At 42.9% G+C, this 288,358-nt stretch overlaps 12 protein-coding genes and 1 long non-coding RNA gene across 28 annotated transcripts in view; 6 read left to right on the top strand and 7 right to left on the bottom strand.

The window, feature by feature from the left end:
• bach2b (BTB and CNC homology 1, basic leucine zipper transcription factor 2b) overlaps positions 1-3,705 on the top strand; it is an 88,582-nt gene extending 84,877 nt beyond the window's left edge. For all 4 annotated transcript variants that reach the window (XM_068342146.1, XM_068342145.1, XM_068342147.1 and 1 more), the window contains 2 exons: positions 1,351-1,557; positions 3,020-3,705. In XM_068342146.1, the coding sequence (XP_068198247.1) occupies positions 1,351-1,557; positions 3,020-3,517 (705 nt within the window). In that variant the 3' untranslated portion in view covers positions 3,518-3,705. The remainder of the gene's footprint in view (positions 1-1,350; positions 1,558-3,019) is intronic.
• Positions 3,706-16,970: 13,265 nt separating this feature from the next.
• gja10b (gap junction protein alpha 10 b) lies at positions 16,971-21,541 on the bottom strand. The gene is made up of 2 exons (XM_068342283.1): positions 20,133-21,541; positions 16,971-18,539 (listed from the first exon to the last, which is right to left on the bottom strand). The coding sequence occupies exons 1-2, from the start codon at positions 21,528-21,530 to the stop codon at positions 18,501-18,503; spliced, it is 1,437 nt and encodes a 478-aa protein (XP_068198384.1). The 5' UTR covers positions 21,531-21,541; the 3' UTR covers positions 16,971-18,500.
• A 1,300-nt stretch (positions 21,542-22,841) lies between these two features.
• Positions 22,842-41,894, bottom strand: casp8ap2 (caspase 8 associated protein 2). Of its 2 annotated transcripts, XM_068342282.1 has the most exons (11): positions 41,610-41,894; positions 40,760-40,796; positions 40,600-40,670; positions 40,391-40,465; positions 40,134-40,234; positions 32,003-32,077; positions 31,300-31,415; positions 28,370-30,687; positions 24,874-27,556; positions 24,061-24,160; positions 22,842-23,830 (listed from the first exon to the last, which is right to left on the bottom strand). In XM_068342282.1, the coding sequence occupies exons 3-11, from the start codon at positions 40,628-40,630 to the stop codon at positions 23,777-23,779; spliced, it is 5,553 nt and encodes a 1,850-aa protein (XP_068198383.1). In that variant the 5' UTR covers positions 40,631-40,670; positions 40,760-40,796; positions 41,610-41,894; the 3' UTR covers positions 22,842-23,776. The 2 variants fall into 2 exon arrangements, with proteins under 2 accessions (XP_068198383.1, XP_068198382.1); XM_068342281.1 differs by lacking the exon at positions 40,760-40,796.
• An 84-nt stretch (positions 41,895-41,978) lies between these two features.
• mdn1 (midasin AAA ATPase 1) lies at positions 41,979-106,530 on the top strand. 5 transcript variants are annotated; one of them, XM_068341852.1, is made up of 100 exons: positions 41,979-42,246; positions 42,424-42,650; positions 43,334-43,558; positions 45,214-45,321; positions 45,545-45,737; positions 45,812-46,021; positions 47,030-47,161; positions 47,601-47,704; positions 47,826-47,940; positions 48,612-48,790; positions 51,289-51,370; positions 52,324-52,419; positions 52,567-52,679; positions 54,571-54,719; positions 54,799-54,859; positions 55,620-55,831; positions 55,910-56,013; positions 56,088-56,232; positions 57,052-57,148; positions 57,427-57,540; positions 58,493-58,640; positions 58,812-58,919; positions 59,073-59,224; positions 60,347-60,525; positions 60,942-61,150; positions 61,495-61,641; positions 61,720-61,861; positions 61,941-62,075; positions 62,454-62,592; positions 62,758-62,890; positions 63,086-63,216; positions 63,421-63,559; positions 63,707-63,821; positions 65,118-65,378; positions 65,465-65,662; positions 66,865-67,073; positions 67,154-67,276; positions 67,369-67,566; positions 69,253-69,360; positions 69,467-69,655; positions 72,367-72,456; positions 72,552-72,815; positions 72,903-73,164; positions 73,257-73,416; positions 73,767-73,883; positions 73,968-74,176; positions 74,256-74,404; positions 75,761-75,960; positions 76,086-76,309; positions 76,905-77,018; positions 77,102-77,231; positions 77,353-77,459; positions 77,537-77,670; positions 78,163-78,329; positions 79,271-79,391; positions 79,509-79,722; positions 80,253-80,493; positions 80,571-80,694; positions 81,374-81,538; positions 81,618-81,832; positions 81,903-82,290; positions 83,369-83,481; positions 84,469-85,150; positions 85,261-85,422; positions 85,899-86,184; positions 86,271-86,509; positions 87,032-87,127; positions 87,300-87,394; positions 87,498-87,775; positions 88,521-88,630; positions 88,728-88,801; positions 88,900-89,077; positions 89,176-89,320; positions 90,664-90,810; positions 90,965-91,091; positions 91,174-91,279; positions 91,358-91,473; positions 92,323-92,739; positions 92,818-93,044; positions 93,729-93,860; positions 93,961-94,160; positions 95,166-95,327; positions 95,427-95,564; positions 95,657-95,792; positions 95,955-96,127; positions 96,220-96,354; positions 96,453-96,591; positions 97,538-97,842; positions 97,924-98,082; positions 98,759-98,860; positions 98,969-99,170; positions 99,278-99,436; positions 100,015-100,268; positions 101,725-101,840; positions 101,923-102,097; positions 102,592-102,665; positions 103,326-103,440; positions 104,173-104,239; positions 104,557-104,699; positions 105,511-106,530. In XM_068341852.1, exons 1-100 carry the CDS (start codon positions 42,151-42,153, stop codon positions 105,694-105,696), a joined length of 16,590 nt encoding a protein of 5,529 aa, XP_068197953.1. In that variant the 5' UTR covers positions 41,979-42,150; the 3' UTR covers positions 105,697-106,530. The 5 variants fall into 5 exon arrangements, with proteins under 5 accessions (XP_068197953.1, XP_068197955.1, XP_068197957.1 ...); XM_068341854.1 differs by having other exon boundaries at positions 97,927-98,082; XM_068341856.1 differs by having other exon boundaries at positions 97,541-97,842.
• A 1,733-nt stretch (positions 106,531-108,263) lies between these two features.
• lyrm2 (LYR motif containing 2) lies at positions 108,264-112,659 on the top strand. Of its 2 annotated transcripts, XM_068342343.1 has the most exons (3): positions 108,264-108,384; positions 109,934-110,074; positions 110,641-112,659. In XM_068342343.1, exons 1-3 carry the CDS (start codon positions 108,340-108,342, stop codon positions 110,728-110,730), a joined length of 276 nt encoding a protein of 91 aa, XP_068198444.1. In that variant the 5' UTR covers positions 108,264-108,339; the 3' UTR covers positions 110,731-112,659. The 2 variants fall into 2 exon arrangements, with proteins under 2 accessions (XP_068198444.1, XP_068198443.1); XM_068342342.1 differs by lacking the exon at positions 110,641-112,659 and having other exon boundaries at positions 108,294-108,384; positions 108,716-110,068.
• A 3,552-nt stretch (positions 112,660-116,211) lies between these two features.
• dse (dermatan sulfate epimerase) lies at positions 116,212-140,982 on the bottom strand. Of its 2 annotated transcripts, none has more exons than XM_068343311.1 (6): positions 140,853-140,982; positions 136,074-136,563; positions 129,165-129,418; positions 124,118-124,357; positions 122,115-122,322; positions 116,212-121,198 (listed from the first exon to the last, which is right to left on the bottom strand). In XM_068343311.1, the coding sequence occupies exons 2-6, from the start codon at positions 136,517-136,519 to the stop codon at positions 119,485-119,487; spliced, it is 2,862 nt and encodes a 953-aa protein (XP_068199412.1). In that variant the 5' UTR covers positions 136,520-136,563; positions 140,853-140,982; the 3' UTR covers positions 116,212-119,484. The 2 variants fall into 2 exon arrangements, with proteins under 2 accessions (XP_068199412.1, XP_068199411.1); XM_068343310.1 differs by lacking the exon at positions 140,853-140,982 and adding an exon at positions 140,678-140,838.
• A 1,083-nt stretch (positions 140,983-142,065) lies between these two features.
• On the bottom strand, positions 142,066-196,351 carry nt5dc1 (5'-nucleotidase domain containing 1). The gene is made up of 12 exons (XM_068343313.1): positions 195,897-196,351; positions 193,279-193,370; positions 192,426-192,497; positions 192,228-192,337; positions 192,012-192,091; positions 191,842-191,923; positions 160,942-161,116; positions 158,776-158,873; positions 153,643-153,764; positions 148,319-148,492; positions 146,686-146,854; positions 142,066-143,857 (listed from the first exon to the last, which is right to left on the bottom strand). Exons 1-12 carry the CDS (start codon positions 195,987-195,989, stop codon positions 143,745-143,747), a joined length of 1,380 nt encoding a protein of 459 aa, XP_068199414.1. The 5' UTR covers positions 195,990-196,351; the 3' UTR covers positions 142,066-143,744.
• On the top strand, positions 148,383-149,037 carry LOC137613858 (uncharacterized). Its single transcript, XR_011039000.1, has 2 exons — positions 148,383-148,516; positions 148,605-149,037. It is a non-coding gene; the product is annotated as an uncharacterized lncRNA (long non-coding RNA).
• Positions 185,786-191,738, top strand: col10a1b (collagen, type X, alpha 1b). Its single transcript, XM_068343312.1, has 3 exons — positions 185,786-185,930; positions 186,302-186,433; positions 189,287-191,738. Exons 2-3 carry the CDS (start codon positions 186,316-186,318, stop codon positions 191,158-191,160), a joined length of 1,992 nt encoding a protein of 663 aa, XP_068199413.1. The 5' UTR covers positions 185,786-185,930; positions 186,302-186,315; the 3' UTR covers positions 191,161-191,738.
• Positions 196,352-202,169: 5,818 nt separating the features above from the next.
• Positions 202,170-232,108, bottom strand: slc16a10 (solute carrier family 16 member 10). The gene is made up of 6 exons (XM_068342823.1): positions 231,600-232,108; positions 213,623-213,767; positions 212,202-212,628; positions 206,723-206,866; positions 205,864-206,092; positions 202,170-204,659 (listed from the first exon to the last, which is right to left on the bottom strand). The coding sequence occupies exons 1-6, from the start codon at positions 231,934-231,936 to the stop codon at positions 204,430-204,432; spliced, it is 1,512 nt and encodes a 503-aa protein (XP_068198924.1). The 5' UTR covers positions 231,937-232,108; the 3' UTR covers positions 202,170-204,429.
• A 965-nt stretch (positions 232,109-233,073) lies between these two features.
• Positions 233,074-239,084, bottom strand: rpf2 (ribosome production factor 2 homolog). Its single transcript, XM_068342337.1, has 10 exons — positions 238,970-239,084; positions 237,505-237,637; positions 237,360-237,397; positions 237,141-237,180; positions 236,975-237,056; positions 235,637-235,713; positions 235,364-235,463; positions 235,171-235,273; positions 234,937-235,081; positions 233,074-234,090 (listed from the first exon to the last, which is right to left on the bottom strand). Exons 1-10 carry the CDS (start codon positions 238,990-238,992, stop codon positions 233,905-233,907), a joined length of 927 nt encoding a protein of 308 aa, XP_068198438.1. The 5' UTR covers positions 238,993-239,084; the 3' UTR covers positions 233,074-233,904.
• A 4,072-nt stretch (positions 239,085-243,156) lies between these two features.
• amd1 (adenosylmethionine decarboxylase 1) lies at positions 243,157-255,949 on the bottom strand. Of its 2 annotated transcripts, XM_068342043.1 has the most exons (10): positions 255,645-255,949; positions 249,282-249,368; positions 248,991-249,101; positions 248,781-248,907; positions 248,547-248,649; positions 247,653-247,695; positions 247,315-247,459; positions 246,665-246,757; positions 246,426-246,581; positions 243,157-245,214 (listed from the first exon to the last, which is right to left on the bottom strand). In XM_068342043.1, the coding sequence occupies exons 1-10, from the start codon at positions 255,755-255,757 to the stop codon at positions 245,071-245,073; spliced, it is 1,122 nt and encodes a 373-aa protein (XP_068198144.1). In that variant the 5' UTR covers positions 255,758-255,949; the 3' UTR covers positions 243,157-245,070. The 2 variants fall into 2 exon arrangements, with proteins under 2 accessions (XP_068198144.1, XP_068198146.1); XM_068342045.1 differs by lacking the exon at positions 248,991-249,101.
• Positions 255,950-256,856: 907 nt separating this feature from the next.
• The window catches only part of cdk19 (cyclin dependent kinase 19), a 64,801-nt gene continuing 33,299 nt past the window's right edge, over positions 256,857-288,358 (top strand). For all 5 annotated transcript variants that reach the window (XR_011038948.1, XR_011038946.1, XR_011038945.1 and 2 more), the window contains exons 1-4: positions 256,857-257,067; positions 264,304-264,379; positions 282,612-282,722; positions 282,900-283,040. Coding sequence is in view for 1 of the 5 variants with exons in the window: in XM_068342729.1 (XP_068198830.1) it covers positions 256,940-257,067; positions 264,304-264,379; positions 282,612-282,722; positions 282,900-283,040 (456 nt within the window). In the remaining 4 variants the exon portion in view is untranslated. The remainder of the gene's footprint in view (positions 257,068-264,303; positions 264,380-282,611; positions 282,723-282,899; positions 283,041-288,358) is intronic.

The raw sequence follows: 288,358 nt of genomic DNA on the forward strand, positions 1-288,358 counted from the left end.
TGAAGCGTGTAGAGCGGTGCTCTTTTGCCACCTTGTGGCCAAATACAGTAACAGCAAGAACTTTTACTGGAGGAATTCTCTTACAACCTGATGGATTTGGACATAATCCGTAAATAATCTCATAAATGGTACAGAGGATATAATTATAGGATATATAAGAGATAGTGATCAGAAATACTAAACAGGAGAAGAAGATTAGTTTTAAAAAGGCGGAAAAGAAAACAGAATAAACATAATGATGTCGTGCAGCTTGTGTGGTGTAACGCAGCCATAGAACAGATGTAAGCAGAAATAAAAAGATGATGCAGGTAGTCAACCTGCAAAGACAATTGGTTCCAAGAAGATGAATTGTTCATGAGTCGTTATTTATTAAATTTCATTCTATAACCAGCATTAAAGGTCTTTTAATGTCATTAGTCCTCTAAATACTAAAGCTCTGTTCCCTCAGACTGACCAGAAACAATTACAGGACATTAAAACAATACAGGATCAATAAAATCCTGAAGTACTGTGATTTAACTCTAACACACCCCTTTATGTTTGAATACTGTTTTATTTCCATTAAATTTCCCAGTTCATTCCACCAATAGTTGCTCATGTCTACTAATGTTCATAAGTTGTGTGTGTTTGTATCTTGAGGAGTACCTGTATTTAAGATGAAGTCCTCAAATTAAAAGCCTCACTGATGACTCAGCTTAGTGGTTATAGAGTAGTTTTTAAAAGGTCTTTTGTTGTAATAAAGTACGCTGGGGCGTCTGGAGACTTGGGAACACGTGTGTGGAGTCGCTTTGTGTTCTGGGAACATTTAGCAGAATGCTGCTAACATGTTTTGCTGTGAATTTAGGAATGTTTTACACACTAAGAAACACCATCTGGCTGGACTTGCCTCCACTGTGGAAGTTACAAAACTGTGAAGGAACCACAAACACTTTGTTGTAGAATGTAATTTACTATGAAGTGGTGAGAAGCAGTCAGAAAACCCAACCAGGTAAAAATCTTTAATGGGTTCAAAGTAAAAGAATAGAGAACATATTGAAATCAAGGCCCGGCACACGTTTTAAATAGACACAAATGATTAAGATGATTTCAAAGAGAATTCATCTTTGTCTTCATTCTGTGATCAGAAGGTCAGAAGGTCACTGGTAGAGTCATGTTTTCACGCAGGGAGAATTTCAGAAATTTTAATGTAATTTTTCTATTTGTTCTACACATTTCTCTCAGGAAATGGGGGCTGTCTTTTAAAATGTGATGGAAAACCCCAGAGAACTGTCGTGCATCTGAACCTCAGCTGCTTTTCAATGCCAAAATCATAAAGACAAACATCTGTCATGTATATTTCTTCATTTCCAGGTGAAGCTGCCTTTCCCTGTTGATCAGATCACAAATCTTCCGCGGAATGACTTCCAAATGTTGGTGAAAATGCACAAATTGACCTCAGATCAGCTCGAGTTCATCCACGACGTCAGGCGACGGAGTAAGAACCGCATCGCAGCGCAACGCTGCCGCAAAAGGAAGCTGGACTGCATCCTGAACCTGGAGTGTGAGATCAGAAAACTGGTGAGTCCAACGTATGTCAGCAAGAAAAAGCATCGCCTCTGTATTTACTAAATATTATTTTAATAATATTGGTAAATACAAATCTATTTTAAGATTAAAAACAATTAAATTTAATTTTTTAATATAGTAGAGAAAAAAATGTTGCTGTCTTGTCTTCAGCTGCTTCTTCCTCATTGCGGGTCACGGGGGTTGCTTTATTATGTTTTTATTCCCATTTATTGTACAGTAACATTATATCATGTGCTTTTAATGGTTTACTAGCGATTTTAAGAGTCCAATATTTGTGTCGGACAGATAAAGTTGATAAAATGACTTTTTTTTTTTTTTTTTGGAAAACTGACACGTAACCGAGAACGACTTAACTCAGAGAAACGTAAGCCGAAATATACCTGAATATTTAACATCAATTTAGAAACACAGATGGAGGTTGTTAGTGATAGAAAGCATATCCTGAACCTTAATGGGCCAAAAATGATGTAAAAGAATATAAATAGAATATTCTTAATATAATATAACATAATATAAAGTGAATATTCTGAATTTCCTTCGGGATTATTAAAGTATCTATCTATAAAGTCTCCCCCACACCAGCAGGAAGTTCAGCACAATTTTATTTCTGAAGCCTGAGAACAAATCAGTGCTATAGAAGGATCTTCAACAAACATTAAACATTATATAAAATGTATATACTGTTATACTGTATATACTACATATTCTATTGATCAACATTTTTGAACAGTTTCAATGGATCAGTGCTACAAGTTTTTACTTTTTCCACAGTCAGTACAAAGGTCTGCAGCCTGAAAATGTTTCAACCCCCTAAATATGATCCTCCTCAGAGACGCGTTACAGATTAGATGTGGTTCAAACACTGAGCCAAGCTTCATGGAGTCCCAAAAGTACTGACAAGGCCTGACTTGATATATAGATTCCATGTCTGAACCCCAGGATGTTCAATCCCAGATAATCCAGAATACTGGCCTCAGGAGCTCAGAACCATCTGGATCAGATCCAGAAGGTTTAGGATGCTTTTCTGTGGAACCACAGAAAAAAACTGGGCTTTTAGGGTCTACGGATCAGCTGTATGTCGAGGAGAATGAATGAAACTGATAAGAACCTCATTTCTACAGTCAATCACTCAATAAAACTTTATTTTTGTGACCATAATTCACAAATAACAATCTTTTTCTGAGTGTTTTAGATTGTGAACAGAGTAACAACTTCTGCTCTTAAAAAAACCTCCACAAGGGAAAAAACCTGTGGGAGAACCACAGATTCTGACTGTATTCAGACTTTGAAGCGAGTCCTATCCTCTGTGTGTGTGTGTGTGTTTGTGTGTGTGTGTGTGTGTGTGTGTGTGTGTGTGTGTGTGTGTGTGTGTGTGTGTGTGTGTGTGTGTGTGTGTGTGTGTGTGTGTGTGTGTGTGGTGTGTGTGTGTGTGTGTGTGTGTGTGTGTGTGCAGGTGTGTGAGAAGGAGAAGCTGCTGACGGAGAGGAACCAGCTGAAGGCGTGCATGGGGGAGCTGTGGGAGAACTTCTCCTGCCTGTCCCAGGAGGTGTGTCGGGACGTCCAGCTGAGCCCGGAGCAGGTCCAGTCCCTGCACCACTACTGCCCCGTGCTGCGGCCCACCAACACCACCACCGCCAGCAATAACGCTGGACACCAGTCCAAGCCCGCCCCCGCCCCCGCCCCCGCCACCAGCATCGACCTCACCACCAACTCAGGCTCGGCCACGCCGGAGCCCGGTTTCCACGGCTCCTTCGGCCCCTCGGAGAGCGAGTCCGACTCAGCCATGAGGAACGGGGCCGACAAAGACACGGACAGCCAGGACGCCAGCTCGTACACGCAGTCGGGGCTGTCGGCGGAGAAGTCCAACCAGACGGTAACGGTTGATTTTTGCCAGGAAATGACTGAGAAATGTACAACTGACGAGCAGCCGAGAAAGGACTGTAGTAAATAAGGTGTTTCTCTAATGTTTTCTTATTATTTAATTCTTCTCTCCTGACAAACCCTCCCTCAGGGTTGTTGAGACGGTCAGCCTCCTCCAGTGTTCACTGAAAAAAAAACAAGAACTGTTTGTATTTATGTCTTTTTGTGCTGTTTTTTTTTTTTTTTTTAACTGTTGACACTAAAGTTGTCTTAACAGCAGCAATACTGTTCTCCAGGTATTTTTCTTCTTACCGTGACAGAGTGGGAACGTCTCACCAAACCCTTACAATGGTGCTATTCTCGCCCCGGCAGCAAACCTCTAGAGTGGAGACTGTTCTCCATGCATCACACATCCAAATTCACCTCATTGGACCTAAAACAGCAGCTTTTCGTTCCATCTGTGTACCGACATGGTCTCTGTTCCGGCCTTCCTCTCTCTACATCTGCTCTTCTTCTTATTTTTTTTTCCCACTCTGTCTCTATCGATCTTCTCTACCTCCTCCTGTCGCTCTTTTTCGATCTCTTTTCTGGTTTCTCTCGTATTTTCGGTGGCCCTTTTTCGTCACGCAAACCTTTTCAAACTCAGGAAAAAAATAAATAAAATCCTCTGAATGTTCAAAACCTGATTCATCAAAAAAAAAAAAAAAAAAAAGAGTACACAGCTTCTGTACACGGGGGAAGTTGTGATGCAGTTAGACTGTAAAATGTTCATATGCAAAAAAAAAAAATGTCTTTGAGCGATTCACATTTGTATTTCTGTACAGGACAACGTTGTACAGGATGTAACCGAAAACATTCCTCCTTTGCCTTCCTTAGCACTGAATCGAAAGGAAAAAAAACAACCTTTTTTGCAGGCGGTTAAATGGCTATTTTTATTTCCCACTCATCAGCAATACCATTGTATTTGGATGTTGTAACGGTGACTTTCAAGTGCTTGTTTGGCAGAATTGTACATAGTATGGAGCATGATGACTGTAACAGTGATTTTTGTACAGGTAGAAGCTTAGACGTGTTTTTTCACCGGGGGTTATTTCAAGCACCTTTTTGCTAAGGGAAAAAAAAAAAAAAAAAATCTTTGCTTTTGCTGTTTCCTGTCCTGCCTAATGAATACTCCTCTATCATGGTGGATGTTCTTATACTCAGGAAATCAGCTCAACATACATGTAGACACTCACATACAGTACGTACAGACACATGCGTCGACATACACGTAGGATTTTTGAGCCCCATGCATGTATAAAAATTTAGACATTCAAGAGTGTTTCTGTAACGTTCGGCTCAGGCCGACTCGTCTCCACCTCCTCTTTAAATGTGAAAGAGTTCTGCCTTGTGTTTTTAGGAGGAGTTCTTGTTTCTTATCAGTATTTAAAGTTGCTCTTTGTGTACACTCTTGCAGACATGCTTTGGGTTTCTTCAGTGTTGCTGTTTGATGCTCAGAGAAAGAATACAGAGCGCAGCCAAGAGGCAGACACTTTCATTTTTTTATTTTTTTTATTTTGCATACTGATCCTGAATAATAAAAAAAAAAAACAAAGCTGAAAAATGTTGAGGAAAAAAGAAAAGAAATTGAATTCAGGCACTTTGTTTCTAGCCCCCAAGCGATCAGAGGCGTTTAGCACTTCAATGAGGGTCTTGTTTTTGTTTCAGAACCCTTAAAAGTCTGAGACAGGAGCACTTAAATTTACACGTCAAGAGGAAACAACGTATGATTATACAGTTTAAAAAAAAATATCTGAAGAAAATGTGTCTCAAGCCTAAACACAAAATGAAGCTACTAGTATAAGATTGTTCACAAATGATGTTTGTGTTTCTTTAGGAACTAAATAAGCTAATTCATTTGACGTGAAGACAGTGTATGTGTTGTCCAAAAATGATTAAGTAACAATCATATAAGATAGTAACACATTTGCCCTATTTGTGCATTTGTTTGAACATCCTCCTCTGTGATGTGCGTGCATGCTGCCTTTAGCTATAAGCCTAGTTAGTGTAGCTTCTGTTTGCCTCTCTCGGAATCAGTCTGCTTTAAATTCTATTTTTACATTTTTTTACGTAGAAACAAGTTGAATGATCTCAACCCTTCCTGGAGGCTGGCTTTCCCTCCACGTCAGACGTGAACCCGGCCATCGTCGTGGTAACGGCTGGTGTCGTTCACTCTTATGTCCCATTATTACAGCTGCAAACCAGGCCGATCCCTCATTGATAACTCTACCAGAAGACTGGGTGTTCACCACAGTGAAGCGTGACAATCCAAACGATGATACGTCAGAATCACACTTATAGTGTAACTATGAAACTCTGTTGTCCATCCTTAAATAATGGATCATCAAATATATCATTTGACCTTGAGATACGGCCGGCAGCGTAAAGACAGACACACGGCCACGTTTTATCACGTTTTATCAGACATGGAACCACGGGCTAAAGGTCGCTAAAGGTCGCTAAAGTAAAGGACAGTAGTGAATACCAGTTTACCTTAGAATACGGATAATAAAAATTATTTAGGTGTAGTAGTTAAGGGATGTTACGAAGCCAGCCTCTAAACTAGTCCCCCTCCCCTTGGTGATTTTTATTTTAAATGTCTGTCGTCAGCAGGACAGAACATGATTGGCCAGCCCTTTAAGGCCATTCTGATGATAGTAAATGTGGAGTCCTTAAATCTATATTTAAGTATTTTTTACCCAGAACAATTTGAGATTGGGGCTTTAAAGTCAGGATGAAATCAAGTTCTCCCCTTGATTTTAACACATGGTGTAAATTTTAGCTTGTAGTTCAATAATATAACGTGAGACTGTTTCTGTGGTACAGCCGAAGAGAGTAAGTGTATTTTATAAAGCTGTCTATCAGTTGTTAAAATATTGGTCCCCTACTTTGTAGAGTACATACATGCACAAACACACACACATGAATATGATATGATACACACAAACATTACAGAAGTTCTGGCACCGCCTGAGTGTGACGCAGTTGTGGTTCAGCCCTTTTTCCTGTTTGTGCTCTTTTGATTCTTGTTTAACTAAAGTGAGACAGTGTTTAAATGTGGAGATTCGAGCAGAACGGAGCCACCAAACTAAAGAAGAACCATCTACATCACCCACTTTGTTTTCTCCATCCAAACAGCGTTTTATTCAGTTACTTTTTCATATTCCTCATCTGAAATTGGAGGAAAGAGGGTGTTGCATTCGAGAGCGCCAAATATGTCTACTTTTTTGTGCTTGGAGAAAATGAATCCATGGTTTGTGTTGTAGTTATGTAATACAAGTACTCCACAAAACTAATATTTGTATTCCTCTGTAGCCGAGATAAAGAGATGAGAAACAAACGGCGGCCTCCTCTATCAGATGAGGTTCTTGTCAGCATCTAAAGTTCTAATGAAGTGGTCAGTTTTTCTTGCTTTGTTTGGGAATCAACTAAAACATCCCTTTAAATGACATGAAAGCTGCACTAATTAATTTTTGGTTTGTTGGCAGCAGAGAAATGAACTGAAGTTCTTGACTAACAAATAGACACAGGGCAACGTGACGACACATTGGCCTTGGTGTTTTCTTATCAATCTATATTCCATATTCACTCATCTTTAGCTCCGTTTTGAACACAACATATTTGTATTTTCAACTGCTGAAGGCTCCAGTATTTTTTTCACCAGCAGTTGCTTGTCTCCACAAGAAAGCCTCACCTACTGCTGAGGGAGATGAGATGATGAGAGCAAACAGGTCTATAGAAAAGAAAAGGAGCTTTCACTTCACTCAGTCGTCTGGTTCATTTGGAAATATTGATTAGTGCAGCTTTAAAGCGACTTAACAAGTAAAAACTCTATGCATGAAAAAAATGAAAGTACGAGGATTGCATCCCCTGCAGGCCAAACAGATGAACTATATTGCTTTTGCTGTAACTGTAAAATGAAATGCTTGTAATGTTTCGGGTTTTTCTTTTTTTTATAGTCGTTTTTTGTTTTTTTGCAGTGGTCATGTCAAGTTACTTTTTTTTTTTTTTTTTGGTGCTGCTTCTTTGAAACAAACACTGGCTTATCAACTCCTAATGATGATCTATGAAAGACAGCAGAAACAGACGATGCTGTCTCACAGATTAGACACCACAAAGTCCCAGTTCAAAGCTTATTGATTCAAATCAAACAAAAAAACAAAAAAAGGAAAATGTTTACATGTCATGTCATGTTTAATCAGTTTTTTGCCATGTAAAATTGATGCTCTGTTCAATTGGACTGTCTCTTGGTGTTGTGTCAAGAATGAGTTTCCTCAACTTGTCTTTAATCCAATTTTTGGGATGGGTCAGCATTACATGGATACAAGTGCACCTCCGATATTTGCCTTAGAACTTGCAGAGGCCATTGTTCACATTCAAGTGAAGTGAGTGTATGCAGGGGCCTGGACCCCCATCCCTGAGACGCCAGTGCGGACTTTCTCACACTTATCTACCTGTGAAATCCTTCATACCTCTCATAACTGGTCAATGACTGTATCAGCAAACTGCATCAGGTGTTTTTTCTACATGCTTTTTACACAGATTCTATGGATTATTGTATTAGTAGATTTTTGGTGCATAATTTTTAATGTAATAGCTCTTAAGCTTGTAGTTCAAGTTGTTGTTTTTTCTTTCTTTTTTTCTAGATGATTGTTTTGTGTTAATATTGTCAATTTGAAATAGCTGTTATTTGCTTACTCTCTACTAAGAGTTCTTACCTTTATAATTTTTAAATGCTACATGACCCTAATTAATTAAAATGACTTAATAACCATTGTAAATATGGTATTGTGCAAACCCCATTTTCATTCATTTCAATTGCTAGTGTTCTATAAATTACTTTTTTGTCTAGACACCATTTCTCTTTATGAAATAAAGAAATGTGCATATCATATTCTGATATTTGTGGATATTTTTTTACAAAAACATAAAGCATCGGTCATTTACATTTATGGGTCTTTCTGCTCCAAACAGCAATAGTACTGTTTTCTGTTTCAGTAAGGAGTAAATAGCACTTAAAACCACTTAATATTTACTGTCTAAAAATGGGAATCTTGCACCAGATATTGTAACACATTGTTCCTGTGGTGAGGTAGGAGACACTTTCACCTTTAGGGCACTGACTGAATGAAGTTACTCGATCGCTGTATCATGCCAGTACCCCACTGGCATACACACACTCTCTCATCCACATGGATGAGAGAATAAGGTCTGAAACCTACAGGCAACAGATGCTGTAATAACGTTAATAACTGGTCCATCCGACCTGAAGAAACACCCAGTCAGACCCCTCACAGGCAGTGTTCCCTCTAACAATTGCACACTTCGTGCACATTCTCAGCGCACAAGAAAATCTATGCAGCGCATAAAATTAAATTTGATGAAAATATATTAAATAATATCTAATATGTGACCTAATCTTATTAATTACACCAATCATATTGTTTTCTGTATCATTTTGCATTGTAACTCCCTGAGTAACAGGTGTCCAGCCAATGATGCGATAAGGTTCACTACTCAGCCAATCAGAGCATTGACGGTCCTGCATGTGCGCCCTGCTACACGCGCCGTGCAGGTTAGCTAGTTAATGACTGGAAACGAACAAACACATCCACTCACCAAGCCAAAGTAAAAAATAAATGCGGTTCTTTTGAGACGGAATGGCTGTCGGAGTTTATGCAAATAGAAGAACAAGCTGTGAAACTGAACAAGGCCAAACACCAGCTGCCCTCGTGTCTTCCTCACTGCATCCATCCACCTTCTCTTTGGTCTTCCTCTTACCATCTTTCCTGGTAGCTCCATCCTCTTCACCTTTTCATCAAAATCCTCACCATCTCTCCTCTGGACGTGTCCAAACCATCAGAGTCTGACTCTCCTCTGGTTTTACAGCCATGATGAAATGAATTAGTAGTAGGAGGTAACTGGTCTAACAGTGTCGCAGCTTTCTTAGGAGGCCACTCACTCAAAATCATTTTTATGATGTAATGCTTAATATCTAACACCAACCTAGAAATTTTACTAACTTAACCAGAAAATTCTGAAGTCTGGTGAAGAGAAGCCATGATCATTGTGATATTTCACACTTAATTTGCTATTGTATTGTCATGTTCACAACACTATCAACCAGCTAAGCTAAGAAGTGGTTGAAGGCTATAAAAATGAACTACATGTAATGCCCTTATGTAACCCACGTGATTCTTGTCTACATCGCTCTCACTGCACCTGCCGCCCTGGAACCTGCCCAATGAGGCTTTGGTGGTATTGATGGAAGGTACCCCTTATTTTTTTACCTGCGTGGTGAAGCAGTCATTTTGTTTGAGGCTACACAGCACACGAGCTGCATTCAGGCCTGCATCGTACATACAGTTGAATTTGAGATGAAACACGATAGGTGAATGCTGGCAATTTTACTTTATTTTACTGGGCCCTTGTTTCGTTGATGTTTCTATATACGTATATTACACCGTGAGATTTGATGTTTATACTGTTGAAATGCTTTCTTCTTCTGTTCTAAGTAAATGTTCCTGTTTTTATAAAACAGTTGTGCTTATTTAAATAAGTTGATAGGTTATGTTAAAAGAGAATATTAATATCAGTAAGTACACCATAATAACCCTTACTATGTGTTAAAGAACACAGGTTAGCCAGAACACGCTAGAGAGGCGCTACAGTTCATTAGAACCAATGTAAACTAAACTCACCAAACAAACCAGTTTGTATTGCTGAAAAGAGAAGTGTTTAATAGAACATTCACATATCAGATATATTCATAAACAACATCAGGTTAATCTCAGTCAACAAAATGCTCAAGAGCCCTTGGACTCCAGTTTAGTCAATGATGAGCCGTAGATCACTCATCTATTAGATGGTTGCGAATTCCATCCAATTACAATCATTTTTTTAAACATACAATGCCCTTAAAAAGTAGTCACACCCATCTCTGTCAGCCTTTTGTTGCTTTTAAAATAAAAATCATAGTCAACATTATTTAGCTTTTTGACAAGTATTTGCAAAGAGAGAGATTTGATCTGTAAAAGCCAAATTACAAGATAATCACGTTGACACAAAATCCAAAAGAGATTCAGGCAAAGAGGAATTCACATCTCAAAAACAAGCAATGGTAGTATTTTCAATAGTACTGTGTGTTTCCTGAACAAAGAAAACATCTAACCTTTAACAGTAACCAAACTAAAAAAACGGGGGGGGGGGGGTTTAAAAAAAGCAGACAAAATTAAAACAACCATCCATTCTGAAATGTAGCTGCAAAAGGACACAAGCCAGTGTCTTATTGTGCTGGTCCCAAGCCCGGATAAATACAGAGGGTTGCGTCAGGAAGGGCATCCGGCGTATAACTTTTCCCAAATCAAACATGCGAATCAAACCTATGACTTCCAAACCGGATCGGTCGAGGCCCGGGTTAACAACGACCGCCATTGGTGCTGTTGACCTACAGGGTGCCGGTGGAAATTGGATTACTGTTGGTCGAAGAAGGAGAGGAGGAAAGTGTGTTCGTAAGAAGAAAGAGAAGAGGAGCGCCAAGAGTATAGGACTGAGAGTAGGGACGTTAAATGTTGGAACTATGACAGGAAAAGATAGAGAGTTGGTTGACATGATGCAGATGAGGGAGGTAGACATACTGTGTGTACAGGAGACCAGGTGGAAAGGTAGCAAGGCTAGAAGTCTAGGAGCAGGGTTCAAGTTGTTCTATCATGGTGTAGATGGGAAGAGAAATGGAGGAGGAGTTATCTTGAAGGAGGAGTTTGTTAGAAATGTCCTGGAGGTAAAAAGAGTGTCGGATAGAGTGATGAGTCTGAAGCTAGAAATAGAAGGTGTGATGTTCAATGTTGTTAGCGGGTATGCTCCACAGGTAGGGTGTGAGCTGGAGGAGAAGGAGAAATTCTGGCTGGACTTTGATGAAGTGATGCAGAGCATGCCTAGAAGTGAGAGAGTTGTCATTGGAGCAGACTTCAATGGACATGTTGGTGCAGGAAACAGAGGTGATGAGGAGGTGATGGGCAGGTTTGGTATCCAGGAGAGGAACGCAGAAGGACAGATGGTACTTGACTTTGCAAAAAGGATGGAAATGGCTATATTGAATACTTTCTTCCAGAAGAGGCAGGAACATAGAGTGACCTATAAGAGTGGAGGTAGGAGCACACAGGTAGACTACATCTTGTGTAGACGGTGTAACCTGAAGGAGATCAGTGACTGCAAAGTAGTGGTAGGTGAGAGTGTAGCCAAACAGCATAGGATGGTGGTGTGTAGGATGACTCTGGTGGTGAGGAAGATCAAGAGGACAAAGACAGAGCAGAGGACGAAATGGAGGAAGCTGAAAAAGGAAGAGTGTCGCATGACTTTTAGGAAGGAGTTAAGACAGGCTCTGGGTGGTCAGGAGGTGCTTCCAGATGACTGGACATCTACAGCTAATGTGATCAGGGACACAGGTAGGAGAGTACTTGGTGTTTCATCTGGAAGGAAAGTAGATAAGGAGACTTGGTGGTGGAATGAGGAGGTACAGGAGTGTATACAGAGAAAGACGTTAGCCAAGAGGAAGTGGGACACTGAGAGGACTGAGGAGAGTAGACAGGAGTACAGGGAGATGCAGCGTAAGGTGAAGGTAGAGGTAGCAAAGGCCAAACAAGAAGCTTATGATGACTTGTATGCTAGGTTGGACAGTAAGGAGGGAGAGACTGATCTATACGGGTTGGCAAGACAGAGAGATAGAGATGGGAAGGACGTGCAGCAGGTTAGGGTGATTAAGGATAGGGATGGAAGTCTATTGACAGGTGTCAGTAGTGTGATGGGAAGATGGAAAGAGTACTTTGAAGAGTTGATGAACGTGGAAAATGAGAGAGAACAAAGACTAGAAGAGGTGACTGTTGTGGACCAGGAAGTAGCAAAGATTAGTCAGGATGAAGTGAGGAGGGCATTGAAGAGGATGAAGAGTGGAAAGGCAGTCGGTCCTGGTGATATACCTGTAGAGGTTTGGAAGTGTCTAGGAGAGGTGGCAGTAGAGTTTCTGACTGGGTTGTTCAACAGGATCTTAGATAGTGAGAAGATGCCTGAGGAATGGAGGAGAAGTGTGCTGGTGCCCATTTTTAAGAACAAGGGAGATGTGCAGAGTTGTGGCAACTACAGAGGAATAAAGCTGATGAGCCATACAATGAAGTTATGGGAGAGAGTAGTGGAAGCTAGACTAAGGGCAGAAGTGAACATTTGTGAGCAGCAGTATGGTTTCATGCCAAAAAAGAGTACTACAGATGCAGTATTTGCTTTGAGGATGTTGATAGAGAAGTACAGAGAAGGCCAGAGGGAGCTGCATTGTGTTTTTGTAGATCTGGAGAAAGCTGATGACAGGGTGTCCAGAGAGGAACTGTGGTATTGTATGAGGAAGTCTGAAAAGAAAAGTATGTTAGAGCGGTGCAGGACATGTATGAGGACTGTAAGACAGTGGTGAGGTGTGTGTAGGTGTGACAGAGGAGTTCAAGGTGGAGGTGGGACTGCATCAGGGATCAGCTCTGAGCCCCTTCTTGTTGCTATGGTGATGGACAGGCTGACAGACGAGGTTAGACAGGAATCTCCATGGACTATGATGTTTGCAGATGACATTGTGATCTGCAGTGAGAGCAGGGAACAGGTGGAGGAGAAGCTGGAGAGGTGGAGGTTTGTCCTGGAAAGGAGAGGAATGAAGGTTAGCCGCAGTAAGACAGAGTACATGTGTGTGAATGAGAGGGACCCAAGTGGAAGAGTGAGGTTAGAGGGAGAAGAGATCAAGAAGGTGGAGGATTTGAAGTACTTAGGGTCAACAGTCCAGAGCAATGGAGAGTGTGGAAAAGAGGTGAAGAAGCGTGTCCAGGCAGGATGGAACGGGTGGAGGAAAGTGTCAGGTATGATGTGTGATAGAAGAGTTTCAGCTAAAATGAAAGGAAAGGTGTACAAAACTGTGGTGAGACCGGCGATGTTGTTTGGTCTAGAGACAGTGTCCCTGAGGAAAAGACAGGAGAGGTAGGAGGTAGCAGAGATGAAGATGCTGAGGTTCTCTCTGGGAGTGACCAGGATGGATAGGATCAGGAATGAGTCCATCAGAGGGACAGCACATGTTAGAGGTTCTGGAGATAAAGTCAGAGAGGCCAGACTGAGATGGTTTGGACATGTCCAGAGGAGAGATAGTGAATATATTGGTAGAAGGATGCTGAGTTCTGAACTGCCAGGCAGGAGGCCTAGAGGAAGACCAAAGAGGAGGTTTATGGATGTAGTGAAAGAGGACATGAAGGTAGTTGGTGTGAGAGAAGAGGATGCAGAAAACAGGGTTAGATGGAGGACACTGATTGGCTGTGGAGACCCTGAAGGGAAAAGCTGAAAGGAGAAGAAGAACTATTCGTTCTCAACAATCATCCTTTTTATTTTTGTCATTAGTTTCTTAAATCTAAAAACCTCTTTTGTCTTTACAAACTGGTTGGTCACTTCCTTCTGGATTCATTAAATAAAAGCTAATGAAACATGTTGAGGTCAGGAAAGAAATTTTCTACTTTGGCCCTCAAACTTTTTGCGTCTTGCAGGAATTTTTTTTTCTCATGCGAATCACATTTTTCCGTTACGGCCTCCTCCAGACTGTTGTCATTTTCGTTCTCAGAGCTACTTGTATCATTTTTAGAAATTTCCTTCGCTTTATTCATTCTTGTGTTAGCGTGTTTTCTTTTAGGAGATATCTTTAATAATTCCTTGTCAATCGCAATATCCTCCTCCTCCTCCAGCTGAGACTCTTGGCGGCTGTCTCTCTGGCCCCCTCGGCCTCCACCAAATCACTCTGTCCATCCTTTGTGCTGTTATCTGTGTCCTGCGGGTGATTCTGTGGCTCCGGGTTGGTGGCCGGCAACTGTTTAACCTTTGTGCTGTTATCTGTGACCTCTGGTTTGATGGCCAGCGATTCCGCGTGGGGGTGGAGTTGGAAACTCCTACGGCTGCAATTGTGAAATCAGGACCGCAGTAGTGGAAGCCACCAGAGGGATTGTGGCCCCGGGTTGTTTAACCTTTGCGCTGTCACCTGTATCCTTTGTGTTATTCCGCGGCTCCGGCTCCAGCGGGGAATGGAGTCGGAAACCCACAAGACCGCGGCCTCGGAGCCCGGGTCCCAGCACCAGAGGCTGCCACAGCTGCGTAAGTAGCTGCAACCAATGGCTTCAAGGCAACCACAGCAGCCAGACGTGTAGCGGCCCCCGCCGTCGGATCCCCCGCGGTCGCAACCGCCCCTCCATTTCCATTTTCTTACTACAGTAGTAGCCAATCACTGTAGGGGCCGACGTCTTATTACTCGATTGGAAGTTGATGCTGTCATCTCTGGAGTTGATGATGTTCAGGATGAGGAGCCAACCTTCTTGTGTAGGGAAGTTTCTGTACAGTCGTTCTTCACCAGGAACATGCAGCTCATTGGGACGCCTGTTTCTGCACTGATCTGCTCCATTTAAAACAATCACAACACCACATCTCAGAACAGTCAAGGACATCCTGATACTCAGATCAACCTGTTCAGAATGAGCACAAATAAAGATGGATAATCTGACATATTAATGTGGTTGTACTGTCCTGTGGTTGGAAGTGTCTTAATGTTCAACACCATTCAAACATACCTTCATCTTCAGGCACTGGTTCTTGTAGGAGTCCTGTAAATTTTTAATATTTTTCAGGGTTGATTACATCAATTGTAGAGACAATGACCATTTGAGGAATTCCTGCCAAAACAACAGAGAACAAACTTTTGACTCTCATTGGAAAGTTTCATATTGTCACGCTGTCTCCTGCATCCTCTTCTCTCACACCAACTACCTTCATGTCCTCTTTCACTACATCCATAAACCTCCTCTTTGGTCTTCCTCTAGGCCTCCTGCCTGGCAGTTCAGAACTCAGCATCCTTCTACCAATATATTCACTATCTCTCCTCTGGACATGTCCAAACCATCTCAGTCTGGCCTCTCTGACTTTATCTCCAGAACCTCTAACATGTGCTGTCCCTCTGATGTACTCATTCCTGATCCTATCCATCCTGGAATAATATCACAGCATCATTGTTAAAAACCCACGACCAGAACAACAACCAGAGTTCTGCTCTTACCCAGCTTACTGGCTTCACTCCCGATGTCTCAAACTTCTGCAGGGTGTTGTAATACTGTAGTTTCATTGTGTTTCCACCATGTTGGTTCATTGGGTTGCCAGAGGGTGGGGTTATTAGGTCAGCAAGGACAGCACACACCAGAACATGCACTTGGTTGTTGGAAGTCGGGGCTTTGATGTAGAAACTACTGTCCTCTGACAACCATGATTCAGGACTGAACTGTAGAACAAATGCATTCCAGACAATTTAATCACTCTTCCATGAGTACGTGCTTCAAAAGAATTCTACATCATTTAGAGGTCCTCCAAGAGAACACCTCCCTGTCGCTGGTTCCCGTTCAAGGCTTGCACTGCAACAACGATGGTGGTCAGCTTCAGCCGACTAGTCAAAGGGTCACGGTCACGGTTCCTTTTCTGCGTTGTGTGTTTTGTTGATTTGGGAATCAGTACACCTTCTACTTCAGGCTGAGACTTTCATTATCGTCATGCTCCAGGTTTCCCATGTGGCTCGTCGGAAGCAATTACACTGGCTTAACCCGACCCGAAGTTAATAATGTCCACCGACCGAACAAATGAATTATCCGCCCTGGAGTCGGTTCGAGTCCGTAACCCGTTGATATGACGAGCGGGGGTCTGTTCCTCCAGGCACTAACTTCTCCCACAGAAAGAAAAAAGGCTGTCCCTTGTCATCATACAGCGCAACAACATACCACAGCTACTTATTGATGAATCAACCAGCAATATTGTTCACCAGGAAAAAATATGTTAATCAATCAATCAATCAATCAATCAAGTTTTATTTATATAGCGCTTCAACACGGCAAAAGACATTTCAAAGCGCTTTAACAGACAGAAAAACCCAACTGAACCCTCCAGACCAAGCGTAAGCGACAGTGGCGGGGAAAAAATCCTTCGATGAGGAAGAAACTCCGGGCAGGACCCAGACTCTTCTGGGGGCCATCCGCCTCGACCGGTTGGGTGGAAAAGAAATCAAAGAAAGATTTGCATCCACAAATGTCATAAGTGATAAAGGTTAAGGCGGATGGCCGTCCTGCAGAGTCTGGGTCCTGCCCGGAGTTTCTTCCTCAATGAGGGAGTTTTTCACCACCGCGACAGAGGTGGAGAAAGGGTTCTGTTGGGTTTGTCTGTCTGTTAGAGAACAGTATTAGAACAGAATTGGAATCCAATTCTGTTTGGAATGCACAATGCAAATAAAAACATGTGAAAATAAATATATAAACTGAGAAAACTGTTGTTTTGTTTTAGTTTTAGTGACTGATTTATTTTATTTCTTTTTGGTTTTACCTTTTTTACATTTCGAAAATCTTGAAAGTCTTTCAATTATCCAAAAAATACATAAATACATTTAAAAAAAAACTGTGATAATGGTGGAAAAACGACTCATCAACATGAACACAGAGAGAGCTTCACTTACAAGAAATGTCTGGACAGATGTGCTGTAGTCACACTTAGTAAAAACACACATGAAGCATCAAATAAATATTGAGCATCATGAAACAAAAGCTGTTTTCGGATATTATTCAATTATGAAATGTTGTCGGTGACATGCTGTTATGACTAAATTTAAAAGAAAAGAAATTAAATCGTGTCTGAAGTCGTAGTTGTCTGACAGTGTGAGTCAGTTGTAGTATCTGGAGGTATTTGAACCAATGTGACAACAGGAAGACTGATAAACCAGACAGTGTTTCTGCTCTACAGTCGTTTGACACGCATCACCTGATCTCCATGTTAATAACTGTTTCACGAAGCAGGGTTAACAAACCCTGAGTCAAACCTGTGGCTCTGGGTTGACTTAGCCTGAGTCTGTAAACCCAGGGTTTCTGGTTTCACTAGGAACCCAGGGTAAGTTGATCCGGAGTTTAACAGGTGCGTCACAACTCTAATAAGCCATTATCAATGGAGCCCCAATTCAAAGAGTCATGATGACTACAAACAAAAAGAAACGCTAAAATTTCGGTGGGAAACAGCATGAATGAATGTAATCCCACTGAAGATAAAACACAAAAACATATTTCACTCAGGTCGGACTTCATCTCATGGGGATTTTCCCTCATTTTCATCATGTGTGATCCCTTTGTAATTGTTATCTTACATAACACATTCAATTGCAATATGCACATTACAAAAACAGTTTGCACGAACACCGGCCATTGTCATGCACATACCTATGTTATGTAACAGCTGATATCTAGGTAGCGTCTGTTACTGCCGTAACAAACCCAGAGGTTCAGTTACAACAGGTTAGGTTTACTCCTCTGACTCTGGGTTAAGTTACCTCCCTTTGTGAAACCAGAAACCCTGGTTTTCCATGATTTCAGGGTTAACATACCCAGGTTTTCCAGTAAATCTGCTATTTAAAAGGGGCCCCGTAAGACCGCTTCTGAACTGGCTCATCACACTTGATTGGATGAAAATTTAGTCATCAATTACAATCTCTGATAGAGTTTTAATTTTTTTTATTTTTCTTAAATCTGTTTTCACTTTTTCAGGAAAGCTTTTATGCAAATTCTTATCAAAAGCAACAAAAGGGGGAAAACATCCAAGGGGTCAATACTTTTTAAAGGCATCCTTAGTTGCAGCTAGTTTTATTCTCATTTCATGAGCTGTCACACACTTCAATGACACACTCCAAATGCACTTTAGATTTCATTAATGGCCTTTTACACATACATTCCCACTAGGTAATCTGATGCTGGAGATATGATTTGCACTGTACATAATGGAGAGTTTTAAGCTTCTTTTGACAGTAGAATATCACACTTACATATCTGAAGTGAAGTTTTTGTTCTTGCATAAAAGACTACAAACGAAACAACGACGACGACAACAGACACAGTTAAAATGCAGTGAAAACAAAGGAAGAGGATGAGATTCGCTTTGCGATTCTGCGTCCAGAAACGGCCCGTTTACTTTTTCATGATTGAAGACAGCTCCAGAATCATGCTCTGAAAGACAGTTAAAAAATAAATGAAATAGTCAATAGATTTAAATGCTTATAGTCATGTTTAGAGGAATCAGTACCTATGAATTTGATGAAGACGACACTCATCTGTCATCTTCAAAAAAGCACAAGGACCTCACACTTCCTTTAGTTATTCTGTTGGAATAAAAAGCACTTTGGACTGTGCTTGAGACCAATTGGTCAGATGTAGCTCACAAAAATTTTGTAAGTGGTGTGGATTTTAGGAAAACGACAGGCCCCAGAAGAAAAAAGTTTAATTCCTCAGACCACAAGAAAAAGTGTCCTGTGTTTTGTCTTTTCTTTACATTGGTGCTTGAATACCTTATCAAAATGATTTATTTCATGTCAAATAAACACCCTAAATAAATGTTATATCCCTTGGACAAAATTGCTTAAAAAGACTGAAAATCTACAGAACAAAGGCCTTTGGACAACGTTTAAAAAGCCATGGCATCTCTATGGAAAGATATGGGCTACATACAGTCTGTGTTACATTTTCTACCATTACTGCACTTTGGTGGAATTTGAACATTTTGTCCGTACAGATGCGAATAAGTGCATAAAAAACAATTCAACTGAAGATTCTGTAATTACACGGGAGACAAACCCACATGACTGTAAGGAGTCAGCAGGGAGGGCCTCAAAGAGATGAATTATAATGCAGAAGAAGACTAGATGGTGATGTTTTTTTTCTGTACTGTATTAAAAAATAAAATATAATTTTGAGTTTAAGATAGATTTATATTAAGTGAATATTATTGAATCTGCATTCATGAACAAAGTTCAGTAGAGAACTGGGAATGGTTATGTTCAGTTTAACCTGCAGACAAGTTGATTTGACCGACGTTGTTTTATGAGTTACGTTGTGTCTTATGGGACCAGTTAGCAACGTGTGGTGAGGGTTACCTGTATTGTTAATTGTATAGTTTCTGTTGGTTAGCTTCACTATAAACTAAACGTTTCATCCAATGGGATATGCATTTAGGACATTCTTCAGGGAACCAGTACCACTTAATGTCTTCTACAGAAATGGACAGACCTCCACCGAAAGTAACCATCGGTGCATTTGTCATCTTTTTTTCAGGGAAGAACCAACCTGAATAAATGGTGAATGCAGTAACATTTCACTCACAACACCACATCTAACATTAATGACCGATGACGATTCAATGAACTCTTTCCTGAATCCTGCTTTATTTTGATATCTTCCCGAATATCAAAAATATTTCTCTTTCTAAAATGGTTAAAATGTGTTTGAACTTAGTTTTTAAATGAAGATATCATCATCAGTTTAATTTATCTTGACATGGTCTGAAATGAAAACAGGTTTTACCTGTTTACCCACTCAGTCATGACCCAACATGAACGGCTGTCTTTTGCTATTCTGTATTTCTTTAACCACATTATGTTGTGTGTAGCGACATCATATCTGATGGAAAATAGTCAACAAATAGCCCAAAATAAATTGAAGTTGTTTTTTTTTTAATTCGAAAGTCCCAGCCCCCACTTTGTTTGCTTAAAAAGACTTATTGAAGAAATGTATGGCTTCAGATAAATCATCCCTTCCTCTACTCACCATGGACATCCTCCTTCCACTGGGTGGAAGCGGAGGGGTCGCCACCGGACTCTCTCCATGGTTGAGTTGCTGTGCCTCTATGTCTGTCCCACTCTGTGAACTGGTACTGACTGATGGAGTCACCAGTTTGCCCTCCGACAGTCCTCGAGACATAAAACTGCATTTCCTGGCTGAGGGGTAGTGGTCGCTCTCTGGGGAGTCGGTGGTGTCGCTGAGCTCCTTACAAACACTCACTCTGCTCTGCTTCCTCTGTGGCATCCTGGAGGCTGCTGGGATCTCCACGTGGCCGGCCGTCAGGGCGGGCTGAGGTCCTGAATGCCGTGTCCGGGCCGAGACATGTGGTCCGTTTGACTCGTCGCTGCTGCAAGACGGCTTCCTGTTGTCCAAAGTCCGGTGCTGCTCCACAGCGCCCGGCTGCTGAGGACCCTGGACGTCGCTGTTGCGTGGCAGGTAGGTCTGACCGGGCTGCTGGTTCGAGCCGTTGGACTCCTCGTGATGTCGGGGAGCCGTATCAAACGTTTCCCCGTGGGCGTCAGACCCGTCAGCACACGTCTGATGTGTGAGTCGCATCAACCTCTGCGGAGAGGAGTGTGTGAGCACACACGCCTGCTGCACCATGGAGTTCTTCTTTGACCTGCACACACTGTCATCATCTGCATATTTGTATCCGTACAAACTTTGTTTGATCTTCTTCACCCCCAGATGGAAAATTTCCAGGAGGTTGAGGAATAAAGACACTCCAGCAATCACCAGCATGAACACCATGAAGATGTTCTTTTCTGTCGGACGGGACACAAAGCAGTCGACGCTGTTGGGGCAAGGTAACCTCTCACATTTGTACAGGGGGGACAGTCCGATGCCGTAGAGAGCACACTGACCTATGATGAAGCCCACCTCCACTACAGATCGTGTTAAGATATGGAACACGTATGTGCGCAACAAGGAGCCTCGAAGTGGAGCTTTTCTCACTTTCTTCTGCTCGTCCAGTTTCCTGAGCTCTCGCTCGATCCTCTTATGGTCCTCCTGGACGGGGTTTATTCCCTCCAGCTCAGCTTTCAGAAAGGCTTTTTTCCTGTGCCTCTCCTTGTCGAGCGTCCTCAAACGATACAAGGCGTGTCCCATGTAGACCAGAGACGGAGAGGACACGAATATGATCTGCAGGACCCAGTATCGGATCAGGGAGATGGGGAAAGCCTGGTCGTAGCAGACGTTCTTGCAGCCGGGTTGCTCGGTGTTGCAAACGAACTCAGTCTGCTCGTCGTCCCAGACGTCCTCCGCCGCAACGCCGAGCACCAGCATCCGGAAGATGAAGAGGATAGTCAGCCAGATCTTCCCCACAATGGTGGAATGAATGTGGACTTCTTCTAAAATACTCCCTAATAAGTTCCAATCCCCCATTTTCTGTCACATTATTCTTATTATTATCTGTCAAAGAATAAAGAAACATGAATATGTTTTGTTTTTTCACAATGGATGTCATGTAAATGGTGCTACTTACATGTTTTCAAGGGTCCTCGTCTCATGAAGCGTCACAAAGAGCCGGTTCTTTTGTGGAGACATTGGGGGTTCACTCGTCGTCCGTTTGACGAGCGACAAGACCCCGCTGTGCAGCGCAGCTGACACTATTTCAATTCTGTGGCAAACTAGGACTTCAGTGTGAATCCATCGATCCAGCGCATGGACCCTATAATGCCCTGAGGTCAGTGCCACTTTTAACAGGACACTCCACTGGAAATAGCATCAACTAAGATGTCAATACGTGGCCATGAACACTGTGTTCAGCTTCCTTGTTCATGAAGAACCACAGCTGGTCTGCAATAGTGTGTGTTTAAATATCACCATCCATCCATCCATCCATCCATCCACCCAGCCACCCATCCAGGTCTCTTGACCTGATCCTACCAGCTGACCTCCTGCTCAGAGTTGGGGTCTCCTCTCAGATTTCCACCTGTGACTGGACTACATGGACTGTCCTTGAGTTTGTTAACTTTATGTTACTGTAAACTTCAGAGAAAAATGTTTTATACTCCACTTTATTTTGCTGGCAGGGCGTAGAACTATCACCTCTGAAGGTTCTGGGTTTGAGTCCTTTCTGTGTGGAGTTTATGTAGAGGTTTGTTCTCCCCGTGTCTCCTTGGGTTCCCTCTGGGGTTTTTAACGTCCTTCTACCCCCAAAAACATGCCGTTTAGGTGAACTGATTACTCCAAGTAGTCTGTAGGTGTGAGAAAGTGTTGAAGATTCTTTGTTCAACTTGTTTCAGGTAGTTGTCTTGGACATTAATTCATTGAAGTCTGTTTTATTCCTAAGGCATCCTGGGATTTAGACGACAACTCAATGGAGGTGGAAACTGAGAATTTACAGTTTGATGTTACTGCTGTATATTTATGGGTTTTTTAAAAACTTGATAGGACAACCTTTCAAAAAAAATGTTCAACACTTCACGTCATTGGCTCGACTGCCGCTGGGCTGATTTGCAAATTGAGGGCGTAGCCACTGGAAACCACTTCCATCCTGTGGCCACTTAATATCCTGCTAAAATAATATTCCTGTGATAATAATAAATAAAGATAAATAATATTCCTGTGTGGTAAAGTCTGACTTCACCACACACTTAGATTATCATCCAGGGACACTGTATTTTTACATATTTCACACATTTACACATTATCCTTTCTTTGCTTAAACACGAGGCACAGAAACACACAATATCATAAATAAATAAAGCTTTAATTTCAGTAAAGAATTAAGCACAATATTGCATTTCATTCTGTTTATAATTGTGAGCTTGAGTCAAACAAAAAGCCATTCAGGCCAACAAGTCTTGTTTGCGTTAACATTGATATATGCCCTGGACATAAATTGGGACATTTAACATTAAACAGCTTTCTTATATCAAACTCTCCCAGACACAATAAAAACAAAATTCAAAATGTTACTTACAAAATTATAGTAAAATGGTACAGCCCAAGTTTTACAATGGTTGAGGCTTCAAGTTGTTTCCAGTAGGTGTCCTCTGATTCCAGGACTAAAATCAGCTCATTCTGAAGAACATGAGCACATTTACACTGTAAAGTGGAATTATCTACATCCAAAGGCAGTCAGTTATTTTTTCCAGGCACACTTTTGAAAAAATACACAAGTCCAAAACTTGTTAATACTAACATTTTCGCAATGCACCATGTATGCAAAAGCTTAGTGAGGAAAGCGTGCATAGACGCTGCATTGACGAGTTATGTGCTACCAGAAGATATTCAGCATCACCGACTGACTTCAGCTCGGATGTTTAAAAACCTAAAAGTGCTTTAAAAACAGTAACACTGACATTGTGTGTGTTTCACCATTCATATTACTATTTTATATGAGATTTATAATAGTGAACGTACTGCCAAATTCTTATTTTTGAATTTTTCCGGAACACGTTCAAGTCCATTACCCGGACCCAACACCTTCCTGGATGGTGACTAATTCCTGAACATGCCCCCCGCTGCAGAATGAACCTGATGTGGGAGTTAATGCTGGGGCCCAAAAGGCTCTTCACACTCCACATCACACACACACAGCAACTTCCGTATCCGTGCTGGTCCACAGTGTACGATCAAATACAACAACTATAATGTCGAGTCAGCGCGCTGAGTCAGCATGCTCAAGTGTCCATCTTCTTATAAAGCTTCATGAGCTGGTAAAACCTTTGAGCAACCTGAAAGCAGGAAGAAAAAAACAAAATAGAAAGTTGATCTTCATGATGACATGAGTATCAGAGGATTGGCTCACGCCCACGTCTGAATTGATAACGTACTGGCAACCAAAGTCCCTCAAGGAATTAAAAAACTTCATTTCACGCATTAAAAAATATAAGTCATGAAATAAAAATAAAAAATCTCATGTGTTTAAACGTCACAAAGCAGGACCAAACACAAAGGAACCCACCTGTTCTGAAGGCTTGTTAAGTTTCTCCGACAACACTGAGAAAGTTTCACGTGAAGCACCTTTTGTCTTCAGTTCAATGAGAATAGCTCGATCTTCATCTCTGGAAGCAGCACACAGTGGATAAGGAGCATTCATTAGTCATGTCTTCAGGAACAATCAAGCTGTGTTGCTATGACAATCTCTACACAAAGATGCTAACAAGGCAGTCAGAAACATCCCGCGACACCCCTGAATTCAACATGTTACCCCGACCTACACGTTTGTGCCTCTGGCACTGAAACATCAGGTTTCAGAGATGTATACCTAAAAAGGTATAAAAGTGAAATTTTGACCTTGACCTAGTTTTTCAAGGTCAAGGTTGTGATGTAATTTTCATCCCCTTGCCTCCCTGAACATAACGCCTTTTGTTTCATCTTTTTATCTGATCCGGTTCCTGAGAAATGTGCAAAAAAATTTACAAAAGTTGAAATTTGACCTTGACCTAGTTTTCTCAGGGTCAAGGTCATCATCTCATTTCCATCCCCTTTGCTGCCTGAGTGATGTGCTTTTTCTTTCATCTTTCTATCTGCAACAGCTGTGAAGATATTTGGTGGACGGACCCACAAACTCTGACAATTACAAGACATCACCGCTTTGCGGGATGTAATCAAGCTGTGTTGCTATGACAACCTCTACACACAGATGCTAACAAAGCTCTAATGCGAATGGCTGAAGTACAATTAGGGATTTTCCTGTTATTTAAAGAGGATGGGATGTTCATTCTCCTGTGGTCGCTGTTTCTAAACAGAAACTGGGGGCTGATGTAACACTGACCTGGTCCACGCCATCACCACCTCGCCCTTCTTCCTGATGACATTCTTGGCATGAAGACTGGTGTTGGACGCAGACGTTGGGGAGGTCTTGGGTTCACTGATGTCCTTGCAGGCGGACTCCGTTTCTTCTTTGCTCTGGTCTTCGTCTCTTCTGGACCGCTTGGCCTTGGATTTCTCCTGAGGCATCTTTCTTTTGCCACTTTTGCCCCAATCCCTTCGGTCTGTTGGGGTGCAGCATCTGTCCTCCTCCACCTCACACTTCTCTAAGGCCGACTCTTGCGTATTTTGAACTGAGCTTTTAGCAGAATGTGGACTGTCACCAGTTTCAGACAAAAGAGCATTTGCAGGACTTTTTGGAGTCGTCCCTTCCTCTCGGTGGTTTGTTTCTGTCGTCTCGTCCTCGGGGCTCGTGGTACCTTCTCTGCTGACCGCCTGGCCGGTCTGCCAAAATAATGCATCAGAGGTTTGTGGACTGTTGTGAAAACTGTTTTGTGATAAAGTTTTCTCAGGTAGATCTGATGGTTTCTGAACATCCAGCAGGAGGCTTTCTGTTAAACAAACATTTGAGGTATTTTGTTGAGTTGGGTTACATTCTTCTTTAGTTAGTGCTACACTCTGGTCTTCAGAGAGTCTATTGTCTGAACCAGTGGACGCCTGACAGATCCTAACACTTCCAGCACAGGTAGAACAGTTGTTAACTGACGGGTCTGAAGCAGAACTGTCCTGAATTTTGTCAAATAAACCCTGACTTTGAGTTGTTGGACCGTCTTCTTCCTTCTCCTCCGTCAGAGTTTGACTCAAGCTGTCTTCAGCGGTGAGGGTGTTGTCTTCACCTTTGGCCGCCTGACAAATCTTCACGATGAAATGATCGTGAGACTTCTCCATCACCAGGGCCTGCATGGGCAGGTCGGGCTTGAACAGAAAAGGCGTCGCGAGTTCTTCAGAGGAGACGGTGCTGACGGAGCTGGAGTTGTCGGTGTCCAACGCCAGGTGGATGTCCTGCTCCGTGGCGTCTTCCTCATCCAGCAGAGCGTCCTCGCTGATGTGAGCGCTGATGACGCTTTCTGGAGTGGACACCACCTCCATACTGGGCGGATGAAGAAAGCTGAGGTGGCCGTCGGACTTGAGGGGTGACGGGATGGTGAGGGACACGGCCAGATCTTCTGCTAGGATGGAATACGTCCTCTGCGACGGCGAGCCGGACTGCAGCGCGGCTCGGTTTGCTAGCGGCACCTCCAACAAGCAACTTTCATCAAACAGAGCCGGATTCAGAGGAACCTGATCTTTGGATTGCGGAAGCAAGATCTTGCGAGGGGAAATCCTCGACCAGTTACCGATGAGTTTGGACGGGGTGTCAAATTTTACCGGGGAAAGCATTTTAGAAGGAGAGTCAAATTTACTCGGGGTGGTGATGCTGATGAATCGTTCTCCGTCTTTCCTGGGCGTGCCGAGCGACCACGCCGCGTTGTCTCCGGCGCTGGTTTCCAGTAAGTCAGAACCTTGAAGAAGACACTTAAAAATCTCTCCCATCTGAGTGTCTGTCACCAGATTAAACGTCAAACTGGAGGCTTGTTGTTCGGTGAGCAACTCAAAGTCAGTTTTGTCCAGCAGTGAGACGTTTTGAGAGACGACCAAAGATGATATATTACTTCTCTCTGGACTTGAGGGAACGTTTCTCGGTGGAAAGACGTTGACTACAGTCTGTGAACTGGGACAACTGGTTGGAAGCTGGTCGACCTTCTTGTCTTTTTCCACATGTGTCATCCTTATATCTTTGCCTCTGCTCCCCAGGCCCGTTTTGTAAGGCACGACCGGACAAGCCTTGGGTTGATTTGGGTTTGTCAGAATCGAATGGGCTTCCTTTTGCGGATGTGACTTCTTCGCAGGTGACTGTAAAGACGTCTTCTCTTTTTCACTGGATACACCGCCCTCAGCCCGACCTCTAGGTGGTTTGTGAAGGCTCTTCAGGACTGTGTAAATATCCCTGAACAAGTAATCGACTTGATCATCAACAAAATCCCACAACTTCTGCTTCAGATCAATAGCCTGCTGCTCAAAGATGCGTTTTACGATACCGTTATTAGATACTTTGCTAAACACGGACGCAATCAGTTTCTTCAGCTTGGATTTTAACTCCCCTTGTTGACTCGATATCTGATCAAATCGAGCTCCAGATACAAACTCTAAAAAAGACTCCCGGAAGTTGTTCATCACGCCGTAGAAGCTCTTTTTGGGAAAGGTTTTATGAAGCTTCATGTACTTTTTACGGATCTCAGCTCGAACCAGTTTGAACGTCTCCATTACTTCTTCTATGGTGGAATAAGAGGCCCTGGTGGCAGCGGGACAAACGGTTTTAAAACGACTCTTCGGACTTATCGTTGGTACTCCAGATGTTTCGTGAGTTTCCTTGGATGTTCTCTTTAACACGGTTTTAGGACTTGCTTTATTTTTCATTGGTCTCGTCAACTTTGCCCTCTTGGTTTGAGGAAGAGGAGAGCCCGAGGCCGTCTCATCACTTTCACTTAAAATCTCTCCTTCCTCAAGTTCGGCGTCAGACAGACTTGAAGGCAGGTCAGGGGTCACGTCCACCTGCACGTCATTCTGAGGCGGCGAACCCGGGTGTTTATTCTCTTTGTTCACGTCCAACGTCTTCAAGGTAGCATCGGCAGCTGTGCTGGAAAAATCTGCATAAAAGAAATAAAAGAAGTTCTTATGTATTGCATCTCAAAAGGAAAAGTCGAACTTTTTCATTCCATTGAGTTTTTTTTAAATAGTAATCCAGTAATCCCTCGTTACTCGAGATTAATGCTTTCCAGGAACCTCCCGCAAAAACAAAATTCCGCGATAGAGCGACAAACTATTTATCTTATTATTTACGGTAATTTAAACGTTTCTGAACCCCCCCACACTGATATTAAACCACCTTCTATCTGTATTACCTTTAAAACACTCTGATAGACTGTTTAAAGCACTTTTGTGTCTCATGGAAGTCCGAGACTCAAAGAACGTAGCGCACTTCAGGATGCCGTCAGCCAATAGAATGTGGGTACGGTATCACATGACTAACTACTAAAAATCTGCTGAAGTGAAGTCGTGTGTGTTGATGCGCAGATTCACGAGGAATTACAGTATTTTCTGCCCTATAAGGCGCACCTAAAGGCTATAGGGTACTGTAAGGTACAATGTACCTGATAATCCAGTGTGCCTTAAATATGGAAATGGTTTAAAATGGGAAATTCACTGAAGGTGCACCTAATAGTCCAGAAAATAAGCTGCTTTCCAGTTCATATACATTCTGATTGTCATGCTTTAGGAAAGTGTGATTTATCTCTGACATCATCCACGTTCCCATGAACACGACACTGAATTTTTTTCCAGACTGAGGAGTTGGCAGACTGTCGTCACCGGGTGTCGGACAGAAGTTAAAATACGATTTGTCATTTAAATAAAACAACATGCAGATGCAAAGGCTTTCCTAACTGTCAGGACAACTCTACCTTTCTCCAGGCTCTTGACGTGCCCCGGCTTCAGGTGGGGGTGACCTCTCTTGGCGATCCGTACTGGACTCCTGAGCGGACTGATGACGTCGGGGATCCTCTTCAGGTTGCTCAGCGTTCGCATCATGGAGTCCTCGTCATGTGACAGCGGGACGGAGCTGGACGGCTCAGAGTTACTCTCTGGACTCTCCCCGGGACTGCAGCTCTTCTTGGGGGTGACGGTGAGCTCCCCGCTCTGAGCACACTCGGTCGTGCTGCTGACTTTGGACACCGCGATGCAGCCGGTGGAGGAACTGGGCTCGTTTGCGACGCCGCTGGTATCGCTGGTGTCCTCACTGGTCTGCGTTAGGATGTAGATGGCCTCTGGGAGACTCAGGCCTTCCTGTGGAAGCGACTCCAGGCTGATGGTGCTGGACACAGCCTCCGACTCCCTCCCCCGGATGGAGGTGGAGACAGGAGGTGGAGATCGCCCACGGCGACTGTCCTGAGGATGGACGGCGGACAACATTTTCTGACTTTGGGCCTCATCAGGAACATCTTTACCTGCAGGATTCTCCTTTGAGGGTGAAGGAACTTCTGACTTCACAGAAGTCTCAGGGGTGCCATCGATTAGCTGAGGACTTGAATCCAGCAAAGTTTTGGAAGCAGACTGATCAGTAATGTTCCCAAGATTTACATTTTGCAACGAATTGCTTGTTTGTTCCTCATGGGGGCTTCCAGACGTGTCAGTAACACCATCTGTGGCCCCCAGACGTTCACTTTCACCTGCTTGGATATCAGAGGCTGGTTTGGTTTTCTCATTATTTTTCAAACTGTCACCATTGGATTCACTCTCTGGGGATTTGTTTGGGACGTGAACGCTCATCTGAATCTCTGCAGCGTCCGAGGACTGAACGGAGGTCATCTGGACCGGAGTCTGCTGAAGCGGCTTCTCATCACCCTGGTTCTGCTCCTCTTCATCACACTTCTTAGCCTCTTCAGGTCCTGGGGTTTGGGACACACCTGAGGATCGCTCTGCGACGTCCAGCAGACCCGTTTCTGACTCACAGCTGACGACTTCATCGATCACACACATGTCTTCGATGTTGGGTTGGGAACTCAAATCATCATCGGATCCATTTTCAACAAGCTTGTCCGCCGTCGCGACGCCATCCTGGTTCCCGCTGACGGGCAAGACCGGCTTCTTGATCGGTGAAAGAGTCAGATTCAACGTTTCCATGAAACACAACTTCCTGTTGGGACTGTTTTCTGCCGTGGAGATTTTTTTTTCTGTGACATCTGGCTGCTCAGATGTTGTTTTCGAGGAATCTTTTGTCTTTTCTTTACTTTCCGTGCCGCAGACATCCACTTTACTTGGTTTGGATTCATCTGATTTCTGTTTCTTGTGTTCTTTGCACCTCTCTGAGGGAGAGCTCCGTTTCTGCTTCTTGCCGCCGTCATCGTGTCGTCTGTCCTCCTTCCTGTGGTGATACTTGGACGTCCTGTCCCCCGTCCTCTCTTTGGGAGACTCACTGTGGCTCTCGTGATGGTTTGAAGGTGCTGAACTTCCATTATGTTGATCACGGGTCTTGATGTTTTTATGCTCTTGGCTCTTTTTCGATCCGTGAGCTGTCCCGTCTTCAGAGTCTTGTGTGAATCTTTTGGTTTTATCTTGACTTTTCCCTTTTTTGTCAGAGGACGACGTGCGATCCGACAGCTCCGGTGGATTCCTTCTGGTCCTGTCTGATCTGTGGTGCCCCTCCTCACTCAGGTAGTCCCTGTTTTTATGCGACTTGGAGTCGTGTCTCCGTCCCGTTTCTCGCTCAGCTTTGTGACACTTATTTCTGTTGGGATCCGAGCCGGTTCTGTGTCGTCTGTCCGTCGACTCAGAACACTTGTTCTCTTTGTGCTTGTACTTGTGTTTTTCTGACTCACTGTGTCGGGTGGTTGAACAGCTTCCAGACTTTCTGGTGGAGTGCTCAGCGTGTCTGTCAGGAACGTCACGTCCTTCTGTTGAAAAACCTTTTGGATGATGGTGAGAAGACGCCGGCGGAGCTTTGGTCTCGACGGAAGATCCACAGAGCTGATTGGTGGAACTGTGGCTTTCCTTGATGGAAGGTTGACCCGTTTCCCTCGGGGGACAATCCTCCTTTAGAGGAGCAGCCGGTTGCGGTGGAAGAGGAGGAGGATGACTGGAAGTTGGGGGAGGAGGCGCGGATCTGGAGGGGGGGAAAGGAGGCGTCCTACCCCTGGATGTCTCTGCAGGCGACGAACTGGAAGCATTTTGATCCCGTAAGTTTTTCGTGTGGGGCTGGTGATGATAGCGACCTTTCTCTGACCTACAAGAACAGAGACGGTGGCGGCGTTGAGGGGAGTTTGTCATGACCAACAAGTTAGTTCCTATCATGAGCGTCACATCTGTATGTCAGTGAATATAGACAAGTTTACATGTAAAAATTACATTACTAATATCCCATCTAAATATATATTAAATTAACATTGTACTATAGTACAGTATATGAAATAAATCCCATCATTAAATGCTTATAATTACATAATTACAACTGATGTTTTCATTCATTCATTTTCATTCGTTCATTATAGAGCCCCTCATACTCTAATAATAAATCATCCGCAGTGGTTTTATGTCAAATGCAGACATCGACAGACAATAAACAATCTTTTTTTTTTTTATATATATATAAATTAATAATCGACATCTCTGTAAACGAACTAATTGTAAGAAAATATTATATTAAAAACTCGATTGAAGTGACTGGTCTGATTTTCAAAATAAAACATCTTTCAGACTCCGACATAAATGAAACAGAAGTAATGTTAATTATTTTCTCTTTCTGTGCGGCCTGGTACCAAATGACCAACGGACCGCTACCGGTCCGCGGCCCGGGGGTTGGGGACCCCTGTTCTAGACGTATGAACAGAACACTTACTGTTGGGTTAGTCTCTGAATCGCTGCATCTTTTCGTGACACCTCCAGTCTTGCTGTTTGTAACAGGGCACAGATGTTCTTTTTGAGACGGTAGTTCTCCGTGTTCAACACTGTGTTCTTTATTAAACAGAGAAAAACAGAGAGAATATGACCTGAGAGCACCAGCCCAAAAATGAACCGATGTCGGTTTTGACAACGTTTCTGTGAGACATTCATCTATCAACCAATCAAACACCACTCCCTTAGTGATGAAATTAATTATCAATAAATTAAGTTAAATGTAATTAGTCACAATATCATGGCTTCTACTAATCACAATTTTGTTTTACAATTTATTATTGTACTGATTTTCTCACAATTCATCATTTATTTAATAAAAATTGTAGAAAGGGTTCATTTTACTTTTCAAAACCCCAACAAGTTACCTTAAAATGACTTCATATGACTAAAAGACAAATTAATAACAACGACCCAGAACTACCATCAGGTGGTGACGGTGAATGAAGGTCAAACCAGCAATTATTTAAGTGATTCATTCACTGTTCATTAAACTGCTAATAAAATGTCTTCCAAAGATTAAACTAAAAATCTTTCAAACACCCAATAAATCTTTGGAACTTTAGAAGTGTAGAAATAAACCACAACAATAATTAAGCTAAAAAATAATTTAAAAAACTGCTAAAAAAAAGAAAGGTATCACAAACCTGTGACTCCATTTGCGTCAGTCTCCGGCGCAGCTCAATAATTTGGTTTTGAGCTGCTTGAAATCTGGACTTCAACTGCAGACAAAAGACGAGAGTGTTATTCTGTGATTCTCACCAGTTCATCCCTCAAAACAGGCAGAGTCACTTTCCACCTCCGTCGTGCGTCTGCAGGTCACACCTTCATCACTACTGCACCAACGCTGCAGCGAGTTAGCCGGGTTTTCACCCACGTGCAAAAACAAACCCCCTACGCCTGTCGGCTTATTTTAAACGTCTTTACAAACTTTTCTTCTGCGGTGGAAAGTGTACGTCTTATGTGTCCCATGAATGAACTCAAGTGTTCCATGAATGAACTCAAGTATGTGTCCCATAGATGAGCTCAAACTCATTACTGTTGCACATTCTCATGAAATACACATTTAGGGAGTACCCCAACTCTCATAAAATATCCTTACCTGTCTTGTTAATGACAGCCTATGATATCCATCACTTGTCCCCCCCCCCCCCCAAGTTTCCTGTAAACATGTCAGCCTGTGAGATGTACCACTTGTTGTGTTATCTAAGCTGATGCTCATATCCTGAACAAGGGGAGACTGCTGGCCTTGACCAAAGATGGATGTTCCCTGCAAGTGGGGACCGGCCCTCCTCACTTACACGCGATGTTCCACTATAAAGAAGAGAGATTTTTCTCTACCAGTCAGAGTCTACCACGGGTCCAGGTACGGACGCCTGGTCCTTTGTTTTTCATCTGCTGCTCTGACTGAGGTGTTGGCTCTGCATCTATCGTCAACAGTAAGAGTGATTTAGCTGATGACTTGTTTGCATTCTTTGAACTGATGTTAATGTGGGGATTGCAGGAGTGACAACCTGTATCTAGCGTTTTCATCACTGTTGATTATCTTTGCTTGCTTTGTGGATCTTTTGTTATAATACACATATTAACTATTTGTGAGTGTGCTGACTTACTTCGGACCTTAGGTCTTCAAATAAGGCTTAAAATTTCACAAAACATTTTGGCGTCACGAACAGGATGGATTTTTATTAAAATTCTGTGAGCCGCACACTGTTGATATGTTTAAAAGGCAAAAGAAAGTTGTGCTCCGGGAGGAAGATGCCTCTGCGGATGAGTTGTTGACTGTTCCCAGATGGGAAAAAGAGCCTTGGCGCAAGGTTGCTTTGTGTCTACGACAGGTTGGTGGCCGGCCGGAGGGCTGGAAAGATGTTTTGGGTGAATGTTCTGTCCAAGATATTGTTAAAACTTTGTCCTCAGTAGAAGTGAAGCCTAATGCTCCACTGGGTGGGGTCCAGCGACGCATGTGGGTTTGTGCTACTGCATGGAGAGTACAGGCAGAAAAGCTTGCCACTGTGGAACATCAGAATTTGATGCTGAACAATCAAATGTATGACTTGGAAAATCAGAAAATTTTGGCTAAATTTAAACAGAAACCCAAAGAACCGCTCGATCTTTGGGTGTCCAGGCTGACTGAAGAAGGAGCCTGGCAGACAGAAATAGACGCAGGAGACCGCCATCGATTTGCGGGGCTTTCCCGCGATCCAGTGGTAAATTCTGATTAACGAGGGTTGACTTCCATGATGGGAGGAGGAATTGATACAGTGGGAGCTGTATATGCCAGAGCGGTTGCTAATCGCTATCCGACTCTCACCGATTGGCCGCCTTTAGATAAAGAATGGCACACTATTCGAGAGGGAAAGCAGCGGTTGTTGAGATTGTGTTTGAGAGATGGAATTTTTATGGAAAATGTTGATGTAATTCAGAGTCTCCCTGTAGCTAAACATAAAGGAGTTGCAATGATCAGAACTTCTCCTCCTGCCTATAAGTCGCTAATGTTGACTCTCATGGTGGTAAATCCTGCGCAGCCCCTGGGAGAGGTGATGTCCGCGATGAGTGAGCTTGGAAGTTTGGGCTCCTGGGAGACTCCTCGAGAATGTCGAGCCCCCCCTAGGACCTCCTTTTCTCCTCAAAACCGGGGACCCCGGCCTCAAGATGGCCAGGGTCCCAGCAGACGAGATATGTGGAACGCCCTCATTAAAGCCGGGGTTCCTAGTACAGAAATTGACGGATTGCCCACAGCAGAGTTGCGAGAAAGGTGCAGAAGAAAAGGGTTGAAAGTCAATTGTGCTGAAATGAGTGGTATTTCGTTAAGAGAAATGGAAAAAGCAATGAGAGATGTTTTGCGGCAGAGCGAGAGGGGCAGAGAGAGTGAGAGGAGCAGCGGGAGGGGCAGGAGAGAGGCGCTGTCTGAGAGGGAAAGACAGGGAGAGGAAAGAGATTCGTTTTCTGCTTCTTCTTCTTCTTCTGAGTCTTCTTCAGGAGAGGAGGATTTTGCCCAAGTAATGTCCGTAAAGAAAAAGAAATCCAAGAAGGACAAAAAACATAAGAAAGAAAGAAAAGCTAAAAGACATGAAAAAACTGAACGTCTTTATCCCTTGTTGGATTTTGATTAGGATGATGGTCAAGCCCCTGCTCTACAGACTAAATCACATCATGCACACTGGTCTGTAGATGACGCACGCCCACATGTAAAAATGAAAATACACTGGAAAAGCTCAGATCAGGAAGTAAGAGCTCTAGTTGACACAGGGGCAGAGGCCACATTGATTCATGGGAACCCAGCTAAATTTAAAGGTCCCTCAGTAACTATGACTGGTCTTTGAGGACAGATAGTTACCGGAACTCAGATAAAAATTAATTTGACCATTGGACAACTACCTCGAAAAGAATATTCAGTGATTGTCACTCCGGTAAAGTAGTGGATAATTGGCATGGACATCCTTAAAGGAATGACTTTACACTTGGAACAGGGAAGATTTCAGTTTGGAGTAAACAAAGGAACAGTGGGAAAGGTTTTAATGCCTCCTTTTCCAATTCCAGAAGCAGGCAAGGTGGTGAACCTTAAACAATATCGTATTCCCGGAGGACAGAAAGAAATTTCAGATACTATCAAGGAATACGTTGAGGCAGGAGTACCAAAAACTTGTAGTACTAAATGGAATAATACTAATAATAATACTAATCGGTGTTTTATTTTCTCCCTTTAAAGCGAACAAATAGCACTAATCTGTCTTTTCAGCCTGGTGAATCGAGGAGATTGATGGGCGATTGAATGTGGAAACTGCTGACTGGACGGCCTCTGGGGGACCTGCCTCGTCAACATGTCGTTCCCCCTCGCTCGTGGTGGTGTCGTTCCATGGGCCGTCACCCTCGCTGTCCTCTCTGCATGGAGCCTGAGGAAGGTCGACTTCTTGACCCCGTCGACTCTTCTTCCGGAGGCGAAACAACCCTATACTTCTGGGTTAAGCCTCCTCCTCCTGATCCGAACACCCAGTGTGAGGTCCACATCTCTTCAACTCACCCTATCTCCTGGTCAGTCGCCAGCGACTGCCAAACCAGATGTAAGAACACCTTTCTTCTTATTAAGCATGAGAAGTGGGCTGCCTTCAACCTGATCGGAGTCACCATAGTTTTTCGAATGATGCCCATAGCCCAACTTAAGGAACGTGATGCCGCCTATCCTTCTGCCAGCATATCCAATTTAGCCCCAGTTACCCCCTCTTGCACCCACCTTGCCCTTGAACGCACACACACTGAAGTACATTGGACAGTCCTACTCCCACCAACACCAACGTGTAATTTCAGAAGGAAAAGAGCCTGGTATGACACTGTACAAGGTGGAGCAGGGACTGTTTTGGGTGTTTCTAACATGATTGATGATGAAGTGACCAGAACTATGCTTTCAAACACCGGCAGTGACATTGCACATGGTATCCAGACCCTTGGTGTCTGGCTACCAACGTCCATTGCACCACATGAAGGAGCCGCCGACATCCTCCTGAAGCAACTGAACTGGGATGTTGACATGTGGCACGCCACAGAAAAAATACTGATTAATGTCACACGTGCCTTAAACCTTACAATGTGTAATTTACAATCTTTGCATACACTAATTCAGAAAGAATGGTTCCTAAGAGTTGTGTCTTCATCATCTTTTGAATAATGGAGAAGTGTTTGGAATATTTCTGATGAGTATTGGTTACAGGTTCACCCGGAGATGACAGCATGTAATCAAACTATGTGTTAAGGATGTGGTTACAAATGGCTGTGACGAAACCCATTACAGTCTAAGTATCGTGTACTTCCTGCAGTCACACCTACTGCCTTTTATTTTGTACGACCTCAGGGAGATTGGTTCAGTCCACAAACTAATCTCACCAATGACTTGCGCGGATGCATAACTTCGGATAAAGGTATGACTTGTATGAATGAGGTAATGTATCATGAAGCTTGCTTTACCAGGTCAGAGGTATTGTGTGATTGGTATGTTGAACCTCCTAATGACGTGCCATTTCAGATAGGACCCCACTCTATTTGTGTAGCTACCAATTCTTACCATCCACAGTTACCCAGGACACCTTTTTCTGGATGTTTGAACGATGTTTATGTTTTCTCGTGGAAACACCAGGCCTTCAAACTAACCAATTTTTCCTGGACAAACTGCTTAATGGCTGTTCAGTGGGAGGCACTCAGACTCCCGTGGTCAGTCTCGTTGGAGCGCTTTAGCAGCGCACTAATACGTTCCACAGAACTGCAAACGATGATCAGAGAACACAGGTCTAACGTTTCCAGGCTGAAGATATCAACATTAATAACCCAGGATAAGGTGGTGCATATAGCCAAAGAAATAGAGGAGGAATCTGCTCATCATTGGTGGGATATCTTTACCAGCATGTCTTTTACAGCTAGACAGTTTTTCATACCTCCGATGTTCATTTTGATTTTAGTGTTGTCTATTATTACTTGCATGAACTTTTGTGCTCTTATATATATTCGTCAGGTTAAGCGAGCCCTAATTGATAGAATGTATAATTTGGCCTTCCTATAATGTGGATTCTAGTGGAAACCCACTCATATTGGTTTGGAAGATATAAAGTCACCCTATTCATAGATACTACCATTCCAGGGAATATTTTGAGATATGAACATAGTCCATATTGCATTTTTAGAACTCAACAATTTGACACTCGCCAAGAGCTCCTTAATGAAGTGGTATCTTTAGTTGTTCATGACCACCATTGGTTTGTCTATTCGCGCCATTTTAACTCTGAATGGTTCCAGTGGATTCTACAAAATGATGCAGAATATGCTCGTGGTCTAATAAATTAAGTTCAGAGTTCATAATGGGCCAAGGGTGGAATGCGGTGGAAAGTGTACTTCTTGTGTGTTCCAAGAATGAACTCAAGTATGTGTCCCATAAATGAGCTCAAACTCATTACTGTTGCACATTCTCATGAAATATATGTTTAGAGAGTACCCCAACTCTCATAAAATATCCTTACCTGTTTTATTAATGACAGCCTATGATATCCATCACTTGTCCCCCCCCCCCCCCCAAGTTTAAACATGTCAGCCTGTGAGATGTACCACTTGTTGTGTTATCTCAGCTGATGCTCATATCCTGAACAAGGGGAGACTGCTGGCCTTGACCAAAGATGGATGTTCCCTGCAAGTGGGGACCGGCCCTCCTCACTTGCACGCGATGTTCCACTATAAAGAAGAGAGATTTTTCTCTACCAGTCAGAGTCTACCACGGGTCCAGGTACGGACGCCTGGTCCTTTGTTTTTCATCTGCTGCTCTGACTGAGGTGTTGGCTCTGCATCTATCGTCAACAGTAAGAGTGATAAAGCTGATGACTTGTTTGCATTCTTTGAACTGATGTTAATGTGGGGATTGCAGGAGTGACAACCTGTATCTAGCGTTTTCATCACTGTTGATTATCTTTGCTTGCTTTGTGGATCTTTTGTTATAATAAACATATTAACCATTTGTGAGTGTGCTGACTTACTTCGGACCTTAGGTCTTCAAATAAGGCTTAAAGTTTCACAAAACATCCTCCAATATAAACTTCTTGTAACTAAAGTGTCAAACTTCAGTCGTGATTGGGTTGGTAGATTAGTAGATTGTACACAAATACAACCTAACAACCTTCATAATAGTCACTGGAGCTCGGAGACATTTTAGATTAAAACAATATCTGAATTTAAATTGCCTCAAAAATAAAAATAAAAAAAATCCAAAGTCCAGCTCAGGGTATTCCACACAGGTCAGAATATCTCTTTAGCACAAACCTCCACCAGGGACCCACAGCCCTGATGGACGATTCAAGGCGTCCACATTTTCATGAACTATGTGCTTAAATCTGGTGCAGCTGGATTTTTATTCTTTGAAAGGCAGGAAACTCTGGTGGGGTGGAGCTTTTTGTGATATACAGAATACAGTGGTACCTCTACTGACGAATGTCTCTACTTACAAAACGCCTCAACAAGAAAATGTTGCCTCTAGTTACAAAAACGAAAGAAATTTCGAGTTACGAAAGGTAAAAATACAGTATGGGCTGATACTCGCAGCTCCCACAGGTTCCTGAACGCAACATTCTTATAGCTACTCTGCCATTGGCTATTACCTAGCATCCTGGCATCCCATTGGCTGGGAGGGACCTCTGTGTGGAGCTAGATAGGTGTCTATGCAGCTTCCTCGTCATTCGGCCCTCGACCCGTGAGGTGTTCTGATAGTTTTACGTAAATATATTAACTTTTAGAGTATTCACTATGGACCCCAAGAAAGTGACGGAGAAAAGAGGAAGAGAAAAGATGAAGCAAAGAGTTTTTTTGTCCGTTCAAACAAAGCAAGAGATGATAGAAAAGCCTGAAAAAGGGATGCGTTTGGTTGATCTCACCAAAGAATATGGCCGTAATGCATCTACAATCACCACGTTATTAAAACTAAAGGAAGTTTAAGGAGTTTAAGGAGTTTAAGGCGTCGCGTGGGTGGTTGGAGAAGTTCAGAAGGAGGACTGGAACTCACTCTGTTGTTCATGGGGGGGCAAGAGGGCATGAACCAAAGAGGGCAAAAAACAATGAGGACAGCAGTTAAAAGGTAAATGACCATCATTATTATTCTTTACTCTATTCTTTGTTTTTTACATTATTCACAACTCTCATTTATTGTGTAATAATCTAATTGTAACATGTATTTGTTACATGTTTTGATGCATTTTTATGCTTTATCAGAATTTGGGGGGGGCTTGGAACGGATTAGGGCATTTGCATGGAAAACGTGTCTCTACTTACTAATTTCTTCCGGAACCAGTTAATTTGGTAAGTAGAGGTACCGCTGTATAACCGAACTGAAACAACAGAAAACAGGTTCATGACATCCAGTAACCTGAGTAACTTAGGTTTCTACACACTGCATGGACAGAACGCTGGACCGCTTCTAGCCGCGTTGACAGCAGGTATTCAGGAGGTTCCACAAAGATGAGCTCTATGAACGTCACATTATTTAGTTTCCTTCTTCTGATGATGGAAGAATAAGGCTGCTGCGTTTGGTCCCCCCGGAAACACTCAAAAACTCTTAAAAATAATTAAGTAAACTCTAAATTATTTAATGGATTCATCAAGTTATCCTTGCTTCTAATAAGATTTAAAAATATGTGTGTCAAAGCGTTACGGTAACAAAGAACACAAAAAGAAAAACCTCAATTTAAAAACGGTCACGTCAGAGATAGTAGGACGGAGCTCCAACACCTACCAGAAGATTTTTACGGTACGGGGCTAAAGATGGAGACCAAACAACAAACAAGTTTCTCTACCTGACTGAGATCAAGTGCTAATCTGTTTTTATTTGCTTTACTGATGCATGTATTCTCTCTGCATCCTACATTTCCAACAAGAAAGACAGCTTGAATGTGATCTGTTCACTCACAATTCAAAGGAACATTTAAATTTCAAATCATGAATGACAATTCTGCGTGCAGTACTTGTTTGAAATATTGGGGTATTTCATAAAAATGGCTACTGGTGAAAATAGAACAGAGCAGACAGAGAGATAAATATAAAGATCAGAGCAAAGAAATGAGTTGAGACCACAGACGGAGGTGAGTGTGAAGAGAAATGAAGCTAAAATGACAGATATGAGCAGGTTGGAAACACGACTTCAGAACTGAGCAAACATTAGATTCATCTCTGCACACGACAGTAACGTGATTAACTTTCATCTTCGGCTTGAAATACACACGACAGCCAGCAGAAAAGACAGAACGCACAACAACTGACCTCAGAGAACAACGATTCTTTGTTCTGCTGCTCCTCAGTGACGATCTCCTCATAAAGGTCCAACGAGTCCTTCAGCTGAGAGGCGCTGGGAGACGACTTCTCTGTGAAACACCCGAACCAGAGCAGAAAGATGAGACGTGGTGGAGCAAAGGATCTGTGCTGATTATTTTCTACTCAAATATAATATTACAATCAATAATAATAAGAAAAAGAAGAAGAAGAAGAATGTTCAAAGACTATTTATAAAAGACAGTTACCTGTAGGGTCACTAGAACTGATGTCCAGGCCATCATAGATATCCACAGAATCTTCATTGACACCAGGGGCCAACACTGTGGGTATTATACGTGTATTATAAATACATGGATACTACGGTATATATCACAGTAAAACAGACCTGTTGTAAACCTGAACCCCCTCTCAAAAAATATTGAATAAAAAGAAAATAAAAAGGTTCTTTACTTACAAGACGCTTCATTCTTATCGATGTTCTCCATTATCGGAAGTCTGTCTGTCACTCAGTTTATTCAGACACACCTGACAAAATTACAAGGAACTCTTTTAACCAGTCTGAAATATCACACACTTTACTCAAACTGCGATTAAAACAGAAACTAGATAAGGACCTGGTCTTGTGGTAACAGGATGCAACAGCATTTCTATCTGATCGGGTGCAGAAAAAAAAAAGAAAGTACAGTATCACTATTTGATCTGTTATAAAATCCATCAGTGGAATTCTGTTATCAGTAGAGGGTGAATAATCCCAGCAGCAGTAACAGCGAGGTTAACAAAACACTGACTTATTCCCTGTAACCGTCGAACTAAGGCTAAACCTTGACCTACATATCTTTTGTTCCCTCCCCTGCAAACACATAAGCCAAGAAGGAACAAAACCACCAACACAGAGAAAAGACATTTTATCACCCAGCATACAATGTTGGTTTTCCATTTTAATGGTAAACTAATTATTATTATTAGTATTAGAAATATTATTAACATAATTAATTATTGCCTATGTATATTGATTCACTTTCTACATTTCTGGTGCAGGTCATCATGAGTGAATTCATTTTATTTCACATTTCTTTTGTGACTTCTCAACTAGAATCAACTCAATGTCAGATTAAATCGTTTCTGCATGTGAACCGCTGGATTCACACCAGATTAAATTCACTTTATTGATCCCTCAAATGGGGAAACTATCAAGTTTCGAGACCAAGCTAGTTTCACATGAACTCACCTCTACATCCAGTCTTATAACCTACTGATGCCTTTTTAAATGAGAGACAAATTCATGGTAATTTATTTCAGAATGTTTTTGTTATTTATTTGTCTTTTTTCGTGAGCATCAGTTTAACAATCGTTGGCTGTTTAATCAGAGGAACGTTTTTTAGTCGATGACGTTCGATCGGTGAACATATCTGCTACACTAACTGTTATTTTACAATAAACTACCTGTAAAATGTGAAGACTTACTTGTTTGCGTCCTTCTGTTGTTTACAGGTGCAATATCGCGCCAAGATTTCCCTGGACAGGAAGTAACGACATTTTCCCGCGGTGCTGTCACTGCTCGGGGTGTGAATTAGCAGCTCCGGGTTAAAAACCCCCGACAGGGCCAGCAGTCCCCGGCCTACCGCCCCCCGCAGCGGCCCATGTCCTCCCGTCACCACCGGACACCCACACACCGACACTCCGCGCTGGATAGCCGCACAAATCGCCTTCGTTCGAGGGAAAGTTGCTCCGCATGAAGCGAGCGTTGCGCTGAGCCGGTGGCGTCACTGTCCGCTTACGTCATCACACCGCGACGGGAAGGAGAGTCCAGGGCGACCCGGAAGCAGATGCGCTCCGCTCCACATGTGGACGGGATTTTAACGCCAGTGACGGGAGCGTGTCGGTGTGTGTTGACCGGTGGAGCTGTCGGTGTTGTTTCATGACATCAAAGCGGAAAGACGTGTTTACGGCGCGCGCGGGCTTGCTTTCGTCATAGGACGCGCCTCAACAAGAGCTGAATGACATAATGGAGCATTTAGAATTAAGCCTGACGTCACTGGGCATCATATCCAGACATGTGGACAAAAGTCAACACCAGCTGAGCCAGTATCTGTCAAAACAGGTAAGACGTGTGTGTGTGTGTGTGTGTGTGCGCGCGCGCGCGCGTTCCTAAACACTTGTCCAGGTGCATCGTCCACATGACGTCATGATGCATGATATATTACTCATAATGGTGTTTCTTTTGTATTCGACATTGATGTGAACCAATCAGTGTCCTTCCTGTCATGTGATCTGTTAGATATGGAGCCAGACGGACCGACAGAGCATCCTGGAGTGTTTGGCTCACCTGCTGTTGGACAAAGACTACACGTTGCTGGTTGCTCGACACCTGCGCCCTCTGGTTCTTGATCTGCTGGAGCGAAATGCAGAGAGGGTGAAAACTGGGGGCAGAATCAACCACGACCTCCATGAACGCCTGTGTGTGGCCCTCAGCAAACTGTTCGGCATCAGTCCTGATGCTCAGGCGTGAGTAGACTCCGTTCTCTCTGCAGCGAGCACGGAACCCTGTAAAGATCTCAGGACCTGTGTAACTACACATTTACAGCTAATTATTTCAAAAATAAATTAGTAAATTTATTTGTCAGAGAAACCTGAGAGGAACAGACCAAAATTTAATGTTTAATTGATCTCATTGGACCTAACTTTAGAATTTGTTCAGTGATGGGGTCCGTCAGTGTGCTGTGGGGTACCTCCTTCCCAGGGCAGCCTTCCATAGTACAGTTGGCTTCAAATAAACCCCCACTATGGTAGATCTGGCCTGAGACTGATGTTGGGCCAATCTGTCATGGAAGTGAGAGCTTCTGATGTAGGTCAGCCTGAATAATCCAGTCCTGCTCTGTGGCCAGAGATGAAGTCAAGACATGGTCGGAAAGATGAAGAGCATCAACATTTGTGTTTCAGGGGATCATTTGTTGGAGTTTTTTGTTGGTGACCAGCTCATCAAATGCAAATTGAAGTCCGAGTTGTGTGGTTTTTACACGTCTGTTACTGTAGGAACTGAATCAATTAAATATAACTTTGTCTTTGGTGGAATATCGTTTATATAAACTATACATTTACTTCTTCACTTATGCCTCAAGCAGAATCCTTTGTTAGAACTTATCCAGGCTACATTCCAACGTGACTAAGTTTCTACTTTTCAATATCAGCTTTGCTGCTAGGTACTTCACTGATGCCCCCCCAGTGTTCCAGAGGCTCTTCTTCACCAGTGAAGAGTCTTCAGCTGTCCAGTACGGCCCCCGGAGGATGAAGCTACGTGACCTGATGGGCGCCACCTTACGATTCCTTCAGAGTGATTGTGCCAAATTTCGAATTCTGTGGGACTGGAGTCCCTGCGTGTCGCAGCTGCTGACCAGTGACGTCATGGTTCGGGGGTAGGTACCTACTCCGTCTTAAGAGCCTTCATAGGCAGCACATTACAGGTTACTGGTTCCCTAAGTAGAAAACGAAAGGCACATTTTGTTGTTTTAGGTCAGTCCAGTGGTGTGTAGAGTTTATTCCTGGATGTGTTTGAATGTTTTGTCCAATTTCTCCAGATTTTTTTTTACCAAAAATGTTTTAAGGTTAACATTATTAATTGATGCTTTAGTAGATGTGAAACAATAAATGATTATCACATTTCATTTAGTTATAAATTATATATGAAGAAATTATATCGTTATACAATAAAATATGTATTGCAGTAGCTAATTTAAGTCTCCTAGAGATGAGCTAATATTTGCTTGCTCATCATATCACTGCTAAGCCTCTGATTCCCCTTCTTGTTTTTAATGGAATATTGATTACTGTTAATATCTGAGTGGAGAAGGAAGAGTGAAGGTGGAGGACTTGAAACACTCAGGGTCAACAGTCCAGAGCAACAAAGAGTGTGTAAGGAGGTGAAGAAACAGATCCAAGCAGGAACGGGTGGAGGGAAGTGTCTGATGGGATGGAAGAGTCTCTGATAGAATGAAGGACAAAGTTTAGAGACAGTGGTGAGGACAGCCGTGACGGATTAGAGACAGTGGTGCTGAACAGAAGACAGGAAGTGGAGCTGGAGGAAATGAAGATGCTGAGGTTCTCTAGGAGTGATCGGGTTGGATCGGATCAGAAACGAGTTCCTCAGAGGAACAGCCAAGGTGAGACATTCTGGAGACAAAGTTAGAGAGTCAGACTCTGATGGTTTGGACACGTCCAGAGGAGAGATGGTGAGGATGTTGGTGAAAGGTGAGGAGGATGGAGCTACCAGGAAAGAGGACAAGAGGAAGACAAAAGAGAAGGTGGATGGATGCAGTGAGGAAGACGTGAGGACAGTTGGTGTTAGAGAGGAGGATGAAGAAGAGAGGCTGACATGGAGAAGGAGAAGGCCAGATTCTGGTGAAAATTCTCAATCAGATGATATATTCTTGTGCTTTATTAATCCCCCAAAAGAAATTCATTCGTCAAGCCATTCACACGTTCTAAAATCTGGTAATGCAGGATGTATGAACAACAAAATTACAAACAGCAGCAGAATTAAATCTGTGAGTGACAGGCAGTAAACAACGAATACTGTATGTCATGAAATACATGAGCTTAAAGTAAAGTAAAAGAACGATTAGAGATTACAAATTTCAGCTTTGTGGAGTTAATAATATTTAATCTAAATGGGAGAAAAACTGACGTGTTGAACAAGATTTAAGTTGACAGCGTGTTTTTAAATGTAGCTGCCAGCTGCTAGACTCATTGGGTTCAAGAGGGCAAACTGAACATCTGTTGTCACTTCCTGGAGGGGGGGTGGGTGCAAAGCCCACTGTAATGTCAAAGGGTGTTTGACAGGAAGTATTTTTCATATTCTGGAATCTTTAAGTCCCAGTGACGACAGCCACATGGGTATCTGATATTTTCAGACAGTTCTTGTCGACACCGTGTCTCTATCCTCATGTTCAAACGGTAATAAGTTATTACACAGACACTTATATACATAGCTTCTGACTGTTTGTATGTTGTTTGTTTGCTCTGTGCTTGTTCTGCCCAACAACAATTCAACATATGTTTCCTTGTTTAACAGATACACTGCCCATTGTTTAGCAATGGTGTCTCGAATGACAGATAACCAGAAAACCATCTTTCTGAGAAAGGTGCTCACTAGTGACGAGATACTGCACATGAAAATTAAGTAGGTACCTTTTATGGCTTCCTTAATCTGTTCACATGTGTAGGACTAAGTAGCATGGACGATACCTGTCTGTAACAGAACTGAAACAGCTTTTTCACAGTAGTTTGTACGACTTCTGATCAATTTTGTCAAATTGTTAAAGGGTTCTTGAACCAAATATCTTTTTCCGTTGAATTGCTGAAGCTGTACTCTGACATTGTTTGTCACGTCACGTCTTCTTCAGAGCTCTGGAAGAAGCTCAGCAGCTGGAGGTAGAGAAAGCTCTGACGTTAACCAATCAGGGCTCAGTGATGTGGCGCCGGGAGAAACCCGATAAGTATACCAGGGGGCAGGTCGTGTCAGAGGACCTGTCCCAGAATGTTGTGGCCGTCTGTGGGGTCATCCTCCCCAGGATCGTTCCTCGACAGGCTGAACAGGTGCGTACCCTTCGGTTTGTGACAGAGCATTTCCTGTTGGCCTGTTTGGTCCTCATGTTGATCTCCATTTGCAGGCACACCACAAACATCTGGTGCTGGTGGACTCCACCTGCTACAACATGAGGAGGCTGGCACTGGCAGTGGCTTCCCAGAAGCCCGTGCTGCTTGAGGGTCCTATTGGTTGTGGTAAAACCGCCCTGGTTGAGTTTATGGCTGCTATCACAGGACACATGAAAGCTACGGAGATCTTGAAGGTACAGCTCGGGGATCAAACGGACAGCAAGGTGAGAAACGTGGTGACGTTTCCTTTGATGCTGCGTTCAGAGTGAATTATGAGGGTTTTCTCGGCTGTGCTCTTAAACATACTTGATGCTTCCTGAAGAACAACAGCCACAGAATTTATGGACCGTCCTTTAACCTAAATAAAATGATACCACCAGCATAAAAACTTATTTTCTAAACCTAATAATAAACGTGAATCCAATATGTATCAACTTTATCAGCCCCGTCCGTTTGTTACATCTCGTTTCTCAGCCGTGATGTATTGTAATTGTCGATGTTTGTGTGTTCGTCCGACTGTCCACCAAATATCTTCACAGCTGTTACAGAACAGAAAGATGAAGCAAAAAGCACATTACTCGGACTGCAAAGGGGGCAAAAATGAGATGATGACCTTGACCTTGAGAAAACTAGGTCAAGGTCAAATTTCAACTTTTGTACTTTTTTTTTTTTTGCACATAACTCAGGAACCTGATAAGTTAGAAAGACGAAACAAAAGGCGTTATATTCAGGGAGGCAAGGGGATGAAAATTAGATCACAACCTTGACCTTGAAAAACTAGGTCAAGGTCACATTTTTACTTATACCTGTTTAATGCCCAGAAAAAATAGGTAGTCCTCAGTCTGTCTGCTACAGTATCCCTCTGGCACTGGTCAACTTACAAATATGAAATGAAACACCAAATACTCGATAGTACAATACATAATTCATTGCAGCGACAATTATGAAAGTAGGTCAGGGTAACATTTTGAATTCAGGGGTGTTGCGGGATGACGCAGTCTCTGACTGCCTTGGTTCTAGTTGTTTGTTGGTTTTTCTAGCTTGGGAGTTTGAATTTAGCAGTAATGTATTCCGTGTTAGTGGTTGGAGTGGCCCCTTTAAGGAGGCAGTCATGTGATCGAGGCAAGCATCTTGACAAGCATCATTTTGGTTAGTAACATTTAGAGGTGTGTGTGTGTGTGTGTGTGTGTGTGTGTGTGTGTGTGTGTGTGTGTGTGTGTGTGTGTTTACAGATGCTGCTGGGGATGTACCGTTGTACTGACATACCAGGGAAGTTTGTGTGGCAGCCTGGAACTCTGACCCAAGCCGTGTCTAAAGGCCAGTGGATCCTCCTGGAGGACATCGACCACGCGCCGCTGGACGTGGTGAGTTCAGACCCGCAGAGGACTGAAGCGGGTCAGACCAGAGACCTCCACCAACACCCAGCAGTCCCTTCTGAAAACATTTAATCAATTCACAGCCCAGTAGAACTGGATCTTCAGCCCAGGACTCAACCTTCCATCAATAAGTGTCTCAATCTAAACCTGAAAAACGTGATTTTACTGAAATTATATTTTGATCAAATATTTCTTAGTGAAAGAAGAATCTATTCGGAGCTTAATGATAAAATTTGGCTGCTTACTTTACTTTACTTTTCTGCAGCCAGATTGGCTCATGGGGGGAAATCTTGTATATGGTAGCAACAAGCACACACCGGTGAAAACATGACCCTTGGTAGAGATAATTAAAGCCTGAATAGTTTTAACCTGGGCTTTCACCAATTCATCTCAATTCATCTCAAAAAATTTTAATTTATTTTTTTAGATATCTGTGCTCTTGCCTTTGATGGAGAATAAGAAGCTGATGATTCCAGGCAGAGAGGACTGCATCGACGTGACTCCTGGATTCCAGTTCTTTGCAACAAGAAGGTAAGAGTATCATTACGAGTATACTGATTGATTACTTAATTATTTTAACACAGACCTGACCAGTCACTGCATAAAGTGACCCTGACTTATGGAGATGTATAGAAGTATTTTTGTATTGCAGGATCTACTACAGTGGTGGCAGTTGGCACAAACCCCAGAACTCCCATGCAGCTCTGCTGGACAAGTACTGGACCAAACTGCAGATGTGTAACATGACACGAGAAGAGTTGAAGAAGGTGAGTCTCGTTGTCTTTAAACATCCAAAGCTGTTCAAATCAATCTGCTGGACTTTAAGGAAGTTTCTTTAAAACGTTTCACCTCTCATCCGAGAGGCTTCTTCAGTTCTGAAGGGGTCTGGTCTGGTCCCAGATTATTGCAAACCAGGCCAGAATATGTGTGTTTTATTAAATACAACACCAACTGCTGCTAGCTAACCTGAACCACACACCAAGGGCAAGGATGTTAAAACCTCCAATGCTGCTGAGGGAAATGTTAGTTCTGGAACAGCTGCATGGTGTCTCACAGAGGGAGGAGTCGTGGCTTAATTAGACAGATACGGGTGAGAAAGATAAAAATTTAACAAGCACATCAACAGTATTTACACTTAAGTTTGTCAGTATTGCAGTAATTCAAAAAGAAATTGCAGAAAATAAAACAGATTGTAAATATGTAAAGACTGTTTGTACTTCTTCAATTTTAAGCACACAGTTAAAGGAAGGAACTAAAAGCTAAAACAGAAGGAATAGAGGAGAGAGGAGGAGAAATAAAGAATACAAGTTCATACATCAGATTGACCAATCAGGAAAGAGCAGGAACTTTATCGGTCTGTCTCCTGTTTCTGTAAGGTTTCCTTCAGGCGTTGTGATGTCACGTGTTCTCTTATCTGAACGACCCCCCCTCTCTGTAGGTCCTCACCAGCCGGTACCCTAAGCTGTCGGTGGTGTCAGAGCGTCTCCTGGACATCTACTGCCAGCTGACTGGGGAGACGCAGGCTGACCTCCACACAGTCCAGAACCCGGACGGCAGCCAGCAGCGCACCTGTGAGCACCCCAGCCCCCCGCTGGAGGGGAGGGCTCTGTCCATGAGGTGAGCCCCAGGACCGTCAATGTAGCTGCAGTTCACAGAGACAGGCTGAGCCTATTATTAACTATTATAAATCATATTTATAACTATCATAAGAACAATTTATCAAAAAGGAACTTTGTAAAGCTACTCTTAACATCGACGGTGTTTGCCTCCTGGATCTGGACTGGGGGGTGGAGAGGATCCTCTGGCTCCCATTCCACGATTAGAGACTCTAGAGACCAAACATAGAGAAGAGAAGGATTATAAATTCAACTGTGCAGTTGGGAGTCAGTGCAGAGACCAAAACAGGAGAGACTTGATGTCTGATAGTGGTTCTGGGGAGAACACCAGCAGCATTCTGTGGAGGCTCATCGGGACGAGCCAGTAACAGGGAATTCAAATCGTCCAGCCAATGCAAAATATCCGCATTTGTTGCTTTCATGCTGGACTATTTGAATTCCATATTGTTACTGTTTTTAAATGAAAAAAAAAGTATTAAAAAGAAAAAATTGAAAAAAGTTTTTTTAAGTACTTTTTTCTTTATTTTAAATTTAAAAAAAATATTTTTTTAATAATTTTTTTAAATTAAAAAATCCTTTTTTTAATTAAAAACATTTTTTTAGGTTTTTTTGTAAAACCTTTTTTTAATTAAAAAATCCTTTTTTTAAAAAAAAAACTTAAAAAAAATTAAAATAATAATAATAATAATAGGGAATTCAAATAGTCCAGCCAATGCAAAATATCTGTGCATTTGTTGCTTTCAGGCTGGGTTATTTGAATTCCCTATTATTATTATTTTTTAATTTAAAAAAAGACCAAAAAAAACCTTTTTTTTAAAAAAATTGCTTTTAAAAAAAACTTTTAAAAAATTTAAATTAAAAAAACAATAATAGGGAATTCAAATAGTCCAGCCTGAAAGCAACAAATGCACAGATATTTTTCTGTATCTATTTGACACAACTGGGTCAGATCTTTGTGAAGTAAAGGAAGACAGTCCCATAACTAGCTACAAATGTAAACAGATCACATCCAGTGTTGTACAGTACAGTTCACTATAAGGTGCACCTTCAATGAATGGCTTATTTCAAAACCTTTTTCACAAATAAGGCGCACTGGATTATAAGGCGCACTGTCGCTATTTGAGACAATTAAAGGCTTTTAGGTGCATTTTATAGTGTTTAAAATACTGTATTCATGGAGAAAAAGCCCCTAAACCACATCAGACCACAATTTAAAACTAAAAGTCTTCATCAGATCATGTTTGTGTTGACGTTGGGCGTCTCAGGGGCCTACAGGTACAGTTGACCTTTGCTGTGACCCTGTTCATCCCTGATGGCGTCTCTCAGACCACAGTCAGAGGTCTGAGCCGCTGGTGGCCACATTCGTCCAGCAGTGTGAACGTTAGTGTGTGTTTGTGTTTGCACCACTGGAGATAGATGTGATCATGTTACTGTTACCGTGTTCGAAAAGGCTGAATTCATACTGGGTTCATTTAGGAAATGGTGATGATAATAATTCCAGTACATTTGTGTTTGTGAAGCAAAATAATTTTTACTTGTCAAGAAAATCTTGAACTAAGTTCGCTACAAATAAAAAGGCTGGATGGAGAAAGGTGTTTATCTTTGCACAACCTGAGCCTAAACCTGAGCCTAAACCTGAGCCTAAACCTGATCCTAAGCCTAACCACTGCAGTGGATTCAAACAGGGTTTCAGGACTTCTTCTGTATGATCTAAAGTAGACTCATTCTGACATCAACTGGATCTTTTTACGCTAACCATCGATCACACGGCGCATGGCCTTGACACCGTAGCTGTTACCCATCAGCCCTTGCTCCTGACTTCATCTGTGGAGGAGAACAGAACTCTTCACACCCCCCCCCCCACATGTCAGATTTCCCTCAACCCGTCTGCGGCTTCAGCATTTACTACTTTAATTATCTTTCCACCAGATGCTGGTGTGTTCAATAGTTATTGATCGGGCCGTCCTATGGACGAGGGGCTGGAGTCACAGCACCCCCCCCCCCCGGGGTTGTCAGGGACATCCTTATTACGTAGCAGGTTTACAGACACCTCACCTGCAGATGCGCTTTCTGTTCTGGTTCTGTCACCTGTGGGTGTTTTGGGTCCGGCCCACTGAAGGTGTGTCGGTGACGAGTCGGCCACAAATCGATGGGTAGGGACATTCCGTGCCCTGAACTCCAATAGTACATATGCTTTTCATGGATCAATGTAATTAACTTTATAGCTCAGTCTCATATGTGTTGGTCCAGGTCATTAGGGTTCATGTTGGAACTGGAAACAGTCACGCTAATATAATATATGTCAACTTACTGCTTCATCTGTGGCCGTTGTCACACGTCTGTGAAGGAGACGTTATTACTAATCCACACTTTAATTCTTCTCAATAACAAACAAATTAGAAAAAAACAAGCAAAGTCAAAGATCTTAGTTCTTCTTTGGTTCTGTGTGTCTCCTCTTTGTCACGTTCCGTTGTGTAACTCTGTTGTGTGACCCCACAGGGACCTTCTGAAGTGGTGTGAGCGGATCAACGTTAACTTTGAGAGCACCTCATTGTCCACAGCACAACACGTCTTCCAGGAGGTTAGGAGTGTTTAATTTCTGAAAAGCAACCCCATAATAATCTGATGTGATAACAGGAAGGCAGACAGACGTGTTTGTTTGATACACGTTTAAGCAAAACTGTTAATAAATCGTTAATAAATAAATTTGAATGTTTGTGAGAATTTGTGAGAACCAGATTTGAGGTTGTGTGTGCAGTTTTTCTGAGTGTTTCATCTATATTATTACAGAATTTAACATGTTTCACAACATTCCAAGAGTCTGTGTTTATGACGTGTTCGGTTGAGTCCTGCTCAGTCATTATTCATGGATCGCTTCATTTGAAAGTGAGAATGTAACGTATTTTCTGACCTATGAGGGGCATCTAAAAGCCTTTAATGCTCTCAAAAACCGACAGTGCGCCTTCACATTTCAGAAAAGGCTGCAGAGTCGTGACTTCAATCCCTTCAGCGCAGCTCAGTCTAGTGGATAACACAACCACAGCCACTGCAGAAGTTTCTATTCTATGCGCCTTATAATGCTGTGCGCCCTATTCTGGTGAAAACAGTTTTAAAACAGGCCGTTCATTGAAGGTGCGCCTTATAATCCAGCACATATTATAATCCAGTGCACTTTATACATGAAAACAAAAAAAGTTTTAAAGTACAGTATTTTCCACACTATTAGGCGCACCTTCAATGAACGGCCTATTTTAAAAACAAATTACATACATAAAGTGCACTGGATTATAAAGTGCACTGGATTATAAAGCGCACCGGATTATAAAACACATCTGAGAACTCATCTTCAATGAATGGTCTACTTTAAAACTTTTCATATGTAAGTCACATTGGATTTTGAGAAAATTAAAGGCTTTTAGGTGTGCCTTATAGTGCGGAAAATACTATAATTTAATTGAAGCCAGTGTTCAGTTGCTCCCATTGAGTTGCTCTTGTTTTTGGCTGACTGATGTCTCTGTGGTGTCCTGGTTTCAGGCTCTCGACTGCTTCACAGCCATGTTGTCTCGTTCTGACAGTCGAATGCGAATGGCTGAGATCATTGGAAGCAAGCTCAACATCTCCAAAGAGAAGGTATTCTGCAGGCCTTTCTTGGAAAAATGTGAAGAACAAAACCTCCCAATTCTGCCTGCTTTTACCTGAGAATCTGGAAACACATATAATAATAATAATAATAATATAATAATGTGATATTGACGCCGGACTGCCGTCCGTCTCCAGGCCCAACACTTCTGTCAGATGTACCAGCCGGGCGTGGCCCTGACCGAGCTGGAGGCCTCGGTGGGCAGAGTGAGTCTGGGTCGAAAGCAGACTGAAGCGGTGCAGCTGAGTGTGTAAGTGGGACATCCTGCCCCCCCGACCCCTCTTTACACCACATGAACACCAACTGGATCCTGTGCCAACATCCAACGACTGGCAGAACCAAATAGACCCCCTGCTGGTAAATGGAATAATCAATGGATTTCAAAAGTACACTATGGGAAACAAATCCATGTAATGGCTTGGCCATCAGGACATCCCTAAATATTCGCATTGATTCTTTCCTAAGGCCAAAATGAATGGGTGTCACATGTTCCTTTTGAAACAAACCTGGCTTTAAGTCCACCCAAAAACTGAAATCCTGCCACCGTACCAATCGAGCCTGAGCGCGAGGTTCCCAAAAACACACCTGGAAATACTGCAGGTGTGTTTTTGGACCGCAACTGGCAGAGAGCTGGGCAATGTTGTCTACGTCAGTGGTCCCACCGTTAAAATGAAACTCCCAAGCTAAAAAAGAAATGACAATACAATAAACGTCTTCGGAAAGTTTGCATAGGATAAAAGAGCCAATGAGGAGACAGAAGAACCTAAAGAAAAAGAAAGCTGGCAAAGACCAGTTTTCTGCTGGTTGTATCTTTTTATTTTGTTATATTTATCTGCCACACCTTAAAGGACGGTCTGTGAAAATATTGTCTGATGTTAAACCGGTCCGTGGAGAACCACTGGTCTATGTGCCGTCTGGATTTTGGTGGTTTCATCATCTGTAGAGAAAGTTACACCGTACAGTAATCAGGTTAGTTGAATAGACACAATTTACAACACATCTCATTTGTTTGCAGTCTACATAGTCACCTCTAGGTGGCACTGTAACCAAACATTTATGTGTTGGTTTCCTGAACTGGTAGGATGTGTCCGTGAAAAAGACTCACTGCCATCATTCAAGTTTTAATTTTCTCACTTATAATTAATCACCCTGCATTTTTCTAATGTTTTTCCTCTTTGAAACAGCATGAAAAGCTCAGACAACCAGAAGCCTGCTTCAAAAGGAACTCCAAGAAATGCAATGTTGAACGTCCAAGACCTGACGTAAATGATCCTAGTGAAGCAGTTGGGGCTGAAGCGGTTCTATAAAGCTCATCCCGCCAGGAAGACTCTTATTTCACTTCACGATTTTGAAGAAGAGGTGGATTAACCACTTAAGCAAACAGCAGTAGTTTATGTGACTGAATGGAGATCAGGAATTTAAATATATCCCTTGGCAAAAATGAGTGTAGGATCAGGATGTCCATTCAACTGATTCATTTTGTAGAAGCAAGAAGTTATCAGAGACATGTCAGAAAACTGTCGCAGTTCAAAATGTAAATGTTCGGGTTGTAAAACACGTGAAACAAAAAATGAAAGTTGAAACAAAGTTTTCTAAAAACTGTGGAATCACTCAATTCTGATGAAAATATTTGATATGGATAGATAAAAAGAAATGTATACTTTAATAATCCCGGAGGAAATTGTGTAAAAACTGGTAGAAATAAAACACAAACAAAAAATGAAAAAACACGCAAAAGAGGAAAACCTGCAAACTGCTCACATGTGTGCCCTACAACTATGGAATGATGAGGAAAAACCTCTTCACCGTTAGAACTTTGTTGCACCACCTGGGGCTTTTGTGACAGCATGAGACATAAACTGAACAGACAGACACTACAGTATTTTCCGCACAATAAGGTGCGTCTACAAGCCTATAATTTACTCATAAACCTACGGTGCACCTTATTATCCGATGCGCCTTATGTGTGGGATAAATTATAAACCATTAAAGGTGTGTTTTATAATCCAGTGCGCCTTATAGTGCAGAAAATACTGTATTCTCCATCAATCTGCCTCCAGCTGTCTCTCAGTGCTGTGACCAGATCCGTTTTGCAGGTTTCTGTGAACCAATGAGACTCTTTTCTTCCTGTCATGATCCAGGGACACGCAGACGTTCGCTGCCACCCGCCCCTCCGCCGTGCTCCTGGAACAGTTAGCGGTCTGCGTTACCAAGGGAGAGCCGGTTCTCCTGGTGGGAGAAACGGGAACTGGAAAGACATCCACGGTGCAACACCTGGCCGGAGTCACAGGTGAGGCCGGCGCAGCGGCGGCGCTTCAGCGGGGGTCGTGATTCTTTATCCATCACTTCTTATTTCATGTTTAATCCAGGACACAGGCTGCGTGTTGTAAACATGAACCAGCAGAGCGACACCGCTGACCTTCTGGGAGGGTGAGTGTATTTCTATGGCACATATGTCAAACTCAAGGCCCCGGGGGCCAAACGTGGCCCTCCACATCATTGTATGTGGCCTGCCAGAGAATAAAAGGTCAGAGTGTCTAACAATTAAATAGGTCAGAAGTGTGCTTTGACCTAAAAACTAAATTTCCCATAATGCAGTACTTTAGCCAAGTTAAACTTCAATAAAAACATTTTGAACAAAGTTAATGTCCTAACTTGTGTCTGATGTTATTTTTCTTTATTGATTGATAGTTTGATCCTTGATTGATGGAGTTCTGTGGGTTTAATAACCTGACAAAAGGATTTATGTTAGAACAGAGAAACAAACATGTTTTTTTTTCTGTGTAACTTTAATGTTTGTAACTTGAATAAGTCATAAATTGAGAGTTATTTAGCAGTAAGGAGTAGTTACATTTAGTTACATTACATTTAGTTACATTTAGTTACATTACATTTAGTTACATTTAGTTACATTACATTTAGTGACATTTATTAGTTACATTTGGCCCTTTGAGGACAGCCGTGATGCTGATGTGACCCTCAGTGAAAATGAGTTTGACCCCCCCTGAACTACGGTATCTAGACTTACCAGAATAACATTATTCGTCGCTTTCAAAGTTCATGTCTTGGAAAAAAAACAACCAGTGTCAGACTTTATAGGGTGACATTTATTAAACATCATTGTATTCAAACGAAGGCTGCGTTTCATTATAGAAGGAAACAGGAAGTGTTTCCTTTCCTCCTCCTGCAGGTACAAGCCAGTTGACCACAAACAGATCCTGCTGCCCCTGCGGGAGGCTTTTGAGGACCTGTTCTCTCAGACGTACTCCAGGAAGCAGAACCTGACCTTCCTGGGTCACGTTCAGACCTGCTTCAGGGGGAAACGCTGGCAGGATCTGCTGAAGCTCATGGACCACGTCTGCAAATCAGCTCTGACTCAGGAGCTGCAGGAGAAACCAAACGGTGTGTATCAGAGGGGGGCCGGTCGGTGACGCGCTGCTGCTCGGGCCCCCGTCTCATGAAGGCTGTCTCCTCCTGCAGCTGCGTTGCTGCGTGAGCAGTGGGAGGCGCTGGCCGTCAAGCTGAACCAGACCCAGCAGCAGATCCGGGCCTGTGAGACGGCCATGGTGTTCGCCTTCGTGGAGGTAAAGCACTTCGAACCCCGACGCGTCCCTGCAGTCACTGGTGCTTCTCTGACCGCTGGGGGGTTCCTCCGTAGGGGACGTTAGCTCACGCCGTGAAGAAGGGCCACTGGATCCTGCTGGACGAGATCAACCTGGCAGCGGCAGAGACCCTGGAGTGTTTGAGTGGACTCCTGGAGGGCAGCGCCGGGTCGCTGGTGCTGCTGGACCGTGGAGACACCGGTGAGGGCTGCCGTCACCCGTCCTTAGTTTTTAGTTTAGTTTATACGAAAGGGGACAAAGCAATTTTCATAAAACACATGATTATATGTGGTTAAAAAGAGCCAGAATTAGCCAGAAGGCTAGTTTTCATCTGTAGTCCCCTGGACATGATGCAAGAAAAGCAGTAAAATACATCTACAATATAATAAAAACATACATATTCAAACTGTACAATTAAAAGAGAATAAGACATCACACATAACGTTAGATCACAACATCACAACAGGCTTGTCTTTTAGTTTTGGCAGCTAAAGGTTTCGATTATCCATATTTTTATACAGGGGGGTCCTTTAGGCCCGCTGACTGCCATCTGGGCTCCAGACCAGTGGACCCCCAACTTTTTTTGCTCCACAGACCAGTTTAACGTCAGAAAATATTTTCACTGACCGGCTTTTAAGATGTGATGGATAAATACAACAAAATAAAATGATACCACCTGCAAAAAAAAAAAAGTTTTTTTCTGAATACAGCACGCATTCACGCATCAATAATAATAATAATAAACATGAATCTAAGCAGAACCGCCTTCGGGTCACAGGGACGACCTGCTGTCCGGCACCGTCGACGTCTACAGGTCCTCCGTGTGTCAGTAGCTGTGATGGATATTCTTCACATGTCTTTACGATTCTCTCTGACCAATCAGTGACCCTCAGTGTTTCCACGTCGCTTCTTTTTGTAGCTTCCCAACCTAAAAGGTGGAGACGCTCTAACGTCAGCACCAGCTTCCTCTGAACCAACGCATTCATTTAACCAGCTGTAAATCTTGTCTCCTGCTCACAGAGCCGCTGGTTCGACACCCTGACTTCCAGCTCTTTGCCTGCATGAACCCCGCTACTGATGTGGGCAAGAGGAACCTGCCTCTGGGCCTGAGGAACAGGTGAGTGTACACAGGTGCAGACAGGTGTACACAGGTGCAGACAGGACAGAAGGCTGTCAGGCTTCCAGCTGCTTGATGCATTTTGTAGGAATTACAGAGTAACGCTAAGATTAGAGAGGAAAAGACAAAACAGAGCAGTGACACGTTCCTTCTCCTTCAGCTACAGCCTACACTGAACTGTAGTGTACGATGTGTGTGTGTGTGTGTGTGTGTGTGTGTGTGTGTGTGTGTGTGTGTGTGTGTGTGTGTGTGTGTGTGTGTGTGTGTGTGCATCTCAGGTTTACTGAGCTGTACGTGGAGGAGCTGGAGAACGAAGCCGACCTCCGGATCCTGGTGTCAGACTACCTCAAGGGCTTGAACCCACACCGGAACGTCATCAGTGGCATCATCAGGTCAGCAGTAACAAAGTCCCAGCAGGTCGAGATCGGTCCTGAAGAGAGAACCTCAGCAGAGGAACGTTCTACAGCACATGTGTCAAACCCAAGGCCCGGGGGCCAAATGTGGCCCGCAAGACCAAAAAGGGTCCGAGTGTCGAAAAATAATGAGGTCAAAAGTGTTCTTGCAGCAAAACTACATTTCCCACAATGCAGTAGTTCAGCCCATTTTAACTCTGACAAAAACGTTGAGAACAAAGTTAACGTCTTAACTTGTGTCTAATGTTATTTTTCTTTATTGATTGATAGTTTGATCCTTGATTGATGGAGTTCTGTGGGTTTAATAACCTGACAGATTAAAAGGATTTATTTTAGAACAGAGAAACAAACAAACATGTTTTTTCTGTCTAACTGTAATGTTTGGAACTAGAATGAGTAATAAATTCAGTTATTTAACATTAAGGAGTAGTTACATTTAGTTACATTTAGTTACATTTATTAGTTACATCTGGCCCTTTGCGGACAGACAGTATGCTGATGTGGCCCTTGGTGAAAATTAGTTTGACCCCCCCCCCTCTGTTCTAGAGAAATGTTCAGAAGAAACAGAAAATCACTTTTTCACGCTGGATGAGGAACAGTTACTCACCTGAACTCTCTCTCAGTTACTTTAATAGTAGAAACACGTTTCCATCTCTGTCAACACAGAACGCATCTGGTGTATCTGAGGCACAACGGAGCAGAAGAAAACAAGTCCATCTATGTTTTTACTTTATTTTACTTGTAGGTCCTGATAAGTACTACTATTAATACCAAATTTGGAAAGTAAACACATGTTAATAAATAATAAACACGATCTCTCAAAAGGTTACTGCATCAATAATTCTGATCTAGGAGCACCACAGGGTTATTTTATGTTTCAGTTTTATTTATTCCAATAAGGTTCCTGGAGCACTCTTGTGTTTGCGTGCAGGTTTTACCTCACAGTACGGAAGCAGGCCGACTCCCATCTAGTGGACGGGACGGGGCACCGACCCCACTACAGCCTGCGGACTCTGTGCAGGGCGCTGAAGTACGTGGCGGCGAACCCCTGCAGCAGCGTGCAGCGCTCCCTGTATGAGGTAGGACCCCCCCCATCACCCCTTTAGTTTATGGGAAACCAAGGAAACTCTGTTCTTTGTTTCAGTTCTGCTCTTTGTGAGTTGTTACGAGCCGCTGCTGCTTCGTCTTGTCTTTTTCTACGACCGTCAGCGACGCGTTTTCCGAGGTAACCGTGTCCCTGATTCATGCAGGGTTTCTGTTTGAGCTTCCTGACTCAGCTGGACAGAAGTTCCCACCCTGTGGTCCAGAAACTGGTGTGTCAGCACATCCTGATGGGGAACACCAAGTGTCTCAGACAGGTGAGACAATAATTCACTTCAAAAATAATAACATTTTCAAATTTTTGATTTTCCACGATTGCAGAGATGCAGATATTTGAGATATTATTACATTATGATGATGAAACAGTCACATTACATTACATTATGTACGCTGTGTGTGTTGTCCTGCAGGCCATCCCGGCGCCCCCCGGACGAGCGTGTGTGGAGATGGAGGGCTACTGGGTGTCCCGGGGGGAGATGGAGCCGGTTCTGGATCCCAGTTACATCCTCACCGCCTCAGTCAAACTGAACCTCGGCGACCTGGTCAGGGTGGTGTCTGCAGGGTAGGAAAATGTTTTCCCGCCACAAAACTGTCTGGATTGTGTTCAGGACAGTCTAAATACTACACACTGATGGTGGGTGATGGGGGTGGGGCTAATCTTCTCCACACAATCTTCCCTTTTTGTTTGTTCTCGACCAATCCCATGATGCTTCACTCATCTGACAGCGTGTTAGCTCGCGGGTCAACTCCGACGTGCACAAACTTTGTTGCATCGCAAGCTGCCACAACTTCTCCATCTTCCTCTGATTCTCCATCCTCTGTTCCATAACTGAATCGGTCGTCATGACGATAAATTCCATGATTAGAAGCCTGATTTTCACTGGCAGGCTCTGCCAGAACACTGTCCTGCCATCAGTGTAGAAAACATGTCAAAGTGAACGCCCGTGGGCCAGATCCGGCCCGAGAAAGAATTATCTGTGGCCACCTGGATGATGTTTAACACTACAATCCCCACAATGCAACAGTAGCAAAGTCACGAGCGCACCGAGTGAGCCTTGGCTTCTTTATTCATCAGCAGTCAGAGCTGACATTAGCATTAGCAGAGAACAGGGCGGTTTGAGCCAGAGGACGTGTTTCACGGAGGTAAAAGGCAAACTTGTGTGTCTTCTGTGTGGCAAGAAAATCTGGCTGTAATGAAAGAATATAATCTAAGAAAGAATTAGAACGAGGTCTGACGTCCCGGCAGGTTCTGCTCACAAAAGCTAAATCACAGAGCAAAGCTGAAATAGTTTTATTTTAGAAATAACACTAGAAATAGTTTTATTTCTATTGTGGCAGAAATAAAACTATTTTCATACGTGAACCTCAGCAGAAACACGGTTGCTGAACATGCAGACCAGCTTTCCACCAGTCTGAAAGAACACGTTTGTAACTTGAATAAATAATAAATTCAGCTTTATTTAACATTAAGGAGTTACATTTGTTACATTTAGTTGCATTTATTAGTTACATCTGGCCCCTTTGAGGACAGCTGTTATGCTGATGTGACCCTCAGTGGAAATGAGTTTGACCCCCCCCTGCTCTAGACTGATGGTGTACTCAGGTTCAACAGTCTCAGCATCGTTTCCTCTGGACTGACGGCGGATCCACACTCTGTTCTACCTCCTCTCTTTTGTCCGTGCAGGACTCACCCGGTGCTGATCCAAGGAGAGACGTCCGTGGGTAAAACCAGTCTGATCCGCTGGCTGGCCGCAGCCACAGGGAACCAGTGTGTGAGAATAAACAACCACGAACACACCGACATCCAGGAGTACATCGGCTGCTACTCGTCGGACGACCGCGGCAAGCTGGTGTTCAAAGAAGGTAGGAGCACTCAGAACCTGAACCTGTTAACCTGTCACCACTGGCCAGAGGAAAGGGGCTCAAAGCATCATTAGAGTAAAAAATAGAAAGAGTTGAAACTGAAAAATGTAACATTTTATATAATCAAATAGTTTGATTAGGGAATTCAGGTTTATTGATGCACAACTGAAGTGAGTTTAAGGTGTTCCCGTGTTTACGTATCGCTCTTTTTATTTTCCTCCAGTTGTAGAAATGAGAAATGTTCCTTCACTTTCTAAGGCGCACCTGAAAACCTATCGTTTTCTCATAAACCCACAGTGTGCCTTATGATCTGATGCGCCTTATGTAGGAAATAAATTACTACATAAACAATTCATTAAATGTGTGCCTTATATATGACGCCTCCCTCACACCCGTGTCGTCTCTCCACCTTCCAGGGGTTTTGATCGACGCCATGAGGAAAGGCTACTGGATCATCCTGGACGAGCTGAACCTGGCCCCCACCGACGTCCTGGAGGCTCTCAACAGACTGCTGGATGACAACAGGGAGCTGTTTGTAGCCGAGACACAAGAAGTCATCAAGGCTCACCCCAGGTTCACGCTGTTCGCTACCCAGAATCCCCCTGGTCTCTATGGAGGTAGAAAGGTATGCCATGTGTTCAGTGCGATAGAGTTTGGGCGAACTATTCATCTTATTATTTAGGGTAATTTAAACGTTTCTGAACCCCCCCACACTGATATTAAACCACCTTTTATCTGTATTACCTTTAAAACACTCTGATAAACTGTTGAAAGCACTTTTTTGTCTCACAGCAGTGCAAGACTCACAGAACATAGCACACTTCAGGATGCAGGGTTTAACCACAATCCTCAGCTGTGGGGGGGGGGGGGGGGCACAGCTTCATGCCCGTGTGTGTAGAAGTGTGTGTTTGATAAAACCCAATCAGACCTTACAAATAACCGGTAACACCAGTGCTTCTTGGGCTCCAGGTTCTCTCCAGGGCCTTCAGGAACCGCTTTGTGGAGCTCCACTTCGACGAGCTGCCCAGCGGGGAGTTGGAGACCATCCTCCACCAGAGGTGTAGCCTCCCCCCGTCCTACTGCTCCAAACTGGTCAAGGTCATGCTAGACCTCCAGGTGAGCACACAAACACGGCACAAAAAGTGCGTCTGTACTGATGGACTTACGTTTGTGTGACGTGTTCTTCTCGTCCAGTCTTTACGCAGAGGGTCTTCTGTGTTCGCGGGGAAACACGGCTTCATCACCCTGAGAGATCTGTTCCGCTGGGCGGAGCGCTACCGGCTGGAGGAGCAGACGGAGGCCTCCCAGGATTGGCTGCAGCATCTGGCCAATGACGGTGAGCCTGGTCAGGCGTGACGCCTCCATCGTGTCCTCGTTCCACCCGGTCCTTCGTTAAGGCTGCTGCCGTTGTCTAGGATACATGCTGCTGGCAGGACGTGTGAGGAAGCCGGAGGAGGAGGCCGTCATCCTGTCCATCCTGGAGAAGCACTTCAAGAGAACCGTTAACCCTGAGAACCTGTTTTCTCAGAAGCAAGTCACCAACCAGTTCAGTGAGTGGCGCCTCGAAATGTTCAGCAGCGCTTCATCAGTAGAGACGTATGCTGGTGCCCCCCCCTTCATGACGACATTCACAATCACTGTGCTGTTACGTCCTGGAGTAGAGCAGTCTGGGTAAACTATTGGGAAAGCGCAGCAGGCTAGGCTAACAGTTTTTCCACGATTTTTAACATTGAAACTTTATTACAACTTTATCACAACTTTATTACAATGTTATTACCGTATTTTCTGGACTATAAGCCTCTACTTTTTTTCCTAGGTTTTGAACCATGTGGATTACACAAAGGTGCAGCCAAACTGTCGGCTAAAATATGGCCGTCTGGTTGGTCCCGTTGATCGTTTGCGTATTGACGTGGCGCTTTGATTGGCAGGTCCCTTCATCGACAGCATCGCTGGCGTTCCAGAGGAGTTCCGTCACGTGGTGTGGACACACAGCATGAGGAGGCTGGCTGTGCTCGTGGGACGGGCGCTTCGGTTCGGTGAATCTGTCCTGCTGGTTGGAGACACTGGGTAACTTCACATGTAACAGAGTTTTAGTTCAGCACTAACACTTTACTACTTTATCAGTGTTGTCACTGCAGGAACTCTGCAGACGTCACTAACAGCTACACCAACGTGAGGCCATGATGAAAACGTATGTTTAAATGATTTGTTTTTCTCCCCTCGTCTCTGGAGGTGTGGAAAAACCACCATCTGTCAGCTGTTCGCTGCTTTGGCCGGACACAAGTTTTACTCAGTCAACTGTCATCTACACATGGAGACATCCGACTTCCTGGGGGGTCTGCGGCCCGTCCGACACACACATCAGGTACCGACCAGTCACATTATTTCTTAAATACACTGTTGTGTTCACAGCATTTAGGTGTAGAAAACAAGGAACGTTAATGTTTTTAGCTGCATTTACGTTCCATAGCCCTCAACATTACTTTCTGTGTGTGTGTGTGTGTGTGTGTGTGTGTGTGTGTGTGTGTGTGTGTGTGTGTGTGTGTGTGTGTGTGTGTAGACTGATGGTGAAGACAGCAGGTTGTTTCAGTGGCATGATGGCCCCTTGGTGCTGGCTATGAAGGAAGGAGGAGTGTTTCTCATGGATGAGATCTCCCTGGCCGACGACTCGGTCCTGGAGAGACTCAACAGGTGGACACACATCAACACCTGGAACACGATCGCTATTTAACCAGAAAGACCCTCACAACAGATTTTTTTGATTAAATATGAAACGTGACATCATTTTCTAACAAGACACCCTTTCACCCTCGTGTGTGTGTGTGTGTGTGTGTGTGTGTGTGTGTGTGTGTGTGTGTGTGTGTGTGTGTGTGTGTGTGTGTGTGTTTTTCTCAGCGTTCTGGAGACAGAAAGGTGTCTGGTGCTGGCAGAGAAGGGCAGTGGAGACGATGACGATGTGGAGCTGATCAGAGCCCCCCCAGGTTTCCGTCTGGTCGCCACCATGAATCCAGGAGGAGACTTCGGAAAGAAGGAGGTAGATCAAATAAAGAAGCTTAACATTTGGGTGAAGCAACACGCACAAAAGTCACGTTTTGATTTTTAAATGTATGAATGTGTTGTGAGAATAACCCCTGAGATCTCCGTGTGGTTGTGACCTCTGTGCCCCCCCCCCGTCCCACAGCTCTCTCCTGCGCTCAGGAACCGTTTTACAGAGATCTGGTGTCCCCAGAGCAACAGCCGCAGCGACCTGGTTCAGATCATCCAACACAACCTGCGCTCAGGCCTCTCTCTCGATGGTGAGCACTGAGATATCCTGAATACAACTGAACACATCACGCAAAGCGGTGATGTGTTGTGACGGTCAGGGTTTGTGTGTTCGTTCGTCCGCCCACCAAAAAAACAAAGAGCACATTACTCAGGCAGCAAAGGGGATGAAAATGAGATGATGACCTTGACCTTGAGAAAACTAGGTCAAGGTCAAATTTCAATTTTTCATTCATTCATTTTCATGTATTCATTTGTTTCAGGCAAGGCAAAGAAAAAACAAATAAATAAACAAAAAACAACAACAAACAAAATGAGTGAATAAGCAAATAAATAAGATCAAAACTCAACATTACATTTCTGCCTGAAAGGGAGTGGGAAGAAGAAAATGTATGTAATCCCACCCCAGCACTCATCGCGGATTTTTGGTAGGCAGTCATGTGATACCCGTACACCCATTCTATTGGCTCCCGGAAGTGAACTACGTTCCGTGAGTCTCGGACTTTCGTGAGACACAAAAGTGATTTAAACAGTCTGTCAGAGTGTTTTAAAGGTAATACAGATAGAAGGTGGTTTAATATCAGTATGGGGGGGGGGGTTCAGAAACGTTTAAATTACCGTAAATAATAAGATAAATAGTTTGTCGCTCTATCTTTAATTCGTTTGTGGCGTGTTGTTCCTGGAACGCATTAACCGCGAGGAACAACCGTTTTTAGGTACACGTCTCTGAAACCTGATCAGATATAATCACTGAACAAAAAGCAACATTTTCAGGAAGCCAGAAGCACAAAAATGTGTAGGTCAGGGTCAAATGTTGAATTCTGGGGTGTTGTGGGATGTTTCAGTCTCTGACTGCCTTGTTATATTTTGCAAACTCCAATATGTTTTCTGTTACTAATGGTTTGATGTTTTTCTAACTTTTCAATTTGTTTGGTGTAGATGGGGGGGGGTGCGTACAGGTCACATGGCTAAATAGAGCAGGGAAACAGAGTTGTGCACTAATTGTTGCAGCGACCAAAATTCACAAGAGAGAATTGTCTTCAGTGAGGAGAGTTGGTGTAAGTCAACATCATTATGACAGCGGCTTCGATACGTATTTATGTAGTCTCATTGTGTCACGTCTGTCACCTGAGAATAGATCAAGGTAGCACTGCCACAAAGCTCAAGGTCATTAATATGTCCCCGGTAAAATAAAGGGTCACATCACAATCTAGAATGTCCTCAGAAATGTACAAACTGGTGCAGTCGGCTACCAGATGGTATAGATTATATAAATAAAACTGTATCCTGAATGTGTCATCATGTGGCCTCTCTGGTCTCCATCACAGGAAGTGACATCACAGAGTTGATGCTGGACTTCATCGAGTGGCTGACCCAACAGGACTTCGGCCGGCGCTGCATCTTGAGCGTCAGAGACATCCTGTCGTGGGTTAACTTCCTCAACGCTGTGTGTGAGAGGGACGAGGACGGCTTCATGACCATGGGAGCGCTGGACGATGAAGAGGAGGCAGAGTGGGACCTGAGACTGGACACCGTCACGGCCTTCATCCACGCTGCGTGTCTGGTCTACGTCGACGGCATCGGCTCGGGTACCCTGACGTCTGTGGTTGTGTTTCGGTGACGGTGTGTCCGTTCAGGGAGCTTGTTCCTGAAACCAGACCGTCTTTTCCTACAGGAACCACGGCGTCCAGCGCCGACAGCGTCCTTCTGGCCCGGCGGCTGTGTCTGGGCTTCCTGCAGCAGCGGCTGAGCAGGATGACCCGACTGGATCAGGAGATGCTGGACGCCCTGAGGGTCTACGACATCAGCCTGCCACGGGACCCACAGTGGGGAGAGGACTTCTTTGGCATTGACCCCTTCTATATCGCCTTAGGTGGTGACTTCAATCCATACCCAGATTTAGACGGTTCTGTGTTATTTATTTATCATCCAACATCGGGACGATAACCTTTATAGAAATGTCACGATCAGTTTTCACCAAATGATCTCTGCTGTGATAGAGGTGAAATTAGGTATCGATAGTGACAGAACTTTAACATAATATAACACAATATACAAGTCTACATTTTATTCTGATTGCAGTAGTACCTTGAGATACTACTTGAGTTTTTTTTATTAATTTATTCAGTTTATTTTCTTCTTTCGTGTTATTACAACAGATTTTACTTTCATCAGTGTTGAGACATCAGCAGCAACATCCGAAAAGAAAAAAAAGGGTCGTAAGGTTCCCGTCCCCTAAATCATCAACATCTCTCTCATTACAGCACATAGTCAACCAATTCATACATTGCATTTCACAAATGAATTTCAATTATTTCATCCTGGTCCATTATTGTTTTAATCCGTCCATTTAGTCCAATAGGCGTGCATCTTTGCACACCTCTTTGTCAGTTATTGAGAAGAGTCCAAATTATGTTAATGTTCATTTTGTTATTCCTTTCAAGGGTTGTTTCTGGTCAGTTTTATGATTCAAGCGCCGTTGGAGCAGTCAGAACATCTTGCATGTTCTCAGTTACTGCACAAAGGTTACAGTGACATTTGTTTCACATGAAGTTTAATTCTGTATAATAACAGTGCAGTCCTTTAACCGTCATTCACGTCAGAAATATAACCTTGCAAAATCATGTTTTTAATCCAATCCATGACTGAGCTCCAAAGTCAATCCGTTCACCATTTAGAAGAACTAAAATCATTTCAGTTTCTTCCAGTCTCGTAAAAAAGTCCTGAACCCCAATTTTTTTAATCACCCAATAGGCATCTAGATTTTTCCTGTGTGTAATTAATTATATACTGTATGTCGGATGAACACATGAGCTACATCTTAAACCACCAAAGAGAACGAGATCCGGTCTTACTAATGCCGTATCCATCCGCCAACACGCGGTAAAGAACGAGATCCGGTCTGACTGAAGTTGTATCCATCCGCCAACACGTGTACAGAGTGACGGCTCGTATCTCGAGGTCCTACTGTAAATCTCTTCTTCTACAGTATTTCCTGTTAGAAATGTGGATGTGCAGTTTCTCCTTGTTCTTACGTTTGGATCAAAAGGCTCATTCTTCTCTCCGTCCCCCCAGGTCCTCACACGGAGAGCCGGAACCTTTCCGACTACGCCATAGCGGCCGGCACCACCGCCGTGAACGCCCAGCGGCTCCTCCGGGCGCTGAAGCTGCAGAGGCCGGTGCTGCTGGAGGGCTCCCCCGGCGTGGGAAAGACCAGCCTGGTTGCTGCGCTGGCACGAGCTTCTGGGAACCACCTGGTCAGGATCAACCTGTCAGAACAGACGGTCAGTGTTTGGCGACGGGTCTGTCGTTCCTCTGGATGGATCGGGCTCCGGTGTTCATGACGTCTGTCCCTCTCTGGCAGGATGTGACTGATTTGTTCGGGACTGATCTCCCTGTGGAGGGAGGGAAAGGAGGAGAGTTTGCGTGGCGTGACGGCCCCCTTTTAGCTGCGTTGAAGGCGGGTCATTGGGTCGTCCTGGACGAGGTAGAGAGTGTTGCTTTTAAAGCACTTCTGTTCACTAGATTTTATTATAATTATCATATGATGCTAATGTGACCCTCTCCTCCTCATGTCAGCTGAACCTGGCCTCCCAGTCGGTGCTGGAGGGGCTGAACGCCTGTTTCGACCACCGGGCAGAGATCTACATTCCTGAACTGGGTATGAGCTTCCAGGTTCAGCACGAGAAGACCAAGATTTTTGGCTGCCAGAACCCTTTCACTCAGGGCGGTGGGCGTAAAGGACTCCCCAAATCCTTCCTCAACAGATTCACTCAGGTAAAAAATAGTTCAACTTCTACAGTTTTCAGGTTACACACCCAAATGTAGTTGTTTTTTTTCTCAAATTACTTTTTAAATTTGGCGTTCAGTGTCCCTGAAAAAACACGTACCAGTTGGTTGGTTTGGCTGGAAAATGGGTTGAGATGAAATTTAGAACACAAGCTGGTGTCAGCCGAAGCCTAGTCCCACGCCTGAATAAAAGTAGATGGTTGTGACAGAAAGGGCATCCAGCATAAAAAACTTGGGGGAAAAAACCAAACATAAAACATATCAAACAAAAATGAGTGTTCATCTAAAGAGTTCCACACCAGGTCTGATGTGGCCCCGGATTAACAACTTCAGCTGCTGTGGCTTGAAGACACAAACCACCTCAACCGACTCCTTTCCAGCTATCCGCCTGAGAAAACCCATTTCAGCCGCTCCTCATCCCCGCCGCTTCACACTCGGCTGCAAACCGGACCAGTGAGCGCTGTAGACTGGATGGGCATACTCCCAAGCCCCCTCTAGGATCCTTGTGAGATTAAAGAGCTGGTCCATTGTTCCACGACCAGGACGGAACCCATATTGTTCCTCCTCAATCCGAGGCTCGACAGTCGGCCGGATCTCCTTTCCAGCACATCAAACTCACCAGAAGGAATTAAAGAGGAAGGCGGTGCTGATGTTGGAAGAACTTTCTCCACAGAGGGGGAAGTTGTCAGACTAGAAGAACCAACTTAACTGTAAATGAAGTAAATATGAACAGAAATTGTAGCTGGAAAACAATTCTCAAACTGAAGAGAGACGTCGTTCTTCTCAGAAGACTTCTGATGAGAACAAGAGCAAAACTAACTGAATGTATTTTTAAAAATTGTTCACTTTTCATTATACAGACAAACCTCGGTTTCTGACCACAATTCGTTCCTGAAGGCTGTTCGAATAGAGATTTGTTCGAATTCCAAATACATTTTTCTCATTACAAATAAGGTAAATGGTCTTAATCCGTTCCAAGACGCTAGAAAACTACCTTTTTACAACATATAATGTTATTTCATAATGACATTTATATATCAAATTGTATAATAATGAAACATCAAAGAAATGTAAAAGAAAGAAGAAAACATGAGAAAGAAAGAAAAAAGACATGGACGTAATCAGGTTAGCCTAAGGTACGAGTTACCGTCGTCTTTAGGACAGAAGTTTACGGTACCGTAACTCGTACCATCGGCAATGGAACGCAAATTAAGTGAAACATTATTGAATACAGTAAACTAAAATAAAAAGCACATTACCGTCACGTTTTCTCTCAAATTTGCTCGCCAAAAGGCGTTTGTTTCACGTTCGACTTCCAAATTTTGTTTGACTTCTAAGACAAAAAAATTCTGAATTTTTTGGTCGAGACCTGATTTGTTCGACGTCTAAAGCGTTGGAAAACCAAGGTTTGCTTGTATATGTTAGCTTCTTTTAAGTCTATGTATTTTGTTATCAATAATTTAACTCATAATGAGTTACTATTGGTAATATTTGATGTACATGAAACATTAAACTAACAGTAGACACTCTTATGACCCTCGTCTGCTCCCAGGTTGTATGAACATCAGTTCAGCAGCTTTTGCTTAACAAAGAAGCACAGATGGTTAAACTCACCAACGGTCCAACTTCTGTCGGTTCCTATTCGTGACCTCTGACTTTGACCTCTGTTCTCAGGTTTTTGTAGACCAGCTGACGCGTAAAGACATGGAGTTCATAGGAGATGCTGTTTTCCCCAACATCGACAAGGAAATCATTGCGAAAATGGTGGAATTCAGCAATAGGGTGGGTTTCTTTTGCCTTATGTTGTGTGAGCTCCTGGGGGGGGCAGATGCTGTCTCTGCTGTCCCCTCTGAAGACAACACACACGTTTGTCCTCTGTCTTCCACAGCTGGTCCAGGAGGTGTGTGTGGAGCGACGGTGGGGGCAGAAAGGAAGCCCTTGGGAATTCAACCTGCGCGACTTGTTCCGATGGTGTCAGCTGATGCAGGCCGACCAATCACCGGGCTTCTTCAACCCGGGTCAGCACGTAGCCTTGGTGTACGCTGACAGGATGAGAACCGAGGCAGACAAGGCTCAGGTACGGCCATCCTCAAACGCTGCTCGTTCATCAGAAACGTCACTGGACAGTATTTTCCGTACTTAAGGCGCCTAAAAGCCTTTAATATTCTCAAAAACCGACTATGTGCCTTGTAATCCAGGGTGCCTTATATGTGAAAAACATTTTAAAATAGGTCATTCATTGAAGGTGCGCCTTATAGTGCAAAAAATACTGTATTAACTGGTGAAATCTGTTGAAATTGTTAACCCTTACAGCCCTGTGATCACGCCCCCGTGATCGGATCACATGATTTTTTTAAGCCATTCTTAACAAACAAATTCTGTCACGTGGATTGCTGTGCGCATGTTTACGTGACAGTATAGATGTGAAACTGTCTTTCGGTTTTTATTCGGAGCCGATTGACCCCGGAAAACCAGAGATTTGATCGTTTACATTTGATCTACGACCAGCGGTTCAAACGGCTCCTTATCGTCAGACGGCAGACGCCGTGTTTCTGTCCGTGTAGTCGCCATCGGACAAGCGGTGGCGCATGTATTATATATAATATGTATATGTATACATAGAGTTGTATAGCCTTCATAATTGATGTCTTCTCTTCTAGTTCAGTTGGGTATTTACCTGAAAACATCATGGCTACTGATTTACATTCATTTGTTTTATATCCTGATAGTTTTCCATTTCCAATTATTTAAAAGTGCTGGTATGGATGAAGATGGCTCACTTATGTATGTTAATAATAGTGATATTTTGTGTTCCGTACCCCCATCATTTAATATTCCTTTTATGTTTTTATTTTGTCTAATTGACTCGGCCAAAGGTTCGACACTCAGAGCGAATAACAATGGACTCAAACAGTCTCCTCGTCTGACTGCTCTTTCAAGGTAGAAAAATTCAGAACAGCAGCCGTTAACTCTGATTCGGGATTTGGTTTTTGGTATATCATTTTTATCCGATCTATAAAAGTTGAGTGAAATCCAAACATTATTAATGCACCCTCTGCTTTATATGTCAGGATTTCATCCAGTTGATGTCTAATTTTTTTCAACTCAGGTACTACAGAGTTGTTTGATGTTTGTTTGTGTTGTAATTCCAATTCTTTAAATCTTACTTTCCAATATTTTTTGCTGTTCTAAGCGAGCTTTCTTCAATCTAGATGTTAATTAATTAATATGGCGACACCTCTTCTCTTACCATGTGAAGCATGGAATACATGGCTGACCCACTCCCTTTTTAATTTTGTAGATTCACTTTCAGTTAAATGTGTTTCTTGAAGAAGAGCAATCGAACATTGTAATTTTTTCAACTGGTTTAGATTTTTATTCCCCGTTTAATTGGTTGATTTAACCCATGAACATTATATGTCACCAAAGTCAATCTATTCATGTTGGAATAAGACCACTCATCTCTGTTCTATATCTCCTATGTATCATAACTAAACTAACCTTAAAAAAAAAACCACAAAAAAAACCACTAAATAATAAACCTGACTCCCAAACATCCCATATTAGAGAGGTGGGCGGATCCTCTCTGGGGTTTTGCACAATGTGCGCCTGCAACTTCCAGCTGCTAAATAAAGTTGCTGCTTACTCAAACTGAGTTATCAACTCGCTCATTTTAACCAATATTTCTGTAATTTTGCATAAATTAATATTTTTCACCAGCTCCATATTTAATTATACGTTATTTTACCCAGATTCTTGTATTACTGAGTTGTGTTTCAGGGTTCGTAGTCTCCTTTTGACCCTTATCCATAATATCCATAAACTCACGAGATGAGGGCTGATAGGTCATCCTCAGTGACGTCTCCTCTCCTTCGCTCCTGTCACTGTGGTCCAGGCTCCTCTCTCCATCGTCCTCTGGAGTCTGTCCATCTCTTCCTCTTTAATGTGAATCCCCATGTCCTTCAGCATGGGTTCAGCCTCTACAGAACCCTCTGGGATGTTATCACGTCTTAGTCTGGATTCGAAGTCGTAACATTTGGCCGTCATCTTTGCATTTTGGTGGAGGATGTAAGTGACCGTTCCGGTCCTCTGTTTCTCCTAGTCTCTCTTCCACCTGTTGCGTTTGTTGCTTCAGAGAAGCCGTTCTCTCCAGTATTTCCTTCATATTTCTCTCTCTTCTAGTCATGGCCTTTTTTTTTCCCCTGGAAAATTCGGTATGTTCTTGCTGCAGCCGGCGAATCTCATTCAGTATTACCGAGTCTCGTTCGTCATTGGCCACCGTCGTATCGTCAGATCCTTCGCCGGCATTTTCCTTTTTTATTTTGCCTTCCTTTCCTTTCTATCTCGTTTTCGTGTTTTTCGTGTTTTCTTTATCGACCCCCCCCCCATGCAGTTTAGATGGTTTTTGTCTCGAATTTATCTTTCAATAGCTAGTTTTAATTGGTCCGTCTACCACATGGCGTCACCCGGAAGTCATGTTTTTGGTTTTATGTGCAATAAAATACAATTTGTTCCATTTTCAAATTTGACTGTCTATTTTGCTCCAGGATGTCAACATATTGATAAGTTATAGGGAAATAAAAACCATCTCTTCATATAGCTGAAGTTGCTGAAGATAAACATACATACATAAACATACATAAACATGGATAAGTTAAATCATTTTTATGTGGTTTATAGAGACAAATATCAAAAGTACCACAAAACAGCCAAAATAAGGGTTAAGAGTATATATTTCGTCTGTTTTTGTGAGCATAAGACCTGAAGTTCAGTCTGTGACCCTCACAGGTGCTGTCAGTATTCAGGAAGGTGTTTGGGGAGGACTTTGAGCCCTACAGTGGCTCCAGAGAGTTCCACATCACCCCCCTCAACCTGCAGGTTTGACAATAAAACCACTCATCCTGCTCGTCAGAACCAAACCTTTTGCTTTGTGTGGGTGGTGGTGAAGAGTTCTCCATCAATTACCCCTGCAGGTGGGCTTTTCCGTCCTGCAGCGTAGCGGCGGAGCCCCCGTGGCCCTGGACCCCCCTCTGTCCATCACACACCATTCGCTGCGGCCCCTGGAGTCCCTGATGAAGTGCGTGGAGAAGGGCTGGATGAGCGTCCTGGTCGGCCCCACCGCCAGCGGGAAGACCAGCCTGGTGAGGCTGCTGGCGCTGCTGACGGGACACCGCCTCAGGGTCATGGCCATGAACAGCGCCATGGACACCACGGAGCTGCTGGGGGGGTTCGAGCAGGTAGCCGTGGGGGAGGTCGTCTGATGAGCTTCAGTTAACACCTGAAAACCGGACAAACGCATCACTTTCCTCACTTGTTCGCTCCAGGTGGACATCATGAGGCCGTGGCAGCAGGTGCTGGAGAACGTGGACTATATCGTTGCCATGGTAACAAGGCGTGGGCTGATGTCGCTGGACATGGGCATCCAGGACACGGAGTTCCTGCTGCAGACGTGGGGGCTGTTCTGCCGCTGGCTGAAGGAAGAGGGGCTGCAGAGAACCGGAGCGGTCGACGCCGAGGCGCTGAACAAGCTGGAGGTCATCATCCTCCTCCTGCAGAAGCTCAACACCAAGCTCAAAGTCTTCACCGGTACTGGGGGGGGCCCGAGCAGAAGCTCCGGGCTTCATTTGTGTCGTCAGCGGATGAACGTGTCGGTGCTGTAACGTGTTTCCTTCCTGCAGACATGTCCAAGCTGCAGGTGGACTTCACGCTGCTGAAGGAGCGTCTGGCGCAGCTGGAGGACGGCTGGACCAACGGGGGCTTCGAGTGGCTGGATGGGATGTTGGTGCAGGCGCTGCAGGCTGGGGAGTGGCTGCTGATGGACAACGTCAACTTCTGCAGGTGAGGAAAGGCATCTGTGTGTACGTCTGAGTGCATTGGTTTGCAAATGCTGACCTATCAGTATGTCAGGATATGAGATCTCAGTTTCACAGCCCTGTTTATGTGTTACTAGTGTTTACAACGTGACAAAATACCCAGATTTATATTTGCTTTAATGTAGTGTAACAATATAAATGTAAATAAATATACAGTAGTACTTCGAAATACACCAACACGTGGTAAAGAACGAGATCCGGTCTCACTGATGTCGTATCCATCCGCCAACAAACCTTGTACGTATGTATGTCGAGCAGCTTCCTATATAAAGAGGGAATTGTGACGTTGACACTGACGATGTCTTCTGTCCTCAGCGCCTCTGTCCTCGACCGTCTCAACGCCTTGCTGGAGCCTGGCGGGTTCCTCACCATCAACGAACGAGGCGTCATAGATGGGAAGACCCCCAAAATCACCCCGCATCCTAACTTCAGGTAGCGACAGAACAGGGGTGTGTGTTCTTTCTGAGTCGTGACAGGAGCTGATCGTCGTCTCGTCTGGTTCCTGGGGTGTTGCAGGCTGTTCCTGACCATGGACCCCGCCCACGGGGAGCTCTCCAGGGCCATGAGGAACCGCGGTGTGGAGGTTTACATCCCAGGAGAACACGAGGGGGTGTGCTGGGACTCGCTGGACCTGAAGACCCTGCTTCACACTGCGGGGGTGGCTGGAGATTGTGTTTGTGACCTGCTGATTGAAATCCATCAGAGCATCAAGTCCGCCATCTGGGGTGAGGCTTACTGGTCCAGCGGGGCGCCAACTGGTCAGACTGGGGACTTCTTTCAAAGACCACCACTTGTGCTTTTCAGACTCCCCCGCCTCATCGGTGGCCACCCTCCTCCACGCTGCCGCCCTGCTCTCCTGCCAGCTGCAGAGGGGAGTGGATTTACCCAGCGCCCTGCAGCACGCCTGTGGGGAGGCCTACTCGCTGTGCCAACGCACCGCCGACAGCCAGAAGGTACCAGATGGCTGTGGGACGGGACCAGTATCCTTACTGGTCCTGCTCACAATCATCCCTCATTACATCCCATGAAGTGGATGGAAGGATGAAACAAAAAGCACATTACTCCGGCAGCAAAGGGGATAAAAATGAAAAGATGACCTTGACCTTGAAAAAACTAGGTCAAGGTCAAATTTCAACTTTTGTTCGTTTTTTTGCACATATCTCAGGAACCGGATTAGATAGAAAGACGAAACAAAAGGCGCTACATTCAGGGAGGCAAGGGGATGAAAATCAGATCACAATCTTGACCTTGAAGAACTAGGTCAAGGTCAAATTTTCACTTTTATACCTTTTTAGGTACACATCTCTGAAACCTGATGAGATATAATCACTAAACAAAAAGCAACATTTTCAGGAAGCCAGAGGAACAAAAATGTAGGTCAGGGTGGAATTTTAAATTCAGGGGTGTCACAGGATGTTAGTCTTTGACTGCCTTGTTCAAAGTAAAGAATGGCTTACACGTTTATTACTTGTTTATTACATCCGTCTCACTGCAGGTGTTCCATCTTTATGTCGCTGTTCTTATATTTTATTCAGGTTTCAGCCGTAGTTACGTTACCTGTATCCACCTCATAGAAGAACTCGTGTCCAGTTGTGGACAATAGAATAATGGATGTTTGAAATCATCAAGACCAGCTGAAACACAAGATGACCCTCACAGGTTTTAGAGTCTGATCCACGTCTCCAGATGACCGTTATCCTAAATTGATTTTATTATTCATGTATAATTTCAAAGTTTCTGAACCCTCCCCATACTGATATTTAACCACCTTCCATCTGTGTTACCTTTAAAACACTCTGATAGACTGTTTAAAGCACTTTTGTAAACTTGCAGGAGGAACTGTGAGTCACACACGGATGCTGTCAGCCAATAGCGGTGCGTGTATGATATCATGTGACTACAGCTCGCCTCTGGCTCGCTCCCTTGTCCTCGATGAGATGAAACTTACGCTTCCCGCGCCGTGTCGCCTCTCGCAGATTTGGAAAATTTGCATTTAAATATAAATTGACAAACCTGTGATGTAATGAAGCCGCGAATGTTGAAGCGCGAATAATTAAGGGATTACTGTAAACAGTTGTCATAATTTTGAACAGTTTAATCGATCCCTTCATTGAACTTCTAATTCAATAACTACTCTGAGTAGCTGCCCCCGTCTTTCAACCGTTACCATGACGAGTCGATGTGCCCTGTAACGTTTTGACAAAGGAAAGATGAATTCAACATGAAATAAAAAACTTTCCCAAAAACTTACTGTAGTATCTGAAGTAAAGGCAGGTTGTAAACACTTTTGTGCGTTGCTGTCCTTCCAGCTGACTCAGCAGATGATCGAGACCCACCTGGCCGTCCTGGACACTGAGGACTGGGGCAGCGGGCTCCTGTGTGCGGGGGTCTGGCCCGACGGGTTCCCCTCCGCACTGCTGTCCGCCGAGGATTCCTGCTTCTCCGCCGTCCTCCGAGACGGACAGGTCCTCTCGTTCTGCCTGAACACGCTCAGCATGCAGGGCAAACGGTACGGACACCATCACCACACACACACACACACGCACACACACACACACACACACACACACGCACACGACAGCAGCCTGGAAAAAACTTATGTCTGATTCTTTTGGGGTACACTCTTTCTCACAGGAGTCGTCCACTGAGTCTGAGTGACCTGCAGAGGGCGCTGCAGAGCAGCGGGGTCCAGGAGGGCCAGGTGTTCTCGGAGGGGGTGGTGGACCTGGCAGAGGGAGACGCCCTGAGGCTCGTCCCCACAGCGGTGAGGCTGCTGACGGAGAGGGCGTCCCACGCTGACTGGGTCCTCCGCAGCAGCTGGCTGGCACACCTGGGGGGCAGCTACAAGTACGCTCCAGGTGGGTCACTGCACACACACACACATACACATACATACACACGCACACAGACACACACATGCACACACACACACACACACACACACACACACACACACACACACACACACACACACACACCTGTGTGTATTCCTGTGTGTGTGTTCCCAGTTCTGTACTGAACTTCATGAATGAATGCCTTTTCAACAATATTTTATTTATGTTAAGCTAACAAACATCCCTCCATCCATCTTCAACCGCTTATCTAGGCCTGGTCGCCGGGGGCAACAGTCTCAGGAGGGATGCCCATACTTCCCTCAGCTAACAAACAATTACATTTTATTTTTTAATTTTGTACATAAAACACATCGCCGTCTCGTCTTCAGCTTTTTCTGAAGGGGGTTGCTACAGGCTAATTGTTCTTATTTATTGTACAGTCACATGATTTTATAAGCTTTTAAATATTCACTTGATTCTTATATTTGTGGTGAACGGATGTTAAGTGCAGTAAAATGACGTAAACCGGATTTTAATTTTTTCGAGAGCAGCAAGACGGTGTGAGCTGAGGTTTACCTTTATTCAGGCTGTTATAAACTGTTCTTCTTGACTGTTGCAGATCCAGCTCTGGTCCAGATAGAGGCAGGAAACCGAGCCCTGAAGGCCGTGTTTGGTAGTAAGCTGGCAGCCAAAGGAAAGTCACTGTCAGAGCTGCTCCAGCCTCACAGCATCGGTAACGCTTTCGACTGTATTTTTGGACTTGTTTTACCAGTTGTATGAAATATTAACTCCTGCTGTTTGTTCGGTTGTTACCAGATGAATACAGGATTCTGGTGGATATGCGATGGAACAAGCAGTACCTGGATATTTTAGCGAACAAGTGCAGCTTTGAGGATGAAGAAAGATACGTGGAATTTCTAGAGGCGCTGAATGCAGTTGCCAACAGGTACAGTACTCTGTCATTAAAGGATTTTTAAATCTAACACATCTGATCTTGTATGAAATGAAACATGAAATGAAGGTCAGAGGTCATCTTTCTGAAAGGTGTGAGTGGTGTGTGTTGGTAGGATTGTCCTGATGATGGACAGAGAGGAGCGGTCTGTCATTTGCTCCTGTACCGTCAACCTGTCTGCTCAGAGCTGCGCCCTGAGGTTAGCCACGGCCTTCAGCAAAGGTAACGCAGCAGGAACACCTGTGTCCACGCTGGTGCAGTCACCAGGTCCCACCACTGAGCCCCTGTTCTTCTCTTAGGGAATGTGGACGTGGGTCACCTGCCCCACCCGGTGCTGATGCACCTCAGGACCTTCTTTGACCAATGGGACGCGTTCACCCTGCAGGCCATTCAGAGTGGGCAGCCGTACATCTCAGACCACATCATGTTCGAGGTCAGTGGTCCTTCCTGGGTTACGTACAAATGATTTGACACGTTATCTGGTAGTTGGTTCGGGTGGTGTTAACACCAAATGTAATAGGTTAGTCACTACCAGGTTAGATTCAAATAGTTACCACCCCCCTGTGTGCAGTTACATCACAAAAAACAATCAAGATCAAGTTAGCGTGAGTGAGTGTGTGTGTGGGGGGGTGGTTGTTTTAATAAAGCGGTGAAACACTCTGAGTGTCTCCAGTCTGTCACCCGTAGTCCGCTGGGATTGGCTCCAGCAACCCCCGTGACCCGCAAAGCAGAAGAAACAGCTGTGGATGAGACGATTAGGATTGTGTAGTCAGAAGGAAAGAAGGAAGGGAGTAGGAAAGAAGGAAGGAAGTAGAAAGGAAGTCGGAAGGAAGGCAGTAGGTAGGAAGTAGGTTGAAGGAAGTCGGAAGGAAGGGATTGATTGATTTGCTGTTCTCTCCGCTCATGTACCTGGTTGCTCCTTCAGATCCTGCAGCTCCTGCAGTGGCTGGATCGGTTCTGGGACGTCTGCAGCACCCTCCCCACGGACTCCCAGGGCGTCTCTGTGTTGTCTCTCCACTGGCAGTGGGTGCAGAAGCACCTCATCCTCCGCCTGCCCCAGCTGCTGCTCGGAGACAACGACACCCCCCTGGAGTAAACGCCTTTCTCCACACTGCACACACTTCTGTTTCATCTAGACTAGAATGGGAATTGTCAACATGTACATGTTTATGTGATTGACTTATATTTGTGTAACCATTACAAACGTAGTCGGGTTATAAGGTGTATAAAGAGTCTCAACGTGCTTCCAAAGGAGCTCGGGTGTGGTTCCACTCAGATCTGAATACATCACAGACAACAGGGGCAAACAGGAAGTGAACTGTGATATCCTTCGAGGAACTCCTGCAGCTCCTGACAGCTTTATGCATTTTGTAAAGTCTAAAAGTGTCGACTGGTGAAAATACCACCCTGTAAATGTAACAAGTTTAGCCCAACACAGACGGAACTTGAAAAGTGGTGTGTTGTCTTTCAAAAATATCTGGACCTTTAAATGATTAAGATTGAAATGAAAGATTGCAACATTTAGGGTTTTTTTTAATTAGACTTTAAAAAATTTTAATTTGAATTTTTGCATTAAAAATTTTATATAATATTAAACAATACTTTATTATCATTATCAGTTATTATTTTAATTCTTTTAATTTTTACATTATTTAATTGTACATTTGAAGTTGTAAATAATATTAAACAATATTTTTATTATTATTATTTTAATTCTTTAAATTTTTAAGTTTGAATTTTTAATTTTAAATTATATTAAACATTATTTTTTATTATTTTAATTCTTTTAATTTTTAAATTTGAATTTTTAATTTTACATTTTAAAGGGACAATAAAGTTAATTTTAAGTGACAAATATGTTATTCATCATTATGAAAAATAGAAGAAAAAATAAATGTTATATGTGTAGCATCATCTGTTTAGACAGAAAAGCTTACCTTACTTAAAATATAGATTGAAAAAAAATCTCCGATTGACATGAACTTTGTATTCTTACCTTTCCACTTCCTAACACTGGCTGTGCTGGTCTGCAGGGGTCAGCAGGAGCTGCAGGCCATTTCAGCAGCCATCCAGACTGTGCTGTCCACCCCAGTTTCTGTAGCCTCTGCTCTGAAAGGCATCCAGAAGACCCTCGGGAAAGCTTTGCCCATTAAGGTTTGGAGATACTTTCTATTATCATTTCTTTTTGTCTTCCTTTTAGTTTGGTTGAATTAAATAGAGGGACATGTGTTAAAGCCACTTTTAATAGTTTATTTCCATGTTCTCCATCAGTTGGAATCGGTGGCTGAGTGTGCGTCTCGGCTCCGGTTCCTCAGCAAAGCTCTTGACGTGAGCGATATTAGGTTGGACTGCCCCACTGGTACCTGGGGGCAAGAGCTGGTGCGACTTCAGGTGGCCGGGCTGGGGCTGGACGTCAAGGAGAGTCTTTTAGAAGCCTGTGGCCTCGTTCTGCTGGCCAACAATCAGCTGGATCCACAGAAGTCTGGTGAGTTCTATGAGAACCTGTAGGGTCTGAGAACCTGTAGGGTCTGAGAACCTGTAGGGTCTGAGACTCAACCTGTAGGGTCTGAGACTCAACCTGTAGAAATAAACTTTCCTCCCAAAGGTCCCAGTGGTCTTGCCTCGCTCTCCTGTGTCGCGTCCATCTCTGTTGTCAGTCACTCTGCTTTTGACTAGTGGAGCAGGAACGAAGTGACATCACTGCAGCCTACGGGTCCCTCAGTGGGCCAAATTTAGAAATGCTTGTACACTGACTTGCCACTCGTGATTAATTGCATTAATTTTTATAGTGCGTTAATTTGCAGCGTAATTAATTAATCATATTAACGCGTTAAACTGACAGCCCTAGTTTTCATATATAAGATGCACTGGATTATAAGGCGCACATGATTATAAGACACACTTTCAATAAATGGCCGATTTTGAAGCTGTTTTCACCAGAATTCTGTCTCGTCTCACCTCCTGCGTGACGTCTTCGGGTCAGTCTGTGAAGCTTGTCCTGTATTTTTCTATCAGGAGTCATAGAGAAGCTGGTGTCCAGCGTGGAGCAGCAGCAGAGTCAGATGTCCTCCAAGGGGCTCCTGGAGGTCCTGTCCCGGCCCACGGGCGACGGGTTGGGAGACGGGGTCTTCCTGGCCAGAGAGGAGCTGCTGCAGCTCAGCCGGCGGGCTCAGCTCTGGCCCCTGATGGAGGAGCTGGCTCTACTCAACCAGCTGCGCCTCAGCACCGACCTGCTGCATCTGGCTCTGTCGCCAGGGTAACGCAACTTCCTCAACAGAGTCTGCATACTCCAAGCGTTGGTCAGGGGATGAAGTTGTCCCTGTCGATTTGCAGTGATCAGGACGCCGAGGACAGTTTACGCCGAGAAGTGTCCAGACATCTGCGCTTCTGCCTGCAGTCGACACCGATGAACGTCAGTCAGCTGCAGCCGCTGTGGGTCCTGCTCAGCAGCGACAGGGTGGGTCCGGTTCTTCACTCAGTTCGTCCAACTCCTGTTGTGTAGAATGTCTAGTGCACACTGACACGAGGAGCCTCTACAGAAAGGATCGTCTCAGTGAGAGCATTTTGAGCATGAGCTGGGGTTTGTTTCTGTGCTTGGTACACAGTAACAGTGGAGTACATGTGAGTAAAATAATTGAATCAACAAATAAGTGAATGTAGTCACGTTTTCACCATATATTGAAGACTTTCAGTCATAGTTGGACTGAATTATTGAATGGTGCTCGACTAAATATGTGTTTGTCACAAAAGTGGTTTCGAAATAAATGGTGAAGGGAAGAAGCAAAAGAAGCACTTTGAAACTTGAGGAAGCAGGTTGGAGTGTTTTCCTGAAGGTTTCTGTGAGTCGCGTGCGGTCTTGTGAGAGTAAGGACACGGAACAAGACCGTCTACATATTCCACTGCCTCTTTACCCTTATTTTATGAGACATTTAGTAGTAAATGTGCCACAGATGTGCTGACTGTAACTTCTGGATGTTGGATTGTAGCAAATTTACAAGTATTCTAAAACAAATTCCAGAACACACTCACACACTGGTGGTGGAACTTTAGAACTGACATCAGTATCATCTCTTCAGCTCACCACTGGGTTCTGTTGAGTGTCTGAAGGCTCTTTTGGTTGTTCTGCCCCCCCCCAGCCGACAGAGGAGCTGCAGCTGGTGTGGTGTGAGCTGCTGTCAGAGGCTCTGGCCGCCTTGTGGAGCAGCAGCGTGACCTCTGACCCTGACCTTTGGCTGAAATGGGACCCGCTGAGACCCGACAGCCTTGTAGCTCCTAAGCGGCACCTCAGAACAGACGCCACGGTACTGTCCTCACACACCCCCTGCTGATGCTGATGTGTTTCAGTCAGGGGGGGTTAACACACCTCCATGTGATCACCAGGGACCGGCCCTGCTGAGTAAAGCCGTGTGGTCGCGTTGTGTGCTGGGAGTCCTCAACGGCAGTGAGACTGGGGGTCAGTGGGAACCATCGGGTGCACCCCTCCTCTCTTTGTCCCACATCACCCTCGGGGAGTGGAGAGAAAGGATCCAGCAGCTGCAGGATGTGTCTGCAGTGCTGTGGGACAACATGGCCCTCCCCACTCTGGCTGAGATCAGGTAGGTGTGAATACTAAGGATCTCCTCACAGTCGTTTCTGGGTGTAATTGTCATCACCATTCCTCCCCAGGGGCACGGACTTCAAGCTGCAGGGGGCCATCCTGCGCCGGCAGCTTCAGAGCATGACGGACCTGCTGCCCCCCGGCCTGCAGGAGGGGTACATGGAGAGCTGTGAGAGTCTGGTGGAGGACCCAGACCCCCTGATAGCTGCCCAGGAGATCCAGACGGTCTTCAGAGACTTCCTGCCCCCCAACCTGCTTCCTGACGGTCTGGTGGACGCCTGCATCACCTGCCTGCAGCAGTACGTCCAAAGCAAAGTGCAAGGCTCCAACCAGCTGGTCCGATCCGGGGTCTTCTGGGTCAACATGGGCCTGCTGCAGATCAGAGTGTGGACCCCCCAGACCATCTTTGACCCAGCAGTCAAGAGGGCGTACAAACTCAGCTACGCTCAGCAGGAGGTCAGCACATGTCTCTGTTTGCATCTAACCGTGTTGTGTTGCTCAAAATAATATCAGTGTCTTTAAAAAGGAGAGTAAATGTCAAAATTCATCAAGTAAATTGTACTTCAATGAACGCAAATGCATCGGGGACGCTGCACATTTTATTTAAAAGCAGGAAAATTGTAAAAAGTAATTAAATATTAATTAATTTCCCTTCGGGGATTACTAAAGTATACAAAATCAAAAAAATCAAAAAAATTTAATTCTATAATATTTTTTCTTTATAATATTTCTGGCCCCTTTATAATATTTTTTTTCTTCCTCGTCTTTCTGGTTTTGGCCATTTTAAAGCGTTTAATATCATTTTAGCTGAACATCCTCTAAGTTTCTGCATTTTATTTGTAGGTTTTCCTCTCTTTTATCCACTTCTTGATTAAAAAACGCTCTTCATCAGAACGGTGTTTTGAACGAGACGTTTTACTCGGTTTGTCAGGACAAATGCACCCCCAGCGTATACAATGTCAGCTGCCTTGATCCTTAAATGAGGAAGAACACCTTTTTTTCCACAGAATCAACATTTTTTTGAACGTTACATTTCTTGACTTTCATGATAAAATTTAATTACTTTTCCCAATTTTCTTGCTTTAAAAAAGAACGTGCAGTGTCCCCTAATGCACTTACGTTCATTAAAGAACAATTTGTTTGATGAACTTTGTCATTTACTCACCTTTTTAACTGTATATTTATAACTGTGGGGAAAAAAAACTTAAAATGCATTTTTATCCAGGATAATAAGTGCGAATCAGCGCTGCATTGCCTTGAACCACCTTAACTTTAGACTACTTAAGTAAGAAGATGCATAAAACATGACTCAGCGAGGGAATCCTACTGAATGTTCTATAAATATACTCGATGTGATCTGGACAATGGTTTGTATGCAGAGTGCTAATTAACACTTATAAAAGTAATGCTGATGAATGTTTTTATGTGTATTAAATTACTAGTAAGTCAAAAGCAGCATCACATGTTGCCTCAGGAACGATGAACCTGTTTGGTATCCCTGTATTATTGTCGACGCGTCCTGCTTCTGTTGCAGCTGGCTCTCCTGCAGGAGGAGTGGAGGGGGCGCAGCCTGTCCTCTCAGCTGATGACCGGGGCAGAGCTGGAGGAGAGCAGCACCACCGACGGCTTCCAGCATCCCAGAATCAGGTCACGACCGCCTCACTTCTCCGTATGCCGACTTCCACCAGGACAAAACTCAAACAGCAGTGGCTCAGCGGTAGAGCAGGTCGCCCAACGGTTGTAGGATCGGTGGCTCGATTCACGCTGTAAAGCCACTTTGAGTGTCCAGAAAAGAGCTGTATAAATCTAATGCATTATTATTATTATTATTACTATTATTACTATTATTAGTATTAAAAATGACCCTAAATCATGTGTCAGGACCAGGGGGATCAGGAACTCGAGCCAGTTTCAGGCTGGTGGTTAGATACCAAACTAGACTTAAAATGAAAATCAAATACAAAGTTCTGAGAACGTACCGTCAGAGCATCATGCTCATTATTTTAAAACCTACGTACTGATATGCTCTAAACCACATGTGACAAACTCAAGGCCCGGGGGCCAAATGTGGCCCGCCACATCATTTTATGTGGCCCGCGAGAGCATCAAAGGTCAGAGTGTCTAAATATAAACAGGTCAAAAGTGTACTACATTTCCCACGATGCAGTAATTCAGCCCATTTAAACTTTGACAAAAACATAGTGAACAAAGTTAACGTCCTAACTTGTGTTTGATGTTATTTTTCTTGATTGATTGATAGTTTGATCCTTGATTGATGGAGTTCTGTGGGTTTAATAACCTGACAAATTAAAAGGATTTATGTTAAAACAGAGAAACAAACATGTTTTTTCTGTGTAACTGTAATGTTTGGAACTTGAATAATTAATACATTTAGAGTTATATTAAGGAGTGGTTACATTTAGTTACATTTAGTTACATTTATTAGTTACATTTAGTTACATTTATTAGTTACATTTAGTTACATTTAGTTACATCTGGCCCTTTGAGGACAGCCGTGATGCTGATGTGGCCGTTGGTGAGAATGAGTTTGACCCCCGCTCTAAACTACTCTACGGAGTCTTCCCATCAGAGGTCACACGTGTGAACCCTTGTCGTGTCTCCTGCGTTCTGCAGGTACCTGTGGATTCGCATGCAGCAGCTGAAGGAGCAGATTGCTGAGCTCTCCAGGAAGCAGGCCTTCCGTCCCGACGAGCCGCAGTACGGCCGCCTCTTCCAGGAGCTGCAGCACTACCTCTGCAGCATCGGCCAGGCGTCCGCAGTGGAGGGGCTCCTGTCCCACCTGGTGACGGCCCTGCAGACCTCCTCGTCCTCTAAGTCGAGGTCGGGGGCCCGGAGCCTCCTGAAGGAGGAGGCCGTGTGGCAGAATTCCCAGCAGCACTTCTGCCAGAGGCTGGTGGAGGACTACCCCCTGTACCCCGACGTGGTCGGGCCGGTCCGGACCGCCATCCTCCAGCTCCGACACGGCATGAGGCTCGTGGCCTCTCAGGTGGCCGCCTCGCTGACGCCTGCCCCCGGTCTGCCTCGGATGGTTTCCTGCCTGCTGGCGTACCCGTGCGTGTCCCGCTGCTTCCCTTCCTACCTGGCGCGAGCCGACTTCCTGTGCTCTCGGACCTGCGTGGACGTTCTGCGCGATGTGACCAAGCTTCTGCCCCAGCAGCAGCAGCAGCACTCTGAATGTGTGGTTCCCCAGTCACCCACGCTGCTTCTTAACGCTCTGCTGTACGTGCAGTGTCACGCCCTGTCCACCGGGGGGCTCAGCGACGAGGCGAAACGTCTCTTCAGACACATCTGTCAGGTCAGAGCCTGATTCCATGGAAATATTTAGATTTTCTGGTTTGGCTTCACATGATTTTGTCATAATTGCTTTTGGATTACATCCGTGCTGTTGCTATGCCGACTGTAAAGGCTCTGGTGAACGAGTGGGACGAACAAGAGAGACGGAGGAGAGAGCAGGAGCAGAAGGAGGCGAGTCTGTACCGCAGCCGGAGTCAGCAGCACGGCTCAGGACTGACGGAGGACGAGGAGGAGGAGAGAGACTTCAGACGCAGTTTCCCTCGGTTCACTCAGGTATTTAATTGGTTGGGCCCAAAAGTGACATTTTTGTGCCCAACCAATCACGGCACCAGCTGTCTGTGTTCACACACCTGCAAAAACATGTTTTCCATTCATCCGATAGTTGTAATATATTTATCAGAAGTATTGAACTGTTTTTTCCCATTGGAAGAAAAACTGGGCTCTTATGGCAAATTCCATATAAACATATATAATAATAATAATAATTAAATCATAATTATAATAATAATTAATAAACTTCATATCTATGGATAGGTTTAAAGTAATGGAAAGATCTGATGCGTTGAAAGAAATAAAATATTTCTGTATGACATTTTTTTTACACTCTGATGAGACGGCCCTTTTGTGACCCGATTGGGTAATGTGTGTAGACTTTATATCGGTCCCTGAGGGTTAAACCCGGCTGTCAGAGTTTAAAATTCACGCGGGACAGACCATCATGCTCCTCGTATGTTTGTCTGCTTCACCAGGACTTTGCAGACATCCTGACCCAGCCCAGTCTGGAGGCTCCTGCAGACTCAGAACATCGAGAGGAGGAACGGCTCGCCCAGGAGCGTCCCAGTAACACCAGCTCCCTGACTCCAGCGTCCATCAACACGCTGGTCCAAGTTCATCAACACCTCTGTCTGGGATATGCACAGTCACTGTGGTACCAGAGTACACCACCAGCCAATCACAGCAGAGAACATATAAAAGCCCTGGTCTCCTCCTATCAGATCGCTTCCCCCTTGATATCACATTTCTACCACATGATCGGTCAGTGATCGTTAATGGTTTTCATTGATGGTGTCCTAAAGGAGGAACATCCTCCTCTGACTGACTTCCTGTTCTCCTGACCTCAGATTCTGATGTGGACCAGCGGCTGACCGGCAGTGAGCTGCTGCTCTCCTCCCTCCTCCAGAACACGGTGCAAGGCTCTGGGGGTCCTGGGGGTCTGATGGTTGTTGCAGAGGGACCTTATGACTTCTACCAGCAGCCCAACATGGGTGAGGCCCGCGTTTGTCTTCCTGTTCTGGAGCAGCTGAGCGCCGCAGTGAAGCAGAGACTGGAGGACTGGCCGGAGCACCCGGCACTCGTACAGGTCAGCGAACTTTAGAGGCTGCTTCATCATCATCATCATTATGTAGGGCAAGAATGATGCTTAGACAGTGATTCAGAGTTGCTCTAATGCACATGTGTCAAACTCAAGGCCCGGGGGCCAAATGTGGCCCTCCACATCATTTTATGTAGCCCGCGAGAGCATAAAAGGTCAGAGTGTCTAAAAATAAATAGATCAAAAGCTTTGACCAAAAACTACATTTCCCACAATGCAGTTGTTAAGCAGATTTTAACATTGATAAAAACGTGAACAAAGTTAATGTCCTAAATTTTGTTGTTTTTAAAAAAAAAATTTATTCTCTTTCTGTGGGTTTGATAACCTGACAAATGAGGATTTATAACAGAGAAACAAGCAAATAAAAAAGTAATAAGTTATTTAACATTAGTTACATTTATTAACTACATCTGTCCCTTTGAGGACAGCCGTTACACTGATGTGGCCCTCAGTGAAAATGAGTCTGACAAACCCCCCCCCCCCTCTAATGTGTAATTCTATGATTTCTAGCTGACCGTAGTAATCCAGAGAATCCTGGCGTTCAGTCTGTCCAGCCCATTGGCCAAATTCCTGAATGGTCTGGAGATCCTGCTCAGTAAATCACAGGTAAGATCTGTCTGCATGCCCCCCCCCCACTTCCCCCAATATGTATTTATGGAATTACTATTAAAGATTTGACAGCAGAAGGTAGAATGTCAGCATTGTCTGGTTTGTCATCATTAAACCAGAAATGAGGTTCCTGATGTTTTTTATCAGCTGTGTCTTTGGTTCTTCTCAGGACTGGGAGAATAACGCCAGCCGCTCAGTGTCTCTGCGTCAGGAGCTGGAACCAGTCACCCAGATCATTATCCAGTGGCGCAAACTGGAGCTGAAGTAGGGCTCAGGCTTGTTCACCACTAAAGGACGATGCCCATAGGGGGCAGAGTGTTTCCTGCTCCTGCATCCAGAACCTAAACACTTCCTGTCTCTCCTGTAGCTGCTGGTCGAGCGGTTTGGACAACGCGTTGAAGCGTCACGCCGAGAAATCCACCAGACACTGGTTCTCCATCTACCAGCTGGTGGAGGGACACCTGGACCAGCAGAGGGTGGAGGCCGGTACAGGTGAGGGGGTGGAGGGCCCCTCCCTGTCCACCGTGTCCTCCAACCTTCAGGCCTTCATGGAGGGCTCCACCCTGGGAGAGTTCCACACCCGCCTGGCCATGCTGCTCAGCTTCCACTGCCACCTCCTGCTGGTCCCCGCCCAAAGCGGACAAGGTCAGCCCCCACAAATCACATTTAGATCTTTGTGATATTAATAATTATGATAATTTAATTTTAATTACAGACTCCATAAATTGCCTTGTGTCATTTTATTGCATTATCAAAGCCAAAAATCAAAACTATGCAAGCTATGGAATCATCAGTGAAGCACACAGTCTACAATATCTCTATTAAAATACTAAAAATAATATAAAATACAATAAGAAGGATTTTCTCACTTTATGTTCCATGAGATTGAAGACCGTTTCCATATGCACTACATGCAAATGTTTTTTTTCTTTTTCATTATCGAAAAATAGAGTTTAACAGCACATGTGATTTACATTGTGATTGAAAACATAAAAACATTCAATTTAAACATTTTGTATGAATCTTTTTATTGCAATGATGTTCATTTTTCCATAATAGTACTTATAATATAACTCAAAATGTTTCACATTTTACCACAAAATGACTCCAACCTTTCCGTATCAACATGATCATTTAACCGAATATCCTGAATGATATCATTTTCATTTCCATGTGCCAGTGTTAACATAGGTAACATTAAAATGATGGATACCAGGTGAAGGGATTGGAGCTCTAAGCCGAACATATCAGCTCACAGTAGAAACATCTAAACCCAGGGAATCGTGTGCGTGTGTCAGATGTTACTTTGTGAACAGTTTTTGTTCATAAAGCAGAAACGATGCACCGACTCATCGCTAAGGTCACACGCTAACTGTGTCTTTATTTGTAGGGTCATTGTCCAGCCTGTTGTGGAACCTGCACAAATACTACAGTCAGTTCTCTGACTGCGTCCAGACCAGAATCTCTCAGCTCAGACATCCCATTGAGAAGGAGCTCAAGGTCTCTGTGTGTTTTTAACCTGTTATAGACCGGTACGTGTGTCATACGGAACAGTACAGGTCTGAACCTCCACTGTGGTCTGACTTGTTGTCCTCAGGATTTTGTGAAAATCTCCAAGTGGAATGACGTGAGTTTTTGGTCTGTCAAGCAGTCGGTGGAGAAAACGCATCGGTACGACCCCACCGTCATCCCATAAGTGTTGTTTTGTTCTTCTGATGGACCGACTGACGGCTGCCCTCCAACTCTGTCACCATCGTCTTCTCTCTCAGGACTCTCTTTAAGTTCATCAAGAAGTTTGAGGAAACTCTGAGCGGTCCGTGCGTTCCCGCTCTGGTGGAACAGGGAACCAGCTTGGACGGTGTGGATTCCACCGCGGGAGAAACGCCCGTCCGTCGGGTTCACCGAGCGCTGAAGAACGCCCCGCCTGGGAAGAGCAGAGATCTGCAGGTTGACCATCTTTTGCTTTAGTTTTTCAATCATGTTAAATTCATACTGTATGATAATAAATACTGACTGCATCATCTCATCTGAACGTTGCGTCTCAGACGGAGGCACCAGATGAGGGCGTTGAAGCTTCATCTCTTCAGGGACGTCTGCCTCTTCTGACCAGAAAGATGAAGAAACTGTGCGTGCAGCTGCTGAAGACACACCCAGCACCTGAGCTGACCGAAGATCTGGACTGCTTCACCGGTGAGAACCTCATTTATACCCAGCACAACCCAAGAATATACAGGTAGTCCTCAACATACAAACATCCAATTTGCAAACATTCAGAGATACGAACAGTTGTAACAACAGTTTGTTGTTACATCCCGCGACGCGGTGATGTATTGTAGTTGTCAGCTTTTGTGTGTTCGTTCGTCCAACCGTTGCAGATAGAAAGATGAAAGAAAAAGCACATTACTCAGGCAGCAAAGGGGATGAAGATGAGATGATGACCTTGACCTTGAGAAACTAGGTCAAGGTCGATTTTTCACTTTTATACCTTTTTAGGTACACATCTCAGAAGCCTGATGAGCTATAATCACAAAACAAAAAACAACATTTTCAGGAAGCCAGAGGCACAAAAATGTGTAGGTCAGGGTAAAATGTTGAATTCAGGGGTGTCGCAGGATGTTGCGGTCTCTGACTGCCTTGTTGTCTCTGTGAGAGTCTCAGAGTGTCAGGCTTCGTACCTTGGATACGATATTGTTCATCATGGATGATAAAGCAAAGGCTAGTGAAGATAGTGATAGTGGTGACCATCTCTCTAATGACAACTCTGGATTAACTAATCTGGATTAAAACCATCACGTGAATCACGAATTACGTTTAGCTGTAGATATTGGAATTATATTTATGTATTTCAGTATAATTATGTGTTTTTATTCTTATTTATTGTACAGTAACATGATAGTTTGGATTTCTAGTGACTTGAAGAGTTCAGGATTTGTGGCAGACAAACATTAAGTCGAGTGAAATGACGTAGACCTTATTCTTCTATTTTTAAAAAAAAAAATGTATAATGGAGATGACGCCTCCAAACGACCTGTACCTGTATTCCATTTCATTATGTGTTGTTTTTATGTCCTGTAACTGTTTCTGGAAAATCTCAGGTAATAGTAGCAGGGACTTTCGTATTTAGAGCAGTAATGACATTTTGATGACCTCAAAGAGTGATTATAGATTGAAATTTAATAAATAACGACTTTCAAACAATTCCAATTCAATAACTTCTCGAACCAATTGTGTTGGTATGTTGAGGACCACCTGTATTAGAATAACCTCATTCCTTTTCCTGTGGCGTTTTTCCACTGAGCTCCACTGAGAACAACTCCTCCATCAGAAATGTGAAATCATGGTGAATAATTAGTGCACTATAGGATCGACATTGCATGAGCTCATTTAAATGATGATACTGTAAATACTTGCTGTACTCATGGCGACCCTGTCCTGCTGTCGTCACTCAGCTCTTAGTCTGGGACTTAAAACATACAAACCTGCTTTCTAACTGGTCACGTAGCAACAGATTAACGGTATTAATGTCTTCATAGGTGAGGTCATCAACAACCTGCAGGGCCTGCAGAGCCTCTCCATCGACGTGTCAGCAGAGAAGGAGAAGCAGAAGGCGGAGGTGAAGCACATCCTGCAGCAGAAGCAGAGAGCTTTGTCAGACCTGTTCAAGATGCTCACAGAAATAGGTGCGTTTAACTCTCAGCATCATCATCATCATCATCATCATCATCATCATCATCATCATCATCATCATCATCATCATCATCATCATCATCTTCTGGTGCTCCAGTGAGTGGAGTGGATCAGTAAAGCTCGTCTGTGTGTGTGTGTCCCTCTAAGGTCTGTCATACCGTAAAGGCTTGACGTGGAATCGGACCGCCGATCCAGACGGCGCCCTCTGTCTGCAGCCTCTGGAGATGAACAACGCTTTTGCTGCTGTCAGGAACAAGGAGCCAGCTGAGAGCGCGTAAGGATTACCTGTTCAGGTCACTGTGAGCAGGTGTGATCGGGGAGGAATACGTGCAGTTTAGTACTTTTCTCTCCTGTAGGTTGCTGACGGAGCTGGAGGCAGCGTGGGATGGATGCCAGAAGTACTTCTACCGCTCATGGGCCAGGAGAACGGCCTTGCAGACTGCTCTTCAGCAGGCTGCCAAGGTGAGACAGATACTGACCGTCTGTTAACAGCTGTCAGTGTTCTGCCTGATTCTGAACACCACCTGGATGTGGATGCAGGAGCTGGGCCTGGCCAACCTGGAGCGCTGTCGGGGTTTCTCCTCTCACCTTTTCAAGCTGCTGCTCAGACAGAGACAGCGACTGGCCAAGCTCACTGAGCACTGGGTTCACTTCAGGTCAGTGCTGCAGGCGTGGTGAAAAAGGTGTGTGTGTGTGTGTGTGTGTGTGTGTGTGTGTGTGTGTGTGTGTGTGTGTGTGTGTGTGTGTGTGTGTGTGTAGTCGATGAAGGCACCACAGAATTAGAAGTTTTTTAGACAAATACTGTGAGAATATTTCAGGAGAAGTTGGGTGGACCGACCTCCAGGCTGCTCCAATCACTAATGGAGTGTGAGACGCTGTGACATATTACCATCATAGTTATGGTCCAAACACACATATTTTCACAACAATGTCAATTATGCATTAGACATTCCAAAAAGACAGCAATCCCCATCAGACCTCAATTCCCAGAGCTTGATGCCTTCACTGTTGGCTGACTCTAATAAAAGAAAGAAAGAAAATCTCAGGAGAAAAGTGGGGAAAATGAGGGAATGGAGGACCGGACGAGATTCCCCAGGAGCACTGTCAAACATTTGTGTCTCCATATGAAACATATACAAAGGGTATCTGCAAAGTTAGGTAGACGCTTGTCATTAAGGGTTAAATCATTCAGAACCTTCACTCGTCGTGTTTGCTAATAGATTTATTATGCTGATGGGTTTTTTTATTACTATTATTTATTAAAATCAGGGATTTTATCCATTTTTTAAAATTTATTTTTTATTATTGCCGTTATTTTTTTATTACTATTAATTGGAGAAGGCCAGTGTGAGTAGGACTGTAGATCAAAGCTAGTGCTTTGACCTATGAAAGTAAGTCAGGGTGAAATTTTGAATTCGGGGGTGTCACACGATGTTGCAGACTGTGACTGCATTGGTTCCTGTTTATTAATGTTAATGATCTATATTCACCTCACCCCCCCTCAGGAGGTTAACGGACAGCATCCAAGGCATCAAGGCTGACCTCGGGAGCAGCGGTGAGGACACGGACTGGACCCTACCCCCCCAGACGTCTCTCCAGGCGTGGCTCCAGCGGGGCGGGGCGCTGGCTTCCCAGTGCTCCTCCCTCCTGCAGCAGCTGCTCTGGCTGCTCCAGTGCTGCCCAGAGGACCTCCAGCAGAAGGAGGGGGAGGAGGAGGCGAGCAGCGGCCGGCAGCACCCCCTCAGGTGTCCGTCGCCGCTGGCAGCACAGTGCCAGCCCCCGGGGTGTCTGATGAGGAGAGGAGACGCCGTCTGGCTGCAGCTGGAGCAGCAGGTGAAGGCGATGCTGCAGCAGAGCCAGAGCCTGAAGGTGGAGCTGGACCAGGTGGAGCAGCAGACCCCCCCCCAGACGCTCCACACGTGGTAAACACCTAACCTGTCACATCAGAGTCGCCTGAACTGAAGAGAGGACTCATCCAGCTGAGCTGTTTTTACCCACAGGAGCCACTTTGCGACGTGCTGCTCCAGCTTCAGCCAGCTGGGGGCCGTGGGGGCCCAGATGACCAGCGTGGAGCAGCTGTTTGTGCCGGCCGTGAACGTCGGGGGTGCAGACAGCCAGCCGGGCATCGTCCAGAGCCTGAAGTACGTCAGAGGACAGGTGGAGGCCGGCGTCACCGAGTTCACCGCCTGGAAGACTCAGCTGCCCCCCCCGGGCCCCCAGACCACAGGTGAGGGCACCAAACAGTGATCCCAGCACACACACTGCATGCAGCACGACTGTGGTGACGTGAACTGAACGTGAGCCTCTGTGCCACATGTGTGAAACTGAAGGCCCGGGGGCCAAATGTGGCCCTTCACATCATTTTATGTGGCCCTCGAGAGCATAAAAGGTCAGAGTGTCTGAAAATAAATAGGTCAAAAGTGCCAAACATGTTTGTTTGTTTCTCTGCTTTAACATAAATCCTTTTGTCAGGTTATTAATCCGACAGAACTCCATCAATCAAGGATCAAACTATCAATCAATAAAGAAAAATAACACCAGACACAAGTTAGGATGTTAACTTTGTTCAGAGTAAAAATGGGCTGAATTACTGCATTGTGGGAAATGTAGTTTTGGTCAAAGGACACTTTTGATCTATTTATTTGTAGACACTGACCTTTTATGCTCTCGCGGGCCACATTAAATGATGAGGAGGGCCACATTTGGCCCCCGGGCCTTGAGTTTGATACGTGTGGTCTAGAGGGAAATTCTTTTTCTAGGTTGCTGTGAAGAGTTACAGAAAAAAATAAATATGAATATCAAAAATCTAAATATAAACGTGTGCACTGAGCAGAATAGAACAAGCCCCTAGTCTAGTGTATCTGAATTGATCACATGACCACATTGTTGCGTCTGCGTCACCCCCCTCCAGATCAGCAGCCCGCCTTCTGTCCAGACTTCTCTGCTGAGCTGGAGACGAACATCAGCTCAGTGCTGTGTGCGGTCCAGACGCTCCTGAAGACCAGAGACAGACGGCAGCCACAGCAGGGAGACGCCCAGAGAGGTGAGACGGGTGGGGCTGGGGGACTCACACTCACGTCTCATCCCATGTTAATATATCAGAGGCACAGAAATAACACTGATGTGCTGCCTGATGTCATTAGATGTTCCAGAAACTGCTGAAGAGGAGGAAGCTGAGGAGCCCGTGGAGGACCTGCTGAAGCCCGGTCACCTGACTCGACTGATGGGGGAGGAGCTGGCAGCGGAGGTGGAGGCTCTGTGTGTGGGGGAGGTCAACGCGGGGCTGGAGAGGCTGCTGGGTCGGCTGAGAGCGCAGAGGGACAGTCAGACAGCACCTCCTTCGGTACCAACAACACTCCTCAGCTACGGCGTACACTGGCTAGTACTGACACTTGTACAAGTACAAGTATATAAGTAGTTCATGTAGGCTATTACAAACAATCATGTTAAGTGGGTCTATATGAGAATATTGTGTTGAGACACTGTTACTGAAGTCGGTCCTTAATAGTTTAATATCTGTGTTGTAGGTGATGTTTTTGCCTCATTAGCTAGAATGTGACAAATATGACCCAAAAAAACAACTTTGTATATATGGTCATTAATCTGTTTAAATATGCAGAAAAAATGTTTTTGTCTAATTTTTTTCGGGGAAATTAGTCAAATTTATGATGTAGAAGTATCAAACTCCAGAAAGGCTGAGCGTGTCAGATATGATGCGTTCGACTATAAAGGGTCAATTCAAGATTTAAATCTTTTGTACAACAAGTGGCAACAAACATAAGTTGCATTTCACAAATTATTTTTATAGTAGACGGTAAACAATATACTGTATTGCAAAAGTAAGGCAACTAAATTCACTATTTCAGTCCAAAAACATATAACTTGTGATGTAAGTAAATTTAAACATTCCATATCACAATCTAATTTTGAGAAGTGATTTGAATGTTTTCTGTAACCTGTTTGGGTGTTTAACTGTTACACTGCTAAACTGTGATAATTTAACTTTTTTTTTTTTAATTTTAGACGTTATATTATTTAATATAATCATATTTAATAATATTTAAAGTTATTTTGAATATTTAATTATATTTAAAATAATATTAATATTCTAGTTATTATTAAACATTAATATTATAATATTTTAAATATTTAATATTATTTTACAAATATTTTAGACGTTACATTATTTATCTGAACTTCTTCGTGTCAAGTGAAAGGTATCATACAAATGACATTTTTAGCTTAAATTGTTTAAGGATTTGTTTGTGTTCTGTTTGTGCTGACCCGATTCAGCTGAGCTAAGCCTGAACCGTGTTTCTACATGCTTGTATCTCCACCTGTCTGTCAGCAGGTGAACAGGGCATGTCGGATGCTGGTGCGCCTCCAGCCTCTGCTGGGACTCTACTCGGACCTGGTGCGTTACTACCTGGCTGTGTCTCTGGGCGCTCACAGGAGCACCGGCAAACTGCTGTCCGTCCTGGCTAGCATCTTCACCGAGCTCGCCCAAAAGGTACGACACACACACACCCGGGGTGTGACCCCACCTCATGGACGTCAGTCTGTGCACCTGTCCAAAACCAATCACGAACGCTTGTGATCTCCTCGTCAGGGTTTCTGCCTGCCTCAGGAACTGATGCCCGGTGGGGAAGGTGAAGGCGCCACGGAGTTCCACGACTATGAAGGTGGTGGAATAGGAGAAGGCGAAGGCTCCAAAGACGTCAGTGATAAGATTGAGAACGAAGATCAGGTGATGAAACGTTTTAAATTCACTAAAGAGATCAATTCTGGGAACATTCTGACTAGTTTTACACTCTTCTATCCACACTTCAACCCTGCCAGGTGGAGGACACCTTCAAGGAGGGTCAGGAAAAGGAAGAACAGCAGGATAAAGAGAAAATCAAGGCAGAGGACGACGCTATCGAGATGTCAGAGGACTTTGATGGCCAAATGCATGATGGGAATGAGGATGGAGCAGGTAACGTCGCTCAGGAGTTCAATGTTGAAGGGATTTCCCCCCCTGAGAATTAACAAAGTAAAGTTAAAAGCGACCTTCAGACGGCTGTAGGCTGAGTAAACTCGTTTTACTGACCAATGAGACGGCGTCTGTGACGGTGGTTCATCTCTGAATAATCTGCAGATGAAGATGATGAGTCGTCTAAAGAGGATGAGGAGGAGCTGGATAAAAAAATGGGTGACCTGGGTGAAGGACAAACAGACACTCTGGATGAGCGGATGTGGGGGGAGGATGACGATGACGATGAGGTGGACGGCTCCGACAAGGAGGAAGAGTCTGGCCAGGGCATGGACCAGGTGAAGACCCTAAAATGGAAACGTAAATCAATATTTCATCCAGATAGGGTCACAGGAAGTTCTTTTTTCTTTTTATTGCAACATTTTCTCAGAGCGAGTCGGAGCTGGTGGCTAAAGATGACAACTTGGATGCTGCAGACCCCAAGAAACACAAGGAGAACCAGGGAAAAGATGAACGGATGAATGAGGAGGAGGAGAAGAACGAGATCAATGAACAAGGAGATGAGGTGACCTGTTCCTCCCTGTATGCAGGCGTACTGACCTGCAGTGGTGGTTTCAGACATTTCCAACATGTCACATGATCTATGCTCTTCCTGGTTTCCAGAGAGAGTTTGATGAGAATGAGGTGGACCCGTACCACGGTCAGCAGGACCAGAAGCCCGAGCCTGAGGCGATGGATCTGCCCGAGGACCTCCACCTGGACCAGGATGACCCGGGAGAAGATGGAGAGGTTGAAGATGAAGGTGAGACCTAATTAATGAACAACGTTGGTGTGATTGTTGTGGATTAGTGCTGCAAATCCTCGTATTCAAGTCTGTGAACACAGACTCTCCATCACAAAACTTTCTGTGCAACCAAAGGGGGGGGGGGGGGGGCAAGTGCAAAATGAGGCTGTAAGCAGACGACGTGAATAGTTGTTGTTAGTGATGTAGCTCACAGCGGAATCCAGCGTGGTGCGTGATGACATCCAGCTCCAGGAGCACGTGAGAACCCGCTGGCATCAAACCCCAATCAGAGCATCGGCCTGGTTTTGGTCCGGATTCACCAAAGCGCTGCTGTCACTCGTAACCGTTTCCTGTATTACTTTGTGCTTCTTGGGAATATATAACACATGAACAGAGAATAATAAGGCAATCACAGACTGTAACATCCTGCGACACCCCTGATTTAAACAATTTACCCTGACTTACACATTTTTGTGCCTCTGGCTTCCTGAAAATGTTGCTTTTTGTTTTGTGATTATATCTCTTCAGGTTTCAGAGATGTGTACCTAAAAAGGTATAAAAGTTGACCTAGTTTTTCAAGGTCAAAGTTGTGATCTAATTTTCAGATTCTGTCTGCACAGAAAATAGTATTTTTAAAATAAAAAAATATTGTCTCATCTCTGAGGATTTCAAAACATGTGTCAAAAAAACAGGAACATTTATTTTAACATAAAGAAAAAATAAAGACTTAGTTTGTCCTGAGGTTAAATGTGAATTAATTTATCGCTGCTATCTTGAAATCAGGATCTTCATGTTGTCGTGATTATTTGGTTGAAACCCTGATGACAAACTGAGCTGGAACACCAGCTGAAGACAGAAACATCCAGTTTCATGGGTAGTAAATATTCAGGTTGTGCAAAAATATTAAGACAGTTTGTTTAGGCGTTGAAGCCGGCTCAGCCTTGTGACGTTTCCCTCTCCTCAGTAGAGAACCCGTTGGACATCAAGGAGGAAGCCAGAGCCATGGATGAAGAGGAGGATGGACAGAAAGGTGGAGATGAAGAGGAGCAGGGGGCCGATGAGATGGAGCAGGACCAGACAGATGAGCAAGAGAAAGACGACAGTCAGGAGCCTGGAGCTGAGGGGGAGGAAGGAGCAGATGGAGAGGCAGCTGAGGGAGAGGAGGAGTCGGCTGAGGAAGATGTAGAGAAGGACACGGAGAAGAAAGAAAAGGAGGCTTCAAGAGATGACGATTTGGCTGCTCCGAATGACGAAGGACACAAACCAAAGGTATCGGTGTTGAAAAGCTAGTTTGTGTAAAACACACACCTGGAGGTGGTGTTATGTCACTGTCGGGTCTTCTGTCACGAGGAGGACGAGGAGGAAGGAGCAGATGGGGATGAGGAGGAACCAGAGTCAGCTGAGAGGAAGGAGCACAGCACAGACGGTCAGACCGGGGAGCAGAGCGTCCAGAGCGACACGGCCGTGGAGCTGGCAGGAGACGCGTCGGAGAGGGACCGCGCCAAAGAGGTGCTGCACACACGCAGGGCTGAGCACTGGGGGGGTCCACACTGGTCCACACTGGTCCATTCTGGTCCACACTGGTCCAGTCTGGTCCACTCTGGTCCACACTGGTCCATTCTGGTCCACACTGGTCCATACTGGTCCATTCTGGTCCACACTGGTCCAGTCTGGTCCACACTGATGATGGTGATGTCAGAGATGATCAATGACTCCTCTGAAGAACAATTTTGTCCTAAAAACTGATGGATGGATGGATAAAATTCAGATAGATGTATATTTGATATAATTAAATTAAATTCATGCACACTTAACACTTTAAACCCTGAACTATTAAATAATTGCCAGAAAAATGTAAAAATGAGGTCTTAATGGAACCTTCTGACAAAATTGCCCAAAAAAAAAAATTACATAATTTTTTCACATGCAAAATGCAGATGTGTGCCTCTGATTGTGTACGTCTGGTTTTTCAGGAAAAAATAATCCAATTTATGAGTTAGACGTCTTAAAATAATGAGAAGCCTAGTGAATCATATATGATACACTTGGATTTAAAGGGTTAATGGGACATTATATTCTTAAGTGGGTTTGCTTGAAGTACCGGATTCTTTAAAGTTACTAGCGATGGCTGCGAATGTAATTTGTGCTCAGAGACGACGTAACTCTGTGTCTCTCGCTCTTCTAGGAGCACGGGAGTGGAGCTGCTGACGCCAGCCAATCAGAGGGTCACCAGTCGAAGCTCACGGCCCGAACGGCTTCACAGAAACAGACTCAGAGCAAGACTCAGGTAGAACCAGCATAATGACCCAAACCAGTCAGTGGAGTACACGGACCGGTTTGGGGTGGGGATATTAGATAAATGATCTCCAGATGTTTATTGAGTGTGTCGTTCCAGAGCTTCAAGAGGAAACCGGGTCACGCAGACAACGAGCGGTCGACCGGCGATCACGACGAGCGTGTCAACAAGCGCTTGTGCACAGTGGAGCGAAGTCAAGCCGACACCGAGGACAGCCGGCAGAGCGACGGCCGCCAGCAGGAGTCAGACCTGTACGAACACATCAAGCAGGGAGAGACCACCTATGACACTCAGACGTACGGTCAGTCACCGCCTCCGTCAGATCAAACCGTCCAATCAGAGACGTCCCTGCTTTAGACCGCTAAGCTGGGCTACGGAGTCACACCGGGTGGTGTTTTCCATCTCCAGATGTAGCGAGTGCAGACCAGCAGAAAGCAGCAGGACTGCAGCAGGACAATGAGGAGGATGTTGCTATGGAAACAGAGAGCCAGGAAGAAGACCTGGAGTGTGCTGAGGTCCAGGAGCTGAAGCCTGAACTGCTGGATTCTACTAAGGCATCCCATAAAGGTGACTCGTGTGTGTTGTTGACTGATCATCGGGTTCATTACATCATTCCAACATCTTCTGCTGCCCTGAGGGACGGGAGTGTGGGCTGAGATGATGGACACTCTGCTAGACACTCTTCCTCCTCCCATATTTCCCATGATTCAATCATGTTTTGCAGCTAAAAGATAGCAATGTACAGGAAATACAGTATTACACACAGGAGAACCTCGAGATACCAGTTGAATCCGTTCTGTGACTGAGCTCATAAATTTCAGCATTTAAAATAGAAAAACCATTTTAATCCTATCCAGCGTTAAGAAAACAACACCTTAAATTATGAAAAAATACAAGTAACTTATGAATAAGTTACATAAACAGTGATAAGGTATGAATGAAAATGCAAAAGTCACAAGAACACACGAGCTACGTCTTTACTCCACCAACGAGAACGAGATCCGGTCTCACTGATGTCGTATCCATCCGCCAACACTTCACCCTACTGGTGTCTTAGCGAAGACTTCAATCCCAGTTGAAACCTAGTTGCCACATTGTGAAACGTGCACATCCACTGACTTTACCCTCCTTACCTTCTTGTTTAGGGGCAGATAAGGGTGAGATGGAGGTGCAGGAGCTGAAGGAAGGGGAGGAAGAGGAAGAGGAGGAGATGTGGAAAAACCAGGATGTCAGTGAAACGGAGCCGACAGAGAGAAGCACAGCGTCCTCCGTCCACACTGTTCCTGAGCTGCTGCTGGACTCCCTGCAGAAAACAGAGAGCAACCCAGAGGAGATCAGGAGGGAGATGGAGACGCAGCTGGAAGCCTGGCACAAACTGGCCCCTGGCTCTCAGGAGGAGGTGAGTCGTTGTTTTTTTCCCGGCCAACTCCTGGATTGTGGAAAACCAACGCGTCATGTTTCAACAGAAAAATAGAAAATTGTGCAGAACTCCTGAGAAACGGTTAATTCTGTAACGACCTGGATCAGAGTTCCTCACAAGCTGTTGAAGTCAGCTAGCATTTGGTTAACTCGTTACCTCTGTGTGTGTGTGTGTGTGTGTGTGTGTGTGTGTGTGTGTGTGTGTGTGTGTGTGTGTGTGTGTGTGTGTCTGAGTGTGTCTGAGTGTGTCTGTGTACCTGTATCCTCAGCATCATAGCAAACACAGCCACAAGCACACACACAGACACACGTTTTCATCTTCCTTTCAGTTGCTTCTGAGTGTGACCAAAGTGCTACATTGATCCATACTTTATTGATCTCCGAGGGGGAATTTATTTTTATGACAACCCGCTTCAAAGCAGTGATGTATTGTAATTGTCAGTGTTTTGTGTGTTCGTTTGTCCGTTAGTCCACCAAATATCTTCACAACCTTTGCAGATAGAAAGATGAAACAAAAAGCACATGACTCAGGCAGCAAAGGGGATGAGAATGAGGTGATGACCTTGACCTTTAGAAATCTAGGTCAAGGTCAAATTTCAACTTTTGTACACTGAAGAGCTGGATTAAGATAGAAAGATGAGGGAGAAGGCCAGTATAAGACCATAGATCAAAGCTACTGCTTTGATCAATGACAGTAGGTCAGAGCTCTATCTTTGATCTTTGACCCATGCAAGTAGGTCAGGGTAAAATTTTGAATTTAAGGGTGTCGCGGGATGTTGCAGTTGCTGACCGCCTTTGTTGTAGTTCTAGTTGTACAGCTCCAGAAAAAAGGAGAATTTAAGAGAACGTAATTTAAATGAAATCATAATGGAGAAAAAACAAGAGAATAAAACTACACACAGGTATGTACAGTTTTTGGTGTCCTCGATGGAAACGTAGTTATCTGGGATCCTAACCATGTTTCAATGAAGCACATCAGCCAGCGTTAGCTTAGCTCCCCCATCTTGTTGACCACCCGTCTCTCGTTGTGCGTGATGATGGTCGGGGAGACGCAGCTTTTATTACCTCCTGTCCGTACTCATCCGTTGTCTCCTCCATTTGCAGAGGCCGTGTGTTTTTCTCCACAAATTCTCTTGTGATACCTTCCGGTCGGTTTCATTTCAATCAGCTGATCTGATGTTAGCGCCACAGGGTTACGTTCCGCTGACTGAGAAAGCAGCTCCAGGGTTATCTTAAAACAATTAAAAGTTATACAGTAATCCCTCGTTACTCGCAGTTAATGTGTTCCAGGATCACCCGTGATATAGTGACAAACTATTTATTTTATTATTTACGGTAATTCAAACATTTATGAACCCTCCCCATGCTGGCATACTGTCAGCCAATAGCATGCACGTACTGGATCACGTGACGTGTGTGTGTGTGTGTTGTTCCAGGAGAGCGCAGCGGCCTCCATGTGGCATCAGTACCACAGCCTGACGTCGGCCCTCTCCCAGCAGCTGTGTGAGCAGCTCCGCCTCATCCTGGAGCCCACGCAGGCCGCCAAGCTCAGGTGAGCACCAACATGTTCACACCTCTAATGGAAGGTCTGCCCGGTCAGCACGTGGTTCAATCTACTTCCTGTTGCCCCTCAGAGGCGACTACCGCACGGGGAAGAGGCTGAACATGAGGAAGGTGATCCCCTACATCGCCAGCCAGTTCCGTAAAGACAAGATCTGGCTGAGGAGGACCAAGCCCAGCAAGAGAGAGTACCAGATCTGTCTGGCTGTGGACGACTCCTCCAGCATGGTGGACAACCACTCCAAACAGGTGACTGCCCGCAAGTCATGTGACTTCCTGCGAAAGGCTGAAGGAAGAAGTCATGTAGAACATCATTACAAGACACAAAATGAGCGTTTTCATCTGTCAACGTTTAGTATCACATTATTCAAGACTTTCTAGTAATTCTTTAAAGAACAAATCTGCATGGATTGATCGTTTATCAGTGGTTCAGCTCCTGAACACGACAAATGTTCAATACAAAAGAGTACAGAATGAAAATAGTTCCTCCAGATGCTCCCGGATGTGTGAACTGATACCTTCGTTGAATTGACGCAGGGATCATGAATCATTTTTTTTTTTCTAAAACTGTAACATTTACGACAAAACTACAAACTGCAGTTTAAATGTTTAGCTTTGAATTGAATTCCAGTAACTGTAATTGTGGTCTCAGTAGTTAAGGTTACTCAACTAATATAGCAACATATCAAGTCACCATAGTCTGTATCTGGCCTGTCCAACTAAACTGCTGTTGTGTGATGCAGCTGGCGTTTGAGTCCCTGTCAGTGATCATCAACGCTCTGACTCTGCTGGAGGTCGGCCAGGTGTCCGTGTGCAGGTAAGGTCACAATGTGACACACACATGTAGAAACACACACCGTGTTGTTGCATCTAGATCTGCTTGAAACCTCAAACAGAAAACCGGAGTAAAGTAGTTCCTCCGTACGAGCCGTCGTTTGGTGCATACGTTTGTCTGGCATACGAGCGAAATTTGTTCTTCACCACGTGTTGGCGGATGGATACGACATCAGTGAGACCAGATCTCGTTCTTTACCACGTGTTGGCGGATGGATACAACATCAGTGAGACCGGATCTCGTTCTTTACCACGTGTTGGCGGATGGATACAACATCAGTGAGACCGGATCTCGTTCTCTTTGGTGTAGTAAAGACGTAGCTCGTCTGTTCTCGGGACAGCAGCGGGGAAAACTCTATATATCCGAAAGTTTATCATTTTTTAATGTGACTTATATATAATTAATTAGATATAGGTAAAGTCTGCATGTCTATTGGTTGATAAAAATAGGTTTTTTTTTACAAGGCTGGAGTGGATTAAAATGATTTGTTATTTTAAATGGAGAAATGTTGATTTATGAGCTCAGTCACAGAACGGATTCAACTCCTATCTTGAGGTTCTACTGTATATTTTAGATGAAGACAAACATACAGTAGTGTGTGTTACTATGTACTGACTGTGAATTTAACGTCTATGCTTCTAGTTTTGGAGAGCAGGTGCAGCTCCTCCATCCCTTCCAGCAGCAGTTCAACGATGAGTCCGGAGCTCGGATCCTAAGACTGTGTCAGTTTCAGCAGAAGAAAACCAGAATATCACAGGTGGGGATTTCTCTGATTCGCTTCCTGTGTTCCTCTTTTATTCAGACTGACACTTTTTAATAGCTGTTACTTATTAAAAAAATATGTATATTAAACTGTGCATTGTGCACTTTCTCTCTTTGGAGGGATTTGATTTTTAACACCACGTTTATTCATAAAGGTAGAATTACAAAATAATCACGTAAAGACGATTTTCAATAGTACTGTGCGTTTTCTGAACAAAGAAACATCTTTAACTTTTTTAAAACTGAAAAAAACCAGACAAAATTAAGAGAAAGAAAAAAGAAGTGTCTGTTGTCCACAATCATCTCTTCTACAATCATGTCTTTTACTTTTTTACTTAGTTTTTTCAATCTATAAAACTCCCGGTCTGTAGAAACTGGTTCACCTCTTCTTGTTTTACTTTTCAACATTTATCAAACTAAAAAAAATAGTTTTTTTTAAAAAGCAGCTGACAAAATAAAAAAAAATTTAAAAAACAACAACTATCCATTCTTCACAATCATCCCTTTTACTTTCGTCTTTAGTTTCCTCAATCAATGAACTTCTTTGTCTGTAAAAACTGGTGGATCTCTCTATCTTGATTCTTTAAATAAAAGCTGATTAATGCCTGGTTCATAGAATCACTTAATGTAAGCTGACATAGATATTTCTTCCACGGGGATTTCAGAATTTGTAATAAAGCTGAATTCAACTTGAATGTCAACTGACTCTCACTCCTTTCCATTGTAGTTCTTGGAAACGGCTACGAAAATGTTTCTGGCTGCGCGACAGCAGATTCCTGGATCCGTGACCTCAGGTGTGTTTACAGCTCAGTGATGTGATCCTTACTGACTGTGTCACAGGAATTCTGGGTAGTGCCAGTCAGACGCGTTTCCTTTGTATTTACCACAACCTCTTGAAGCAACTAAAAAAAACCATCATTTGTGAAATTTGTGGGAATTTTGTGGAATTTTTTTGACTTTTTTAAAACTAAACAAACGATTCCACTTCCCTCCAGTCTGACCAATCAGACTGGAGGGAAGTGGACCAATGAAGAGCCTATGTTCCACATCACTGGTGGGTGTGACAACCAACCTGATCTTTTCGCTGCGCCTGGTGGGCGTGTCTTCACAGAGACCGCCCAGCTGCTGCTTATCGTGTCTGATGGGAGGGGCCTGTTCCTGGAGGGGAAGGAGCGCGTGACGGCGGCGGTGAGGGCGGCACGCGGCGTCAACGTGTTCATCATCTTCGTGGTGCTGGACAACCCCAACTCCAGGGTGAGTGAGGAGCGATGTGATTGGTTCATGGACTGAAGGTGGACGTGAGTTCTAGGGTCTCGGCGTGTTTTCAGGAGTTTGAGCTCCGAATCAAATTCAAGGAGAGGATTTTTGAACGTTGTGAGAAAAGAAAGTTTTTTATGACCCATTAATCACCCGGGGGCTTAATGGAAAGCATGAGTCAAGTTAGATGTCCCAAATTTACAATAATCTCTGATTGATTTCTTGATTTTACATTAAAAATACCTCCTCCCTCTGCAGACACCCAAAATAGAGAAAACATTATCTCTCTCTCTCTCTGCTTGCTCCAGCGATCAGATATATTATTAAGCCTTCATGTCTAACAACAACAAGGCAGTCACAGACTGCAACATCCTGCGACACCCCTGAATTCAACATTTTACCCTGACCTACTTTCATAATGGTCACACCAATGAATTCTATATTGTACTATCAAGCTTTTCATTTTATAATTGCGAGTTGACCACTGATTATATCTCATCAGGTTTCAGAGATGTGTTCCTAAAAAGGTATGAAAGTGAAAATTTGACCTTGACCTAGTTTTTCAAGGTCAAGGTTGTGATCTAATTTTCATCCCCTTGCCTCCCTGAATGTGACGCCTTTTGTTTCATCTTTCTGTCTGATCCGGTTGTTGATATACTGTATATGTAGAAAAATGCATTTGACCTTGTCCTAGTTTTCTCAAGGTCAGGATCATCATCTCATTTTTATGTGTTTGTACGTTACACAGTCTGTGTGTGTGTGTGTGTGTACACACCTTATTGTAGCTGACGTTGGTTCTGTGCTGCAGGACTCCATCCTGGACATCAAGGTGCCCATATTCAAAGGGCCGGGAGAACTGCCCGAGATCCGCACCTACATGGAGGAGTTCCCCTTCCCCTTCTACATCATCCTCCGTGATGTCAACGCCCTGCCGGAGACCCTGAGCGACGCCCTCAGACAGTGGTTTGAACTGGTCACCGCAGCAGACCAATGAGCCAATGAGAAGCCAGGAGTGGAGGACAAAGGATCTGCTGCTAACCGCTCAGCCTCCACTGAGAGAAAGTATTCAGTGGAAAGAAAGACTCGCAGATGTACTGGTGGTGCCTTTATTTTCTTATTTTTAATGTAGATTTTAGTGGAGTTTGAAAGCAACGGATCAGCTGTTTGGTCCCCGTTATCATGGGGGGGGTTCTCAGTTCCTTTTCTAATGTGATGAGAATTGCTTTAACTTGCACGTCTGAGATGAAATGATAGAAATAAAGATATTCCCGTGCGTCTGATGCACCTCAGTGAAGAGTTGGTAAATACCTCTGTACACACTGTACTATTTCTGTTGTGGGGATGTTTTCATCAGTGTTACCCGTGTTGATAAGTCATGTGAACAGTCATGTGAACGCCGCACGACCAGAACTGAGGGAGCGAAGTGCTTGAATTCAGAACCAACCGAGTGACTTCATCGTAACCTGACAGTCGTGTGTTTTCTGATGTGGAGACTAGAGAAACGTTCTGTGGTGCCTTGGAGCAGAGAAGAGTTTCCATCTCACTGTCAGGACTTTCAGGAGCTCTCATGCACTTTGAAACACCGACTGCAGATTACACTGTTGGTAAAAAAAAGAAAAGAAACCCTCCTAATGGTTTATAGACTCATATCTGCTGAGTTCATCGTCCACACACACCGTGTGACTCCTGCTCCATCGCTGACTGTTAGGAGTAGCTGTGTGAAATGATTGTTGTCACATCTGTTTGTAAAAGTGGATGTCAGTCGTGTTTCAGGCTCGTTTCCACTGAACTTCCATCTGGTAAATAATGACATGAATGAACAATAAGCCCCTCACAGGGTCTCTGTGTCTTTTTGCTGCTTCTGCTGGGCGGGGCTGTGAACCATCCACCTACCCAGCCTCCAGTCTACGCGTCAGAGTGTCAGGGGTCGGATTCCTCACCTCCAAATTGCTTCACTTGCTGCTCTGTTGTAAGAAATTGAGTTAACTATTAGCAAAATCAGAAACTAATATATTCCACACAGGGAATTGAAGTATTTCAGTGTTTAGAACTGAACTGAACTTTCATGTTTGAATGTTCTTAAAAGCAAATGCCTCCAAAAGACCAAACACTCCTGCATCTTGCCACCCTAACCCCACCGCTCCACAAATTTGATGAAAAATGCCCTCTGACACAATGTTAATGAAATATGGAGAAGAAAACTTGACATCTGCATTTATATCCTTATGCACATCAAAGTCTAATGAATTATTTTCTGGTACATGACCCATCCAAATTTAATGACCTACTTTGTGCACTAGTAGTTTTGTAATCCTGCTGACCAAACAACCAATAGATAAGAGTTAAAATACAGTATAACTTCTTAGTGGAAGCATTGAAATTTCACTCAGACTTTGTATCAAATATTTACAATATTGAACATTAATATTTAATACACATTTTATTGGAAGCATATCTCATTGAACAAGCAACATGCAGATTGAAATTTGTCTTCAATGTGTAAAACATGTCTTTGGATATTTTTCTAAGATTATTAACCCCCTCCCTGAATAGTGTTTTCCCCTGCGTCATGAAAACACCATTTTATCAGCCGACAGACATACAGATGTCTGACGTGTTAAAACAATTAATATAGTCCCCTATGTGATCATTTAATATTTCATATGTCAAACAACTAGGGACAGGAGCACATTTCAAAAAGTGGAGAGAGGCAATAAAAATGCTGAAAGCAAATAGATGCTGGAATAATTTAGAACTAAGATTGGTGACAGATCTGGGAATAAAAACAGCATCCAGTCAGACTCCCTTTGAAGTAAAGACAGGAAACTGAAATTTAGGAATAAAGTTCTCTATGAAATAATTTTTTTTTTTTAAATTCTGTTTCTGCCACAAAAATCATTTAGAGATACAGACATTGGGAAGAAATCTATGAACACAACGGACAAAGCCAAAAACTTATTTTCAATGGTTGCGATCTTCGTTTAGATGAAATCAGGATTCTGTGCTTACACCACATTAAATACAGAATTTTACGAACTTTTTATTATTTTTATTATTATTACTATTATAACTATTATAAAAAATAAGCCGGTCCCAAATTGCCTGTAGGAGTGAGTGTGTGTGTGTGTGTGTGTGTGTGTGTGTGTGTGTGTGTGTGTGTGTGTGTGTGTGTGTGTGTGTGTGTGTGTGTGTGTGTGTGTGTGTGTGTGTGTGTGTGTGTGTGTGTGTGTGTGTGTGTGTGTGTGTGCGTGCCTTTGTGTGTGGCTCCGCGGCGCACTGGCGTCGTGTCCGGAGTGTCCCCCGCCTCACGCCCTATGCCAGCTGAGTTCGGCTCCAGCTCCCCGTGACCCGCTACGGCGGATGAAGCGGCAGAAGATGAATGAATGAATGAATGAATGGAACTACAAACATGTTTCCTGTAAACTCCACTAGAGGGCGTAAAGGTCCAAAATATTTCCGCAGTCTCGCGTTTTCAATAAAGTTAATTGAAAAAAACGCTGCAACGTAAACAAACAGCGCTGCTCTGTTCTGATTGGTTAAACCTCGAGTACCAGAGGTCACGTGTGCCACGTTACGTCACTGTTCGCTATCGGCGTGTCCGTGGTATGTGGACCCAAATTGATGCGGGGTGTCAGCTATGACGGTTTCCAGGTTACCGCACGCAGCGCTGTCTTTGAAACAGGCAAGTTGTCGTGACTTCCACGCAGTGACCGTGGAGTGTTTCTGTCGCGCTGCTAGCTTGTGACGCTACATCCGTGTGCCGTCCAGCCGCTGCTAGCTGTTACCGCTCATAGCTGCAGGCTGTAAGGAACCGATGGCGTTTAGTTGGTCAACGAAAACCTATCCCGGTAACGTGAGCGTCCAGGACCCACGGTCGGTCTGTGGAACCTTTACCCGCGGGGAACAACGTGTGGCTCAAGACACGGCGACTTTATTTATGTGGCACTTTTGATTCAACAATACAGTTCAGTAAACATTAGAAACAATAAAATCTAAACTTAATCATTTAAAAGTGCACCCACAGGCGAGCAGGTCAAAGGGCATGTCATCACAACGTCGATCCAGGGGCGGACAGCCCCTTTGTGGAGCGCCCAAATGAGCAGCTTGTGAGGGGGACGGCGCCTTGCTCAAGGGCGCCTCGGCAGTGCTCCGGAGGTGAGCTGCCAGCTCAACACTGTCAGCTCACACTCTGGGTGTTTTTGGGCGGGAGCATTGGACGACCCGCCCTACCACTGAGCATTCATCCAACCATACATCATCCATCCATCCATACGTCATACATCCAACCATACATCATTCATCCAACCATACATCATACATCCAACCATACATCATACATCCAACCATACATCATACATCCAACCATACAACATACATCCAACCATACATCATTCATCCAACCATACATCATTCATCCAACCATACATCACACATCCAACCATACATCATACATCCAACCATACATCATACATCCGACCATACATCATTCATCCAACCATACATCATTCATCCATCTATACATCATACATCCAACCATACATCATACATCCAACCATACATCATACATCCAACCATACATCATACATACATACATACATCATACATACATCCATACATCATACATACATCCATACATCATACATCCATACATGTTCTTGAAGACAAGGCGATTGAATGACATAATAATAGTTTACATAGTAGTATGTTCAATAACCAGTAATAATAGTCATAGTAGTAACAGAACTAGGGAAATACTCCAAAGCTGTATGCACAGTTTTAAGTTAGAGCAAGTCATGTCCATGTGTTCAAACACTATTAATTTATTTTTTTTGCATTATAATTTATATTTATCCAGACGTGTTCATGCACCGGTTACATTGGCCAAAAACTACTAATACTATTGCTCTACCTGACTAATACTGATGGTTAGTCGTGGTAACTGTAGGACTGTTCTAGAGGCCTACATTTGACACTAACCAGCCACAGTTAGTTACCAGCTCACTAGAAATTGATCTTCAATATGTGGATGTTTCTTATCATTCGGTATTATTTTTCGATAAACACGGTTTTAATGGCGGAAAGGGAAAGTAGTTCACTCTTCTTTTAATAGACTCGTCTTCTTTTTGTAATGATGCTAAGTAAGCAAAATTTCTTATTCAATTGCTCCATCAGAATAATCAGTAAAGTAATCAATTACTGCTGCCTTCTCTGAACTGTGGATTGTGTGTCAGTTTTTGCAGAGACAGAAGATTTTGGGGATTTACAGGAACATGCTGAGAACAATACGGCAGGTACCAGATGAAGGAGACAGGAAGTACCTCCGAGACTGGGCCAGAGAAGAGTTCAAGAGGAACAAGGATGCCACGGACCAGGTACACCAGCCGTCTAACTGCCCCCGGGTGTCAACAGTCAGGTGAAACTATAGAAAGATATCCAAATACCAACGATAGCTGACACAGATTGTGTTTTAAGACGCCACAGAAGGTCCAGACTTAAGTCATTAAAATGTGAAACACTTCCCTTAACAATAAATGATTTTAATGAGCGAACACCCACTCCAAAGACTAAACCGGTCTCTGCGGGACAGTTCATGGTGGGGAGGTGTGTGACCGGGTCACGCAGTGGAGGGCTAATCACTCAGGAGCTTTTCATTCAGGACTTTGCTCTCTGTGTTCTGCTGATCCAATCTCTTCTGTGTGCTGAAAGGACTCTAGTTTTACCACAAAAGAACCAGACATGCAACTAAAAAGTTTTCAGTCAAGGTGAAAAAGAAAGAACAGAACAGAGATCTGATGAGACTGAAGAAAAGAATCAGAATGATCTGTTTCTGCAGTTGTCTCTGACGTCTAATCAACTAAACCACTTACTGCTGCAGCTAGTGAGGGTAACCCACTCTGTTTTACCCCATTGGGGGTGTGTTCCTTTGCCCTTCTGTCAGGATGCCATCCGCATGATGGTCACTCAGGCTCACAACCACCTGGAGGAGCTGAGGAAGTCTCTGGCGCTGGCGGGGAGTTCACCCCAGTGAGAAGCTGTGGTCTGATCTGGACCAGGCCTCAGCGGCTGGGGGGGGGGACTGATGGAGCTGACTGGTAGGCAGCAACCTACCAATCCTGAGCTGACACGAGACAGACAGTGATGAGGATCTTTTTCTCAGGACAGCGACTGAGCTATGAGGAACGTTCTAGACTTCCAGATTTGTGCTGTATATGACGTGTATATATTAAAAGAAACTACTGAAGCTACGGATGAAGTCTCTTGTTTTTGAAGAGCAGGTGCAGCTCCTCCATCCCTTCCAGCAGCAGTTCAACGATGAGTCCGGAGCTTGGATCCTAAGACTGTGTCAGTTTCAGCAGAAGAACAATGAACATGGAGTTTTTTTAGTGTACTGGCGGTATCACTGTCTGGTAGAGGTGGAGAGAATCTAACACCAGACATTGTCAACTTCTTCCTCCTTTTTGTACCGCTCCGTAATGCGCAACACTCTTCCTTCTGGCGCCTTGCTCTCGCGTCGCATACGGTGATGTCTCGGTCTGCCGTATCCGATCGGAGTGTTTGGAGCTGTTCAGACTGAAGACGCATCTGTCCGTATCCGATACGAAACTACCTCCCAAATGTGGTTTCAGTCCGTCCCGCAAAAATCAGATATCATGCGGGATGGGACTGTTCAGACTACAAAAGAGACATCCGATATCAATCTGGATGGGCTAAGAATCGGATTTTGGCGACCAGTCTAAACAAGCCCTAAGCTCCTCCACAGAAGCTGAGTTCATCCCTTGTGCCATCAGAGGGTACAATGAGAGTATCAGGAAGGGGGGTGTGGGGGTGTCAAGGTCAGGAAGGTCATCAACTTGCGGCTGAGTGTGGGGGAGGTGATGAACTGGGGATCTGCTGGGGTCTCGTACGATTTTACGTTATGATGGATGTTCCTGGGCGTCCAGCTTGGATCCATTGGATTCTGGACCTGTTGTGTTCGATCTCTGCACTCTTCTGTTTGCTGTTAGGTTTTGTTGTGTTTGTTTATACCAGGGGTGTCAAACATTTTCACTGAGGGCCACTTCAGCATAATGGCTGTTCACGTACCCAATATATTCACTATCTCTCCTCTGGACATGTCCAAACCATCTCAGTCTGGCCTCTGACTTTATCTCCATTACGTTATTAGTATAATGTAATTATAGTCAATAAAGTAATAACAGCCAATTACATACGCACGCTCTCCCCGTGTCTGCGTGGGTTCTCTCCAGGTTCTCCGGCTTCCTCCCACCTCCAGAAACATGCGCTTCAGGTTGATTGGGTGGAGTTAAAAAGGGACAAATCTATAAATAGAGAAATAATAAATCTGCAATATCTTCATCACATAAATATATAATGTGGTTTTAAATAAAAATCAATACAATGCATTAAAAAAAACAATAAAATAGTTTCCATCCGTAAAATAAAATCTTCAAAGACAGTTCTTTGTGATTGCCTTCAGTACAGAAATTTCCACAACATCACATGGGTCTCCTGGAGACCCTGGGTTCACTCCGGAGGCATTACCAATAAACTGCAGGACCACGTGGAAGACAGGCAGCCGCTCACGGACATATGGAATAATCAGTTGACCCCTCTTGCTGCCCGGTGAAGAACAGGTTGTAAGCGATAACAACTTATGCTAAATAAAATGTGCCTCATACTAACTCCAGCTTGTCTCATTTATGAGATGTCAAAATTCTGATTTGCTGATTCAAAAATCAAATTCATGGTGGGAATTTAGTGTAAATTTACAGTCTTTATCTTCTACCTCCAGGAGAGGTGGGGTGAGATTAACGTATATTTGTGGGGGTTCACAAACCAGGGTAGACTGTCGGTGATTCACTGGTGAGACTCGACGTCTGATCTTTATGCAGAACTATTGTTTGAACCTCATCTCTCTCTCGTTTGTTCCTTTCATGCTAATCTGTTGTTAAAAGTGATTTGCCATCAAAAGTTTGAAGCCTCATCTGAGTTCCACGTCTGATCCAGACCTGAGTTGTTCTTCAAAAAGCAGGTGAGAAGCTCAACCTGAGAATTCAGCAGAAATTGGAAATGTGAAGGTTGGTTTTGTGACATGTGTCATAGACAATATACTGTATTTGTGACATGTTATTAACTGACAGAGTAGGTCAGACATAACAAACGTATTTATATTTGTTAGAGAAGTACAGATAAAAGTTGGTATTGATCAGAGTTAACAGGTTTCAACCGTCTTGGTGTTTTGTGAGCCAAAAAACCTGAGACCGAGAGGAGATTTCTCTGAAACAGATGTTCAAGTTAATCAGTGGAAACTTTGGTGTGAAACGGACAGCGTTTCTCACCACAGGGTGTTTTATCGTTGCAAAGAAGAAACTAGAAGTAGGGACAGGAAATGAGAAGGTGTGTGCCTACACACACACACACACACACACACACATACACACACACACACACACACACACACACACACACACACACACACACACACACACAGAGGTAACGAGTTAACCAAATGCTAGCTGACTTCAACAGCTTGTGAGGAACTCTGATCCAGGTCGTTACAGAATTAACCGTTTCTCAGGAGTTCTGCACAATTTTCTATTTTTCTGTTGAAACATGACGCGTTGGTTTTCCACAATCCAGGAGTTGTTCGAAAAAAACAACGACTCACCTCCTCCTGAGAGCCAGGGGCCAGTTTGTGCCAGGCTTCCAGCTGCGTCTCCATCTCCCTCCTGATCTCCTCTGGGTTGCTCTCTGTTTTCTGCAGGGAGTCCAGCAGCAGCTCAGGAACAGTGTGGACGGAGGACGCTGTGCTTCTCTCTGTCGGCTCCGTTTCACTGACATCCTGGTTTTTCCACATCTCCTCCTCTCTGCTCTCATCTCTGCTCTGTCTTTGTCCTCTTCATCTTCCTCCCCACCAGAGTCATCCTACACACCACCATCCTATGCTGTTTGGCTACACTCTCACCTCCCACTACTTAACAGTCACTGATCTCCTTCAGTCCTTTACCAATCGTACAGATGTGAAATCAATAATTGAATCCTGGAATATTTGTTTCTTATGTCCTGTAAGTTCACTCATGATTCTCCTCAGCCACAAGGCGTCACCCGGCTGAACATCATCACGAAGCTCGTTCGGCTAAATTGTACTGGTTTCAAGATTAAGTCACTTATTTGGGTCAAAACCCCATCACAGTGCCTTCTGAAGCACAATATGCAAATGAAATGTTGTGACTGGAGAGACTGTTGATATTTTTAAAAGATTAAAGGTGTACCATTTTAATTAATATTTAAACCCTCATTATGCTCTATCTTGGTTTATTCAATTTATTTTTCTCCTTTTACCCTGCTTTGTAAAATGATATTAATTTTAAATTGTATTTTAATTTTTATTTTTTATAAATAATTAAAACACCATTTAAAATGAATGGTGGTCAAGGGGAACATCTGCCACCAGTGGCGTTACAGAGCTCCTTGGGTGGCCAGTCAGTAATGGCCACCCGCCCCCGGAGCGGCCATCGGCTACTGAAGAAGCTCAGGTCTCTGCACCTGATACCCAGGGTCGGTGTGAATTTCCATTCCACACCTGCCCTGATGGAAGTATCACTAAAACTCTTGAAGAGCTGAGAAAATTTAGAACCCGTTTACGTGGACGCAAGTAACGCGTCAGGGAATGGTTTGACAAAGTATTTGGTGGGGGGCCTCTTTGTCGCATGTCCTTCAGCTTCATACCAATGTTCATGAGTTCATTTCTCTTCATTTGCTTCTCTCTTTACACAAGTATTTTGGTTTAAGCTCAGTTAATAAAAAATACAAAAGTTGAATTTGTTCTTGCTCATTTTTCATAATGAATCGCAAAGAAACTGGACACCATTTCAACAGCAAAGCCCAAAGGTGTTTCTCAATTCAAGCCGATTATAATAGAGCGTTCTATTTGGGAGTGGTCTGACAGAGAAAGCCAGCTTTGCTGCTCTGTAGGTGAGGATCGGGGGGGGGGGGCTCTGTGGCTCAAATAGTGAAATCAGAGCCAAACTAACATAAAAGCAACTCAATCTGATTGATAACGAGGAATACAGTATTCCTAATAACTGCTGCTGAGGTTTTGGGAGGCTTTGATGAACCAATCAGGGATGAGCAGAGAGTTATTTTATGATACCAGAGCAGATGAATCCGCCTTCAAAAGCCAAGTGAGTCACATCCTGTTGGTTGGTTTTCCTCCAGCTGCAGTTACATCTACTGTTACCGTTTCAGGAACCAATGCAGAGTACAAACCTGCCCTATAAACAAACACACACAGACTATCATACACATTCTCTATTACAGATGTAAACACACACACACACGCACACACACACACACGTTTCGGCATCGTTAAATTAGATCACTGCAGTCACGTTGATTTCTGCATTTGTCAGGTTTGTTTTTTTTATTTCTAAAGACTTACCAGCAGGGGGCAGCATTTCAAATAAATGTAAAACAGACCATCATAATTTTTTAATTTTTTTTAAAAAAACGCTCGGTTTGTTTTGTTTTTTTCCAGTGGATTTACACGCAAAACACCTTCCGGTTTTGTGATAAAGAGGCTTCATTTTTTTCTTTCAAATGAAGCAGTCGTCACTTTCATACAATAAAGGTCACTTTTATGTGACAGAATCCATATGGGGTGAGTCTGGAAGGTATAATGTGTTCAATCATAACAGTCCACAACATTTTTGAGCTTTGGTTTCACTCTCTGGTGAACCACTGGTGATTTGGTGAACAGAAGGCCGGAGTCAGAGACTTGGCTTCGTTTCACCAACAAGATTAACGATTTATTTCTGACAGTATAATTAATGACTGCTGAGCTATTCTGTATAATCTCATTATTGTTTTTGGCCTGGAAATCCCGCCCCCAATTCAGCGACAGCGTACTATGGACATGAAACTCAAACTTGCCTATCTGCCACTCTCTCTCTGCCTCTTTCCTTGACCTGTCTCTGTCCCCAGTGTATTTCTCTTTCACGACCAACAGGTCAAGGCGGATGACCGCCCTCCAGAGCCTGGGCCCTGCCCGCAGTTTCTTCCTCAATGAGGGAGTTTTTCCCCGCCACCGTCGCTTATGCTTGCTCTGGAGGGCATTGTTGGCTTTCTATCTGTAAAGCGCTTTGAAATGTCTTCCAATGTGATTAAGCGCTAAATAAATGAAAAATGATTGAGTTGATTTTCAGGTTTCAACAATGGAGAGGTGGAGTCAGACAAATGATCAGTCGCAACCCGTTTCAGGTGAATGAATGTTAGCATTCCAGTCGTTTTATATGTCAGTCTTGATGACGATGAATATAATGTGATCTGGATATCATCTCCAGTTTCGTCGTCAGTGGTGATGTACGCTCTCAAAGTGTTGACTAGTTTTCACCTGTGGTTCTACCTGTTTCTAAGTGCCTTCCCTAAAAGAACAGGAACTAGTTTAGGTTAAAAATGTTAAAGTAATTTTAAGCTATATCAACACATTCATTGACGCACAGCAGAACTGTTCATGTATTCTTCATGTCTTTTTTTATTTACAAAAGGTAAATAAAATACAATAAAAATATATCTTGATTTCACATATATACATTTAAATGTATTTTATTAACTATGTAGACAATCTCATGTACAGATGAGGCAAGTATATCATAGTGGCTAACCTTTAATACAAGGCAAAAATTCTGAATCCTACTGAGGAGAATCTTGACCCATATTTAATTCTAAAACTCTAAAGTCAATGACTTGAGAGGTGGTCTGGTTCAAATCCCTGTTTGGAAACAGTTACTCCTCCGAACCCATTGGGTCGACCTCTTTAGAGCTCAGTTAAAAAATAAATAAACTGAGCCTTAAAGAACAAAATTATAAGGTTATGAGATTGAAGCCCTATTTTTAAATGACAAGAATACAAAAAAAATGCCTGATTTATCATAAAGATTTATAATAGAGCCCCCTGACACCAAATTATGAATTTTTAATATATGAAAAATTATTAAACAAAACATTAAGATCTTAGGAAATCAAAGTTTTCATTTCTAGAAAAATGATAATAATTGTGTTTTCTTGCTATTGTGAAAATAAACCTACAAGAAAATTAAAACAATGAATTGATAAGAAGTAATGTGAAAATACAGACTTACGAAAATGAAAATTATTACATTCAGCAATTGAAATCCCACTTTTACAACATATTGAGAGTAACACAGAATTTAGAAGAAACACACCTTTAATATTTAAATAAATGAAAATTATTTATTTCTAAGCGGAAATCCTACATTTTCATGACTTGCATTTTCTGTTTTAATAATCATTGCCTAAAATGAGCCAGGAACCATTAGTTCTGGGTACTTCTGATGATGTAGTTTAAAGCTTAGATATATGAACATGATGGATTTGAGTAAAACTGACCTAAATGTGGACACAGAGACACGAAAATGCAGTCCATTGGTTTAAAAAATGAAAAGAAAACAGATGACCTCGTAACTGAATTCATAAACATTACAACTCTAAATAACAAAAACAGAACATCCAAAAAGTACTGCATAATTCCTTGACAAATCCCAATCCCTAACCCTAACCCTAACCCTAACCTCCATGCTAGTGGTAGCATGTCCTCCATGGCACCAGGAAGTGGTGAGGCGGTGAGTCACGGTTTGATGGGCTTCCATGCGTTTTACAGCTAGCATGTTCAAGAGCCGGGCTTAGCATGTTTCTGGGCTGGAAACGTTTTTTGACCGCGCTGACAGCAAATTTGTTAAACCTAGCTTCCTGAATATTTCCATACATAGCTGGCTAATGTATTGGTTTCAAGCACTGTCCACTTCATAAAATTAGTCTTCACTCTAGTCTACAGATTTTAGGTCTGTTCGGTTGGTTTGCATGTTGATGTTGCAGACAGACATGCAGTCCAGTGGTTTGAATCCAAACTAAACAGGAGAACAGTCAAAAACGTGACGATGCAACAGGAAGGCCGCAAACAAGAAAAACTGGATCCGACAACAACAAATAACTACGATTATCTCCAAAGTAAATTTCACAATACAGTACTGACAAACATTAAAAACATGTGGTGAGCACAATCCCATGCAATTAAAAAGGTGACGTCTCAGTAACCTAATCCAATGATCACTTTAATATAGCAATGTAATTAATTAATTAATTTCTGATGTTCTGAATTACCACAAACATGCAAATAAATAAATGACTGACAAAAGAAAAATCAATGACTTTGGCTTTCTCTCAATGGCTTCTCCTTAAATGTTGTCTGTTAGCCAACATCACAGTGTAACATTAGAAAAGAAGATCCTTATAAAAATGTGTCCACAATGAATTTTTAAATAGAAACAAACAAATGAAAGCTGGTGGTGCACAGTGTTGCTATGGATATTTAATCACCGGTCTCTTATAAAACTATGTCTTCATTATAAAATGATGGTCTGAATGTTTTCAAGAAGCTATGTGACAAACCGATCTTTGATTTTCCATTTTCACAAAAATCTTTTTGTGGGATTTAACTAATTGAAAGTGTCGTTGTGGTATTTTAACCAATCATATGTTCAATCCAGCAAAGTCTGTGTTTTAACAGGGGATAGAACTTTTGTAAGGCACTCCTTGCAGTGTTTGTTCATATTCTTATATTCTGAAACAGGGTACTGTGCCCCCTAAAGCTCTCAGACCCCGCAGGATGACCCCTGTGTAGTTTCTGTGCTTCCATCTGTCACCTTAACTCTTTTAGTTTCATTCACTTTATTGTTCCTGTCGTCTCTTCCAGATCACTTGAAGCATGTTTAACCATCCAAGCTGCAGTAAAACTGCCCTGTTGTCGGGTAGTTTGATGATTGTGGCTATAATTAATTTTAACATGTCTTAAATTTGAATGTAAATGGAGGTAAAATAAATGAAAAGCATAAGGTTAGATGAAATAGCTGCATTTATTAATTTACTACCTGTGTTTAGGAATCAAATACCTGCCGTCATTAATTTATTCATGTCTTATTTTCTTGCTGGCATCAGTTAAGACATGCAAACGTTTTTGACCATGAGACACTTTGCTAGTAAGTGTGGCTGATGTTTGTGCAGATGAGAGGGTTGAGAGGGTGGAGGATGATGATGGTGTGTGTGTGCACGTCTGCATGTCAACACAAAATATCTGACCCCTTCAATTTCAGCCCATTTTTATTGGTAGTAGGCTAATTTTAATAACAGCCCCCATTTTATTATATTTATCTGTAATCCGATTACCCATTTTTTTCTTTAACTGATGATGTAGTAGTGTGTGTGTGGACAAATTCATCCCATCAGGCTGCAAATGGACATCACAGGACAAACCATACTTTTCAGTTGCATTTGGCGTTTGAAAGATTGGCAAATCATTGCATACTGTTCTTATTTACATTTTACACAACATCACGGTTTATATGGTAGTTGGTTTTGTAATGACATTTATACAAAAATATATTTTAAGTGGGATCAAATGTCAACATATGTGTATAAATATAAATCTACACAAGTTTTGTGATGAAGATGTCCTGAAATTGCCACAGACTTTTTTTTGTCCATTTTTAGACACTGTGCACAATCATGACTTAATCTCATAATTCAATTTTTTTTTTTCTTGTAAACTTATAACTTTATTCACAAAGTGTCATATATTAAAATCCCAAACTTTTTTAGAGAAGATCCGGCTCAGATTGAGGAGTAGGGTGTGTTTAGTTCACCATCAACGGGTCGAAAGACTATTAGGTCACTAGGTCTTTGGATAACGTCTCGTGTACTCTTGATGTTAACACTGTGTGTGAGAGCAGGAGGAGTAGAGGTACACTAAGACCGAACAGTCCACCAGGAGGACGGTGTAGAGGACTCTCTGTCTGTTCAAGGTCCTACACTTCAGAAATCGGGTGAGAATCACACCCAGCAGCAGAAAGAAGACGACAGTGTTGAGGAGAAGAAACATTCTCACGAGGGAGGCTGTGTTGGACACCCCTCTGCTCCGTTCTGTGGTCACCATGTGAACCTCTTTGTATTTTCGGCCTTTGACAAAAGCCCCCTTTCTATCAGAAACCTGAGAGGAAGATTTTCCTTCCTCTTGGCTGTCCTTATTTATGCGCCCCGAAGTCTTCTGTCTTTCCTTCTTCTCATTCACCTCAATCTGAGCAAAAATATCTGGTAGACTCTCTGAAAGCTTCTGTCCAAGGTTCACCATGTTTCCATTTTGAGTCTTGCTTTTTGTCTTGGCAAACATTTTCTCGATGATCTCCTCAGTCTTCTTTTTGTCAGACAAGTTGAGGAGGCGTGCTGCAACCTTACGGAAACTGGCAGCGTTAAGGACTTTGCTTAGGACGTGTCTCTCCACCTGCTGGAAGACAGGCTTGACATGCTGAAGGTTGTCGTACAAAACATTGGCGTATTCCTCCACTTCTTCCGGTGAGCTGTCCTTCAAAGCAGCGTTCTTAAATACAATCTTTTGTTTGTTGAGTAGTACCATGGCAAAAATAGGCTTGTTGGTGAGCTCTCCAGTCGACAGATAGACAGTGTAGGTATTGTCATTGGTAACCAGGTAAATGTTTACCTTCTGGTCATCACCATGCATGCTAAAGCTCTGTACATCTATGCCTGGTCCAAATAAAATGTAGGCCACTCTGGTTTTAGGGTACCTCAATGGCATTGTGACATTGACATAGTTCGAGCCATTAAACGTGTACCCTGTGGGGTAAGCAAAGAACTTTGTTACTCCTTCACTACTGAAGCCTGTCTCATCCATCCAGAATATCTTATATTTATCACGACCATGCGATACAAATGCTCCATGAACACCATCTATGGTCGTAGTCTGGAACGGAAGCTCCATGTTGTGAAAGAAGGTGCTCATTGCCTTGGTTGAGCCGTGTGGATCCAGGTGGATGTGGTCCACGACCAGCAGAAGCTGTGGGTGGAGAAGGAGTAAGTCTCTCTGGAATCTCCTGATCTTCAGCTCTGGACTATAAGCAGAATTCCCCTCACCACGGATGAAGACCATTCCCTGTAGCTCCATAGCAGCTTCTACTCTGCCCTGGACATCAGCCGCCAGCCCTGTCTTGTACTTTGACCACTTGGAGTCACAAGATTCTGTAAGTTGTCCAGTCCATGGCTGAAAACAAGACTTTAAATCGGCAGAGTGAAACAACGCAGCATTGTTCAACCATGTGTACTTTGGTCCATATAGTGTCTCAGTTATAAATGGGAAGCCATTTGGTGCAAAAGTAAAAGTGTTCTGATCAGGGTGTTCATGCCCAGAATTAAAGTTCCTCCACCCTTTGGTCCACGTTTTGTATTTTTTCATGTGAATGATGTCAAAGATGCCACGTCCACCCAGCTTCCCCGACTTGAAGGACAGAAAGGTGAGGTTGATGCCTACAGGTAAAGCACTGCCATACGTCACCACACCCCAGTCCTCAAAGTAGTGCAGCTGGGATGTCCCAAAATCTAAAGGAGGCTTGGGACTCAGGCTTGGATCATACCTGCAGAAAGTCATTAGAGAATAGGTATCAGTTGGATAAAAAGAAACCATTGATGGGTAGGTTATCCCAGTACTTAATCCCAGTTATTTAATGGCATTACTGGTTTACTTAATGGTTTACAGATTGCTTTTTTCGTTTATAACCCAGCAGCTGAGACCTTAACTTCTATGATCAGTAGCACAGGTTAAAATCAATACTGCTCTATGTCTTCAACAAGCCTTCATGTCTAACAACAAGGCAGTCAGAGACTACAACATCCCGTGACACCCCTGAATTCAACATTTTACCCTGACTTACACATTCTTTTGGCTCTGGCTTCCTGAAAATGTTGCTTTTTGTTTAATGATTAAGTGTTTTTGTTTTATTATGTAAGTTACTTTACCATATTGGCTCACCATTGGCTCACCAATCAATGATAGCTAAAAGTTCTTTGTTCTTTCAGTTTCAATAAAACTGTTTTTGCAATAAAACTGGGGGTTGATGTCAGAATATTCAATCGAAAATCCCTATTAAAGGAAAATGATGGACTTTTACTTTGGTGTTTGATTGTGGAACAGATTAAACTAACAATGTAAATACAAGGTATTATTAATCAAAATGTTCTACATACAATGACTAAGGTAAGAAATGGTTTTGAGTGCAATTATGTAGTCATTTTCACTATAATTTAAAGAAGCATTATAGTCTACAATAGTGTAAAAGCAAAGGAAAAAGAGTTTATCAATCTAATTATTGTTCTGGTGGATCCTTAAATTTTCTTTTGTTGGGTTCTGTTGGGTTTCTCTGCTTATAAAAGCACTTTGAAATGTTATTAAGTGTTTTACCAATGAAAGGGGATACATTGATGAAATAATGGCTCTTAACAGAAAGACCTTCAGTAAGAATATCTACGATGGAGAGCCGTTCAGCAGCTCACCAGATGAACTCTGTGTGGAGAGTACACCACCGCTGTCCTTTCGATGGCTTCCCCGGCCCTTCAGTCACTCTGTGTTGATGAATCTGTTCTGCCAACCAGTTTCCACTGCCGTTACGCAACACATAGCGGTCCAAGAAGACCAACTGGCTTTCTGGCCCATAGAACCAGTTATAATTGGAGTCTGCGATGCCGACACTCCGCTGAAACCCTTGAGAGACAATGAAAACAAACAAGACAACTTCAGTCATACAGCAGAGAGGTTTGATCCCTGATCCCTGTAGGCTTGTCCTTTGGCAGGATGCTGAAACCTCAATTGCTTCTGTTGAGTGACTGTATGAATGCTTACCACTCCTGATAAGTGGATGAATGAATGGTACAAAGCCAACCAATTGTGTGAATGTTTGTGCAAATGCTGGCCTATGTGTAGAGAGCTTTCAGTGGTCAGTTACACAAAAGGTTCTAAGTACAGTCTTTTTCCCGTTGTGTGCCGACTGCTGATTGATTCATGATGCTGAAGATACATGAAAGCTTCCTCTCATCTACTAGAGAGCAGCAACAATCCAGTAGCACTTTATGACACGCTGCCAGTGTGAGCAGTGAGGCCACAGCTCACCAACACGATGCACCAAACTCTCTCAACAACAGTGACCAGTATTTCAATCCAAACCGTGACCCCGTGATTCCCATATGGTTATTGATTATTTGTGGTGTGATCCTGTCACACTCATTATATGGTAAATAAACTGGCGACTTGCCCAGGGTGTACCCAGCCTGTCTGTGATAGACTCCAACGTAAACCCACATAAGTGGCTGAAGACTAGATGGTTACTGATCATCTCGTCTTCAGCCGCTTCTTCTGCATTGTGGTTCACGGGGGGCGCTAAGGGTTGATATACAGTATTTTCCACACAATAAGGCGCACTGGACTATAAGGCGCGCCTTTAATGAACGGCCTTTTGAAAACGGTTTTCATGTACAAGGCTCCCTGGATTATAAGGCGCACCATCGGTTTTTGAGAAAATTAAAGACTTAGGTGCGCCTTACGGTGTGAAAAATACTGTATTAATATGTGTTTTTATTCTTACCTATTGTACAGAAACATGACATCATATGTTTTAGTGGTTTACTAGTGATTTTATGATTCAAATATTCATGGCGGACATAATGCAAAATGAGGTAAACTTATTTTTTATTTTCTGTATTTTTTTGAAAACCATTGTATAATTGAGAATGACATAACTCAAATTGGCCTAAACCGAGGTCTACCTGTACATGAAATGAAACATGAGATTTTGGACACAGCCTAATTAGTAGTGTTCCTTTAGAACAGCATGGCTGTTCAGCTTTAATGCACACACTGTTGGCAGGGATCTGTGATATGTCCAAGCCTGACATAGGGGCCTCTCCTCAGCTTCTAACCTCCTTCTGACCTTCAGACTAAATGCCCAGGACACCACAGATTCCTGCAGTCTCAGCTCGGCTTTGAAAGGCATCCAGGAAGGTAATAACCACACGCATGCATACCCCATATCAGCTCAAAGTAGAGGCAACTGCTGCAGCAACCAACGGTTATCGTCATGTGACAGGGCATTAACAACGACCAGATTGATATATCAATCAGAAGACATAGTGATCAATACCTCCAGCACATGGTGTGTGTTTCTGATGTGCAATAATTGTGTGTCATCTGCTTTTTTTTTTGTGTCTTTATTTAACCAGGTAGGCCAAATGAGACCAGTCCTCATTTACAACGACAACCTGTGAGACACTGGAGGAAAGGTGGGTGAAGTGTCATGCCCAAGAACACAAGAGAGATTAGGATAGAATGGGATCCAAACCACCAACCTTGAGATCATTTGACGACCCACTCTACCATCTATGCTACAGATACCCCAATACAGTAACACTGACTGGAGTTGAACTTGTCTATCTAGGGCAGCACCTACAATTCACCGACTTCTAAAAGGTGAAATGTCCTTTCCACAGAAGGTGAGTTAAAGTACCTGGTAGGACGGTTCTGTACATGAACGCAAAGTGCTTCAGGAGCCAGGGGTGTTCGAAGTGGTTGATGGAGAAGTGGCGCTGCACCAGGAACATGTACTGGAAGAGGGAGCGGGTGCTGTAAGTCCCATAGGCCACTCCCTCATACAGCGAGCCATCCGTCACATCGTGCAAAATCACCAAGGACTTCTCCATGATGGTCAGGACCTGAGTGGTCCACGTGTAGGCCTCCTTTAGGTAACCTGCAAGACATGGAGTAGGGGCCGTTAGCTTCTTTATTCCGCAGTCTTTTTATGTTTTTCTCTTCAGCTCAAGGGTTGAATCAGTTTGTCTCTGTTCAGATTTAGTTCATGATGTCTGTTCATAAGTCTCACTGTAGACACACATACTGTTGTAATAGAAAGAAAGTATACCTTATTGATCCCCAGGGGGAAATTACATTGTCACTCAGGTGTACATTTTCTGTGTTAGTTTTTTATACAGGCAGTGTGTACAGGCCCCTGAAAGCATGCAGTTAGTACATACATTACATCAAACTGTACATGGGGGGGCAGAGTGACGAGCAGCAACTTTCGGAGTGCACCCCAATTGAGCAGCTTTGTAGGGGGGACGGCGCCCTTGCTCAGGGGGGCCTCCGCAGTGGCTGGGAGGTGAGCTGACACCTCCCACCATCAGCTCACACTCCGGAGATGTCCTGGCGGGAGTGGGAATCGATCCACCGATGGCTGAGGCGATCTGTCTACAGGACATCTGCTCTACTGCTGAGCCACTGCCGCCCCAATATGTGACTGTTTCAACACTGAGGGTGACTACCGTTATAAAACCAATCTAGATTTCATACATTAAGTGTCATATCTAAGTGTTCACTCCTCTTCTACCTGTAACTTTCATTTTGATCTCAATAACTAACAATCACAATCACCACAGCACCAATGACATCACATCAACCAAGTGCACCAGAGGAGACTACACCTCAGTCAGTGTATTTACATGAGGGAAGTGACACTGGAAGACATTTCTCTAATTCTCCTGCTTGTTGAAATTGAAATTACAGGATGTAAATGGAAATGGAGGTTGTCCACTCGCCATTTACCAGTAACTCTGGTATTCTGAAACAGGGTCCACTGTTTTTAAAGTCAATGCTTAAAACACGCTAGGAAATGTTAAGTTAAAAATCTGGCAGCCCTCCTTAGTCAAGTCCATATGTGGGAGAAGGGTCCATGTCATGTAATGTAATATAATGTAATATAGTGCAACATAATACTATATAATATAATATAATATAATATAATATAATATAATATAATATAATATAATACAATATAATATAATGTCTCAAATTGGCAATAATTGTGTGTGCGTGTTTGTCCTATCTGTGGCTCTGCGGTGCACTGGTGTCGCGCCTGGAGTGTACCCTGCCTCACACCCCCAGTCCACTGGGATAGGCTCCAGCAACCCCGCGACCCACGACAGCAGAAGAAAAAAATGCGGTTTAGAAAATTAATGAAGAAATTAATGAATGAATAACAAAATGTAATGTACATTGAATTAATTGGTTATAACCAAATTGTACATGAGTGGGAGTGTGTTTGTTTGTCTTTCATTTGGCCTCGCAATGAGCTGGCATTTTATCCGGGGTGTACCCTGCCTCTCGCCTGCAGTGAGTGGCTGACCTGCAAACCCACAAGGCAGGTAAGAGGCTGTAGATGAGACAGTTGTGATCGTCTCTTCTAGGAGAAAATGGATGTATTGATAATATTGTAGAGATGACTGCGCTCACACAGGCTAGCATGAGCAAACGTCTGGGAAAGGAATATTTGAAAGGTCATTTGAATTATCACCAGTGGAATCCAAAAACACAGCTTTGCATCAAACAAGCCCTTAAACAAATAACAAACACAAGCACCTACACAACATGTAGCTTTGACTGTGGAAAGCATGACATCACTGTGGAACATTCTCTCATTGGCCCACACACACACCACCCGCCCAACGGAGGCCCTCCCAGCAGAGCTCGGTTTGGATCGGGGGCCGCTGACACAGAGCTGGTATTTAGACGTTCGCACAGTCGCTGGACGCATTTCAGAGCGCAGCCGCCCGTCAGACCCTTCAGGCGCTTCAATGAACCACTTGCTGGTGGTTTGGACTGGCGAATGTTAAGAAGTATTCAACGATTTGGTTCAAGCTAATTCAATAATTATTCATAAAGCTGAAGGAAGGGGAAGTGGCAAAGAATTTGTCACCATAGAAATAAAAACCAATAAAAATCCTTAAATAGCAAAAGAAACAAATTCATTTTTTGTGAAAAAAATGTTTTTTGAGATGTGCAGCAGAAAAGAGAAGAGATGGAACCCTACCGACACTCCCCCTCTTCACCTCCTCGGAGGTGGGGGAGGATAAATGAAGAGAGAGCCCCTACAGTGTAGGACCTTCACACTGTAGGGCTGTTCCTGAAACACCCCACAGTCAGACATCAGTGTGTGTCGGGTCGGGGTGTGAAACTAAACATGGAAGAACGTTCTACCTTCACTTTTTCTAATTGATCTAATCGATATAATGCTGATAAATCCACACCAATCCATTTGATATTGTGCAAAAAAATACTTGTGGAAAATCTGATACTCAAAACTGTGAGTTTGGATCTTTAAATATAACAACGTTTTCTACGCTTAAGTGGGAGAGAATTTTCAGGTTAACTATCATTTTCCATTATGTCTGGGACTCTTTTGAGCAAATTATTTGTTTTCACTTTTAAATACAGGTAGTCCTGAAACTGTGGACATAACTGGTTCCTTGAGGTTGTTCGTAAGCTGAATTATTACAGTATTTTCCGCACTATAAGGCACACCTAAAAGCCTTTCATTTTCTCAAAAACCAACAGAGTGCCTTATAATCCAGTGCTCCTTATATACGAAAAAAGCTTTACAATATACCATTCATTGAAGGTGCGCCTTATAGTCCAGTGCGCCTTATGGTGCGGAAAATGCTCTATTTATTACATTTCAGTCTATAATCTCCATTTGAATGTCATTACTACTCTATATACTAAAGTACTTTTCCCTAAGACTGACCAGAAACAATTACAGGACATAAAAACAACACATAATGAAATAAAATTCAGTAGTACTGTAATGTAACTGTAACATTTCTACCTCTGCTGAATGAATTTTTTCCTCGAGACACGAGTTATTTCAGATATGAACCGTCACTCGTGTTCCCACGTGTTGGCAGATGGATACATCATCAGCTGAGACCAATAGACATCCAGACTTTACCTGTGCATGATTTTATATATATTTATATATAAATATATAAATATATATATTTTTAATAAAAAAATATTTATATTTATATATACATTTCTTTTATATATATATATATATATATATACACACATATACATATATACATATATGTAAATATAAAAATGTAAATGTAAAATATGTATATATAACAAAATTTATATATTTGTATGTATGTATATATATAAAAAATACAAAATTTAGGCAAACAGGCAAAGACACGAGGTATGTCTTTACTCCACCAATAGGATGAGATCCAGTCTCAGCTGATGTTGTATTCATCCACCAACTAGCAGCGGTGTCCTGAAGCAGGACTCGTAACTCAGATTTCCACTCATATCTTGAACAAAAATGTGAACTGAGTGATGGCTTGTATCTCCTATGTCAAGGAACTACTGTAATGTGGAGTGATTTTATTTGATTATCCAGATTTTTAACATGGTTAAACACAGTTTATGTGTGCTACCTGGGTGAGGCTGCTACATGAAGCTACTGGAAATACATCATGTGTTAGAAATCTAACACATTGAGGCTATTTCCTCAACCTTGCTAGGCATGAAACAATCTTCTCCACATGAGATCTGCTGTAAAGCACACTTTAACAAATAAAATCTACAATAAACATCTACATCCCAGCTCAGCCTGAGCAGCCTTTTCCAGCTAATGCGGGACAAACTCAGTTTTTCCTGGGATCAGCACACAGTGAGGACAGCTTGTAATGCTACAGCGGCGTCACAGCAGAGGTATGAGGGTGATGTTTGCTGCGACCACAGGGTTTCTCTGGACGTCAGCCTCTTCTGCTCCACCACTCCATTTGTACGACCAAATCTGAAATCTCTGTCCCTAAGAAAGAAAAGCTTCACGACAGGCGTCCACCTCCTCACAAGCTCCACTATGCTAATAGTTTCACATTTAAATGTAGGTGGAATTCAGCAGCTTCAATAAAAGTTTAAAAAAAAGAAGGAAAGTTATCAGCCACAATTGTTCCCCAATCTTTTTTACAGCACGGACCTGCCTTTAAGGTGTGGCGGATAAATACAAAAAATAAAATGATGGATCAAGATAAAAACTGGTATTTAGCAGCATTGTATTTCTTTAAAGTCATAGGTTCTTCTTCTGTCTCCTACTGGCTCTTTTATCAAAATTGTGCAAAGAAACTTTCCAAAGACGCTTGTTTTTTGCTCGTTTTCCTAACTCGGGAGTCTTTATTTAGCATTAATGTATTCTTTATTAGCAGCCCTTTAAAGACCAGCATTAAAACCGGTACTTAGCAAGATGTTTGCCTCAGTCATGTGACCGAATCGAGGGTGTCTCATAGAAAGATGTGGAGGAGAGACTTCAGTCATTTTAAAACAAAACATTGTTCAGAATTAGATCAGAAATAAAACAGAAATAATGTAAGCTCCGGATTCTTTCTGTTTGGCCCGGTACCGATTGAGCACCCATGATCATTAGTTCGTCGTCATCTTCATTGTTTAAAACCACCAGCCCTAATGACATCGCATATCTGAAATGAACAACTGTTTACCATCGGATTGCCCTGGTCTTTGTTAGGAACAAAAGAAATAATCTCAGCATTCAACTCAACAAGGATTAGAACATGCTGAGGCATCTTTAGACATTTGAAGACAGATAAATTCCTCATTAAAAGCTGAAATCTTACATCTGGGGCTGAACACTAAAGCCACACTACCACCATCACTTCATGGATAAAAACACATCACAAAGACATGAATCATTCACCAACCTTGGGCCATGTAAACCAGAGTTCCTGTGAGCAGAGCCACACAGTTGGTGGGCTGGTGGTTGTGTAGGTACTGGAACGCCCACGCTCGCTTCATGGACTTCTCATACATCTCACGGGTCACGTTCCCGATCACTTGGATGAACCGTTCTTGCTGGTCTTTGTTCAAGTACTCATACAGGAAGTCATAAGCTGTGGCAAACCCAACCAATGAATGTGCCACAGGAACTTCATCCCACGGGGAATCTTTGACAAGCCTGCCAGTAAAAACAGGAGGTATTAAACATAATGTAGTGTATGTAGAAAACATGGCATGCTCTCATTCACATTTACATGAACAAGAAGACTTTTTCTTTGTGACACACTTTAATTACCTATAACACGGCTGTAAAGATTCAATTCACAGTGACAGTAAAAGTTGCTAAGTAGTACTTTACAGCAAAGCAGATGCGCCACACCTCACCAGTAACGTTTACGTTCAAGACACTATAAAAGCGAACCGTGAGCAAATTTTCTCCTGACTATAAGGCCATAGGAGTCTAAGAACACTGACTCCTGCCAACGCTTGGAGCGCAAAGTGTTTCTGAACATTCTGCTCTCTTCTGCTTTTGGTTCTGGTGTTACTGCATTAATGAGGTTCTGTTATGACTCACTAAATCTGTTTGACAACACAGACTCTGCTCTGAGCTTTCCTGTGTCTCTCGTTTGTAGCGATTCCATTCTTTGGAAACTTTCTGTCTTTTCGTCTGTGGTGTTTGTTTTCCGTAAGCCTCAATAATTTATTTTTTCTGCTCCTTGGCTTACTTCGCAGTCTGCACGACAACGGCAGAAGAAACAGAAAGAGACATCCATGAAAAAGATGTTGTATATATAAACGCATATATATACTGAACACATATATATGTGTATAGATGTGTATATGTACACATATGTAGACATATATATATGTGTGTGTGGTATATACTGTATATATATATATGTGTGTGTGTGTATACATATTTGTATATATATATGTATATATACAATATATATACATATAGACTGTGTATATACAGTACATATATACAGAGAGAGAAGTTGAATACAAATAAAACAAAATAGAACATAAATAACTAATATAATTAATGACATAACATAATTAATTTCCCTGACGGAACCTCCTGAAGGGATCAATAAAGTCCTACTCGACTCTCTCTCTTCTCTACAACATAAAATGGCCATAAAAGAATATCAACACTATCTGGTTTAAATCACACGATGCTTGTAAGCTTTGCGAACTAGGTAGCACCTTAGCTTTGAGTCAAAATGACTTCCATCTGTTGAAGTTTTCACCTGTGGTAAAAAGGAAGGCTACAATAAAAAGAGATTGTGGAGCCAACAGTGGGGTTCCTTCACATCATGAGGGGTATTTACTGTGCAGGAGTAGAGCAGCAGGATTGCATAACCTCAGCTTGTGTTCAGTTTAGGATACAGTCAGCAGTTATCCATGTTTTAGTCTTGTTAATGTCTGGTTGCTTGTATCGTTTGCCTCAACCTGACATCTGCTTTCCTCCCATGCCTGCATTGAATCCTTGATCAGGTCCCTCCGAGGCTCAGCTCCCTGGTTCAGGATTAAGCCTCGGCACTCCTCTGGCTAAAAGTTTTGACGTGCATTTATTTTTGTCACCATGTTAATTTACCTATCAACAGATATATTGTCACAGTATGTACAATGAGACCCAAGACCCAGATGTAGAGTAAACTAAAGATTGGTTAAATTACAATGAAGTCCAATTGAAAATCACTTAATGGGAACAAATGAAAAATATACAGAGTAAGCACTGCTAACCATCACAAAGTGGTAAAGTAACATACAAACCACCACTAAAGGAAATATTCACATTTCCTGATGTGCAAGATTGCAAGAGAAATCCAGGAAAAAAATCAAAACTGGTCAAATAATCAAAAGACCACGATCAGTAGAACAAGAAGTAACTTTAGTAGGAGAAGAGTAGAGGCTAGGTTTAGTAGGACAGTAGAGGCTGGCTTTAGTAGGACAGTAGAGGCTGGCTTTAGTAGGTGAGTAAAGACTGGCTTTAGTAGGAGAGTAGAGGCTGGCTTTAGTAGGAGAGTAGAGGCTGGCTTTAGTAGGAGAGTAGGGCTGTCTTCAGTAGAAGAGTAGGGGCTGTCTTTAGTAGGAGAGTAGGGGCTGTCTTTAGTAGGAGAGTAATAGGAGAATATGCTGAATATTGGATCAGGAGATGGCTATGAATGAACTAGGAAGACGTGGCTCATGCTTGTAGGCCTGCCCCTTAAACTTTGACTTGAATACAGGGAAAACAGCCTCATTGTACCAGTTATGGTTTTGCACAGTATACAGACACAGTTGTGATAAGTAATAGAGATCCAACTCTTAAGCTCACATTTCTGCATGTTGCCCTGTACTACCTCATAGAACACCCATCACTGCTGGGCTGTCTAATAAAACATGGCGAAAACCCCACTAAATCCCACTTCTGTATGTTTGGACAGAGAGGGTAAAAAGAAAGTGGAAAGGGCAGGCCACAGTGTCCCACAAAGCACACGTTCTGCATCAGAACATGATTCCTGCCGCAGTCGGAGACATAATTGAAGGTCAGAACACCACAACTAGCTGGTTCCTGGAGCCACTCTGCACAAACCCTCAGATGCTCAGTGACCATAATAAAAGTGTGGACAAGCAGAAAAACTTAGATGTGAAAACACATGCTCAGTGGCTTCACGTCTCAGCAGTGTGGTACACATACTGATTGTGAAAATGTACTGCAAATTTCACTAATGCTATAACATCAAAGCCCCCATGCCAGAAAAGAGCTGCAGGAAAATCCCCTTCTTCCTGTTCAATGGCTGGAGGCAACACGGCAGCCATGCAGAAGGATTAAGCTGCTCCCCTTTCTGCCCTTCAAATGGAGGGTAAAGGAGGGGGAGTACCTGTCAGAGAGAGGGGGTTGTCCCACAATTCATTTCTGTGACTGCCTTCATTGCTATAGTCAGTCTCATATGGGAACATGTCCGACTTCAGGTGGTCCTATGATCTCATTGGCCATTAGAAATCAATTCAGTGCTGTGACTACCTCTGCAGTTACCACAAGTAGACAGGTGAGGTGCAACAGTCCTCCAGTCTGAAGAAAGAGAAAGTGGCTAACAAATCGGTTTTGTTGTACCCTGAAAACATATTAATAATTGTCATAAACAAAAGGATTAATTGGAAAAAACAAAATGTTTCCTGGTAGCAGGTGGTCCATGAAGACACCTGGTATATTTAGAACTTTAGTAGCAACGCTCTTCTTATTTAGGTCACTTTTTTCAACATCAGTGACGATCAGTAATGAAAAAGGGTTAGTAAGTTGTGTAAAGCATCAGAAAGCTCTCTTTTCATCTCAAATCATCAAGAGCTCTGCATGTCATGTGTATTTGTAGGATAAAGAAGAGATTTTTAAGAGTTCATCTGCATGTTCTCAGCTGTGAGGGGAAGCAGATGTTTCTCAGAGTGGTGGGACCTTTGGAGGTTCTTGTCTGTGGGAAATGGTACTTCAATAAAAAGCCAGACTGACAGAGCCTTCCAGAGCCTTCCTGGTAAAATAAAACCTGCTTCTGAGGGTAATGAGCTTTTCTATTAAGAAGTACTATATGGGTTATTCAGGCATGTGAAATCAGAAGTTTTGTAACTTTGGCATGGAAGTCAATACTTCATCAAACGTCCAGCCTAACTTCCAATTTTCTTTAGTTTGGGATGTATACTATTTGTTTAAGTCTGAATCATTGTCATATAAAAGCTACTGGAAAAATGACATTGCCAATGGAGCAAGTAGGTAACTTTCCTGGACTCAAAGGCTCCATGTTCATTGTGTGGTAAATGGTTATTGGTACAGTAACAGGATCCACTGTGAGTTATTTGGGAAAATGCAATACAATATCAGATCCCAAGGACCATCTTGGTGTAACATTGTTTTCATTTAATGGCTAATTTTGTACAAACAAGAATCACAAGAAGACAAGCTTCTACCAGTCACGTCTATCAGAGAATAAATACTCCTAAATACCCCTCCTGCCTCCCCACCTGGCCCAGGCACAGACATACAAATGCAAACACACACACACACACACACACACACACACACACACACACACACACACACACACACACACACACACACACACACACACACACACACACACACACACACACACACACACACACACACACACACACACACACACACACACTAACTGGTCTGCACCCCCAACCAATAAAGCAATGGGAAACACTTACAATCACTGGCGCCCTAATACGTTACAGCAGCAACAATTACGAAACCAAAGCGGACCAGCAGCTGTCAATTATAACTGATATAGTAGAACCTCGACTTCAATCAAACATTTGTCTATTTAAAATAATCAAAAAGATTTTAATAAATTGTAGTCTTGTAACAAAGCTCCAAACCCCCTAAATTAATTATCAGCCAATAGACATGTTGACTTTACAGACAATAATAGACATTTGTATAATTAATTATATATAAGTTACCTAATAAATGATAAAGAATGAAATGAAACACAAAAGTCACGGGAACACACAAGCTACGTCTTTACTGCAATTACAATGAGATCCGGTCTCACTGATGTCGTACCCATCCGCCAACACATGGTAAAGAACGAGATCTGGTCTGACTGATGATGTATCCATCCGCCAACACGTGGTAAAGAATGAGATCCGGTCTCACTGATGATGTATCCATTCGCCAACACGAGGTAAAGAACGAGATCCGGTCTGACTGATGATGTATCCATCCGCCAACACGTGGTAAAGAACGAGATCCGGTCTCACTGATGATGTATCCATCCGCCAACACGTGGTAAAGAACGAGATCCGGTCTCACTGATGATGTATCCATCCGCCAACACGTGGTAAATAACGAGATCTGGTCTCACTGATGATGTATCCATCCGCCAACACGTGGTAAAGAACGAGATCTGGTCTCACTGATGATGTATCCATCCGCCAACACGTGGTAAAGAACGAGATCTGGTCTCACTGATGATGTATCCATCCGCCAACACATGGTAAAGAACGAGATCTGGTCTCACTGATGATGTATCCATCCGCCAACTAGCGGTGGTGTCCTGAAGCATGACTTATGTCAGATTTTTGCTCGTACGTCAAACAAAAATATGGACAGAGTGACAGCTCTTATCTAAAATAACTTTTCTCAAGCAACTCGTACTTTGAGGGACTACTGTATCAATTATTAGATGTAGTAACTCATCCATTGCAGTTATTACATTTAAAGCACTGTGGCTCTCCTTCCAGACATGTTTCTACATTGAAATGGAAAAAGGTCACAAAAGAGGTCACCAATGATGTGTGGGAATGATGGTATAGCTCAGTTTAAGACCTTGAGAAGTAGTCCCATCCAAAGTCACTGCAGTGTGCTGTTCAGCTCACATCTGAACATTTCATTTCCTTTCATTTGGGCCTGTGCAAACTCAGCCAACAGCTGCTAAACATGTTTCCTGAAGCACAGGTAGGCTGTGACATCACAGTCATCTGACACCGAGGCAGGGTTGAGCTGTTGCAACCACAGATTTGTTTCCTTTCTTGCTGCTGAGCACTACATACGTGTACATGGGGTCTTACATGTTCAATAAGACCTCATTTTAGCTTGGTAGGTCAGCTCATTTTGGCATGCCCTGTCACTGTACGTGTGAATTTACATTCCTGAACAGGAAACGCCAGCGGTCACTCATTCGGCCTCGGACACCATGTTGGGGTGTGGGGTAATCAATGGTTAGCGATATAACACATGCTTTAGGGATCCTTTTTCAACAAGCGACTACACAGAGAGCAGCTGCCATAAACCCAAAAAGGTGAAAGTGAGGAACATTTTGGTGACGTGAAACACTGCACTGAAAACATCGCTTAAGCCGACCCTCTGAGAAAATATCAATGACCCCTTTTAATGGGGGGTCACTTGAAATCCACTTCAATTGAGCTATGAATCCCACCAATCGTTTCCTTGAGATACGACCTGCTAAACATACAAGTTTTTTGAGATACTAGCTGTAGATCTGTTCATAATTTTGTTTGACGTATGACCGAAATCCAAGATACAAGTTTTACTTAAAGACGCCATCGCTAGTTGGTGGATGGATACAACATCGGTGAGACATGATCTCGTTCTCGTTGGTGGAGTAAAGACGTAGCTCGTGTATTTCCTTAACTTTTGCATTTCTTTTCATTCTTTATCATTGTTTATGTAACTTATATATAATTAATTCTATACAGGTAAAGTCTGCATGTCTATTAATGCAATTTCCTCCGGGATTAATAAAGTATCTATCTATCTATCTATCTATCTATCTATCTATCTATCTATCTATCTATCTATCTATCTATCTATCTATCTATCTATCTATCTATCTATCTATCTATCTATCTATCTATCTATCTATCTATCTATCTATCTATCTATCTATCTATCTATCTATCTATCTATCTATCTATTGGTCAGTAAAAACTTTTTTTTAAAAATAATTTAGGGGGTTCCGGGCTTTCTTACAAAGCTTGGCAGGCTACAACATGGGCGTCTTTGGATGACAGGTATACTACCCCCCTCAGAGGTATGCTGGTACTTATCGTCTATCCTGGTATAGTTGAAAGGATTTTGTCTAAAAAGACAGTTTAATCAACATTTTGTTTCTCCTGTTTCTACGGAGACAGCTCCTGTTTTTCAGTTGAATCTGTTTTGCAATCCTGCTGATGGGGTCGAGGTTAACAGCATTTCGTGGTTATATATTAATTTTGGAGTATTATAAGAAAAAAAAACCCCCAAATGCGTTTAATACCCAGAACATGGCAAAAATGATGAACTAATTAAAAGACAGCAAACATACCAGGAAGGCTGAACTGCCATCCTCTCCATGTATTCCTTGGCGAGGTCCAGGGCTCCGACTCTGTGTGGATACAACAGGCAGAACATGGACAGAAGCGCCAGGTTGTTTCCATACAACTCATTCCAGCGGGCGCTGAACTGTGCCGGGCTCCAGGGGGGCAGATACTCCGCAGGGCTCTCCAGCATGGTTTCAGCAGCCTCGCGGATCCTGGCCGCCAGGTCCCGGTGAGTCCCCGCCGCCGCGTTCTGCATCTCCTCCACCTCATCGCGATTGAAGTACAGCATAGGGTGACCGTAGTAGTTTCCTCCCATGAAGGGAATTCCTCCACCGGGGTCCGCTTCTGCTGCCGCCCCCCCCACCACCACCAGCAGCAGCAGCAGAGCGAGCAGGGGCCACAGCAGACTTATGAAGAAGACTGGAGGGGCCCCGCGAGTGTGGGTTCTCATCGTGTCATCAGTGAAAGGACTGTGGCATATCTGAAGGAGGTCAGCTGAGAGGAAGAAACGGGAGGAAAGAGAAGGATTTCAGAACGCCAGCCCAGATTCTGCACAGCCTTTTCTTACAAAGGTCCTGCATTCCTTAAATAATTAGACACAGCTGTAGTTCGATGCAGGCTTTCCGCTAGAATGCAGGCCATTATTCAGCAGTACACACTCGATTCCATCAGAGGACTCCTACTTATTAAAACATATTGATATTTACAGTACTTCAAATTCAAATACCTCTTCAATACCTCTTCAAATACCCCCCCGGGGTCAACTCAGGGACTGCGCACACGTCACGTCCCCTACGGGATTGGAGTTGAGAGATGTTTACCATCACTTGTGTTTCGTCTTATACTTTGTACTGCCTGTGTTGTACTGCCTGTTGTACTGCCTGTTGTACTGCCTGTCGTACTGCCTGTCGTACTGCCTGTTCTACTGCCTGTGTTGGTACTGCCTGTTGTACTGCCTGTGTTGTACTGCCTTTTGTACTGCCTGTGTTGTACTGCCTGTGTTGTACTGCCTGTTCTACTGCCTGTGTTGTACTGCCTGTGTTGGTACTGCCCGTTGTACTGCCTGTTGTACTGCCTATTCTACTGCCTGTTCTACTGCCTATGTTGGTACTGCCTGTTGTACTGCTTGTGTTGTACTGCCTTTTGTACTGCCTGTGTTGTACTGCCTGTGTTGTACTGCCTGTTCTACTGCCTGTGTTGTACTGCCTGTGTTGGTACTGCCTGTTGTACTGCTTGTGTTGTACTGCCTTTTGTACTGCCTGTGTTGTACTGCCTGTGTTGTACTGCCTGTTCTACTGCCTGTGTTGTACTGCCTGTGTTGTACTGCCTGTTGTACTGCCTGTGTTGTACTGCCTGTGTTGTACTGCCTGTTCTACTGCCTGTGTTGTACTGCCTGTTGTACTGCCTGTTGTACTGCCTGTTGTACTGCCTGTTGTACTGCCTCTTATACTTCTTGTTTACCGACTGCAATTTCATCTGTGCTGTATGTCGTGTATTTATGGGACACTTGACAATAAAGCTGACTTTAACGTTGACAAATATATTCATAGCTACAAGGACTCCCCCACTGAAATGAAATCTCGATAAATCCACGAACGCGCCACACAGAATGTATTCCAGCTCTGTTCATCTGCTACCAAATAGTCCCTCTGTGAGATTCCTTCCTAAGCTGGACTACTTGGACAAGTCCAGCCATGCACACCCAACGTGCTACACAAGCAGGCCTGAAGGTCATTTCAGGTCCATTACTGCAGTGATACTCCTCTGGTCGGCCGACACCCCCTCTGAACTGAGGGAGTTGTCTCTGAACAGGATTCTGTGAGCCGCCTGGAGCTCTTGGCAAACGCCTCGTGGAAAACTGTAAAAATGACGTCTAGACTGGCGATAATGGTTCATCCAGCGGCGTCGAGGACGGGCATGTGTTTGTGCTACGATGTCGTGCTCCTGAACTTAACACTGATGTTTTGGCATCAGGGCAGTCTGTGGTGAACGGACGTGTGTCTACCTATCGATGGAACAAACTGTCACACCAGGACCAGTTTTTACCGAGGGGCACAGGCTGAAGCTGACTGGTGTGAAACTTGCCTGCTTTGGGATGCTCGTAAACAATAAAAACTAAAATAGCACTACTGTAATACATTTCATGAGTACTCAAGAGTCTGGGCACTTTTGAGTTTTAAAAATGCTACCCACACCAAATTCACACTTTATTCCTAACAAAAGTTTCAATTATGTTTTCAATGATATAAATCTGGGAAAATCATGGTCAATGATGTCTGACAGGAAATGAATAAAAGCCCCATGCTGATAAATGATTCTTCTGTGGATCCGACTAAACATCATCTTCAAAATAACGTCTGAAGAAAACAAAAATGGTTGTTTCTATTGTACTTTCATTAATTGTCCTTCCTAAATACAATAATCCCTCGTTACTCTTGGTTAATCGGTTCCAGGACCGCCCGCAAGAAAAAGGAATTTCCGCAATATAGCGACAAAGTATTTATTTTGTTTATTTATTTATGGTAATTTAAAGAAAGAATAATAATGTGTGGAGAACATTTCTATGTTCTCCTCCTGTCTTTGTGGGTTCTCTCCAAGTTCTCCAGCTTCTTTCCACCTCCTTAACATCCTGTATGTATCTCCTCCAATGACCACCTCCTCACTGAGGCCAGACACCTGTCAGCTACAGATGACGCCAACACAAAGTCAAACAAACACCATTTTGGTTTCAGACCAGGAGCCGCTACTCACAGAAGCCCGTTACCAAGGAGGCAGCGTCTCACGGCGGTAAAGCCGACCGACACAGGAGCAAGGCCTGCTGTAAACGTGACTGACAGCTGCAGACAGGAATAAGTACAGAGAATACAAGTGACGGGGCGTGGCAGTCATCTATCATCTTGTCATTGGAGAGATGACAAGGTGAGATAAGAGAAACATCAGATAAAAATAATCCAGACAGGATCTACAAAACGTCTGTCCGACTTGTTTTTATCTCCTGGAGAGTGAACGATCTGTTTGCTTGACCGAGTTGGAAATTAACAGCACTGCTGGAGGTTAATAGAGGTCAATCCAGTCTCTCTCTCTCTCTCTGAATCAGGCTAAACAAGTGTAATCCAGCAAGATCATCCAAACACCACGGTAGAATCAGAACGACTCTAATCGGTGCTCTGAATGAATGGATGACGTGCTGTAGATAAACTGAGTTGGAAGGTTGATCAGTAAATATTAAATGACCACCAAAAAGTACACAAGTCCACCCAAAATTGGATTCTGGAGCCTGATGTCACTTTGGTTTAATCTGATCAGTCTGACATCGGATGGATGGATGGATGACTGTCGGCTGACACGGCTCAGTGGTAGCACACTCACTGAGTGTCAAACTCAAGGCCCGGGGGCCAAATGTGGCCCTCCACATCATTTAATGTGGCACTGTGAGAACATAAGAGGTCAGAGTGTCTAAAAGTAAATATAAACATATATTTTCTGTGCAACTATAGTAATTGTAACTTAGATTACATTTAGTTACATTTACACGTTACATCTGGCCCTTAGAGGACAGCCGTTCTCCTGATGTGGCCCTCGGTGAGAGTGAGTTCGACCCCTGAGTTGGTAGGTTGTTGGGTCCTGTCTAGAGGCGAGATGTTTGTTGAAGATAGCGAACCCCGAACTGCTCCCAGTGTCTGTCCCAGTCCCAGTGGTGTGTGAGTGATGGTGTGAATGGCTCCCACTCCTGATGAGAAGGTGGCGCCTTACCTGGTCCAACCACCAGCACACGACTGAAGGTGCTGCAGGTACAATCCAGTTACCGTGACCTTCTTCAACCCTATCATCAACCTGTGTGACTGACTAAGGCAAGAATGTCACTGAACCAGCAGACATGTCTATCTCACTTCCTGGTGCATTCAAATCTATTATAAAATTCTTGTGCCTTCTGATCTGGATTAGAATAATCTGATACACGGGCTCAAAAACGATCTACAAGACAATCTAAAATGAAAATATTCACCTTCATCGGGGCGAAAGTTGGAGTAATCGTGATGAATGTGGTGATAGAAGTGTTTCAGAAGATGTGAGACGTGCCGATATATCGAGGACCTGTGTGTTATCAGGATCTGGTTTATCTCACTCTGGTTCTCTTAACTGTGAAATTAAATTTACAAACACGTTTCCACATTGAGGTCTATGAAGAAAAAGCAGAGCTCCACCAACTAGCAGAGCCCCCCCCCCCCCCCCACACACACACACACACACACTCCAGAGGGTCATTTTGAATTAGTCCAACAACAAAAAAGACACACATTTGAAATACGGTTTGTCTGATGACCTGGAGTCAGTCCAGACTACTGATGAAGATGACAAAGTGACTGACATCACAATCATCTTCATCATTTCTCTGCACACTACCCCCCCCCCCCCCAGGTTTCTACACTGGGTTCGAGTCCCGTTCTGTCAGCAGCTTAAATAATGAACACACACCACTTTCTGACCTCATCTAGTCTGTTTCCAGCCTGTCTGGAGGAAACAGTCACGACATAAGACCTGAGTCCATCATGACCCTCCTCCGTGCGCCACCAGAACCAGACCCACTGGACCAAAAGAAGTCTCCTACCACCACACTGCCTCCTGGCCCCAGCCATCGATCCCTCTCCGGCCCATATCGACGGCCTCCCCCCGTCAGTATCAGTGATCGATGGCATTGATGATAATAAATTGCGCACAAACGCTGCCTTGTTCCTGTCGACTGTCGCGGCGCGCAGGACGCGCAGCCCGTCCCGTCACCTTACCTGTGGGGGGCGGCGCTCACCGATCCGTCTTCACCGCGTCACACCTTCGCTTTTCGCGTCCGGGGCGGATGGTTTCATATTGATTATCGGTTGTGATCTGAAGTCGGTTCTGGGAGGTCGAGACAGCGGCGGGGATCTGAGGGGGAACGGGGCGGGTAGAGCTCTGCGTCATGAGGAGGGCCGGCCGGGGAGGGGGGCTTAAAGGAGACCTGAGGAAATGACGGGCCACCCCCCCCCCCCCTTTCCCTCCCACTCGGCTACAGTTTCACAGTTTGGGGCTGGAGTCTAACTCTGACCCCCGAAAGAGAACCAAAGTCCGACTAACGGTGGAGACAACGGCCGTGCGCACCGGAGCGCACCGCGCGTCTCCCCCAGGAACCTAGGGGGGAGAATACGGTCTGCAGGTCACGTGATCTGAACCAGTGGTCCAGGATGGGGCATCAGGGTCAGCCCTCAGGCACCCATCATGACTGGAACCGACTCCACCAGCTTGGGGGGGTGGGGTGGCTGCTTCAGGGTCCACGTTCAGGTGTGGGTTCAAACATGACGCGTCACCCCCCAGGATTATTCTGTTATGCAGGCCCACCGATATAAAACTACAGTATTTTATGCACTATAAGGCGCACCTTTAATGAATATCCTGTGTGAAAAAAGCACACATAAGGCACACCGGATTATAAAACGCATCTGAGACTCATCTTCAACGAATGGTCTATTTTAAAACTTTTTGTTAACATATATGAGGCACATTGGATTGTAAGAAATTGTGAAAATTAAAGGCTTTTAAGTGTGTCTTATAGTGCAGAAAATACTGTACTATACAGTCTAATATAGTACAGAAAAAGAAGAAGCTTATTTATGGAGCGCTGTTATTGGTTATATCCTAAAAAAAGTAATACGGATCAAAATGATAATAAATTACTGATAAATTTAGCTGATTTCATACATGTTAACGCAATCAGATTCTGATTATTGATTATCATCAAGTCAAAATGCCGGGCTATAGGTCCTCCTGTGTGTTTTGCAGATACACGCTGAGAATATGAAGTATGAACGAGTCTTTAGAAGTACAGAATGCTCATGTGCTCGCTGCAAGGATGGAGAGGTCATTCATCATCCCTCAGTTCTAGCCTCAAGCTGCGTATCTCAGCTTCTACAGTCTCGCTTTTCTTATGTTTGGTGACAGGCTGGACTCATCAAGTACAACTACAGGTTTAAGAAACTTGTAGAACATTTTATTTATTTGACAGTACTTCACTGGTACACAGAACTGAACTTTCCCTTTGTTTGAAAGAAAATAAGACCACAGATTAATCCAACATAAAGCAAATGTGAGAAAAGAGGAGTACAATCACAACAGCCGTATGCATAAAACGCTCGCACACACAAGACAAGTAAGGATTCACTTTGGATGAACAGTCACCTAAAGGCTGATGAATGCTGCTTTACTGTCAAAACGTCTGAGATCATCTTCCAGGAACTCTGACATGAAAACAGTTTCATCTTGTGTTGTTAACGTCCAGATCGTTTCAGACATTCAGCCCGGATTGGATTTTGGATTTGGCACTGACAAGTCAGACTCAGAACTACCGCTGCTTGCTGATTATGTAAGTGATTATTTGCTAACTATTATGTGCATGAAGCTGACTGCCCTCACCTGTAGCGTCTCAGACGTTCTATCCCTGCTCCACTCTCACATTTACAACAGAATCCTAACAAACATTTAGGTCAAAACCAATTATTTCTACAAATGAAATAAAATAAAACCCCGATTGAGGACATTCACACTTGATCCAAACAGACCCAAAAACTACTAGACTACAAAAATGCAGTTCAACCCCAAATGAAAGAAATAGGTCATACTAAACAGGAAGTATTTGGATGTTTCGATAAAACCTGACTTCTTGAGGTTGAGTTCTGTTTGCTCTGTTCTGTTCTGTTCACCACAGGTTGGTGTTAAGTTGTGCTACTTGACAACTGAATGCTGCAGCAGCTGCTCCGAGCTAACGCTAAATATCACAATCTAAAAGTGAAAGACCTTGTCGGTATTCAGTAAAAAGATGTAAACGGAGCTTAATTCTGATTTAGGGTTAATTTTCCATGGCAACAACGTAAATTTTAAATAATTCCAATGAGCTTTATTTAACCACAACTATCAAATACCCACTGATTTTCACCCAAACTGAGTGCTCCTTAAATATTGTGGCGTAACTGGTCTAACAGCCACTCAAGCATCTTCTTCTGGTTTCCTGTTGTCATTTGTTCTTCCACTGTTTGTGTCATTACTAGTGTTTTCTGAAGGTGTGTTTTTTGAAGCAGCTAACACAAAGGGCAGCATTCTTTACCAACGATGGCCTGAAGATTAATACTCTACATAACAGAACGAACATCACACAATAAAGTCCTTAAATGCAATTTAATAAAACATGAAATAAAAAGAAGACTTCACCATCACAGTGTTACACAGAAACACTGGCACAAAGGGTTTTCCAGAAAACACTGTGACCATCTGCTTACAGTGGATAACGTTCTTGAGGTAATCACCTTATGGATAAACAGACTGTTTTGGGTTCTTTACATTTACACTGGAAAATAATAAACGATAAAAACACTACATATCCTACGATTACTGTCTGCAGACACACTCACACTTATTATGTGGTATTTCCACGTGTACAGTAACACTAAAACCACAAAACAACGTTCAGATGGAGGCGTTACGACAGTGATGCTGTGGCTTACATTCACATGGTTTCTCTGAATGTGTGTGTGGGGGGTGTGTGTGTGCGTCCTCTGCTCCACAGATGGCGGCAAGATCTGGGGGGGGGGGTATGGAGGAAAAATGGAGGTGCAGTCCTCTCCTGAGGCAGAGGGGTGAGGGAGGACTTTTTGTTACGACAAACTCTCACACCTCTTCAGTAGTGAATCCGGAGGCCTGGGGTAGTAGCCGGTGGTGCAGGGCAGGTCAGGAGAGAACCTGGAGAACTTGTAATCCAGAGGGAGATCTAGAAACACACAGGAATCAATCTGAAGTCTTTAAACGCTTGTATTAAACAGAAATAACAAAACACTGAAGCTAGGGTCCTGGGACACATTAGTCATCGATCCGACGCTTGTTCAACATGTGCAGTATGTTCCACACTATAAGGCGCACTGCATTACAAAACGCATCTGAGAACTCATCTTCAATGAATGATCTATTTTAAAACTTTATTCACGTACAGCGGTACCTCTACTGAAGAACGTCTCTACATACGAAATGTTCTACTTACGAAACGCCTCAACAGGAAAATATTACCTCTAGTTACGAAAGAAATTTAGAGTTACGAAAGGTAAAAATACAGTATGGGCTGATACTCGCAGCTCCCACAGGTTCCTGAACGCAACATTCTTATAGCTGCTCTGCCATTGGCTATTATCTAGTATCCTTGCATCCCATTGGCTCAGAGGGACCTCTGTGTGGAGCTAGATAGGTGTCTATGCAGCGTCCTCGTCGTTCGGCCCTCGACCCATGAGGTGTTCTGATAGTTTTACGTAAATATATTAACTTTTAGAGTATTCACTATGGACCCCAAGAAAGTGACGGAGAAAAGAGGAAAAGAAAAGACGAAGAAAAGAGTTTTTTAGTCTGTACAAACAAAGCAAGAGATGATAGAAAAGCCTGAAAAAGGGATGTGTTTGGTTGATCTCACCAAAGAATATGGCCGTAATGCATCTACAATCACCACGTTATTAAAACTAAAGGAAGTTTAAGGAGTTTAAGGCGTCGCGTGGGTGGTTGGAGAAGTTCAGAAGGAGGACTGGAATTCACTCTGTTGTTCATGGGGGGGCAAGAGGGCATGAACCAAAGAGGGCAAAAAACAATGAGGACAGCAGTTAAAAGGTAAATGACCATCATTTTTATTCTTTACTCTGTTCTTTGTTTTTACGTTATGTACAACTCTCATTTATTGTGTAATAATCTAAGTGTAACATGTATTTGTTACATGTTTTGATGCATTTTTATGCTATAAAATATGTCTGAATTTTAGGGGTCTTGGAACGGATTAGGGCATTTGCATGGAAAACGCGTCTCTACTTACGTAATTTTCTACTTACGTAATTTCTTCCAGAACCAATTAATTTCGTAAGTAGAGGTACCACTGTATAAGGTACATTGGAATATAAGAGATTGAGAAAATTTAAGGCTTTTAGGTGCGCCTTATAGTACGGAAAATACTGTAATCTACCTCAGTGGAGCTTTCACCAGACTAGGAGGTGACCAGAGTTGCAGAAGACGAGCTCGTTGGCCACACGGAACTCTAACAGCCTCTCACCTTCAAGGTTTCACTCACCCAAAACCAAAGCTACCATGAATCCCTTGGTACCAAGAGGCTGAGGCACCAGTGGGACCATTAAAACCCCCACAGATGGAGTGTCGTGTTTGTATCTACTGCATCTCGCTTACTGAATTCTGAAGTTTGTCATAGGGAGCTTCTTTAACATCTTGGCACAGGCAAAAAACAGCGTGTTCAGGATCGTATTATATCAGGGTGAAAACTGGGAAACTGGGTAGTTGCTCCCAGTTAGCGCTCATGCTAACCCTGCTGCACATCTGTGTGGCCTTCAGTCCCTGCTTTGAACTTGTCTGCATTCAATTGAAGGAGATGGTGTTTGAAGTGGAGATGAAGATTTAAAAAAACACACAAAAAACCCAGATTGCTTTCTAGTGGTTTTTCTCAGTCATACATATTTTTCTCAGTCATACATGTGCACCATATGGATGCATTTACAGAAACACAATGGCAAACAAATTCACAAACGCTGCTGTCTGTAGTCTTCCTGCCATATAGTGTGAATTCATGATGTAAAGGTGTGGTTGTAGCTTCAGCACGCAGCAGCTGAAGCTCTGAACAGCTGAATAAGAGGGGATGTATAACAAGACTGCATTAGAAAGTAGTAGTGCTATAGTAGACTGTTTGCCATTTGTATGTGTGAATATGTCTGACAGGAGCTTTGATAGATGTGAGAGAAGCAGGGCAGCAGCTGGAGAGGTAAACTTGTCAGAGTAAACGTCGTAGGAACCACAGGATTGTTGTTCTTCCTCTCGTACCTGAATTTCTGCATGTCTGAATTTCATCACTGCTTTGAGTGTCGCCTTCATCTGGCAGTGACCCACACTGGAGCCTACTGTCAGAGGTTTGCACAACAAATTTAGAATAGTGTTATGTCAACAAACGGCTAATCCTTACGAAGGTTCACTGTTTATGACATGAATAAGATTCCGTAAGATAAGCAGCTTTAATTTGTCATTTACAACCAAACCATTATAAGATTAGTGTGGAGAGGTTGCTCCTAAATGAGGTCAGAACAGACTTGTTAAAATACCTTTTTGTTGTTTTAATGTCATGAATTGTTTTCATTGTTATATAAATTAGAAATTACCAGCTGATTGTTTAACCCATTGGCTACCAACTGATCTTCTTCTGTGGACTTTCTCCGACGCTCCGGACTTTTATCTGTGCTTTTTTTATTTTTTAAACCCATGATGCTTCACTCAGAGCAACACCGTGTTCGCTCGCGGGTGAACGCTGGCAGACACAAACTTTGTTTGATCATGAGCTGCTGCATCTTCTCCATCTTCCTCTGATTCTCCATCCCCTGTTCCGTAACTGGATGAGTCGTCATGACGATACATTAATGATTAGAACCTGATTTTCACTGATAAGCTCCACCAGACTGAAGCGCGCTGACACACTGGGTGTAGCCTCATTGCAGTGACGCTTCATGTTGAGTTTATTATGAGTGTGAAATGGGTGGTGAATAAGACACGACTGCTTGATCTTTCACATACCTGCTATGTGCTCCACGCTTGGGATGGCCATGGTGCTGTATTTGTGAATGCTGTGGGAGCACCAGGTCAGTTTGTGGACCTCCTCTTCCCCCCCTACGCTCCTGTGTACATCCACAAAGTAGGAGCCCCACTGCTTGGACACAGCAGAGGGAGCCTTCATGCCCTGCTCCTGTTCAGACACACAAGCATCGTACGACTGACTGTCAACATTCACTCTCAGACAAGTGCAGACCTGAAGGAAGGAGGGAGGAATTCTAGCCTCAGCACACAAATAATAGCGATAACCCTTTGAAACTGTTTGGGCCTGAGAGTGACATTTTTTGTTGCTTTTATGTGTTTCTCTCCCAATAAATCAGTCAGTTAAAAAGGCTAAATATGTGAAATTTTGCCAGTAATTTTCTTCCATCTTTATTTTCTAAATGCCTGTCATTGGAAGTGTATAGAATAACAGATTTTCACTGTGTTCACACAATACCTAAAATGGTCAAAAATGGGCCAGTTGACTCTCATTATAACCACATATCTTTCATATACTATAAGCATATATATATATATATATATATATATATATGATCTTCATTGTCTGCAGCAAGACACTGCCCCCACAATGACCCCATAACTCAGACACAGACCCACCGTCTGTGTTTACACCCCTGCAAAAACATGTTTTTCCATTCATCCAATAGTTGTAATATCTTTATCAGAAGTATTAAACTGCGCACTAACTTTTGAAAATATTCCATGTTTTGTGTTTTTCCCATTGGAAGAAAAACATGGTTCTAATAGCAAATTCCATATAAACATTTATAATAATAAAAAATATGTAATAAACTTTATATCTATGGTTAGATATAGGTCTGAAGTAATGGAAAAGATTTGATGCATTGAAAGAAAATAAAATTCTGTATTACATTTTTTTACAGTTTTGCGAGACGGCCCTTTAGTGACCCGGTTACGTAATGTGTGTATCCATTTTAATGGCTACAGCCATTTTAACACCCTCCCTTTAGCTGTAATCACTCACAGTACATCAATACATTCTACAGAGCAGTCTGATCTGATGAGCGGCGCTCGTCATGACAACAGGATGTGGTGTTTAAAAACGGAAGTGGGAGTAGTGATAGATCACTGCCTCAGCTTATTTACTAGGAAGGATCCAACGAGGTGATAATATATCTGTTATCATCAGGTTACCATGGAAACTTGAACCAAATAGCTTTGATTACAGGGTTAAGAGAAGGAAAAAAAGCAATGTGGGAGAGTTTTCTGAAAACACAGTTTTCTAAGTTGCTAAGAAGATGGTCCCAACTATTTATCTGCTTACGAAAAGCACTGCCTCCACACTGGACTGGGTGTTTCAGATAATGTTGATAATGAAAAGCGAGCTCGTGACAGGAAGAGGAAGTCCTCATCTGCATCGCGATTTCATCAGCAAATGGCCTGACGCCAGTCAGGAGCCGCAATGCACTTAGAAAATACGGCGATGCATAGAATGTTACAGGCATGCAGGAGTGTGGGCTCGCATTCATCCAGAAAGAGAGGAAGGAGCGCGCAGAGTTGGAGGTGGGGGTTGAGGATTGAAGGGTGGAGGTTGGGGCGGGCTAAATGGAAACAGCTGCTCCACTGAACTTACCTCAAACTTTCCCTTTTTCTCCAACGGCTCCACTTGGGCCTCATTGGACATCGCAGCGTTGCTTTTCGGGACGCCCTCCCCCTCCATTTCCTCCACGATCATCACCGTCTCCCACTTCCCAAAGCTGCTGGCGGGGAACATGTCCGACCTCATGCTATCTCCAAAATACACAACCTGCAGGATTAGGGGAAAAAAAAGGTGACATTATTAATATTATTATCATCATTTTAGTTAAACCGACATTGTCTCTTAGCAGCAACACCCCCCCTCCTCTCCCCACATACAGGAAGAAGAACACCAGACATGATGAATCTGCAAAACTCCTCAACTCCTTACGTCCTCCACGTGTGGAAAGAGAAGCAAGCTGAGGCAGGCTCCACCAACACGCATTCCTAATCTGAACTCCAGGTGCACGTCACTCGGAGTTTTCTATCGGATTTCACTGGTTCTTATTCCCCTTGAATGCGGCAGGAAATGGAGAGAAGAGCGCTCAGGATTGTGGAATAGATAATTTTTCAACATTTTTCTTTACAACTGTAATGGAAACAATTCAACTTGCTGCCTCCGTTGTGTTTTTATCTCACCTAAACTGCTCAGGACCGCTCCTCAGGACACTTTTCCCACCATACGTATCTGAAAGCAGAATATTGTTTCTTCCATAGGGAGTGTTTGTTCCGTGCAACTCGCTCATGTAATAAAATGCTCACTCTCTTAGCCGATTTCAGCTAAACTGTGTGGAGGGATGAGACACAGGGATGCACTCTTCTGGGTGGGTCATCTATAGATTTAATCCTCTCATCAGGCGTGATATTCAGGGAGGAAAGGGGATGAAAATTAGATCAAAACCTTGACCTTGGAAAAACTAGGTCAAGGTCAAATGTTCACTTTTATAGTGTGCCCTCGCGCATTTTATTGGCTGACGGCATCTGCAACTGCGCTCCGTTCCGTGAGTCTCGGACTTCCGTGAGACACAAAAGTGCTTTAAACAGTCTATCAGAGTGTTTTAAAGGTAAACAGATAGAAGGTGGTTTAATATCAGGACGGGGAGGGTTCAGAAACGTTTAAATTACCGTAAATAATAAGATGAATAGTTTGTCGCTCTATCGTGGAATTCATTATTCGCGTGTGGTTCCTGCAACGCATTAACCACGAGGAACAACGGCGCACTGTAGACCTGTTTAGGTACACGTCTCTGAAACCTAAAATGTTGAATTCAGGGGTGTCGCGGGATGTTGCAGTCTCTGACTGCCTGGTTAATACATGTTAACAGTTTAGTGAAGCGTGTCTTTTAAGGGATGGAAGGATAAAAAGATTGTTCACCAAATGAGTTAACAACAAGAAATGAACACACGCAGCAGTACAGCAGGAGTGTGTGGTCAAACGTTTGCTGCCTCATTCTCACAGCACGAGGCTAATATGTCTGACGAGACAATATCTCATCGTAATGAAATCCGAGGATGTCAACCGTCCACTCAGGCTCACTATTGTGCACGTGGACGAGCTATCCAGTGAAAACCATGGGCTCTAGGATCAGCTGAAATCATTAGGCTGATGCAAAGTTTCACGCAAAGCTGCGTCATGCTAACGGTTTGTGTGCATCGGTAATGAGAAGGACAGATGTCTTTGGTATGTCGGACTAAATCCAAACACGTGACTGGAGTCAGAGGCCTTAAAGATGTGAGGCATTCCAGTAGCCGGACCATGTGTCCACCCCCCTCCCCTCACAGAACCATGCTGCGTGTCAGGCCAGCCCTTGTAAACAAACAGGCGGTCTAATGGGGGCTGCAGGAATCACATTTCCTCCAGAGTTTCCCAGAAATTCCCACAGTTGATCTTTGTATCCCAAAATGCACTGCGCCTCTCAGCGTGCAGCAGCGCTGCAGTCCGAGTCATGGGACCACTAGAGAGTCAGAGTGGATGGATCCACATAAGTGAGCCTGAGCTCTTGGTGTGGGAAAGCATGAAGACATCAATCAGTCAAATCAAACCAGGAAGCTGCAGCTACAAACATGCAGGACGCTTGTTGGCTGCTAACGCTACTGGTACCTCGCAGGAGGAAGCAGACATGTCTCTGTGTAAGTCAGAAGTGAACCCCTTAGAGTAGCAGGCTGACCTGACCTGGAGCAGTCTAACGGTCGTTCACTGCGAAGTTGAAAATACAAACTTCTTGAAATGTTGTTTGAAGACAACAACCCCGGAGTCGGTGAACGCAGCCTGACTTTCTCGTCCCCAATTCAGTGCCTGGATCAAATGGTCTAACTATAACCATACTGCAAACACTACAGACACTTCACTCTACCCATGCCTAACTAGGCCTGTTTATTTATGCCTTTCTATTTGTATATTCTTCATTGGTTGGTTATTACTCTATTTGGTGTTTGTACTACTTTCTGTGTTCTTTTTCTGTGTTTTTGTGTACTCACTGTACTGTGTGTAGTGCGATGGAGAAGTTAATTTCCCTGATGGAACCTCCTTAAGGGATCAATAGAGTTCTACTCTACTCTATAAAGACACTCTACCCGTCTCTCTCTCTGATCCTGTCCTTATCTTCCTTTCATTTCTTTTCCACCAACCGGTCAAGGCGGATGGCCGCCCAAAAGACTCTGGGTCCTGCCCGGAGTTTCTTCCTCAATGAGGGACTTTTTCCCCTCCGCTGTTGCTTATGTTTGCTGTGGATTTTTCACTTGGGTGTTTCTGTCTGTTAAAGTACTTTTAAATGTCTGCTGATGTGGTGAAGTGCTATATAAAGAAAGATTGATTGATTGAGACTTGACTGAGAGTTTATTCATGGGACGTGTTAGTGGTGTTAGTATTTAGAACAGTGTTCATGCTCTTCATACATACATCATACATCTTCCTGAGCACTGCTTAGGTGCCCATGAGCAAGACACCGTCCCCTTTATAACTTGCTCATATGGTGCCGCTCTGCCTCTCATCTGTATACTTACAGACCCCGTGTGTGTGTGTGTGTGTGTGTGTGTGTGTGTGTGTGTGTGTGTGTGTGTGTGTGTGTGTGTACCAATTACTACCTGTACAAATTATGATCAAGTACCTTCAGTTAAATAAAACACGGGTTCTTCATCTTCCGGGTTAATTAAACTATGCGTCAATCATTCCAGGGAGGATTCATGTTACACTGGTTGGTCTGGGTGTTTTTGCTAATAGGATTACACGAAAAGAATAGATACTGCAGCAACTGCGGTGAGGGTAACTGGCAGGACAGGCGGAAACACTGCAAACCCTCAGGACAACGACACACACCCACACACACATTTACCCAACGGTGTGATGGAAAGAATTGCGAGATTTCCTTTTAATTATTGTTGTCTGACTCATAAAAACAACCCTGATTTGTTAGAATGATCAGAAATTACGTCTTAATACCTGTGATCGTGTCCCATCAGCCACACCTGACCTCACTGTGCTGAGAAATCCTCTCCCCTGAATGTCTGACCCACCTGTGTTCAGTCCCGTCAGGCCACAGAGAGGAGAAGTGAAAACACAGAAGACCTCCGGTCGACCCGGAGGCTTTAAAGCAGCTCTAAGTGCAGGTTGACACTGAATTCCAGGAGAGCTTTCTCCACGTGGCTGAGAACAGAGGGGGCTTTTAGCACCGGCTCGGGGGGTGAGGGGTGGGGTGTATGCTGACGACGAGTGCTGATGACTGGACCTACGGCCGGGCTGATGCAGCTCAGGTGGGCGCTCTACCTCGTCCCATAAAAAAACAGAGTGTTTAAAAATGATATCAAAAGTACAACCTGATGCGAACACATTTAAGGGTGCGCCCTGGCACATCAACGCCCGTGACTTCACCTCATCGGGGGAGTTTTGGAAGCAGTCAAGTGATTCCGTACGCGCATTCTATTGGCTGACGGTATCAGGAAGTACGCTCCGTTCCGTGAGTCTTGACTGCCGTGAGACACAAAAGTGCTTCAAACAGTCTATCAGAGTGTTTTAAAGGTCATACAGATAGAAGGTGGTTTAATGTCAGTGTGGGGGGGGTTCAGAAACGTTTAAATTACCGTAAATAATAAGATAAATAGTTTGTCACTCCATCGCGGAATTTGTTATTCGTGTGTGGTTCATTGTGCGTGAACATTGTTGGCTGTCTATCTGTAAATCCCTTTGAAATGTCTTCAGACGTGACTAAGCGCTATATAAATAAAAGTTGATTGATTGATGGTTCCTGGAACGCATTAACCACGAGGAACGAGGATGTACTTTAAATAATGTCTTCCCTCCATTTAGTAGTATTGAGGTTTCATTGCCATCTGTCTGCTCACTTATTTATTAAAACAAACTTGAGGAAATAATAACCTTAGTAGATAGATTTGCAGCATTGGTAGAAGTTTAAACCCAAAGTTTCAACAACCCAACAAAAAAAAAGCTGTAAGCCAAATAGCTTTCACTAAACTCTCTAATATGAGGGGTTTTTTTGTGGCTGGCTTGAATTCAGACTACTGTGGGTAAAAAAACCATTCTGTACTTTTCTCAGCCACTCTGGCCTGGTCCAAGTACCTTCTAATCATTAGTGTTATGAAGGTTCCTTTCATAAATAAAGATGATAAAAACATTTTTAGGAAGTAAATTAATGCAATGAAGCCCTGAAAAATCAGAAAATTCAGAGAATTTAATAATGTTCATTTACTCTCCAAGATTTTGATATTTCCAAGATACTTCCTGAAGGAATGAGGTAAAAAAACAAAAAAGTTTTCCTCTACAGCGGTACCTCTACTTACCAAATGAACTGGTTCCGGAAGAAATTTGGTAAGTAGAGACGCGTTTTCCATGCAAATGCCCTAATCCGTTCCAAGCCCCAAAAATTCACACAAAATGTTTTATAAAGCATAAAAATGCATCAAAACATGTAACAAATACATGTTACGACTAGATTATTACACAATAAATGAGAGTTGTGTATAATGTAAAAAACAAAGAATAGAGTAAAGAATAATAATGACAGTCATTTACCTTTTACCTGCTGCCCCCATTGTTTTTTGCCCTCTTTGGTTCATGCCCTCTTGCCCCACCAAGTGAATTCCAGTCCTCCTTCTGAACTTCTCCAACCACCCACACGACGCCTTAAACTCCTTAAACTTCCTTTTGTTTTAATAACGTGGTGATTGTAGATGCATTACGCTTTTAACACGTCAGGAGCTGCGTTCCTTCCTCCATCACACCAGCGTGAACCTACCTGAGCTCAGCTCCAGTGGAACACACGTTTCTTTCAGGTTCTCCCAGCAACTGGAGCTCCAGTAACACACAGGTGTGTGTGTGTGTGTGTGTGTGTATGTGTGTGTGTGTGTGTGAAGAAGGTGTCCTACCTTAGGCTCTGGTTTCCCCGTCATGGTCTTGAGGAGCTCGTGGAGGTGCAGCCAGTTACCCTGGGAGTACCAGCCCGGTCTGTCAAGCGACGGCAGCCCCTCGCTGTCCTCCATGTCGCTGACTGGAGTAGAGAGGAAAGAGGGTCACACACACCACAGCTAACTACCACATAACCAGTCGAAGCTGGTCGGCTGAACAACAACGCAGCACTCAGTAGGCGACTCACAGGGACACAGACATCAGGTTGTGATTGTGTGGGAAACACACGGTTAAATTCACTGATGATAAAAGAACGGGAGCAAACCCCCAAAATCAGAATGGTTGCATTAAAAATGAAAGCTAACGTAACTTTAACCCATTAAATGTAACAATAGCATTCATTTAATAGGGACACCAACTATTTTTAGAGACCCTTTCTGCCACAACCCCCGCTGAGCAGCGTAACACCAACACCCCATAGATTCAGATTTCACATCATGTGAAGATAACTCGGTAAATCTCAGAGTCAGTGAACAGTTTGCTCTGATGTCAGACTTTGGTGTCACCTGCAGCGTTTGTTCCTTCTTTTCTCCACATCTCTGTGAACTTCTGAACCCACAATGCATTTCTGTTCATGGAGACTAAAGACAACTCAGGTCAGGTTGAAAGTTAGAGCAGTAATGTAGACTATTGACTAGCGGCAGGAAAACTGTCACTACCTGCTGTTAGTTCTTATTTTATTAATTATTGGAGGGGTCGTCCTCCTGTAGGAACTAAATGATGTAGGAACCAATGTTGGAGGGTTACGTTTCTGCCCAGAACCATTAACAGTTTTGAACTCTGAATGTTTTTCTAGTTGATGTTAACTGTGGTCGAGTTAACCGAGTTAACTTAATAGAAATCAAACAGTCATCAACCATAAAGGGGCGTGTCTGACTTTTTATGACCAGGAAGTGACATCTATGTCAGTGTGGTGGAACACCTCAGTGGATTAATACACCCCCCAGGACAAACTTCATTCAGCAGAGGTAGAGATGTTAAAGTTACATTACAGTACTAGAAGACTTTATTATTATGGTATGTTTTAATGTTCTGTCGTGTTTCTGGTCAGTCTTAGTGAATAGAACTTTCGTATTTAGAGTAGTAATGACATTTATATGACCTCAAATGGAGATCAGAGATTGAAATTTAATTAGAAACAACTTACGAACAATTCAACTTAGGAAAAACCTCTCGGGCACCAACAGTGTTCATAGGTTGAGGACGACCTGTGTTATAAATGAGGAGTATGTCCTGTCCATACAAAGAGCTGTTAACTCATACTTCGTTCCAGCGAGGCTGAGCGGAGGATGGGAAATCCAGGCTGTGAGTGAAAACAGAGCAGCGGTGACAGAGTTCAGATCCAGCCATGCCCTTCTGTTCTCACTACAGCCTCTCTTTGCACCGTCAGGCAGGAACACGTCCAAAACTTCACATTTACCCTTCACATGTAATGTATCCATGCATTAAGCCACGCTTCCAACCAAGTTCATAAGTAATGACTTGCGGGTTTACCATGTAGCCAACACGTTTTATGCTTGAATAAAATATGTATGTGTAATATAAAGTATGAAAGTCTGTCATTGGAATGAATCCACAAAAGTTTAATGACTGGCGGGGGGGTTAAAGCTGTTTTTAGAATTCCAGAACATTACACCCTCCAGGGAAAAGAGCAAAGGGATCATCTGGCTTGTTACCAATAAACAGTTCAAAAACCATCATCCATGGTGGTGTGGGGGGGTGGGGGTGAATTGGTGTGCATGACATTGGTAACTTGCATGTTAGTAAAGGCACAATTAATGCTGAACCATATGTTCAGGTTTTGGATCAGACAATGCTGTAGTAGCTGAAGTAGACGTTTACAGGGAAGGCCTTGATTATTCCACAATCAAATTGTGCAGGGCTACAGAGTAAAATGGTCTGAGCGCACCAATACTTAATGTGCTGAGGATTAAAGATTGATTTTACCTCATTTTGAAGAAAAAGAACAAACTTTCAGATTCACGTGAGAAGTACTATTATATTAGCATTGTGTGACTTCAGTTTATAAAACCACGAAGGGCAGAGAAAGAGACCTGTTCTACATTCCTCCTGAGGATGGATGGAGACTCGCTCACAGGTGTGACAGGTGAGCCTTAACTAGAACAGGAGCTCTGCGAGGAACGTTATTATTCACATTGTTCACGTCCGACTTCGTACAGTCTTCCTTCTTGACGTCTGCAAATATTTTCAGATGACACTGCCTTCCTGAGCCTGATTTGTCAGGGGGATGACAGAGTATTTAAGAAGTTAAGAATAAGAATTGGCTTTAAGAATTAGCTCTTTCATTAGGTTCACTTTTTACAACTCAATGTAAATAATTGATTTTAGGAGGAGAAAACAAACGCTCTTCCCAGCGGTCATCAAAAATCAGCCAACAGGAGGCTCTTAAATGTGCAGGTGTGCATTTTTATAATGAGCATTTCATTTAACAAGAGTCTGTCGCAGTTTCCATTATAATCGTTATTTTTATTATTATTATTATTGTATTATATGTTGAGTTTGTTGTGTTTGTAATGGAAAAAAAGGTCCATGTCCGTTTTAATTTCCCCACTTGGGGATCAATAAAATGATCTATCTCTCTATCCATCTAGAGAGCAGAGAGTAGAGTAGAACTTTATTGATCCCTTAGGAGGTTCCGTCAGGGAAATTAACTTCAGTCGCAAACAACACAGTGAGTACACAAAAACACAGAAAAAGCACACATAAAGCACCAGCACTTAGAAAGTAGTACCAACACCAAATAGAAAGAGTAATAAATAACCCTTCTAGAACATACAAATAGAAAAGCATGAATAGGTATAGAAATAAAAGGGCATAAATAAACAGGCCTACTTAGGCATGGGTAGAGTGGAGTGTCTATAGTGTTTGCATCTAACGATTATTCATCACAAGCAGCTGATTGGTGTTTATGACAGTGCTTATAGATGCTCATAAAAATGGATTAGATTACTCAGACAGCATTCAGTAGCAGCCGTCAGCCTGAGGCACTTTTCACCTCCTTTCAGTAATTTAATTCAACCCACAAGACAAGAACATCTGAAGGTTGTAGATTATTCTGTCTGCTCTGAAGTTACCTCTGGGGTTTATCTTAAAGAAAGGACTTAGTTCAGTAAATTTATTGTACTTTCTTCTTCTTCTTTTCCTTTCGGCTTTTCCCTTCAGGAAGTCAATTTCATATTTACTATCAGTAAAAGATGGAAGAATTTTCAACCATTTCATGGAGCTAACAATGAATATCTATAGTTAACAACAGCCGTAGATCCAGTCAAGGTGAAGAATCTTTAACTGTCAAGTGAATCTGGGCTTCATCGGAGGAGAATGTTTATGTTTATAATGTATCAATGAATGTAACTGATCTAACTATTGAAGAAATCAACAGATGAGATCAGTCATGAAACACGGTGATCGATTGGAGACGATGAAGAGAGCTCCAACAAAGTCATTGTCTGGAACCTTGTGCGAAAACTGGTGGACTTTTGTTGTGGAACCTTAAGACAGAATAAATATTTAATTGGCTGAAAATTTACTAAATAATTAAGTATTATATATAGTGTGAGTTAAACAATTTAAATAAGTGGATTTGACAGATAGCTCTGTGGCCCCTGAGGGTGTATAATCAGAATAAAAGAAACTGAAAATAGAATAACACGTGATGATTCAAACTACAGGAGGAGATCTCTATCCAGATTACACAAGAGGAGCACGTGATGATTCATTCCTTCTTCTTTTTCGCCAACGTGGCAAAACTTAAGAGTGTGAGCAAGAGAGAGAGACATACACACGCAGAGAGAGAGAGACAGAGAGAGAGAGATTTGATTTTTAACATCACATTTATTCATAAAAATCAAATTAAAAAAATAATCACGTCACAAAATCCAAAAGAGATTCACGTAAAGAGTATTTTTAATAGTACTATGCGTTTTCTGAACAAAGAAACATCTAACCTTTTAACATTTATCCAAAAAAATTTTTTAAATATTTTTTTTAAAAAACAGACAAAATTACTTATTTCCTTTTTTTTTTTTCAATCTATAAAACTCTTTCTCTGTAAAATCTGGTTCACCACTTCCTGTTTTACTCTTCAAATAAAAGCCGACGCTATCCAGAAACATGTTGAGTTACAGGAAAAAAATTTTCTGCTTTTGCCCTCGAACCTTTTGTGTCTTGCAAGAATTTTTTTTAATCTTTTGCGGATCAGTTTTGTCACGGCCTCTTTCAGACTGATGTCATTTTCATTCTCAGAGCCATCAGGAGGTGCCTCAGGTGTTTGGGGTTTTTTTTTTTTAGCAATTTTCTTCGCTTTATTCATTCTTGTGTTAGAGAGAAGGAGAGACACGGAAACAGAGAGCGAGAGAATTCGACCTTCCATCCTTATGACCTCCCATGCTTCTTTCAGCACACACCTGCGTGAGCGTCCAGCCCCCAGGTGTTGGGCTCCTGATGGCTGAGGTAGAGAAGGAACCGAGGTGCTGACAGGTGAATAAACCATGATGGCAGCTCAACATAGCAAACACATGTTTGAAATGTTCACCTTCAAATTAGATCCCAGCTAGCCTGATCTCAGTTCTCTGATATGCAATTTCCTCCGGGATTAATAAAGTATCTATCTATCTATCTATCTATTACTAACCTAATAAAGTATATACGACACTGTAAAAGTTTATAGTTAGTGCCCCGGTTATTGGACGAGTGTCTGAGATCCCTTCTTCCTCCTCCACACAATGTTTTAGCTTTACAAACTGTTTTGAATGTGGTTTGTGACGGGTAACGATGAGGGGGTTCTGGCTTCTGGTGTCAATTCAACCCCCGGTGTCCCAGCTGCGACAGGATTCATCTGGTCTGTGGACCATCACTGTTACATTTCTGTCTTGATGGCAGCAGAAATTACAATAAAGGGGACAAAACACAACCGCGTCGCTCTTCTCTTTACATTTGGATTGTACTCTGTTTGAAAAGTGAGTTAAACATACTTTGAGTGAACCAGTGCACTGAACTTTAGGGCACACGGTCTGGATTACTTCACAGGCCCATGTAAGATTTATTAAATAAGCACTGAAGCGTTTTAGACTCACCGAGGGTCCTGAAGGGCCTCTGCTGAGGCACCAGGGAGAAGAATCCTGGCTTCAGGGCATTTGTGATGATGACATCAAACAGCTCTTCAAAATCCTTCCTGAAACAGCCAAAAATACAAGATCAGCCTGAAGCCGCTGCGTGGAGAACAATGCCTGGACCGCATCCAGATACAAATACTTGAGTGAGGCAGTCTCTGTGTATGATGAAGGACATGGAGTAATAAACAGTGTACACACAGGGAAGGGTTAGATGAATACAGTAAACACTTTCAGAGGGCTGTATACACTCCCACAGATACAGCTATGAGGTGACAGAGAGCATGCTGGGAGCTGGACAGTTGGTGTATGTTAGAAGAATCTCTCCACACCCGTCCATATACGATCAGAAGCCAACGCAGCCTCACAAAACAGGAAGGACATCCTCACGTACGAATGAGTCTGATGTGGGATGATGTGTATGTTAGTGTTATTGGACACTAAAATTCCTTATTTAAAGGATGATAACAACATTATGGTCTGTATGACTATGGTTTAATTGTGGTTGAATTGTGATTGCAATTAAAATGTAGTACTCGAGAATGACTTCCAGTCAAATTAAACCTTGCTCATAATTTCCCTACGGAGATCAATAAAGTTAATCTTAATCTTAAAGGGAAAAAAAGCATTTGAATGGTAATTATTGTGAATTTGATGTTAAGCAGACCGTAACTTTATATTTTGCTGTGGCATTGTTTTGATAATCTGGAATGTCACAAGATTTATTCCCCTCTAGTGCTGCCTTCATTTTTCAATAAAGATCTTTTTTTTAATGTTAGAGTCTGACCGATGCACAAAGCACATCCTAAAGGTTCTCAACGGACTGGACTCCAATCCGTGTGTGAAAACGATGTTCCGTGCTCTCTGAACCCGTCTTCAACAAACTGAACCCGATGAATCCTGGTGTTGTCGTCTTGGAATATGTCCACGCGATCAGGAGAGAGAAAACCCATTGCTGGAAAAACCCGGTCGTTCAGTACATCCAGGTAGTCAGCGGACCTCACATCCTGCTGCTGAACCTGGACTTGACCAACTGCAGCAACCCCAGATCAAAACACTGCCCCCTACAGGCTGGTACTGCAGGCACTAGGCAGCAATTCAGCTGCCTCTATTCCTACCCTGATGCACCCGTCACTCTGGAACAATCTGGACTCATCAGACCACGTAACTGTTTTACATTGCTGTGACATTAAATCGGTCGGTGGTTGTGCACCAGGAAGCTGGCTGGGTGTTCAGCCAGCAGCATCCTGTCGGACAGCTTTGGCCTTGATGTGTTACTTCTTACAGCTGACTGTCACTGGCTTGCAGCCGAGTCACTCCACCACACCTCGCTGGCCGCAGGCCAGTCATGGGTTTCTCTGGTAAAGATCAGTGGTGCAGGAGAAGTCTCTGCTGCCTCTTGAGTCACACACTGAAGGATCTCTGGTTTCGTTTTGATTTGGCGCGTCTTGAAACAGGCCAACTCGACGTCTGAATGAAATACACTTCTCTGGCTTGACTCCCCCTTGTGGCTATCACAGCATAAATCTGTGCGTTCAAATCTCAGCCTGGTGAAGCTGCGATTTGAACGTAATTTTGTGAAAAAATACAGACCGATGCACAGCTGGGGTTCTGCAGGTCACAGACCGAGATGAGGCGAGGCAATGAAACAGCAGGGGAACGGGGTGAGAATAACAGGAATGACCAGGCTGTGTGCTGCCTAACAGGAAATGGTGAGGGGGTGGGGGAGGGTTCTACTGGACCACAAAGTGGTCTGAGTATGAAGAATGAAAGAACAGACCACCTAACCAGGCCAGAGGAGTGTAAGATAACAAGAACAAGAGGGCTTATGTCTGTTAAAGCGCTGCAGCAGCGTGGACACCGTGTTTTTTCAAGGCTCTCCTGCTGCCTCGATTGAGAGCTTCGTTATACAAACAGGACTAAAGCCCACATTGTGCAGCGCACACAGAGGGAGGCTGCTCATGTACAACAGCAGTGTTCAAACTACAACAAGGTGGCTCAGACAGAAAGGCCTTCTGTGGCACACCCACAACACGAAACACCCAAACTTAAATACATCACCTCCTCTGAACCTTTGTGCCCGTTCTCGTAGGAAGGGGCCGGTTTGCGATCCGAGCGGAGCAGCCTTACCCCAAGATGTGTTCACAGATAAGCCTGCAGTAGTCGCTGTGGGAGCTGGTGATGAGGAGGAGGACCTTCCCTGCAGTCTTCATGTTGTGCAACCAGGTCTTCACAGAGTCAGAACAAGGCTGCAGGTACCGGCCCGGGTCTCTCTTCACGCTGGGGAAGTACGTTCCTGCATCATCTGCAGGAACACACAAATCCCACTGAACAAGCAGCTTTAATCTCAGAGACATGAGGCAGATGGGACAAACGTGGGCTGGAACATATACAATATACAGTAAGAACTACTGGGAGCTGTGGTCTGTCGCCCCCAGATTGCCCCCAGTAGTCCATACAAGGGAGTGACTTTTCAAAGAATGTTCATTTCTCCAGAGGAAATAGATTTTAACCGGATATGGTCCAGCTACTGGTGCTTAAAATGGAACAACTGACAATTAAGATCAGGGTCAAGACTTTCTCTCTGGTGATCTAGGAACGGAATAGACTTTTGGGAGACATCACCTGTCTCACATCACTCGTGATCCAAGTGATGTCTCACTTGTTTCACATTCCAAAGTTTCACATTTCACTTTAAAATGTGAAACCTTCCCACAGCAGGAAAATGAAGGTACTTTACAGGTCGTCATAAATGAGAAGTGGTGCTGCGTCTTTCACAAACAGGAGACACCATGTTGGGTGTGGAGGAAGGGTGTGTGTTCACGACAGCATGTCTGTTGAGTCACTTGAATTCTCTTGGTCCTCATTCCTCTCTACAGAAAGTCCTTGCATGTTTCTGGACAGCGCAGAAATGTCTGTGCTGTCCACATTCACAAGAGGTAGAAGGGGGGGCCAGCAGTTTGAACACCTGGAGGGATGTAGTGAACTTCTGATCCCAAAACCTCATGTGGGAAAACTCCAACTTCATTTGAGAAACATGTTTGGAATTTTCTGTGAGTAAAATATAATGTTTGAGATTTTCTATTTGTGTTCATTAAAGCGAATGCATTTCATTCTGATCACTGCTTTAAGCTTTAATGATAATAAAATCACTCCTTTAGTGATAGTTAACCCCCCACCCCCACCCCCCAACAGTATCTGTCACTCTCTTTCCTTGTCTCTATCCCCAGCGTATTTCTTTTCTACCCAACTGGTCAAGGCGGATAACCATCCTCGTCTGGGTCCTGTCTGGAGTTTCTTCCTCAATGAGGGAGTTTTTCCCCACCACTGTCACTTATGCTTGCTCTGGAGGGTTCAGTTGGGTTCTGTTGGGCTCCTCTCTCTCCCGCTAGAGCGGTTCTTTTCGTGTTTTTTTACTGCCTGTGGGTCTGAGAGGACTTCAACTTCATCTGTGCTGTACAGCATGCCGTGCATATATGGTACATTTGACGATAAAGTTGACTATGACTATACCTGTAGGGAAATTATTTTTTTTCCACTCTAAATATTCACACACGTATACGTATATATTGTACAGGCCCGTACGCGCGCACACACACACACACACACACACACGGGGCCTGTAGGCATGCAGATAATGGGAGGTAGAGGGCAGGAAGGTCTCACGTAAGGGGACGGTGTCTTGCTCAAGAGAGTAGAGAATAGAGTAGAACTTTATTGATCCCTTAAGGAGGTTCCGTCAGGGAAATTAACTTCTCCGTCGTACTACGCACAGTACAGTGAGTACACAAAAACAGACAAAGCACACAGAAAGTAGCACCAGCACATAGAAAGTAGTACCAACACCAAATAGAAGGAGTCATAAATAACCCATCATGGGCGCCTTGGCAGTGCTCAGGAGGTGAACTGGCACCCCCCACTGTCAGCTCACACTGGTGTTTTGGCCCACATGGGTCCCCAGCCCAAGACTTGCAGTCGTTGTGAACTCTTGATCCTGAACAAAAGGCTGTGGGTGTTAACCCAGCATAGAGAGCATGACTAGAAGCTATTTTCTGAAGCTAAGCAGGGTGCCTCGTCTGTGTCACAAATGTGAATGATGAGTTTGAGTGACTCAGGAAAGTCTTGTGAAAGTCTGACCCCTTTGGACATGCTGCCCTCCGCTGGTGAAACATAAGATCATCTTAAGATGGAAAAAGCTCCTTTGGGTCCTCAAAGAGCAGTAAAGAGTTTTAACCAGAAGATGACGACAAACACAAGAAAGCAAAAGCAAAGATTCCAATCAAGAGCTCAACGTTCACACCTTTAAAAAATGCCCCAGATGTAAACATCTGCTTCTGATTTTCAAACATATTTCATCAGAAGTTTGATTTGCGTCCACAGATCATTAGACGTGGAGCTAAACAGCCACATCAGCATTTCGCTTTCATTCCTGGGGGTAGCGTCTCCGCTGGGACCCTGCAGTGGAGCGCAAGTCGTGCCTCATTACCCGCAGTCAGGGAGGTCAGCTGAGGGAGGTTAAGAGAGCTCCCAGTCAGCAAACTCCCATGTCGCACTTGTGTGTGAGAGAGGATAAACAACAACTGACCTCACCACCGTTCTTTTTGTTATGTTTAATGCTGGAGAGATTAGCAGTCGTTCCACTGGGACCGGAAATTTACCACCCAAGTACACTGCTTTAAGGACCAGAGTCCACAAACTGGGATGTGGTTTCTAACATGGATACCACGGGCTGGGGAAAAGTGTCATCCAAATTCACGGCTGTCATGTTAGATGTTGGTGTTGCAATTTCTTTGTGTCCTCTATCGTTATGTTCTCACCTGTTAGTTACGTGTTCAGTCAGTTTGTCAGCAGGATGACGCAAAAACTGTGGACAGATCTTCACACAAATCTAAACCCACTGACTCTTGGATGAAGGGGAAGATCCATGAGTGTTTTCCACTTTCTTCATCACTGTGTGATACAATCAGAATGAATTTCAACATGGACAAAAATTACAGAACCAATTTTCAAGAATTTCTGTATCTGCGGAGGGATGGGGCTTTGGTGGAAGGCATGTGTGCAGACACACGCCGAAGGTTTACCATCTGATCAATGTCAGCTTTTTTAATTGTTCCTTTAAGCAAGATCTCATAATTTTATCCACCTTGGATGAGTGACACATGGTTACCAGATGAGACTGACATTATAAAATGAGATTTGAAAATTGAGCAGAAAAGAATTTGGCCTGTTTTGATCCAGAGCAGGGATTATCCAAGATAAAGCGCACTCTAGAATACAGGTCGCCTCGTTCTTTGCGGTTAATGCGTTCCAGGAGATTAATGAATTCCGTGATAGAGCGACGAACTATTTATCTTATTATTTACGGTCATTTAAACATTTATGAACCCTCCCCACACTGATATTAAACCACCTTCTATCTGTATTACCTTTTCCCACATTCTGATAGACTGTTTAAAGCACTTTTGTGCCTCACGTAAGTCCAAGACGCATGGATATTCTGGAGTTTAAGGTGTCATAGGTTGTGGCTGCACCAATAGGACCAATCCACTCCATAGTTTTGCGCCACCTCTGATGAGATACCTACAACAAGCTCTACAAGTCTCCTTGTTATTCAACGTTCTGAAACACCGCTTCACCAATCAGGAAGCAGTTTGCTCTTAACACTCTTGTGTGTTAGTGTTAAAGAACTGGCTATCACCACCTGCTGTTATGGAGAGTATTTCCTCCACAAGAGGGGTAAAACATAGATAATATGCTAGCTGGCCATCAGCTGCAGTCTCTGGGGGGGTATTCAACTTTTTTGGCACAACCCATGTTAGGTGATGCAGGAGTCTTTGCCTCCTCCAGATCTGCAATGCCTGCTCAGTTTGCCCAGGACTGATAAAGAAAGACAGATGCAGAGCGACTGCTGAAGGCATGGCCAACCACTTCCTGCTCTCGTGAGAACATGTTCGAATCTGCTGAATCCAATTTTTATCGAGAACTCTGCCAAACTGGGGAGGCACACTGCTGTAACAGGTAGCGCCTTTAAGTCACAGTAGGAGGGTTGTGAGATATTTCTGGGTGTTTACAAGTCCTCCATGTTTGTGCCAGTTTCCTCCCACCACCAAAAACATGAGCTGGAGGTGAATTAGTGTCCAGCGTAGGCGTGGATATTGGTGAGAACAGCTGTTTTAATCTTGTTTTATGTTTACCTTTTTCTTTATTTTCTGAGGTGGGGGGTCATTTTTCCTTCAATAAGTCGGCCAGTCAAACATACATGACATGACATGAGGAGAGTGAGGGGGTGGTCAGGGGGCCGAAGGCCCATGAGCAGGAATCGAACCCAAGGTGCAGCACTTCCCTCTCTGGCTCACAATAGGAAATTCTAATAAAGATTGACAACTTAGTTCCCAGAGCGGGCCGGTGATGGTCACATCCACGCAAAGATTTTGCTGAAAGACTAAAACGAGCATTGGCCTTAGCTAATTCAAGAGTAGAAACCCTCCTCTTGTACAGAGCCTACAGTTAGAAACAATATAGATTCTACTAGATTAGCTGCTATAGGCCTAGACTCTTCTTCTTTTCCTTTCAGCTTTACCCTTCAGGGGTCGCCACAGCGAATCAGTGTCCTCCATCTAACCCTGTCTTCTGCATCCTCTTCTCTCACACCAACTACCTTCATGTCCTCTTTCACTACATCCATAAACCTCCTCTTTGGTCTGCCTCCTGCCTGGCAGTTCAAAACTCAGCATCCTTCTACCAATATATTCACTATCTCTCCTCTGGACATGTCCAAACCATCTCAGTCTGGCCTCTCTGACTTTATCTCCAGAACCTCTAACATGTGCTGTCCCTCTGATGTACTCATTCCTGATCCTATCCATCCTGGTCACTCCCAGAGAGAACCTCAGCATCTTCATCTCTGCTACCTCCAGTTCTGTCTCCTGTCTTTTCCTCAGTGACACTGTCTCTAGACCAAACAACATCGCTGGTCTCACCACAGTTTTGTACACCTTTCCTTTCATTTTAGCTGAAACTCTTCTATCACACATCACACCTGACACTTTCCTCCACCCGTTCCATCCTGCCTGGACACGCTTCTTCACCTCTTTTCCACACTCTCCATTGCTTGTCTGTCAGCCTGTCCATCACCATAGCAACAAGAAGGGGCTCAGAGCTGATCCCTGATGCAGTCCCACCTCCACCTTGACCTCCTCTGTCACACCTACAGCACACCTCACCACTGTCTTACAGTCCTCATACATGTCCTGCACCGCTCTAACATACTTCTCTGCCACTCCATACTTCCTCATACAATACCACAGTTCCTCTCTGGACACCCTGTCATCAGCTTTCTCTAGATCTACAAAAACACAATGCAGCTCCCTCTGGCCTTCTCTGTACTTCTCTATCAACATCCTCAAAGCAAATACTGCATCTGTAGTACTCTGTTTTGGCATAGAAACCATACTGCTGCTCACAAATTTTCACTTCTGCCCTTAGTCTAGCTTCCACTACTCTCTCCCATAACTTCATTGTATGGCTCATCAGCTTTATTCCTCTGTAGCTGCCACAACTCTGCACATCTCCCTTGTTCTTAAAAATGGGCACCAGCACACTTCTCCTCCATTCCTCAGGCATCTTCTCACTATCTAAGATCCTGTTGAACAACCCAGTCAGAAACTCTACTGCCACCTCTCCTAGACACTTCCAAACCTCTACAGGTATATCATCAGGACCACTCTTCATCCTCTTCAATGCCCTCCTCACTTCATCCTGACTAGTCTTTGCTACTTCCTGGTCCACAACAGTCACCTAACTATAGGCCTAGACTGCTGAGGGTATTTCTCTCTGTCTCTCCCATTAAAGGGAGTTACTTTGGAGCTCTTGCCATTTCTCTTTCTTTGCTTTTAATTTGCTGCTAACAGTAAATTATACTTTTTGTTTGCAAGAAACTGCCGCTGTCTTTGTGCTTCTGCTCGACAGGTGGGGAACAAGCATGGAAGACAGGAAATCAGCAACAATAGCACAATATGGACTGGAAATTCAATCTGGCCTATCTGCCACTCTCTCTCTGTGTCTCTCTTTTCCTTGACCTGTCTCTATCCCCAGTGTATTTCTATTCCACCCAGATGGTCAAGGCGGACGACTGCCCTCCAGAGTCCAGGTCCTGCCTGGAGTTTCTTCCCCAATGAAGGAGTTTTTTACCACCACTGTTGCTTATGATTGCTCTGGAGGGTTCAGTTGGAGGTTCAGTTCAGTTCAGTCTGTCTGTTAAAGCGCTTTCAAATGTCTGACGGTGTGATTAAGCGCTTCATAAATAAAAGTTGATTGATTGATTGATTGATTGATTGATTGATTGATTGATTGATAAAAAGTTGACCCCCTTTAATGGTGTTCAACTATGAGAATACATGCAGACAAAAAAAACTGGCTAGGTATCCAGAGTGTATAAATGAATGAATGAATGAATGAATGAATGAACTTTGTATTGAAGCCATACACAGCTTCAAACCGTTTGCTGCTGGTAACTCTACCTCCGATGTGGCCGACACCACCACCCCCGCCCCCCATGTCAGAACTGAACTGAGAACCACGCTAATAAAACGGTGCATTTAGGGACTGAGTGACAGATCAATGCCCAGCGAGGTCTCGTTTGTTGGGGTGTCACCAGTGCCAGCTCCTACGGCCTGCGTCCGGTGAGTAAAAATGGCCCCTGCTCCCTCTGGCCGTGAATGACGGCCTGAGGAGCCCTGAAGGCCCCCGGGCCTGTGGCTGGGCGCCCTGCCTGGAGGGCTGGAGAGCTGCCGAGCGTCAGAGGGAGAACCACAAGCAGCAGCAGCTCAATCTTTCTCACACATCAAAGAGGCCAGACAGGATACACAAATCAACAGTTGCAGTGTCAATTAGAGCCAAGCACGAGAGCGTTTCACAAACAGCCCCACCAAACACGATGTGAACGCCGGACGTAGAGGCGCATTCGATTCCTTCATCCAGTTACCAAGCATGGATGATAATGCTCTAAAATCACGTATGAAAAATAGAGATTTACTCAGTGTCTCCTACATAATGAGATTCAATGTCTGTGTATGTGAGTCACATGGAGAAAATCCAGTAGGAGAAGCTATAATCTCAGAATATTCTCCAAAAAAAGCATCCAGACAAAATTGTGTTTATGGCACCTGTTGGAACCGAGTGGAAAACAGTGGTCGGTACATTCTGTCTGTGGACTTTCCATTTTTGGCAGACTGACCACAAATTGCTGCATCATGTCACTCAATGCTGTATACAGTTTTTATATTTTTTTTACCTTTTTGTTTGGAATGGGAAAATTTAAAAATGATGAAGAAAACATAAAACAACACCTTGGAAAAATGAGATTGCATTCCTATAATGTATACAAAGTAGGAAATGAATCTATGAATCTATGAATACAGGATTTGATTCGTTCTGTAATAGTTCAAACAAACCTGATTCTACAGCAGTTTGGACCTTATGTAAAATATTAACTTAAGAGTTAATGTTACTCCCTTCAAGCGTTTAGTCAAATTAAAATAGAAATTAACAAGGCAGTCAGAACTGCAACTTCCCGCGACTCCCCTGATTTTAAATTTTACCCTGACCTACTTTCATAGATTAGGGTCATTTAATAATAGATCCATGATCCAATATGTAAGTGGTGCATTCTATTTGTCATAAAGTTTCATAGATGTGTAACTAAAAAGGTATAAAAGTGAAAATGTGATCTTGACCTAGTTTGTCAAGGTCAAGATTGTGATCTAATCTTCATCCCCTTGCCTCCTTGATTGTAACGCCTTTTGTTTCCTCTTTCTATCTTAACCAGTTCCTGAGATATGTGCAAAAATGTCTGAGGATAGAAAATATCTCAGACCATAGATCAAAGCTAGTGCTTTGATCTATGGTAGGGGTATTCAATTAAAAGTGACGGAGGTCGGGTTAGAAAAATGTCCTCTTAGTAAAAGGTCCGAACCCAAGTCCAGTTTGTGTCTTATAGTCGGCCACTATATCCACATTATCACAAACACACACACACACACACACACACACACACACACACACACACACACACACACACACACACGGTTCTCTCTGAATAGCTGCATCAAGCGGTTAATATTTCTGATGTTCTGGTTGTGTTGAAGCTGACGTTGGGAGTTTTTCCACACATCTCATCTTTCTGTTTTCCCCCAAACAAAATGTCAACAACAGCTTTTAAGCACTTCTTCACAACTGCCCCATCATTAAAAGATGTTTGATGTTGCCCCAAACTCCACCATGCTTTTAGTGAACATTCGTTTGCATTTTTCTGGGTCATTTTGCCCTCAGCTCAGACTTCAGGAGATAATTCTGCGCAGAAGATCTGTGCTTTGTTTCGTAGTGGCGCTTCATGTCACCACTTTTAATTCATGCTATGTGTTCAAACCACATGAGGTCAAATGGTTTTGAACTGCCTGACGGAGGAATAAACATAAATTCGGTCCACTCATTGTTAAGCAGCGGTTTTCCTCGTTCACCTCCTTCGTTTGGAGCTCTGCTGTCTCCCTTCTTCTGTGCTCCTGTAGCGGTAAACTCACAGCGGCAGCGAGCTGTCTCACTTCCTGGTACGCTGACAGCACAGGGTAGACAAACGATCTGATTGGCTAAACTGAGTGGATCTATTACCGTATTAACTGGAGGAGCAGCGCCCGCCGTCTGTAGCCGAGAACCGCAAGTAAAAATGCGCCAAGAAAATCTACTCTCATAAATTTATCATGGAGTGGTCACGGGTTTGGACAGAATCATCACGCGGTCCAGATCCGGACCGCGGTCCGCCATTTGGTGACCCCTGCTCTATGGTCTTACTCACACTGGCGTTCTCCCTCGTCTTTCTACATTATCCGGTTTCTGAGTGTACAAAAGTTGAAATTTGACCTTGAGATAGTTTTCTCAAGGTCAAGGTCATCATCTCATTTTCATCCCCTTTGCTGCCTGAGTAACGTGCTTTTGTTTCATCTTTGTATCTGCAATGGTTGTGAAGATATTTGGTGGACTAACGGATGGACGGACGAACAGATGAACACAAGAACACTGACAATTACAATACATCACCACTTTGAAGCGGGATGTCATAACAAATACAAGTATGATGACGGTTGTAACTCATTCACTTCACTGATTTTAGAGATGCGAACATGCTGTGGGGGCTCCATGAATGTTGAAGGAACAGGCAGGTTTAGGTGAACGCTAACCGAAGTCTTGTTCTACCCGAGCGCTGGCCAGGCCTGGCCTCCATCCGCAATAAGTGGCACGTTCAGTGCCGTGACAACAACCACATGACCAGAATACCACGACCATGTGACCCTGGTGGGGCGGCAGTGGCTAAGTGGTAGAGCAGGTCGGCCAATGTTTCAATGGTTCGATTCCCACTCCCTCCCAGTCATTTGTCATTGTGTCCTTGGGCAAGACACTTTACCCTCCCTGCCTCCAGTGAGGCACTCACTGGTGTGTGAATGTGTGTGAATAATGGATCCAATGTAAAGCGACTTGGAGTGTCCAGAAAAACGCTGAACTGTGAATGTTTTCGTATTTCATGTTAACTATTGATGGAGAAACTTAATGGAAATAAAACAGTCATCAAACATAAAGGGGCGTGTCTGACTTCTGATGACCCGGAAGTGACATCAGCGCGTCACTCATGTCAGTGTGGTGGAACACTGAGGTGTTCGTTTATTATACAGGAGTTTCGTTTATTCAGCATCATCGTCACGGTGCTCTCGATAAGAATGGTTGCAATCTTGTATTAATAAGCTGTGTTGGAAACGTTGCTTAAATAATTACTTTAGCCACTGAAACCTATTATTCACAAAGAAAGAGGACAGATATGAGTCCGTCAGTTTGGACTTAACATTACAACATGTCTGCTTCTCTCAAAGAATTGTTTCTTAATTGTAATATAAATGGAATTAAATGTAAGCATCACTTTAACACATTTTTACACAAACATATAAAGGAAAAAGAAAAAAAACTCCCAAAAAATTGTGTTTCAAAGTTTTTTCCTTTGCGCCTATCTTGACCCAACATCTTATAAACCTATAAATAATTATTAAACTGATAAAAGATGAATTCAGTTGAAACACTGACTCCAAACAGCTGCCTATGTACATGTGTACTCAGAGCTGTCTGCTTGAACACATCGTACCGCAACACTGATGGAAGTGAAGGGAAAAGTGACTACATAGTGAGCTTCGTGTGACGGTTCCTAACAAAGGTTTCACCATGGGAAGAGTGTGACTGTGGGGGACATTGACGCCAGTTGCATAGTCATTCCCCCCTCAGGGCAAAAGTGAGGGACACTGCAATCTGTCATTATTGCAGACCAGAGCTATAATAAGAAAACTGTGAGGACTCATGCATCAACATCTGATCTAAGGAGCTGGAAGCATGAATCCTCACATGCACAGCACCCACAATACAGACAAATTGCTTATTCTTAAATATCCCTGCCCATTTTGAAGGAGTTTCACGCAGAAGTTAAATTACCATTCAGTTTAAACACATTTAAGTATATCCATTCGGCTTAATCTTGCTGACTCAAAGAGGAACAACAAAGAAAGCAAATTGCAAAAACCCTGCAGCAACTCAGGCCAGGTTTCTGTTAATCATAGAGCTTTTAGGGCATTTAAGTGATGAAAGAGCCTTCCATCTCAAGGTGCAATCTCCAAAAACAGTATCTTACAATCAGGACCCAGAAGCATGCTGAAACTCATCCTTATGCTAGATGCATAAATACATGTGGGGAGAAAAGAATCCCTACTTCTTAGAAGTCCTTTTTTACCTGACGCAAATATAATCCTGCCTCCAGCCCGATCCGTTGAGTGTACGACACCTCCAGACTGGTCCACGTCCACACCTACAGTTTACAGGAGGCCTCTCACCGTCACAGTGAACGCACGTCTTCATGTGACCCTGGAGGCGCTCAAACATTTCATATAGAGCCACTTACAGACGGAGAGGTCTGTCTGATAAATGACAATCTGAAACGGGTCAGTGTGATACCAAAGATACAGACGGGACCTCCGGCCTCCAGCGAACGTGAGCTTTTCAAACGAAAGCAAAGCAGAATGGGTAACACAAGAAGCACCAAGCCATCAACAGGGTGTCCACCACAGGCAGAGATCCCACTATATCCGTTTTGTCTCTGTTGATGGTTCAGTTTTTTGAATTGTCATGAAGTTGCAGAAAGTGGAGACACAAACACCCCCAACCTGGAGACAGAAGATGCCACAGCAGTAAGGTGGTTTCTTCAAACTTCCCAAAAAATAAATAAATGAAATGATGTGGACGAAGGGACTGTTCCGTGTTTGTCAAAGGAGTGGAACTCACTATTTTTGGGATCCAATTTTTTTAAGCATGTTCCTCATTGGAGGAACAAATAATTTAGCTTTCAGAAACCATAAGACCGTTACATCCTGACCACAGTGACAGCGCTCATCACTCCCTCACCTTAGACACACACACACACACACACACACACACACACACACACACACACACACACACACACACACACACACACACACACACACACACACACACACACACCAGTGATTTCAGCTGTCTTACACTGCAGCTGTTTAACAAGCTGAAAGCTGTCCACATCTAACAGGACATCAGTACACAAAGTCCATCTCCAGATTTGAAGTGTTGCTGCCACAACAATGCACAGTGCATGGAGCACTCAACTTCTTCCCTGGAGTGTCTGTGCTCTACGTCCTCACAGGTTTTTCTCAGGTTCACCCCTCATCCGCCCATCTGCTATGGACCTGCTCCTCTAATCCCACCAGTATCACCCCTCATCTATCCATCGGCTGGGGTCCTGCTGCCTTTCTTCCTCCGTGTCACCATACAGTCATCCATGCAACTGTAACTGTGCTTTGAATTAACCAACTACATGATGGGGAACATGTATTGAAGACAACAACCTAGGAGTTGGTGAACGCAGCCTGACTTTCTCCTCCCCAATTCAGCGCCTGCATCAAATCTCCTAACGATAACCATAAAGAAACTGACTCTATCTGGCCTATCTGACACTCTCTCTCCGTCTCTCTTTCTCTGACCCTGTCCTTATCTTCATTTTATTTCTTTTATCACTCTCTCTCTCTGTCTATATGTATATATATGTATATATATGTATATATGTATATATATATATATATGTATTTTTTTAACACCCGATTACTCCTTCCATCAGTGAACGTGACTTACAGAACTATACATCCTCCACACGATTAACCTGACATATTCATCACCAGTGTATTGTTTACAGCACAGTACATTTATGTTTGTACAATTGTGTTTGAACTGTTATCGTTGCATGCAAACCAGAAATCGACTTTATCTGAGAGCAAACAGATCAAATCTCAGACATCACCAAGAGATCATTTAGCAAGTCAGACATAACTGTGTATGTCCCCACCCTGACACGTCTGGTACAGAGTTGTAAAGAACTCAGAGAAGGACAAAGAGACTCAGAAAGCAAACAGCTCATTTGAGACATCAAAACGGAGGAGAAGTGGCATCTAAAGCTCACTAGTGGACTCCGTGTTTACATGTCGCCCTGTCCTCAGGGAAAGAGGGCAGAGACAAGACGGCTGGAGGTAAATATTGACTTTCCTGAACACACATATTGGGTAGTTTGGGAAAAGCAAAATGCAATTAAAAAAGCCCATCAAGCTCCATCATGAGAGTCAGCCTCATAATGTTTAGCACATCCCACTGTATACCATATATATATATATTTCTTGAGCCGCAAGAACAAAATCTGAGCGCTGGCTATCTGGTAATAGGATACAGATCACACACACCTTAGAACTCTGCTGAGTTTTTGTGTTTCTGTTTTTGTGGTTACACTTTTAATTAATTTACACATTAATTAAATTTAAATACCTTTCCTGGACTATGTCCCATCATTTCAACCAAATGTCAGACACAATTACCCAATCATTTTTGTGAAATCCTGCTAACAATCAAACTAACCAACACAAACAGACTCAGGCAACTACAACAGTGACCGCGTTAGAACAACATACTGCACGTACGTCAGGTACTATGAGTAATGTATGGTGAGCCTTCATCTCTCTAGACACATATCTCAAAAAGAGAATGTCTCATTTCAATGTGGCTGTTGTGGGCACATTTTAAAAGACATCTAATTAACTCAACTCGCCAATTTACAAACTAATTTGGGTTCAAGGCTTGTGGCATGCATGACTTCACTGTCTAACTCAAATCTTTATGAAGCTATAAAAACATGTACACAGTTGCTATGTCAACATATGCAGTGAGTGATACATATACATGCTTCACAAGGTCATTCCAGACAAGTTCCTCTGATAGTTGGAGGTCTTAACGTTGGGATTGAGTCAGTATAAAAGGTTATATGACAGTGTGGACCGCTGGTTGCTGGCTCTATAAAAGTAGGCTGCCCGTTGGAGAGGGATTAGGGAAAAATGTTGCAAAACTGTAAAGAGATTTTATTGTGTGTGGAGGATCAAACAAGTTACCACAGCTTTATGGTTAAAGAAGCCTCTGTTGCATCCAGAAAACAGCCAGGCTATCAGACAGCTCAGGATATTTACTTTGTGTGTTGCTACACAAATTTAGCAGTCAATTTATCCATGGACGCAGAAGTCAAAGAGTGGTCTGAGTCGTGGTGGATTTGATGAGAGCGTTTCGGTATTTTTAAAGCTTAATACCACATTTGAAAAGAAACTGCTGACTTTAGCGCCACCTTATTTTAACTCTCTGGATTACCATAAAACCAGCGCACATGTCCCTTTACCCAGACTGCCCCCTAGTTAAGCAAGAAAATTAGGCATTGCTTTTCCCCAACTTGCTCCACTTCCACAATGTTGTGAGATATTCTCTGGCCTTGAAGTAACAAGAGAACTGCACATGTGCACAGTGCAAATAACAGGACTCTTATACTCTAATTTTCCTTGCTTTTTACAAAGCCAAATCCATTGGTTTATGAAAACACTGAATATAAAAATTGTTTCACTGCTCCCTATCGGCAGAGGCAGCAGCTTCTGCTCTTCTCCTTCCAGCATTCAGACACCAACTGTCTGCTACTCACATATACAAAGTCAATGGCCCCTCAAAACTTGTTTTCACTTTCTTCATCTTGGTGAATGTGGGTTTAATGTCCTCCCAGTAATTATCATATAGAGGAGGTTTGGGTGAGGTCACCTCACCAGTGGTCATTACCATTCTGCAGGCAGCTCCCTATACCATACATGAGTCAACTCTTCCCTGGGATTGGACAATTATTCAAGGGATGGCTACAAGTGCAGCAGTTGTGCTTTTCTAGTATGAACGGACAGTCAATGGACAGTCAGTGCACTTTAAACACAAGTCAACATTGGCATCCCATCTATCTTCACACCAAGGAACTGACACTATTTAGAACTTGCATAAAAAATAGAGTCAAATATTTTTTTGATCTTATGATAGAAAATGTATGAAACCTAACAACAAATGGCCAAACGTTCTGCCATAGTGTTATTTATGGATGGAACTATGGTGTAAAGAGGATCCCAGCTCTGTCCCAGTGTGGACATTGCATGAGCAAAAATATTCATCCAATTCTTCAAGTAGCCACAATACAAAACCCCACCCGCTCATTAGAAACACATTCCTACACTCACACACCAATGGAAGCCTCTTAAGAGGTTCAGTAACAGACCATAAAATACATTGACATCCATATTGCAGGGATCTTGGGACTTCACGGAGGAATAACATATTTTTACATACAGTACCGAGTAGACAGACTCCATGTTGAGAAGTTCATCGCATGACAGAAAATGCTTTTCTAGTGTTGACAGAATAAAAAGATACATTGTGTAAACCTAAAAAGATGCACATCTTTAATCAACTCCTCCTATTCCATCAAGCAATAAATGGTTTATGTCAGAGAACCAGTGGTTGGTACGCATCATGGCTGCTCGGCCACCATGTCATTCACTGTTGCTTTTTGTGACAATATAACGAGAATTTTTTTTAACTGACCATGAAGTCAAAGAAGAGTGGAACTGAATCTTTCGGTCAAGAAGCCTCTGACTTCAAAAAGAAAAATGATGGTCTATTATCTACAATTAAAGTTTAAATGAAGCCTTAAATTAAAGGCACTGTCATTGTCAAAACGCACCAGAATGCACCGGTTTCATTGTTGATGTCCAAAATGTTTGTGGGGAATTTCCACTCTTTTGCTGGGGCCATCTCATTTACTCTGGGTTATACTGTCTCCACTAACAGGCAGACAGGGGCCCCTGCTTTCTACTATGTTTCCATCACCTTCTATTAATAGAATGCCTTATAAATGTAAAGTGCAGCCTCAATTTTCTCGAAGAGGGACTGTTTTGAAGCGTTGGAATGTGACTGAACACAAACACCTCGCCATGTCAGCAAAGGCATTATTTTTTCCTGATATTTAAAAGTCACAACATTTAGTTTAAAAACCTTCAAGGGCAAATTATCCATCATAAATTAGCAAATGGCTCTTAAAGAAGTTATGCCACAGACTTCAGACCATGGGCTTCAGATCATTTTTTAGAAAATTTAGGTCTTCAGATTTGATCTTACTTCGACAGTTAAGTCTGAATTGTTGTTTTACAGTTTTTCTACTAATAGTCATTTCTTACCTACTTCATTTTAATTGGTTTTCCCAACAATGCAGCACACAGAGAAAGAATATTTAGGCAAGAAAAGGGGAAATTATTCCATTACCTTCATGTTGCTTATAACTGACCAGAAGAGAGCACTGAATACATTGTGGGGAAAAAAGGAACCAACAGACTCAAAATGTCGGAACACAGAAAAGATATTGCAGTAAATCCTACGTATCAATTTTTTTTCTCGTATTTAACTGCCAAAAGCTAAAGGGAACATGGTCTCATTTTAAATATGTCACTGCAACTCTGGTAAATAAATCAGTTTTGATGCTGACTTCCATCTATTCTTTGATAAACATATATGACACATACACACAAACAGGAATTCCTCGTTACTCGCGATTAATGCGTTGCAGAACCAACCGTGAATATATATATATATATATATATATATAATGTAGCAAAACATTGTTCAGAAATGTTTACTCCCACATATTAAGTTTTAATACCAAGCCACACGGCTTATCCTCCATCCAACTTCCATTTATGTGCTGCATTCATCAGCTGTGGTAAAAATGCAACCAAAGATGTTTGTACTTGTGAGATAGATGCTATTTGTGACTTGCTCCTTATTCATTTCCACTGAGGGAAAGGTTTTTTTTTTTTGGGTTGGAACTTCCTAGCACAATCTTCCCACCCTCCTCAGATTGGTTCTCAGGGTTCCGTCCCAACCCAACACCTAAAATAAGATCTAAACCGACAAAAACAACAACAAACCTGAGCAAAGAGAAAAGTCTAGCAAAAAAAAACAATCTACACAGATTCCAGGATATTTAGGACAGGCCACCAGGGCTGATAAGCACTAGTTTTCACAATACCAGACCTTGTCAAGCATACATTTGTATACCAGGACCTGGGTTCTTTGGCAGTACATTAATTTAAACTCAACATTCAGCAGGTGAAGGTTTGGGTCAGACTATTTATGGAAATGAGAAAGTCCAGTCCTATTTTAAAAAGACTCCTGGCTGCCACAAGATGTCAAGTTAGTTTTCTCTAGGTTGTAAAAAATGACAGATGATTCCCAGGAGCTTTACTATAGAATAGTTGAAACCCTAACCCACAGCAAGAGGGTTCTGGGTTCAGTTCCTTTCTGTGTGGAGTTTTCATGTTCTCCCCATGTCTGTGTGGGTTTTCTCCGGGTTCTACGGCTTCTTCCCACCTCCAAAAACATAGAGCTTAGTTGAACTGGTCACACTAAATTGTCTGTAGGTGTTAGTGTGTGTGTGTGTGTGTGTGTGTGTGTGTGTGTGTGTGTGTGTGTGTGTGTGTGTGTGTGTGTGTGTGTGTGTGTGTGTGTGTGTGTGTGTGTGTGTGTGTGTGTGTGTGTGTGTGTGTGTGTTTTTAGTCTTTCATGTGACCCGCCTCTCACCCATAGCCAGCTGGGATAGGCTCCAGCAGACTTGGGGCCCGCAAAGCAGGTAAGCGGATGTAGACGAGACAATTGTGATTGTCTCATTTACAAGAATACAGATGGATTGAAGTCGACATTGCAAATGTAGGACATGTAGGTTTTAGTCAACTTACCTACTGACAGCACTTGAAGCTCAATGCAAATGTCAGAGTCTTATGAGGTGGGCAATGTTGAAGAACGTGGTCGCACAGTTATGAATGGTAAGGACATCATACAGCTACGGATGAATAGACTGAGGTGAAACTTTAAAGCACTTCCTTCATTTGTGAAAAACAAATGATAAACTGAAACCTGCTTGTTGTAGACCCAACAAATAATGTTCACCTGGGGCGCAGATGGCACAGTGGTTTAAGTTTACACCTCATATATCAGAACCGTGGTCCTCTAGCAGTCAGGGCAGGTCTGATTCCACCCAGATCCCCCCCCACTTTCTCCCCCACCTTTCCTGTCACCTTTTTTGGCTATTTCTACCAAATAAAGAATAATATGCTAGAAAAGATAATAATAAGAAAAAGAATCTTCAACGTTTAGAAGCTGATATGACCTGAGGACAGTTTGCCAACAGGGACTCATGGACTTGGTAGAGTTGCTTTGTTAGTCATGCAGCTAATGTAAGAGTCCTAGTTCCCTTAGGTGACTCCACCCTGTGGTTCCAGGACAAAACCAGTCCAAAAAAACAAACAAACAGACAAACAAACAAACATGGGTACTATAGTAATTAAATTGGCCTTCATGCATCAGGCATTAGATTGTCTGTTCACCCGTTTCCAAATGCACTTGGCCTTTTCAATTGGAGACCTGATTGGGGTGAGCTCTCACACATGATGTTGTTGCTACTGGATACCCTGAACTACAATCAAATTCCGTAACAAGTCCTTCCCTACTTGACCGTTTTTACAATGAAAAAATCGCGGCACCTGAAAACTGACGGCACTGTGCCTTCTGCTTCATGCAGACTCTAGGACTAGTTTAAAGAACGGTTTATTGTGGAGTACATATAGCAGTGGTTTGTTAGTGGTGACTTTGGCTTTTGGCATTGAAATCAATTCAAACTAGCCTTGACACATCAAAGAACGCCACGGACCACATGAACCAGGTCCATACGTCAGAATGCGCATGGATGCGCAAATAGATGGCTCCTAATAAAAAACAATTCTTGTCGTCTATCACTGCTGCTTCAAACTATGCTGCAGTTTTAACTCTATAGTTTCATGGAAATTCAAGTTTCACCTTCACAAATTAAAACACAAGAGAAAATCACCTTGTAAAACATTTTTCACTAAACTCTGTCCACCATTTAATAACTTTTGGTGTAATGAATACAGCAGAGCTCTGAGTCAGTCAGGGACCCGTTTGGTGATGGTGAACTTTTTGAAGCCACGTGAAAGGAATGTGAAAAAAATCTGAAATCAATGCCATCAAATGTGACCTCTCAGTAATGGGTCAGAATGACTCCCCTCCAAAACCTTACACAGTAATGGGATAATTAAGTAGAACAGAATTCCTGGCCTGGCTTTGACAAATATAGATGCGGACCCCTGGCCTCTGGCGTCTGTCGGGGCAGCCAGAGTTGCTCTCTTTGTTTCTGTCTTTGTGTCCCATAATTATTTTGAGCTCTGCATAATTTGTTAAACACTGGTGCTCCTTCCAGAAGACTGTAAACATTACGGCATCGGTGGTGTTTAAGCGACTGGGTTTGGCCTCCAACACCTTTCCTTGGCACTAGCACCACGTCCGCAATCGGTCAATCGGCATGCCTTAACAGTGAATGCTACTAAAATATAATGGAGGACCAGGTGTAGCATGTATGTGTAGCGTATAGCATAAAGAAGAAGCACATAGATTTGCTTCAGTTCCCACATCAGGAAAACAGGATGCAATGGTTAGGAAGTGTTCGGTTTGTCTTCCCACAGTACAACTGCCTGCGTGTTATAGAGGAAATGTGCAAATGATCATGGAACACACAAGCAAACATAGTAATTGAGATCCAAAACAGAATTAATAGCTGGAGGTCAATTTCTTTGGACTTGGCACACATTTAGTCATAAATCTGAAATATCATTCTCCATGTTCATAATGCTTATATAATAATATGTTGTGTAAATCTGTGCAGGCCTAGAGCAATGATTGATATACAGGGTGTGTGTGTGTGTGTGTGTGTGTGTGTGTGTGTGTGTGTGTGTGTGTGTGTGTGTGTGTGTGTGTGTGTGTGTGTGTTTGTGTGTGTGTGTAGGACACAGCTAACTGAAAACTAATAATAGTAATAGTAATAATAATAATAATAATAATAACTTAATTAATGTGATAGCTGTCATTTTCACATGTAAATGTGTATTGCATTATTGGACTACTGGGATGTCTTTAGCGTTTCATTCCATTTCCATTTTTTTTACAGGAGATGGAGAGTAAAACTTTTCAAAATGGTTTAATACAAAGAGTTTTGTGATCACTTGCACTAAAGTTAAACAGTTTTTGAAACTGAACACATTAAGCTCAGATCTGAACAAATTCGCACATTCACAGCATCCCAGCTTTTGCCAAACACATCAGTACAGTGTTTGCCAAACACCAAACACATTTCTCAACATTAGATAAATCAAATTTTTTTAAGTTTAGCACAGCTGTGTGCAGTTGGTGCTGGAAGAGATATATTTATTTGATGTTTGTGTGTGAAGTTTGGAAGTGAAAGTCTCATTTTCACAAGGGTTTCTGTAGTTCTGAATGTATCGGTTTTGCATGATGTTCAATGTTTTGCCATTTTTGTAGACGCTTTAGGTTTTTTTGTTATTTTTTTGGTGGAGTTCTGACAAATTGGGTCCTAGTTCCTGGTTAGCAAATGGAATTCTGAATTCCACAGAGAAGCTACAGGTCTCTTCAGGAGGATTTGACTGATACAAACACTGGATTGCACAGCAAATGAAAACATGGTTCCATATGAAAGTAATGCAGTGTGAGAAATGACGTATTCCTGGACCACCTCACCACTCCTGAAAGTTTTCTCTGGAGGAAAATGGTCAGAGTGGAATAGCGCCACCACCCTAACAAACGCTAGTTCAGTCGGTTTGCATTAAACTGACTGAAGGCTGCACACTGCACCAGACCAGAACCCATCCGGTGTCATGTAGAATGTCATTCTGTTAACAGGGAATGATTTTGGATGAAGATTGATATTATTTTTTACTGAAGTGTGGTTGCAGTTTCCAGAGACATTTGATGTGTTATCTTTAAAAGTAAAGTTAAAACAAGTCAGCTCCAGTAATAATTTCATTAGAACATGAAGTACTTAAATTTTTCATCCAACTTATTGACGGCTAATGCAAAAGTTTTAAGTTTGCTATTGTCAGTACGGTTAACTAACCCACAGCACTGTTTGCTGATGTAATAGATTATATGTTTGACTCATGGAATAACCTTTTACTGCCTTTTGACAATCATGGGTCTCCACACAACCCGGTGTGAAGAGATGAAAAAATATGTGCAACATACAGTATCTTCTGAAATGTGCGACTGTCTAAGAGCCTTAAAGATCCTCAGCAGCTGGGATCGACAGATTTCAACACCAACTCTGTAAAAGCTGCTAATTATGAGCTAGTATAAGAGGTACTGTAAAAAGCACTAGTGATTAGAGTACTTACTCAGCTTTGATTGAGGTAATTGACTTTAAAGCAACCCTTTGCCTTCTCCTAAAACAAATCCTAAAATAAGAACGCAATTTGATTTGGTAAGCGAGAAATTCAGCGTCTGGCTTTCATGAGACTAGCCTTTCCATAAGTCCGTAATAACTTGGACAATAATTTACCGAGATGAAAAAAAGGAACAAAAATCCACAGGGGTGCCGCGAAGGTTTTTGGTTACTATTCTGAATTACAGTTAGCCTCATGATGGTCAGACTTCCAACCATGATTTTTGTCTTTGGCAGCCTGTAATTGCAGCCAACAATCAGCCAGGAGGTCCAGCTTCAGTCCTTCCATTCATAAAGCTGTAAGTGCCTCTTAGTGGCATATTTGGTTTATTAAAACGTTAAATCTAAGCCACCGTCACTTCCCAGCTAAAACACTATCTTTAGCTCCAGCTTTCCACTTTTCTCTGCAGGCATAGGCATGTCAACCTGTATTTATTTTCTCCTTTCTCTCAGGCATCATGGCATCCTCTAATCTCTGGGACCAAATGGAGATCAGACAGTCCAGAAACAGAAAAACACAGAGCAAGGTGTAAAATTCAGATAAGAAAATAGATATTTTACACAACAAACATGGAATTAACGAGTCTTGTTGGCATTATGAGACTCTGACACCATGATGTTAAAAAATAAAACATTAAAACATCTGGACTGTTAATTATTGTTCATTGAACTGAGTCACACTCAGGTTCATAAATTCCACAAATTACTTTGTCTTAATATTTGACAAATTATCTCCAATATATATTCATATTGTTGTATTGATGTGCTTTTATTGTACACACAGTGGCAGGAGTGTCTGCATTCAGGTATTATTATGTCATTATTCATTATTGGAATACATGCAGATGAATTATTACTGATCAATCCTGCTACACTTACCTGCAGTGACTTTGTATGGAACGCTGCTAAACCCCTGGAGACTGCATTAGATTGCTTATGTAGGAGCATTATATGGGTTTGACAAAGACATTTTAATAGCTAAGTTTCAATCAAACTTTAAGAAACTTAAAGAAAATATGATTTTGTCTTTTAAAAATTTGCATCAGTGGTCAAAAACCTTGGATAACTTCTTTTTTTTTTTCAAAAATAAACCAACCATACTTGTTACTTTTAGATTCTAGTGGAGCTGGCAGTCACTAAACTAAACGACCAACTTTAAAAAGTCAAAGAGCTAAGACGGAACTTCTGTGTTTCCCTTCCCCCAGAAACACCCTTAGTCTGATGAGGAACACTCCAGTATCATATCTGAAAGTGGTGTGAATCAGATCTAGCTCCTCTTATTCTACAGTTCTTGGGTTTTAAATACAATGAAATTCATACTTTTAAAATAATGGAGGTTCCTACAGTCTGAAAACACCTAAAGTGGGGCAGTTTGTTGTCAAAATGTAAAATATCTTTCTGTGGGGTTGGTGGAGTCCAGAAACAGAGCTGAGAGAGGATTTAGGACTTACAAAAACACAACTACTGAATGTGTATGACCCTTCTGGTAGGTTGAATATTAAAAACTTGTTTTACAGTTTTGTTAGAGTTCCAATAGTACATACAGCCACATAACTAACCAGAACTCCAATACTGGTACCAGAACTACCTCAAGAATAAGTTTTCAACACAATCATTTCAACACTTTGTTTCAGGATAGTGTAGAAACGGGTTGTGTGTTGGTAGACAAGCCCTGCCATCAGCAGAGGTACCTAAAGCCACCGAAGGAGCGCTACGTCATGGTTGGAGCGCAGCAGCACTATGTTCACATGTTTGGCCCAAACCAGTTGTTACACCAGACCCCTCCAAGAAATACCACCCACCCGCCATCAGGGTGAAAACATTGACAATAACCCAGTAGAACGCTTTCCATACATCTCCCACTCTAATTATCGTTTAGGCATTGTGAACACCCTTTGCTGTGTACAGAATGAGCGTTACCAGAAACTGCATGTGAATCTAAGTGGCCCCTTGCATTAAACCTCACAGGGGCCCGATTTAGGAAGGCATTAACACTGGGACACAAAAAAAGAAGCCTAAATGAATTAAAAAGCAGTGATGCCTCACTGTGACCAGAAGCGCTTTCATGGTGAGTTGTAGTGGTGCATCTGCAGTTTAGAAAGTTGTTATATGTCGACTCCACCCCCGCACTACTCTGTCATTTCATTCAACGACTTCACCAAAGATGCTTACAGCTCAGAACTCATCCGTGGCCACCGATCCGCTGGCAGTTAAATGACACAGAAGGTAAGGAGAGGATTTTCCCAAAGCAGAGATGCCGTATATTACACACCGGCTCGTCCAATCAGGGCTGTTGTACACTGTAGTTATAGTGTTCATCATGATCACTGTGATTGTTTCTGCAACTCACAAAGTATTGGACCTCAAATGTACACATCACAACTGGCTTCACGTCACTCTGAAGTAGGAGTTGTCTGTCTATATATTTTATAACTTGTGTTTATTTGTATACAATAAAATAACTAAAATCATTTTAAATCATTCCGGCCTTGTAAAAAAGCCCCAAACGGAGGGTCGCCGGTTCAAGTCCCATGTGGGTTAAAACATTTGGAATATGAACTGGCAGTGGAAGGTGCCTGCTGTAGCAGGTTGCGTGGAGCTAGAGCCGATCCCAGCTGACTAGGGGCGTGGGATGGGGGAAATCCTGGGCACAACGCCAGTGCACTGCAGAGCCACACAGACAAACACGCACGCACACGTCATTAAATAAATATTAATTAATAGTCTCACATCTAATAATTTCACTTTCAGTTTTTTTTGTTATTTAGCTGGATCCTGTTATGCGTCTAAGAGCATGGTGTCTTCTTCCACGGAGTTTTCCAAGTACAGCTGTGTTCCAAGCCCAACATTCAACAAACAAAGTTTTGGTTTATCGATATTTATATTCTTACATTTTTTGAGGTGCTGCTCTGGGAATGGGTGAGATGAAGGGTGTTCTGGTGGGAGCTGTAATCACACCCCCAGACTAGTTAGACCTTATTAAACCTTAAAACATTCATTCATCTTCTATCCGTATCCGTCTAGCTGGTCATGGGTCGGCTGGAGCCTGTTTACACATGATAGATGGGGTACACCCCGGATGAGACGCCAGCCACTCACACCTAAGGGCAATTTAGCGTGAGCAATCCACCTGAGCTGCATGTTTCTGGAGGTGGGAGGAAGCAGGAGAACCCTGGGGGAACAACGCAGACACGGGGGGAACATAGAAACTCCACACAGAATGGGACTGGAACCAGTCACCTTCTAGCTGTGGGGGGGGCAGCGCTACCCTGTTAAAATGTGGTAAAAAGAAAAATTCTTTTACTTAATTTTCAAAACAAAAGATCCTGATGTGGATCTCTGATTAGCAAAGAACAAAGCTTCTGTCCATCTAAATTAAACATCTATATAATACATGTGTGTGGTTTTAGCTGGAGATCTAAAACCAGTGAGATGATGCAAAACCAGTAAAACTCCAGTCCCACTAAGCGATGAGCTGGAAATCAGTGAGTCTGAACAGTAAGAGCCGAAGCTCCTCCGAGAGCGACCCAGGTGGAACAGCGCCTCACTCCTGCCTCCTGGTGTCCTAAAGCTGCACTGAGGATCCAGCAGAAACTGATAACTGATAAAAAAATCACAGAAACAACTGACATGAACCTGTTACCATCATGATCAACTATAAACTGTGAGTTTAGTGTCAAATAAATTAAAATATTACAGATCGCAATTTTCCTTTAGCAGCCTGGTGCGTGTAGTCCACCACAGCCTCATCAGTACCGAGTCTTCTGACAGGACAAAAATATTTCTAGACTGGTACCCTCTTTAATTGTGCAAAAAAAACAACATAGATGCATCTTTAGGAATTTAAAAAGATGTGTTTGTGTTCATGAAAATTTAAAACAGACAAAAAAAAAGGACCTTAGTGGTCCAAACACCTTACACTTGAATGACGCCTCCTTAAACTGCACAACCGAGTGTCTCACTCAGACAAATCAAGACAGTACGGATGGAGAACATGTCTCCTGAAGGACGTTTGATAAGAACCCTGAGCTGCTGCTGCACACAGGCACCTAGAACAAAATGAAGACCTTCACCCTAAAGCGAGAAACCTCCCGACACCCAGTATTAAACGTGACATCAGAGCAGGGAGGGCCATCCATGTGAGGTAGTTCCTCGGTGATGCAGGAGCCTCCTCGGTATAAATACCTCCAGCCCATTGCCCCGAGAGGCAGCAGCTGCCACTCAGACAGGCAGACTCCACAACTAAGGATATAACAGCACAGCCTCCCGGCCCCCCCACCACCACCGTTTCTCTGGAGCATAAGCCTTCCTGGTAAGGTGGCAATTCTCTGAGTTGAGGTTAGAGGACTCCCAGCTGCAGCCCGGCTCTCGCTGAGGGAAGGCTTGTTGGTGGGGCTGATTCCTGTTGGCATTACTTGTGTAGTGAGATGCGTGTTGGAGATTCTACTATTTAAAGATTAAAAGAAGCTCATTGTTTGACTGCCTGGGAAATGTGTTTATAGATTTTATAGATTTTAAAAAGTATGTCTGCTGCTCATAGGAGCGTAAAAACTGAGGGACATTTACGATCCGGAAAAGTCCCTCTTCGATAATGCTGCATGATCTTTATGCTAATGATTGTAATGTGAAAAAACCCCCCAAAAAAGCATTAATTTTCCTCATGAACATATTTTGTCTTTGCAGGATTGCGTCACAAGATGGACCTGAGGGTGATGAGCTTCCTCCTCGTCCTCCTCGCTTTGTCCGAGGCGACAGGTGACCGCTACTTCCGTGCGCCAAAGAAGGGCAAGGCTTCCTATTCCGTCAAAAGTCAACGTGAGTCACGCTTTTCTTTTCTCGCTGTGGTCGATTGTATAAGAAATGTCTGACGATGACAGCAATCTTCAGTTTGCTGTAATGATTCTGGTGGTAGAAAGTCAGAACGCGAAAGGAACATGTTTCAATGCACAGTGAATTTTTTACCTGATTATAGGAGAGCTCTTAGCTTAAATAACACTATGAGGGATAAAGTTTACTTTTTATGTATTGCGATATGCATTTCACTTTACCACAAAAACAAAAGATTTGCTTTTATCATCACAAACTATAGTGGATCATAAGTGGATCTTAACTTTCAAAATCAGTATCACACAACATTGTAAGATTTTGAAAACATCAACAGAACAGATATTAGTCCCATGCTGCTGACTGCACAGTAAAAACTCTTTCAGACTGCAGCAGCTTCATCATCCACCTTTGAAATGCAACAAACACAAGTGATCACTTTAACTGTATTTAATGAAATCAGGCCTGTGAACCTGAACAAGTGGTCAACAACATGTCTAAATCTGATGCTGGTTCACACACTTCATTCATGAGGCGCACACCGCAGCGGGTCTGGTGCAGCGTCTCCCTGGCCTGCAGCAGGTTGTGGCCGATCTGACTGAACTGCTGTGAACGTCTGCAGCCGAATATAACTCAGATGAGGTATAGCTCCAAAAGTGCATTTATGTGCTGGACAAATAAAGGTTGAAAAAAAAAAAGAAATCCTTCTCCAAGTGTCATAAAACAAAACGCAGTGGCCATGAGGTAACTGCCCAGGATGATGTATAGCACTATATTTCACATCCCAACAAAACAATTCAAATTCCGTTGAGAAGTTATTTCTCCAGTTTTGGTTTTAGTGGAGGTTATGATGTGGTTTGACGGAGTGCCTCAACATAAAAATAGTACAGAGACAACAATTAGAGCTCACAATTGACAAATCTCCAAAGCAGATGTTGTGACCACATTGCAGGCACACCCAAAGCGACTGCATTGTGGTATTAAAATCCTACCGCACAATCAGAACGAGGTTCAGATTGCACAGAAAAACTCTCATTATGCTCAAGAGTAAATCAGACAATCAACCATAAAAATACAGAAAGTCACCTTCTCCTCCCATTAAAACACAACTGACACGACAAAACTGGATTCAACTTTTTTCACACTTCTCTTGTGGCAACAAGGCGTCAGGAATTATGATGTCCTCTGTGCACGAGGCTTTATTAATGCTAAAGCTCTGGTAGATGAAACTTTACTCCAATAGTTTTTAATGCACTACTTACTTATAGTCACTCTGTAAAAATAATATGGGATCCACAGGTTTAAATCTTCATTTTGAAAAAAATAAATAAAGTCACTTATGTGCTTTTTCAAGGTATAGCGCAAACCTGAAGTTAAATGCCTAACATTTAAAACCCAAATCCAAATTCCAGTTTTTAACCTCACGTTTTTTACTACACTTTTTAAAGGTTTTATGAAATTTCACCAGGTGGATTATGTATAATAAAAAAAAATGCTTCACAATCCCATCTCACAATGTTGAAGGAAGTAAAAGTTAAATTTCCACGTCATCCAGATCAATTCCAATTGTGATGGTCTCTCCTTTGGCCCATGCACCACCCACCCTTCCACACAGTCTCATGGGTATCGGTCAAGCTCAACTCCAACACTAATGGACAAGAAAACTGTCACAATCAACTTTTAACAACAAGAAAAGTCCTGAATCTACTCTAGGTCCAGTTGCAAATTACATAGCTTCTTACTTGATACACAGCAAAACAATCTACCAAAAACCTTTGTTTAACACTGCTAACATAAAAAACAACCCTCGACAAACAGCAGGTAAAACCTAATCAACCTGGTGGGTGTAATTAAAGTTACAGTCCATTGATACTGCATAAGTTAGCTTTTTTTGACAAAATGTATGAAATGTAATGGTTGTGGGTCCATTTTCAATACCCTCAACCTGACAAGCAATTTAAGAGAAGATAACTGTGACCAACGGGTTGATTGAGTTCTCTGTTATTCCCAGACTCTTTAAATCATTTCCTGCCATCCTCTATATTATAAAATATACAAATCATAAAAGGGATACTATCTATGAATAGAGCTAAAAAGAACAACGCCCCTTCATATATGTTTGTTTCTATGTTCAGTGAAGTACAAATTGATATTGTACTCCCAGTTTAGCGTGTTTATTTGTCTTTGCTCATAAACTTTATTCTGTGTTGCAGTAAATGCATTATCGTCATGTTGACAACTTGCAGACCACTAACTAAACATTCACAGCTAAAAGCAACACAGGAAATGAAAGGGTGCAGTAAAGTGTAGGCAAATTAAACTGAGATGCACAGGAGCTGTTGAAGTGGGCCCCGTGCCAGCAGACGTAAGCTTAGTGGGAACATCTCCTCAGACCAGTGATGTTATGACGAGTAGCCTGGGAAAAAAAAAAAAAACCCACAACCCACCCTGCAATCATAGGGAGTTGTCTTTTAAAGTAACACTGTGGCCTTATGGAGAATAGTAAATCTTGGGTTATTCAGGGATCTTACGTTGAAAAGGTCGAGGAAGTCAATAAATGTAGAGACAACTCCTCTGGATGAGCCTATTTTGGGGGGTTGTATACATTCCATTTGATATTTCCTTTGGGAGAACTAAAGATAGTCGCCTCTGTATGATTTGCATTCTTGTATATGCATTTTAAATATGCATCCATATAACCAAATGAACGACTGAGTATAAGAATGGATCTTTCCATCTAACAGTTCCCCGTATCCAAGTGAAACTGATCAAATAAACATGACATTGTGGTGTGCGACTTATTGTCTGAATAATATCGCCTGTATTCCTGTCTGTTTTCCCTAGCCATCAAAGGTCAGGAGGGTTATCCCGGTCCTCAAGGTCCTCAAGGTGAGCCTGGGCCAATGGGTCCCCCTGGACCCCCTGGAGAGAATGGTATAGGTTATAGTGGACCCCCAGGACCACAAGGACCTCCTGGACCCCCTGGTTACTCTCAATCAGGCAAACCAGGTTCCCCAGGTGGCTCTGGAAAACCAGGTAGCCCTGGAATCCCAGGTGATAGAGGTGCACCTGGCGCAACTGGACCAATGGGTCCCAGAGGTGCACCTGGTCCCCATGGATCACCTGGACCCGCTGGAATCTCTTCTGTTGGAAAACCTGGACCATCTGGCATCCCTGGGGCAATGGGACCAAGAGGAGAGCCTGGTTTGAAGGGACATCCTGGTGTTCCTGGTCTTCCTGGCATGAAAGGAGACAGAGGTGTTGGAGTTCAAGGGGCTCAAGGACCATCAGGCCCAGTTGGACCAATGGGTCCATCCGGTATGCCGGGAAAACCTGGAGTTGGTAAACCTGGTGCCCCTGGCTATCCTGGGGAACCCGGAAAAGGCGGCATGCCAGGAAAAGATGGCAATCCTGGGCCAATGGGTATGACAGGTCCAAAGGGTCACACAGGGGCTCCAGGTGTAGGAGCAACAGGGAAGCCCGGCCAAAATGGTAGTCCAGGTATGCCTGGAAGTATGGGGCCCGCAGGTCCACAGGGTGCTGCCGGTCGGCCAGGTTCCCCTGGCATGCCTGGTGTTGGCAAACCCGGTCAGCCTGGAAACCCAGGTAGCAGAGGATCTCCTGGTACTCCAGGAACCACTGGTCAGAAAGGGGAGCCAGGCCCAACTGGTTTTACAGGACATACTGGTGCTACTGGTCCTGCTGGCCCTGCTGGTCCACAGGGAGCAAGAGGATTCCAGGGTGAGGCTGGGCAACCAGGGCCCAAAGGTGACAATGGCATGGCAGGTGCACCAGGGCCAAGGGGAGCAAAAGGTGATCAGGGTGCTCAAGGTTTCACTGGAAAACCAGGTGCCCCTGGGGCAGCAGGTCCTCATGGAATGCCAGGTCAAACTGGTCCACAGGGTCAAAAGGGTGCCCAAGGTCATACTGGTGCCCCAGGACTTCCAGGTTCAAATGGTGCCCCTGGACAAAAAGGTCACACAGGATTACCAGGAGCACCAGGCAAAGGTGGAGAGGATGGAAGGCCAGGACCTATGGGACCAAGTGGTCTCCGAGGTCCAGAAGGTCCCCAAGGTAGTAAGGGCCATCCAGGTCTCCCAGGTCCACCTGGCCAACCTGGCCCTGCAGGCTACCAAGCTAAAGGAATTTCTGGCCCACAGGGGCCACCTGGAATTCCAGGTCCCAGAGGTCAAGATGGTCTCCCTGGTCGTTCTGGACCTCCTGGTCCACCTGGTCCACCAGGAGAGATGATTTACCATGATGAGAAGGGACTTTCAATGAAGTCCCATGAAGTTGTGATGTCACATGAGATGATGAAGGCCCCCATGTCTGCTTTCAGTGCTGTGCTTACTACAGCATACCCTCCAGCTGCTACCCCCATTCAGTTTGACCAAGTTCTGTACAATGGTGAGAACCATTACGACGCCGATAGTGGTGTGTTTACCTGCCACGTCCCAGGTCTCTACTATTTCACCTATCATATGCATGTAAATGGTGCCAATGCACTGGTAGCCCTCTACAAAAATGAGGATCCAGTGCTTTTCAGCTATGATGAGTACAATAAGGGCTTCTTGGATCAGGTGTCTGGCAGCACTGTTATTTTGCTGCACCCTGGTGACAGGGTCTATGTCCAGGTCCCTGATGAGGAGAGTAATGGTATATTTGCAGCAGATAATGTTCACTGCTCCTTCTCTGGATTCTTGATTGCCTCTACGTGATTTATCAAAATAAAAATATAAACCTGGAAACATTAAAAAACATCAAACTATGCAGAGAAATGGATCTTTAAAAAAAATCTAAATTGAGAATGTAGATTAATTAAAAAATATGGTTATAATGATTACAGCTTTAACCACTTTTCTGAAACCTTACTTTCTATAAGTCTCCAATGGGCCGAGGGTACAGTCTAATTGACTGGCAAGCATCAATCCAGTGTAAAGTTAAAAAATATGATTCAAAGCGATCCCTTCCGCAATGTGTGTACCTTTGTCAGTTTATACTTGACATAAAAGAGATCTTAACTGGTGCTATACAGCTGCCTGTAACATTTACAGCATGTAATGTTTGCTTTTGTCCTTATTGTCTGTTGTTTTTCTCGTAGTATACATACAAAAGACACACTAAAGTGTTGCATTATGTGTAGTTGCAGCTCTGCACATTAACACAAGCACTGTGATCAGAACAAAACACAATGAGAACTTCAAACTGCATTTTAGTGTCCCGTTGGTTGTGTTGAGTTTTGTATCATTTTAATGACCAAAACATGGAATAAAAGTTCTAGTCTGAAAAAGAAAAATACTGTGTATTGTGTGTCTGCTTTGTCCTTGAAAAGAAAACAATAAGAGAATGAGAAATAGACTGTGAGGTGAACATGTGCCTTTATGACGTAAAAGGCTTACCTCTGAATGCCGACGTGTTGTAATTGTGTTCGATGGCTCCAAGCATATCTTTCCAAAAGTCGGAATTCACCTCATTTCCTCGCTATTCATAAAAAAAATAGTTATACTTTAATACAAGAATATATGAAAAATCTAACTACCAATATTAAACACGCTTTATTAAAAATTACCTTGTGCAACATGTCCACAACCCTTCCACAAAGAAAAGCTCCTGGTAAGTCAAAGTAGTTGTCGTAGAAATAGTATTTTGCTGGAAGAACCAGAAATAAGTACATTAGGATAAATCTAATGACAGCTAATGAAAACAAGAGGAAATGCACATGAGTCCTACTCGAATGTCGTAGCAGAGGGAGTGAACATGGCTGTTGATGTTTCAGATATAATACCTGATCTTGTGAAAGATGTATTGAGGCTGTTGAAGTGCTTCCATTCTCTTTTTGGACCGTAATGTCTGATGATTTCTTCTGTGCTAAGATCATTGGTTCCATGTGTTGCTCTAATCAAGCAAGAAATAAAGCTTTTCATAACAGAACACTAAAAGTCCATGGAACAAGAAATAAACATTTCTTGAGGCAAGAGCATACCGGAAGACAGTTCCATCTTCAGCTAGTTTCACAAGGTTTCCATCTTCCAAATCCACCACCAGCCCTTTAAAACTGGACACACAGTTCAGCTGTAAGTCAATAGAATTTGGACAGGGGCAACTAAGCAACCTCCTAAGCAATTACATATGTGCTTTTACTTTTTTAATATATGCTTTACTTATGTTTCAGCCTCTAAAAACAAGACATTATGTCTGTATATCATGTATTGTGATCATTTACCCCAGTGGTCCCAAACTCCCAAGTCGTGGACCGGAACCGGTCCATGTGTCAGTCGGTACCAGGCCGCACAGAAAGAATATAGAACTTTAAAATGAGTGGATTCTCTCCACATCTGTATATGAGTCAAGATGTTTGCCTCGGTCACATGACCTTCTTAAAGGGGCCAGTCCTGCTGCTAACACAGAATACTCTAAAATTGAAACTCCCAAGCTACAAAATCAAACAAAAAACAATTGTTATGATGTTACAAGGACGCTACCAATAAAGTTGATAGACATTGGATTCAAATTTTATTATTATATTTCCAAAAAAAAGTTTTGATGCTGGTGGTATCATTTTATTTGGTGAGATTTATCCACCGCACCTCAAAAGAAAATCACCGAAAATATTGTCTGATGTTAAACCGGGCCGTAGCACCAAAAAGTTTGAGGACCACTGGTTTTTCCGACAGTATGTCTGCTCATGACTAAAAAGAATATTTAAATTAACCACATTAAGATTTGACTTTGATTTCTTCCAATGGGGTAAACGCAAGCTGACAACACAGTATTACATTAATGTATGGTACAACTTGTACTTTGGCCCCTGGCTGGGTAACTGCCGCTGGACTTACCAGAAATCCCAGGTAGCAGGGGTCAAGTTGAGCAGGTCCTTGTCGTAACCTTTGTGCTCCACTAGATACCTGGCAAAGCTCTCATAGATGAGCTGCAAGAACAATGAAAAAGACTTCAACATGTCCCACAGCACAGCATTAAATAATACATGGATTCATCCAGAAGATCACTGACGTGTTCCTGAGTTCCTGGATGCTCCTTCTGACTATCCTTCTCTGATGGTCACTAATTCTTCCCACATTTTCACAACTTTTCTGAATCTTTTGTCTCCATTCATGACAGCTCTCTGTTTTTTTATCTCCACTGATGAAGAAAGACACTTGATTTAAATGTTAACATGGACCATCCAATCCAGTGAGAGCTAATTCCACAGAGAGCAGACTATTTACCAGTCCTAATCAACAAAGACAATGTCCAACTATATAGACTGGTCTTCAATGTCTTTAACACTGTTCTGGTAGGAACTTCGTCACTGCTGGTCAAAGGTCAAGGTTCAGAACCATAACTGTGAGTCAAAACCTTAAGTTAGAACCTGTTGCGCCACTTCTTCATTCCCCGGTTAAAAATGCCTAAAAAATGCAAACTGAATAAACTGGTTAGTTAACGCACAACAGCTCCAAAGTCTGTCTGAGCTGTTGTTGAATTTTGTCCAGTTATCTGATTATCAGATGCATTCCAAACATATCAACTTCTTCTTCTCCTCCTTTAGACGTGTCCCATTAGGCGTCTCCACAGCGTGTCATCCTTTTCCATGTCAGCCTATCTTCTTCATCCTCCTCTCTAACACCAACTGTCCTCATGTCTTCCTCACTACATCCATACATCTTCTCTTTGGTCTTTCTCTAATGTTTTTGAGTGTTTAGTGTTTTTGAAATTTCATCTAATGAAAATTTGTAAAATGTTCTAAATGTTCTAAATGTTCTAAATGTTCTACATGTTAAATGTGATTGAAGTTTGTTTGGAAAAGATGTTCTGAGGCACTTAAATGCTTTCATCTGATGTAAAACTGCAAAATGTTTGAATGAGATTAAAGTGTTTTTGCAAAAATCAAAAAAAAAAAATCTTTTCCTCTTTCCTGGTAGCTCCATCCTCTTCACCCTTTCACCAACATCCTCACCATCTCTCCTCTGGACGTGTCCAACCAATCAGAGTCTGCTCTCTAATATTGTCTCCAAAACATCTCACCTTGGCTGTTCCTCTTAGGAACTCATTTTTGAACCGATCCAACCTGGTCACTCCTAGAGAACCTCAACAAATTGATAACCAAAACTTTCATTTTAACCGATATGTTCCAGCTGCTGGTGGAGATCAGGCTCCTGACAGCTCTTGAGTGGATCTTTTTCTTCTTCTTCTTTTCCTTTCAGCTTTTCCCTTCGGGGGTCGCCACAGCGAATCAGTGTCCTCCATCTAACCCTGTCCTTTGCATCCTCTTCTCTCACACCAACTACCTTCATGTCCTCTTTCACTACATCCATAAACCTCCTCTTTGGTCTTCCTCTAGGTCTCCTGCCTGGCAGTTCAGAACTCAGCATCCTTCTACCAATATATTCACTATCTCTCCTCTGAACATGTCCAAACCATCTCAGTCTGGCCTCTCTGACTTTATCTCCAGAACCTCTAACATGTGCTGTCCCTCTGATGTACTCATTCCTGATCCTATCCATCCTGGTCACTCCCAGAGAGAACCTCAGCATCTTCATCTCTGCTACCTCCAGCTCTGTCTCCTGTCTTTTCCTCAGTGACACTGTCTCTAGACCAAACAACATCGCTGGTCTCACCACAGTTTTGTACACCTTTCCTTTCATTTTAGCTGAAACTCTTCTATCACACATCACACCTGACACTTTCCTCCACCCGTTCCATCCTGCCTGGACACGCTTCTTCACCTCTTTTCCACACTCTCCATTGCTCTGGACTGTTGAGCCTAAGTACTTCAAATCCTCCACCTTCTTGATCTCTTCTCCCTGTAACCTCACTCTTCCACTTGGGTCCCTCTCATTCACACACATGTACTCTGTCTTACTGCGGCTAACCTTCATTCCTCTCCTTTCCAGGACAAACCTCCACCTCTCTAGCTTCTCCTCCACCTGTTCCCTGCTCTCACTGCAGATCACAATGTCATCTGCAAACATCATAGTCCATGGAGATTCCTGTCTAACCTCGTCTGTCAGCCTGTCCATCACCATAGCGACCAAGAAGGGGCTCAGAGCTGATCCCTGATGCAGTCCCACCTCCACCTTGACCTCCTCTCCAGCTGTGGAGTGGATACATCTCACACCACTTGACTCCAGGTTCTCCTCCCCAACACAAAGACAACCCCCACTGACATCAGTCACCTGAGGTCAGACTTCATTTCTCGTCCATGTGGCTCCTGATCCATAATCTCATTCTGACACGGGATTACACCGCCTGCGGGGGCCTCTGGGGGGATTTGTGGACAGGTTTGATCCTCACGACGTTCCCCGTGCGTCACGCAGTGACTGCGGCATCCCCCCTCAGCATCTGGCCGCTAACGGCGCTAGCTGCTGCTGGGGGACCGTGACTCCGTGTCGCCGCCTGCATGGGCTATTTTTGATCCGGACGCGGATCGAAGCGTCGCGGCCACACCGGAACTCACCCTGGAGGTCTCCTTCAGGTGGTACCGGCACAGCGTGTGGTCCAGGTCGAAGCCGATCACGTCACACTCCGACAGGCTGAAGTATTCGCTCATGGTCGCTGAGGCTGCGGGAAACTGCGTGGAGAGCGCGTCAGAGCACCGACATCAGCACCACACCAACCCCCGGATATGTCAATGTCACTGTGGCGGGGGGGTGGTGGTGGTGGTGGGGGGGGGGCTGTGGACGCGCTGCTCAGGCTTCTCCCACGGTACCGAGAGAGGAAGTGTCCGAACCCTCCTTCCTTCTTCCGGATCGATTATCGCCGATCACCCAAGCAGACGGCGCCACAAGTCAAACTCCTGTTCGCCAGAGAGAGGCGGCAGAGAGGCGGCAGAGAGGCGGCAGAGAGGCGGCAGAGAGGCGGCAGAGAGGCGGCAGAGAGGCGGCAGACAGGCGGCAGACAGGCGGACACACAGCCGTCCAGAGCGGGAGCGGGCATCGCTTCCGGGTCTGCGCTCAGCCGTAATACTGAGTGTATGTGCGCACATCCAAATGTCAATTCCCCGATGGGTGAAGAGGTCTTAGAGAACCACCTCACTCATTAACGCGGCAGTCACAGACTGAAACATCCCGCGACACACCTGAATTCAAAATATTACCCTGACCTGCACATTTTTGTGTCTCTGGCTCCCTGAAATTGTTGGTTTTGTTTTGTGATTACGTCTCATCAGGTTTCAGAGATGTGTACCTAAAAACGTATGAAAGTGAAAATTTGAACTTGACCTAGTTTTTCAAGGTCAAGGTTGTGATCTAATTTTAACCCCCTTGCCTCTCTGGATATAACGCCTTTTTGTTTTTCTATCTTATGATATGTGAGATATGTGCAATATGTGAGATATCTGAGATATGTGCAAAAAATGCACAAAAGTTGAAATCTGACCTTGACCTAGTTTTGTCAAGGTCAAGGTCATCATCTCATTTTCATCCCCTTTGCCACCCTAGTAATGTGCTTTTTGTTTCAGTCTTTCCATCTGCAACACAGCTGTACTTGGAAAGCTCCTTGGAAGAAGACGCCATCCTGTTAGACATATAACAGGATCCAGCTAAATAACATAAAAAAATAATGAAAGTTAAATTATTAGATGTGTGACCATAGATTTATTTATGTATATTTATTTATTTAGATTTATTTATTGATGTCAGTGTTTCTGTTGTTTATTCCAAACAGTAACATAAGTAGAGTTTTCTGAGATCTGAGTCGTCCCTCTGTCAATATTTTTGTTTGACATACGAGAAAAAATCCGACACACAGGTGGTGCTTCAGGACACCACTGCTAGTTGGTGGATGGATACAACATCAGCTGAGACCGGATCTCGTTCTTTCCCATGTGTTGGTAGATTGATACAACATAATATTCATAATCAGTCCTTTAATAATTTCCCGTAGGGGAATTACTTTTTCCCATTCCAAACATTTACACACATACAATGATTGGGGCGACACAGTGGTGCGGTGGGGTAGCACTGTCGCTGCACAGCAAGGCGGTTCTGGGTTCGAGTCCCGCTCTGTGTGCAGTTTGCATGTTCTCTCCGTGTCTGCGTGGATTTTCTCCGGGTTCTCTGGCTTCCTCCCACCTCCAAAAACATGCGCTTCAGGTTAACTGGCCGTTCCAAATTGTCCGTAGTGTGTGAGTGTGTGCGTTTGTGGCTATCTGCATCTCTGTGTGGCTCTGCAGTGCACTGGCGTCGCGCCCAGAGTTTCCCCCGCTGTAAATGCTGTTGCTGTAAAATTTGTGTCCAGCCGCTATTCCTTACTTGACCTACAGAGGTCAGACGACACCCTCTACACGCACACGTCCGTGGGGGACAGGTGGACTGTGGGTGCAGGTGAATTATGGGTTCCAAAGGATGGATTGCCGACATGTTTAAGTTGTTGTCTGGTGAAAGATTCAATTTAACATAAAAGACTGACCTCCTCCCATTTTGGAGCTAAAAGCGGGCAAAGTGTTCTACGGTGGTGGCAATTAATGGTGCAAACGTGAAGCTAGCCAAGCTAGATATTAAGGGCATCAATAAAAGATACCATCTGTGTAAAGAACCAGAGTCCTTGCATGTTTTAAAAGGGAGCATAGTAGAACTCTACACCGTGAAAAGGGTGAAGGACTGAATTGTGTTGGCTGAGCGCGTCAGGTAGAGGAATTTTTGTCTGTAGAGGAAGATGCATGTTGTATGGTGAACGTGTGCGCTGGGAAGGCTAACGGAGCAGCGTGGTCAGGGCTAACAAGCGAGTAGGGTGAAAAAAACACCTCAAAAGTAGGAGTTCAGAGCTCCACTGTGACAGGATTCCACCTCACTCATCAGGAGCAGCGAACTTCTCTCTACAGTTGACTGTGGAGGCAAACGCCATTCAGCAAGTTGACTGATTGACTACAAGTCGCAAGTATTAAGTTTGCATTGCAAGTGGGTGTGCTATAATTACACGTTGATGTGATTTGCCATATTTGACTACTTGATTGTGTTTGTTTTCATTAAGCCTACGTGAAGCTGAATTTGTTAAGCTTCATAAGTTTAAGTTGAAAAGGGTGTACATTTCATATTTCATATTCATAATACCCTACTGTAGATTTAAAGTTGAAAACCCAAACCTAAAGGGATGTTTACATTATCATGATTATATTTCATAAGGGTTTACTTAGGGTTTACTTATAAGAAACACCATGTCAGGATGAGACACACGAGGTAGATGATAGTAAACCAGCCGTACCTACCACACTAGAAGACTCAACGCCTCCAGCTGAGGTAGATTCTACGCAGCCTAGAAGTGAACGCATTCGGACACTTACTGAAAATGGACAGGCTCTTGTAGATACTAGGTTGAAGGATCTGAAAGCAAACTTCAAAAGGGCATACGAGAGGTAGAAGCATAATTTAAATGGAGTGAAAAAATCCATCAAGTATGATGAACTAATGGAGACCATGAACAGAATAAATACAGCCCAAGTTGAGATTGATGCTATTTATCTAAAAATTAGAGACAAGTTACATCAAGATCATCCAGACTCAGAAATATGCAGCATGAATCATACATATCAGGTGCTCAGCAAGACTGCTAATAAAAAGGCTCAGCAGTTCCTCAGAGACAGTGGATCCGAAATGTTGGCCTGACAATGAATTGGTGTTTGAAACGACAAACTCCAACATTTCCCCTTTAAACACCAAACAGTCTAAACAGTCTTCACATGCCTCACAAGATGCAAGACAAGCCACAGCGGAAGTGGCTGTTACAAAGGAAGTTCTCAAAATCATGAAAAAATAGGGTGACGCTGAATGTGACAAAAGAGCCAGTTAAGCTCAAGGGATCTCCAATCACGTCAAGAACGAAGGTTGTGTCCAGTGAGAAGGTGATGGGTCTACAAGTGAGAGGTATCAAGTCTGACACCAAGATCAAGCTACCAGTAAGCCACACTAGAGAATATATACCAGCAAACAGTTACCATAAACCCACAAGTGAAACAGCAAAGGCATGGCCACGCTTAGAGCATCTTGCTGAGGAGATGGCTCAATCACTTGACTGTGAGGTAGGGTTACTAATCGGAATAACTGTTCCCAGAACTGGCTCCCAGAGATGTCAGATCGTCTTGAGAAGTTCTCAGATTGGAGAAGAGTAGTAAAGGCCAGAGCAAAACTCAAGCATCATGCAAAGAAGCACAAGGTCGAAAGACAAAATCAATGGACTTGAAGAAAGACATCAAGCTGAACAATTCACAATTCAGAGAGAAGCGTTCAGTGAAGAGATCAAGGCTCTAAACCAGTGGTTCTTAACCTTGTTGGAGGTAACGAACCCTGCCAGCTTCATATGCTCACTCACCGAACCCTTCTTTGGTAGAAAAAAATTGTTGTTTTTTTTAAATTGAAGATATAAGTATATGTTTTACTGGTGAAATGTGCATTAATGTCACCTTTTTCAAAGAACAAAACCAAGACAGTGGTTTTGTCACCAACCTGCAAATGTCTTTGTGACAAATCAGTGTGACTTCTGCTGTTGTTCTTGAGAGACCAGTTCAGATCTGCGTGGCTTCACCTTGACAAGTGTTACTCTGATATCATTTTCACACCAAAGTCTGTTTCTGTTGTTTTCCATCAGCTTCAGGAAGTGTTCCTTTATTTTAGACAACACCAGACTAGAGTTGCTCAACTTGACATTCAAATCCTGCAGAACGCTGACTCCCATCACGTTCCGTTATACAGTACATGTAAATTCACGTTGCACATATTCGTCCGACCACTTTCTTTTTTTGCTCAACATAGTTCCTATGGATTAAAATATTAAGATAGCAATCAGGTGACGTACCATCATTACAGGCATACTGAGTGCGCAAAATCCCCTGTAGCACAGGTAGGCCAATCGATGTAGCGTGATCACCTGTGATCACGTTCCTAAGAACAAGTCAACCTACCTGCACAAGTTAAGCCCCTTTGTGGACAGCCTCAGTATCTTGAGGATGGGAGGAAGATTGACCCAAGACGCTCTCCATCCGCATGTCAAACATCCATCCATTCTCCCTAAAGGGCATCACGTCTCTCGTCTCCTACTTATGCACTATCATGAGAAGGTGTGTCATCAGGGTCGCGGAATGATGATCAACAAAGTACGTGCCAATGGATTTTGGGTTCTCAGATGTAGTAGTGAAGTGTCGTACATAATCTTTAAGTGCGTGAAGTATAGGAAGTTACGAAAGTCCAATCAAGAACAAAAAATGGCCAATCTTCCACCCGAGAGAATAGAAAGTACACCTCCATTCACATACAGCGGCACGCACTGTTTTGGACAATTCAATGTCAAAGAAGGAAGAAAGGGCTCATATTTACCTACATGTGCTCAAGAGCGATTCACATAGAGGCACTGGATGACCTCACTACTAATGCTTTCCAGAATGCACTGCGTTGCTTTATCGCTATAAGAGGCAGCGTAAGAAAACTCCAAAGCGATCAAGTCACCAACTTTTTAAGTGCACGCAATGAGTTCCAAAAGTTGATAAGAGGACTAACAGAAAAACGTATGAAGGAACTGGGATGCAGCTTCATCATGTATCCTCCTGCTTCCAGTCACATGGGCGGTGTCTGGTGGAGACGGTGAGTGTCCTCACTTCTATCCTCGACCAATCTGCAAACCGACTAGACTGTACTTATATGAGGTGATGGCTATTGTGAACAGTAGACCATTGTCCACTGTACATCTCAACGATCCATCGAGCCCAGAACCATTGACTCCCAATCACATCCTCACCATGAAGTCTTCAGTCATCATGCCCCCCTCTGGAGAATTTGTGAAGAATATCTCAATCTTCAGAAGAGAACGATCACAGCTGGTGCTCTGATCTATGAAAGTAGGTCAGAGCACTAACTTTGATCTTTGACCTATGCAAGTATTTCAGAGTTAAAGTTTTGAATTCAGGGGTGTCGCGAGGGTTGCGTGATTGGTGGGAGTGTACAGTAAATGCTGTTGTTATAAAATGTGTCCAGCTGCTATTCCTTTTCTGACCTACAGAGGTCATACTATGATGTAGTATGACCTCTCGATTGTGGGTACAGGTGAATTATGGGTTTGAAAGGATGGATAGCCAACATGTCTCAGTTGTTGTCAGGCGAAAGATTCAATTTAGCCAGGAAAATTAGAAGAACTATTTTTTTACTTGTGTGAAAACCATCAAGTCTGAAAGTGCTAACATATTACAATGCATGTAACGTCCACCAAACAGCCTGCTTAGGATGGATGTAGGAAAGGTATGTTTAGTAGAAAACATTCTTTAACACAAGAAGAGCCTTACTCTCCTGACAGAAAGAACCACAGACAAACATTGAGATGACAAAGTCAGTAGGTAGGTTAGATGTAGAGCAAAATAATCCCAGCAAATTAATAATCAAAGCCTTACACTTTTTTTTTAGAAATATGAAGAGGTATTTTAATAAAACGAATTTTTATTAAATCTGTCTGAAATTATTATTTTATATAATTTCACACAGTGAGCAAAATCATGATTAGAGGTAATAAAACATTCGATTCTGCCTAACAAAATGATTAAAACTTCAAATTAAGACAAACAAGTGATTTAGTTTGACAAGACATTCCTTAAACTCTCAATGATCGGCATCCTAACAGAGAAATTAAAAGTGATTTAACAGCAACAAATAGAAATATTTTTAGAGGAATAGTTTTGTTGAAGGTTAAATGGACTATATTTTGTTAATGATACATTTGAAGTTTGTTAAAGAGCAAAGGTTGGACAGCTAGATTGTTTCAAAGACTTGTTCAGTTTATTTGCGTTTCTCTTGTTGCATCATCAGTCCATGCTCTGCTGGAGGAACATTGATGGAGGGACGGTACAGAGGGAGGCAGAGAAAGACACTTTTCTATTTGAGGTAGACAGCATCAAAGGTCTGCTGACGTATTGTCATTAATACACAAAAATTCAGTGTCAGTACACACTTCTCCATTAAGGCCACTGAGTTGTTGTTGTTTTTTAGTTTTACCGCCGTCAGCAGCGCTGAAGAGTTGCTCCCTGACGTGTTCTAACGGTTCTTCCATTCAGATAGACGCAGCAGGATTTCAGCTGTTTCCATTTCAGCTCATTTGCACTTTCTAATAAAGAAAATCAAGTCTTCAACTAGAGCATGATGACATTCTCCACACAATAAATACAAAATGAAAACAAAAAGCAAGGCTGTCAACTAAAGATTAATGGCCTGGAAGAGAGGTTAATGGTTGACTTGACTTGACCAGACTAAAGGTCCACTAGTCAATGATCAGTTAACTCATGTCCTCAGGCCGTCCTCTCAAACAATAAATGTAAAATGTGTAATGACCTTTAAAATGTGGATAGGAAACATACAAGCACCAACATTTTGGTTTTGGTTTGGATTTTTTTTTGGTTCTTTGATGAGGTCATCATCATGTAGGTCCCTTCCTGTTGACCGGGTGACCGGGGGTTTATGACCCAGACCTACACCAGCTCCTGGACAAACGTTCCTTTTACATAGTAGGAAGCACTGGTGCATATTCACTTTAATCAAAAGCACTTTTTATGTGGCATGATAAAAGCATATGTTGGAAAAATCATAAAAATTATACAAAAAAAAAAATACTGCTAAATATTATATAGGGTAATAGACACACACACACACACACACACACACACACACACACACACAACAGCATGAACACATTCTTCATGAATGGACGTCTCGGGTCGGACGTGTGCTGGACGGGAAAGGAATTCTTTTCTTCAATGACATTATATATGTTCACACCTGAACTTTAGAAATGTTGGACAGCATATGTATACATCTGAGACAGACACTCACAAACACAAAAGACTTCCTGTACGTATGTCCGAGACAGATATGGATGGGAGGGTGTTGATTTTCTCATCTTAGATGCACCCACTTCTACAAGCAAGTGCTGATGTGAGTAAAGCATAACCTCTATCATACAGGAGGTAAATATATTTGAATTCAAGTTTAAATATACATAAGAATATGAAAATAAGCAAACTGGACAAATAAGTGATGAGATGCATTATTAAGCATGAGGAAAGACGCTATTTGGTTTCAGCCACAAGGACGGACGGACCTAACCCTACAAGTGGTTGAGGGTATTTCCTGCAACGTCAAATTACCTCTGTGAAGCTGTTGCGATAAAACCTGTGATATAAAGCTTTACTGTTTATCAGATAGCCTCTTCCCATTCATTTGTTATTTGTAGTACTTTTTATCTTTACTTTTAGACTATTTTATTTTTAAAAAACCCATAATCCTAACTTGCCTTTGGATGTGAACTTCACCTCCATCTGCTCCCCATGCAGAATGAGCCCTGAACATTATGAAAGAACGCATGTTTCTCGTAGATCCCAGTCATTCTGGCGAACACTGAGCTACTTATTACTGCAGTCGGGTACTTCTCTGCACCTCAGTCCTTTGCATAGAAGATCAGATTCCTAGACGCTGGCTGAGGGACAGAGCATCTGGTCTTCACACACAGAATCAATGTGCTTAGAGCTGCATCCCTTGAAGTATCGTGAGCATCCTAAATGCTCAGATGATCCCAGAGCTTCAAGATTATCACTGACTCCTTCCTTAGAGAGGATGTGTCTCAGAAGGCACCAAAGAAAACATCGATGGCAGCCGGGTGGACATCTTTAGCTGTTTGGACTGAAGCAGACGGCCAACACAAAGAGGGTTTCTTTTTAGAGCATATTTCTAACATACAGACGGTGGTGTTGAAAACTGATTGCTGAGAGTGAATGAAGTACATCTGTCCATTCACTGTTGGATCCAGTAGGGCTACCTGCTAAAGACGGAATCAGCAGCTTTACATACAAAAATGTGCACTTTTGTCCATTTCATTTAAAAAGTTAGCTGTAGATTAGTTCAGTCTAATTGAAACAATCTGATATGTTACATCACTTTGGCATCTCCCACAGAAGGTGGTGATCGTTACAGACACAGGTAAACTGTCCCAGCACTGAGTGTTTGTCAGTCTGCTCAACACGTCTCCTAGACGACGGATTCTCCACTTGTGCGTTTTTCATCCCCTTGAGGTTTGTCATGCTCCAGCATCTTCTGACTCACGTCCATTTCCTTATTCAGGGCCGCCTCCTTCTCTCTCCTCTTGCGCCTGGCCTCCACCCAGGGTATCAGGCACAGCATGCTGCCTCCGATGATGGGCGGGATGCCTGCTAGGTAGAAGGCCACGTCGTAGTTACCCAGTCTGTCCCTCAGGAAGCCTGTAGACACACAGTAGAGACAGAAATGTTGATATAAATGCTTCACACCACCAGAAACAGTGTCTCCATAACACACTGAGATGAGAGCAGACAGGGTTAACAAGACGGTTAATTCATCATGTAATTACATCCACTGAGGACAGAGATGTATATAAGAGAGATCCTGATGGGTTCACTTAATGTGCAAAGACTTCACATTCACTCATGTAATATTAACTAGCTGCAGTAAGAAGTAAGACAGACCATCTTTTTCTCAACCATACCCTTCCATCAATCGCAATGTGCCAAAGTGACCACTAGGTGGAGCAAAAGAGCTGTGATTGGAGCTTCCTCCCATCTCCAGTAAGCAGCTTCGGAGAACTGATCTTTCTAAATTGACCGTGGGTGTGAGTGTGAGTGGTAGTTTGTCTTTCGTGTGGCTTCCGCATTGCACCGGCGTCGCGCTCAGAGTGTCCCCTGCCTCTCGCCCGTGAATCCTCAGAAGACGCAGCGTGATGAGGTTCAGCAGCTTCAGTATCTACGACTGCTGATCGTTCTTTCTGCCCCAAATGTTACAGTTTGTGCCGATGTCGCTTTCGTACAACCCCCGTGACCCCGTGACCCACGAAAGAGGAAGAAGCGGTCAAGAAGAAGAATGAATTCATGAATCAAAATGAACACAGATTGTACAGCCACTGGACTGAGAATATGAATGAAGGAAAAGACTATCCTGAAGAATAAATGTGTTAAGATTTCTAGAAATTACTTCCTGTAACCGTCGGCAATGAACTTATAAATCAGCCCCTGGAATCTCCAAACCGATAAAGAGAATTAGTATAATTTTAGAAAGACCGATTTCACTATAAAAACAGGCACATGATGCCTACAAGACACATCATGTTCAATTGTGAATAATGAAATGTCAGCTGCTTCTCCAACAGTATAAATATTCAGAAGTGACAGAAAGAGGTGCATTTATTTTCTGGCAATGATTTCCAATGACTGATAACAGAGTTCAGAGGTCAGAGGTAAAGGTCAGTAACACAACGGCACCCCTGGACCTGAGAACTAGAGTGTTGCCTAAGAGGCTGTGAGTCTAATTATTTAACAAACCACCACACATTAATTAAATCTGAGCATGCAAAATATTTAAAAGACGCAGTTAATATATACAGCGGTGGTATTTTTAAATCATTAATTCAGATTGGGATTATTTCTGTGTTACCTGCAATGGGGGGTCCCACAGTCATGGGCACAGACATCAGGCCCAGCATGAAGCCGATGGCCTGGGACACGTCGGTGGGCCCGACCAGCTCAAAGGCTATGGGAGCCATGATGCAGATGAAGCAGCCGTCAAACAGGCCCATCAGCAGGCACACGGCGATCAGCCCGCCAAAAATATTGCACAGCGGGATCATCATGGACATGAGGCCGATGACGAAGAACGAAACCACCTAGAAGGAACAGGACAGAGGAGTCACGGCCGTCCCGTGGACGATGATCAGCAGCGTCTCAGGGTAAGGTTTCAAGTTCCGTCTAGGTTTATTATGACGTCACTGATTTGGAATTTAAACAGGAGGAATAAAATCCAGCTGGAGTCACATGAAGTGTTTTCTGGGTATTGATAAATGTCTTCTCTGAATGCAGGAAGAAAAAGGGTCTCTGGAGGAATGCTTGGAATGCTCCTTATGGTCTCAGCTCCAGTGAATTTGTTGGATTGTTCAACAGAGTTCAGAACAACAACTTTATTTAAGTAGGAAAAGAAAAGAGGAAAGTTTAGAAGAAGAAAACATTAACAGGAAAGTTAGTTTTATATCGCCTCAGACGGCATTCTATAAAATTCATGCAAACGTAAGGTGTGCTACCATAAAACCAACAAGGTAAATTAAGTTTCCCTTGTTTTATGAATTTAATTTTTAAGAATTAGAAGGATTCACAGAGCGGATCATTGGTGAAGCTGAATTTAATTTCACCCTAAATATGTTTAACATCAGTATAAACTGACATCTGCAGGAAGAACCAGTAAATGTTGGAACTCCAGACGTGACAACATCCCCATCCTGGACGCTGACGGAGGCTCTCACCTGCAGGTAGACCTTCTTCACACCTGGGACGTAATCTGCCACCCTGCCGAAGATGAGGCGGCCCACGCCAGACGTGATGCCGATACACATGAGCAGGACCTCTTTGTTAACGTCTTTTCCAAAACGCTCCTCCACATGCTTCATCTGTGGGAGTACAGGTGATGAACACAGCGATGGATTATTTGAGCGTAATTTAACATTAGAAGAGAACGCTGAAGACAAATGATGTTTATACTGCTCAGCACTGAGTTGGTACGAGGATTATAAATGACATCAATAAATCAATGACTTGGGTTTAAACCAATGAGATCCCCAGCAGACGCAACAGTTCTGTATTTCTAGTGTTGTTTTAACAGCCTTGCTCTAGGGGTTAAATGTGAATCTGTTAATTAAACTCCTGCATATATAAAATACGGTAAAGAATGTCCATTGAGAACAAGAAGCAAACATCAGATGCCTTCTTTGTAAAATGTCCTTTACCAACTAAAGACTGAAAGAGACACACAAAACAGTGACGTTCAATGTGTTACAGATGGACAGTACAGTGTTCAGTTAGAAGGAAAACAAAGTCTCACAGAACCCAATGACAAACTCGTCCGGTGCATCAGATCCACCCATTCACCACTAAACTCTAACCCTTGTCTGCACCGGATCTTGATTTTTCTGGGCCTGAAGGTTTAGCAGGATGTCTGGCTGCTGTAGTCAACGCTCTTTACTCTGGATCTGGTGTGACTGTTTGAACTCTGGTGTATTACAACACCAGAGGTGTTACACCAACCTCTCCCTCAGCCTATAACTACTACCATCGGTAACAGAGATGATGATTAAAATAAGAGGAGTTCAGACTTCTCCTCAGTTAACAGAAAACAACCTAAAAAGTGCCAAATCAGGAAGTACTGGGAAAAAAACTCAATCTATGGGAATTACTTTGGGTGTAACTGGGACCCTTCACTATGTCCTTCATCCTATCATCACGACATTATTAAAGTTCATTTTACCTCCAGAAAGTAGTGCATCCCTGGGATGCGCTTCAAGAAAAATGTGTGCATCCCAACATGACGTTTATGCATCCCAAAAGTAATAACAGAATATACGGTAGAAGCGTACGCAAGGAATGAGTTTAGCCAATAGTAGAATATAAAAACTAAACAAACTGTTCATTTTAATGTTGTTATTAATAAAATCATAACAGTTTAAGTAAAAAGAAAAAAAAGAGTAAAATTATATATTAGCTTTATCAAAATGTTAAAGCATCAATCAATCAATCAACATTCAATCAACTTTTATTTGTAAAGCGCTTAATCACGTCAACATTTCAAAACGCTTTCACAGGTAGAGAAACCCAACAGAACCCTCCAGTCATTAGAAAAAACTGTTTTAGAAATAAAGAAAGATGTAATACAGTTTGGGTTTTTCACTCAATAGTTTTCTTTTCCTTTAATTCATGTACTCTCCTGTGGTCACTGCAGCAAGCTGACAGTAATATCTGTCTCTTTACCTTCATTCACTTCTGATTGTTTTTTATTCAAGAAAACACTCATTGTCACTTGCTTTGCATCTTTTTCGGAGACATGGTGATAATCAATCAATCAATCAAAACTTATATTTGTATAGTGATTAATCACGTCAGGAGACATTTCAGCAGACAGTGAAACACAACAGCTTATTCTTGCTCTGGAGAGTCTAACTCCTCTCTCACTGCAGCGTGTAAAACGTTGTGTTGCCGTTCGGTCGATTTTAATAAGGCAGAATCACGCAGGTGAGTCTCGGTACGAGAAACTCGAGATCAAAACATACACGCGATTTCCAGGTTAGAAACTTAAGTAGAGAAATGGAAAAATTGTGAATATTTTTGTTGAATGAAAGTGCATTTAAAGCTTGTGTCTCAGGGACACACGCTGTCTGACGATGGTGCGTTCCTGTCAAAAAATGTGCGTCAAAGACACAAGGACGCACGCAAACCAGAACACTGCAATATAATCCCAGCATTGATGGTGATGTAGCCCCTTGGTATATGCTGCCCTTGTCCAGTTGGCTTCAAGTTGGCCTCTACAGTTGTCTTCCACACTGCCCTAAAGATACTGATGAAGACTCTTTTAGTCTTGTTGATCTTATACAGTTCCAGACATTCCACTATTCGTGTGTGTGTAGCACTGCATTGTGGGTTATTTGTTTCTTACATATGTCTCCACCTTTATAACATCCAAGCTTGACTTGGACATGAGAGCACATGTGACTTTTGTTGCTTCAGTTTATCCGTGCACATTCTCTTGAGGAGATGGATGATGTTTTCATTTGGAATCTACTTGTGGAGCCGCGTGTTGATGATCAGTTTACCGTAGGACTCCATGATCAGGTCAGATAAAGCCAAGAAACACCATAACACAGCAGAAAAGGGAAGCACAGACAAACGCAGACATGTTCACTTCCCTTATCCATCAGATGGTCACTCCCTGTCCTGAAATGTCACGCTGTTAGATTACGTAACACAGAGGAAGAGGAAACCATCATTCTTCTGTTATAGTGATCAGCTGGCGAAATGCTGCTGATGTCATGACTTTCCATCGACCGGCCTCTTTCTTTCACACACGCCATCGGTCATGCCTCTGTGTGAAGTGACAGGACGGAGCTGCATTGTGTAATTATTATTCTACAAATAAACCGAACGCTCGTTCTCTTAGGATTCATCGTAAAACAGAAGGAATGGTCGAGCAAATGAATCAGTGGTCATCCTCCCTCTGGTATCGTGTCGTTGTTTAACACGGAACTTCAACATTTTAATTCTCATCAACACTACCAACAATCAGTCTCTGTGTTGACTGTAATCACTGCTGGACCCCATACCCCATCCCATAATACCACAAATATCCCAACAAACTAATGAAGTGATGCCATTATCCACCAGACTCCTCTATGACGGCCGGAACTTTCAATCCAGTGTGAACTTTTATTTGGAAAACAGTTGAACCTCGATACGAGTCGTGTTTCAGGACACCACCACATGTTGGTGGATGGATACAACACCTGTGGGACTGTATCTCGTTCTTTACCACGTGTTGGTGGATTGATACAACATATGTGGGACTGTATCTCGTTCTTTACCACGTGTTGGGGTGGATGCAACATCTGTGAGACTGTATCTCGTTCTTTACCACGTGTTGGGGATGGATACAACATCTGTGGGACTGTATCTCATTCTTTACCACGTGTTGGTGATGGATACAACATCTGTGGGACTGTATCTCGTTCTTTACCACGTGTTGGTGGATGGATACAACATCTGTGAGACTGTATCTCGTTCTTTACCACGTGTTGGTGGATGGATGCAACATCTGTGAGACTGTATCTCGTTCTTTACCACGTGTTGGTGGATGGATACAACATCTGTGGGGCTGTATCTCGTTCTTTACCACGTGTTGGGTGATACATACAACATCTGTGAGACCGGATCTCGTTCTCGTTGGTGGGGTAAAGACGTAGTGTCCGGTTCCTGTGACTTTTGTGTTTCTTTTCATTCTTTATCATTGTTTATGTTACTTATATATAATCAATTATACACAGGAAATGCCTTCATTTTCTACTGCTTGATAAAAATGCCATTTTTCATAATTTAGAGGGTTTGGGGCTTTTTCCAAGACTGGAAGGGATTTAAATGACTAGTTATTTTTAACGGGGGAGAGTGGTTTGACTTACAGATCAGTCCCGGAATGGATTGAAGTCATATCTTAAGGTTCTACTGTAACTGATCCCAACAGCAGAGGCTCACTGGAGCTGGATGACGTAGTTTATCTATCTGCTTTTGAGAATGTCTGTAAGTTTGATTATATTTATGAAAACAAGCTAACTCTGATAATGCGATTCGGAAGTTACAAGTTAACCTTGTGGAATAGAACATCACGGCCCAACAGCATAAATACATTAACTTTACACAAGTACAAGAACACATGGGTTCTAGGCAGGCTTCAGATTGTCACCAGCTCGTCTCTTATTCCCCACAATTCTCTTTGCACCCTGCATGACTGGATGTTAAGATGATGATACTGGTCAGCAGTAACAGCAATGTCCTCGTAAAATATGAAATGACTTCTAGTAATTATGAGAGATGCTTCATTGACCCCACGAGCAGGGGGAACACCTGAGTTTCCCCCTGCTACGAACGTAATGCATGCCGTGAAAAAACCTAGTTGCAGAAAATAACATTATACATTAAGAATAAATAAGATTTTTTTTTTTAAAAACCCAACGAACCTCAACTGACTTAAACACAGAAATGAGCTCACTTTAAAGTATGAAAGTCACGTTTTGTTTGATACCGATGCAAATCCCTTATGATTCATTAATACCCACTTGATCACAGCATACCTGAATTAAAAAAGGAACATTTAAATTCTTTAAGTGCTGCCACAAATAGAGTAAGCATTTCCTAGGAAAATATATCCAAGCATATGAAGCACAATACGTTATCTTGTATTGTCAACGTTGTATAACAGATATGCTACATTGGGAGACGCACTCATGGAAATGTGGCCGCGAGCGGCACAACTCAGCATTTCTGCATAGAAGTGCTGACTCAAGCACGTCGACGTCGCTGAGAGCTGGACAATGTGATGTGTGACCCACGTTTCCTGCTCTTTCCTCCAAAAGGCCCTAAGGTCATGTGATAATATATATTTTTAATAACATATATATATATGTGTGTGTGAGTGCGTGTGTACAGGCCCCTAAAACAAACACACTCAAGGGGCCTGTACACATGCAATATACAGTGGGGGGCAGAGCGGCAGGCAGCTCCGTCCTGGTGCCCCCAATGAGCTACTGCCACCCAAAACAAGTCTGATCTCCCTAAATTGTGTGTGTGTGTTGGGGGGTGGGGGTGGGTGGGGGGGTTATAACATAATCCAGTTGCGATTTGTCAAAAAAATGTTTTTGCTTATCATGAAAAATAATCAAACAACAGGACTAATTATTCTTTAGGTTAACGGTAGACCCCATGAGTCTAGATCCTGAACAGCTGAACATTGGTATTTACGAAAGGAAGCTTTGGTGGACCAGTGGGTTGGTCCAACCACGGGGGGGGTTCTAAGACTGTAATACATAGTTCCACCAATTTACTGCTAATGGCAGTAATGAGCCTAGGTACGAAGCGCTAAAGAAGTGGAGTCTTTACCAAAGGCTCCACCTTCAAGCTAACTCCAACCCGATTACAGATTAAATAACCGGCTCCTCCTCTTACTTCAATGCTGTATGACAGTTTTTCTCAATAATTTAACAAGGTCAGCTGTAAACTAAGGGTTTGTTCTTTATTATTATTATTATTTGTGTTTATACTACATTACTGCTACTCATCATCAGAGTGACATTTGGTTCAGAGGGGGTAATGGTGATATCCACACAAACATGACATTAGATTATGTACAGTATATATAATCTAACTGATTCTGAGTGCAGATGAGGAAGAAATATAAAAACGTAGACTCACCAGGTGAACATAAGGCACAAAGTATCCGTAGAGGGCTGCTGGGATACCAAAGGCCCAAATGCGATATCCCAAAGACTTCCAGATGTTGACATTGAAGATCTGTCTCATGGGTGGGAACCTGCCTGTGCGGGTGTTGGAGGGTTTAACTGGTATCAGGGGCTTGTAGGTGAAGCCTGCTAGCATTAGCACAAACATAAGTAGGCAGAGAAAGCGCATGGTGTTCTGGAGGCCCACTTTCTCCAGCAGGATGGACAGCACGAACGGCAGGGTGATGGTGAAGAGGCTGCTGCCCGCTGTCACGATGCCGTTCACCAGACCCAAGCGCTTCTTGAAGTAGTGGCCCAGGATGACCAGACTGGGCTGGTAGGAGAAGGAGCAGCCGCAGGCGAACACAATGCCGTAGGTGAAGTACATGGGGCCCAAGGATCTGTGGAGGAAGAACAAGGAGACTCATGCACAGCCCTGACATGAATGAGAACACCAGTAAAACCAGCAGATACTGACCGAAAGACTGCTAAAGCTCTCTGGAGAAGTGTAAATAGCTTTACTACTGTTACCAGCCACAGTGTTTAGTCAACAGAAAGATGTGTAAAGTCAGGTGTTAAAGAACACATTAATGATAGTCTCATCATAGACTCTTTATAACTCAGACCCCTGGAGCATCATTAGCCATCAAACATCAAACCTGTGTGAACAAAACTACTCATAAATCAATACTTTCACTGCAAATACCTATTTACTGTATATTTATGTATCTGGACAGAGTTTGTCTACATGTTTGGACATGGCTCTTCTAGACCTATCTGCCACTCTGACTATATCCCTCTATGGCTTCTATTTCGTGTTTCCTTCTTCACCCCAACCGGTCAAGACAGACCAATGTCCACCAGAGACGTAGGATCTGCTCCAGGCTTCTACAGATAATTTAGTGTGTCCAGTCCACCTAAGCTGCATGTTATTGGAGGTTGTTAATGAATCCAGAGAACCCGGATGGAACCCACAGAGACAGGTTTCTCTCCAGGGGCAACAATCTATGAGGCAGCAGGAAGGTTGTTGCCTCATCTGCACAGGCCAACATGACCTAATATTCCTTAGAAGCGTGTTTTTCCTGATAAAGGACAGTCCGTGAAAGTATTGTCTGACTAAACTGGTCTGTGGTCTAAAAAAGGCTGGGGGGCACAGGTTCATACAACTGCTGAAGCCGTTACCATTTTTACCATCACAGATTGATGGACTGGGTTAAGTAAGTGTTGGACATGATTGTAACAAATACTTAGTGTTACTATAATTGTTGTCTAGAGTCTGGAGAGGACTATGACCTGAATCTGCTAGATGACTGATATTCTAAGCTGAAGAAAAGCATGGACACACACACACACACACACACACACACACACACACGCACACACACACACACTTACGTGACAAAGGAACTGGCCAGCAGGCCAACCAGGCCGACTGCAGCACCGCCCACTGCAGTGATTCTGCAGCCGAGGATGTCGGTGAAAATACTGACGATGGGAGAGCAGAAGAAGATCATACCCATGGAGAGGGAGCCCACCCACGCTGAGGGGACACACAGCAAAGGTCAGAATGAGAAACCAAAGTAACAAAATAACAATGATAAATATAATGATAAGATTGATGATAATAATAATTATTGTTATTAATTAATTATAATTATAATAAATAATAATCCATGTATGACAGTCTCATAACAAGATGAGACTGTCTCTCTCTCTCTCACACACACACACACACACACACACACACACACACACACACACACACACACACACACACACACACAGGTAAATGCTGCTGCAACAGGAGCAAACAGAGTGGACAGAATGCAGTAAAACACATGGATGTGTCGCCTCTGTAGACAGAACATCAAACATCACAGAGCCAATAAGCAAACATTAAAAAACAATTTGATCCCTTTAGTAACTAAATAAAGAGTTTTTATTTAGTCTGTTTATGAAAAATGTTTTGCTCGTTTCCCTCATTGATTCATATTTTCACCCCTTGGTTGAACTTTTTTTTAACTTGAAACAAACCTGTATTAAAGATTGTTGAGTCAGTGGACAGAGTTCAGCGTTTTACAGTCTGAGTCTGTCGAAGGATACGGTTTCTGTTTCTGATGAAACAAAAATGACTTCATTCTAAAATAAAACGACCAACCCCTATTGGGATCATTCCCACAGTGTGGTTAGATAATTCATTTTAGGCTTTTATTATTAAAAACTGGAGTGGAAAAAACCCAGTTACCCCTCACAAACAAGCCTTGTGAGCCGTGGAGGCTCTGGGTAAACCAGGCCTGAGTGACGTGCTTTGGTAGGAACTGCCTGGGGGGCTGTTTACTCCTGCGCTGGTCTTAGTCATCCTACTGTAACAACACAGGTGAGTTGAAAATAACCAAGGAGATGACACGTCCAGGCCTGAGACACCAGATGGACTTCAGAGAGTTGTTTTTCTCCACTGAGGCAAAGTCAGAGGAAATCTGTGGGAAAATGTGGAGCGGCTGGGGTTCCAGTGTTTAGTCGAGTAACAGGAGCAGACCCGTGTTAGGTTTGAGGGTCACCGTGTCTTTATTCGCCCTGAATCCTCTTCTCACCCATGTTTGCCCTGGAGTATCATACACTCTCATGTTTCCCCCTGAGAAAGAGGTTACAAAGGAAGGATTCCTGCAGTAACTGTGCTGTGAGCCTCTCCTGCATAAAAACTCTGCAGCCACACCAGATAAGACTCTGGATTTTACTATTATTATATTATGATTTACATTATTATTATTCTATAGTCACTGCATTACTACAACTTGGCTCGAGAAAGACAGTAGTATTTCTGAGCGTGTTTGCATCACTGAGTCAATGTCTCAGCATTTAAAGAAGCACACTGTGAGCTTTTCAGCACCTTAAATAACATTAGCACGATCAAACAAAAGTGTGAAGCCTGTCTGTCTGTCTGTCTGTCTGTCTGTCTGTCTGTCTGTCTGTCTGTCTGTCTGTCTGTCTGTCTGTCTGTCTGTCTGTCTGTCTGTCTGTCTGTCTGTCTGTCTGTCTGTCTGTCTGTCTGTCTGTCTGTCTGTCTGTCTGTCTGTCTGTCTGTCTGTCTGTCTGTCTGTCTGTCTGTCTGTCTGTCTGTCTGTCTGTCTGTCTGTCTGTCTGTCTGTCTGTCTGTCTGTCTCCCATGCTGGAGCGGTTTCATAAAAGCAGCCTCCCTTTCTTAACGTCAGGCCGGCTGGGGAATGCTGTATTTGCTTTGAAGTATTTACTGTAATAATTAAATGATTAAGCAGCGAGTCGTTGAAACACAAATGCAGTCAGTCAGCTCTGACTGTTTGTCGGTGCAACGGTTTGGAGCGCTAGGCTGGAAAATGAATGTTACTGCTCGTTTATTTCAAGAAGGAACTTTTCTATTTCAAACCCGATCCAGCTACAGTATTTTCCACGCTATAATGAATGAACGGCCAATTAAAAAAAAATAATTCACACATAAAGTGCACTGGATTAGAAAACGCATCTGAGAACTCTTCTTCAATGAACGGTCTATTTTAAAAGAAATTCATATATGAGGCACATTGGATTACAAGAAATTAGGAAAATTAGAGGTTTTTAGGTGCGGAAAATACTGTACTGTAATAGTATGAACTAAGGTTGACACCCCAGGCCTGATCTTCAGACAGACAGTTACATAATTGGAGTTCGATGCAATGGGTTGGTTAAAATGTTCAAACTAGCTACTTTTTTTTAGCTACTTTATATTTTCAGATGTAAAAATACCAACATCTACCCTGTATGTGGTTACGCTCCTCTCACCCACTGCCCTGCTCTAGTTTCCCTGTGCGAGCCAATATATTAAAAGCTTCTTAGGATCTATTCCAGACACTGCAGTCCGAAAAATGCACTAAATTCAGATCCGCTCTGCCTGGTCTCATGTTCGTGGGGTATCAACTTTGCTTTGAGCTACAGAATAGAAAGGAATGAATGACAGTGAAAAAACGATGACAGGAAATTACTGTCATGGTTTCATCTGCTGGGTCCTTTACCCAGGTTCAGACAAGGAGGAATTCTAGACTCTAAAAATGTAATATCAGGACTTTGTACTGATGACATCCACTGGTAGCCGTGGGCTTTGCGTGGACAGTAAGACATGAAGCAGCGTTTCCCTAAACCGTGTGTCTTATTTTGTGAAGCGTTCTCAGTGTGATCCCTCAGCTCTGAACCCGGTGACCCCTCAGTGACTCTACCGACCACAGATGGTCAGGCTGTCAAGTCAGCATTTTTATTGCAAGACAACAAATTAAAGTTGAGCTACATTAATAAAGTGTGTGACGAAAACAACATCCAAACACACAAACTGGTGTTCAGCCCGTCGGGACTCGAGTAGGTTTTATGAATGAAACCGAGACACGGTGTATAATTATGGGAAGAATCGAAAATCAAACCCTAGGGAGGGGTCATGTATGACCCGTTGGGCTTTGTAATCCGGGCCGGCCAAACTTCTTTAAACTGTATAATTTAACACTTATTATAATTATTACCAAATCACACAAATTTTTATTTTATATGATAATTCTTACATGTCATTAGATTAGTAAAAATAAACACTCCACCCATCTGCTCCTCATCTGACCCCCCTGTTACCCTTTAGGCCCGTGTGGCCCTAAACCAGCGTTTGCTCTGGACGGCGTCCTAAACAAGGGACAAGCACACGGAGGGATTGAACGGATCCAGTTTGTGAATACATGTAGAAAGCCTGCATGAGAGCATCTGCTTGAATAGTTATCGATTAACTAGAGTTAATGGAAGCGACTCATGGATCCACATACTTGGCTCATATTGCCGTGATGTGAGGGACCGTTTTGCTGGCTTGTCCAAATAAACAGCTCGTCCCTGTGGCGTGTTCTGGGAACCTATTGATGGAAGATCTAACATGGGGTATGACCACACGCTTCATTTAACACCAGGGACCACTTAAGACTCAGGCTGCTGCCGTGGAACAATCACCTGAGGAGTAAATGGTGTTAATAAATGAACAGCTCTCACTGCTAACTGAGCAGAAACAGGACCAGATGTTCTCCTGGATCACACCATCATCACAGCTGCTGGAGGCGTCACCATTCTCACCGGGAGCGATAGAGAGGAGTTATCTGTTACAGTTCATGCCAGACTTTCTCCTTTTCATTGCATATTTCGAAACATCTCAAGAAAGATTCCATCTATTTCTAAACCCAATAAACAACCGCTGAATAACGTCCAGACATTTGTTTAACTCAAGCCAGAAACTTTAAAAAATATCTGAATAACTACAGTTTCCATGAGCGTTCTGTGTCTGATGTTTAATTTGTGCAGATACTGAATGTATGGATATGAAACAAACACGCATCACGTGTGTGGCAGAAAAGACCAGAGTTTAACACTTATCTCTTTTTATAATAATAATAATAAGTCACTCTCAACATCAGTGAGACCGCATCTCGTTCTTTACCACGTGTTGGCGGACGGATACAACGTCAGTGAGACCGCATCTCGTTCTTTACCACGTGTTGGCGGATGGATACAACGTCAGTGAGACCGCATCTCGTTCTTTGCCACGTGTTGGCAGATGGATACAAGGTCAGTGAGACCGCATCTCGTTCTTTGCCACGTGTTGGCAGATGGATACAAGGTCAGTGAGACCGCATCTCGTTCTTTACCACGTGTTGGCGGATGGATACAACATCAGTGAGACCGGATCTCGTTCTCGCTGGTGGAGTAAAGACGTAGCTCGTGTGTTCTGGTGACTTTTGTGTTTCTTTTCATTCTTTATCATTGTTTACGTAACTTATATATAATTAATGATAATTAATAATAATTAATTATTAATTATAAAGTCTGTATGTCTATTAGTTGATACAAAAATGTTTTTATTGATAATTTAGGGGGTTAGGGGTTGTTTTTAACAAGGCTGGAACAGATTAAAATGATTTTAGTTATTTTAAATGGGAAAATTTGCTTGACTTATGAACTGAGTCACTGAATGCATTAAACTTGTATCTCGAGGTTCTACTGTATACATGTCATTCAGGACATTCTCTATTCAAGCCCTGTGGATTATAGTGTAAATACTAGTGATCTATGTCTTCACACTCTTGACACAAACTGCTGTCGTTAACTTTTTTTGTCGACACCTTCTGCATGCAAAGTGACTTTTTGTTACCATTGTTTGAGCCTCTAAACAAAACTAAAAGCTAAAACTCATAATAAATAATTTGTGCATCTCCAACAAGTCATGACATTTCCTGCAGCAAATTGCAGCTTTTATTTAGATTTTATTCATAATAGCAGCTGACAGCTCCCACAGAGTACTCAGTTACAGTGCAGCGTTAGCTGAGGGACACACACCTCTGCAGTGTGTGGATGTGAATGTTGGTCTCAGACCAGGATTACTGGATCCACACAAGCTGCAGTAACGACAAAGCAGCACAGAGGGCTGAACCGCTGCTGCAGCCGAACCTGGGCCCAGCGCCATCAGCCAGCTCACATTACAAAATGAAAATCCATGCTTGAGGCGCCTCAGGTTACCCTAACAAACTGTAACTTAACTGAACTCAATGTTTGCTTGGAAATGAAGGAAAGCAAAGGGACGGCGTGGAGATATTTATGTTTCCCTGCTGGCTTGGCCTTGGGTTACATCCTAACAGAGTTTAGACACCAAGATGGAAAACACACTTTCTGATCACTCTAACTGTACTTTTATAAAATACTTCTTAATGGTGTTTTCTGATGTTGCTGACATCATCAAATACAAAATGGAGAATATCCACCTCATTTATCATAATAAATTTTTCCCTATATCTCATTGTCACGGTATGACAGATAGGATTAAGTAACACTATCTACTAAGGCTTTCATTCACGTAAGCATTGTGTTCCTCTGTCAAACAGGAGGGGCTTATCATATTAACGCTGAGCAGCAGCGTACTTTCTGACCTTATCTCACACTATAGAGATATCCAACCACTATGTTTCCCTTGCTTTCTAAAGATTGGTGACTCTTGGAGTTCCTGTGCACTAGAAAGCTCCGGAGAGTTTTTCCACTGTGTGTCCAGGAGCACCTGGCAGATCTCAGATTAAAAGATCACAGATTAAAACTAAAATCTAAAGACAAGTCTTTTGAGAAGGTTTTGGGTTTCACGGGTTAAAGGATACTCTCTACGTTAAAGCAGCAGCACCGCAATTCTGTCCAAGCATCAAGTAGAGCCAGTACACCAGAGGGGTGAACGTTTAACTGGTGACTAGAACGTTTAACTGGTGACTAGTCTAGTTATGATTATCACCAATTAACCTGCTTTCTGGAGTCCTGGACAATTTTCCACTTTTATTTTAAACTTTGATGGTTCCGTTTTATGTAACTGAGGTAAACACATACGGTGATCCCAAGTAAAGGTTAAAGAGTGACTTCCTAACGGTGCACCTATGAATTCATGGATGAAAGCCTCCCCCAATCACCGAGCAGCGCTGACCCACCACCCCCTCTGCTTCCTCAAACATGGAATAAACGTCGAAGCACGAACGTGAATCCCTCTGGGGCTGTGGCTTTTTCTGCTGTGTCGTTAGGAAAAAGGTTGCACTTCCTGTTGCGTGAGGCCAGAAAACACACGAAGGACATGAGACTGACATGTCAATCTGTCCAAGCATTAATTCTGAATTGTGATTGGTCATGATCTACAGCGAATGACTGCGTGGGCCAATGACAGCCAATGAGCGCAGACAACACATGACTATATTTATGATAAGGAAATCATGTAAGTTAAAACCTGTCAGCTCCTATTTTAATGTCATTATTATTGTAATGCTATTATTATATGAGTATTATTATATGAGTTGTTACCTTGTTATTAAGTGTTCAACATTAACAGAAATGACAACAAATGGTGCTTCTTTAGTCGTTAAAGTTGTTGTTGTGTTCTTTTTAAGCCTAAATCGAATATGTTGAGACTTCAGAGTTCGCTTTGATACATAAAAACGGGAAAAGAAAAAAAAAGAGACAGAAAATGGTGTTTCAGAAAGGCCTTCAGGTGTGTTTGCTCATGTGTTCCCTGGGTCCATCAGACTGTGTGACCTGATGATGCCCGTCATGTGCAGGATGCCAAACAACTGGTCCTCCGTCTGCCTCTGAAGTGCTGCTCGGGTCCCAACTTGTTTACCTGCTCTCTGCTTTATCTCCTGACAACCTTCACCTACCAGGCTCAAGCCAACGCATGTGAGATCAAACTGGCTGTCAAACATTAACCCGAGTTATCTGAAAACCTGCCATGTTTTCTTTTCAAATGATGCCGTACCTGTATGTTAGAAACAGGATAGAATGGTTTCTTTGGTGGGACTGGACTTGAAAAATGGAACTAACATATAAGAAGTCGTGATTTTCTTCTTCTCTTTCTGCTTCGTGTGTAGATACTATAAAGTCGTCAGCTACATTTTGCTGATACCTGTAACTAAAGTTTCCCCATACCGGGCAAGTCAGGTGAACCTCAGATGTCTTAGTAAGCAGATTTTCTTATCTTCAGACAGAGTCGATGTCAAACTATTCTCTGAATATTAATAGTTTATGGCAGTGATTTGTCATTTTAAAGGCTAGGTTAATTGGGTTTCACCTTAATAGAGGAAGAAATGTCCTGGTCCTGTTGGAGAATTATTTGCTTGACCTTTGAAAAACCTCACACAAATGCTGAGGAGATTTTGTACGACTGCATTATATGGCAGCACAGTCAGCTCTAAAGGAGCGGTCTGATTACAGATAAACTACATATTTACAGGTTTCAAGATAAGGTAAACATACAGTGGCACTATGAGCTAAAAGAAATCCAATCAGCAGATCATTGACCCTACATCTCTGATCTGATCAACCTTCAGTGGATTCTGCCTGAAGGAATAGAAAGTTAACAGAGACTATGTGGTCATCATATTCTTTGACAGGATGATGTTGGCTGCTTGGACAGGGAGTCATGGTATTGTTGCATTTCTGAATTCCAAAGCATTCACCGTTTCTACCTCAAGACAGTTTAAGCTGCAGAATGTCTCCAGAAGGACTCCAACAACAAGTGTACCAAAGACGCTGCCAAAGAGCAAAGAATCAGGGAAGACCTTGAAAATGATCCAGTTCCTGACTCAGACATGGTGGCCTTCAGTAAATTCCAAAGTAGCTACAAGGTTTTCAGCCTGTGTAGCCACAGTGGCGTGCTTATTTTTAGGGAAAAAAGGCTAAAACATACAACTTTTTTCGACTCACGAAAATCCCCGAGCGATAACATCAGAATACAAAAGTATGCAGCTATTTCCACATGCCGATGGAAATAGCCGAAGTGACCCGAACGCTCCCCATCATTAAATATGCACTCGGGTCATGACCTCCTCTCGTCCAATAAAAAAAAGGATTCTATTTTTACAACCCAACCCCATTCCAAATGTAAGGGTTCTCAGTACTCAATTCTATCTTACCTGAAAAACCTGGAAGGTAAACAGGTGTTTTACTGCTATTGTCTTTACATACCACAGGCACAGGCTCGCCAAGTCGACTCTTATGAATGAGTAAAAACATGACTGTGATCTTGCCAAGCCTGCAGCCTCAGCCTCACTTCTAACCCGTTTACCCTTCAGTCAGGTATGTGACAACACCACTGGGCAAGTTTTCAAGTTGTCAAAGACAATCAAATTGCACAAACTGACAACTTCAGAGGACATACAGTACATCAATGTTTTAGATGATTATTTAACTCCCTCACAAACTCCATAGGCGACTGGTTGAGCTTCTTTTCCCCAAGTCGAAAAATGCTAAGGATACTGCTCTGTGGCCAATTCATACACTTCAGTACAGTACAGTACAGTACAGTACAGTACAGCAGCTTTAATTGATTCATAAGTGAGGTTTTGGTAACTTAGTGATGCCTCCTGTGCTTCACCTGATAAAACACACTGAAATAACAAAGTCTGATCAGAGTAGGACCAACTAATCCCAGCAATCCAAATCATCAGCTTCCTTCTCATTAAATTGAGGCAAAGGACAAAATATTTACATCATCAGATCTCATGGATGGTGACGTTTCGTCCTCTTGCAACACGTCCTCTAGTCTAGCCGTTTGAAAAGTTATTTTTTGTGCACTCTGTCACATGATGCAAATGTTCGTCAGTCAGCTGATCGTCTAACCAGTCTATGTTTTTCTAATTCAAATTTCTGATTCTTTTTTTATGAGACGAGTGTAGAAACAGCAAATCTTTTTGCTGCCTAAAGGCTACATTTCCTGCAGAAACTAAAGGTGTTGTTTGCTGGTGAATGAGAAGGTACTTCAATTTCAGTACAGGTACTCGTTGGTCGATTAATCTTTATTTAACCACGGCTTTTACATTCTTCTTTAACCCTTTAAAAAGCAATGCCACTGAACATGGGAAGAAAAATCTATTCCCATTAGTTAATATTTGGAGGAACAAATATCCAGCCTTGTTCAAGGTCACATTTGTTGTTGTTGGGGTTAACTCTACCTCACTTACACTAACTTCCATTAAATGTTGACATAAGCAAGTCCAGCTCAAACCGATTCCAGCACATCGTCTGGTGAGCTGTGGTGAAGTCTGTTGCCGTGCGTCATGGTGAGACACATGCCTGCTACTTCACGCTCAGCATGGCAGGCTGTCCCAGACAGCGATGCTAAAACAATATTATGAACCGTCATCAGTGTGTCAGTTTCACACTGAAAGACAAAACAACGCTTTTGTCTGTAATTCTATCCTCCATTTTTTTCTTTTACTTTGCATGAAAAATTAGAAAAAAATATATATTATTGAGCCAGAATATGGTCAAGATGACTGGATGTTGACACGGAGGACACAAGTTGAAGTTAGCTCACATTCACCAAAGCAGCACAATAAAGGAATCCAAAGGTTCTGATTGGTCCAGATGTCTCTGACTACTCCAATTTCAAATCACAGGCGAATGGCTTTTACGACATGAGGTGCGGGACTCACCACATCTGGCCGTCTTCCCAGAAAGAAGCCAGAGCCTGAACACAGCTGTGACGGCCAATGACCAGAGAGAACCTCCCCGCCCCAGCTTAACGCATTATGATTGGTTGTTTTTGAGTGTATCAGCTGTGAGAGAAAACCACAGCTGTCACACAAAAACTAGTGACAGTCCAAGCTACAAGTCCTACATACTACTAGGGAAATTAATCTTCCTTAGTTCCATTAATTATCTTCACAACCTAAAATCAGAAATAAAATTGACTCAGCCTCTCAGTAAACTGCAAAGATTTTATTTTATAATACATTTATTTATTTTATTATTTTTGTTATTATTATTACTATTATTATTATTAGTATTAGTATTATTTTTATTACTATTATTATTATTATTATTATTATTATTACTATTAATTTATTGTTTATTTTTTTATTTTATTATACATTTATTTATTTATTTTATAATGCACCTGTACTTGTAGCTACCATATTAACACTGATTAATAAGAGAGTTGAGCAGGGCTGCAAAGCTGTGAATCTTCTGCATTATAAAAAATGAAGATGAAACAAATCCAACTTGCGGTTTGTTGACATGTCGTGTGGCGGGTCAGCTAAATGATATTACTCTGCTGATACAAAGTCCCTGACTGTCAAACGATGTCAGGGTCACCTGAACAGTCAGGATCCTGCTCATGTTCCTAGTGAGTCTGTGTTATTCTTGAAAGCTACTGGCAGACCTTCTACACTTTTCTGAAAATGCTTCACGCATGAACTTGGCAGCTCCTGTGTTTTTTTTAATATGTCTCTACATATGACTTTAGGGTAGTTATCTCTCAAGCACAGAAGGGTTGGTCCAAAAGATGTCTTAGATGAACGTGCAAAAGGAAAAAGCTTGAAGTTACAGTCATGCCTTGGACAAAATATGGAAAAAGAAGCATGCTAAAGGAGGTAAGATCTGCACAGACATTTGTCACTGAAGTACACACTATATTTAGTCTACAGAAAAAGAAATGCAGCCAACAGGAGGAAGAGGTCTTAAGTGTTGGGGTGGATGGAGGAAAACTGCTGTCTTAAGATAAAATGAGTGTCCAGATAAATGAGGTTATGTCCTCAGCCAGGACGCAGTGGGTGGTTCCTCTTTCTAAATACGCTGATGACTAACTAGTTTTTCACTTTAACCAACAGAATACGGGAAGAGAGAGTCAATATCATCATAAGATGTCAAAGACCCAGGAAGTGGTCCAAAATCCAAATATTGTTACCTGACATTAATGCAGGACAGAACACATTTATAAATAGAACAGAAAAGTCCTTGGATATTCTGCAAAGGTTTGTCCTAACTTAAGTTTTGTGAGGAAAAGTTTTTGAAAAATGCTCTGTATCACAATATTAAAGAAAGAGGAACAAAATCCCAAAATAAAAGGCTTGTTTCTCGACACATGTCCTACTCCTTAAATGCATTTGTTCCTTTTTTCTCCTACTTATTGAAAACGATTAAAACATGATTGGGTCTGTGTCTTTCTACACCACTTTTAATGGATTATTTCCGTGGTTTATCGACCTATCCCTCCAAATTTTTTACGGATATCCGTCAAATTCTTAATTTCCCTTCGGGGATTATAATAATATATAAAATAAAAGAAATTTTAAAATGTTTGGCTGACACACAAATGGGAACATACCTTCTGTTGGGTTAGGGTTCTCATGAATATCATAATTTACTGAGCTGAACTCTAACATAATGATGGTATTTAAAATATAAATGTGTGCCATTAATGAATTTGATGATGAGAAATGTATTCCAGTGAAATCAAATTACGTATTTCTACAGCTGGATGTCATCCCTAATCATCACTAAAAAAACTCACAGATAATCAAGTCCTACTGTAGTGTTTACAGTAGTAATTACAATCAATACCGTATTGCTCTCATTATAGTCTCATTAATTTTTGTAATTTAAAACCTTTAAATCTGTCTCCTGATCTCACAAACATAAAACTAGCTGGAATGAAAAGGTTCCCTTTATTCTAACCCTCAGGAAGAGCAGCAGCACTCGACATTCCCTCCGGGAACAGACAAACATGTTCAGGAAGAACGCGTGCTCACGTCAGGAGGTGCACCAGTGCAGGAAAACAGGGCAGAGGAGGAAATGCACGATTCTGGTCACCAGAGGAGACGAAGACTAGATTTACCTGAGCTGGAGCAGAGCAGAATGGAACCCTCCCGTCATCTGTTTTATATTACAGTCTGTTCGGGTTAAGGAGACGTGAATCCAGGCCTTTTCCTCCTGATGGAGTGTTGCTGCCTGCAGGTCAGTGGAAAGGTGCTCGACCTTTGGCAGACAACAACCCCCCCCATGTACATGTTTGTGTGTCTTCACACAGAACCCCTTCGTGAGACCCTTTCACCCTTCAAATAAGGGTTGGAACAACAAAACATGACCTCTGGCAGGGAGGTCATGTTTTGAACCGAACTATTTGTGCGTTGATTTGATTGATTGATATTGTATTTCCATGAATGTCTTGGAAGGGTGTGTCACGTGCCAGGAAGGAACTCATTACATTTTGGAGCGGATCCAGAGTCAAGAGCAGATTCAGGATGTTCTTTAGTCCTTCCTGTAACACTGGGAGCAAAATCATTTCTCAAACCTTTTTTCTTTAGTTAGCAGAAGAACAAATACCTTCAGTGATACATAAATACATTTGTTCATTACTTGACAAGAGAAATCCTGATATTTTTTCTCTCCACACAAATGATCAGATATTGCTTTCTAGTCTGACACGGGTCAAAGGGCTGGTGTTTACTCTGCACCTCGTACGTGGAATCAGCTCCAGAAACTAACCGGGTTCATCATGTGAGCACTTTTGAATCCAAACTAGGCGTTCTGAAGGAAGACTCCATAACTTCCACTTGCTTTTCATATTCTACTTGTAAATTTTATTTTTACCTACTGTTTATTGTCTCCTGTGTCTGTTCCATGTATCTTGACTGTGTGTTCTATTTGCTGCTGGCTATCGTTGCCAGAACTCCCTGGTAAAAGAGATTTTTAATCTCAATGGGATATTTTCCCAATTAAATATATAATAATATATATTTAATATAATAATAACTAACCACTGAAACAACTTCTACTAAACTTTGTAGAGACGTTTGTAACTCATGTTCATGTTGCAGCAGCAACAGAAGCCAACACAGTAAAGGCTACCACTGGGTGTATATTGTGAGAATATGAACTGTACATGTTCAGTCTGGTGTGTGTGAGGTTCAGACCTCTCCCAAACTACCCCTGTTATGGTACAAAATATACCCAAAACGACTTGAGGGAAACAGAATCATCCTTATTCTCTGTGTCAGACACACAAGATGACCAAAAAATAAAGGTCTGTGACTTTCTGAGGTCAGTCTCAAGTTGACAAGTTCTGCACTTAAACTTAGTTTGCAGGCAAACAATCAGTGACAGCAAATGTGGAGAACTGAGTAGAAAGTACAACCACTGTTTTTTCCTCAAACAGAGGTCCACTCAGAAGAAACCCTGGCCAGGACCAGATCATGGAGCAATTAATTCAAATGAATTCTATCTAGAAGATGAAGACTGAGCTGCAGGCTGGTGTATGTCTGTCAAGATCGAATCCATTGCAAGAAGCAACAGCTGCACTCCCTTGGTGTATTTTTCTTGGATAAACCTCTTCCTCAGTTTGCTGACTGAACTCACTTTTTTCAGTTACTTTTTCCTGTGTTATTTTCCATTTAAATCTACATGAAACTCTTACTGATAGTTACATAAGCAAGACCAATTTCCCAACAGCGCTCCTGTCTCCCCCACATTCCTACCCATCATACTTGTGAAATTCTGCTCCGCTAGGGAGGATGCTGGTTGACCTTTGACTTGCTGCGTACGTCCATATCAGGCTGAACAACAACAATGACGGCATGGGTTAAAAGAGAAGTAACAACAATTATTAAAGTGGATTAGTTTGGAACTTTTAGTAGATTTTCCAGATGTTCAGTGAGTAATTACAAACCTGGAGAAACTTTAAGTTCATCTAACTCAATAAAAATTTTACACTCAAGATGAGTATATGAAAATGATGCAATGACAAGCTGTTTGCACCAGAACACTGCACTAATAACAGACTACCAGAGCCCAGAAATATTTTTACAGTGAGACAATTTTCATGCTTTGGGATCTGCATGTCACCACTCTGGATTTGAAATGAAACAGTCGACATGCATTGACTTTCAGGCTTAATTCAAGGGGTTGAACAAAAATCCTACAAAACTTTTTGAGAACTACAACTGGTCCGGCCTTTACTGCCTTCTGAGGTTTCTTCTTGGTGGGTCGGTCTTTCTGCCTTAAATTTTGTTTTAAGAAAGTGAAAGCATCTTCGATCGGGTTGAGATCTGGTGACTGACTCAGTCATTACACACTATTCCACTTATTTGCCTTCAAGGTCTTCTGGGTTGCTTTCTCACTATGCTTTGTATCATTGTCCATACGTAAATTGAACTACTGTCCAAGTTTGCTGCATATGGTGGAAACCATACACACTCCAGAGTGTATCCAACTGCTTCTGTCTCTACGACAGTTAACACCAGGGCCGCTGGAAGCCGTGTGTCCTACAATCACGCTGCCTCCATCAGGTCTTACAGATGGGGTGTGTTCTGGATCATCAGCCGTTCCAAGCTCTCTCCATACGTCTTCTTATCTTCTGTTACAGGTTGAGCTTAGTTTCATCTGTCCAAGGAATGCTGTTCCAGACCTGGAACAGGCAGATTAATGGTGTTCACCTCGTGGTGAACCATCTGTGAACCACCTTCATGAAGTATGGTGTTTACTGTAGATGTGGATACAGACACACCCACGTCCTGGAGAACGTTCTTCACTCTGGTGGATGTTGTGAGGGAGTTCCTCACCATCATGCAAAAGGTTCTGGGACCATCCACCACGGTCTTCTCTGACGTCCAGGCCTGACTCTCTGAGTTCACCAGTTTGCTCTGTTTCTTCTCAGAATGTCCCAAACTGTTGATTTTGACACTCCTAACATTTCTGTTGTCTCTCTGATGGATTTCTTCTTCTTCTCCTTCTTTTTTTGAAGCCTAAGGATAATCTGTCTCACTCCCCCTGTAGGTTCACGGCAGACCCTTTTCCTGCTTCACTGATGCTGCATAAAGGAGTGAGAAGCCCATACAGACCATCGAATAGCGTTTGAGTCAGTTGTCCTGTTAAGTTACAGTTACAGGGTCAAGAACTCCAGAAACCCTTCCTCCAATCTGGTTGTGAAAACCCAAGAATTACAGCTGCGTCTGCACTTGAAGCCCATACCGATTAAACAAATATATCTTGAATAAGTTTTGGTAAGCAGCTACAGGGACCTGGTGGCGGTGGACCTGGATGGGGACCTGGATGAGGAACTTCTATCAGTGCTGGTGAATTTTCTGCTGTTATTGTTGATACTTCTGTTTCACGTCCATGACTTTTTAATCAAACCGGGATTCGACCTACAAATGTAAATACAGTCGCTGTCTGTTCACTCCATGAGGATCAAAGGTCAGGCGGAGTTTGTTAATCATCAAACATTCACCAAAATAACAAATTGTGTCATCAGCAAAAAAAAAAAGTGTAGAAATGGCTCCAACTTTAATGTGGAGCCTCTTAAAATCATGATTTCAACTCGACAAGTCTGTCGTTTTGAATTTATCATTCATTTCACCACAGATGATTGTTCTCTTCCTTTAACTGCAGATTGTCTTTATAATTTTAGTGGAAAAAGTGGACCCTAAAACTTTACCTCCCACTTATCGAGATTCTTCATCATGTTTTTCTACACGCAGTTGAACTTCAAGGTCGTGATTTAAACGGAGCAAAAAATGAAAAGTTTTCTGACAGTTTTATACATTTACAGATCCATCATCCAACAGACACACCAGCAACACATGGTTGTAATCGCAGCACAGCGTTCCAGGAGTTCAGAAATCATGGACTGAGACCATGTATCACACACACACACACACACACACACACACACACACACACACACACACACACACACACACACACACACACACACACACACACACACACACACACACACAACTGAATACAGAAGGATTTTACTTTTTCTTTGACTCCAATCTCCCCAAACATGTATTTCCACTAACTGACTTCAGACCAGCTGTAGCTGATGTAAACACCACACTAGTTTCATAAACGTTGCCCATTCATCGCTCTAATCTGCCTTTGATCAGAGAACAAGCATTTGCGGGTTCCTTCAGACAACACTGTGTGGCTTCTCTCAGTGCAGAATAGAAAGGAATACATTTGTTTCATGTTTCTGTGTTTGCCTTGAATTACTTCTGCAATTTGAAACCAATTCTCAGTGGTTTTTAGTTCCACGTCTGGTCTCTGATGTGTTTCTACCTCCAGATTCTGTAATTCACTGTGTAACAGTGGTGGGTGGTCAGGGCCGGCAGGGCCTTCTCTGCTGGTCTAACATAACCAGAAATCATGATTTTATTATAAAAGTTAATTATAGCTAAATGTATTTTTCTTAAATAAATATATTCAAATATATGTCTGAATATATAATTATACATTGGGATATAATATGACATAGGCCAACACTGGGTCAGTGTTCTATTTTTGGGTTAGAGAGGTTTTATCCAATCAGAATTGAATCCAGGTCTGCCTGCACTGTGAGAAAATGGGAATATATAGTTAATAGACAGATGCGACAGCCAATCAGATCGCGAGTTGGCCTTCTAGGACCTGCTAGCTAGCCCACCTTGTCCTGACATGTACGTGTCCTGTGATTGGATACTCACTCTGAGAAGACGACGCTATGCAGCTGTACATTTGAAGAGAAGCTCCAGTGAGACGAGGGTCCGACCCCTGTTCTAGCTAACCTGTTCTAGCTAACCTGTTCTAGCTAACCTGTTCTAGGTAACGGAGTGTTCTAGAGGAAAGAAAGGACAACGGATTTTGTGTTTAAATAAGCCGGTGAGTACAAGTATTTAATTTATCTAAGTTTTCATATTTAATGTTCTTGTAATTCAATTTCATTTATATCAAATCAATTATAACAAAATAAAATGACAAATATACTAAAAAAAATTCTGTATTTTGTGTCTCTACTTTAATGAAGGTCATTTCAGTGGTTTTGTTCTGTGACGTCTATAACAGGTGTGACCACGGGGTTCTTCTGTGTCACTGACAATAAAAGTGGGTCTGACGCTGTTTTTTGTCCCATTTCAGAGAAGTTATAAACACGTCAGTCCTGAGCACTACATTGATGGGAGCCGCTTACAGTATTATGGTATGTATTTATTCACGTTTGACTAAAGAGAAGCTCACTGAAGGCCTAGGTGTGAAATGCACGGCCCGTCACTGCTGTCTGATCACGTCTGCATTCAGTAGAAGACACGGAAACACGTTTCCACGGTAACAGAGCTTGAGGGTTTTTGTCTGGTGGTATTTTAATTCTTTAATAATTGAGATGAGGACACGGTGATACCAGATGACTTACCTTAAGGCAGGTAACTTGCTGAAATGCAGGAGATTTATTTACTGGCTAAGACCCGCCCCCCTCTGCCTCTGATTGGTGCGCCCTAATGTTCATATTTCATATCTGACCAATGATCAACCCTCAAGGCTAACGGTGATCCACGTGTCTAACGGACACGTCGATCTCCTTAAAGACTGCTAGGGGGGGGGGTGTTCCACGTGTTTACACGAGTGGGAGTGGGTCGAGGTAGTTCCGTGTTAATGACATTTGTTCTGTTCCCACTTCACACGCTACAACTGTCATGTCTTATTACCCCCCCCCCCCCACAGCCCCAGGGGGGCATCACGCGTCACACCGCCTGACGTCAGCAAATAAAAACCCCGTTTAGTTTACATGACCTCCAAAATCCAATCATTCTCTCTTAAAAAGCAAAACAATAAGAAGACAGAAAAGTGTGAAGCGGTGTGGGGAGATGTGGCGTGAGGAGGTCACCGGTTCAACTCCCTTCCGCGCACAGTGTCGTGTGACGTTACCCTTGAGCAAAATGATGTAAAGAACCCGTCTCGCTTGAGAAGAGTAGAGTAGAACTTTATGGATCCCTTAGAGGGACAGTAAAGTTCATTCTAGTTTATGAAAACTAGAAGAAAAATTAAATTTATTGTGTTCAGCATCTTCCGTTTGGTCAGGAGGCACCAGCTCATAGAAAGTAGAAAAATAACCCATCAAGAATATAAAAATAGAGAGACAAGAAGGGAAGACATTCCCAAACATCCATTCCCTAAAGGGGAAACTTGGCGCTGAATCGTTAGATTTGCGCGCCGCGGTGGCGCGTCTGCGCGCCGCGTCTGCGCCGCGTCTGCGCGCCGCGTCTGCGCGCCGCGTCTGCGCCGCGTCCCTCACCTGTCCTGAAGCGGAGGTCCTCGTCATGTTCGGAGCCGAACTCACGCAGGAGGGACAGGAAGAGAATGCCGAACGCGTTCTGGATCCCGAACACGGAGCCGTTGCACCACATGGAGGCCACCATGACCACCCATCCCCAGCCTCCCTCCGGGTGGACGAACGCCACCTCCTCCTCCGCGCCTCCCGGAGCCGCGCTCTGCGGCGGGACGGCCGCTCGGCTGTCCCCGTTCTCCTTCTTGTCCTCGTCCTCCAGCTGCCTCTCGCTGTCCGGCGCGTCGGTGAGCTCCGGGCCGGTGGCGGCTGGGTCACCCGTGGGTTTATCTTCCCCCTCCGTCATGTTTATGTCAGGTCTGGGGTGTGTGAGGGGGGGGGGCGGCTGGGATGTGCGCGTCCTGTGGATGGGCGACGAGAAAATCAAACACTGGCTCTCCGGTCAGGATAAAGTGACATCCTCTGAAGACACACTGCGGTTCCTGGTAGGGTTGTGCTGCATTTCATCCAACAGTTAGTTATTTACCAGCTGTTGCAAAATGATATATATACACAACCCGCCGAGGCGGGGCTCCGGGGAGTCCTGCCGCTGATTGGACACCCGCACATCCGTGACGACCACGAGATTTAAAAAAAGATAAGATATTGATTTATTAACGGTGTTCACGTTGTGAGAGAGGAGTATCAATAATGTTGAGGAGAATTTTTTTTTTTTTAACCTCTAAATGTATTTTGTCAGCTCGTTCATTCAGGGTTTATTTCCCGCTAAAAATACCCACTTCCAGGCGCGCACGTGGCCGGACGCGCAAAAGGCGCGTCTGATTCACGCAGAAACACCAAGAACAGATCAATGATGAGGATGTCACCAGTCAGGGAACACGGAAAGTTACAAAGATCCCTAACAGGTGGTTGTTGTTTTTAGAACAAGTCATTCCTAGAGGGGAACACTAGAAAACCAGACGAGCAGATATCTGGGCCAAGTAGAACAACAAGTAGAACAACAGCCCTCTTAAAATAATCGAACCCTAATCCAAGATAAATCAAACCATAGTCCAAATTCCATTTAGTAACTACTTACATGCAAATCCATGAGCTGGTTTTTGGAGTAATCCTACTGCAGACAGAAACTAGAACCAAGGCAGTCAGAGACTGCAACATCCTGCGACGCCCCCTGAATTCAAAATTTTACCCTGACCTGTTTTGATCTATGGTCTTACTCACACTGGCCTTCTCCCTCGTCTTTCTCTCTTTATCCGGTTCCTGAGTGTACTAAAGTTGGAATTTAACCTTGACCTAGTTTTCTCAAGGTCATCATCTCATCTTCATCCCCGTTGCCGCCTGAGTAACGTGCTTTTTGTTTCATCTTTCTATCTGAACGGTTGTGAAGATATTTGGTGGACGGACAGACGAACACTGACGATTACAAGACATCACCGCTTTGAAGCCGGATGTAACAAATCAAAGGAAACAAAGGAAACACTACCGGGGAGATAACCCTTTATTTATCGGGTATAATTCATCTAGCAAACTCTTGAATGTCAGTAATTACATTAATTGTAGTTAAATAGCCTGAAGACGGCTCTAAACATTTGATAAACAGGAGACAGAGGGTCAGGGCATAAACCCATCAAGGCGCTCCAAACACGAAACGTGTCCCAGTGTCACCTGAGGTTTCAGCTGTTTAACAGGTGTCATGAAAATCAGTCAGGTAATCAATGAAAACATCTGATCTGATCAATGTCTCCTCCGCCCGAAAGTCATTTTAGTAAAAATTCACTTAAAACTGGCTTGAAAAAGAAAACACGTGACTTACCTGTGGAAATGAAAGAAATATTGGAATTTTTTTAACGCAGTTCCAAAAGGATATGAAACAAAAAGAGACTGAGGGTGACTGAGGCGATCATGGGGACACAAACACAAAGAAGGCAGGAGTTGAAAATATAAAAAATGACACCAACAGCAACTTTAGTTTTTAAAAAAATGTCTATTTACTTTTGTTTTATAACATATTTCAACTTGGGGATGAAAGCAATTACTGAAACTCGTCTTACAACTTTAATGTTTGTTGTACTCGACTTTTGTCTGATGTTTTCCCAGATTAAAGACCCATTTGAACGGCACATGGAAAGAACCCAACCGCGGTCAGGAGAGGCCTTCCTGGTCGTTGCCTGGAGGCTGGTCACATGATGTCCATGCAGTGAAACATGACGAGCACACGGTCAGTCTCGTGAAGAAGGGGACGGTCCGGTACCAACGTGATAGAGCGACCGACAGCAGGAAGTCCATGTGGGCGTGAATCTGGAGAAAAGAGCCCTCAGCTCTCCGCTTTGGCCACTTTGGGCGCCCGTCCAGCTTGGTCTTCAACCACCACGTCTCCCTTCCTCTTCCTCAAGCCCTTCATCTTGCGGGTGTGCAGCTTAGACAGATCCTGCTTCTGCATGTGAACCCGTCCCAGCTTGGTGCCAAAGGCATCATGGGAAATGTTCTTCTTCTTCTTGGCCTGTAACAGAGAAAGCCACAAACATGAAGGACAACATGAAGGAGATCTATCCAGCGACCGCATCGCTGCAGAAGCTGACACGACAACAAGGTCGATCATCGACCTCCGGCCTGGGGTGTCCTGGTGTCATGTGCTCTAAGGGGCATCCCTGTGCTCAAACAAAGTGTTTGTTACGGACGATACGACCCAATAACAGGACAGAACTCACACACAGGAAGTCCAAGAATATCTTCTGCGCTGCTGTTTGGCCCGTAGCCGAAACGACAGTGAGACCCCAAGGCGCAGAGACACTTAGAGTTCAGCCCGTCACGGGGGGTTGGGTTCCAGAGCCCAAGCTGTGGGTGGATCAACCTCTCTCACAAGCCCACATTATTCTTTCTGCCCCGGCCACCAGAGGCTCGCATACGAGCCCCGATCCCAGCTCCAGGGTGGAGCCTTGATGGCACCATACTGACCTTCACGGTCATCGATATCCTCTTAATTACCTGCTGTTAGCCTGTCCCGTCACCCAGGACCTGTTTGCATTGGAAACGCTCCCAGATAGCGTCTGGGTTCAATCTAAAAATACATTTTATCGTTTATCATAATGATACCATTCATACATTTCAGACATATGAGTAAACTGAGGGCTTTTTTTTTTCTGAGGCTAGAAAGAATGTCATTTTGATAAGAGTGTGAAGTGACCGGCACTATGGTCTGTACTCTGGCACCACCATCTGGACAAACCAACCAACACGCTACATAAAGACACCCGATGATGCTCCAACATTTTCCCAGGGTGCACCTCACTCATTTCATAGGAAAGCTGAGACACATGTCCAGGAATTCTGTCTGGATGAGTCTTACCTTCAGAGCCTTTGGCTGTCTGTGAGCTAACTTGTACAAGTCATCTGATGCCAGGTGTGTTCTTCTGAGCACAAAGTCAAATGATGGCCCAATTTCCTCCAGTTCGATCCGAGGTGTGCGGCACCCGGACTTCTTCAAGAGACACCTGAAGTGATAAACATTAATCTTTCAATGATTTGTAATCCATCGACCAACCGTTAATCGTACATTTTCTAGTTAATTTGAAGTCTGTACCTGTAGCTGCGCATGTAGATTTTACCATCGACAGCTGTGAAGTGCAGAATGTGTTCCAACCCCGCCAGACGCACTGCAGACACCGTAGGACCTCTGAAGAAATCTATAGGGCGGGTCAAAGACGTGGCAAGGAGTATTATTATATTAATAACGTACTATTTCAAACAAGAACATTCACTGAATTAAATCATACCTATAAACAGACTCTTTAGACGTTTGTGGTCACTGTCAGTGTCAAAGGCCTCCCCTGCAAACACCAGCATTGGTTTAGTTCCCTCAGGACATTTGCTGACCTGCAACAGAGAAAACAGATTTGGGTTTTTCGACAGTAGGGGGAAAATTGGATCGAATTGGACCCCATTTTCTGGCAATTCATAGCTGAGATCAAACCAGATTTAAAAAAAACAAAACCCTTCAACTCTCTGAATAACAACCATTCAGAAAACAGAACAATGGCAACATTTACCTTAATATCAGTCAGAGAAACATATTTCTCAATTCCAAGTTCAATCATATCGAGGACGTGGAAGTCAAACAGACGACCTGCAAACAAAAAGAAATAAAATATTCAGAAGGAAAGCACAGCTGCTAACGGGACAGAAGGTTTTCTTCTCCATCTCATTTATTACATTATCATTAACATGGCAGCAATTTTAATCAGGTTGGTGTTTGAAACCATTACAGGGACACTTCTGTTCCTCGCGGAGAACATGTGGTTAGAGCCTCAGCACTTCTTTGTCTTTCTGTGGACAATTCCTGGGCTTTACGTCCACCCAGACTCACAATTACTTCCAAATCAGAATGTCCTCCATACAGATTACACAAACTGGGCTAAATAAATAGGACATTTTAAAGTCACTGATGTCTATAGATGTCAGTTACGTGCTTCTGTGGGAGGGGGGACGAATCAGTCTCATCCAGAGACTATTTCATGCTAAATCACAGGATGAACGGATGGAGCTTCAATCCACATCCCATCACCGTAACCTGTACACCACAGAGAGCTGCTGTGGAGCTCAGTAGATTCACTGTTCACTATTGTTGTTATATAGAAGTCAGCAACTGTTGAGATGTTTGAGATGTCACTAAAGCTAAAAATATTGGCGTAAAAGTCTATGTTATTTGGCTATGAATGGACGTTTTTGGTGGAAACACCCGCGCTGTAATGCTGATTTAAATTCCTGATGAATGAACAGAGTCTACACTTTCTTTTAATAGTTTCTCTGTGTATATAATCATAGAACTCAATATTCTGTGGGCCTTGAATGATCAGTCAAAACGCTCCAAAATCCTGGCAGTATGAGGAACTCTGCTCTGAAAATGGCTGGCAGCCAAAGAGTTAATGCTAGTCATGTCAAACGCAATGGACTGGCGTTATTCAAAAAAATTTCCTTCCGTTTCTAAATACAGTAATCCCTCATTACTTGCGGTTAACGCGTTCCAGGACTATCCGCAAATAATGAAATTCCGCGATACAACGACAATTTATTGAAATATTTACTGTAATTTAAACATTTATGACCCCTCCCCATACTGATATTAAACCACCTTCTATCTGTATGACCTTTTCCCACACTCTTAGATTGTTTAAAGCGTTTTAATTGTTTCTTTAATACATGGATGTGTGCTGCGTTCCGTGACTCTCACAACGCAGCGCACATCCGGATGCTGTCAGCCAATAGCATGCGCGTATACTATCACATGACTACCTACTAAATTGTAGTGAAGCCGTGTATCTTGAGCTTGAGTAAGCGAGGGATTACTGTAATAACAAACCCAGAGATGTATAAAGAAAAGCACTCACCAAATATGAGGTTGTTGGGCCTTTTCTTGTTATGGGAGCCAAAAAGAAAAAGAGAGCAGTCGGACTTCTTGGAAAAAAACTCCTGGGAAAACACCATGATGGCATTAATGTGGATCACGTTGGGATATGTTTGTTTAACACAGGATGTGTCTGTTGTGTTTCTTACCAGCGATGTGGAGTCTTCAAACGGCCGTGTTATATTTTTTCTAACAATCAGAAAAGCACAGACACACACACACACCTCTTTAGTACGCTGTATATACTGCAAGTAGAGCACATTTTTCAGTATATGTTGTAAATGTGATCATCAAATATTTTCCTATAAAATAAAAAAAATAAAGCTAAACGAAAGCTATTCTTTTATTTCCAAGTGTAAATCACTTACTTCTTGTACAACACGGCGTTGGGCTTCTTCAGGGCATACTGTAGGGAAAATAAAAACTGAACTCAACATTTGACTTTGTGTTAAGTCTGAGAAACACACTCTTCTTGTTGGTCCTGGTTACACAAAGCAGCACCAGGTGACTCACTATGTCTTTGAGAGCCTGGGTGACAGACAGACTGGTGTTGCCTCCTTTCATGATCATGGCAGTCTTCACACCCTCGATCAGTTTAGGAGCTCTGCTCTCTAGGAAACGCTTGGAGCGCTTTGTCTTGGGTTTTCTGAGGATAAAAACAAACACAATATGTGATGAACACCTGCGGTTGCTGCAGACGATGAGTAAAACAGCAAAACTGGAGGCTGTAATCAGAATAAGACAGCGATTGATAAAAAAAATGTGTGGCAGCATAAAGGTGACTGTATGCTGTTATTGTATGAGCCTTAATATTAATGCTGGATAAATATAATATCTGTCAGAGAAGAGACCTTGTGCACATCCCTATTTATCACTAGAATGTTTTAAAATTAAATATTTGTAGTAGAGCTGCAGCCATTCCTGATTTCATGGTATAACCAAAGTATAAAACATGATATACCGTAAGCATTTTCGTAAGATGGGTTTTAAAATAGAATCAGAGAGGATCTCCGTCACTCCCGGACTGCCTGTCAGACAGAGCAATGGGAGTCGCTGACACACTCAGCAGCAGATACACGAAGAGAAGTGAGACACACAACACTGATCTCCATCCTGACAAAAACATTGTTAAATCAGTAACCTGGGATCAGATTAAATATCTGAAAACTCACAAAGACCTCAAGGACCCTGTTGGTAAAAAATGCACTTGTGGACTTTAACATACATTTCCTCCCCATAGGTTTACACTGTCTTGTTGTGATCTGATGTTATGGTATAATTAAGCTTGAATGATTTGACTTATTGTTATACTTTATAAAATAAATGGGAATATACGAAACAGGTAAAGAAATCCCTCAGTTCCACCTAAACAGGCTTTAGGGATGTGACACTTTATACTTGCTGGACAGTTTCCTCATGTTTATCATGCTACATAGAATTATTAATTAGCAAGTCTGGAAAAAAAAAGGTTCTACAGTCACCTTATCTCCACATCAAAGTAAAAAATTATTTACTTCTTATAAAGACCTTCACTTTTCCTCTCAATTCATTTAAAACAAGACATAAGAACCTCTCTTTTCCATTTTCAAAAGGTAGATGTACTTCCATTTACTAGTTAGATGATTCCATTGTAATAGTGCTTGCTTTCATTCCTTAATAGAACATTATAATAAAATTATTACGGTTCTTGCATCAATAGTGAAAGTCCTGACACCTGACAACGGATAACACAGCGGAAATAATTATCAATAGTGAAACTTTAATGACTTTAATGTATAACAAGGAATCAATAAAATATTAAATGGAAAATATTCCCATAGTTAGATTGATCTTCAAATCCGTTAATGCATGTCGTTGTTAGCTGACAGCCGCTATGCTATGCTAATAGTCTGAATAATGTTAGCCAGCCGCACCAAACATGAACAAACTACCACTTCAGAAAGTACACATAAAACACTTAAAATGTTTTCAAACTCACACTATCCCGTCCATCTGCGTCATTTCGTGTCTATACTTTAATTCGTGTTAGCAGCAGGGTCACGCACGATGGTCGGATCCACGTGAGTCCACAGGGCGGAAGACAACATTGGAGGTGGATCTTCTTTGGTGGATTTACTCGTCGTTCACATCCTGCTTTAGGTGAATTATCGCCACCTACGGTCATAAACTGTACTGCACCCGTTTACTAGTGACGCTATAGGCAAAAAATAATTACAGTGCAGTATTATAATTTGCACTTCAGCGAACGAATGAATGAATCCGTTGTTTATTCCATTAATATTCTGTTATATTAGAAATTTTAAATGATAAACTACCTTAAAATATATGTAAATTCGGTCACCTAGCTTGGAAATTATATTACATATGGGGCGGCAGTGGCTCAGTGGTAAAGCGGGCGGTAGAGCGGGTCGTCCTATGATTTAAGATCGGCGGTTCGATTCCCGCTCCCGCCCCCCCAAAAATACCCGGAGGTGAGCTAACAGTGGGAGGTGTCAGCTCATCTCCGGAGCACTGCCGAGGCACCCTTGAGCAAGGTGCCGTCCCCTTTACAAATTGCTCATTTGAGGCGCACCAAGAAGGAGCTGCCTGCCACTCTACCTCCCCTGCATGCCTACAGGCCCCTTTGTGTGTGTGTGTGATACAGGGGCCTGTACTCACAAATATGTATGCATGCGTTTGTAATCAGTAGCTAGAGTGTGCTTTCTTAATTTCCCTTCGGGGATCAAACCATTATATAAAATTAAAAAAAAATTAAAAATATAAAAATGACCCCTCCACTAAAAGTAAAAGCAAAAAAAAATTGTATATAGTTGCTAACAGATAAACATATAAGCAAAAAAATATGTGTGGTGGTTAAAGGTACAGATTCAGAAACTTCAGAATGTAAATGTGCAAAAAATTCACCTTTTATGTGCATTAACATGAACATTTGATTTATATAACTGATAATAATGCTGTGCAAGCCAGTATATTGATTGTTTGGGGGTGAGGGGGGCAGTGTGATGGCTATGGGCATGAGTGTCTTCCTATGGTGCTCTGTGGTGCTTGGTGATTGCAGGAGTCCTCTGCTGAAAGTACTGCCAGGACACATTACCCAGCATTCCTTGCAGCCTGGAAAACATTACCCTGCCCAGTATCATTGTCAGAGAGTCCAGCTGCATGGCTGTAGTGTCGTCAACCTTCTTCAGCATCATCAGTTTGATTAGTCTGTCGATGTCTGCAACCTTCAACCTGCTGCTTGAGCACACAACAGCACAAAATGGCCCCCACAGACTGAAAGAACACCCCCAGCATCATCCAGCACACTTTAAGGACCTCAGCCTCTTCACAAAGTAATGATGTCCACTTTATTGTCAAAGTACATCCTTATGTACTTGTACTACTTGACCATGTCCCCTGGACTGGACAAGACTGTCTCCTGCAGGGCTCTGGAGTTGCTGACTCTGTCTGACACGGTGCATTTCAATGGTCATTTACTCTCAACAATATTACATCAAATAAAAAATAAAGTAATTTGGAGAATAAGCAAGACAGAAATAATCATGCTTTGAGCATTAGGTGTCGTACATACTGTCAGTCAAAATTCTGTTGACATAAAGTGTGTTTTTTAAATGAGTTTTAAAAAATCTGAAAGATGGTGCCTTCAATTATATTCATCATCATTCAATTATATTATATTTGTGTTAGTGTAAGCTGGGGGTAGCTGTGAAGTTTAACTGTCTTTAAATTCCACCGTAACCAAGAGTAATTCAACTGTAACCTGTAACACGTGCTAACATCAAGAACAAACTTGACTTATTAAAGTTCTGGACCTTTCACTCATTCTTAATTTTACCTATTCACATCAACCTTTTAATTCCTACATTGAGGTGTTAACTATTTACTTTGATTCTTCAGAAATATTGAGGTGTTATCAATTTTAAAAAAAAGAACAGTAAATTTGTTCTTCTGGTAAGGACCAGACAGAGGTATCTTCACAAACCCACCAAACATCTGTTTGTATGTACTGTACAGTACGTACAGGTTATTAGAGATTATGAGATTGATCTAATAACCTAATCACTAATAACACACAGACTCCTGACAGCATGCAGGAGCGGTTTGTCATGTCATGTAAATCCAGGACGGTCCCAGCCAGCTCTCAGAGGCTGGACTTTAATCCCGGTGGTCAGTCCTCTGGTCTGGAAGTCCTCCAGCTGAAGCTCAACATTAGGTAAGACCCTTTATTTGCACTCTGGCATTACATCACAACATGTAATTCATCAACACACACCCAAACACATAAGAATCAGTCATTGCTGCATTTCTTCAGAAGACTTTTTTCAAATGTAAATATTCAGCTTTAACGCAGTGGCAAGAGCCACAGCTGTTCATCCTTTATTCTGCAATCACGAGGTTAAAAGGAAACGTGGCATCAACAAACTTATGTATAAAGTTGTATTAAATGAATCAGAAAATACTGATCCAAAAACAGCAGACTTGTCATTTAAAAAAAAAACACAAAAAAAAAAAAGCAGCTATATCATCTAAGACTCACATGACCCCGAGGGGTCACCAGGGCTGGGTTTTTCCGGCTCTTGTCAATGTGTTCACATATCGATTGTCATTTAGTGGGGGTGAACACTTTCTGTGGCAACATGCAGGGGTGTGGGTACCTCAACAGCGTTCTGTCACTGTTTAACAACTTCAAGTCATTTTTGTTCCAGTTTATGCTAAAAGACAGAAATTAAAAATTTGTAAATTATGGAATGTAAAATTGATGCCACCTACTGGGGACATCAGTTACTGCAGATGAAGCAGACAACCTCTGAGATTTGACGGTGAGGAGACGCTCACAGGAGCCTGAACAGCACCTGTCCTGATGGACCAACCCTTAAATTATAAATGTGCAAAGAAACTCCAACTATTGTGATACTTTGGGGGGACTTACAACTACAAACCAGTTCAAATGGTTCCATAACCAATTTAAACAGAAAACTGTTAATGATAAAACAAGTTGATGTTGAGGTACGTTCTGCTTCTCAACCTGAGGTCACAAAGTTGAACCTTGTTCACATTTCAGTCAGAACAAAGCCTGTTTTTTGGTCTTAATTACTCATGATGCTGGTTATTAGTTTTACGTCCCACTTCAATCGTCAGTGTTCGTCCATTCGTCCACCAAATATCTTCACAACCGTTGCAGATAGAGATGAAACAAAGGCAGCAAAGGGGGTGAAAATGGGATGATGACCTTGAGAAAACTAGGTCAAGGTCAAATTTCAACTTTTGTACACTCAGGTTCCGGATTAGAAAGACGTAGAAGGTCAGTGTGAGTAAGACCTTAGATCAAAGCTAGTGCTTTGATCAATGACAGTAGGTCAGGGTAAAATTTTGAAATCAGGGAATCAGGGGTGTCGAGGGATGTTGTGGTCTGTGACTGATTGGTTCTAGTTTCATTTGTGCATGTTTTGCGTTGAGCGCTGTATTAAGAAGCGACAGACCTACTAACCTGATACGATCAGGTGCAGCAGGTTTTATAGAAGTTATATCTTTGGATCACACATGAACTTTTTATCACACTTTAAATTTCTTTTTAATTTTTCACTTCTGACTCAATTTAGAACTTCAATCAATTCATTAATTTCTTCAAAGCTTATCCTATGTAGGGCCTAACCCAGCTGTGGACACCCTGGACAGGACACCGGGTCATCTCAGGCCATATTAAGGAACAACCAATCACACATCCAGTTCTTAGAAATGCTGCCTCTGCTGATGGTTTCTTTGTAAATGACTCGTTTCACTGATAATCAGCAGAAACGGAGGATGATCATTGGCCTGTTTGCTCTTTATATAGATTTATGGAGTCCCATTTTACTTTTTGTTTCCTGAAATGTCAGTTCACACACTCTTTGCTAGCGGCTCTGGACAAACAGACCAAGAACACAGCAGCTGCACAGATATTGATCTTTTAATAAAGCATCAAGCTCGTAGTACAGATATATTTAGCACACCTTGACCATTCAAAGAACAGCAAAAGGAAGAATTTGAACAGCAAAGTTCCTCTGTCAGTACATCCCGATACAAACTGCAACTGCACCCTCTCACCCGGGGGGGGGGGTTCCACTTCCCCTTAAATGCAACGACATTCAACCAGCTTTGAAAAGATCATCCAACATCAGAACACACTTCTTTTTTTCTTAAACGGTGTTTTGAACAACTAAAAATGTTTGGATAAGGGGGGGGGGGGTGAATATTGGTCCGCAGCAAAGATACAAAATATCTTGATATAAAAATCTATTTCTGTTCTACTGCAAAAATGCATTGAATTCAGTGTATAAAAAAGTAAAAGTGGAAATGATCAACACCAACGGGGGCTTAAGTTGTACTTAAAGAACGGTCATGTGATTTCATGAAAGGACCCAAAACGATTGTTTATCACTGAATGCAGTTGGACACGTCTTTCCACTGTAAAACGAGGCGAATAATGGGCCTACCGACAAAAAAGGAGGAAGAGACGGCGCTACACTAAACTGTCAAGCAACACAGCACTAGTAGTAGTCACGTGCACCATAGTGTCACAGGCTTCTCCCCCCTCGGGCGGAACAAAGAGCACAGATCCGAAACAAAAGGAACTGCTTGTGGAGTCACATTTCATACCGGTTCACAGCAAAAAGTGTCTGGACACAATAAATTTAATAAAAGTTGGTGGTTATGCAGCGGTTACATGTGGAATGATCCGGGGTCACCCTGGCATGCTCAGAACGGAGGGGCCTCCATTGTGTTGCCCACACATTTCTGTATGGGGGCGGAAAGAGACAGAGCCAGGATGGATATTATGTTGGAAGAAGAAAAATGCTTTGCTGGGCAACTCAGCAAAAAGAGTCTGATTCATTATATCCCATTCAGAGAGAGGGAGGCACAGCCAGGAAGGCCCGCCTCTCCTCCCCCGTCATGGCTCTGGTGGGGGGGGGGGGTCAGCTGATCAGCGTCTGACTCTGGCAGACCTGCTGGACAATGACTGGTCACCAGGGGTCATTGTCAGCTCTGTTGTGTGTGTGTGTGTGTGTGTGTGTGTGTGTGAGGAGGGTTTGCTCTCCTGGAGTCATACAGTCAGCTCAAAAACCGGTCCAGGCTTTTCTCTAGAGACGTGTACATTCAATAGGCGGGGGGGGGGCGTTACCCGACCTCTTTTGCCTTCACTTGGGCGGTTTCCATCAACTGGTTGCTGGATATGACTGGTATGTATGGGATGGAAGCCTCCCGCTGCTCAGAGAGCGTCTGAAACGATTCATTTCCAGACTTTAAAAAGCTCGTCAATATTAGAAACACATGAGAACTATGATTGTCAAGGGGGGGGGGGGGGATTGAATGAAACGACCAGGGTGTCGCGTCCGCTTCACAGCCCAGCAAAAAAAAAAAAAAAAAGAAAAGAAAAAAGAAGCATCTTCTTTAGTGCAGCACATCGACGGAATAAAGCTGGCGACGTTTTAATCGAATAGCGGGACACGTGGGCGGTATGGCGTTCATTCCAGACGAACTGGACGTCCCAGCGACGCTACGGTTGGAAAGGCCAAAGAGCTTATCACGACTAATACATTCAATCAGACTCCAGACGGAAGGACGGCCCTTCCCGCCGTACCAAACAGGGTTTGTTTTTGTTTTAAAGTGCACTCAAAAATACCAGAGATGACATCGGAAGGACATTTTGGACAAAGTGGAGGAATCGGGCTGAGCATGTCAGGGCCCCCCCCCCCCAGCCTAATGGGGGCGGAAGCCTTGTCTGTGGGGGATGAGGGGGGACACCTGCAGGAAGGGACCGGTGTACTCGTCACAGATGTTTAATTCCTCTACATGCACTTCAAGATCACAGCAAGAGTGAGCGAGAATATCTAAACGAAGAAAAGAGCTTTCATGCAAGAGGTTTAAATCACAGGTACAACAATGCAAACAACTCAAAGTGGAGGAGAAACCGGGGCGGGCGGCCGCGTCAGAACGACAACAGGAGAGGTGGAGGGAAGACGATGGCAAGATCTCAACTGGGGGGGGGTAAAGCCCGGAGCAGCCGCCTTTCTTTTTACGCCTCTTCTTCATCCTGAAATCTCAGCTCTGCTGGTTCTGCTTGCAGCTCTGGGCGTAACTTGTGAAGACAAAATTGTAATCGTTGAATTGAGCCAACTGGTGGTCGAGGCGCTTGTAGCCGTCCACTTTCTGGGCAGAAGAGAAGACGCTGCGACATTTGGAGCGCTGCAGAGGAGGATGACACCAAACAGGTATGAGTAACCAACTCACACTGAGCTAAAAGCATTTGAATACAGTCGTACCTCTACTGACCAATGTTTCTACTGACCAATGTCTCTACTGACCAATGTCTCTACTGACCAATGTCTCTACTGACCAATGTCTCTACTGACCAATGTCTCTACTGACCAAACGCCTCAACAGGAAAATATTGCCTCTAGTTACGGAAGAAATTCAGAGTTATGAAAGGTAAAAGTACAGTATGGGCTGATACTCATGTGCTGCATGTGTCTGTTAGTGTAGTGTGTGTCTTGTATGTCCTGTGATGTCAGTGTTTCTTTTTCTCCTGGTGTTTATCCAGTATTATTTGTTATGTAATGCCTGAGCAGTGGATATATACAATTTCCTCCGGGATTAATAAAGTATCTAATCGAAGCTCCCACAGGTTCCTGAACGCACCATTCTAATAGCTGCACTGCCATTGGCTATTACCTAGCATCCTGGCATCCCATTGGCTGAGAGGGACCTCTGTGTGGAGCTAGATAGGTGTTCATTCAGCCCTCCCCTGGTGAGGTGTTCTGATAGTTTTACGTAAATATATTAACTTTTAGAGTATTCACTATGGACCCCAAGAAAGTGACGGAGAAAAGAGGAAAAGAAAAGACGAAGAAAAGAGTTTTTTTTGTCCGTACAAACAAAGGAAGAGATGATAGAAAAGCCTGAAAAAGGGATGCGTTTGGTTGATCTCTCCAAAGAATATGTCCGTAATGCATCTACAATCACCACGTTATTAAAACTAAAGGAAGTTTAAGGAGTTTAAGGCGTCGTGTGGGTGGTTGGAGAAGTTCAGAAGGAGGACTGGAATTCACTCTGTTGTTCATGGGGGGGCAAGAGGGCATGAACCAAAGAGGGCAGAAAACAATGAGGACAGCAGTTAAAAGGTAAATGACAGTCATTATTATTCTTTGTTTTTTACATTATGCACAACTCTCATTTATTGTGTAATAATCTAGTCGTAACATGTATTTGTTACATGTTTTGATGCATCTTTATGCTTTATAAAACATTTATGTCTGAATTTTGGGGGCTTGGAACAGATTAGGGCATTTGCATGGAAAACGTGTCTCTACTTACGTAATTTCTTCCAGAACCAAATGAATTGGTTCTGGAAGAACCAAATTAAGTGCAGAGGTACCCCTGTACTTCACAGAACATACCTGGTTGACAAAAAGAGTCGTCATAAATTTTCCTGGCTTGAACACCCCGACCACCTTCCTGACCAGATCATCGTACGACGTCTGGGACAGGTTGGTTTCGAAGCTCACGTACGAGAACTCCGGCTCTGGGGTGATGTGGATGGTCCAGTAAGTTCCCTGGGGGAGGAATCACAGCGATGAGCGAGTGTGTGCACTGTTAGTCATTTCCCCCCACCCCCCCATCGCAGGGACACACTCACATCTGCCTTCATTCCATTCATTGAGTATCCACAAGGGTTGAACATTGTGGCGTCGATCACAGAACCTGGTATCAGGTCACAAATTCCACTCATCTGTGAGAAGACAAGAAAAGATACGCTCACAAATTCAAAGCCGACTCCAGATCAATCACGTTTGATATTTCTGATAACAAATTGTGAAGATTTGATACCATTCATGGAAAAACAAAAAAAAACATTATTTGGACAAATTAAGTAAAGAGTCATCTGCATAGTAGACGTTTAAACAAAGTGTTTAACTCAAGGGTCCCCAAACTCATCAGTTTAAGGTCAGACAATATTTTTACCGATCAGCCTTTAAGTTGTGGTGGATAATACACCAAAATAAACATCACCAGCAGAAAAACCTACATTTTCCTAAATTTGATACCAAATGTGAATCCAATGTGTGTCGACTTAATGAGCAGCGTCCTCTTAACATCACACCATTAGGTTTTTGTCGGTTTTGGTAGCTTAGCAGTTTCAATTTATCAATAATGTACAGTGATCCCCCGTTCCTCGCGGTTCATGCGTTCCAGGAACACCCATGAAAAACAGAATTCCGGGATATAGCGACAAAATATTTATCTCATTATTTACGGTAATTTAAACGTTTATGAACATGTACATACACGAGTGACATCACTTGCAGAAACACCATCTTTCATGTAGAACTGGTCCATAATGGCTGGAGAGAGGTCACTCATCAGAACTTCCAGCGTCTGATCTGCATGCTTGTTCTCCCAGTACTCTGGTAGGTCCAGGGTGAACAGGTACCTGTGGGGGGGGGGGGGGGGGCAGGGACACATCAAACCATCCATCCTTACTCCTACTGCAGACATCCTGTGTGATAAAAGCTGAATGTGAAAACATCAGATTCTCATGCAGAAAACATTCATGCACCCTGACGTCGTTATGAGACACAAAATAAAACCAAGTCTACGACAAAAATACGAACTGTGATGCTCACCAGCAGTCAGAGTTCAAACGTCCCATACAGTAGGAGGCACCATCTGGAGGAGAGACAGGTTTGTTTCAGTAGATCAGTAAGACCAGCTCAAATTTCATTTCTCAAACCAACTCACACATCCTAGTTCTGCTTAATAAACCACTTATGGAGGGGTAACGGCGTGGAAATATGAGAAGGTGTTGTTGATCTTCATGAAGTCTCATCGATGTGTTGAGGGTTGTTACTATGGGTGGAACTGGTGTGATGACCACCTCTTATGAACAATAAATGCTTTTGCTCATTGACGGGACATTATATAAAAAAGCAAAACTATGTCGTACACTCGTGCAAAACTCAATACGCCAAGAATCATTCTTACAAATACAGCGGAACCTGGAGATACGAGTTGAAGCCATTCTGTGACTGAGCTCGTAAGTCAAGCAACATTTCTCCATTTAAAAGAAGTAAAATCACTTTAATCTGTTCCAGCCTCGTAAAAAAAAGAAGCCCAAAATCTCCTAAATTATGAAAAAACAAAAAACATCTTTATCAACCAATCCAGACTTTACCTGTGTATAATTAAATAACACTTTAACAATTATAAAGAATGAAAAACACAAGTTACGAGAACACACGAGCTAAATTTTTAATTCCACCAATGAGAACAAGATCCGGTCTCACGGATGTCGTATCCATCCGCCAACTAGCGGTGGTGTCCTGAAGCACGACTCGTATCTCAGATTTTGCTCATAAGTCGAACAAAAATATGGACAGAGCGACGGCTCTTATCTCAAAAAACTCGTATATCCAGCAGCTTATATCTGGAGGAACTACTATAGTGTAAAATGTTTCAGGCAAAAATTAACATAAACTAGGTCCATGATACAGGTGGAGGTGATATTACAAACTACGTACTTGGAAAAATCTGGCCAAGAAAATCCACTTCTTCCTGGAAGTTTCGATGAGGGAACTCCTGATGGGTCGGCTTCATAAAGTTCTTGCGGGAGTAGAAGAAATTCTGTGAAATATAAAGCAGCAAAAAGATCAGATAAAGGGTAACGACACTATGATTTTGTAATTACATCTTAGCTGCCTGTGTGTGTGTACGTGATGTTTTTACAGACATACTACATGCCGTGTTAGTCTGACCTCTATGGCGTCAAAGCCGCAGTACTCCCTGGCGAGGTTCAACAGAGGCACCAGTGCTTGCAGTAAGAGGGTGGTCCCGCATGTCTTCAAAATGAAACGTCTCTTGGAGACAAACATGCTACTCTCGCTGTGAAAGAAAGAACGTGCCAGACGTGAGCTGAAGTTCCACTGGATCATCTATTAACCTGTAATTTCAAAAGTTACACACACCAGGTGGGGGGGTCGATGTTTGCGCTGCTGTGATTACAGTTTTTAATGGGCCACGACTGGAGCGGCAGACACATCTCACTGGACTCAGCTGCTGCCAACTGGTCTCCAGTTCTACAGAGACCACCAGCGCTCTAAACACTGCTGGAGCAGGCTCTCCTGACATTTGAATGCAAAGCTTGAGCTGTGGTTACGTAAGACGACCTGTGTGTCCGCGGCTGACTCACCGCCGCCCGAGCAGCTTACAGGTGACCTGTCTAATCGGCACGAAGGCAGAGCAGGACAAACACTCACCTCAGTATATAAGCTTCCTGCTTGTCAGACTTTGTCACACTTATGATCAAACAATGCACATTCTCCAAGAGTTTGTCCCACTCAAACCTAACAGAGAAAAAGACAATTAGTTTCAGATGTCAAATTCATTTCACATCGACATGAGGTATGTGTAAAGAGACAAATATTTACACACTAGAACGCAAGTTACAGTATTTTCCGCACTACAAGGCAAATACCCAAAAGCCTTTCATTCCCTCAAATACCGACAGTACACATATACTGTAATACATACATATACACACACACACACACACTCATATATATGCATATATACACACACATATACATACAGTATATACTAGTGCTGTCAGCTGATTAAAAAAATTTAATCTAAATTACAGGATTTGTAATTAATTAATTAATCTCACTTTAATCTCATACCTACTGAAGGCCCCCAAATAAAGAATGTGAATTGTAGGACATTACAAAATTGTAATGCATGACTAATCAATAGAATACACCAAGAAGAGAAGATTTGAAATCCACATTTTTATTAGTTAAGTGTGCTTTATTAATGAAATTCAAAAGAAAAAAGGCCAAGAACATCAGAAAACCAATGAGGCCAGGTGCATTTCTGAAAAATGTAATACGAATACAGTTAAATAAAATAAATACAATTAGACATAAAATAAGGCTGAGTCTCAAACAGGCACAGAAGCAGACTCTCAATCAGAATGAATATAAAGCTGACTCAATACAGCAATTCACCATGAATAGTAGAACATGTCTCTAGATAAGGAAACTAAATAGTAAGATGTCAACAGGCTTTTCCTTTATAGGGTAAGAGAATGTTCAACTCTGTGTCCTCCACATGTTTTACATTTAAATGATACGTTAGGCTGGAGCTGCTTCAGTGATGTGAAGATTCTCTTTTACAAAAGGCACAAGTAATAATATAATAATAATAATAATAATAATAATAATGGATTAGATTTCTATAGCGCTTTTCTGGACACTCAAAGACGCTTTACATGGGATCCATTATTCATTCTCTCCTCCTTCATACTTGGTGGTGGTAACTACGTGTGTAGCCACATCTGCCCTGGGGCAGACTGACGGAGGGTCTACGGGGCAGAATCATTGCGTTTTTGTTGATAGTCCGTCTTTGTTCTTTTTAGAGATAAACTTTCCTGCCAAAGGTCCCAGTGGTCTTGCCTCGCTCTCCTGTGTCGCGTCCATCTCTGTTGTCAGTCACCCTGCTTTAGACTAGTGGAGCAGGTAGGAAGTGACGTCACTGCAGCCTACGGGTCCCTCAATGGGACAAATGCTTGCGCACTGACGTGCCACTCACGATTAATTGCATTAGTTTTTATAGTGCGTTAATTTGCAGCGTAATTATTTAATAATAATCTAAATAACGTGTTAAAGTGACAGCCCTTATACATGTACATATATACACACACACACACACACATATATATAAAAATAATTAGAATTGGCCATTTATTGAGGGTGTGCCTTATAATCAGATGCACCTTATGACCCAGTGCGTCTCGTATATAAAAAGGTTTTAGAATAGGTAATTCACTGAATGTGTGCCTTCTAGTTGGGTGCGCCTTAAAAATATTGTATTTACTGACAATCGGGTTGATTTCAGGAGAGACTTTGAAAAACAGGTTTTTCAAGGTTGGGTTCAATGTTGTTGGGTTTTTTTTAAAATCCAGCAGCCAGTTCACCAGAAATGAAGCCATAACCAAACAAGACGTGAGAAACCTGATCGCAATAACTAAGGAAGTGCACTAGTTTGGGTACAGCTGCTTAGCAGGAGACACACAATCCTAAGATGTCCGATTAGTTCAGCAACACAGGGCTGTGCCTCAGTGTCATCTGTACCATCGGGTAGAAAATCACATGAGTGCAGACAGATTATGGATTATTTCTGCTTGAAATTCTCATTGCACATATCTTGTTAGATTTATGGTTTGATGACTCTGAATATTCAAAAATAATTAATGAAACTAATTTAGAACTCTTGGTTGTGGGCCAGAAATCCTATCTCTTCTTCAGGACGGCTTCTATTGTTGAAACGGCAACACACACACACACACACACACACACCCACGCACACACTCTCACTGCAGCAAATTTAGTAAATCATGTGACTAGCTCCCTGTGCCAGATGAGGGAGGTTACGATGACAAATGCCCCCGATCCCAGATTCTAAGCCACGCCGAGCGATAAGGTATTTGCTGTGTGTAAAGACGCTACAGGGTCATGTGACTCTTGCCACATGTTCACGTCCCTGGCAAACCGATACTGACAGGTCAGGGTGGACTACGCAGTCAGCAGCACTCTCCTCCATGACAGGAAGGCTGCTCGTGCTGCGGCCAACCCCCCCGCCCCCACCAGCAGCCAAAGACAGCTGCAGTGCAAATGCAGCTGCGTCACATTCTCATGACAACCTTGGAAGGGCGACCTGGACCCGTTCAGAGCATCCAGCAGGAAGCGCGGCGCAGCCTGGGCGCGTAGAGAAAGAGCGCGAGGAGGCGGCCCTCAATGGGGAATTTGCCAGCAGCTAACGTTGCATAGTTCACCCCCCTGTGAGATGGACGGGGCAGCATGAATCGGGAGCCTTTTCTGGGGAACCCCTGAACAAGCCCTGTGCCTCAGTGACGAGAGGAGGTACTGGCGACCAGCAGCAGCGGCTCTGGCTAAATAGGTTACAACAGGGCGCCGTCTAAACGCTGGCTGGTTAATTACATTTCCCATTCAGCTACCCATCACACACATTTCACCAGAGATCACTACTCCTGTGCCATCACACGCACATTTGCTGATGACTGTCTGTTCTATGACTCAACCTACCTACACCTTTACAGAACGGGACGGCGTCACGTTTCCCTTCAGCAACGAATCACACAAGTGTATGTATTTGTACTCAGGCACTGAAACTGAGGTCTTTCCGTATATATAATTGCATGGTTGCATGACGCAGCAACTATTTTACATCATCGTTTAAATGGCTTCCATTAATCTGGAAACATTCACAACAGCAAGAATAATGTGCCAACAGTGGGACTCTCATTTGAGTGGAACAGTGTTTTTATTCAATAATTAATCGGGGATTAGTTATCCCTATGTGACAAGAGAACTATGACCGTCTATCTTGGGTTTAAGCACAAGACTGTGGTACATTGATTATTACAACCCCCTGATCTCTTAGTCAAAATGTGTTGATATGGTACAAATCAACCATTAAAAATGACCATAAAACAGTGAATTACTATAAATCACATTGTCTCTTTCCTTCAAGCACAATGACGATTCAAACAGGTACAGATCTTTTTTCACATTTAGAAATATTACATCAGAGTCGACAACCTGCTGGCTACCAAGCTTCATACCAGAAGGTTGACGGTAGTGAAGCCATGGTCAGATCCCGTTTCAGTGTGAAATGGACACCACAAGCTATTTGTGGTGGTAGAGCAGGATGAGATTTTCTTCAGAGAAAGAGGCCTCCAGGAAAGGACCAGAGGAACGGCTCGTCAAGATACCATTCCTGGAATTTCAGGAATTTGGAGATAAATTTAAGCTTGAAGACCAGAGCCGGAGATGAAGAAAATATATGTAGTTTAATGTCAAAAACGTAAAAAGAAGGGCGACACGGTGAAGCAGTGGGTAGCGCAGAGGTTCCCGGTTTGATTCCCACTCTTTGCGGAGTTTGTATGTTCTCTGCGTGGGTTCTCTCTGGGTTCTTTGCGTCTTACCACCTCTAAAAACATGCACTTTAGGTGAATTGGCTGGCTTCCAATTGCTTGAATGTGTGTTTGTGTGCCTGCTTGTATGTCTGCCTCTATGAGGCTCTGTAGTGCACTGGCATCGCGCCTGGAGTGTACCCTGCCTCACGCCAAAAGTCTGCTTGGGATAGGCTCCAGCAACCCCGGGACCTGTGGCAGCAGAAGAAGCGGGTTTGGAAAATGAATGGATGAATATCAGAAGAATTAGTAATATTTAAGTGCAAAGCCACACCTTCAGGCCCAGCGTTGGGCAGTCTCGAGCAGCAGACTTGGAGCTGCCGTTGAGCTCTGGGGAAACGTGAGCGTTTCACTTCTATGAATCAGATGCCGTTGTGGACTTATTTGAATGCTGGCTGACATCCAGTCGCACTGATCCACTGACTGAATTAATGACTCTCCTCATGCACTCCACTGGCCACACACTTTCCAGACAGACTTAACTTGGTTAATGAAGCCACCCGCAGCACAGGTCTAATTACACCTGAAGCTTACAACAAGCAGAACCAGTGTCAAAGTTTAGTTCATGGTCATTACTTGATGATATGCGGGACAAATCTGGACCAGGTGAAGTTTCCACTTGGACTGCAGCAGTAAATTTTGAGAAAAAGACCAAGGACAAAAATGATTTGTCAAAATGACTGGCAAGATTGCACTAATATAAAACATTCTCTTATTAACTGAATGAGAGAATGAACGAATGAACAAGGGTTAACAGTGATGTTGGCTCAATCATCGCATTTGCTTTGCCGGGGGGTTTTATTTTATTTAACCAGGTAAGAGAACCAGTTCTCATTTACAATGATGACCCGGTCACACCCTATATTGAAAAACAACCGATCCACTTGCACCCTCATTCACACCTATGGTCAATTTACAATTTCCAGGTCACCCATGTTGCATGTTTTTGGTGGCGGGAGGAAGCGAGACAACCTGGAGGGAACCCACATAGACACGGGTAGAACATACCAGCAATCCCATGTTGAGTGTTGAACAAGGGGCTCATGTAGGGGAGGAGGACTGGATTCTGGACTTCTTACTTTTACTTGTAAACTTTGCCCTTGAGTAGTCTAGTTTATTTAGATCGGCTGTGTTTAAAGTAACTTCATTATTTAGAGAACACCTACAAAATACCTTCAGGTACACTCCTCTTGAGCTGAAAAGTAAACAGCCGTTCCTTATTTAACCAACTTAACATGAGTCCATGAAATTTTAATCAATATAAACATGTCTCACTAAAACAATTATAAGCACATGTCTGCTCCTTCGTGTTCGTAACCCATGCTCCTCACTCCTCGATGGGCACACAGTGGTGCTGAACTGGGGAGAAGGTCCGTTGTGTTTTTAACCATTCACAGCAGGTCCCTGAACGCCCCATCATCCAGGTCCCGCTCCCGTGAAGGCAGTTTTAAAACGCCAACGAGGAAGGCAACATTGTAAACCAATCAGAGCAACCGGCGGGGGCGTGTCTACGCAGCTCGAAACGTGACCGGAAGTAGGGCTACATGCGATTCTTCAGGAGCTCCCACGAGTCTTAGCCCGCCGCGTTTGCGTGAGTCCCAGTCTGGGTCACTCCTTTAGACAAACAAGAGGATAAAACAGTAAAAAAAAATGCTATTGGGTCACAGAACGCCCCCCATAAACTCGCTACCGGTCTGGTTTCTATTGACTGCTACGTCATCGTAGTCACGAAGGCAACAGCCGCTCCTCTGCTGTAAGGCACCATCTGTAAGGCACCGTCTGTAAGGCACCGTCTGTAAGGCACCGTCTGCCCCCTCACCAACTCCTCCAGTACGGAGGAGTGTGTTCGTGGCCGGTGTCGAGTAAACACACATTTCGACGGATGACCGCCTGCTTACACGGTCACTGATCCCCCTCCTTCAGTAACGAGCAAGAACAGTGACCAGAACGCCATTTTTACAGTCTGTCACTGTGTAAATATAGCACAATTAGCGTTTCAGCACTATTTCACCACTGCTATGGCGCTAATGTATTCATAGATGTATCAGCACCGACATGGGGAGGGGGGACCGATGGGGTGGAGGCCAAAGCCCGCCTAAAGATGGACTAAAGTGGAGCAGAACATCCTAGGAAGGACAAGACTCCATAGAAAGCAACAAGAGGCGGATGAATATTAACGCGTTCACTCCCAGATACTAGCCGGAGCTAGCTGGAAAACACCCAACATGTCAAAAGGACTTAAAAGCCAACACACAACACTCAGGAACCACAACCGATCACAGGTGACGGGTGGCACAGCTGGGGATAAACCATTCAACCAATTCATCGGTGAAGAACACAGGACTCAGCGATCAGGTGCCACCGTTTAAGGAATAGGTGGCCATTTTTTAGTGACGATGTAAACCAATTGTTAAGAGTTATGTTGTCAGGATTTAGATCTCCACTCAGTTACCGAAATCAGGCCGAATACGGGTTAGTATTACCTCTGGAAAAGGAGATTTAACCACATCTAACCCTTTACAGGCCATGAATGAAATGAATGGGAAGCCAGGCAGTGAAGCATGTGGCCGGCGTCTCGCCACATGCCTGAAGCGAACGACACCTGAGACACCGGAGGTGAACAAACCTTGGGATGGTCCGGAGGTCCCCGGTTCCTTTGGACTCATCGCGCCGGGAGAACCACACCTCCAGCAGTTTCTCAGTCCCCTCGAAGAAATGTGCACCGTTATCTTCCATCATGGGACAAGACACCCGACAAAAAAAAATTAAACGTCGGTTGCAACGTTTAAAGTTTAACTAATCGCTCTTCGAACTATTATTATTTTTTATTTAGTTTCGGTCCTTTAAGCAATCCAGGTGTTTGTTTTCTTGAGTTACCGTCTTCCCTTTTGCAGAGAATACCGTAAGCGAGTGCTAGCTAATATCGCCGGCCATACTGTGAACAGCACTCAGAAAAAGCGCTTTGGCTTTATATAGACCTCTCCGAATACGTCACGCGACAGCTCGGCCAATCAATTCGTACGGTTCTAGATTGTGGTCAGCGATTGGCTTAAGGACATTACGTCATAATAAATTCTTCACGTGACGTTGGTTTTTTAACAGCCTAAAGGCGGCGTGTTATGGTCGTTTTAACATATTTAGTGAATTACATATCATGACACTGTAAATTATCATTAAAATGTATTACACGTAGAATAAGAATATATTAAAAGAGCCTGTTACAAATAAAAAGAAGTTATGAGCAGTTTTCATTAAAAATAATGAAATTATATACTGTATATATACAGTATATAATTTCATTATTTTTAATGGAAAATAATAAAATTATTTATTTTGGGGATATATATATATATATATATATATATATATATATATATATATATATATATATATAATTCCATTATATATTATATATACAATGTATATATATGTAGTTTATATATGAACACTATATACATACATACTTATATGAAAATAATTTCTATTTTAGAACTAATAATGGCATAATAATTGTGTATACCATGTACTATGAAATTAAATTAAAGGGTCACATACATAAATACATACATACATAAAATTTCTATTTACTTTTATCTAAGAAAATCAAACTATCCTGCATTTGTGAAGCTCGGTCGTGAGAACGCAAAAGGTAACCTACTAAAGAGAGAAACGCGGGTTGTAGTTCGCTGAATCTCCGTTTACCAGTTGTCGCACAGCGGCGCCACATTAAAAGAACTATCTTACCCAGCGAGCCTTGCGCACCAATTAGAAACGTCAACGAGCCAGTGAACATTAAGCGGAGCAGACCAAAATCCCAAACAAGGAAATGGTGGGGGAATAAAACGACCAGATTATTTAATTAATGCATGTAATAATTAATATTTTATTTTATTGTAAATTAAGACGTATTTATGGGTCAAAATGGATTACGACTTCAAAACAAAGCTGGCAGCCGAGAGAGAGAGAGTAGAAGATCTGTTCGAATATGAAGGTTGCAAAGTGGGTCGAGGCACCTACGGGCACGTTTTTAAAGCTAAGCGCAAAGACGGGTAAGATAACCGTGAACGTTGTTGTTTATGCGGATGTGAAACTGACGACAGGGCGCATTTTGTGAAACACGCTCCAGTTGTGTGTTGAGCGAGCTTTAGATCGGAGCCTCCCCGAAGCGCCAACCCGTGTCTCAGTGTTTTTGTTTTCATGTAACGCACTCACTCACTCACCGATGCCCCCCCCCCTTCTTCTGCCCCCCTCCCCTCCCCAAAACAACACCATAAAGCTCCGGTGCTCTTTACGTCTCCCCGAGGCTCGTCTCCATAGTTCAAACTGAGACCTGCTTCCGTGGGATCGTCTCTCCCCACACACAGCGTGTGTTTGTCCAGTTTGTCCAGCCGCTCATTCCCCCCCAGGGTTAATGAACCCTGGGGTGGACTGACAAACTTTTTTTTTTTACACTCACAGATAATTGTAATGTGTTGGTAATAACGTCTCTGTCCTGTAGTAATAACATGTGAGCACCATGCTGGTGGTGTTCCTATCAGCTGTCTGTAAGCTGGTGTCATGTTACATCCGTGATGCTGTGATGAACACAACCAATCCACATTTCTGCACTAGGAAAACCTGAAAGTTGACATAATTACACCTTGTAAGGTAACGACATTGTGAAACTGAGTTAAGTTAAGAGCATGTTGTGTGCTGAGGGTTCCTCATAGATAACTAGATAGAAACAGGTGACATCATGAGGTGGTTGTGCTCCTCAGTAAAGTAAAGATGCTTTTAGGGCATCAGTTTTGTCATCTTTTAAATTTTTATTGTCGGTCTTTCCACATTTCAGCTTAAACACAACAGCAGACCATTATCTTTCTTGCACAGTCAGTTATTTATTTTTAAAAAGATAGTTCAGCAGTTAACAAATAAGATGGACATTCCTATTTGCTGTTTTAATCAGACTGGATTAGACCCCCGTAGGCCTTTGGGACACCTGAGATTGGAAACCATCCTGGGGCCCATTACTAAACACAGGAGAGAAAACCAGTTTCTGTCTTCAGTGCAAAAAATGTTTCCTAATTTATTATTAAGTTTTAGACGCATTTAATTTTCAAAGATAACGTCAATTAGAAAGCTTCAAGGTGGTTTAATTTATTTAGTTCATCTTTTTTCTCCAGACGTGTTAATATAACAGACTTCACACCTTCATCACATTTACTACATCAACAACAACATCCGGAAAAAGAAAAAGAAACGTCTGACGGGTAGAAGCGAATAGGCTTGTGAAATTCCTTTCCCCCGGATGTCGAATGTATAAACACATTTCCACTTGCTGGTATTACAGGTTTTAAAAAACATTCAATACAGATGTTCCCCCTAGAGTTCTTGTCAGTGGTGTCCTTAGGAGGCTGGGCTTGCTCTAGCCATTCGCCACTTCGCCATAGCGAAGTAAATTTCATATGGCTACAAGGTTTTTAGCCTGTGTAGCCACAGTGGCGTTCTTATTTTTAGGAAAAAGAGGCTAAAACTTACAACTTTTTTGGACTCGCGAAAATCCCCGAGCGATAGCATAAGAAAACAAACTTTTTCTCTCGCTAGATGGTGCGCATGCCGACGGAAATAGCCGAAGTGACCCGAACGCTACCGATCATTAAATATGCACTCGGGTCATGACCTCCTCTCATCCGATGAAAAAAAAGGAATTTATTTTTATAAGCTAAACCTGCAAATTGGTGACGACAAGGTGAGGACTATCGATCGAAAGAAAATGAGAATCGAGTGTTTTATAGTAGATTTTGCGTTAAAATTCCAATTGAACAACAAATGGTGAATGCTGAGAGGGGGGAGGAGTGGAGACAGACCGATCAGAAGGTCAATGAAAGATATTATCAATACCTGTTTGTAGTCTTAGACTTGTGATCCCTATGACCGGCAGGAATAACCAGCGATGATGTAAATGTGTTTTCACCTCGCTTGATGTTTTATATGCCTTTTTAAATTGAAATGAAAAATCATGTTATTGGATTAAAAAACAAACAAACAAACTAAAATAAACTCTGTCATACCAATGGTGTTGGTGGTGGTCAAAGTTAAAATGTCTTCTAGTCTCAGTAAAACTAACAGTAAACACTGAGTAATATTTAGTCTGACTGTATCTTCACAGAGTGAATGAAGTTTTCAATGGTTGAATCTCACATTCATTCCTGCATAAAGTAGGACAGAAATAAAGAGAGTTCAGCTCCAGCTGTTGGCTTTAGTGGGTTTTTGTAGGTAAACTAAACAGAAGATTTTGCCCTCAGAATAAAGGAAAATAACCCCATTTTCTAAAAAATTTCCCAGGGGAGGCCCACTGGACCCCCCCACACACACACGACGAGCGTGGTTTTACACCCCCCAACAATTGAAAACTTACATTCACTATAGGAAGATACAGCCATTCAAATATATCCCTCAATGTTTACTTGTAAGGTTTACTTACAGTAGACTAGAAGACATTTCAACTTTGACTTCGACACTTTGATTTTAATAAATTTGATTCTTGGTATTATTCAGTGTTTACTTGTAAGTTTTACTTGCTGTTATAACAAGCCGCTGTCATGGACACAGAATGTGGCTCAATTCAATTCTTTACACTGAGCCACAGTGGCTTAGTAATACTAGCTCCTAGTACAAGCCCAGGGAGGATAAATTAGGGTTATTCTTTCAAAATAACTTCCTGACTGTCGGTAATTTCCATTAAACAGTGGAAATGCATCTGCTTACCTGAACATAGATAGCACAGCACTTAGTCCTTGTCTATTACATCATTTTTTAAGCACAAAAGTACACAGTACAAAGATAACTGATACACGTGAAGTCAGGCTGATGGTCAGCTCACACTTGGTTAGTTAGTTAGTTAGTTAGTTAGTTAGTTAGATAGATAGATAGATAGATAGATAGATAGATAGATAGATAGATAGATAGATAGATAGATAGATAGATAGATAGATAGATAGATAGATAGATAGATAGATAGATAGATAGATAGATAGATAGATAGATACAATCTATTTGTCTATCTTACTGTAAAAATCCCGGAGGACATTGCACATATCCACTGCTCAGCCACACATCAGGAAAAAACAAAACAGAACATACCACAAGACAGACACTACACTAACAGACACATGTAGCATTAACAGTACATATCCTAAAAAAATTAACATGTAAACAGTATAAAATTACATTAAATCCAAATCCATTTAACCGCGTGCTGACCTCGCCACCTCCCCCCCGCTCCTCCTGAGAAGGTCATTGTACCCCCTGATGGCACGGGGCACGAAGGAGGACCTCAGCCTCTCTGTGGAGGCGCTGTGTGACAGCAGTCTGCAGCTGAAGGTGCTTCTCTGCTGGGAGAAGGTGGTGTGTAGGGGGGGGCTGGTGTTGTTCATGATGGCCTTAATTTTAGACATGGTCCTGCTCTCCAGAAGCGTCTCCACAGAGTCCAGGCTCAGCCCGACCACTGAGCCCGCTCTGCGGATGAGTCTGTTCAGACGGTCCATATCTCTTTTCCTGGCCCCCCCACCCCAACACACAATGGCGTATGACAGCACCCTGGAGACTACGGACTGATAGAACATGAGAAGGAGCTTAGGACAGATGTTGAAGGAGGCCAGCCTCCTCAGGAAGTACATCCTGCTCTGCCCCTTCTTGTACACACAGTTGGAGTTGAGTGACCAGTCCAGTCTGCTGTCTAGCTGCAGTCCCAGGTACTTATAGTTTTCTACCACCCCCACCTCACTGCCTTTGATGATCACCGGCTGTGGAGAGGGAGGTGCCCGCCGGAAATCCAGCACCATCTCCTTTGTCCTGGAGACGTTGAGCTGGAGCTGGTTCTGTTGGCACCACTCCACGAAGTCAGCCACCAATGCCCTGTACCCCCCCTCATCACCCTCCTGGATCGCAGTGTCATCGGAGTACTTCTGTATGTGGCATGTATCCGAGTTGTGCTTAGTTATTCATTTATTTCAGGCAAGGCAAGGAAAAACAAAACAAGAAACAAACAAAAGACAACAACAAACAGAATAATTAAATGAGTAAATAATAAGCAAAGATCATAACTCAACAATACAATTCTGCCTGAAAGGGAGTGGGAAGAAGAAAACGTATGTAATCCCACCCCAGTTCCTGATTCAGAGATCAAACCACTGAGCTTCACTGCTACTTCAAAGGTTCAATGATAACCATACCATAATTGCATTATGATGGCGTCACCATGGGCAACAATGAAATTATCACATTGCAGTTTCAATTCCACACAACAATGTAAGGAAGGCAAGATATACACTCTGTGTCCAAGACAGTGGCGCAGTGCGCGGACGACCGACGCTCATTGCGGGGGCCGTGGGAGGGACACCCCCACCTGGGGGAGTCCGGGGGGCCTCCCGCGGGAAATGTTTTAGAAAATGGGGTTGTTTTCCTGCATTCTGAGGACAAAATCTTCAGTTCAGTTTACCTACAAAAATACACTAAAGTCACCAGTTCAAGCTGAACTCTCTTTATTTCTGTCCTACTTTATGCAGGAATGAATGTGAGATTCAACCATTGAAAACTTGCATTGACTCTGTGAAGATACAGTCATACAAAATATTACTCAATGTTTACTCGTTAGTTTTACTTAGACTAGAAGACATTTTAACTTTGACCACCACCAACACCATTGGTATGACATAGTTTATTTTATTTAATTTTTTTAATTCAACATGATTTTTCATTTCAATTTAAAAAGGTATGAAAGATATTAAGCGAGGTGAAAACACATTTATATGCATCACTGGTTATTCCTGCCGGTCATAGAGATCAAAAGTCTAAGACCACCAACAAGTATTGATAATATCTTTCATTGACCTTCTGATCGGTCTGTCACCACTCCTCCCCCCTCTCAGCATTCACCATTTGTTTATTAATGAGGACTTTAACGCAAACTCTACTATAAAACACTGGATTCGTTTGATCGATGGTCCTAGCCTTGTTGTACACAAATTCGCGGGTTCAGTTTGTAAAAAAACAATATTCTGTTTTTCATTGGACGAGAGGAGGTCATGACCCGAGTGCATATTTAAAGATCGGGAGCGTTCAGGTCACTTCGGCTATTTCCATCGGCATGCGGAAATAGCGGCGCTAGCGCTGCTCGCTAGCGGAAATAGCGAGCGAAAAAGTTTTAAGTTTTAGCCTTTTTTCCGTAAAAATAAGAACGCCACTGTGGCTACACAGTCTAAAATCCTTGTAGCCAATCTGGAATTTACTTTGCCTATGGCGAAGAGGCGAATGGTTAGCGCAAGCCCAGCCAACAATGGTAATGTACAGCACAGTACAATATACCAACAATGGTAATGGACAAATGCCAACAACAGTAATTAACAAATACCAACGATGATCAAGAAACACTGAGCACATGTTAACAAACAGAACAGCAGTTTGAGTTAACGACCCTCATCTCTATACTTTGACCAGAGACGGTGTTTATATGACAGTTTGAATTGATTAGTACTTTGGCATTTCTTGTGTTGTGAGTCCAGCTTGTTCCAGAGTTTCACTTCGCACACGGACACACAAAAACGTTTACGCGTGGTTTGAGCTCTCGGCAATGAAAAATATCCAAAACCTCTCAAGTTATGAGCCCTGACTGGAGTTATAAAAAATCGTTGGTGGTTTGGTGGTAATAATTTGTTGAATGCTTTATATAAAACTATTGATGTATTATATGGTACAAGATCATGAAATCTTAGCAACTTTGACTGCGTAAACAGGTTATGAGTATGTTCAAGAAAACCAACTTTGTGAATGATCCGCACTGCTCTTTTCTGTAGTATGATCAGAGGATTTATTGTGTTCTGGTAAGTATTTCCCCAAACTTCAACACAATATGTAAAGTATGGGAGGACCAAGGTGCAGTATAAAGTACGGAGTGCATTTCCATCGAGGTATAGTTTTGCTTTATTTATAATTGAGAGGGTTTTGGAGATTTTTGTTTTTATGTGTCTGACATGGGGTTTCCATGACAATTTACTATCAATTATAATTCCTAAAAATGTATTTTCACTTACAAATTCAATTTGAGTGCCATCAAGGAGAGTCTAACATAAACACTACATAGATCACGGTAAATGAACATTCGGGGCTTTTCTCCAGAGGTTCTTAGCTGTGTCTGTGGGAGAGCCCAGTGCTGTATTCTCATCAACTTGTAAACTGCGAAGTTCTTCAGAAAAACTTGTTTGGACTATAATTTGTCTCATCATTGAAGATACACCTCTCAACTGAGCTTAAAGAACTGAAGCAAAGTCCTTTCAAAGCTTCCTTATTCCATGGGTTCTTGTTATTGAGGTAAAGTAGGAGACGTAGACAATCAGAACCGAAGAGGGTTTTGTTCTGAGTCAAACTAACATAATGTACATTCTAATGAATTATTTATATTTCAGAATATATTATTACCTTGAATGGCAATTATAAGTTTAAAATCTTTGGTATATAAGTACATTTATTGTAGGTAAACTAACCACCACACTAATAATTTCATACAAAACAGTGAAGTTGTCTGTTGCTGCTACAAAGTGAGCTCATCGTCTTGCTTCATCTGTTAGACAGTGTTGTTAATACACTCTGTTATCATGTTTATCGGGATTAGTTCATATTGGAACATTTCGTTGAGCTGTTTGGAGCATTTTTTTTGTCTGTGCAGCTCAATTAGTATCGAGATGTGCCTGAGAGCTGCATTTAATCCATGACCATCTCCAATGCAAATGAGGCTCAAGTGGGCACCACAAGGACCCATTTGATCCATGTGGGCTGCTGAATGAATGACAATGTTATTATTGGATGCTGTGCACACATTATATTTCTTTATTCATGTTTCTGTGCAAAATTTTAAATAAATTGTCACACCCATTTAACTGGTAACAACAAATGTGACACAAGGGCAAGATGGCTATCCAGCAAGGACTGCTGGGAGTTGCAGCTAAACCAATGTGAAGACTGAATCCTGCGCATCTGTCTTAGTATGAAGGTTGAATTTATCCAAGGTCAGGCTCCAGGCCCAGCAGGGGAGGCATCAACAGAACACTCGCACAAGGAAGAGATGGTTCTCTGCTGCCAAAGGCTGCCTTAGTGCCTTAGGTCTCCATCAGTAGAGCCCGTGCATTTGTCATATGTTACTACCTACTTTAATGTTCAAAACCCAAGGAGTTTCTGAGAGCAATGTTAAAAGGCAATTCATTTGTGCAGTTGAGTAATATTTCTCCTATTTTCTCTTTCTCTCTCTACAGGAAAGATGAGAAGGAGTATGCACTGAAACAAATAGAAGGCACTGGAATATCAATGTCTGCCTGCAGGGAAATCGCTGTAAGTTACATTCCTGAGGTTAAATAGAAAACAACTGGACTGGTTTAGTAGATCAGTGGTCTTCAAAATGGTTTCAGGGAACTGCAAGTGTACATTCAGGGGGGGGGTTCCCCAGGAGTATATTTTATTTTCCGTATAATTCCAACTCAAGTGACATAATGACAGAATTCTTTTTGAGCAGTCTAGTTCTGTAAAAAACCGAACATCCATCACATTCTCATACATTTGTCAAGACTTGGTGCTAGACCTACAAATATCGCAAACATTGCTAATGAATCAAGTTTTGCAAGTTAGACGTTCATTCCTGTCCCACACTCCTGTCTCAAGAGATAAGTAACACATACCTCAGCTCTTTGTAACTGAACATTTATAGGAAAATACTAATTTCTATGATACTGCATACTCCTGTCCTCTGATCAGTAGTCAACATCTAACAATGACTGAATTTCTTTATTATATGTTGTATGAGAGAAAAGAAAGTATACTGCTCATCACAGTTAACAAACCTCAGTTAAAATCAAACTTATCCAAATCCATGAGAATAAGTGGAGTAATTTGTAACTATGCTCTAAATACACTATTTACATGTGTACAAATACACACAAAATACTATTTGAAATGTAAAGATTTTCTTCCTGTTGATGCGTGATTTGAAAATATAAAGCTGTGTACTATAAACTAGTGATTCTTCCCTAAGTTTTAAGGTATGAAATATTTTTTTTAATGATGAGTAAATCTATTAGGACAAGAATTTTCAAAAGCCCATTTACCCATAGACCAATGAGGAATCAGTTAACAGTGAACCCACCAACAGCAGCATCATGCCACCCCAGGGTAAAGTTTTAGCTAACTAATCAATATTTCAGGTAACACACTGTAACACGTAACACAGGAGAGTCCCCATTCAAATTTGAATTTTAAGATTGTTTTTCAGCATGGACCACTCTATCCTTAGCCTATTGAAACTTGGTTCTTAAATATCAGTGTTTTAACAAATATCAGTTACATTTCTCTAAAAAGATGTCTTTAAAAACATACATTTATACACACACATATATATACACACACACAGTATATACTGTATATATGTATGTAAGTATGTATGTCTGTTGGTGTGTGTGTATATATACAGTATATAGTACATATACTATATGAATTGTATATACAGCGCGCCCTCGTTACTCGTGGTTAATGCGTCCCAGGAACCACACACAAATAACAAATTCCGCCATAGAGCAACAAACTATTTATCTCATTATTTACGGTAATTTAAACGTTTCTGAACCCTCCCCATACTGATATTAAACCACCTTCTATCTGTATTACCTTACCCCACACTCTGATAGACTGTTTAAAGCACTTTCGTGTCTCACGGAAGTCCGAGACTCACGGAACGGAGCGTACTTCAGGATGACGTCAGCTAATAGAATGTGCGTACGGTATCATGGTATGACTACCTACTAAAAATCCGCGATGAGGTGAAGTCGCACGTGTTGATGCGCGAATGCGCGAGGGATTACTATATATTTTATTAACACACACAAAGTGCCTGTAGGCACACAACAAATGGAGAGGGGGTAGAGTGATGAGCAGCCGTGTGGTCCTGGGAGCAGTTTTTGGGGTTCAAGGGCACCTAGGCTCAGTAGGGGGAGCTGACACCTCTTCAGTTCACACTTTTCTAGTGGTCTAGGCTGGACTACAACCAACCAACCCTCTGGTCCTCAAGCCAAGACCTTGTGGACGGGCTAGGATCAGACAGTAGTTTGACACTATTATTTAAAAGATTAGCGTTAAAAGGAATCACATCTGGCCACGTGTCTTGACTTTGGTGTGCCTGCTAGAGATCCCTGCCTGCTGAAGGTGCTTTTAATGTTATAATTGGTTAAGACCTATCCTTCAAAGGCTTGTCCTGAATGTCACTTTATCACTGGGAAGCATCAACGTAGGTGGAGTGGATGGTAAAACATCCCACAGCATGGCTCTTGTCTAGAAATGAAGACTTTATTTCATTGTTTATTAAGTGTTTCTGTTGTACAAAAATTGGATCTGAACAGTTTCCCTAATCTACTGGAAAGCATGAGGTCTTATTTGCAGGTATCTAACTGTTCAGACCTCAGTAAAGGTGGCTTTATCTACTTTTCTTATCATCAGAATAGTTCCAGGTAGCTGAGAACATTGTTTGGACCACTGACAATGGTGGAATGGATTGGAGGAGCCTGTCCTTTATGTGTTAGCGTGGACACTATTTCGCATAACATCACACGTCAATAAAAACTAGCAACATTTTTAATCCTGATGCCCCCTTCGGGCATCTTTTTTCAAATTCGGTGGCTGTCAGATTGACATGAAGTTTTGGAAGAACTTTTCTTCTTTGTAACTTTTGAAGTCCAGTGTTTTTAAGTCTTACATGTCATTTCTACTCCATTGAGGTTTTTTGCAGGTATTTTTGCATCTGAACATCTTCCTGGCAACAATGTACATGCACGCAAAAACTGCTATATCAATATTTTAATGCTTTTTTTTTCTCTAAATAACTTTAACACATGGTGTCCAGAGAGTGGTAAAGTCTACATCACCGGTCTCCAGACGACAGAAGATAGGTATTCCCAGGGCATGTGTGCTGTTTTGGGACAGTGCTAACAAATAGTGCTGTTATCTACTACCTATTCAAGTAAACCGTCTTGTTTTTGCTTGATTGATGTAATAGCAGGACACTTATGATGTTGTCAAGATTATGATATTAACAATCAAAATACAGTAAAATCATTCCAAAGTACCTGGTAAAGTGTTTTTTCATGGGTCTCATTTGCTATTACTGAGTGCTTCTGGAAAATGGCACAGTTCTTTCTCTGTATCGGCACATACAAACTGTGTCGATAGAGTTCCTTCAGTGCAATGAATGAGCTGCATTTCACCAACACGTCCTAATTATAGCCGGCAGAGCACTGCTATACTTTTAATGTGTAAATTTAGACATTTACAGTGGACAGGATGTCTGCACGTCCTTCAGACAGGAGATATCTTCCTCTAAGATTGTCTTTAGTGCAGTCACCGTTACTTTTATAATATTAATCATGTAACTACATTACTATCGTACAAAAGTGTGTAACAAAGCAGGACACACTGCCCCATGTACCGGGATCCTTCACCAACCCCACATGGAGCATGGAAATACAGGTTGGTGTATGTCCTTCTCACTGTTTGGTTGTCAGGAGAGGAAGCCTGGCCTTGCTTGTTTCCTGAACTTAATAACCCGTAGAAATTGGTTTTGCTTAGAAAAATCTTTTAGACTCACCCAGAAAGAACAAAGGAGTCTTTGTGTCTTGCAAACCACCACAATTCATTTAAGGAACTGGGCAGTTCAGTAGCTGGCATTCCACATGCAGTCAACATGAAGCGAGAAGGGTGGAGAGACGTTGATTCAGTGCCAGACGGCTTTCAGTTTTGAGCAGAAAACAGCCTGCTTCCTGCTGATGTCAACCTTTACAATTTGTAGGAATATAAAGCATGAGCGAGTCAGACAGACACTATTTTAATTGTTCTGTTCATTATAAAGTAAAGCATGCTTACACAAAGTGTAGTATAATATAACATCAGATAAAATAACAAATTAGCTTTTATTAAGATAGCAGCTATTTCACACCAAACAGTGATCATTTTCTGCTTGCTTCTTCAGAAATAGTGGCAAGATTGTTTTTAGGTTATGACCGGAAGTAGAAACAGATCCCTAGACGAGGGCCAAGATCAATTCTCATTAATATAAGAAATCAATATTGGAAGTAAGACACCAAGAAAACAGAATGTGTGACCTAGCTAATTGTATTTAATTCTTTTAAATACAATTAGCTAGAGGTCATCTACACAAAGGTGACTCATCAGGATGTCAGCAGGGCCCTGGATGTGTTTGGGCTTGTTTCTCACCACTGGTACCCTCACTCAGCAGCTGATGGGACAGCAGGTTACGTAACAGCCCTCTGAGGCCTCACAGCCAGTAGACCTCTGGGACAGAAGACGCCTTTGTATGGACAACGTCAGGACAGATCGGGCCAATCCTCTCCTCGTCGGTGTGAGAGCTTGAGCTGACTTGTAGCTTCCATTTGTAATTGTGGGGTTTACAGATGTAGAGAGGGCAGGCACTACATCCCTCTCTACCATGAGTTAGTATTTGTTTGTTTTTAATTACTGAGGCTATCTATGTGAGGGGAGAATGGTTTTTGTGACTGTTTGGTGGGTCTGGATTGTGTTTTTTGTGTTTAAATCAAAAATACATTTGTGTTACTATGATCAAATATTAATCAAATGGTAGAATCCAACAGGGCTATGTATCTATATATGAGACGAATCAGTTTATATGATGTGTATCACAAAACTGATCACAGTTCAATGTGTTTTGGCATTGTATTCTTCTTCCTCTATTCCCAGTCGTGTGACATTGTTAAATTTAAGTGGAATCGTTAGATGGATGAAAGGAAATTATAACTCTTTTTTTTGTTCTGAAAAGGAATCACAGCCAAAATGGCTGCATGAAAACTAGTAAAACAATATCACAAAAGAACACACTGTATAGCTCAAATGTATCATCATTATAGAATTCCAGTATCTTAAATGTTTATCAGATAATGAGAAGTCTGGTTCTCATGAAAGTGGAAAGTTCATAATCTTAGACTACCGTAGTTCTGACAAACATATGCAAATAATCACTGTTTCAAGTTGTAGACTAATTCTTATCATCAACATTCTACCAAAACTTATTTTAAATCAAATATGCTAAATATTGCAAAGAAATTATCAGTTGTCATTTCAGAGGGTAAATTGTTGGTAAGTGTAGTTTAGTGTAGTAGCACTGTTCCACTGTTTATTTTAGAACTTAATTTCATGGAGTTTGTGTTTGCACAATAGATAATTACTGTGTTGTGACTGGGCCTTATAAGAATTTTTTAAATTAGATATACTCCATAACTTATGTTATCTGAAAGTAGAAAAGTTGGAAAACAAATTCATGGCCAACATGCAAACAAATGATGCATACAATGATTGTGCTTTTGTAACGTTGAGGTATAGCCAGTGATTATGTTTGGGTCATATCATTGGTTTTTATTTTAAAACAACATTTTTGTCGACTGCGGCAGGTCTTAGGTGATTTCTCTTTTTTATTTTTTGAGACAATATTCCCCCTGCTTAGAAAACTCCCGTTCCTCCTGGAGGACGACCTCCATCACAGAGTTCTCCCACCAGCAGGCAGCGGGTCCCGGTCTGACCCAGAACTGGCTTCGTCGAGGAACGTGAATAAATAAATGAATAAATAAGTAAATAGACTTTATGACCCATAAAGGAAGAAACAGACGAACAAATATCCAACTGTCAGCGTGTTTATCAACGCGGAGCTGTTCTACGTCAGAAAATAGCCGGTTTTAACTAATAACTCCATTCTGTGTGTACACGGGTAGACACGGGTCACACACACTGACGTCACAGCGGTTTTCGTCACACGGAGACGCCCCCCTGGATAGAAAAAAGTTTCGGTTACATCATCCACGCATCAACGCAGACCCGCCATGTTGTTCACGTGATTCCTGCTGGCAGATGCGCCGTGATTGGTTGGGCGCCGTGATCGGCTGGGCACTTTATTGGGATATGAAGTGGTGGGGAGATTCAAGGCTCTGTTCTCAGTCCTCTCCTGTTTATCATCATTTTAGAGGACCTTTCAAGGAAATTTCGTACTTGTTGTCCCTGGAAGTTATTATATGCAGATGACCCAGTTTTAATTTATGAGTCCTTGGAAGATCTGCTTAAATATTCTAACACTGGAAAACAGGGATCGAATCTAAGTCTGGGGGACATAGACAAGACCGAGCTGTAGACATGGTCGGATTATATGGGGGGGACCTGAAAGCTACCGGGTTAAATGCGGGTGACACCCTTGACTGATACCATTGGTGTACAGCAGTCTACCAACCCGCTGTAGTAGTCGCTGGACATAAATCTGGACAGTGATTAAATCTGAAAACATGACCTCATTGACGGAGATGATATTGTGTGAAACTGAATTTGAACACTGAATTCCATCATTTTACCACTATGTGACTGGGTGAAAAAAAATAACATTTTAAATCGTGTTAATTCACTATTCACGAAGTGACAGAAACTCTCAGTGGTGTATTTATCACAGTGGAGCCATTCAACCTACTGCTTCTCTGCCGCAGCTGTTCTCTCTATTACATTTGACCTTCATGAATCGAAACATTGTTCATGAACTTCATTACTGGTGAAATCATTCTTGTTTTCCCTGTTGTCACAATAGCTTTTGTTCAACTAAATGACCCAGCCATTCTCATTGCTGTCAAACAGGAAAATACTTCAGCTGTATTTGTCGAATGTGTTTTTTCAAAAGCTTGAACACGTGAAGTTTGAAGCCTGTGTTTGCTATGGATCAGATGACTTCATGTGTCGTAATGACTGTTCAAGGAATCTGATTGGCTCTTTTATCCAAAAGATCACACAATCTAGCATGCAGGTGTTTTTGTTTGTGTGTGTGTGTGTGTGTGTGTGTGTGTGTGTGTGTGTGTGTGTGTGTGTGTGTGTGTGTGTGTGTGTGTGTGTGTGTGTGTGCGTGTGTGTGTGTGTGTGTATGTGCGTGTTTGTAATGGTCTTCCAACATGATGTCTGATTAATACACAAAAGCCATTGTAAACATTGCCTCAGGAGACCTGTCTGTAAATAAAGCTAGATTCCTGTTTCTCTGTTGCCTTACTGAGGCAGCGAACATCTTTGTTCACCCTGGATAAATATGGCTTGGCATGTTTCTCACTCTGAAAACAGAGCTGCAGTGTTTGTCTCTTGCAGCGACAGGCCAAGAATTACACTTAGCAGCCTTCAGTGGATTTACTGTCCACTCTCTGCTGGCTGTTTTTCACTTGTGTGCTCTCTAATGTGTTGTGTTTGTACATAATTCCAATATCACCATGTAATCTACAGCAGTTATTACCTAATACAATTATTTTTCACCTACAAATGTCCCTACATGACTATTTGAGTTTGGTGCTATGACTTGAAGAACCAGTAGAATCCCTTGAATAACCAATAGTTGGAACCTAGTGAAACATATGAGGTGGTCCAACTCTAGTCTTACGTCTTACTTAATGCTATCTCTCTACGTATATGTCGCTATTAAAATGTTGAAACACGTTTGCTAAATGAACTAGATTTCCCTAGTTTAGCTTATGTACATAATGGACAGTGTTTTTTTATCACCAACTGTGTGTGTGTAACGTCTTCCCTGAGTTGAGCGATCCTGAAACGACTGGGAAGAGGCACTAAGTGAGGCACGCAGTTCTCCTGCCTCATGGTAGGGGGCGCTGGTGATCCCAGGGATTCTTCTTGGGACTCCTCGACTGCAGAATAAGTGACAGCGAGTTACAATCTATAGTCAGCGAGTCAAGTGCAGCCATTCATTTGTTTTTTCCGCTTTCCTTGCCTTACTATAAAAATGGAGGATTACATCTCAACTCAAATTTTTTTTCGAGGCTTTTGTTCAGAAGGAGCTGCGCATGGAATTTATTTATAAGTCAACATAACATATAAACAAACATGTATGTTACATAAAAACGTATTTTTAATCAGATGTGCTTATTTTTGTGTTAGTTTGTACGTGTAAATAATTCTGCTATGAGACTTTAAAAAAAACACTGTTGCAAATTAAATTCATAATCTACATTGTAGGTTCATGTTTTGTAAGTCTGATTATGATGAAGTCAGTGTCTCACCAGCCATGAAGCTCACCGCAGGTCACTGAACTACAAGGTATTTTTTTGTGTTCATGTGTTTGACTTTACACATGCATGTACATCTGTACATGCATGCGTGTCTCCTTAGATCACTGCTACAAAGACTAACCACCCCCCCCCCACACACACACACACTATCTGTTGCTCTCCTCACTATCTACCCCATGACCGTCAAGTGAGATGAAGCTGCCTGTATTTGTGTGCAGCAGAGACTTTGTTTGCCTCTGGTACCTTATCACCATTATAGGGAAGTGTTTCCATCAGCTTCACATACCCGTCCATGTATGGTGGTGACAACAGAGCACTGACCCGGAGCAATGTTATTTCAGACCTGAGCAGAAAAAGGACTTCTGTTCATCATTAGTAAGGATTTTTCTCACTTGGATGATACCTACCTGCAGCAGATACCAATTCCATCTGAGTGCTAAGCCTTGTGAGGTGTCACTTTGAGCAATTTTGAAACAACAATTTCTTTTTAATTCAAATTATGATTATTTACACACTACCGTATTTAAATATATGTAAAATGGGCTTCATCTCTAACATTTACAAGAGTGCAATCTTTCTTACACCAATGCAGGAGTCGTGATGATGAAACAACATTTCAGCAGTGGACCAGTCAAACTGTGCAGTCACTGTTTTATTTCTCTTGTGTGACTTCTCCACCAAAATCAAGGCAAAGAAAGGCTTCATAATAATATGAATTAATGTACTTTGTGTTTTTCAGCTTAGGTCACCACACCTACCATATAATGACTGCCTGGGCTTGCACTAGGAGGTAGTATGACTAAACCACTGTGGTTCGGTGTAAAAGAATTGAGTAAGCCACAAAAAGCCACATTATGTGTCCAAGACAGCGGCGCAGTAACGTTGAAGCTCAACTCTCTTTATTTCTGTCCTACTTTATGCAGGAATGAATGTGAGATTCAACCATTGAAAACTTGCATTCACTCTGTGAAGATACAGTCATACAAAATATTACTCAATGTTTACTTGTAAGTTTTACTCAGACTAGAAGACCGAAGGCAGGGACCATGGCGATCCGATCCCCGGCTACAGAAGCTGGCTCTTGGGACGTGGAATGTCACCTCTCTGGCAGGGAAGGAGCCTGAGCTGGTGTGTGAGGTTGAGAAGTTCCGACTAGATATAGTCGGGCTCACCTCCACACACAGTTTGGGCTCTGGTACCAGTCCTCTCCAGAGGGGTTGGACTCTCTTCCACTCTGGAGTTGCCCATGGTGAGAGACGCCGAGCAGGTGTGGGTATACTTATAGCCCCCCGGCTTGGCGCCTATACATTGGGGTTCACCCTGGTGGACGAGAGGGTAGCCTCCCTCCGCCTTCGGGTGGGGGGCCGGGTCCTGACTGTTGTTTGTGCGTATGCACCAAACAGCAGTTCAGAGTACCCACCCTTTTTGGAGTCCTTGGAGGGGGTGCTGGATAGCGCTCCCACTGGGGACTCCATCGTTCTGCTGGGGGACTTCAATGCTCACGTGGGCAATGACAGTGAGACCTGGAAGGGTGTGATTGGGAGGAATGGCCCCCCCGATCAGAACCCGAGCGGTGTTCAGTTATTGGACTTCTGTGCTTGTCACAAACTGTCCATAACGAACACCATGTTCAGACATAAGGGTGTCCATATGTGCACTTGGCACCAGGACACCCTAGGCCGCAGTTCGATGATCGACTTTGTGGTCGTGTCATCGGACTTGCGGCCGCATGTCTTGGACACTCGGGTGAAGAGAGGGGCGGAGCTGTCAACCGATCACCACCTGGTGGTGTGTTGGCTCCGATGGTGGGGGAAGATGCCGGTCCGACCTGGCAGACCCAAACGTATTGTGAGGGTCTGCTGGGAACGCCTGGCGGAATCCCCTGTCAGAAGGAGTTTCAACTCCCACCTCCGGCAGAACTTCACTCACGTTCCAGGGGAGGCGGGGGACATTGAGTCTGAGTGGACCATGTTCCGCGCCTCCATTGTCGAGGCAGCTGACCGCAGCTGCGGCCGTAAGGTGGTCGGTGCCTGTCGTGGCGGCAACCCCAGAACCCGTTGGTGGACATCAGCGGTAAGGGATGCCGTCAAGCTGAAGAAGGAGTCCTATCGGGCCTTTTTGGCCTGTGGGACTCCTGAAGCAGCTGATAGGTACCGGCAGGCCAAGCGGAATGCGGCTTTGGTGGTTGCTGAGGCAAAAACCCGGGCGTGGGAGGAGTTCGGTGAGGCCTTGGAAGACGACTTCAAGACGGCTTCGAAGAAATTCTGGTCCACCATCAGGCGTCTCGGGAGGGGGAAGCAGTGCAGCATCCACACTGTATATAGTGGGGATGGGGAGCTGCTGACCTCAACTCGGGACGTTGTGACTCGGTGGGGAGAATACTTCGAAGACCTCCTCAATCCCGCAGACATGCCTTCCCATGAGGAAGCCGAGTCTGGGTTCTCTGAGGCGGGCTCTCCTATCTCTGGGGTTGAGGTCACCGAGGTAGTTAAAAAGCTCCTCGGTGGCAGGGCCCCGGGGGTGGATGAGATCCGCCCGGAGTTCCTAAAGGCTCTGGATGTTGTGGGGCTGTCCTGGTTGACACGCCTCTGCAACATCGCGTGGACTTCGGGGACAGTGCCTCTGGATTGGCAGACTGGGGTGGTGGTCCCTCTTTTTAAGAAGGGGGACAGGAGGGTGTGCCCCAACTACAGGGGCATCACACTCCTCAGCCTCCCTGGTAAGGTCTATTCAGGGGTTCTGGAGAGGAGGGTCCGTCGGGAAGTCGAATCTCGGATTCAGGAGGAGCAGTGTGGTTTTCGTCCTGGCCGTGGAACAGTGGACCAGCTCTACACCCTCCGCAGGGTCCTTGAGGGGGCATGGGAGTTCGCCCAACCAGTCTACATGTGTTTTGTGGACTTGGAGAAGGCGTTCGACCGTGTTCCTCGGGGGGTTCTGTGGGGGGTGCTTCGGGAGTATGGGTCTGGTTTGGTCCGCATTGCCGGCAGTAAGTCGGATTCGTTTCCAGTGAGGGTTGGACTCCACCAAGGCTGCCCTTTGTCACCAATTCTGTTCATAACTTTTATGGACAGAATTTCTAGGCGCAGCCAAGGCGTTGAGGGTGTCCAGTTTGGTGGCCTCAGTATTCGTCTCTGCTTTTTGCAGATGACGTGGTGCTGTTGGCTTCATCAAGCCGTGATCTCCAACTCTCACTGGAACGGTTCGCAGCCGAGTGTGAAGCGGTTGGGATGAGAATCAGCACCTCCAAATCTGAGACCATGGTCCTCAGTCGGAAAAGGGTGGAGTGCCCTCTCCAGGTTGGGGATGAGATCCTGCCCCAAGTGGAGGAGTTCAAGTATCTCGGGGTCTCGTTCACGAGTGAGGGTATGATGGAACGGGAGATCGACAGGCGGATCGGTGCAGCGTCTGCAGTGATGCGGACTCTGTATCGGTCCGTCGTGGTGAAGAAGGAGCTGAGCCGAAAGGCAAAGCTCTCGATTTGCCGGTCGATCTACATTCCTACCCTCACCTATGGTCACGAGCTGTGGGTCGTGACCGAAAGAACGAGATCCCGGATACAAGCGGCCGAAATGAGTTTCCTCCACAGGGTGTCCGGCCTCTCCCTTAGAGATAGGGTGAGGAGTTCGGTCATCCGGGAGGGACTCAGAGTCGAGCCGCTGCTCCTCCACATCTAGAGGAGCCAGATGAGGTGGCTCGGGCATCTGGTTAGGATGCCTCCTGGACACCTCCCTGGTGAGGTGTTCCGGGCACGTCCTACCGGGAGTAGGCCCCGGGGACGACCCAGGACACGCTGGAGAGACTATGTCTCCCGGCTGGCCTGGGAACGCCTTGGGATTCTCCCGGAGGAGCTGGATGAAGTGGCTAGGGAGAGGGAAGTCTGGGCTTCCCTGCTTAAGCTGCTGCCCCCGCGACCCGACCTCGGATAAGCGGAAGAGAATGGATGGATGGATGGATAGAAAACATTTCAACTTTGACTTAGACACTTTGATTTCAATAATTTTGATTCTTGGCAAGATATGAGACGTAGCACAAACTATAAGTCTGAATGTCAATTTGACTTTGACAGATCTATGGGAAGATCATCCTCTTCCTCTGTAGAATCTTCCTCCTTGGATCCCCCCCCCACCACCACCACCACCAACACCATTGGTATGCCATAGTTTAGTCTTTTTTTTTTTTTTTTAATTTGATAATGTGATTTTTTGTTTCAATTTAAAAAGGCATATAAAACATCAAGCGAGGTGAAAACACATTTACATCATCGCTGGTTATTCCTGCTGGTCATAGGGATCACAAGTCTAAGACTACAAACAAATATTGATAATATCTTTCATTGACCTTCTGATCGGTTCCGTCTCCACTCCTCCCCACTCTCAGCATTCACCATTTGTTGTTCAATTGGAATTTTAACGCAAAATCTACTATAAAACACTCGATTCTCATTTTCTTTCGATCGATCGTCCTCACCTTGTCATATACCAATTCGCAGGTTTAGTTTGAAAAAATAGAATCCTGGGGTTTTTTTATTGGACGAGAGGCGGTCATGACCTGAGTACATATTTAATGATCGGGAGCATTCGGGTCACTTCGGCTATTTCCGTCGGCATGCCTAGCGAGAAAAAAAGTTTGTTTTCTTATGTTATCGCTCGGCTATTTTCGCGAGTCCTAAAGAGTTGTAAGTTTTAGCCTTTTTTTCCCTAAAAATAATAACTCCACTGTGGCTACACAGGCTAAAAACCTTGTAGCCATATGGAATTTACTTCGCCTATGGTGTAGTGGCGATCGGCTAGAGCAAGCCTAGACTGCTTATGGCTTCAAGGGTTTTGTTCTTGTTTGAATGACGTGTGATGGAGCCACAGGTTTATTGTGAGCCTCTCCCCGTGTAAATGACCAGTGTTGCTACAGAAAAGAATTTAATGTAATTAGAGAGAGTCAAAGAAGTTCTGACTGGTGTATCCAGTTGTTAAGTGTAAAAGTTCATCTCACTGTCGACACCAAGATCCGCCGCACACAAATTTAATCAAAATCGATTAAGTTTTGAAATATCTTGGGGACAGAATTAAGAGAATGTCATGACAGCACCATCCTTTGTTCTTCACAGTGGTCTTTAAAATGTTTTAACAGTGACCAGAGGCAACAATGATCATTTGTGCATTGAGGCAATAAAGTAATTGATTGGTGAACCTTGTGTGTTGACTGGTTTTGGCAGTCTCTCATACTTGTTAAATGAGTATTTATTTATGAAATTTAAACACGCACACACACACACACACACACACACACACACACACACATACACACACATACACACACACACACACACACACACACATACACACACATACACACACACACACACACACACACACACACACACACACACACACACACACACACACACACACACACACACACACTCAAAACAACATGTGTCTAATCAGTGAAAAGGCTGCAGTGGCCTTCTGCTAATCTTGTAAAAGTGAGAAAACAAATGAGAAGAAAACAGTGTGGGCAGCAGATTCCAGAGCGTATCAGAGAGGGAAAAGAAGGATGTGGGAGCAGTGGGAACAGTGGGTTAGGGTTTCCAGAACGATCAGGCGACACACTTAGATTGTGGCCTTACCACCAACGTTTCAGTCATTTCTAACTCCTGACTGAAAAGATGCCTTATTTCTGAGGTCACATCTTGGCTGGGGCGCTGCATTACCTGCCAGTGTTACGTGATGGTCAGTGACCTGTAATCTCATTGGGGTGTCGAGTAACCAGTTTAAAGGAGGAGCGGCTGCCTGTTCAGCGTGGGTCTAAGCTGTAAATATTTCAAGCCTGTCCACAGAGTGTTCTCTCTGAGACTGTCAGGACGTGTTTACTTTCTACCATGTAGCCCTTTCTTTGGTTGTTGTCAGCATATTGTTACAGCACGATGACAATGTTGAGCGCTGTGCTTACCCCCCCACCCCACCCCACCCCCCTTCCTTCACATGTCAAAGAATGGCCTTTGCCTAATGGATCATAAAAGTGAGTCACGAGATTTTCTGCAATGGAAAATTTTCCCACTGAAGCTCAGCTCTGTGTGGCTAAGGCTGAGCTGCAGATGTGTGATTATGGTCTGCAGCGTTGCTTTCCCATGACTGAGATTTATTGTTTTATGTTTATTTAGCTGCAGCTCGCAAACCTTTAGTATCCAGAGTGTAAAATTTTGTTAGATGTACAGACGAGATAACATTTTTTATATGTATCTCAGTGACAGATGGCTTAATAATATCATCTGCAGTTTTGTAAAAGTCATGCGAGACCGAGCAGGATAACTGTTATATTATTATAAAACACACCATTTTTTTCTCATTTTTTCTACCGTCATACCTTAAATAGGTTAGCAAAACAGCTGCTGTTAATGTATTTAACTGAGTCAGCATAAACCACAAACCATGTTTTATGTTTCTGGGCCCTTAGGTTTTAAAGCTACGTGCATAAATGTTTCTTAGTGTGTTGTTTAGTCAAAAGGCAAAATCTACAGACATCCTATGAATTTTTTCTCATATTAGTTTGAGAAAATATGCAGGTTGACTGATCCAACACCATGGAAAGACCCTTCCTCTTTTCTTTTTGTGTTGACTTTTCCTGTAAACCAATAAATTTATCCTGCAACACTCAACAAATCTAAACAGATACCACCAAATGGAAAAAAAGGGAAATTTACAAAATCTAAACTTAATGCAAGTGTGGCACGGTGTCTCAATGGGTAACGCTGTCGCCTCACAGCAAGAAGATTCTGGGTTTGAGTCCAGTTTTTGTGCATTTGTGAGTTTGTATGTTCTCCTGGCTCTCCGGTTTCCTCCCACCTCCAAACACACGCAATTCAGGTGGATTGATCATGTCAATTTGCTCGTACATGTGAGTTTGTGTGAGTAATTCTTCGTCTTACATGTGGCTCCGCAATGCACTGGCGTTGCGTCTCGGGTGTACCCCACCTTTCGCCCACTGGGATAGGTTCCAGCAACCCCTGTGACCACAGAACGGAAGAAGCAGCTTTGTCAAGACGACTGTTACTGCTTAACTACAGCTTTTCTTCAAGAAAATCAACGGATGGATGGATGTATTGATAAACTTTTCCCATATTTCACGACCATTTGATTAACTTGAGCGTTCATGGAGTCCGTGAATGCTTAATGAAGCTGTTGATGCACACATATTCACCACACGCAGTGTGTATTGGTGCCGTCACTGGCGTCTGGAGTCCCTTCCCGTCCTCCTGTGAAGGTCAGTTGAGGACTAGAGCAGGACACGTAATAATAAGACCACCAGAGACTCACATCGTAGCTCCGACAGACATGGAGCATTCACCTGCCAGTGAGGACGACGGCCTGTTGAAGGTTGAGTTCACGGAAAAGCTGAACTCAAGCTGCTAATTGATTAATTTCATGAGGAAAGGCAACGGTAGGAGTTACAGTTGGGGTTAGGGTTGGGGTTATGGTCGGGTTCAGGGTTAGGGTTAAGGTTCAGGTCAGGGTCAGGGTTACATTTTCTGATTGATTTTTTCCAGTGTAAGGATTTGCTAATTGACAGTTCTTACAATAGAATTCACAGCAATATTCCTCATTGGATAATAACACTTAACTGCAAAAGATAATATTTGGAATGACATAGTCAAAGCTATACCATCACTCAGTTAATTTACTGTCTAGCAAACAGTCAACGGATTGAATGTTGTGCAGGATTTCAAATGAAGCGTAGGCTTGTGTGTGAAAGGAGAGTTTGTGGCGCGTTGGGTCAGTGGTCATATGGAGGTCTCAGTTGTTCAGGTTCATCCAGAATGCAGCCCTCGGGGTTGGCAGTGGTGCCGTCGAGCTGGTGTGTGAGCCCTAAGCCCAGGGCTCATTGCTACAATGCCCCATTATATTGTGTGGATTTAGGTGATTAAACATAAACCCAATTTCCTGATCCAGAGGCCAAATCGAACAGCTCTCATACAACCACTGCATTATTCCCCTGGGTTTATCCATCCCTCTGTCTCTTCCCTTCCTAAGCCTGCCCTTGAGGGTACAATAAAATCTGGAATATAAAATTATTGTCGCAGAGTATATTCGCATATTCATTACTGATCTCCTGAGTTTATGCTTAAATGATACTTCTCATCAATGTTCAATCAGAATGCATTGACTCCGGGTGGTCAAGGCTGCATCTTATAGTGTAAAATCAACTTCTTTTGACTTGAAATCACTGGAACCAAAACGAATTTTGGAAAAAAATAGCAACAGCAATAACAATCATAAAAACTGATTTGATTCATCCTCGACATAATTGTGTGGAGACATTTGATTCTGCCTTTTACTTGTGGTTGAAACTTCAGTGTCAAATTAATGAATACAATTGGAGTCTTGTATCCTTCCACCATCCGATATAACTGCAACAGAAAAGACTGACTTTGGTTTGAGTAATGATCAATAAAATTAATCTTACTAGAGTCAGGATTCTGCGTGTCAGAGTTCAAGCCTTGTAAAAAAGCCACAATTCCTCTAAATTATAATAAAAAAAACAAAATTTTTATCCACCAACAGACATGTAGACTTATGTAAAAAAAACAGTTAATTATGAAAAGAATCGCAAAAGTTATGAGAACACACAAGCTATGTCTTTACTACACCAACGAGAACGAGATCGGTCTCAGCTGACATTGTATCCATCCCCCATCACGTGGTAAAGAACTAGATCCGGTCTCACTGATGTCGTATCCATCCCCCATCACGTGGTAAAGAACTAGATCCGGTCTCACTGATGTCGTATCCATCCACCAACACGTGGTAAAGAACTAGATCCGGTCTCACTGATGTCATATCCATCCACCAACACGTGGTAAACAATGAGATCCAGTCTCATCTGATGTTCAACCCATAACACAACTAGCGGTGGTGTCCTGAAGTATGGTTGGTACCTTATATTTTGCTAGCCTGTTGAACAAAAATATGGATAGAGCGACGGCTCGCATCTCAAAAAGCTCGTATCTCTACGTCCTATTGTAACCTTAAAAACAATTTGATCGGAAACATTTGCTGTCAGTAGATTGGACTATTAATAATATGAGAGAAAGCCTGAGCAACGATTGAACCAATCATCAAAGTGAAAGGACTGCATTCTCTTTATATGCACCTGAAGCACTGCACTCTCTGCACAACCCATAGGGTCATCAAAGCCTGTTCCACTGAAGTCTTTTTGAAATCATGTTAACTATTTCTTGAGACTGTAATACCCTGCTGGGTATTACAGTCTCAAGGGCATGACTACCGATTCTTTCACTGTCAGAGGTCATGGGGTGCTGGAGCCTATCCCAGCCAACTCTTAAGGCAGGGTATACTCTAGGGCTCGACGCCAGTGCACTGGAGTCACATGGAGACAGACAAACATGCACACACACACTCAAACCTACCGGCAATTTGAGACCGGCCAATTAACCTGGAAGAATCCGAAGAACCCGGAGAGAACCCATGCAGACACGGGGAGAACATGCAAACTCTACAAAGAGCGGGACTCAAATGTCCATTAAAAATACTGTACATTTTAAGTACTTCAACCAAAACAGATATTTGGTGGACTATCTAACGGATGGGCGGACAGATGGACGAACGAACAAATGGACGAACTCACGAACACTGACAATTACAATACATCACCACTTTGAGGTGGGATGTAATCATTTGAATACTAATCATCATGGATTGTGTTCCAATTGTTATGCTGACTGGTAAAAAATAATATACAGGAAACTGTTCAGTGTCCAGGATAATGTGATACAGTGCCTTGCGAAAGTATTGGCCCCCAAAAAACTTGTTGACATTTTGCCACATTTCTGGCTTCAAACTTAAGGATAACAAACTGAAAATATTTTTCAAGAATCAACAAGATGTGAGACACAATCGTGAAGTGGAACCAAATTTATTCAACATTTTATATTGTTTTTACAAATAAAAAACTGAAAAGTAGGACATGCAAATGTCAGGTACACTCTGTCATTGTTAGTCATTTAGGTCAACATTGGATCATTCAGACGTCATCAGAGAACTTCTGGAGTCGTTTAGCTGAGCTGAGAGAACAGGGGGCCAATACTTTTGCACATCCTACTTTTCAGCGTTTTATTTTTAAACACAATATAAAATGTTGAATAAATTTGGTTCCACTTCACGATTGTGTCTCACGATTGTGTTGTTGATTCTTGAAAAACATTTTCAGTTTGTTATCTTTAAGTTTGAAGCCTGAAATGTGGCAAAATGTCAAAAAAGTTCTTGGGGGGGGCAATACTTTCGCAAGGCACTGTAAGTATCACTTGGCTGTGTCTCGTTTACCTTGTCATTATTTAAACCTATTTATTCATTTTCACTCCCTCTTTCTGTTGACTAACTGAAGCGTTTTAACTTCTCAGGACAACACTCACCCCTTCACTCATCACACATTTTTATTGTGTCTTCCAGCTGTTACGAGAACTGAAACATCCAAATGTGATCGCCCTGCAGAAAGTATTCCTGTCCCACAGTGATAGAAAGGTCTGGCTACTCTTTGACTATGCTGAACACGACCTTTGGGTGAGTCGCTATGTGTGTTCAGAAGCTTCCCAAAAATCCGTTTGTAACACAGAAAACAGCCTCTAACCTGACCTCTCATGTACCTGTGTATAGCTTCTTTGAACCTGGGAGGTCAACACAGTATCTATACTGTACCTTTAGATCTCTAATGAGGTGAAACGTTTCTCTGCCTCGTAGCACATCATCAAGTTCCACCGTGCCTCGAAGGCCAATAAAAAGCCCATGCAGCTGCCCCGGGGGATGGTGAAGTCTCTCCTGTATCAGATTCTGGATGGGATCCATTACCTCCATGCCAACTGGGTGCTCCACAGGGATTTGGTAGGCAGCTACTTTCTATCAGCCGAACTGTTCCAGTTTGCCTTTGCAGACACACATCAGCTCCAGCACCAATCTCAGCCTTGAAATACAACACTGTTTGTGTCACAGCTACAGAAACTCCAGCACAGAAGGGTTAGTTAGTTCTCCAGTTTAGCACAAAAACATTCATGTATTCATTTATTGCATTTTTAAAAAAATATTTTGTACTCTTTTTGAGTCTTCATTTATCCATTGTTCAGTAACGCATAAAATTCCCACATTTTTCAGAAATGCAACTTTTGTTTTTTCTTTTTTTATGTTTTTTTTAAAGTTAGACTGTCCTTTTGGTTTTCTACAGTGTATTTCAGTCACATCAATGTGAGTGAACAGGGATAGTTCACATTGAGTACAACCAGTACCCAACTATCTTCTGCATAGACCTCACACATCAGTACCTCACCCACATAGTCAAACTTGTTGGACCAGCATTGGATACAGTATCAGAGCTGTAAGACTGATTTAAAGCAGCGAGTAGTTGAATGCATAACGAGTTAAGGCCTTATGGTGTTTTTTAAAATATTTTTGTCTCTTCTCTCTGATGTTCTTGCACCACATGTTAGAGAAGCTTCTCAGATGCCAGGTAAGAAGGAACCTCGACTGAGGCATGCAACCAAGTAAAAGAATACTGCTAGACGTTAAACCCTAGAAAGTGGCCACCCTTGTGTATTAATGGATGTTTGTATTCAATAAGAAGACAATTGGCACACGGCTTTGTCTTTTTTCACCATACACGCTTGTATCCATGATTTATGACCGCTATAAGTTTGTATTGGAGCTAAAGTTGATTTATTTTAATTCAAACATTATTGTTATATTTTTATAAAAACAAAACAGTGACATGATTATTATACCAATTTGCCAACATTCTCTAAACACGGATTAATCAGACCTACTGTATGACCAGACTGGATAATGCTTCTCCACCAACAACACACAATTGACACTGGCTTTATCTGTCAGCTTTTTTCCCAGAGAGCCACGCAGGGTCATATTATTATGTTGGTGTAAGTGAGGTTATGTCTCACTGTGGGGTGAGATTGCATCTGACTGGGGGACTTTGATCCTCATGCCCAAGGGGCAGAACACCCTGTACTTTCATTGTTGTTTGAGTCAGCTGCAGCACACTGCTGGTTCCCAAAAGATTCTCTTTCCATTTTCCCATAGTGCTTTGGCTGGGGGAAGGTTTTGCTCTCTGTCGATGGGGTGTGGAGCCAGCCCAGGGGGCTTCTCATTCTACTTCTTTCTTATCTGTCCTAACATCTTATCCAAGACAGCAAAATGACAGGAATTCAATCAATCAGTTCAGTTTTTGCAAGAAAAATATGTCTATTTTAGCGAAGTGTTGAAATAAATGCAACAGTGTTGGTCGATTCCACTATTATGTTGCAGCTCTTCCCTCAATAATATCAGTGAGGATATTTTTCTTAGTTTAGTTTCTGTGCCCGGCTCTCTTTTGAAAGCCTCTAAATGAAAGTCTGCTTCACAGTTCACTTCCTTTCCTGCCTCTGTTTCTGTCCTCTCAGCATTATTTATCCTTTCTATGAGAAGTTTTCAATCATGGGAAATCTAGTTCTGCAGGTGAAAACCCAACATTTATTCTATTTCTTAACTGCTTTCCTTAAGAAACATCCGCTTTGGTAGCAGCTTCTTGTTCTTCAAACTGTTCGTTGCCTTTGAAACGTATGAAGTTCACAGGCCCTCCTAGCCCCGTCACAGCCAGGATGGGGTGGCTGCTCTGGAAGGTCATTGGTTCAAGTGCAACATCAGATAAAACCAAACCTTCAAGCATGAAGCCATGTTGTATTGATGATACGAAGGAGTACATGATAAAAATAAGCAAATCCAGTTCATGCATATGAAAAAGGGTGAAAAAACGGATGTTGGGCTGCAGAGGTCTGGTATTCTACGCCCTAGAATTCTTATATTTTCAAACATCTATGAATAACCAGATTATATGGCAAAGCTTGCAGATTTGATAACCACCATTACTTCACTGATAAATGTGCTGGAAGTTTTATAATCCAAATCAACAAATAAATCAATGAGTCTGAGTGCCTTTTGTGTTTTGGTTTTTTCCTCTGGCAGTAAGAAGAACAAAAGGTCAAAGTACAAAGGCAGTATGGTTGAAGTTCAAACAGCAAAGGAAACAGTACATAATAATAATGATAATTATAATAATAATAATGATAATAATGATGATGATTAGTGAAAATACACTCAAATGTTTATTGGTAAGCATCACTTAAATCATAGGGGAGTAATTACCTTGCAAAAAATTAAAGTGTTGGGCTGATTTGCTGTTGAAGTTAGTTTTTTGTTGTTGTTTTTTAAATGGATGGTTTTGCTCTGTGAATTTTCCTCTCAATTTTTCACAATATTTTTAAAAAAAATTACTGTAATGTGTGAAAAGTATATTTCTAGTTTGACTGTAATGTAGCTGAACCACTGATGAATTTCTCAGGATTGAATTCTTTGTGGATACATTGGGTTGAGAGGTTTTAGGGCAAATGGTTCAAAGACTTCAGGAGTGTCTTCGTCTACAGAAGTCTATCTTTGACTCGGTTCAATCTGTTAAATAACCCCCAGAAGTCCTTGCTGGTCATTTGGTGGCTTGCTCGATCTGACACATTCATTGGGCATCTCCTCAGGCCTTGATTGGTCTGCTTCTTTGCCTGTGCCAATTTTTTGGTGGTGGTTGTTGTTGTTGTTGGCGGAAATGATATGGTATTAACTAAAATGTTCTCGCCTCCTGTTTGTTTCAGATGTTGAGTCACAGTCAGGTTTATATTGAGTGAGTTGGAGTTTGCAGTCCAAGTTTATCTTGACAACTTTTACAGACTGCAAAGGTGGTCAAGATAAACTTTTTGTCCTAGAAATGTATCTATCTGCAGGCTGCAGACCAGGCTATCAGACTGGTTTTACTGGAGCCAAGAGTGTGTTCATCTGTTGACCTCAGCCCAGCATTCGGTTACGTAAACAGAAGTCCGTGGAACACAGAGACATTTTCAACAAGTTGATTCCAGCATCGCATCTTCGGGTGGACTCTGGTCCCATTCTTGGGACATTATTGAAGATAAGACAAGATTAGATAGAACTTCACTAAGTCTGTGGTGCTGTTGGGGGGCACGGTGGGGGGTGTCGAGGAGAGATGGTGGGTTGAGGGAGCAGTGCAAGATGGTCCAGGGGAGAGGAGCTGAGGTAGAAGTTGCTCAGAGGTGGAGAGAGGGGCATCATGGGAGGAGCTAGATCTCCATCCATCACCTTGCCGGTCTTTCATGACCAGTGAAGGAGCTCATACCGCTCAAAACGTCCGTCAGGTAGTTTTCTTGTTCACCCTCCAGCTTCCTCCTGGGACGCTCCTTACCCTCTTCTCCTTCAGCTCCATTGGCATTTTCTTCATCTCGTCTTCGTCACCAGACTTCTTCCTGCTTAGAGTTGCTCTGACGTCCTTAATCCTAAGGATTTCTCAGTGTTGCAGTTCCTGTTTGGCCACTTTAACAAACTCTTCACTGTCTCACTGGCTCTTACTACCCCCCCTCCCATTCTGCATTGATCTGCCTCCTCCTCCTCCTTCTCTCTGCTGTATCAATCACAAACAAACATACGTTATCCGTCCAGAACATCATGACATTTGTAAAATGATAATTGAAATATTATTTTAAATCTCAGTGGGACATCATCAATGGGACAGCAGTAGTTCAGTCAACAAGGATGTATCTTAGAGGCAGACAGTGGCCAGTTCAACACCCGCACTGAAGTCAGTCACCATCAAAACCTTCTTCTCAGTGGAAAAAAAAGGTTCTATTCATCTGAGGACAAAGTAAAATATTTTTTTGCCCTTTTGCATTACATTTAACTGTTTTCAAGCACATTTTCAGTAATGACTGATATGAATGACTGTAGGTGTGATTGTCATTTAATTAACAATCATGTTAAAGTTAGTTTATATTAAAGGGTTTGTCTGTGATGTCTTAAAAGAATCAGAAGAAGTGATGTAATGTGATGTGTTGTGTAAGGGGATTACACTGTGTTGGTGCACAAAAGGAAAAAGCTTTTGTTTTAAGACATTTTTTTAACATTTATTTACCATACTTGTGTTTATGCAGCACATATTCCTCAGCTCCCTTCATCAGGGAATTCCCCATATAAACATCTTAATCTAAGCTGATATATTTCCATTCTGCTGGCTCATTGTCAGGGCTTCCTGTCATTGTGGCTAAACCACAGCCTCAATCCTCCAACATCCAACCAACATCCAACCAACATCCCTGTTTCTAGTTCTAGTTCAGATTTTCATCTCAGGCGCTTTACTCTTTAATCCTCCTCTTTACTGGTCTTAATAATAACTAATCAAAGTGTGCCTCCTATTGTGCATGTTACTGCTTTACGCAACATGCCACCAATGCATTCTCTAGATTTCAAAATATATACATTATAAGAGAATTTCATGTCTTTGCATTAGCATCAGGATACAGCTCAGGGGGACAGTGCCCCCCTCCAGGAACTCTCCTGCTGCTTCACAGTTGTGTGTTTTTAGGCAGTGTGTCAGATGCTCTGCACTATAGGTGTCAGGCATGCGCTTGCATTGCACCATTGCCTGGCTCCCATCCCCCACTGTCCCCGCCATTCCTCCACTCCCTCCTCCTCGCACCACCCACCCCCACCACCCATCAGCCCTACAGAAGTTACATAACAATCTCAAGCCATCTTGCATGGCCGGTCCGGGTAGATGCTGAGTTAGCGCCTCTACAGGCACAAGCAGAAGCCATCTCAGCAGACTGTACCAACAATGTTTGCCCGGGGGGTCTTACTGAAGGTGATCTATATATGCTGCGCTTTATATAATAAGTACCACACAATCGGACTACTCTAACACCAGAGAAATGGGTTTGGGATAGACAAGTACTGCAAACACTACCACTTAGTTTGATCACAAATTATGTCCTTTAGTTAACACATTTCTATCCTTCAGCTGAATTACATAGATAGATAGATAGATAGATAGATAGATAGATAGATACTTTATTAATCCCGGAGGAAATTGCATATATCCACTGCTCAGGCATTACTTAACAAATAATACTGGATAAACACCAGGAGAAAAGGAAACACTGACATCACAGGACATACCACAAGACATAGACTACACTAACAGACAGGCACATGCAGCACTAACAGGACTTATATACTAAACTATAACTAAAAATATAAACAGTATAAAATTTAAAAATATTACAGTATTAAAATATAAACAGTATAAAATAAAATCTAAACAGTAT

The sequence above is a fragment of the Antennarius striatus genome, chromosome 19 (assembly GCF_040054535.1).
Source record: "Antennarius striatus isolate MH-2024 chromosome 19, ASM4005453v1, whole genome shotgun sequence".
NCBI classification, from domain to species: domain Eukaryota; kingdom Metazoa; phylum Chordata; class Actinopteri; order Lophiiformes; family Antennariidae; genus Antennarius; species Antennarius striatus.

Excerpts from the sequence above, each read along its gene's own strand:
- gja10b (XM_068342283.1), bottom strand. The coding sequence starts at position 21,530 with ATGGGGGATTGGAACTTATTAGGGAGTATTTTAGAAGAAGTCCACATT. Across the intron at positions 18,540-20,132 it reads GTGGAAGGAGGATGTCCATG|AGCATGATTCTGGAGCTGTC; the intron begins GTGAGTAGAGGA and ends ACTGTCTTTCAG.
- casp8ap2 (XM_068342281.1), bottom strand. The coding sequence starts at position 40,630 with ATGGAGAACATCGATAAGAATGAAGCGTCTT. Across the intron at positions 32,078-40,133 it reads AAGAATCGTTGTTCTCTGAG|TTGAAGTCCAGATTTCAAGC; the intron begins GTCAGTTGTTGT and ends TTTTGTCTGCAG. Across the intron at positions 30,688-31,299 it reads ATTCAGAGACTAACCCAACA|GTCAGAGAAAGGTCGCTATC; the intron begins GTAAGTGTTCTG and ends CTGTTCTTGTAG.
- mdn1 (XM_068341852.1), top strand. The coding sequence starts at position 42,151 with ATGGAGCATTTAGAATTAAGCCTGACGTCACTGGGCATCATATCCAGA. Across the intron at positions 99,437-100,014 it reads TACTAAGGCATCCCATAAAG|GGGCAGATAAGGGTGAGATG; the intron begins GTGACTCGTGTG and ends CTTCTTGTTTAG. Across the intron at positions 103,441-104,172 it reads AGAAAACCAGAATATCACAG|TTCTTGGAAACGGCTACGAA; the intron begins GTGGGGATTTCT and ends TTTCCATTGTAG.
- lyrm2 (XM_068342342.1), top strand. The coding sequence starts at position 108,340 with ATGACGGTTTCCAGGTTACCGCACGCAGCGCTGTCTTTGAAACAG. Across the intron at positions 108,385-108,715 it reads CAGCGCTGTCTTTGAAACAG|TGCACCCACAGGCGAGCAGG; the intron begins GCAAGTTGTCGT and ends ATCATTTAAAAG.
- dse (XM_068343310.1), bottom strand. The coding sequence starts at position 140,765 with ATGCCATCGATCACTGATACTGACGGGGGGAGGCCGTCGATATGGGCC. Across the intron at positions 129,419-136,073 it reads ATGGCAGTTCAGCCTTCCTG|GCTTGTCAAAGATTCCCCGT; the intron begins GTATGTTTGCTG and ends TTTTACTGGCAG. Across the intron at positions 122,323-124,117 it reads GTACAGAACCGTCCTACCAG|GGTTTCAGCGGAGTGTCGGC; the intron begins GTACTTTAACTC and ends TTGTCTCTCAAG.
- col10a1b (XM_068343312.1), top strand. The coding sequence starts at position 186,316 with ATGGACCTGAGGGTGATGAGCTTCCTCCTCGTCCTCCTCGCTTTGTCC. Across the intron at positions 186,434-189,286 it reads CTATTCCGTCAAAAGTCAAC|CCATCAAAGGTCAGGAGGGT; the intron begins GTGAGTCACGCT and ends TGTTTTCCCTAG.
- nt5dc1 (XM_068343313.1), bottom strand. The coding sequence starts at position 195,989 with ATGAGCGAATACTTCAGCCTGTCGGAGTGTGACGTGATCGGCTTCGAC. Across the intron at positions 146,855-148,318 it reads AGAAAAAGGGAAAGTTTGAG|GAGCAGGGCATGAAGGCTCC; the intron begins GTAAGTTCAGTG and ends GTGTCTGAACAG. Across the intron at positions 143,858-146,685 it reads AAGCGTGGAGCACATAGCAG|ATCTCCCTCTGGATTACAAG; the intron begins GTATGTGAAAGA and ends GTGTGTTTCTAG.
- slc16a10 (XM_068342823.1), bottom strand. The coding sequence starts at position 231,936 with ATGACGGAGGGGGAAGATAAACCCACGGGTGACCCAGCCGCCACCGGC. Across the intron at positions 213,768-231,599 it reads GGACCTCCGCTTCAGGACAG|CGTGGGTGGGCTCCCTCTCC; the intron begins GTGAGGGACGCG and ends GTGTCCCCTCAG. Across the intron at positions 206,093-206,722 it reads TGAAGAAGGTCTACCTGCAG|GTGGTTTCGTTCTTCGTCAT; the intron begins GTGAGAGCCTCC and ends TGTTCCTTCTAG.
- rpf2 (XM_068342337.1), bottom strand. The coding sequence starts at position 238,992 with ATGACGCAGATGGACGGGATAGT. Across the intron at positions 237,057-237,140 it reads TTGAAGACTCCACATCGCTG|GAGTTTTTTTCCAAGAAGTC; the intron begins GTAAGAAACACA and ends GTGTTTTCCCAG. Across the intron at positions 235,082-235,170 it reads ATCTACATGCGCAGCTACAG|GTGTCTCTTGAAGAAGTCCG; the intron begins GTACAGACTTCA and ends TTATCACTTCAG.
- amd1 (XM_068342043.1), bottom strand. The coding sequence starts at position 255,757 with ATGATGGAAGATAACGGTGCACATTTCTTCGAGGGGACTGAGAAACTG. Across the intron at positions 248,908-248,990 it reads AACATCGACCCCCCCACCTG|CGAGAGTAGCATGTTTGTCT; the intron begins GTGTGTGTAACT and ends TTTCTTTCACAG. Across the intron at positions 248,650-248,780 it reads GCGGCTTTGACGCCATAGAG|AATTTCTTCTACTCCCGCAA; the intron begins GTCAGACTAACA and ends TATATTTCACAG.